We start from the raw sequence: 288,358 nt of genomic DNA on the forward strand, positions 1-288,358 counted from the left end.
CATATCCCTCCAGCTCAAAAACAGCCCATCCACCACCACTCTCTGGGTGCAAACAACCAGCTAATTTGCAACCCATCTGACTGTGTAGGCATCAATGCCAAGGTCGCCTAGTTTATGAGAATGGGGTGAGAAACAGTGACAAAGGCCTTCTCTAAGTCCAGGTAGATGACATCTACCTCAATACCTGCATCCAAGGCCTTTGTGACCTGGTCACAAAAGGAAATGAGGTTAGCAGGCAGGATTTGCCTGCAATGAACCCGTGTTGGTTGCCCCTGAGCATTACCTCCCATGCAGATGTGCTCCGTGATAATTTTCTCAAAGGTCTTCCCAAGGACTGAGAGGTCCTCCTTTCTCCCATAGTTACCCAGGTCCTCCTTTCTCCCCTTCTTGTAATAGGGACCATGTTTAGCATCTGCAGGACCATACTTGGTACTGATAAGGCTGAGAAGCCATGAAGGCTATGTTAAAGGGAAAGCACCACTGGAGAGGCAGTGCTAGGAAGAAGTCCCAAGGATCATGCCAAGATGGAAGGTACCAAAGGAGCTCCTCCAGACAGCCTCTCAAGGTAATAATATAAACATCAAGGCATGGCAGGAAAGAGACAGGTTTGGCAGGATGAAGAGTACAGCAGGCAAGTCTGATTGCCAGGGTGCGCTGGATGCTAGGGTTGGATCCCAAAGTCTGCTATACCAATGGTCACCTTATCATTGGGACAGGGGATGGGGTAGCTCTGGGATCGAAGACAGTCACCCTGTGCCCAATCCTGGAAGGCAACCCAAGTCAGGGGCTGCCCTTTTGTCACTGAAAGGCACCCAGTGCAGCCTGGTATCAGTGAACTGGTTCCCTGCACCCAGTGTCACACAACTGGGATCATGCATAGCAAGGTGCACAATATTTTGGTACCTGAGAAAAATGTATGTTTTCTCTCAATCATGTTCATGTTAACATCTGCCACGGGCCTTGCACTGAAGCAAATATCGGCATCTTGGGTTACACAAATGCAAAATACTGTTGGCATGTTACACTTATACTTTACTGCTGCAAGGTTAAACTATTTACTATGCTGTAAAAACTGGGTATGTACTGCATTCAGGAACAAGTCCATTTAGAAATGGTTATTCTATTTGTTAGTTATAACTGATAGTTATAACAAAGCCAAAAATATAATCAAGATCTTTGCTGAAATTATACTCAGGGCAGACTACTGCATCTTTAAATATTACATACCTAGAGAACTTTAGTTCAGCTAGTTGAAACAACTAACTGTTGCACACTAAATGAAAACCATTTAAGAGGCAGGTAATATGTTAAGTCTTGGCATACATGACCTTCTTGTCACAAAAAGCACAGGTAGAGATGATCTGGGATCTATTCATGATCCGGCCACACGAGAGCATTCTGTAGAATTCAGTGACTATCAGCAAGTCAAAGTCTACTGCAGCTTCCTCAACTGCAGGGGAAATATTTATGAATCTTGCTAGGATATTGCCAGGCTTAGTATGAAAGCACTAAAGATCTTCAGCTGAAATATGCTATAGCAAGTGCAGAATGTTTTTCAATACGGCAACATTTTCAGCGTTTCATATTTTCCTTGTAATTTATTAAAGTCTAAGTACAATTTTCAGGAAACTGATTCCTTGATCAATGCAGAAAGATCACAAAATAGTAACTGACTGCATATTTATCGATTGATAGGAAAATACCACCTTAAGAAAATGCTTTTGATAGTTTTTAAAATGTATAAGCTGCAGCTTCCTTCATGTTCATCTCAGAATTTCTAAAAGCAGATTTATTAACAAAACAGTGTTTGAAAAAAGTCTTGCTTTACATATCAGAATTAGTGAGGCAAAACAATTCCAATGTGTAATAAAACTGAAAAAGATTAATATTAAAGAACAAAACAAGAACACCAAGGTGAAAAATAAAAGGCAAGACAAAATTGTGTAAGTGTACATCATACATTTATTACTGAACAACTCTCTCAACTCCAAAATTGGGCACAGGGATTAAAAATAAAAACTCATTGCACTACTTAGTAAAGCATTACTAGTAATCTCATAAAAAATGTACAAATTTTGTTAAAAATTTATCAAGCCTTCAAATGATTTGGTTACAGATATTTATAATACATTTAAAACTACATGTTAAAATGATACAAGAGTATGATTTAAAGAAAACACTTGACAAAAATATGATTCCAACAAAACCCATAAGCTTTCATAATCAATTGCAAAATCTGAAACAAAACCAGAAAAATGAGGTAACTGAATATACCAAAGGGGAAAAACAAAAAAAAGCAAACCAAACCAAAATGAAAAACCCACAACCCTAATAACCACCCCCTAAACCGAACACAGAAAAGAACAAAAAATCCAGCTCTTGTATTAAGGCCTAAAGATAACTCAAAAATATTTTTAGTAAGTAAAATGAAATAAAAAACCTCAAAAACCTAGATTGGTGGATCTCACTCCAAATACTACAAGTTGTAAGTGTTAAAGCTGAGAAATCACATTCAAGAGACCATACAAAACAGTATACAACAAAAAGTTTACTTTGCCCCCCCCAAATTCTGTAAATAAAACTAAAAACTGAGACAAAACTTGGGAGATATCTGTAGGCCTTGACATCCATTTAAAAACAGAAAAAAAATTAAGATGATAACTCATGCAAAATAAACACAGCAGTGCCAATATGGTAAAGCCAAGAGTTTATTGTTTTTAGGGGGAGCTGGGAATATGGGGAGAAGGCAACCAACATAAATGTCTTACTGGATTCTGGTGCTGCCAGGCACCACTGCAGGCTGTGGAATTAAGACACAAAATGTGCATAACATGGCAGTTAACAGCTGAGCATGAATCCCCTTCCCTTCCTCTTTTGAGGGCAACAGGAAAAAATATCAGCCCTAGCCAGACTGAGCTGATTCAGAACACATGCATGTGTGCTGTTCTTACGCACTAACCACAGGAAGCAAGTCTGCACACATCTGCAAGAGTCCCATGCAAACAAAGAAACATTCCAGAAGAGATCAGCCACAAGAGTGCAACAATTAAATTCAGTATTTTACCAAATTAGACCCTACTGCCTCCTCAATCTCCAGCTGTCTCACAGAACTTTACCTGGAAAAAGGGACACCACACACAAAGACTGCTCCAATTCAGGAAAGAGGACGGCTCTACCTCCATATTTGTAAAATGTGCCTTGGTAATGATGTATTACTATCTAGCTTACAAAAAGTGCCTTACTTCCATGCTTTGTTCAAAGTGAATACTGACTATAGTAGTGTTTTGTTATGGTTAAATCTGTACAGGTAGAAATTTTTTTCTGCAGCTATATAAAAGACCCTAAGTATTATAAGACATATGTGGCTTACAGTTTTTTTTTTTTTAAACATGTGATTTCATTTATTAAAAAAATAAAAAGTTTACTATATGTTATTGAACCAGTTTGGTGTCATGTCATTGTGGCTAATTCCATTCTATAACACATCAGGGGAAAGCTGTAACCTTATGCTTTGCGATCATTTTGATTTAGTGTTCTTAAGTACTGATGGGTTTGGACAGACTGCCAAGTCTTGCATTCAGCTTCTGTAACTAAACAGAGGCAATAGTGTCTGGAAACATGGACAAAATTGTGCTTGTACTTTTTTTTGTTTTTAAACAGAACTACACACTGAGCTTGGTCTGTAGAGCCTTCATGAAGGGCAAGCAGCATGGAGAACATATAACACTGTCTGAAAATACAGCTGGATACTAAAGCATAGCAGCATTAAAAAAAAAAAAGTATCAGACGTGACACAGAATAAAAAACTTAAAGCTGAGACTGGCAGCAAGTTACAGCAATATTGCTAGTTGTGCCACTTGTGCTATTGCAACCGAAGTATATTTAAGAGAAAGCATCATGACGCAAACAAGTTACACATCTTGAAAGCTATGGTACATGTCAACCTAATTATTTCAGTGAAACAAATTTTAGAGACCTTTATGTCTGAAGTGTTAAGTGAAGCCAATTTTACAACAGCATGGCTCATAGTATTATTCACAGGGCAGCTGAACGGAAGTTAACGCCTATTTCACATAATTATTTGTTTTGATTGTGTACCAACATTCACCCTGGTAGTGAGCACTCTGGAGACTAATATTAAAATCAAGGGAGTTTCTTTTTTTAAATGCAAAAACCCATCATGACAAAGGGAAGGGCAGAAGCAGCATCCTACATCATTTGAACCAGGCAACAAATGAAAAAACCTTTTGGTGATGCAACAAAAAAGTCAGAAGTTCTCCTTCTCTGAGAAAATGCTAAAAATTTTATTTTGTTCACAAAGTTGCAGGAATAAAATTGTAACCTCTTACAAGTTTTTTAATTGTATACAAACTCCCTTGTGAATGACAAAGAATGCAAGTGATTTTAAAGCCAATGTTTATAAGCTAAATGATTCCGTACTCAAGTAGTACAATGGTCAGCAATGTGAAGAGCTGTTGCACAAGACTCGCATCGCAAGGTCCTTTCAACTTCCATTTAGGACGAGTAATACGATACTTCAGCATCTTCAAAACTCAAAAACTAAATCTGAAATCAGTCGCACATAACTAAAACTGGCTAGAACAATTAAAAAGGAGAACAGAAACGCATCAACATTCAAATTACTGATTGAAAATGTTAATATTGCTAACTGATTTTGTGCGATATTGCAACTTTATTGATAAAATAAGTAGTAAATTGGCAATTTTAAAATTTGAATTTTATAACATATGCTAAAAACAAGGCTATTGTGTATTGAGCAAATCAATAAACTCTTTAGTAGTACACTTAAAATCTCCAATGAAGGGGAAGCAGAACAGCTGTCTGAATAAAAAGTAAAAAGGTCTTTTCATACCATTAAGTACATTGGGGGAGGAAATATTAAATGCCTATAATTGCTGCACCCTTAGCATTCAGTGTGCAACTGCAAACACAAGGAAAGAAACCAGTGTACAGTACTAGTACTGTTTAAATAACACACAAGATTATACATTGCAGCATAATTAATACTACACACATACGTTCTCAGTACATGCTGGTATATAGGTTCTCTCACACACGCACCTCCTCACTAGCACACCTTCACACAGGCTCTCGCACACATCCATTCACACCGATCATTCCCACTCACAGTATCTGAAGGCTCTATATAAGGTAGATTGCTATATTGTTTGGAGCTACCACTTTTATAAAAGCACATGCTAAAAGATCACGTCCACTGTAATCTCGCAGCAACACTCGGAATGATCACACAAAACCCAGGGAATGTTAGTGCACACACAAAATTAAGCTAAAGAAAAAAAAATCTTTGGAGTTCCAATCACACGGTTAGTATAACAATCCCATAATTGTGAAGACTAATTATAAGCTTTATAATTGATTAAATCACACAGTGCAAAGAAAGGTCCATTGACCCTTTTGTATAAAGGGAAGGCTGGAAGCCACACGGGTAAGTTCAATGGATAGTTCGTATATACATGTGACTAGGAACACCCAAACCAGAATTGTGCTCTTAGATTGGTCATTCTGAATCACGATGCACTTCTGAAGCATCAGCTCTGCAAATTGGGCATGTACGATTTGCCTGCAAGACAGAAGTAAAACAAGATTTAATTGTGCTGGCCATGATACCTGGTAAGCCAAAATAAGACCTCTGTCCTCCAGACCCCAGAATACCAAATAGGCACAGGCAAAATGGAAGATCAATTAGGCTTGTACCCATTTTGCTGCTTTAGAGAGTGTGTGAAAGTGGCCTGGAAAAAGTCTGCCTTTATTTATTATTTATTTTTGCATTAGCCATTTAGGTTTTACCTGTCCTAAAAGGCTCTGGAAAATGTGACACTGGGCCTGCCTGCACAATGGAAGTGTGCATGCTACGTGGCCAAGGGTTCCCATTGTGGATGCAGCTCTGCCTCACCAGCAAAACCAGCTGTGTCAGGAAAAGTGCTGTTTGCCAGTATAGCTATGTCTATACTAAGAGCTTCTGCCAGCACAGCTACAACAGCGAGGGATCACAACTCTCTGAACTCCTGACTGCCATTGCTATGCAGCAGAAACATGCATGGAAGACATCACTGGTAAAAACATGCCACCCAAAGACACAAAGCTGAGCACCTGGAAAGAAAAGGGATTTTAGTCAGACTATTCAGAACTGTAGGGTTCTTATTTATTTTTTTTACTAGCTCCCATTTAAATTCCTTCCCACAAAGACCAAATTTTACATTTCTGACACTTTAAAGAAGACACTAAAAATAAAAAGAACACTTAAAATGAAGCCAGTACTTAGAAAAACAATTCATTGGCAACAAAGTAAAAATATTTGTAAAATAAAAGGGGGGGAGGGGGAAATTAAAAATCAACCTTCTAAATCATTCTGCAATTTGAACTATAGTAGACATATGTAAATATCAATCAAGTAAAAGTTTTTACAATCAGTGAGATGCTGGACTACCTGCGTTTATAATTCTAAAAGGTGGCTAAGTTTATGGAAATGTTTTTATTAGTGCAAGGCAAAAGGAACGTACACATGTATCTCTCTCTCAGTTACACTGTAATTTCTTGTATCAACATCATAAAAATTTGAGAGATGAATAAGACTCAGTTCTGCAACCAAATTCTAAAGTGCACTTCTTAAGGGTTTCACAATTATTTGAAGGAATTCTCTCTTCTTAACAGTTTTGCATCTTATTTTAGGTATAAATTCAGTTAAACTTGTTTAAAAATAAATAAAGGTGTTCCTATATTAGACTCGTTAAAACAAAGTCAGGTCACCCTCTGATTATTTTGCAGTTTGTCATTTGCACCGTTAAATATTGTATCTAGTGGCAGTATTAATATACTGTAGCTCATTAAAAGCAAGCTGCAGAATAAGCCAATACAGGATACAAACCATAATTAAACATCTCTATATCAGGTTAAATAATGCTACATGAATAGCTCTATGAGTTTTAACAGCACAGCTGTTTTTAGGATCATTTTCTGTAACAAAGTAATTAACCAAATTGTATTCTGATGTATTTTATGAATTTCACTCCCTTTCTCTGAATTTTTACATATAACTTTGGTGCAAATCAGAAGATGTGCATAAGGAGTGGAAACCAGCTGTTACTTGGGGCAAGCATTCTACAATGAGCACATACAACTGCTTGATGAACTAGTGCTGAAACTGTTATATAGAAACTTTATAGCCAATATTTGTTCTTTTAAATACAATTTGTTTATTAAAAAATGTTCTACTTTAGAGATTCTGATATACCTCTGGCATTTTAGCGACAGACTGCCCTAGAACAACCCTTATAGTGCTCCAATAATATCAGCAGAACCAAAACAGGACCAGACTTGTATTTACTTGTAGATATAATTATTTACAACATTGCCAATCCAAAGTGCTTGGGCCTTGCAATCATGAGACTTTAAAAACAAACAAAAATTTGGATTCTCTCTCTGTGTCTTCCAGTTTCCCAGCCTTCTAGTGGAACACAGGTCACATTTTCAGGTGCTTTTTTAGAACCATGAAGAGAAGAAACTACTCCCAGCCTCCCCCGGCAAGTAATTGCTGAGAGAGTCCCATGTTCACTTATTGTTACTGCTAACCAAGTTCTTCAGTCCTTACAAACCATGTTAAATGCTTTGAGTTAACTGCTGAGACTATTATTTGCATTTCCTCAGTTTGACACTAAAAGGAGTAGTTCTTATACACTGCTGTGTGTTCAGAATTTTGCAGAATATTTATTTTATGCAAGTGACTTCCACTGAAATTTGAAAACATTATGAAAACATTTCCACTGATCTTTGGTGCTGCAGAAGCTTTAGCATGTGAGAGGTCAAGTATTACCCCAAATTTAGTTTCAACTCTCCATCCTGTAAATCCAGGTACTATTATTCATGTATATTTGTTCAATATTTCATTTACTTCATTGTTCAGTATTACATTGATCAACACTGGTACTGTCTAGTACAACTGGTACTCTAAATGTAAGGCAGCTATTCTCTTGGCCTCACTAAACCTATCAATGTGGTACTTTCTATACTCCATCAGAAAACAGCTGCTAGCAAAGCAACAGGATGGTTTAGACACCTGACCATAGTTATTAATATGATGCATCTTGAAAGAAAAACCATGTGTGTAGCAGTATTATTCTCTAGTGATTATTACATACCTGTTTAATTTCAGGACTGCTGTAACCCAAAACACACTTTGGGGAAGTGTATATAGCAACTAAAACAAATCTGAATTGAATAAGATGCTGAACAAATATGAGAAGATGGAAATCAATATTTGCTGGCACCAAGTCTGGAAATGCAGCTAACAGAGTTTTCCTGATGCATTATCTAGATCAGTGGTTCCAACCTTTTTTGTACCAGGATCCATCTGTAAACATCAATGGCCAGCCCCAACCTAGTGCACCTTACCCCAGCCTCACAATGTGTGGGGCAGGAGGCTGGGGCAGGGCGGTGCCAAGCAGCCCCTTGCAGGCTTGAACTCTGCCAGCCTACAAAGGAAAAGCTAGTTTCCCATGTTTTCCTCCTTTAAAGGAGAATCCATTTTTAAAGTCTGTTGATCCATTTTTGAAGTTTGTTCATGACCCTTGCATATATTCTTGTGACCTGCTTTTGGGTCATGACCCATGGGTTGAGAAACGCTGATCTAGCTAATTGTATTCTTTTAGTTTTCCCTTTCTGTATAGGAGTACTCTCTCTGATCTAATGCATTTCCCCTTCCTAATGTTTTATTTAAATTATTTTGAAACAACTCTCTCTTGCTTTCTTGTGTAAACCCAAAATTTTGTGAGAAATGTTAATCATTTTTTTTTTGTCTTCCTCCCACAACTTAGATTTATGGAATGAGCTACAAGGCTTTCAGTAGCTTAAACTTCAAATGTTTTCTTCCTTTCAGATACCTTTCAGTACTCATACTTATCCCAGAACCTCCAAACCCTACTTTAATATAAAATTACATCCACATGGGCACTGTAATGTAGAAATGAAAATCAATTGTGTCAGTCAAGATCATTCTCTTTATATTAATTTTTATATAACCTTAGTTTTGATAAGAGACAGAAAGACTCTTTCATTAGCTGTTAGAAAATATTGCTATTGCACAAAGGAAACAGCACTTTCAGTCTGTGGGTTTTCCTATCCTACATAAAAGGAAAAATACAAGATGAAATGCAATGAAAAATAAATACTACAAACTAAGTCATTATATAGTCTCTCTGAAGTAGATTTTTTTTTACCTTAAGCCATTTATCGACGCACTTGGCATGGAACTCGTGGTTACAGGGTAAGACTCTAAGTAGCTGCCTTGACTCAAAATCACACATGCACACTACACACCTAGAAAAAGATTGCAGAGTTTAAAAGATATTTGCTATTTCAGTACAAATTGGTATTGCATAACTTACTATGCATGTCTGCAATGGAGTACTGATGTAGCAGCAGTGAGGGAGCTGCATGGGAATAAACCTTTAGAAAAGACAGGTTGTTCCAGTGTAAACCAGAACTGCTCTCATGGCCTTTACTCTGGTTTCAAATCCCAGTGGAGGCCAGAGTTAATACTCACACTCACGGTGACTTCACCACCCTCACCAACAGCACAAATTGGATTTTATTACACTAATTTGTAATACTTAAGTTAGCAGTTAACTGCTGAAGAATATAGTAACTGCAAACGCCTTCCCAAGGTTTCATTCTGTTTTAATATCAGGATAATCTTTCCTATCAATACGCATCATTTAAATTTTGACTTGTCATTTTTTCCTCAAAATGGTTTAAGTTATATTTCTGTTCAGTTATACGTTTTCTTATTGCATTCCTTACTAGATGGACACCATCAACTTTTCCTTTTTTAAAAAACACATTTCTACATTAAAATCTCTTTCTACTGTTGTTACGAAAAACACTGACCATCAGGAAGATGGAAGATCAAAGAAATCTCTTTTAGCTTTTGGCTCTGAATTTGACCACACTTAAGTGTATTGTAGCTATAACTGCTCCTTTTTGTGTGGGTCTTTCAAACTGAAATAGAGAAATAAATTCTAAATGTAATACAATATAATTGTAAAACCATAAAAAGTGAAAAAGGTTTTCAGGGGCTGTACTAGAATACACATTTAACACAGGCTAAATTTCAAGTTGAGGATGCCCCTCTACGATGCAGCACACTGAACAAATGACTGATAAATTTTAATTTTTATTTCAAATGTAGATTAATCAAATTTAAAAAACTTAATGCATCCCTACATTCCAAAGCTTTTGAAGATGACATTTTGGGCTTCAAATTAATTTAACAGAAACATTCTGACTTGCATTTAGAGCTCTCATGTATTACACAGTATTTGGCTACTTCACACTCCAATCTAGAGGGATCAAGAAGTTCATATGACGTATATGAAATCAAGAGGCAAGAATAATGTACTCACAAAGTCTGTTCTGACTGGTGGTTGTTTGGATTGAACCTGTAGGATGGAAGCTGTTCAATGTCTGCTTTTGTTAGTCCTCGTGGTTTGGCCTCTCCCAAACGTTCTGCCAAATTCAGCAGTGCCTGCAGAACAAGTTTTTCCTTTGTAAACATGCTGGTCAAGTGAGCAGCTCCAGCTCTAGAAGAACTGCAATTAGAGGTGCACTGATACAGTGGTTCGATACCGGACTGACACCGATATAAAAGAAAAATTGACTGCATTGGAAATTAGTTTTTTGCCTGATAATGTGGCCAATAAGTGCTCCGTGGTGAGGAGCATAGCCCAGCAGTGTGGAGAGCTGTGTCCAGCTGGTAAGCCTGTTGTAGTGGAAGGGGAAGGGGGAGGGAAGAGGCGTGGGGGTGTATATCAAGGCCACTGTAGTGAGGGAGGGAGTGGGGCTGGGGCAGGGTTGGGGCAGGTGCTGCCCCACTGGGCCTTGGCATGGGATGGAGCTGCAGCTTGTCCGGGGGGGGTATGGGGAGGTGGTGGTGCGGGGTTCCAGCCACTGCATGAACTCTGAGAGTGCAGGGGAACATGTGCCCCCTCCTCTGCGCGTAGTTGTGGGCTGGAGCCAGGGCTGCACCAGTCTCTTCCTGGCAGGGGCTGGGCTGGGCTGTGCTCAGGGCAGATGGTGGTGCTGGGAGGAGGGGTTGCAGGGGCTATGGCAAATTTTGGGGCATCTTCTGCCTCACCCCCGGAACCTCTCTCCCAGTGCCGCTGCCACCCGCCTCAAGTGCAGCCTGCCTCAGCCCTCTCTGGGAATAACCCACTGCAGCTTTGGCCCCAGCCTGCAGCAGCAGCCAGACCTTGTCCCATGCAGATCTGGGGGCACATGCTCCCTCAGGATGCATGCAGTGGCAGGAACTGCCCCCCCCAGGAGAGATTGTGGCTCTGTCCTGTGCCCCACCCTGCCTCAACTCCACTCCCTCCTTCACCACAGGGGCCTTCATCTGCATCTTCCACACCCATTCCCCTTCCCCACAACAGATTTATCAGCCAGACACTGTTCTTCAAGCTGCTGGGCTGCATGTTGGAAATCGGATCGTTATCAGCTGATATGCCTCCTTAAAAATCAGCTATCAGTATCAGCCCAAAAAACCTCTATCGGTGCACCCCTAACTGCAATATTTTTTTTGACATAAGAGGTCACTCTCTCTCTCTCTATGCAACACTGTCAAAAATTTTGGCAAGAAGGATTTTGAATCTACATCTCCTTTCTGCCACAATAACAGGCTCTTAGAAAACACTGCTTTCATAGCTTGATCATAGGTAAGGACCTTATGTAAGAATGTTCTCTTCAGGACTTCTAAACCTTCATGACTTAATTGTTAATTGCTCCTGCAGATACATTCACAGCACAATAAACATTTTGCTTTGAGAAGCGGTGGGATGAGGGAGACTAAAATAACAGTATGAATAACTGGAGGAAAGTTGCTAACCCTACTTACTAGGGCCAACTCAACTGCACACTGCCATGATGGAGACATAGCTTCTACTCAACACCTCGATAGGGTCATGGTATACAGTGATTGAAATGATCAGACTGAAAGTATTCATGTGGCCATGTTCTGTTTATAAAGGCAGAAAGGTTGCTGGATAGGAGGATGAAACAGGAAAGAGGGAAAAGCTTTAATATTGTGCTGTATGCCTCTGCTGGCTGAAAGGAGCTGTAACATCACCGTTGGGGCTGGGGTAGAACACCAGAGAACAATTCCCTCAAGTTAAAAAACACACATGTGAAGCAACTATGTTCCAACAGAAGCAACTCTAACATGTACTAGGTGGCTACCAACTCACGCATTTTCTTTGCCAATAAAAGCACCCAAGGTTACACATTGCAATGGATTACCTCAGGGCTGTCCAACTTCAAAGCCCCCAAGGGTCTACCAGGTGCACTGTGCTGATGCTACTTGCCCCCAGCTGATCCATGCAGGTGTGATCTCCAGAGCCCCAATCCTCCCCCACCTCCTGGCCTCATCCTCAGTTCCCTGTGCTGCTGCATTGTCACACCCCCTGCAGCAAAGGCAACAAGCTGCAGCTAGAGAAGAGTGGGGAGCCTAGAGACTGTACGTAGTCTGATATAGGGAGCAGCAGCTGGGTGAGAGCCCAGGGTCCCAGGGGCTGCACCTCAACTCCTCATATGTCACATGTGGCCCATGGGCTGCCAACTAGACAGCCCTGGCTTATCTCCATCTTTTCTCGTCATGGTCTATATTGGAGAATATATGAACTAGACCACTGGAATATGCATGTATTTTGCCAGCTTGTTACTTATATTCCTTCCCTAAATATTGTAAAGGTTACAATTTTTAACTTGTAACTTTCTCAGTATTTTTTAAAAATATTTTTTTCCTAAAAATACCCCTATAATTAAGATAAAAAATAATTAATGGAACTGCATTGTTTCACATTTAGTGGAATGTGTCTTGTGACCTCACTGTTATTCTGAAATGCTAACACTATAGATGCTAACACTACAGTAAGGCACGTAAAATGCATGAACTTGTCCTCTTGTTTGAGCTAGCTTTATTTAAATATTTAAAAATCAAATAAAACAAAAGAGAAAAGTAACATCCAGAATGGAAAGCTGGGCAATGTAATGATTACCAGTACTGGAGAACTCTGAAGGAGAAACGCACACAAAATGCAACTAAGCATCTTGGTTTTTAACATCCAATACTAAAACAGGAAGAAAAAAGGCATTTCTAGATTCTAATTGCCACACGCATTACATACATTTAAATACAAAAAAACACAAGATTTAAGGGAAAGGATGATCAGTTCACAATGTGTACATTTGCATTTCATGAACTAACCTCGTAGTTTTCTACCTCCCCATCTTCCACATCTAGTTCGAAGCTGAAGGCAGGTCCAACTGCAGGGGGCACTGGAAGCATTGACCTGTGGAGGGAGCAAAGCAGGGATACAATTAACTACTTGTGAAAAGCAAAAGCATTGTTCCAGCACAGTCACATTCCACGTGACTCTGCACTCATGACCTTTAGTACGTACCAACTGTAACAGTCTTTAGAAGTTATGTGAGGAAATTATGTGTTCAGGGCAAGAATCAAAATTCTGAAGGTAGGCAAATTCTACCAACAAGGTTTCTCCAGCTAAGTTAGCCATGCCAAGGATTGTGTTCAATGCACAGGGGCATTATACAATTCTGTCCTAAGATGCACAAGAAGTTGTTAGGTGTCCAAGTCACATAACAACATTCTAGTTCACCATGTGCAGTGGCTCAGATCACATTATGGGCTCTGGCAGAAGGTCTTTATGTAGCATTTCAAAATTGGTAGCCAAAACAGCTGATATGGTGGGGGAAGGGTAACATCTGTGTACACCCTAAGAAAGGGATGGCCGACCTGCAGCACACGTCATGAGTGGTACAGGCAGCCTGTGTGTATGGCATTGGGAAAGTTGGGGAGGAGACAGGCAGCAGAGCAACAGGGAAGGAAGCAGAAAACAGAGAAGCAGACCAGGCAGAGAAGAGGATTAGAGTGGCACTTGGGAAGGGTATAGGATTAGTCTGTGGCATGCCTGCCAATGCCCTCTACTGCCCTGAGACATCTAAATTAGCTAAACAACTAAGCCTGACTCACTATGAATCACTAGGAGAGATGAGAGAGGGCCTGACCTTGAGCAACAGTAATGCTTGATGGCAGCACCTTCACCCATTTTTGTCCAGTAGCCTAGTGGTGACCAAAGACAAAGAAAACCCCGGTTCTCAGGCATCCCCTCAAGGGAACTACCACTGACTACACATCACAGGGCAAAGATCTGCTTACCAGGCCACAGAGCAGGCAGGACTGAAAGCACTTTTCTGTTTAGACTACGTTACTGGGCTATCAAAGGGAAAGCATCGGAGAGGGTCAGAAAAAGAACAAGTTAGACTCTGTGGCTTGGGGAAATGGATGATGCCCTGGTGGTGGCAATGGGGGAGGGGAAGGTGCTACAGGAGAAAGGAGAAAAGGAAAGGCAGGAAAAGGGAGTGCTTGCTTTCAACAGTGTGCTTTCTGATTTAGTCACTGGAAAAAACTGCAGGCTACTCCCCACAGTGCTTCACCTATTTGAGTGTACCCCTCATTTAGGATGGGTCATATGCTCAAACTGTGCTATTTGGAAAGCATTCTAGTAACAATCCTAACTACAGCATTTCTCCATGCAGAAGAAGAGGTCTCTTGGAAGACATGACCCAGAGTCCCCAGCAGGAAGGAGGAATGCATCTATGTTTGGAAAGGGGGAAAAAAGAGCCTCGTAGGTTAGCTGTAGCAGACTCCAGGTCTCTCCGATTATCCTTTCAGAAGGAAGTCCATATGTGCACTACTCAAGCCTTCTCCCACCCTGTCACTAGCCCAGCCTGTTTTGTGGGACACTCGTTGAATTTTTCCATTGTCAGATCTCTCCTGAAATCACACTTCTGTGTCACCTCTCACTACATGCCCAGTTTATGGAGAAAGGCACAATAAGGGTAAGTTCACTTGTTTTCAGATCATCCTGTGCACTGCAGGCCAGAGTCCCCCCACCTTAATTGACATAGCTCTGCATAGTCTAAGAAGATTTCCAAAACACTGTTGGCAGTGGTCCATTAGACCAGGGGTTTTCAACCTTTTTTAAAGGAGTGTACCCCTTTTGGTGGGTACCCATCCTGGACTGTACCCCCTGGATGAGCAGATGGGGGGGTTTCCCCGGCAGCTGGTTGATGGGTGGGGGAGGGGTGCTGGTGCCATGCGAGATCTGGGCTTTTTTTGACAAGAATGCAAATTCAAAACTCCTGCCAGTTCAGTGGATCTCAGATTTAAGTCTACCTGTAGTGTCATCAAGATCATCAGAATGCACTCTGCCAGACACTGTAGGTGTGTGGATCAGTAGTTCCTTTCCAATGCCTCCTTTAAGACACAGGGAGGGATGAAAATATTTACCTTTCTTTTTTGAAAATTTTATGTTGATTTGGAAAGGAGATGCAGCACACACCAAACAGGCACAGGCAGAATTGGGCTTTTCAACCATCACTTTTCAACTCCACTCCAAGTAAGCCACTGATAATCTTCAACTTGAGCATCTCCTTTCACCCTGGTTAGAGAACCTGTTGGCTGGGTGCATGACAGAAGTTCAAAGGCTACAATGGATCAGTAGTTCAGCTAATAACAAGTGTTACAGCACAGGATGTTCCCTTTAGTTTTTGATAAATTGGTTTCAAACAGAGCAAAGTTACTTATTCCTGAATAAGGACTGTTGGGCATAGAAGCTAATGTTTTCATACTCATTTTATCTCAGTAATGTAATCCAATAAAGGAGTATGCCAGGGAACAGTTGTCTGTCTGTCTGTCTACTGTTCAAGGTGGGCAAATTATGAAAACGATTCCACAGGGACAAGTCTCATGTCCAACTGCGACTACATCACTACCAAATTTCACATTTCTACTACTGGCTGCTTTGAATAGTGCTGTCAAGGTAGAGTAAAAACTTAAATAGAATTGCAAGTAAGCTCTTTTAACTCTATTCCTCCTTGAAAAAATGTTTTGTTCTTGGGCAAACCCTAAATGTGGAAAATATGAGAAGGTTATTTGTAACTGAATGAGATTCCTTACCATGGAAATGTTTAAGCAAATCACTTACAGGCACTGGTACACCCATGACTACAAGTGAACAGTTTCTACACTTATGGCAGAAACTAACATCCACTTTGAAAGGGTCATTTGAAAAAAAGAGTACATAAAAGTTATTTAACAGGTTAGAAAAGGTTTCTCAGAGGACTTACAGCACATATGGTAATAGGCTGGGATGGTAAGGATGTGGTGGTATTGGCTGCTGGGATCGATACCTGCTGCGCCCAGTAAGTCTTCGAGGCATAAATGGCGGATAAGGCTATGAAGAGAAAGAAAATAAGCTTTAGAAATGTTATTGTTAAACTACTATTATTTTAACCCACTGTTGTGGTTCAGTGTCTGCCATGTGGGAGACCTGGGTTTGATTCCTAGATACACATGTAACTACAGCCATCAAGGCACCAAATGTCTGGACTCAGTCTGGCCTCTGGATTCTGTCTCAATAATCTAAAGGGGGGGGAGGGTGTGGAAGGTCCGGGCAGCTTCCACTCCTTCATACTCCTGCCTAGACATACACAATGCAGGGCCTGATGACCTCTCACACATACACCCTGATCCAGAAGAACTGATGGTTGCTTACTACTATTACTATTTTAAAAATGAGTTGAAATCTGATTTTTTTAAAGTGATGCATTATCTTAAAAAAAAAAAAAAAAAAAAAAAAAATCAAGTAGCTGCTTGAAACAATTTAGCTTTAAAAGCAATTCCTAACAATAATACAGAGCTCATACCATTCTGTGCGAAACATCTATGATGCAAAAAACACCTTGCACAAAACCTTTAAAAACGCTCCTTGAGGACCTAGCCAACACAAAGGGAGTGTGCAACCAGAGCTTCTTGCACATGGAGGAACCACAAATTCTAAACTAGAAGCAGCATGCCTTTTAAGTGGTGCAATATTTCATTAATATAATTATACCACCCCTTCTGTTGTTGTATGCCGCATCTTAACTATTGGTCTTTGCCAACACAGCTGGCAAATTTCTATAGGACAGACTACCCCTGAATAAGCTAATTGGTACAAGGCAGGAGTGTCAAACAAATCAGCTGGGGGCCATAACCTCTGCCAGCACCTAGGGGTTAATGCTGCCACCACTCGCCTCCATCACTGCTTGCTGCCTGTTTTAGTTACCAACAGCAATTGAAAATGGTAAACTCAGTGGCAGGAAAGATGGGGGCTAGAGAGCACTTACCTCTGGTAGTGGCTGTATGAACCCCATTGGGTGCTGGCCATGCTGACAGTGGCTCTGGCAGATGCAGTGAGAAGCCCTGCAGGATGGATGACCCAGCTTCATGGGCCAGATGTCTTTATACTAGAGATGTCAAACACCTTTATACAGTGTAACCACGTTCAGGCAAGGGAAGGGTTGTCAACACTAATTATACCTACATAGCCAAACATGCCTTACATGAGCTGTTAGTAATGTTAGTCTGAAGTCAAAAAGAAGGTAGGAAAAGGTGGCACCTTAGGAACTAACCGGCTCAGAGGCATGAGCTTCATAGACAATCTACTAAGACAAACCACAAACCTTAGGGTTGTTGGTTGTAGCCATGTTAATTTAAGGACATAGACAGACACAGTTCTTTGGTAGATATCTCTTTTATTAGACCAACTAAATAGTTGGAAAAATTGTTCTTTGCAAACTTTTGGGAGCAAACGCCCTTCTTCAGGCATAGGGAGAGTCTGCTGGTGTTTTGTGTGCTCTCCTGGGAAGAACAGATGAGCCTACGAACTTCACTTCATAAATCTAATGGATACAAAAAATCATGGACTAAATATAGACATTGTATTTATGGCATATTATAGCCTGCCTGCCATATGATAAACCCAGGTAACCCATCTGAATTTTACCAACTGTTTTCTATCATCAGTTCAACACTCCCCTTTCCTCCATCCCCACCTACACCTATAGTCTCCAATTCCTTCTAATCCTCATTGCCATGCATTTAAATGTTCACAGACCTGCATTTTGCATATTGGCTTCTATTCTACCCAGGAGACTACACACAACACCAGCAGACTCTCCCTATGCGAGAAGGGTGTTTGTGCCTGAAAGCTTGCAAAGAACAATTTTCCAACTATTTAGTTGGTCTAATAAAAGCGATCACATATACCCAAAGAACCTTGTCAACCACAAACCTACAAGATTTGACATATTCCCTCCACCCTCCTCACAGAAATTAATTTATTTTCCTGTTTGCAGCACTCGTGAGCCTCTTCAGTTTTCATATATTTCAATTGTCAGTATCACTGGACAAAAATTTCTTATACTGCCTATTAAGACGGGGAAATCAGCTGATATTTGGGATAGCCCCAGGTCCAACTGGAGATTGCAGTCCAGTGTGGGCAGCCCCAATCCAATGATTGTCAGACCCCTGTGTACTGCAGCTCTGGTCTGGTTGCTCCACAGATGGGGATCAGGGGCTCCTGGCAACGTGAGAGGGAACTGAAGGGCTTCTGCTAGTGGGGACTTTAAATCACACTGGAAACGCTAATTCTCTGTGCTGGGCAGCCTGGCAAGAGTAGCCAGGCACAGGATCTAAAATCCCCAGTGTGGAAGCCACCTCTGCAATGCTCTTTAAAAGTTCCCATGCATCAAGACCATGATGCAGGGTATGAACAGTTGGGAGTTCCTGGCTCCCCTGTTACCTGTGCTTCATACCATGAAGTGGTGCTGACAGCTATAGATCAGAGCTCCTCGCTCCCCAGCTGCTTCTTCCATAGACACCCAGGCAACTTAAAAGTGGGTGTGCAGTTGGGGCTTCCAGCTGCATGCTTATTTATTTATTTTTAAAAGGTGTGGCGTGCAGTGAGCCCAAGATTGGGAAGACACACCCTGATGTTTGGCTAATGGCACCTCCTTTGCACCATCTGCTTCTGACGATCAGACAGGTTTAGGTCCAAAACTTCATGCTGCCCCCCAGCCCAATCCCCATTGATTGGCTGGGGAGGGCTGTATTTCAGATCCTGATGTTACCCCCTACCAGATTTCTATGCTTAGCTGAAGGTGGGGATCTGTCATGGGTGAGACCTAACATGGCACACATTTTAAGATGGGATACAAATGAGCAACAATGATGTAAAATGTTGTACGTGTAATATCTTTGTTGTTGGTTTACTGTATTATTACACCATAAGTTGGCCTCAACATGTGGCCAGGTTACCACTTATGGTCAATGGGTCAATTGTACCACATCTTAAACATGGCATGCGTCAGGGCCCAATATGTCTATACTGCAGATTGCAATGGAATGCAGGTAAATTAGAGTTAGCTCAGATTTGAGAAGCAGGCGTGGCCACAGCAAAAGGGAGCTTCACATAGGCTATTTTATGTTGCTTCTTGGCAGAGTAAGTTAGCCGGCACTGAATACCATGCTGCTGCAGCCAGACTCCTTCAAGTATCAGAGCCAACTTGTTTAAAGCAAAGCGTAAATCCAGCGTACAAGATAAAGTCCAGCAAACCTGAATTAAGTGATTTTAACTCTTATGTCCCTTTATTTCAAATCCCTGAAGGAGCATAGATCAGTTAAAACATTCAAAGTAGGGATTCTGGATGCAAAACAAGCTGTGGTCATGAAGTTTGTGCTGCAGTAGTCGACTGTGTTGGAATATAGAAAGAAACTTTTTCTAAGCAACAGGCATTATAGGTTCTCTGGAAGTGACATTTATCAAATACTACTGGTAAATGAATCCCTGCCTTACCTTCTGCCCAACGTGGCTAATGACCTCTTTAGTCACTAATATCACCAATAAGCACCTTTGACTTTGTTAGAAAATCGAGATTAAACAAATTGTATGTAAAAAGTATGTAATGACAGCCTGTAACATAATGCTACTCCTACTCAGGCTACTTATCTCTCCTACTCAGAGCTGAGTTTCCAATAAAGTGTTTTTACTGTATTTTGCAACCAATGCCAGGGGACCAAAATGGAGACCTTCAGCACAGCACAAGCAAGTGGGAAGTAAGAAAGCAATACTTACTACTCCAAATGACACCTCCTGGTGTAAAGGGTCATGTGTTAAGAATTGGAGAGGGGCTGAGGGAGGCAATGTTGGCGGATGTGCTGATGGAGGGTAGGTAAAACCTCCTACAGGAAGATGTTCTCCAAGCAGCTCTACTTCGTTCTCTATCCTTTGAAGTGGCTAAAAGAAAAATACAGGGTTTGCTGTATTTAATGCAGATGGAATTTTTCACTAATAAAATGAACTTTTAACTTTGTGTTCTGAATTGCTGACACTTCTACAAAATGCAGCACAAGTTGGCTACTGTCATCAGCATTACTGAAGACCAAATGCTTCTTTAGACCCAAACACAGAAATTAGGGTCTCATACGCCTTAACATTTCTCAGCTAGTTATGGCCAGAAACAAACTTCCAAATTTGCAATCAAACCATAGCAGGTACTGTGGTTTTTTAGTGCTCACAATTATATAAAGACAGACAAGCTTAGGATAAGCATGCAAACCTAGGACAAAAGACCCAGGTTAAACTCCTTGCTCCATCACCTGGGTAAGTCACACTGGCTCAAATTCTCAAATGTTTTTGTTACATGCCTAAGTACTTTGGGCATCTGGGCCTTAGACTGGGCAAACTTAGCTCCATCTGTAAAGTATGAATAATAGTGTTTCATAATTCCTCCATGAGGAAAGGAAGATAAGCACATGGAAGACAGAGGCACTCTGATACCGTAAACAAGACAGGCCAGCTATGTACCCAAGGTAATATTAAGTCAATAATGGAGTACTTAAATAGATAATCCTTGAATCACTTGCCTACATATGCTAGGCAGCAGCCTAAACTGCTGAATCCTTTAAAGGGGAAGGTTAGGGGTAGAGAAGTATACCAATCCAATAGTTATTTTCAAAATTGTTCCTGCCCACTACTTTCAAAAGGCATGCACACCCTATGTTCACTTTCATGTACTTTCAACTCTGCTCCCTGCCTTAGATAGCTCATTTTTAAGAAAGAAAAATGAAGAAAACTCTCTCAGCTTCTTGTGGTCCTGTTTGACCTTAACCACTAAAAGGATAAGAACACACTAGCGAGGCTTCTGCTTCCCTGCATTTTGCTTCCTTAGGTCACCTTAGTCCTATCAGTTGCAGAAAAAAAAAAAACTTTTAAAGTCTCCCTTCAGACAGCTGCCCAAGTAAAGACTTGCCTTTAGCTGTTATACAAGAGATTTCATTTCTTGGAATAGAGACCTGCAACCCTCCCTTGGGTGTAAAAACCTGAACAACAAGGAGCATATAAGCTGCATCACCAAAGCACCCAGCAATGGGCTTGGTGAGAACATTGTCTATTGCATTAATTCCATCAGAAAGATCCCAAACCAGACCCAGAATAATCTTTTGCTGCACTTTTTGAGAACAAGTAGTTGCACTGTTAACTATAATTGGGAGTATGCCTTAACACTAGCATCCAGAGAAAGTCAAGAAATTAAAGGGACTAGCACTGAAAAAGTGAAGAGCGGACGGAGGCTATTCTCGCCACACTGCCCCGACATGTTGGGAATTAAGTTTTTCTGTTAATTTCTTTTACAATCACTTCTACGCAGGGAGGCAGGATGAGAGGCTGAAACAAAAGATGGGTTCCGATGGAACTTAAAAGAAACCCTGCATGACCAGGATTTAGCCAAATTTTTTATTTTAAAGCACTCTTGTAATTTAATATATTAATCATCTCATTGGGAAAGATCCATGCCAGTATCAGGCCAATCTTGGTCTTGGTTTAAGATCCCTAAAGTTAAAAACTCACCAAGTGCCCATTTATTTGTTGATTACTGGTATCTACCTCCACACACTATAGGAAAGATAAGGGAACCCATTTTGAAACAGACAAGGAAATGGTTTCCTGTTTTCTGAACAACTATGTACCACAGGCATTTCTTTGATATACATCACTAACTCTGAAGGTATACCTTTACTGCAAAAAGCAGCTTGATTTTTAACTGAGGTTACTACTTGAGCTCAAGTTAACACGGAAGATCAAGTTTAGGTTCAGACTTTTAAGTTATAAACAAAGCGGTTGTGCTTTCTCTTCTATTTTAATTTAAATTAATGCACATTTTGGCAGTGAAGGCATATCCTTGAGTGTATGTCAGGCTCAGAGAGGGTTCATCATCCTTCACCTGATTTTAATGAAATCACACCAGAGGCTTGTATAACTAGATGCAGGCACAGACCCAAGCAGTATCTGTTAGTCATACCAAGACTGCCATTTTGTATTTGTCCAATCAAAAACTGGCATCTTCTAAACTGTCAGCCAATTAAATATATAAAAGAGAAAGTGGGTGTAGCAAGAGTTAATGAGTGGGAATTGTGAAGTCTCACTTGTTCTTTATGTCCAGAATGAAAAATAGTTGCCTCACTCCCTTTTCTGTATAAGCCCCTATCACAGAGCTCTTAAAGCCTTTTAAAACAAGCTATGTCTAACACCTCTAAGGGGTATTACGTGCTCTGGCATTTTTCAAGTCCAAACTCACTATATTTTTCTTCTTTGTTGTGGGTACAAAATTATTTGTCATTTAAAGACAGATGTCTAGGGTGGGAAATGGAAATTATTCCATGATTTCTTCTCTCTGTCTGTCATTGTTTTCCTGAGTCTTCTGCTGGACTATGGTTAGCTTTTCTAAAAGTCTCTCCTGCTCCCAGGAACAGCAGGTAGTCTGTCAGAAAGCAAATATCCACTAGGCACTGACAGGAGTGGAAGCAGCTAAAAAGGGGATGGTTGAGGAAATCCTGAAAGAATAAAGATGAGGATTAATGCTATAATTTCTTTTAACAATGACTTTTACAGACCATGGACATGCTCAGGAAGCTTTGTCATAGCACCAGAAATTTGTTATGATTACTGCACATGAGCCAAACCCACTCATTTCTCTACCAGACAGCCATCAAAAGTATTACAATTTAACTTGCTGATCTAGACCCAAAAATTCTAGGGAAGTTAAATAAATAAGAACTGTTACATACCGACCGTGACTGTTGCGTTTGGAAAGGAACGAACTGGCCTGGAGGTGGCAGGTGAGGAGGATGATGGGGGGAGAGGTGAGGAGGATGCAAAAGAAACGGGTCACTAGAAATAAGGGGCGGGAATGCTGCATATGGTACAGGTAAGTGTTGGACTGAGCATGCCTGAAGCATCTGTAAAATAAATAAATAAATGAAATAAAAATGAGACAATGCATTTACAATTTTGCATCTTACTTGAATATTGCTGTAACAGGCTTTTGTTCATTAGAAGACAACAACATTAAAAAAGATACCCCATTTGCTACCCTGAGAACAATCAAAAACTGAACCCAGATTCATTTATGTGACCTTCATGTAGCAAGAAGCATTTCCTATGAGGAACAGATTTCTGAGGTTTATCATCACAGACCAAAGCTGCCAAGTACCATGTCCCCTTCACTTTAGATGACCCTTAATACTTATTAACAGTATGCCCAGCATTTTTCAGGACCAGGCAAGACTTATTTGGCAAGGACTCCTTAAAGAAGCACTGCATTTACTTGAATACAAAGCAACAGAGCCTCTCAGCTACACAGAAGTTTTGGGATGTTTGCTGGACATGTAAAGTCTGGTGACAAAACAGAAATCATTGGAAATGGGAAAGAGAGGTGCTACTCAGTTGTGGAAGTTGAAAATTATTTCATGTAGTAGTTCACCATGACGTGAAAAAGAGTTGGTGCTTAGGGGGACTGAGCACAATGGGTACCATACCCTACCCGTATGGCACCGTCTTAAGATCAAGCATTTCTGGCATCCAGGGGAGGGCATCAGGGCTGACTGACCCTCCTGGTTCTAGCTTGGTATTGCAGACTTCCAGACTCGGTGATAGGGAATACCCACACTTAAATTAAAAAAAAGGTTCCCATCAGCGTGTTTTATTTAGATAGGCTGCACTAATCTTGGGGTAAGTTCCCCATCAATTTCATGGCTGTGGGAGACTACTTTTATGCTTTACCCCTAGCTGCTCCTTGGCCTTTTGGTTAGGAGCAAGCAAGACTAGGGGGCATCTGAACTTCAAGGCTTTCAAGACTGGAGCTTGCACATAGGATGCCACCCTCAAAAAAAAAAAGGTCCCCATCAGCATGTTTGCCTAATATGGGTCATGTGTTTTATGGGCATGCTTAGCATGGGCTGCAATCAACTTCATAGTTGGTTTCCATGATTAAGTACATGCTGCTTTAAGCAGCACTTTAATGATTGGCAATGTATTCAATACAGAGGGGAAGGGGGGGGCTAGTATGCAAATATAAGACTATGGGCTTTCTCCCCCTCATTCTAATTGGGGGAAAAAACCTTGTCTTATATTTGAGGAAATATGGTAGGTTCTGTTCATTGTAAGAACTGCCTCCATGTAGCCATGTGCCTATCTACATGGCCGCAGAGCAGGGATGGGCAATTATTTTGGGCAGAGGGCCACTTACTGAGTTTTGGCAAGCCATCGAGGGCAGCATGAGCCGCATGACAGGCAGCCCAGGGCAGATTAATATTAAATTTTCTAAATTTTTTTTAGGGGGCCTGTGGGCCGAATAGAATGGCCTGGCAGGCCACATCTGGCCTCCGGGCCGCATTTTGCCCATCCCTGCCATGGAGCCATTCTAAACAATAGTTGGCAACTGATAGTGTCAGAGCTGATGCTGTCCTTCACGTTCTGTTGTCCGAGTCTATAAATATCTCATAAAGCACCGTTCAATTCTTCTCCATCTCCAGAAGCTTTGAAAAGCATATGGATACCAGTGTGGGTAACAAAGCTAGAATTACTGTCAAAACAGTTCCCCCCCACTGTGAAACTGCATGCCCAGGGCATGCTTCAAGGCTCTCAGTCATGAGAGCATAAGTTGGGGTGAAAGGTAAGTATTTCATGGGAAATTTTCAGTTTCACTTCCAGCTCTGCAGGCAAAGGAACATTGCCTTGGGTTTCACCCGTCACTAGAATGCTAGTCCTTCTCTTCAGCTATTTTTGATCAGTAATGAGTGCCACTGAAAGATGAAATAAATGTAGCTGTAAAATTAAATGTAAAACCATACTGGAGGTTTAACAGACCATCCTTTAAAAATGAAATACTTGCCATCTACCAAACTGTTTAGCTAAAGCACAAGGTCTTTGTTATAATATTCTGGCAGTCCACACACTATACTGCACATACATATACTGACTTTACAGATAGTAAGGAGATGTAGTTTAAAAGACTATATTACATTGCTGGAGGTGTAATCACCCTAACTCACTGTGGTCAACTACAAGACAACACTTTACCCTGCCCCAGGTTACACTTGAGAGATCCAACAAAGAGGGAGACCTGCCCTTTACAGAAGAAGGCAAGCTCCCGACCTACAACCCATACCAATCTGACTAGTGGTACAATTCTTTCCCGGCCCCAGGTATGACAATTGGCTTGACCCTGACTAGAGGAGAAAGACCCTAGCCAGGAACCTCCAGGTTTAAGTCCCAACAGGAGCACTGGCACACCCCAGTCAAAATCCCCAGGCCTTTGCTGTGGAAGGCTTAAAAGAAGCACCCCTAACACATAGCAGCAGAAGGGGGAAAAATTCCCCTCATGGTCCTTATGTGGCAACCAGCAAAACCCAGAACCATGGGAAATGCCCATAGCAGAACACAGGAATAGTTACTCCTAGATTAACTTTGATCCTACCCAGCCTCTTCTTGAACACCTTCAATGATGTCTACAACTTCACCAGGCAATCTATTCCATAAAATAGAACATGAACTATTATAACACACAAGTTTTTGAGAAATCTCTTAGGTCACATAATTTACATCAAAGGTTAACATTAAACAGGAGCCACGACGAGCAGAGATTGCTGGGTGATCTCTGTGACCTGTGTTACACAGGATGTCATATTAGAAGACATGTACTTGTACACTGCGGTACTGCAATGGGCTCTTAAGTTCTTCAGATATATGAACATTCATCTTGCTACACATGATCATTATTAGTCAATGCTGACATCATCTTCATTGCTTACAATCGCATTATACTGCAGATTCAGATAATTTTTAATTCATTTTGTGTTTTTATAAACAAAATCATGTAGAATTTTGTTTCATAACATTTACATATAGTATAGTAGGGCTATGCAATGATATTTATAGAGATGCTTAGCTATTTCTATTCCAACAAGCCTTTTCCAGTGTCTTACAACTGTCCACCATCACAACTTTATAGGCTGAAACATTCTAGATCTCACCTCTCACTAAGGCATCTTTTCTTTAAGTTTACACAGATGTGAGCTTTTTAACTGCCTTAATCCCAAAAATAAAGCCCTCTTAACACAAAAAAAGTCTTAACTTTTCTGGAACAGTTCTATGAACCTAAGAGGTGATACAGTAATCTAAAATGTGTTTTTCTTTTGTAAATTTATATGCACCAAATGAGAAGTCTAGTGGAAATAATAGCTTATTGCCTGTAAACAATAATAAAAAAAGTACTGCAATGCACAAGTGCAAAAGTACAAGCAACCTAATTTGGGGATTTCCTCATCCTCATGTTGCATTGTGATCCAATTCTTTTAACAGTGGTTTGCTAAAAAGAACCAACTTCATGTATTATCATTTTGACCAAACAGATTAAACGGCATCTGTATACAAATCACATTTGTGTTTTTATGCAGGTTTGTTATGCGCTGAAAATACTGTTATAGAATATTAACAAGACTGTGTGGATGAAGTTACCAAATTAGGTGAAGATGGTTCAAACATGCACGAGCGTGTTCCATCTAACAGGGGCTATACAGTCATTCACCAGTTGGATTACGGCATTCTAAACATTTGTAACGATTTGCAAAACATTTACAAATAGAAAGTAAAGATTTTCTTCTGTGCTTTCCAATATTAGTGTTTCAAATATTCCGGGAGGGGTTCCATAGAATGAATTCTTCGGACATTTTATTGTGGCAGGTGCTTTCAGCCTGGACCTTTTCTTTGTGTCCTCTGTTGTTCCTCAGGTCATAGGAAACTGAAGAAATTAAACTGATGTTCCACTGGCAGTGACTGAGGCCATCTGAATCACTTTCCAACTTGGTATTTTTCCCCACCCCCAGTTTAATCTGTTGCTCTTAGCTCTTTGGGGGCCATGTGAGCCTGCCCTCCCCACTGGATTTTTTACCAGCTGGAATACAATTTCACTGCCATGGTCAGTCAAATGTAGGCTTATATGGGACTCTGCAGAAATGTACTACCATATGTACCCAAATACTGGTATTTGCATTGCAAATATCTGCATTGTGTGGAAGACTACCAAATTTCAAATACCCCAGGATTCAGAGCTCTTCAATTGCAGAACTTCTCAATTTAATATTGCTTCTATGTACCTGTGAGTTGGACTAAAGTGTTGCTATTAAAGTTCTACTAAGAGAAAATGCTATCAGCAGGCATCTAGGCTGTCACAAGAACAGAAAAACACACTCAGCAAGGAACAAGAGATGAGAATTAAAACTGTTTTCCCTTGCCCCTGAACCTACCTGCAACAGCATTTGGAAACATAAAGGGTCTTGACATGGGTATAAATAATTTTCAATTTAAAGAGTCCCTAGCAAAGATGATAATCAAACACGAAGATTTTTTACAGATTATATGAGCAATATTCACTGCTCAAGCAGTCTTTTAAATACACAGGAGCTGAATGCACACTGCGAACTTCATTTAAAACAGAAAAGTTACACTGGTATGGAACTGATGCCTCCAAGGTGCCCATGTTGAACAGTGTTTCCAACCAGACTGATATGCATATATTGATATACGGCATATAAAATACAGTCTTATTTATTAAAGATGACAGATTAGCATATTGTTAAATCAAAGCCTATAAAATCAGGACAATCCTTTACTTAGGAAGCCAATGTTCTTATTACATTAATGTGTTCCCTACCCCACAATATCAATTCACAACTCCTAGATATGTGAAGCAGTACAGAGGAGTGCAAAACCTTGCACAAAAGCAGAATAAAGCAGAATAATGTCTTTACTGCATCAAGTGTGTGAAGACAGGCTTCACTGGGATTGAATGAGGCCTAGAGAAGGAACCAAAAGGTGAAATGGTTCATACATACAGAACTCTCAAAAGACTCTGGTTAGGAATTTGGGGCAAGGTATCGGAGTAATCCTGTCCTTATGAAACAGTCTATGAGGGGTTCTCTTCAGGTAGATGTAATGGCTACTCAAAAGGCAGTCTGCATAGAAAGGAAACACAGGGAATGGCTTGCTATGAGGTGAAGAGGGGGACCGCATGAACCCCATCAACACTACATGGAGTTCCCAAGCAGAAGGGGGCTAGCAAACTGGGGAACAACTCTGATTAAGGTCCTGAAGAAATCTGGCCTCTGTTGGGTGAAAAAAAACAAACCATGTATGCAAACACTGCTGCTGGATAGGCCAACTCTGCTCTTTCTGCCCTTCAAAAAGAGACACAAAAGATATCTAGGGCATCCGTGTGGCTCCTAATAGATTCTACTGGCCAAAGGAATCCAATTTGAAGCAGACAGGGCATACGTGCACTAAGAGTGAAATCTCTACAGATAAGTCCTCTAAATGCACAACTCAAAACTGCCATTAGGGGTTGCTTTTTGTTCAAACTCAAAAACATTTTTATTACAAATGGTTACTGGGAAGGAGATGATTATTTTCCATAGAAATTACCTCCTGAAAGACTCCCTTCTTTAAAAAACTAAACAAAAATCTACTAAGATGCCTTTGTTATGCCCTTGTCTGCAGAGAGTCTACTTTTCTCATTTCTAATGGTCTACATGAACTATGAGCACTTAAATGACAATTATCATTTTGATAGTAAGGTGTATGGGAATGTAACTGTAAATATTATCTTTATTTGCTATCTAAAGATAATTTCTAGCCACATTGTTCATACCTTTTCATCTCTGAAATCTGACTAGATAACTCCTTCCAGTTAGTACACTGGAGCCGAGAAATGTATAAGAATCATAGTTACAAGACCAAGTTACTAGACCGTAATTATGAGTTTCCAAATAAATGTGATAACTATTGTCTGTATTAGTCTTTCTGAATATTGCAAGGGCTTACAACCCCCCCCCCCCAATTTTTAGAGATAATTAGAAAACTGATTATTCTTCATGTGTACCCAATCCCTGGATAAGCTTTCTTCCAAATCAATTATTCTCAGTAGATTTCCTACTACTACTAGACCAACTTTAGTTACTTTTTCTTCCAGGTTTCTGGAATTATATAAAGCAACTCTGGATATTTATGCTCCAGTTCCTTACCATACTTTACTTTGACTATCAAAATTAGTATTACACCATTATAAATATAGCATGCAAGTACACACACCCCGCATAAAGTTTAAAAGTCCACTTTACTTTTACAACTAACACCATTGCTCGATTCAGCGCAAACTAATAAAACCATATTAGCAGTGCAGCTACAAGTTGGCCACCTCACACAATTGGGGGACTAAGCCTTTGTGATTAGAAAATTCTACTTACTGGAGGTGGTACACTACAGACGGGGAGGTGCTGTCCACTGAAAACCACAGAACACCCTGGGACCTGCTGTGTACTGCAAGCTGGTATGTGCTGGCCTGTGCAAAGTGGAATCCCATGTGGTGCCACCGTTGTTACTGTATATGAGACGGGAACTGTGCCTTGGTGAATCTGCATTGAAAGATAGACAACTCTCAATAATTTTGTTAATTTACACCATTTAGATGGGTCTGAACAGTTATGGTATGATATCCAAAACAAATGTTCACTTACATCCCAGAAAAATACATGTTATACTTCAGGTATAAAATGAAGTTACAGATCTGTAATTCTTGTTCTCTAAAAATATCGTCTCCAGTGGATTATTACTCTTGGATCAGTGCATCCTATACAAAACCAGGAGGGAACTCTCAAAGCAAAATGTTAAATTCTCTGAGGCACCATTATAGGTACTAAAAAGCATTTCAAATTCTTGTAAGGGCCCACTCACAAACTAAAGTTAGCTCCTTACAAAAAGGAGACAGTAATTCCTGCATAAAAACCAATTAAAGAAAAAAAAATCTACAAGTAGTTAAAGAATCTTCCCAACTCTGAGGCAGGAATGTGTGGATGGAAATCCAGAGATTTGTATCTTCAAACAATAAGAATTTCGTATTAGCTTCATTTTTCTCCAACAATGACCATCTCTGTAGATTCCCACCCTGAGACTGAAGCTCAAGAAATGTCTGTAAGTCCCACCACTTGGAAGCTAACAGCCAGGAACACCCCTGTATGGAAATGAGAGTTGGTTTAAAGATGGCTACTTTCCTGAATTTGGCAGAACATGCAGAAGCCAAATCAAAAGTAATGCTGCACAGATGACCAATTAGAACTCCAAGCCTCAGCTTTCACATATGTCTGTTTAAAGAATTCTTGGAGGTCCATAGTTTAAGTGACTGTTGCCCTAGCACTGTCCCAGGTAACAAATGGAGATGCTTTGTGACAGGGTTAGCAGACTTCTAGATAGTGGCAGTAGTGCCAGGTGAGTATCCAGAAAAGACTATTTTGCTTACAGTACAGACAAACTCTGATATTTAGGAAGAAATAAATGTACTCCCTTCCCAAAGTAGATCAAGGGCCAAGCATCACCTTACCATGGCAACATTGACATTTGGTCAGACAGGATATTTAGGGCAGGTGGCTCAGCATTTTCAATCACACTCCTTCAATTCTCCGAATGCAGCAGCATCCCTGGTTGAGGAACACTGCTGTGCTGCCTTGACTTACCACAGTGCTTCTCAACTGGGTGTTGCTACCTCTGGCTAAAATTGCTCCATGTGCCAGCTGCATTGCCAGTTTAGGAAGGGCTGGAACATGTGTTCATGCTCCTCCTGCATTAGGGCTCTCTGATAACCCTAAAACAGAACTGGGTCAGGTAGGTGGAATCATCATACCTGCCTATTTCTGAAATGAGTTAGAATGGTAAAGGCTACAGCCTAAGCCCATTTCATCTGCTTTAGGGCTATCAGAAAACCCTAATGCAGTAGGAGTGTGTGCATGCCACAGCCCTGCGACAGGGGTAGTTTTACCTGGACACCTGCATCATGGCACCCCAACTGAGAACCACTTAGAAGGTAGAGAAGTGGTGTGGTGGGACCCTTTCTTTCTCCAGGTTTATCACCATATAGTCTCATCGCTCAGAATGGGATGAAGAATTTGGTCACCATTTTGACATTAAGATTCTAGGAAGTTTAGGGGGCCACCAGTTTTAGACTTGTGTGTGGATCAACTGCCTGCTTATCTGAGCAGCGCTTTGCAGGCAGTACACAGAAAACCAATGATCTGTCACATGCATGAACTATAAATCCATGTACAAAGTGGGGTTGTTTTTCAACTTAAACTCTAAACATTGTAACCTACTGGACAAAACAACTCTCTCTCTCTCCCCTTAGATGCCATGTAATGGCAGCCAACAAATGCACTTCAGCTATAGTCCCTTTCACATGAACAGGACAGGGTTATATCAGACATTTTCTGCAAAAGATACTTGAGTCTAGAACGTGTTCCACAGCCTGGTCTCTCAGAACAGAACATGGTTAACTTTGGGGATATACTGCAAAGTTCAGCTTCCTACTTGGGCAGGCAGTAGATGAAGAGCAGAGTGACCAATTTGGTGGTGAAATGAAAAGGCTTTCAAGTTTTCTACCATCAGATCAGCAGTCAATTCTCTGTATTGTGAATTCTCTTTTCACGTGGTATATTTTAACTCTGTAAAAGCACCTATAGTCAAGGAAAGGTATTTCACATACAAAGATACTCTATCCTCATTTCATTATTTCACAAAACCCATCAGAGGCCCTCAGAACAATGGTAATGGATGCCGTGGCAAAATGTCCTCTATTAGGTTTTGATATTTTTATAAACAGTATTTTGTGACATTTTTATTGTACTGTGCAGCTCCCAGGTCACCAAAAGCCTCAAAAGGACTCGCCAACAAGATGCAGCCAGGAGAAAGAAAGAGTGTTACCATCTTTATTGCCAACTACCTAGAGGGGTTTTTTTGGTTGTTGCTTGTAAGAGTTAGAAAAGGGCAGTGTCCTCCAAATGGTCAGCTTTTATGCTGCTAGTATTCTTACCTGTTCATGAATGTCAACCATCACTGCATTTTGCTGCGGTGGGTGAGCAGCCGGGTGCAACATACGAGGGGATACATTCGGGGGATGGAAGGCGCGGGGCTCTTCTATTGCTTGTTGCTGTCCATATGGAAGATGGTGATAGTTTTCATCTTGACTAATAGAGTTATGTCGAGACAGACGATCCCTTCTTGCTCTCTGGCGTCTAACAGGAGGACTGTGAACATATTAAAAGAAAAGGCTGTGTACATACTATGCACCTCAGGCAGTAACTGAAAACATGTAATAAACATGGCCTCCAATACAGAGGTCAAATCTATACCACACAGTTTAGCCTAGCATTGTAATGTCAGTCAAGGATGCGATATATTTTTTTTTAAACAACTCAGCATAAAAAGTACTTGAACAGGTACAGTTTATAGCAGTGTGGGGAACTGGCATGAAGCTTTCAAAGAAAATAACATTTAACATTAAGTCAAACACTGCATAGCTGGGGGGGGTTTAAAGCTAGATTTAAATTTAAAAAAAAGCTGGATTTAAAGCTAGATTTGGCAACTGTAATTTAGAATTCCTGTGCACAGATGTATCTGCAGCTACAGTCTTTATACAACCATACAGCTATTTCACTAGGGCACGTGCCCTACTTGAGCAAAGAATTAACAGTTACTGCTCAGCAACATGACAGAATATTGTGCCTCCACTACTGTTCAATGCATACAGCTATTGGTTTATTTATTGCTAACTAACAAATGCGTCTTCAGAGTAGGGTGTGGATAATTTTCTCACAAGTCTTTCTATGGCACTCCTCACTACAACAACTTAGAGTTTCATAAAAACATCTTTTCAGAGCATACCAGTGAGGTAAGCTGCTGGCATTGTTTTCGGTTTACAGATGGGGAAATGAGGTACAAAAGATTTGCATCAAAAGCATCCATTAAGTTTTGGATGCCCAATTCAAGACATCTAGGATACAATTATGTACTATTACATATTCTTTATATATGCAATTCACAGCTTCCATTGACTTCAGTTGCAGCTGGAAGTGCTCAACATGTCTGCAAATCAGACTCCATGGTCTCAAGTCTGGCCCCAGAGAATGGGAAACATAATTAATGACCACTTGTGAAGAGTCTGGCTGATGCAACTTGCCAGCATCACACAGGAACTTGGCTGCTCTGGTGGCAATCCCAAGGGGGATAGGGAAGAAGGAAGTATATAGCTGGTCCTGCAGCACTGGTCCCTGATTCCCCACCCACCTTTACAAAATCCAGGATTTACTCATGGTGACAGAACTTGTTGGAATATTTCAATTTTTAAAAAGCATTTGTCAACTGAACAAGCACATGGATGTGGTGAATTAACAGCTGCAGAGAACTCCAGAGGATAGGTGAGGCAGGATTTCTCCTGACAAAAAAACTATAACTTTTTCCCAAAATGTTATATTTGTCCATGTCACTGCTGATATTATCTTTATTGAAAAATCCGCAGCCAGTTTTGGGATTCATACTTAAAGAAAGATGTGGACAGATTGGAAAGAGTCCAGCAGACAGAGACAAAAATGATTACGGTCGTGGGAAGAAAGACTTCTGAAGAAAGGCTTAAAGAGTTGGGGTTATTTAGTCTACAGAAGAGAAGACTGTAAGGGGATTTGAGAACAGTCTTTAAATTCCTGAAGGTTATAGAAAGAATGAAGATGGGCTTTTCTCTGTGACCACAGGGGACAAGACTAGGGCAAAAAGACCTGAAGAAAATTTAGCCTGGAGATTAGGAGGAACTTTCTGACTATGAAGGTGGTCAAACATTGAAACAGGCTATGTAGAAGTTGTGGAATTTATATCCTGAAGTTTTCAAGAGTAGGATGGACGAACTCCATATTGACTGGGATGTTTGTCAGGGATGATCCTGCCCTGAGCACAATGATCTTGTAAGGTACCTTCACCCCTACTTTGCTATAATTCTAATTTACTAGGGATGGAAGTGACCATCACTGGTATGTAGTTTCCAGGATCACCTCTGGAAGCCTTTCTGAAGATGGGTGGTATGTTGGTAACATGTCATCTTCTGGCACAGAGGCCATTTATAATTACAGGTTACATACTACTGCCAAGAGTTCTGCATTTCACCTCTGAGTCCCTGAGAACTTTTGGATGAATGCCATCCTGGCAATTTAGTAGTATTTAATTTATCAATTTGTTCTGAAATGTCTTTTGTTGTCAATTCAATGTGATCCAATTCTCCAGACTCTCCATCTACTAGGAAGAATTGATCTGGTATGGGAATTCTGCCAATATCATTCCTGAGTGCACTTAACTTTTTACACCTTGGTCATCAAATAGTCACCCTGATTTTCTTGCTGGCTTCCTGCCTCTGATGTATTTAATCATGTTTATTATTAATTTTACCATGTTTTCCAGATACTCCTCAAATTTCTTTCTGGCCTGCCTCATTTTGCTTGTTTGACCCAACACAGTTTGTAAGCTCTACCGATTTTCCTCATATGGGCACACCTTCCATTTTTCAAAGGATACCACACTGTGTCTCAGATAGCCTCCTTAACGCCGCTATTAAATCATCGATGGGTTTCATTGGACGCACTGGTATCATTTTTTATTTATAGCACATACTTTTTCTGAGCCTCTAATATGGTATTTTTAAACAGTTCCCAGGCTGCCTATAGGACTTTTATGCTACTGACTGCTCCTTTTAGCCCAGTGGTCACCAACCGGTGGATCCTGGAGCCTTTTGAAGTCTATTCTGGGCGGTGGGGGGGGGGCTGAGCATGCAAGCTGACCCCCTCCCCCCGCAGCAGGTCAGTCACCACTCCCCCTCAGCCCAGCAGGTCAGTTGGTTGGGTAGGAAAGGGGCAGAGGTCCAGGGCATGTAGCAGGGCTTGAGGTACAAAGCCTTCAGCAGCAGGTGCCTCCACCGTGCAGACTGGGGGGGGGGGCATGTCCCCCCCCCACAATGTGAGGCAACACAGGCAGTTGCAGGTAGAGAGTGGGGGCAGGCCCTGCACAGCTGGGGTGGATGCAGGATGGAGCCATGAACATCTCATCCAGGGGGAGTGGGGAGGGGGGGGTGGATGACACGAGGCTCGGGAGGGCACTGGGGGGCATGCGCCCCCAGATCTGCATGTGGGGGGGCTGGGGAGGAGGGAGAAAAAAAAAGGGGGCCAGAACAGTGCTGAGCTGTGCTCAGGCCAGGCAGCTGCAGCAGCAGTGCTGAGAGCAGGGCAGGGCATAGCCCCTACAACCCTTGCTCCCAGCACCGCTGCCGAGTGTAGTGTAGACCAGGCCTGGTGGCAACAATCCAACACAGCCTTCTCCTCCCCCTGAAAACATGGGGGCCAGGGGCTGGTGGGTGTGGAAGAGGGCAGGCTGCAGCTGCAGGTTGGAAGGCTGCATCGGGCTGTTCCCACCAGGCCTAGCCCACACTGCACTCGCTGCAGATGGTGGTGGTTCTGGGAGCGGTGACCCCCCACCCCCTCACCTTTTGGTCCTGCTCCCAGAGCTGCCGCTGCTGCAGCCACCCGGCATCAGGAAAACCCAGACAGGAAGAGCCTGGTGCTACCCTGGCCCTAGCCTGCACTGCCCAACCTTGAGTGCAGATCTGGGGGCACATGCCCCACCCTCAGACAAGCTGCTCACACTTCTGTTCTCCACCCTGCCTGTGCAGGGCCTGTCTCTCCCTCACTTTTTTTTTTTGGGGGGGGGGGGGGGGGGGGGGCGCGGCGGCAGGGGATGATCAAGGCCCTAGCAGTGAGGGAGGGAGTGGAACTAGGGCTGGGGCCTTGATCTGCCCCACCCCACCATGGCCCTTTCCCCTCCCCTTCCCTTCCCACAGACTTACCTGAAGACCACTGTTTTAACTTTTTTTAACTAGCTTCTTCATCTTTGTGCATTTCCCTTGCTCAAGATGTATATGGGCCTGGTGGATTTTTTGAGCTTGCTCCCCAAGAAGGAAATTAAATTTGGATCATGTTATGGCCACTATTACAGGGGGGCTCACCTACAGATACCTCTTGAATCAGGTACTGTGTGTTCCTTAGGATTAGACCTCAAATTGCTTCTCATCTTGTGGGTTCCCAGATGAGTTATTCTAGAAAGCAGTTATTTATTACATCCAGAAATATTACCTCTGCATTTCATCCTGATGAAGGGTTTACCCACTTTATGTGAGGATAGTTAAAGTTTCCCATTATTACTGCCTATCTTATCTTATTTTTGAAGCTTCTCTAATTTCCCTAAGCATTTCATAATCACTTTTACTCTTCTGATTAGGTGTCCAGTAGTACAATCCTAGTATCATGTTGCTTTTATTCAGGTATGCAATTTTTACCCCCAGGGATTCAATGGTTGTTTTCCTTTCAGGTAAGATTTTTACATTGCGTAGCACCCTATCCATTAAATCTAAGGTGCCATAAGCCTTTGTTGGGCAGGGTGACATGTACATTGAACAAAGAAACAAACAAACAAACCTACTGTCTCTCCATATTGAAGGACTAGATTTACACAGTAAATCAAGAAACTGATCCAGTGACTAGAATTCCAAGGTTTGACAGGTTGTCTGAAGACCAACAGCAATTTGCATACTGGGACCCGAAACTTACAGATTTGTCAAACTTAGATTTGATGCCGCTGACCCAGTGAGTTAATATCAAATACAACTTGACAAGCTTTACCTTTGGAAATAGGAGAGAAAGAAATGATATAGTTTCTGATCCTAAAAGCCCAAATGTTTTTTCATTTATAAAAATATATGTATTTTTTTTCCAGTTTAAGAAGTCAAAATGTCATCGCTCCATGTTCATCTCAGACATACAGACCTTCAGGCTTGTGTTACTTGACAAACAATTCCACCAGAGACTATGAGGAGGCAAAAGCTTGCAGTTTGGATAATTAACTGGAACAGTAATATGGTCTTTATTTTTAAAGGTTTGCTATGCATTGGCCCAGGGATTGGTTCAATATAACCATCCAAAAGTCTATTCTCCCATGACTGAATTGAGCTTATTCCAAAAACTCCACTTCAAAAGAGGCTTTGTTTGACACACAGTCTAAAAACAAACTGTATCAAAACAAAAACATTACCCTTACAAAACACACGGACCACCCACCTAAGCAATCGCATGATATTTTGTCATCACTTTCACCCACAAGACAGCTTTTTCCTTCTCATCTCGAAGTTAGATAATCAGGGAAGAATTAAAATTAGGGCTATTCAACTTTGCAGTGGCCAGGGCCGCATAGCATATGGGAATCCTGTTGCACCACAACTCCCTCTTCCCCCATTGCCTTTGGTGCAGGCTTCCTGCAGGCCACTCCACCTCATGTCACCCTCCCCAACAAAGGCTCCAGAAGCTGGAGAAGGGAAGGGAAGCAAGAGACCGAGGTGCCCCAGCAGCAGCAACCGAAGTGGTGATGGGGAAGAAACGGGGAAGGGCAAGAGCCCTTGAATTGCAAGTTAAACCCTCACAGGCCACATGCGACCCACAGACCAAGTTGGCAGCCCTGGACTAAGGCAACTGCCATATATGCATATGGGACTGAAAAAGGAGTGATGACTACTATCATCAGTTGCCTGATGAACAACAGGAATATCTGGCTTGGACATTACATTGACTATATGCTCAATGCTTTAAATTTAGTGGAAAGCAGGGCTTGTCCAATTTCTGCACAATCAGGCGATACATATCACAGGTAGTATGCTGCAGGGAATGCCCTCCCACCACTTCTCAGGCAGCACTGGTAGCACAAAGGCCCCCACTATGTGGCAGGTGGACAGGCAGCTGCTGGGGTCCACAGACTGCTTGCTGGCCCCTCATGGGCTGCAAGCTGAACAGGCCTGATATAGAGCATTAGGAAAACAAATGAACTCCCAAGTGAAAGGCATAATGAGTAAAAACTGTCACAAGTAGCACCTGTCCACAGACTTTTTGGGAACATACACCATGTAAAATTATGCTCAGGACTCCATTTTTCAGCTGCATTTCTAGGAGACTGACATTCAAAATAATACTTAAAAAGTAGAATACTTATTGTACAACCTGATGTAGAAAGTCTTTTAAACTCCTGAGATTTGGTAGACACGATCGCACCAGAAGCAAGCATAAGGGTAGAAAAAGTTCAAGAAAGGTAGCAGTTGCTAAAGAAATAATATTAAAGGGCTCAAGTGCCAATGCAAAGAAAACACGGGCCAAGATAACAAGCTCCTCAAACTCAAGGAGGACTTATGCAGGAAGTGGAAACTAAATCAAAATCAATGTAAAGTATGTAGGGCACAAGCATGCAGGGACAAACTGGGGAGGGGAAGCCAACACAATTAGCATCAGCAATAGGGATGCTCAAGATAAAATAGTGAAGGGAATAGGTTAGACACTGCTTAGGTAAGTTAACTTATTTTGAAACAATTGGGTCTGCTGAACTTCACCCCAGAATACTTTGGGGACTGAATGAAATAAATCTCAGGGGCCCAGAAATTATTAAGAACCAAGGGCTCCTTTATACACAACGGGACTCTGCTCCAACATCTGCTAATAAGCACACACTGGAGAAGACTCGATTAACTGAGTCTGTTGTGAGGTTGCTGGAGCATGGTAATTAGTACACATCAGCAGCCGCTGCGTCAGGTATTCAGCATCCCCACATTCAAAAATGGCAGCAGGGGCACCTTAACTTCACATATGGTTATTTTTGGTTTATTTGTCCATTCCTCTTCCCACCTCCCGCTCCCTCACAATGATCCTGCAGCAGTGAAACTGGAAGAAGTGGCCCTGAAAGTTTCGGCAAATATCAGGCCTCATGAATAAGCAAGAAGCAGCCGATTCAGTTATAGTTTTATACAAGTAAGGCTTCTGATGTAATCTTGCACAACGTTCTCATAAATAAGCTAAGAGAATAAGGTTGAAATCAGAGCTATTTAATTGGGAGCCTGTGGGCTGCATCTGAGCCCCAAGGCGTTAAAGTGCAGCCCACAGGCTCTCAACAAACACTGATCCCTGCACTCTCCTGCTGTTGCCACTGGAGTCTCTTCCTCCTCCTCCAGCTTTTGATACCTGTTCTTGCCATTGGGGTTGGGGCAGAACAGCATGACCTGTGGGCCTGAGCAACATCATGGCTGTAGAGATCAAGGGGGACCTGGGATGCTGGTACAGCACAGCAGGGGGCCACCTTTGCATAGTGCTGCAGAAGAAGTTGCCTGTGGTCCAGCATGACACAGCCTGCACTGCATGTAGCCCATTCAGACCCGACACCCATGCAATGGGTGGCTGGGGGCCTGTGGCGCACAGCTGCTCACAAAGTTGGACAGTCCTGGTCAAGATTAAAACTACAATATGGTGAGTGCAAAGTTGTCAACATATTTATCTGTTACTTGGATAATGGAATAAAAAAAGTACTTGTTAAATCTGTAAACAATACTAAAACTACAGGGAATGGTAAACACTTTGAAGGACAGAATTAACTGATAAACTAGAGAAATGGTCCAAAATAAACAGGATACACTTCAATAAGGAAAAAAGTGCAGAGATACCACCAACAGGACAAACCAATACGAGAGAATGACTGGCTAGGCAGAAGTTTTGTAAAAAAAGGATCTAGATCAGGGCGGGCAAAATCCAGCCCACAGGGCCCATAAAAAAATTTAGAAAATTAATGATCTGCCCCAGCTGTCTGTCAAAGATGACAAGGCACCAGTGGTAGCATGACCCAGGAGAAGACAGTGACAGAACCAAGCAGCCATAGTAGCAAGGCCTGCCCGGCCTTGCTCCACCCACAGCCAGAAGCCTCTGCCTACCAAAGGCTTCTGGCCTGGTGACCCTGAGGCTGTTCCCTGCTTCTCTCTGCCCGAGGGAAACTAAGCTAAGAACAGGGGCAAAAGCAGCTCCCTTCTTTCCCTACTGGCACAGCCCAACCCAGCTCCCATAGAACCCCATGCCAGCTGGGGCCCCATGATCCTGCTGCCCCACCCAGGGCCCTTGCTAGCTCTAGCGGGAGCCCCATGCGCACACACAGCTCTCGCTGTGTTCCCACCCGCCCACTCACTGCCACTCCCCCTCACCCCAACCCCACGCAGCCAACAAATTTCCCCACTTTCCTGTGCAGGCGCTGCTGGGAGCAGGGGCTGCAGACCTGGCAGTTAGAGGTGGTGGAGGCTGTAAGCAAGTAGTGAGGGCCACTGGCATGGGCAGGGAACTAGCATGCTAGGGCTGCTTAGTGTTATAAAGTGGGGAGGGCAGGGGTGCAACAGCTGCAGCTGGAACTGCCTCCTGGTGAGCGAAGGGGGCAGGGGGAACTCTGACTTTCCATGATAAAAACAAAAATCAAACACCATAAATTTATAGGTATTTAAAATGTATTTTATTGTAGTGATTGAGGTACTGGTAGGGTTTCAAACTGCTTTTAAATTTAAACATTGGGTTCAACTGATATCTATAAATGTGTGTGCGTGGGGGGTATGGCATGGTATGGTATAATAGTGTAGCATTTTATTTTAATTGCAGAAATATGTGGATCTGGGGGGTTTTAATCAGAGAATTTACAATTATTGAACAGAGAAAACAAGGATCCCTGGCAAATCAGACATATATAAAATATGATATCCAAGGAAATTAAAAAAAAAAAATCACATTCTTTTTGTTTAAAGAAGAAAAAGACAGACACACGTTAAGTCTTTAAATATGTAAAAGTAATTACTATGTTATAAACTATTCCTCATGCCCTATAGAGTTGTGATTCTCAACCAGGGTGCCATGGCATCCTGAGGTGCTTTGGGATCCTTCCAAGGATGTCACACCATGTTAGAACTGCTCTGTGTGCAAACATGATTCGCAAAAATAGCTTTCAAATTGGAATCCAGAATATTAAAAACAGTCTGAAATACTGTAGTCTTTCTAAATCCTTTGCAACACGAAGTCTGAAACAGAACTCAGTAGCTACTATTTTTCTGTAGTTAAAAAAAAGAGTGAAAAGTAAAAGATGTTTTCTGAGGGGTACCTTGAGTCTAAAAAGGTTGAGCTGTTTTAGAGGTAACACAAAAAGTGGGCTTATATTGCAGCAAGGAAGAATTGTGTTAACCATTAGGAACAAGTGCCTTACTGTAAATTAAGCAGTGGTACAGATTACCTAGGAAGGCTGCTGAATCTCCATTACTGATGGTTCTTTGGAACAGGCTAGAAAAAAAGAGCGTCTGTCAGGAATGGTTGAAGTCCAGCTGGCCACGGAGATAAACCAGACTACCTTCTCAATGTCCCTTCTATGTTAAAGGCTTTGATTTTTCTAAAAATTGACTTTATTGTCAAAACACTGCTGCTTGAAACCAAGGCTTTCCTCATCTAGTAAAGAGGCCAGCAAGTAACCCCACAATCTGAACAATGAACTTACCTCCTTCTGTTCCGTGCAGGTGTGTTGCATCGTTCCCCTGAGAAGTGGTGTTGGTTGGGTCGAGCTGAAGGAGGCTGCCTATTTGATGTCATCTCCCATGGTCGCATTGGCGGTGATGGGGCTGGGGATGCTGCTGTATAGTCAAAGACTGAATGAGAAAGGCGTTGTCTCTTAGGACTTGGACTATCTTCACTCTGTATCAAAGCAAAAGACTTGAGTAAGCTATATCACACAAATCGACTGCTCAATACTATTTACTACAGTTGACAAAGGGGGTCACACTAAGTAAATGATACTCATTTGAAAACAAAATACCATATGAAGTTAAATTAGGGTGACTATATGAAAGAATGCGAAATCCAGGATGCTGCCTGCCTACTCCCCTCCCCTCCCCAGTGCTGCAGGGAGTCAATGGCCCATTAGTGATCCAGTGTTCTTTACTTAACAGGTGACAATTAACACTTGTGAAGTAATAATTAGTGTTAATACTGCTTCCAACTTCACAGCTCCTATCACTGCCTCTGGACACTGTTTTTAAATTTTCACTGGCTGGCTGGGACCAGTCTCCAAAATCCAGGACTGTCCCAGCCAGTGTGGGATATATGGTCACCATAAGTTAAATATATATTGCTCACTAAGGAGTCCACTGACTTCATGATACAAGTTGCTTACTGGATTCTCCCACAATAAACATTTTTGCTACTGAATGCTGTGCAGCAGCAACACATTATTTTAAATTCTGATGCTGAAACCAAATTCACCCAAATTCTTTCACTAATGCAAATACAAGGCTGAAAAAATTTGCTTCAAAAGAATAAGGTTCTGTTTCATGTATGGTCTTTTCAGAAAAAGGACGCTAGATAAGCACAAATTTCATGTCAGTGGGATCCATATTTGTCAATCATTAAACAGGTTGCCATATGGTGTTCTAGCTCAACATGTGCACCTGGTACCTACCAGGTAGATTATCACTATAAAAGCTTATTAGCCATTTGATTTGTATTGCAGCCAGTTTTAGTTCTGCTAACTCAGCTCAGAGGAGCCTCATATCTTTTAACTTGTTGTTAATGTTATATTGGTAATTAACAAGCATTTAATGAGGATCTGACCACAAGATAGCTCTCATTTGTCAGTGGAAGGCTCTAGTTACATGAAAGGAATGTTTTACTATTAAAAAAAAAAAAAGTGCCAGCTGAACTGGATAGATCAGGGAAACTGTGAATACAAGTGATATGGAGCTTTGTCTCCCTTGGTTACTTGTTCAAATTTGGTGACAAACAGCAGCAACCAAACACTGTAATCACCAAGCAACTTTTCAGGAAAAGTCTTGACCTATTCTAATACTTTAGTGAAGCTGCAGGTACCCATACACTAAAGCAGGGGTGGGCAAAATGCAGCCCACGGGCCAGATGCAGCCCACCGGGCCATTCTATCCAGCCCGTGGGGCCCCTGTAAAATTTAGAAAGTTAATATTTATCTGCCCTGGGCTGTCTGTCATGTGGCCCTCAATGGCTTGCCAAAACTCAGTAAGCGGCCCTCCGCCTGAAATAACTGCCTGCCCCTGCACTAAACAGACTAATACAACCTGCCTTCTTGCCAGCAGTTCCTCAAGGGGCCCTGGCAGATGTTCATGTAAAATATGCCAGGGGATCTGATCCCAGATCCTAACAATTGCTCCTCCTACTATGACAAATATGCATGGCAGAAGGTGTGATTTTTGGGATCAGATCCCAAACCATGCCCTACTTGCCAGCACAAGAGGCGGCCAGAATTATGACTGAAAAGCTGGGTGCCCACAGCTGTGGGGCTGGAGCTGACAATCAGCTGATTGTCAGCCCAGCAGGGGTCATGCTAAGGCCAGTTCCATATGCTGGTGAGATCCCCAGTGGAAGTTAACAAATTAGCACCATATAAACCAGCCACAGAATTCTTCTGCTTCGTATGTGAAACAATTTTATGGCTGGTTTGCCCTTCTATGGCACTTTACACTGGGTACACATGTAACATTCTCATCATTTATGCTGTGATTAACATGCTAATTATGGTATAAAGCTAATGCATAGAGGAGGTCAAGGACTAAGCAATACAAGGGAACAAGCATTTTTCTCTTCCTCACTAATTTTTGAATGAGAGGTTGGCCAAAAGTTCTTTACATCCATAAATAACCTTAATATGCACAGCATCTTATACTGTAAGACAGGGGTAGGCAATGATTTTTGGCTGGAGAGCCAAAACCCCACATAATGCCTACCCTGCAAGGTGCCAGAGTGCTGGCATACTAGAAAAACAAAACAAGGGAAAGGGGTACATGGCAGGATGCTCTGCTTGTGCCCCCTGATCCTCACCCAAAGCCCATTCCCCCCAGCCCATTGTCCCCCACCCCAGGCTCTGTAGCTAATCAGCAGCTACCTAGAACCTGAGCTGGCTGCAGCCGGGAGGCTGCAAACAGCTGCTGCGTCCCCAGGCCTGGCTGCCTCCCAGCCCCAAGCTCTGAGGAGGCAGCAGATACTGGCGATGCTCCCCGCTGCTTCTGCAGGGAAGTGTGTGGAACCCAGTGCGGCAGGGCACAGCGGGGAGCACAGAAAGCTGCCTGCCACTCCCAGCTCCCCATGCCACATGTCCCCTGTGGGTGGGGGCAGCAGGAAGGGGCACAACCCTGCATACTGCCCACGCTGCTCCCATGCACACTGTACTTCAGCTGCTGCACATTGTACCCCTCTCTTTCAGAAGATAACTCTAGTTGTTAATACCATAATTTAATGCTCTGGATAGGTGCCTGATTTTATGCTCCCCACTTCCCCTCCTGGCCCAAGAAATCAAATTTACTCCTGGAAAATGATTCTTTGATTATTTCATCTTTGGAGCTGGGAATTTATCTTTTCAAAACTAGTTCTTGTAGATCAGTTATAGAAGATGGCAGAGATGCAAAAACTGCTTAAGTGGTTACCTTTCATCATCATTCCAAATTACTGCTTAGCACAGCTACTCCAAAACAAAGTGTTAATTGCTACCCATGTTAAGCAACAGTATTTCCATTCCAACTTGTTTGCCATTAGAAAGAAAAATTGAGATGAAATAATTTTCTGAACTACATATAAAAAGCATGCTTTTAAAACCCAATTAGGTTTTTCTGCAATGAAAACCAAATAACCTGAAGCTAAACCCTAAAACTTCATAAACTGATGTTGTTAAAAACAAAGCAAAACACATACTGGTACTTTTTCCTTGGTCTTAATTAAGAAACCAATTTGCCTGTGATGACTGTAACAAGGATTACAGGAGTATGCTAGAAAAAATAGCAAGGACTAAGTAGTAGAAAGATATTCCATATACATTTTGATTAGTTTACAAGGCAAATTCAATTGATTTATGCTAGGTGTACTTAGATTAAATAATTGCACTCATTGTGTATTAGCAGCTGCAAAGCTGTAATATGTTTACACAGTAACTCATTTGTTGCAATATTGTCAACTCCCCAAATCCTAAACAAAGTTTTCCACCCCAACCCAGATGATGTTGCTATTCCACAAACCATCACAGAATCCCTGGACAGTAGCTTTTGCTGAAAAGGTCATTCTGGGTTTCTTGTTTTGGCTGCTGCCAATTAAGAAATAAGAAGAGAATGACACTGCTATGATAGCTGTGGGAGACAGTTTAGTTAGTTTTTAATTTAAAAAAACCACATTAAAAAAAGCAAAGCACTTAAAAATTAGGTCAGAAATAAGTGTTAAGAGTGAGGAGTTTTAGCACAAGCAAAGTGTTTCACTTCAAAATGGCCATGTCAGAAAGCTTTGGAATAGAGGTTTCTGGCTGCCATTAAAAAATGAGGTTAAAACCAAGACAAAGTTAGAGTTGAAAATTAAATCTAGATGAACCAGGAAACTTGAAACAGGTGTTTCCCCTATGATCTCTAACCTAATGTACTATGTACATTAGTAGTAGGCACTGTGACATAATATTCAGCAAAAAGTTGACCCATCTGTAAAATAATTAGTCTTTTCCTTGTACCATTTACTATGAATTGCCATGAAGTCCAGCTCCTGCAGAAGCGATGGGTTGTTATGGCTTTAAATAGCTTTTGATAGCCATTGTGCATAAGACGCATCTAAAGAGTGATCATCATTCTAAACGTAATAATATTAAAAAGCCTAGAGTTTTGGTGAATTTTAACGACAAGTTTTTACCAAGACAATAATATGGGTATAGAGCAGGGGTGAGCAAAATACAGCCCACGGGCCAGATCCGACACACCAGGCAATTTCATCTCTCCAGCAGGTGCCCACCAACTAATTGTACCCCACCCAGCCCTTCCCACAAAGGTGGGAGTGAGGCACTCACATATACCTTCCCCCCCTCCCCAACATAACCCTATTGCACCTTGTTCTCACCCTTGTGTGCAGAAAGGCCCAGCCCAGCCAGCACACATCTTCCAGGCAGGGCTTCTGCTGCCACTGCTGCAGCCACTGGGGGTCCTGCTTGGCTTCTCCCTGTGTCCACTTGCTCCAGGCACCAGGAAGGGAAGTGGCAGGGGTGGGGGAAACTACAGCTGAGCAGAGGAGCATGGGGCTGGGGCTGGCAGCAGTGCTGACTCTGCGCTCAGGGGGGCAGCAGGAGCACAGTTTGGCGAGAAAGGGTGGGAGGAAGTGGGGACCCTCCCACACACTCTTCCTCATCCCCCTCCAATGGTGCACAGCTCCCACCAGCAGCAGGTGATGGCATGTGGGGGACTTGTACCTGGTGCGGGCATTGCCTCTGGTGCTGCATGGCTCCAGCCAGCACTGCACATGGCAAGATGGCCCACCTCTATAGCATGGGGATACCCATAGAGCATGTGCAGCTCCTGCATGATGGAGCTGGCTGCCTTTGCTGCTTTCTGCTGCATAGGTCCCAGGACTCTGCCAGAAGTAGAGGGGAGCCTTGGTCCCTGCTTCCCCATGGAGTCCCAGGACCTGCATGGCAGGGACCTGCAAAGACAGCCAGGGCTTCTACTGGTGACACAAGTGCAGGAGCTGCAGGGAGTCCCATGCAGTAGCCAGACTGGACTGCTTCTTCACCCCTCACCCCCATGTGCAGGGAGGCACCTCTGGTGGCAAAAGGTCAGGACTTCTGGTTCCAAGATGACGACCAGGGGACGCTACCCCGGCCTTCGACAACTCACCAAAACACATTAAAGGGCCCTCTAGCCAAAATAACTGCCCACTCCTGGAATAGATTTTGATGTACACTCCTTCAAACTGTAAAGACTAGGCAGAGCCTTCCGTATTGAGGCAACTGCTTGATGCAGTTGATGCAGTCAGAGAAGGGGACTGGATATTTAAGTCACAGCTGATAACAAATATGTTCTTTCCTTTCCCTATCATCAGCTTAATTCCCACAGAGAAGACTCGTAAGACAACCTTGCTAAACTTTTTCACGTATCAAAGAGAGGCCTATCCCTAGAGTCCTTCCTTCACAAAGATCCAACAAGTACTTCTAGCCTTTATGGATGAAAACAACTAGAAACCCGTTTCTCAAAAGAGAATCAGCAAAGAAAAAAAAGAAGTTAGCTCTGATGACTGCTAACTATATTGATACTTTAACCATAATTGCAATTCCTATATAACCAAATAAATTGAAAAGTTTGCACATACAGAACACTACATTCATTCATGTTCTTGCATTAAAATAGTTCTGATCATAAAATTAATATGCTGTCTAGAACATCACAAAAACCATGGAAAATCTGTGGCAAGACCCTAAATCCTTGGGTAGATTTTCTATGTGCATACATATCTATTGTCACTGCTCATGAATATCGCAGATCTGACAAACCAGCAGGAGCCAAAAATGCAACTGACAGGATATCAACAACTGCAGTGACAGTGTCTCTGTAAATTAGTATGGTGGCAGTGGCTTTTCATGGGGTTTAGCCAGTGTCATTTTAATATAAGGTTTTGTATTTACAGAGCAGACAACATATTCAGTTTTTTTTCCAGTACGAAGAGGAAGAAATCCATCACAGAACTGAGATTAAAATACTTTCAGAATCTTCCTTTCCAAATTCAGTGTTGCTGATGTTTGTTTAGGTCAAATTACTCACAACAGCAGTATATATACTATGTATCTCTGTTTACCATGAAATATTTATTCAATGGAATAACAGATTTCAGAATAATAAATCTGACAATTATAATAAAGTGCATTTTACACTTGTAATAAAAGCTTACATGGCAAGTGTTGCGTTAACATGGCAGTTTGAGTACCTAGAGGTATTTGTGCTCTAAGGTTTATGAACAAGATACGCAATTATTACCTCAGCAGAATACAGGACCTAAAAAGTTTTGGTAGGCAAGTGAACTGCAACCTGCATCATTGTATTTCCAAATAATGGGGAAAAAACAGGCAAGGAAGGTTTATAGGCCACTAGATGCTTTCTTTCTTTCAAACTGCACCTAAATCTTTCAAGCTTTTCTGTAAGAGGTTACTATTACTATAATTAAATTAGAAAAATATCTGTCTAGAATGTTGAGCAAAATTAAGGTAAGAGTCTTGCATTTTTAGATATTAAGCGCTATAGGGAAACACTGTAAACAGCTGCTGTTGAGTGTAATTTGGGCAACTGGAGATTAGAAGGTTGGGAAATGATTTTAGTAAACCAAGCCACTGGTTTAATCCTACTAGATTTACACATCACCAAAAACTGAAGAGACCCTCTCTGCTTTTATATAGGCTTCTTTTTGGGCCCATTTTTGAGTAATGGGCAAGAAGTTACTCTTAGTCCATCTCCATACATTTTACTGTTCCTGTTAAAAACACCATGAAAGATTAAGTTGCCTAGCAAAGGCTTGATGCAACTGCTTTCAGAACCCATTTTCTTGCATTTTATTTGTCCAGGCTTGTCTATGAAAATACACGCCCTTTCCTCAGAGCAGGCAGGGACAGTTCTGCACCTGTGCTCCAATGAGGCTCATCTAGAAAATAATGCAAGTCAGCTGTCCCTTCTATTTGCTTCTGTATTAGCATTCAAATGCAACCTTTTCAGTTTTGCCTCCTCAAGTCTCAACCCTTGATGTTAGTCTTGCAGGAAGATAATTGAACAGAAGCAACAGTTTTTTTTAGCCTAAAATGTATTTGTAGCTTGGGATACACCTAAGACAAAATCAGGATGATCCTGCAGCAACTTTAAAGGTTTCACCTGGTTCTCCTCAGTTTCCCCAAAATGCTTCTGTTGTTGCTCACAGGTCCTACCATAAGCCCCTAGCCACCTGAAATACTACAATATGCTCACAGATAAATTTAAATAAAATTTCAGTTGCATCACAGAGAACTTCACAAGTTAAGAAAATACCTCTCAAAAAACAAAACTAGGTTTAGTCAAAGAAAAATGCTTTAAAAAGGCATGCCACTGAAAAATGCATTAACTACAACCATTGTCACTCCAAGTTCTTATAAGCACTGGCTTCAACTTCATTGGGCAGGTGGTCAGGGAAACTGCAACCAAAACAAAAACTAGCATATCCCTCTAGGCTACGCAGCTGACCAGAATGATATTTTAACTTTGTAAGTTTTATCCTTCCCAATATTTAAAGAGAAAAAAGAAAAGCACAATTTTCCAGATATGTTTCCTTTTGGTCCATTTCATTTGGGTGACCGTATCTACTTTGAAACAACATGCTTACAAAACAAAATGATCAAGACAACCCCTTACATTTTACTCAAAATGCTGGTAACATTTGAGCAATTTAATTCCAGAGCCTTTGTTTTGCACCCTGAGTTGGCTGTTTCAATGGCTGGGGGTTGTCTGGTGCAACCAAACGTTCCTTTAATATGACAAGGCTATACAACTCTCATCTTCCTAATATATTTTGCCAAGTTGTTGCCAATGCGGGGGAAATGATTTGCTTATGGAACTACCTGGTTAATTTTCCATGATAAAAATAATTTTTTTTAAAAAAATAAAAAATAAAAAGTTAATACTTTAATTTGCTTTTGAAAAACAAAACAAAATGTTATACAAGGAATGGAACAAACCGCTACACTATAACAAGACCTTCCCATGGCTTTTATTCTACCAAAAAGATAATTCCTAACATGGCTGAGAGTTGGGCAGGACCAAAGGATAAACTGCTACAACTGTGATCACTATGCCTTGATAATGATCTGTTGGGAAGCATCCTATCCCTAGCAAGAGGAGACACCAAGGCAGCACAAGCAATTTCTTCATATAGATTCCATTTGTCAATTCTACCTCCTTTTTCCTGGAAGAGCAAAGATGTCCCACACTTGGACAGTGACTCTGCTACACTCCTCTCCTTTTGTTCCAACCAGAACAGGCTAGTCAAGTACAGTGGCACAAGCTCACTTCTGCCATAGGGCTAATCTTAAAAGTTGCTATTTAAGTAAAGATGGGCTCTACGTTAGCTATGTTACCACACAGGAAAGAGACCTGGGAGACATTGTGGATAGCAACCATCAAAAAAAGCAAACAAAATATAAGGCGTTAAGAAGAGAAGTGTGAACAACACAAAGTATCATTACACCCTTTTATAAGTCCATGGTGCATCCACACCTTGAATGCTGTACACAGTTTTGGTCTGCACACCTCAAACAGGATAGAAGAGCTAGACAAGGTATGGATAAGGGCAAAGAAAAATAATTAGTGGTATGGAGGGCTTCCATATGAGGAGAGACAAAAAGAGGCTAGGCCTATCCAGTTTAGAAAAAAGCGAGACGCTTGAAGGGGGCATGATAAAGTTTTACAAAATACTAAATGGTGAAGAGAAAGCAAGTAGGGATGTACTACTCTCTCACTCAATATAAGAATTAGGGGGTCACAAAATGGAGCTATTAAGTAGTAAGTTCAAAACAAAAGGAAGCCTTTTCATACAGCATGCAATTAAAATGTGGAACTCATTGGCACAAGATATGTGGAATATATATAATAATATATATAATAAAATGTGGAAGCTGACATTTAGCCAGATCCAAAAAGGGAACAGACAGATTCTGGGAGAAAAGGTTGCATCAGTGAACACTGAAGTCTGGGGAACAGCCTCTGAAACAAAACTTCCTATACCTTAAATGTTACAGGCCACAAGTGAAAAAACAGGGAGAAAAGCTTAGTCATATCCTGCTCACTCTCCCTTTCAGCATCCACTCTCTGCCAGGTGTGACACAGGATATTGGGCAAGATTGACCTATAGTCCAACCCACTGAATTGGGGTGGGCAATTATTTTGGCTGGAGGGCCACTAAATGAGTTTTAGTAAGCCGTCAAGGGCCCCACACAACCTATTAGAAAGTATCATTTTATAACAAATTACATATAAAAGACAAGTCATATACTAGAAATCAAACATCTACTATAACATTTTAATTTTATTTTTAAAAAATTGTCCTGATTTATTATTGTTGAGTAGTGTATACAAACCATGGGTGGGCAGTGTGGCCCATGGCTCAAATTGGGCCTGCGATAGATTCCATTTCCCAAAACCCCCCTGCCTGTATCACTCCAGCAGGTTTCCATGCAGACCCTAGGAGTGGCAGGGCCATGATAACATGGGGTCAGGGTTTCCATGGAGACTGGCCCACACAGGGCCGGCAGAGCATGCGGCTGGGGCTAGGGCTAGATTGTGTGCCAGTAACAGCATAGGCTGGAGCCAGGGCAGATCTGCAATCTGCTGCTGACATGTTCCTGCTCAGGGTGTGCAGGCAGGTGATCACAGCTTTGCCCTGGCTCCAGCACACAGAGTCCCTGCTGCAAGATCCCAGCCCCACAGTAGCTCCCTGTTCAGCTAACTGCTGAGAAATGGAGTCCAGCTGCTGGCTGGATCTGTCCCCATGGTGCTCTGCATGGGGCTGAGTCCCACCCACTCCCACCCAGGGCAACTTACATCATGCTCCCACCCCTGGCCTGCACACACAGCTTCCCAGAGGGGCTGCTCCCAGAGCAGATGCAGCCGTCTGCGCGCTGCCTCAGATCTTCCTGCCTCCCGTGGTTCCTTCTCCTCCCGCCCCTGCTTTGCCACTCCGGGCTGGGCGTGAGAAAGCTGCAGCTGGGTGTCTCCTGCCCCAGTGTGCAAGGCTGTAGCTCCAGCTCCTAGCCACCTTCCACCCGCTCCACCAGGCTGGCGTGGTGAGAAGCCACCTGTGGGCAGCCGAGTGGGTAGAAGGGGGCCAGAAGCTGGAGAGCCATGTGCTGGGACAGGAGCTCTCTGGCTGCAGTTCCCGTCAGCACAGCAGGGGAAGGAGGAGCCAATGGATGTAGGGGGAACCAAGCAGTACCCTGGCAACTGCAGCTGCACCAGGAGAATCCCTGCCAGGGATCTGTGCACATAGGCCAGGGCCAAGAGTCCGATCTCATGCAGTGCCATGGACTGGATCCAATCAATTGGCAGGCTGGATTCAGCCTGTGGGCCATATTTTGCCCACTCCTGCAATAAACAGTATTTCTTATGTAGGGTGAGCGAGACACTAGACCTCCAAGAGGTAAGCCACAGAAACCTGTTTACGTTAAAAGGTAAGAACCCCCACAAAAACTAGCACTAGAGCCCGGAAATCTACCTACTAGTTTTCTTGTTGGTACGAGAGGAACTTAACTAAAGTCTTTCAGCATTTCCCCAAGACTTTTTTTCCCCATCCTCCAGTAAAAACAAGCCTTCACAAATAGCTGTTAAGAGCCAGATTGACGAAGATTTCTCTTTAACATAATTCAATAGATCCTCAGAGAAGGTCTTAGGTTTTCCCTCTCAAAAGGCTTGCAGGAATTAATATAATTCAGTGAGGTTTTTATGTATGTTGCCTTTTCTCCTTTTAAATAGTTTGCACCTAGTGGTAACGTACCACAACTCTGGAGGATATTGCCATGACCCTTGTCTACTCTTTGAAACTTTTAAATAGTTTAATAAACATTAACTAGAAGTAGTGTTTGAATAAAAAAAAAATTACAAGAAATTTAAAAAATAGTGCTATAAATGAAGAATAGTCCATTCAGTCACTCAACAAGCTAACTCTGTTGGGTGGCCTCACTTCTCCCACATTCGTTATACGGACCTACGTCCTGGCTGTCGAACCATGACTAAGGATCTGCCGAACTTGGAGGTGGCTGGCTGATTTTTTTTAACTGGGGAGATCACAGGGTCAGCTACCATTTTCATGGGGCGATTGGCTGAGGGTCCCTGGTGGCTCTGCCCCTCACTGCTGATTGGCTGCAAGGGCCTTCTATCATGTCCTATCCCCTCCCCTCATCACTGTGAAATTTCAGTAAGTCCTTAACCATGACATACAGGCCCAATCCTGTTAGAAAGGAAGTGACTGACAAAAGAATGTTTATCAAGGGGTGAAGAGATCAACCAGTTGATGCTTCTTCCAGTCTGGAGGACTGAAAACTTAACAAAGCTAGAAAATTCCTTTGTTTAAGTTGGGGGAGAGGAAAGAAGTTTACATGGTAAAGAGCATCCCACATTTTAAAACTGTACTTAATGATGAAAATCAGTCAAATCACACTAAGGCTTGCATAGAGAGCTGTGCAAAAAAATAAGTTGATAATAGAACACTAGGTAAATAAACCACATGCCTGCAGTGGCCCCGCCAGAAGCCTGGGGGTGCTAGAGCATGCCTCCCTGCTTGGCTGGAGCAGACAGCTTGGGCTAAGGACAGCCTGCCACCCCGTGACAGAATTTGCAGGGAGGTGCACAGCATCCTGGGATGCTGGGAGACTGTGAATTAACTTTAATATGAAGGGGATCTGGGGCAGAAGTTAACAAACAAAGAAACAAACATCAGGTAAGTCTGATACTACATCCATTTGGGTTCATCTTAAACCAGTTTTGGCCGTTTTGAAAACAGAGTGAAATCCTTTGGAACAGTGATAAACACCAGCCTCCAGAAATATATTCAAGTACTTAGGCCAGTCCTTCCCCCCCGCTTTCTACCTCCACTACATTATTATAATTCCTCAAGTCCTCAAAAATCTCTCATCAACTTTTTGTTCAACTGGCAGGTTAAAAATGCCAGTGGACATACAGCAAGATATTAGAAGGTCCAATGTCCTGACTGGCTGTATTAAACATTTTTAATAATACATTACTAGTCAGAGGGGACCAGCAGGCACTGGGGAAGAAACTGTTCCCCCGTGCACTACCAGGAGTGACCAGGAATAACAGTCACAAGCTGGCAAAGGGTAGATTTAGACTAGACATCAGGAGGCGTTACTTCACGGTCAGGGTGGCTAGGATCTGGATCCAACTTCCAAGTGAAGTGGTGCTGGCTCCTACCCTGGGGGTCTTTAAGAGGAGGCTAGATGAACACCTTGCTGGGGTTATTTGACCCCAGTACTCTTTCCTGCCATGGCAGGGGGTCGGACTTGATCTGCTCAGGTCCCTTCCGACCCTAAAAACTATGAAACTAAACGTTTACTATCTTACAATGTAATTTGCAGATGCTGCTAATTGTGGACAAATATAAAAATCAGAAATAATAAGGAGACAAACACCAAAAATAAAAACTAGATTTAGCATGGAAAATAGCATATGGTACATAATGGTATGAAAAATAACCCTGAACAAATACACACTGTATCAGAAAGTCTGGAAAACTGCAATGCAAAACTAATGCAGAGAATGTTTGTGTTATGTTAAACTGATGAATAGAAATTTTACATGCAGGCAAAAATTCAGAAGGATCTCAAAAATTTATGCTAGTCCTTGCAAAAAATCAGAGTCTATTTGGGGCACATAATAAAGAGTGGATCACCAGAATATAAAAAATTGTAAAAGAAAAGTAAAATATGACCATCCTTTCCCCAAAATACTGTAAAAATATGAACTAGCATAACAATGAACTTGTCATTCACATGATCTTTTTACCTTTCAGCCCTTATACCCAATTAAAGCACCTAAAAAGTTGGATAAGAGAAGCATACTAATTATTTATGCATGAAAAAAAGTCAGGTTTAATTTGATAGCAAACTACAGTACACCATAGGTCATGAAGGTTGATGCAACAATTATACCACCCTTTCACACATGCTACAGAACAACAAAAGACATGCTAGATTCTTTCAAAGACACCAGTTCATCTTGGCCTTTATTTTTTTCTCCAGTCCCCAGAAGCTGTATCTGCAAACTGTTTGCTAAAATCATCTAGGGCAATGCACATTTCAAGATAGTCTCACAGAAGCGCTCAACACCGTGCCATTTTCAGAGCTGGTCCCCTGATAGCAACAATCAGCTTAGGACAAATTGATCAGTCTTCCCTGCTGCACTTTTCATAGAGTTTAGTCCCAGGATGAAAATAAATCTCTCTTCTTTGCTCCCACAAAAAATAATCCTCTGACCCCCAATTCACATTACTTGTGCATGCAAAGTCTAATTTCATGCCTTACTTTACTATCTTTATACTAAGAAAATAGTTCCTCTTTTGAAAATGAACAATGTACAGTCTACTCATGAATGCAAACTTGGAGAAGAAATGTGTTATATTACTTGGTAGCAATGGGGAAGTTAGACTTCAAAAGCGAATTCAGATAGAACAATTTAAATGAAGATGTAAAGGCCAGATGTAAAGGAGATAAGCGCTGCAATAACTGGTCCCAGCACCCATATCTCTTGGCTACCTCTCCAAAATGCACCACTGACTCACATCACCAATGCATACCAGACACCATAACTCTTTACCTCCTTGTCCCACACCAGAGATATTAACTTTCACATGAATGAAACTGGAATCTAAGACTTATGTTACATCCTTCTAAAAAACAAAATTTTAACACCCATCTGGTCAAATTTGTCGTCCTACCTGGGTACTGCAGCTAGCTGCCATGATCCTGGCAAAGTCAATTTTGAAAAAAAATCTGTAAAATACAGCATGATTAATGTTCTGTTTAATGTCAGTACTACAAGTCATGCTCTTATCAACTCCTCTATCATAATAAAGAAGTTATGAGAACTTAGGACATACAGAGAGAGCATGAAGGTTCACAGCCAAATCACGTGAAGGTACTGCATAGCAGCAACTGATAATTTTTGTTCTTTAAACATACTGTAACCACCCTATACAAACTGAATCAGTGGGAGAACAGATTTAAAAAAAATACATAGAGAAAGTCAGCAACCATGCAACAGGAAAAAAAGCAACTAATATTTGGCTCAGATTTGCATAATCCATCCTCAATTTACCATTACCAATTTCAAATTGTGTACTCAACACTTCTAATTATACAGCATACTAAGGGTTAGGTTGTGCTAAACAGAAATAAGCCTCAAGTTTAACAGCTTGCTAAGCCAACCGCATACAAGTAAAGAAGTACTACTGTATCCTCACTTTACCACCAAACCACATACCTTGCTTTTACATATGTTGCACACAACTGCAGCTGGCAAATAAAGATGCAAGGTGCAGACAGAAGTGGCAATTTTCACCTGATCTGACCCTAGAAAGAACTTTATGTTCTACAGATGTGACCACACAGAAGTATATGGCCGCAAAGCACTTTAAAAGGGCTCCATCCAGCAAAAATCTAAACCCTGAATGGAAGGACTGAGACAACCACCACCAAGCAGGGATGGGCGGTAGTGGTTGGAGACTCCTTTCTGTGGTGGGATGGAGGGAGTCATCTGCCAACCTGGCCTGTTATCTTGGGAAGTCTACTGCTTGCCTGGAGCCCAGATCCAAGATGTCACAGTTATTATCAAGACACATCAGGCCCCCTGACTACTACCCTAAGCTGTTCATCCATGTGATACTGCCAGGGAAGACCATGAATGGTTCAGAAGTAATTACAGGGCTCTGGGTGCAAGGGTGAAGGGATCCGAGGCTCAGGTCGTGTTCTCTTTGATCTTTCTGGTCAAGGAAAAGGGCCTGACCAGGCACCTGGCTGCACAGGTGGTGTTGCCAGAAGCCAAAGCCTTGCTTCCACCACAGGGTGTTGTTCCAAGAAGGACTGGTGAGAAGAGACAGGATCCACCTGATGAAGAGAGGGAGAACATCTTCACAGACAGGCTCAGTGAAGAGGGCTTTAAACTAGGTTTGATGGGAATGAAATCAAAGCCCTGAGGTAAGTGGGTGACCTGGAAGAAGATTGAGCAGGAAGGGGTAACTGGGGAAGTGTTCTCATTCTTCCTAAAAAAAAAAAAAAAAAAAAATCAGGGTAATCAATTAGTTACCTCAGGTGCCTGGGAAACAAGCAGGAAGAACTGGAAGCCCTTGCACAGGCAAGGAACTATGACATGATTGCAATAACAGAGACTTGGTGGGATAGCTCGCATGACAGGAGCACTGTCACGGATGGGTACAAGCTGTTCAGAAAGAACAGGCAAGGGAGAAAAGGAGGAGGAAATGCACTGTATGTAAAAGAGCCTTATGATTGCTCAGAGATCCAATGTGAAACTGGAGATAGGCCTGTTTAGAGTCTTTGGGTTAAGGTTAGAGGGGAGAGCAGCAAGGACAACGAAAATGGTGAGGGGGTTCCTGACTTATGAGGAGAGGTTGAGGGAACTGGACTTATTTAGTCTAGAGAAGAGAAATAAGACACTGGAACAGGTTACCCAGAGAGGTGGTACAATCTATTCTTGGAGGTTTTCAAGACTGAACTGGACAAAGCATTGGCTGGGATGATCTAGTTGGGGATGGTCTTGTTTTGAGCAGGTGGTTGGACTAGATGATGTCCTGAGGTCCCTTCCAACCATACTTTTCTATGATTTTATGAAGACTTTAGAAGACAGCATTTTCAGTAACTTTTGTCTGCACTGCCTCCCAGCTCCGCTGCTGTTTTCAGAATGGGAGGGGAGCAGGGAACAGGTGGAGTTCAAACTGGAGATTTTTCAGCTGGGACAGGTACACTGAGGCCCCCTCCACTCCCTAAGGTAGGGGGGCTCCAATTCACTCACCCCACCCACAGCACCAGCTGGGGAATCTCTAGAACCAGCTCCCCCCCCCCCATTCTAAGAATAGTGCCTAAGATGGGAGAGAAAAGGGGCTGTTGCTAAGGGGGAAAGCAGACGCAGGCTTGAAGCCAGCAGCTGGATTCCCCAACCCCCATTCCCCTCTGTACATAACAGTGAACTTCTGTTTGGCCCAGGGGATCACTGCAACTCAGAACACTTCCTGCAAAGCATTATGGTTACAAGGGGGAGGTGCTCTTCTCTCCGTGTCCCCAGCCCTGCAGAGAAATCAGTGTTCTATAACAAGATCATAATGCCTGAAGCCTGAAGGCCTTCTCTTGATCTTTATTCATCCAGATGAGTCACTTCCTTCTTGTGCTGCAAGGCACATCCTGATCCAGATCAGGAACTTGGATCACATTCAATTGTTTTGCTAGTTCTGCTTCAGAGAAATAACTGAAACACTGGGCATCTTTACATGTGCTCTGGGGTAGGGAGGACATTTCAATTAGAGCAGCTCTTGGTTTGACAAGCTTTAAATTGGCCCCACCGCCATTTTTAAACACGGGGACGCTGAATACACATGGCACCAAGGCAGCTGGAGTGTTCCAATTAGAACACTGCAGCAGACTCGATTAATTTGCTGGATTAATCAAGTCTGCTTCAATGAATTCTAACTAGAATGTATAGGAGTCGGCATTGCATACGTGTATAGGTGCCCACTGGCTTTCCCCCTTTGAAACCCTTTGTAAACTTTATCCTCTATTACTATTCATGACAAGCTTGAAAAAAGAAAAAGAAAAAAAAAATAGCCAAGAAAGGCAGTAAGAACTGTGGCAGAAGCAGCTGTACATATAGTTACCCAAAATCAGTGGGATGGAGATACCAGATAGATTTTGTGAGCCTGAAATTCCCTTTTGGCCACTCTTAAAATCTTCAGAGTTCTTATAAATTCTGGCATCACACACTTCACTCAGCCTTTTTAAGTGAGTATCTAGGACCTTGCTGCCATTATGGTCCACTGAGGCCTGCAACACCACACTCGCTCATTCTTTTCTGTCAGCGTACTCCTGAATATCTTGGCAATGCAGGCAGGAAAGAATAGGAGTTCAGCCTACTTCAGGAGACTTGAGACTGTTTATAATAATCTCTGGCACATTGGCCTGCCTCTATGAGCACCACACAGAAGAGCACTGAGGCTCTTCTAGAAATTCTAACCAAGATGTTTCAGGGCTACACAGAATAGCACTCTGTGAATAACCATTTGCCTAATTTTCCTCCAATTAAGTTAGTGTCAGAGGAGGAAGTCACAAAGTGCAGATTAAAAAACATCACCAAACAAAAACAACTTCATGGCTTTCTGCTGAGGCTCTGCTGCAACTGTTTTCTGAACATCATTTTCAGTCGTGGGCACAATTAGTCAGTAAGATACTGACAATTGTAATGAAGCCTGGAGAACACTAGCAGAAGTGACCAGTGAACATGTCTATTCAAATGACCCAAAAACAAAAACACTTTTAGTGACCACAGCACTGCTAAAGCAATGAAACCTCCCAAATGCATGAGTCAGATGTGCAGACTTGTATGGTTGTTACAGTTAGCATTACTCTGCTAATTTGATGAAGATTTGGTACATACTGCTTTTTAGAATCTGCTAGAGTTGGAAGTGAAATGAAGTATAAGTGTGAATGACAGCCTTGTAGGCAACTTCAAGCTGAAAAGTAATTTACAATTTTTTCTTCTTAGCCTCATCTTTCCATGCTTTAAAGGCTTTGCACAGATGGGGTGCACCCTGCTGCACCTTAACTAACCCTACACCGGGCTTTTATACTACTGTACAACTAAAGAATAAAATGTATAGAATATATCTCATTAATGAAAACCAAAAGAAAGTGTTTAAGTATTAGAAAAAAAATCTCCTTGACAGAAATACTAAGTTAAAGAAAAAAGTCTCTAAAAGGAACCAATGGAAACTCTAGCATTTGGCACTTTTAACCATAAAGAAAGGTAGAAAATATTTCTGTGTGCCAACAAGTGAACTTGGGTGAGGTAGTAGGTCTTTTTCATAACTTGCGATTCATGCTTGAGTGTATTTTCATCTCTTGGCAAAAGAATACAATTGCTACAACAGATTTATACTGGTCAGCATAGTTTTTGTAATGCAATGAGTGAAGTTCATATGGCTTAAGGTAGAAAGAGTCTAAAAAAAAAGAAAAAAAAAATCAAGCTACTTGCAACAAGCACCTTCTCTTGAGAGCTCACTGCTAGAGGAAGTGGGAGGAAAGAAGCACAAAGAGAATGCTGGCCAAGGTAGATTTTTTGTTTTAGAAAGCAAAATATTCATTGAGAGTGGAGATTGTCTTGACAGCTGGAAAACAGTGCCCCACTAGCAAGCAACTGAGAGATTAGCAACAAAGAACAAAAATCTAGGAGTTATTTGTGCATTACTGAGATCGCACACAAGTCCAGTGGCCTACCTCTTGAGAAAGCCAGGTGCTTTGGAGGAAGGAGATGGAAACCACAGACAATTATAAAATAAGCCAAATGCTAACGAGAACAGAAAAGGAGGGTTTGGAGGGCATTGCGGGGGGGGGGGGGGTGTTACTTATGAAGGCTATATCTTGTTTATCCTCAATTTACCCCTCTCAAACATTATAACTGATGGTTCTTATTTTTTTCCCCTTAATGCTTCTCTCTCTTCAGGGCACATGAAATTTCAGTTCCCCTGCTCTGAATGGAAGGCACAAAACTCAACCTTTTTCTATGATGCATTTAACATACTGCCAAAGTGCACTGACAGTTTCTTTTAATGTATTCACCTTTTCCATGATGTGAATTAAAAGGCCATTTTTGATGTAGAACAATGTGCTTATTAATGTTACAATCTTATTTTTTCTTTATTGTAGATGTGAAAGGAAAAAAAGTGTGATCATTCTAACTTCTATGGTGACAGATGAAAAGCTCTTGGAATCTATAAATAAAACCAGACATTTCCTTTGAATATACTGTAGTCTCAAAAATTTATCCCTAAATAAGAATCCTTAAAGGAGCTATTAAACAGGCAAATACAGGCAATAAACTTAAATTTGAGAGACTGATGCAGCCATAAGAAAAAATAGCAAGTTTTAGGGCTTTATGAACAACCTATTTCAAAGCTTATAAACACTATGCAGCACACAGACACAAAAGGCACAGGGTAATCCAGCTGGATGCAGGGCTGCTCTGCAAAGCTAAAGGTTTTGTCAGGGGAGCCATACTTCTTCCCTCTCTCCTTACCTGCAGATGGGGAGATGCTTTCTCAACCAGCATTACTTTCAAGTCTGATATACAGCATGCTCAAGTGCTCAGTCTAGGTCATCTGCTTCAAATTAGCCACACACATGCACGTCAAAACCACTACTATGTTTGTCCCCAGTTAAACTGGAAGAAAAATATCTGCAACAGGTCCCAAGAGTCTATAAAGCAAATTGGGAGCTAGTTTATTTTCATATTATTAAGTTTCGCTAAATAAAGAACATGTTGGAAATTCTACTGTACTTTTTCAAAGAGGAGAGCCCAAATATTTGAGGTAATCCTGTTTTTTCTACATACCTCTAAGTAGCAGGCAGCTCGTGAACACTGGGATGGAGTGTCCCACAAGAGCACAGTGGGCTCCCTAGCATGCTCAGCAGCAGACCTGGAAGTGGGCCAGAAGCACTTCCAGTCCACCTTCCAGGTCTGCCAGGGAGCATGCAGGGGGCTGTTTGTTTGTTTTTTTAAAGAAAGGTGTATTTTCATCAATGTAACAAAATATGTCAATTTACAACTAAATATATTTTTTACAGTACATTTAGTACAAGTTTCCTAGGTAAACAAAAATTATATACAATTTGAAAAAAAATATACAGCTTAACACAAGCAGAAATCCAACATTTTAGCAGGATGGCAAAATATATATTTCTTAGTTCACAAAATTAACTTTTTACTCATATTTGTTTCAAGTTGCATTAAGATGCAACTTCAATTTAATTACACTTCATATATATTAAATACACTTCATATATATAAAAATAAAACTTTAATATCTTGGATCCAGAAACTTTTTTTTTAAAACCAAAACATGGTGCACATTTACAACAAATTCATTAACCACTAGTATTAACTGTTACAGTATTAGAAGTGTAAATGGTAGCTAGTGAATTAAGCCAATTATTTCAGTTGACTCTGGAGGAAATTATCTGAAATCCCTAGGTGCAAGTCAGAATCAGAAAATTAGGGTTGGGAGGGAACTCAGGAAATCCCCTGTTCAAAGCAGGACCACCCCCAACCAGATCATCCCAGCCAGGGCTTTGTTGAATTGGGACTTAAAAAACCTCCAAGGATGGAGATTCCATCAGCTCTCTAGATAAGGGGTGTCCAACCTTTTTGAACGTGGGACCAGATCATGAACTTTTTAATCACCCAGTGGGCCGGCGAGCCATATTCAAAGACCTCACAGGAAGTGGCATCACATCACCCCCCCCCCCCACCACCAAAAGCTCGGTGTTTACTTCCATTTCTCATCACAGCACCTCGAGCCTCAGAAAATGGCTTGGTGAGCTGCATGGTGGCCTGCGAGCAGTATGTTGGACAAGCCTGCTCTAGGTAACCCCTTCACCACCCTCCTAGTGAGAAAGTTTTTCTAATATCGAACCTAAAAACTTCTTTTGCTGGACTTTGAGACCATTTCTTCTTATTCTGTCATCTGCCATCACTGAGAATAGTCCTCTAGCTCCATCCTTTTTGGAATCACCCTTGAGGAAGCTGACGGCTGCTATCAAATTCTCCCCTCAAGTCTTCTCTTCTTCAGGCTAAGCAAGCCCAGTTCCCTCAGCCTCTCTTCATAACTTATGTGCCCCAGCCACCTCACCATTGTTGTTGCTCTCCACTGCACTCTCTTCAATTTGTCCACATCCTTTCTATGGTGGAGGTCCCAAAACTGGACACAGTACTTCAAAAGTTGCTTCACTAGTGCTGAAGAGGGGAATAACCATTTCCTTCGATCTGCTGGCAAAAATTCCTACTAATGCAGTCCAGGATGCTGTTAGCCTTCTTGGCAACAAGGGCTCAGTGCTGACTATTAGCCAGCTTATTGTCCACTATAATCCCCAGGTCCTTTTCTGCAGAGCTGCTGCTTAGCCACTTGGTCCCAAGCCTGTAGAATGGAACAATTCCATGCACTGCCAAGTACATGACTTTGCACTTGTCTTTGTTGAACCTCATGAGATATTTTTTGGCCTGATCCTCCAATATGCTTAGGTCACGCAGAATCCTAGCCCTACTCTCCAGCATATCTACTACTTCCCCCAGCTTGGCATCACACATGAACTTACTGAGGGTGCACTCTATCCCATCTCCCAGATAACCGATGAAGATGTTGAACAAAACTGGCCCAAAAACTGGCCCCAGGACTGATCCCTGGGGTACTCCATCCAATACCAGCTGCTAACTAGACTGAGCCATTTATCACTACACATCAAGCCCAATGATCCAGCCAGCTTTCTATCCACCTTACAGTACACTCATCTAACCTATACTTCTTTAAACTTGCTTACAAGTATGCTGTGGGAGACTGCATCAAAAGCCTTGCAAAAGTCAAGGTATATCACATCCACCGATTTCCGCATATCCACAGAGCCAGTCATCTTGTCACAGAATGCAGTCAGGTTGGTCAAACATGTCTTGCCCTTGGTATATCCATGCTGACTGTTCCGAGTCACCTTCACCTCCAAGTGCTTAGAAATGGTTTCCTTGAGGACGCCCCTCCATGATTTTTCCAGGGGTAAGGCTGACTGGTCTGTAGTTCCTTGAATCCTCCTTCTTCCCTTTCCTAAGGACAGACACTATATGTATCCCTTTCCAATGATCCTGGACCTGCCCTGATTGTCACGAGTTTTCAAAGACAATAGCCAATGGCTCAGCAATTGTATCAGCCAGCTACTTTAGCACCCTCAGACGCATTACATTTGGCTCCATGAACATATACACATCAAGCTTTTCTAAATAGTCCCTAACATTCTTTTATCACTGTGGGCTGCTCCCCTCCTCCCCAGATGGAGCTGCCAGGTGCAGTAGCCTGGATGCTGACCTTACCGGCAAAGACTGAGGTAAAAAAGGCACTGAATACTTCAGCCTTTTCTTCATCATCTGTCACTAGGTTGCCTCCCCCATTCAGTAAAGGACCCACACTTTCCCTTACCTTCTTGTTGCCGACATTTGTAGAAACCCTTCCTCTAACCCTTCACATCCCTTGCTAGCTGCAACTCCAGTTGTGCTTTGGCCTTCCTGACTTCATCCCTGCATGCCTAAGCAATATTCTTATACTCCCTCCCCAGTCATCTGTCCAAGCTTCCACTTCTTGTAATCTTCCTTTGTGTGTTTAAGCTCACTGAAGAGTTCTCTGCTAAGCCACGCTGGTTGCCTGCCATAGTTGCTATTCTTCCTGCTCATCAGGATGGTTTGTTCCTTAGCCCTCAGTAAGGTTTCTTTAAAATACAACCAGCTTTCCTGGACTCCTTTCCCTCTCAAACTGGCTTCCCAGGAGATCGTGCCCATCAAGTCAGCTTTTCTGAAGTCCAGGATCCATACACTGTTGCTCTCCTTCCTTCCTTCCCTTCCTCAGGATCCTGAACTCGACCATCTCATGGTCACTGCTGCCCAAGTTGCCATCCACTTCTACATTCCCCACCAATTCTTTCCTGTTTGTGAGCAGCAGGTCAAGAGCACAGGACCTTGGTGGTCTCTCCAACACTTGTACCAGAAGTCGCCCCCAGTGTGCTCCAAACACTTTCTAGATTGCCTGTGCACAGCTGTATTGCCCTCCTAGCAGATGTCAGGGTGACTGAAGACCCCCATGAGCCAGAGCCTGTGATATGGGAATTTCCACTAGTTGTCTGAAGAAAGCAAGCCTCATCAACCTCATCCTCCTGGTCTGGGAGCCTATAGCAAAGGGGTAGTAGCCTGCCAGGCCATTTTATCTAGCCTGCGGGGTCCCTAAAAAACTTAGAAAATTAATATTCTTCTGCCCTGGGCTGCCCGTCATGTGGCCCTCGATGGCTTGCCAAAGCTCAGTAAGTGGCCCTCTGCCCAAAATAAATGCCCACCCCTGCTATAGCACTACATCATCACCCTTGTTGCTCTCCCCTCTAACCTTAACCCAGAGACTTTCAATATGCCCATCTCCAGTTCCATACTGCAGCTCTGAGCAGTCATATAACTCCTTTACATGCAGTGCAACTCCTCCTCCTCTTTTCTACTGCCTGTCCTTTCTGAACAGTTTGTACCCATCCATGACAGTGCTCTAGTCATGCAAGCTAGCCTACCAAGTCTTTATTATTCCTATCATCTGTGCGAGGGCTTCCAAACCTTCCTGCTCGATTCCCAGGTTCTGTGAATTTGTGCACAGACACTTGAGGTAACTAGCCAACTGCCTTTCAGGAAGAATGAGGCCACCTCCCTTGCTGCCTCCTCTTAAGTCAGAAGCTTAAGTCAAAAAGCTTAAGCTCAAATAATTTAAGTTCTTACTTGACTCATTTGGTTTAAAATGACACAGTCATTTCTTTTATCCAGGCTGCTCTAACTTTTTTTTTTTTTTTTAAACTTCCTTTCGTTTAAACTTTATGAGCTCTAAAAATGTATCCTCCTAACCTCTTTTTCATTCATACACCATATACAGGGTCAAGCTTCCAATACATGAAATAGTACCATATTTTTATAGCCTGACCTCAAAAAGTAAGATGTTTTCTCCTCTCATGCTTATATAGAAGAAAATAACCCTTCAAATGCAGAGTTTTTAGTAGAAGCTCACCAACTCATAGTATAATCTATTAAAATTAAATAAATTTGTAACTTAGCCTAAGCTGTATTAAATTCAAATGTCATTTTAGGATGGTTTATTTTTAAAAAGGAAAACTTAATCATACTTTAAAATAAAAACAACAAAAGAATAAACATGTAAACAGGGATTTAATTTAAAAAAATAATTTAAAAAAAAATCTATTTTTTTTTAATCTACCTTGCCCCACACAATCATCTTTTGACTTGAAGTCAATTCTCCAAAGCTTTCCCCATCCTCAAGTGCTACTAAGCACTCCCCACATCACCACTGACTACTCAGTGACTTTTCAATAGTCCTGCAGCCTGACAGCTCATTCCCTATTCTGTATGTGCTCATTTGACGGTATTATGCAAAGTGCAGTGCTCTGCACTTGTCCTTAATGAATTTCATTCAGTTTATTTCAGACCATTTCCCCAAATTATTGAAGTCATTTTGAATCTTACTCCTGTCCTCTACAATCCCAACAACCCTGCTCAGCTTGGCATCATGTACAAATTTAGTCAATCTACATTCAGTTCCACCCTTTGAAGTCATTAATGAAAATATGAATTGTTACCAGATCCTGGAGAACCACACTTGATACCTTTTCCAAGTCTGGTATCAAGCCAGTGATGACTACTCATTCAGCCTGATTATTCAGTTATGTACACATTATAGTAGTTTTAACTAAACTATTTCCTAAGCTCACTTTGTGGAAGACAGCAATGAAAAGCTTCAAGTAAAGACATGACATATCACATCCACTGATATACCCTCTCTTGCATCAAAAATGGGCATCGCCTTGTCAGAGAAGATCAGGTATGACATGTTTTTGACAAATGCACATTAACTGTTATTTCACACCTTGTTGCCTTGTCTGTGCTTACAAAATAATAGACCAGAAAGAGACCAGAATCTATCATCAGGTCCTGCAGTGATACTGACTGATTTGTAGTTTCCTGGGACCTGTTTTCTATTCCCTGCTCCGCCCCTCCCTTTAAGACGGATGTTATTTCTGTCCCTTAAGTTTTCTGGGACCTCCCATGAGCTCTGTAAGATAACAGCTATAGTTGTGCATCACATTCTAGCCAGTAAGAGACACAAAACGGAAGAAATACACTGTATGCACGGCCATCACAAACAAGCCTTTTTCACAAAGTAAATCTGGAAGCGATTAAAATGATTAAATAATTAGATTTGCATAACAGCTAAAAGAGCAAGCTCTTTCTATTTCTATAGTTCTTCATTCGAATATTTCTCCCCGCCCCTTTTTCTTCATTTCTTTATTATACACGTTCTTCTCCTGTGATGGAGACCTTAGTAAGTAACTTCACCTTTTGTGCTTCGGTTCCCTAACATCTGAAACGCTCTGTAAAAAACTCCAAGATCATACTAAAAACAGAAACTACACATTGCATAACAGCTAGTGGCACTGTTATTAAAATGTGTCCCTTTCTGCTATTTTACTTGAGCCTACCTAATTTCCCTGATTATCAGCTTTCTGACCCAACTAGAACAAAGGCATGGGACTACAGGTAGAAGGAAGAAGTTTTGCTCTTCATTGTTGTTGTGATAGGGTTAAAAAAAAAAAAAAAATCACGTGTAGAAACAAAACTTCAGAAATGCCATTTTGCTTTTTCAACACCATGAACAAAACCCCCAGTTTGATACTGAACTCAATGAAAATTACATGTAAAACACCATGGTGACACACGAAACACATTGGTTTTATTTTTACGATGAAAACACAATAATGATCCTTATGAACTGGGGCTTAAAAATATAGCGCCACTGGTTTTATGCACATTCCACCATCGCTTGCATTTAAAGCAACATTTCCAGTTTGGTCCAATACACTAAGAACTAACCAGTTCCTGCCTTTCTATCTTATTAAATATTCCTTCCGAGTTTACGCAGTTAATCCAGACACAATGACACACTAAGGGTCAAGAATATGAGGCCTTAAGTCACACGCCCTTACTAGCACTAATCATGCATTTTTCAAGTAGCCACAGAAGTTACTATTTAGCATTTATTTTTTAAAGACTACATGAGGTAACGCTGCAAAAATGCCCAAAATTGTGAATCTTGAATATTTTCTGGTTCTTGGTCAGCAATACCACAGCTTTAAGTACGCCAAGTCTGTGTGCAAGCTGCAAATCGCAATGAACTACATATTTAGATTGCAATATCACCCAATAACATTAAACATTTTACTACGAAATTAGACTTCTTTTGCACAGAAGAATTTGATACATTTTCAAACACAAAATAACAAGCATTGAGAAAACTTCAAAAGTTTCAGGTATGTAATAGTACTTTTCTGCTGCATGCAAGAAACGGAAGAAAAATTACTACATTTAAAAATGCTAAAAAATTAGCATCCTATTGGACACACTATTATGTATAAAGTAAATAAACAAACACTATAAAAAATACATTTTGCTCAAAGTTATGCATTTAATAATTTTCCATGTGAATACTCGCACAAAATAAATATGTACAAAGATGCAGCACATGCCTGGCATCCAAAACAGCTACTTTTGTAATGCTAAAGCAACTTAGAAGAATTAAGGGAAATCACAGCAATCTCATCAAAGTTCTTCAAATTGAATTTCAATGGTATTTGCATGTCAAAGACAGAATGATGAATGAATTTCTTTTAAATACAAATTGCTGCGTGCAAACAGCAATTCAAATCTTTTGACATAGAAAAACTTTTTCCATTTCTTATTTTTCAGAGAAATGAATCAAACCAATTTCAACACTGCTGAAGAAACATAAAATGCAAAATGTTTATTTAACATTACATCAAGGTGAATTTTTCTCAATTAGAGACCTTTACCTACCATCATCCACAAATGATCCAAATCGTAAGAAGAAAAGAACCAGCTCTACCTCTTTAAAAACAAATCATGATCAAAAGCACTGCTTCCCAACAGAGAGCAAAACTAAATAATGCAAATGTGCTCTTACTTCAACCCCAGTTGGTACAATAGAAACTATCACCCTACAAAATTTTTACCCTTCACATAATTTCTGGACCATCACAGCTATAAAAGGGAAAATAATGAAAAACACAAGCTAAAAAAAGATCCCAGATTACACAGGATAATTTCTTGCACAGCCATAAGGGGACATTGGCAACCCTCTAGCTAACACATGCAACTCCATATATGCAATACTACTAATGCAGGAGAACTTAAAAAAACACCCTGAGAAACCATCCTTTTCACCTAATCTACTTCAAAGGGGATCAACTTAAATGAGAGATTCTCACTTACATTAACAGGGAGACATACTTAGTACTATGAACAGACCCAAACATACCTGATGACAGCCACCTTACATAAGAAAAAACCCCAAGGGGTCCAATAAAAGACATCACCCTTTCACTTCATAAAGCTGACTATAATTGTTAAGTCTCAATATCTAGCCTCAGTTTTGAAATATTAAAATCAACTTTGGTCTTGGCTGGATCACGTAAAAGTTAAAAACTACCTGAAAGCAAAAACTTCAACTACACCAAGAACTTTCTTCAAGCTTTTAATATACTTCGATAGAAAGTATTAGTCTCAATGTTACCACTAAAGACTTACAAATTATGTTTTCAAGTTTAGGAAACATACAGCAAATATTATGTCAAAACAGTTTTTGGTAGAGGCAAGGATTTGAGAGTGACACCTTTTATTGGACCAATTGCATTGGCTGGGATAGACTTAAATGAGCTTTGAATACAATGCATTCTTCTTCGTTTTGACAGAAAAAAAATATTTGTATTCATCTTGTAAATATACAGCAGACCACATGTATAGTATATATAGTTACTATATAGCATTACAGCAGGTTGGCCAGACCCTGGAATAGTTTAGACAGGGACAGCCATGTCTTGATCAGGGGGCTGGACTGCCCAAGGTCCCTTCCATCCATACCATTTGTACAACCCTATGATAATTCCACCATCAAGTTACCTATTGAGACAGAAGTTCAAGACTCCATGTAATGGCAACTTCTAGGCACACAGAATCCCAAACTCAAATTCTGATATGTAGGAAAGTTAAAAATGTATTGGTTTCCAAATAAAAAAAAAATGTTGTATTGATGGAGAAAAGTCTTAACACTAAAGGCTTAAACTATAGTTTACTAGTAAGTCCTTGTTTATACCCACCCATGCTAACTTCGCTAGTATTAAAAAAAAGTGTACCTAAATATTTTATAGTGCACGTAGTTTTAAAACTAGATTTGATCTGAATACAAGCTGTTTCTCTCGCTATAAAGCCAAACCTATAGATTAGACATCAGGAAGAAATTATTTACAGTAAGGGTTACCAGAATCTGGAATGGGCTTCCAAGGGAGGTGGTGCTCTCCCTTACCTTGAAGGTCTTTAAGAGGAGACTGGACAAGCACCTGGCTGGGATCACCTGACCCCACCACTCTTCCCTGCCCATGGTCAGGGGGTCAGACCCAGTGATCTACTAGGGTCCCTTCCAACCCTCAATATCTATGAAATCTATAGATGTAAAATCAAATGACAAGGCTACAGGTTACCCAACTCTTCTGTTTTTTCTATTCACAGTAAGAGGCAGATCTCTAGCAAATGCCAAACTGGCCCTGCAGTAACAATCTACCCATATCCTGTTGAAAGTTTTTCTTGCGTTTCCCCACAGATTGTTTTCAGTCAGTCATGGGTATCTTTGAAAAGCTGCTGTAGCTAGAAATGTGTTGCTGTGAAGAACAAGAAAAAATAGTTTAAGAGGCTCTGGATGAAAGGGAACAGCAGACAGAACTAGGAAGTAGAGCAATGCAACTTGCTTAAAATGATATGTCAAAGTCTGAAGAAAGGAAGAATCCATTCATCCCCAGAGATGTGGGTTTTCTGGAAAATTTTGAATTGGAAAACTTTTCAGAAATTTTTTTAGTACCCCAAATAAACATGCTAAATCAAATCATGCTCTATTTGACTTGCATTTAGTACACAAAACTAAAAAAGTACCCCCATGTTAATTTTATGTCCCAATAGCCTCAAGTATTTGAACTGAAATATTCAATTAGGAAAAAAAATTAAATACAGAACACTTAATGTGGTTTAAATGTTATATTCAAAACGCATTCAAAGCTTTATGTGGTAAAATTATTTTTATTGGAATACTTGTAAAAATGTCAAGACAATATACAATACCATGCACTTCCCTTACACATTTTTTGTTTATTTAAGAAAAAATGAAGGCACTGAAAACTGTAGACACACTAATTTTAACACACCCAAAGAACTGTGCATAATATGCTGTGGCTGTCCACTCATCTACTTCAACAGAATGTAACTCTCTTCACTGAGGTCACTGCGGAACCTCCAGTTTCACTGCCACTATCTGTAGAACCATTTGCACTACTTATTAGTTCCATTTCAGAATCAGATTGAGGCAAATCTGATTCACAACTACTTGAACCACATTCTCCTTTGCTAAAGGATGGTTTTACCAATGAGTCTCTGGGCAAGGGCAACATATCATCATAGAAGCACAATTAGGGAAGGAGATGCAGTGACTGATTCTCCAGAAACAAGAGATTTTGAGAAATAGAAACAAGCTTAGTGGTGCATTCATTTGTTAATTTAGTCCTCTTTTTTGTCTTGATTGAGCTGAAAGCCTCCCAAGTTCTGTTCACAAGAAGCTGCTGTTGGTGGAATGCTTAGGATCCTTACAGCGATCCTGGGCAACAGTCGGGTGTTACAATTTCCCTTCCACCCTGTGAGAGGAGACATTCTCTGCTGTCCACCAAATGAAGTTTTTGCTTCAAAGTTGTTCTTTTGCACAGTACTCAGCAATGTCTGTCATCATAGATATTTCGTCAATGGTGGGGACATTCTTAGCTACTTCCACAATTGTATGGAGAGCAGTAGATAATTCATCTTCTGAGAAATGTTGTCCTGAGGATCCAAAAGGTTTGCTGCCAGATGAACTGGATGAGAGCAAAACTCAAATCTCTTAGTAAACATTTGTTTTACTATTACTGCTGCTTTTTTGGATAGAGGTGAAGATGACAAAAGCTCAGTTGTCTGAATATCTCTAGAACAGTTGAAAGGCTTGATGCATCTCCTTTAAGTTTCTTGATAGACAGCAAAAATTGAATGCTCCTTGAACTTGAACCCTGAACGCATCGTTGTCGAGCATCTGCTTCCGAACATTCATGGAAATAATCTGGGATACTGTGTCATCTATTGAAGCACACTGCAAACAATTCTTTGTGTGCATCAAACTATGTAAAAGCTTTGTAGCCAAGCCCCATCTAGTGCAATAAAAGTGCACTTTCCTTCCCCTGCTTCTTTCTGTAATTTCTTCAAAGTCTGATTAGCAACATGATGATTGTTGAATACCTTCACAATTGCTTTGCAGTCTGCCAATATTGCCTTCATTGTGTTCACATTTACTATGTCCTTTGCCAGAAGATTCAACCCATGAGCAAGACAGCCAAATACTATTAAAGGCAAAGTATCCTCATTTAATATTTCATAGAGCATTCTTTGCCATGCAGCTTTCATGTTACTCACATGATCAGTTACAAGGGTTTGTACCCTTGAGGGACCTGAACTTTCAGTCTCTTCACCCAATAATCTGGCTACGCATTCATCTTTATGACAAGAAGATTTGGTAGCAATTGCTTCAGGAATATTGGTTCAGGTGTTGCTAACAATTGTTCAATAAAGGATTTTCTTGTATATCAGTCTATCCATCGGACATCAGCTAGTGATTCTGCTAGACCAATCCTTTGAATAACCATTGTCTGAACCGTCACACTCCAAGAGACAATGTGATAAGCAGTAACGTGACAGTAACCTATATAATGGGCGAAGTTAGTTTGCACTGTTCCTTCCAGTACTCATTTTCAGTTACAGACAGAGGTGTACCACTTGCCAATATAGCTCGAGCTAATGTCTCGCCTGCTTTTTCTTGATCTTCTTTTGACATTTTGTCCACAAAGAATTTTAGCTTTGGTTTTAATTTGACCTGCACAGCCAATTAAATGAATTCATAACTTGATTTTTGGTTTGGATTACTATGCGAGTGTATTTACCCTCCCGTTTACAAATCAATAAAATATACAGATACACTCTCTCACACACTTTCTAGGGATAATCACCAGAAAAAACATTAATTACAACTTTGAAACTGCCAAGCTTGCCTAATATTGTATTGGCATCCATTCATTGTTACTAATGAATTTTATGAAGCAATGAATTTTTAAAAATGAAAAGTTTCCAACAGAAAAATAAAGCACTGGAAAATTTTCCTCCTCACATCTCTGTTCACCCCACAACTGGAACTGCATTTAGAAAGAAGATGAGAACAAATATAGGAGCAAGCATGGGACAGGACTTTCTCAGGAGCCTGCAAATCACACTCAAGGCCCCTCATAGCCCAGACTTTTGGCCAAAGAGAATGCAAAAAGAACTAAGTGGAAAACAAGTGCACTGCCTCAACTTCACTCCCATCACCCAACCACTCTAGTGTTGCCAAAGCCCACCCCTTCTCCCCCCTGCTTCCAGTTTTATGGGCTAGAGTCAGTCCACAGGCTGTAGATTGGAACAAATATCCTCTATTTCACTTTCAAGTGCTACATTAATAAACAGTAGAAGAAGTTAAAAAAAATGAAATAGACACACCACTAAAATGATGAAGAAGGAAAAAAAATAACCCTAGGATTAATCCCAGCATGATTACTGCCAACAGTGAAGTAATAATGCATACAAAAGTCTAATCCATAATACTAACCAAATGTACAAAATATACCAAACAGCTTGCACTTTGCAAAAAAACCACTGCAAATAAATAAGTTTGAAGAGTTTCTTCCTTAAATTATTAATGTCATCAAATCTCAAAATATGAGTAGTTTAAAAATTAATGGTTATGCTACAATGCATTTACCTAGAATATGTATTAAGCATTAGTTTCAGAAAAGCTCTGAGGAACTGTATGCTTAAACACTGCATCTTATTATGCACACACTCAAACTGTGTCCATGAGCAGTGATGCCAAAAGAATTCCTGGTTAAATTTAAGGTATTTGTTTTGATCCACAAAAGGCCTGCCTAAACAGCTTAGAAACAACTTACATGCCTGCAAGGACACCTCTATCTATGCCACTGAACCAGGGGTCAAGAGTGAGCTGGAAGGCATACTTAGAAGGAACTGCTAACTGAGTTCATCTAGTCTTCATGTCAGCATTTGACATAGGTCTAAAGAAAAAAAATATACACGTAGCTAAACAAACATAGCTTTAAGATTATGTTTAGGGAAAATATTAAGTGTAACCTGCTAAAAACATTACATTTTTATGCTTGTTTGCAAATATAAGACAACTTTTCTGTAGATGCTTGTTCCAAAGAACATTTATACAGAACTCAAAATGTTTCATTTTTTGGTAAACCACAGCCTGGAATTTACTTAAACACACTGCTTTACTTACTACAAACAAACCAAAACCCCACTCCTTTTTGCAGCGGAAGCACTCCAAGTACAGGAACTTTGAAAATCATATCTTCTGAACTCACTTTTGTAACCAGCATGTTTTAAAAAATGCAGATACACCAAAAAAAAAGTTAGGTATACAGTGTGATAATAGGAGATTTCATTATGTTAATTTATAAAAGAGCTATAAGAAACTATTAGAATATAGGTGCATGGACCCTAGACTTCAGAATGCGGTTTAAATATGCAAAATGAAAACTTCAAGGTCTAATGCAGAAAGCAGAACTTTCAGGACCTCCATTCGGTTAATAAACACCAGAATGTCCCTATATGCATGCACATCTTTGTCCAAGAGTATGCTTCTGAAAGACAAGTCATTTTCAGAAAGTTTCTGGGGATCAATCTAAACAAGAAATTCTCTCTCTTAAACCAAGTAAATAGAGTTGAATACATTAAACTGAACAAACTCAAAAGCTAACCTTTCTCTTTGAAAATTTTAGAAACTTTTAGAGTTTTACTACCAGGAAATTTACCTAATAGGAAGGGCCCCATAAATTTTAACTCACAGTTATTAACCAATATCAATTTCTGTCACAAATGTTTTGACATCCAAACTCGAAAGAGTAAATAAGAGTAAAAATCTAAGCATCCCCTATCATTTTAAAAGTGAATTACAAAAGTTAGATGTGAAATATTTGCAAACACATCCAGAACAATAAAAACACAGTTCAGGGTTGGCCAAAAAACAGGGCACACTGACAGCTGACTTGATGAATCCATCAGAGGAAGATCCAAGGGGGGCCTACAGACATTTTAAAATTATTTTCTTTTATTGCATACACCTCAATCCTAGTTGTCCGTATTGAATAGAATTAAGGACAATGATAGCCACAATGCAGGCACTTAATACTCCATGAAATATGATCATGCCCTATGAAGACTGGACATATGACCAACCAAATATGACCTTTCTGGTCTACTACAAACTCCAGGTGAGGGAGAGCAGGAACCTGAAGGAAATTCCCAAAAGGCTACTACCTGAAGGAAACCTGGGCCTTCCTCTCCCTTCTCATGCTCTGCATCATGCTTTTGTCATAGTTTACATTTAGCATCTTGCTTTAAGGCAAGTATGAGTACTTCTAATTTTCTCACAAATGATGTCAGTAGTCAGGTGCTATGCCTGCAAAAACATGTCATATTAACTGTACAATCATTAAAATGTTAAATCTCAGATATGTTGAAGACGACCCTATATTCACCATCAGCCTAACCCACAAGTCTCAGACTTGTAGCCAAACACTAAAAGAGGTATCAAGTCTTCCGATTACCCCAGTTTCAATTTCAGAGCTACAAACAAAAATCCCTTTTAAAAGGTGTAGTTATTTTCAGATTTGTTTTCCAAAATGTATAACTTTACACTGCATTTAGATTGCTTTATTTTGCAGGTTTTCTGCATCAGAATATATTTAATTCCCAAAAGGTTTAGTTGACGTAAAATAAGACTTTGCCAGTAATGTTATTTTAAAGGATATAAATGATCTATTTTACAGAAAGCATAACATTTTGAATAAAAGTGTTTTTAGAACTTTCTATACTGGTTTGTAATATCTAGGAAGCAAACTAGCATCACTGATGCTGGTTTCTATAGGAGTAAAATAATACTTTGTGGGGAAAAAAGCCCAACAGTAGCTCCCACAGGTGCAAAGGAAAAGCTGTTTGGCCTGCAGTGCAAGCTTAGTGTATCATTTATGGCGTCAGTTAGAACTCACATCATTGTAAATTTGGATGTCTGTGCTGCTAAGCAGCGAGGTTGATTCAACACTTAACCAGGCATCATAAGACCATAGAAATCCTACCCTACTGGAGAGAAAATTGCATTTTGCACAGCAAGGTTTCTCAAACTTCCCACACAGACTCACATTTATAGGAACTCTCTACTCTTCCAGCAAGGTTACCCTTCTACAAACACTCAACAAGCAGGGAGGACCTGCAACCCCACTCACTGATATTCTTAACTTTTCCATTTATGTTTCTAAAAAACATTTAAAAGTTAAAAAAAAAAAAAAAAAAAATCAAAAGCAACAGATATTTTGTCATGAATGAAATCCCAGGAACCTTTCCTGCTTCTCCTGATCACCTTATCCCTGCTTATTTCCCCCACCTTCAACTTTTGCCAGTTGTCCTCCTCCTTCCTCACTGCATTACACTTCCTATTCCTGATTCCTTCCCCTCCAGGACAGTCTTTCCCACTCTCAGTTCCCAGTGGTTCAAGGCCCCAAACAGGCGTTTCCTTCCCTGTTCAAAAGTGCTCCCCAAACAGAGGTGAAGAACTCCCCCCCCAACACTAAGCACCCTGTAATCTCAGGGCAGCCACCAAGCTTTAACAAGCCACAGGCTGGAATGACCCAACTCTCATCCAATACAGGCTGGGTGCCTCTGGCAGCATGTCAGCAGCAAGCTGGGAAGCGGGGGTCCTGTGGGACCTGTGCCCATGATGCCACCACCTCTCCCAATCTCTCCCCCTCCAAGTCTGCAGCACAGGCACAACTTCCAGCTGGTCGAGCTGCAGTGCTACTGCCACTTCTTGCTTCCTTCCTGCTTTCCCTTAGCCTCCTGAAACCAAACGAGCAGGGAAGAGTGGGGAGAAGCTGCAGTGGTATGGAGCTGGAGGCTTTTGCCTTTGCCCATGGGCTGGATCCAGTGGCTTTGCTGGCCACACGTTACCAGCTTCTGGTGTAGAGCAACTTGCTGAGCTGACAAGTAACCAAACTGTTGATTTGTAAACACAAGGTGTTTAAATACCCAGATGAACCTGATACCTAGGACTACTGTTTTATAGGCATTTCCGTCCCAGAACAGCATTAAAGCAGATGGGCAGACACCAAAGGTTAACAAAAAACCCCTTGGTAACAAGACTTAAGGTGTAGCACAAAAGCGCAGCAGCACAGGAACCACTGGGCAGGTCTTCTACAGAAAACAGCCATCCATTTTTCACAGGATTAGACCCATTTCTTTACTAAAAAGGCAACCTTGCCTCAGAGTGGAGTGAGCCCTGTCATGAAACATGCCAACAACTTTCAGTTTTCAAACGTCCCCGCTGCTCTCCTGCCACTCCCCCAGCAAGTCAGCGCATGGCTGTGCAGCTACTGACACTTCACAAGCAACTCTGGAAACCGTGTTTTCTTCCAGAAGACAGAGCAGTGGTTTGGCTTCCCTGAAGCCCGGCCGAGAGACCCGGAGCAGGTGCTAAGTGGGCTGAACCCGGCCGCCTCCCGGGCAAAGCGCAGCCGCGGGTCGAGCCCTTGGCAAACGAGGCCGCGGCGGGGACGCCCCTCCCGCGCGACCCCGGCCCGCCCCGCCCCGCGGGACACTTGCCCGGGTGCGGGGGGAACTCGCCCCAGCGCGGCGGCCCCCCTGCAGCGGCTGCAACCCTCCAGCTCCAGCCCCACCCCCACCCCTACCCCTACCCCTACCCCTACCTGCGGCCTCGGCAGCCCCGGCGCCGCCCCGCCTCCTGCGCGCGCCCGCCGCCTATTGTACCGGGCGGGCCCCGCCGCCGCCGCCGCCTGGGCCGGGCCTGCGCCGCCCGCCCGCGCGCTCGCTGCCGGCAGTGCGGGCCCGGCTCCTGCCGCCCATCACAGGGGCGCCGCGCGCCACCCGCCCCGCGCCGCCGCCCGCTCCCTCCCTCGCTGCGCCAGCCGGAAAACAATGACGTCACCCCGGCCGCGCGCGCCTCCGCTCCGCCCCGCCTGCTTGCTGCGCGCGGCAGCCCTTTGTTTTCGCGCCGGGCGCGCGCGGGGAGGCGGCGGCCGGAGCCCAGCTGCGTCAGCGCGTTCCATGGACTCACCGCGCGCGGCGGACAGGGGCAGGCAACGCTGCACGAGGGCCGAGCCGCGGGGGGCAACCGTGCGCATGCGTGCCGCTCCTCCCGCCCGCTCCGGCTGCGCCTGCTGCTTTAAGAGGGCAGTAGGCGGGGCCGCCGCGAACCCCGCCCCTTTTAGTTTCGGTTTCTCGCTTCCTGCTGCGAGGAGCTAACGGGTCTGTCTCCGGCCCCCCAGCGGTTCTGAAGTCATGTCTGTGCACGTGCAGGGGCGCTTTAGTTAGAGTCCTGAAGGCTCCTAGACATTGTAGGGAGGCTGCTCCCACTTTGTAATTACAGCGCCTGGCGCCCACGGATTAATCACAGCTGCTGGAGCTGGTAACTACCGCCTTCCACCAGCCTCCCCCACTGAAAAATGGTGGCGGGGCACTTTGAACTAAAGCTCCTTAGACAAGGCATCTGGCGGGGGTCATCTGACCCTGCACTCTTTCCCACCTAGGTTGGACTTGATGATCTGTTGAGGTCCCTTCCGACCCTAGCATCTATAAGCTTTAGTGCAAGGTGCCCCACGGCCCCTTTTCAGGACAGAGACACTGATACAGGAGACACTCCCGGAGCTTTCAATGCGCCTGGCTGAGCTGCCTAATTAAAGCCCCTCCCTCTCAGCCCATCTACAATCCCCCAGAGAGCCACTCTAATTAAAGCACCCCAGCCTCGCCTGTATTCCGCGTCCCTGGCTTCAAAATGGCAGTGGGGCACTTCAAGTAAAGCTGGTTCAGGGAGCATTAAAGCACCCCACTGCCATTTTGAATCCCGGGACACTGAACACGTGACAAGGAGGCTGTTCGAGTGCACTAATTAACAGGCTCCAGCAGACTGGGTCTGCTCCAACTCCCGCTAATCAGCACAGGTCAGAGCAGACATCCATCAGTGTATAGGTGTCTCTGCCTGTGACAGCTCTGTGGAGTCTAGCTCAGGGGTGGGTAATTATTTCGGGCAGGGGGCCGCTTACCCGGTTTTGAAAGGCTGTCCAGTGCAGCATAGGTAGTCTGGCCCCTTGACAGGTGCCCTGCCCCCTGGTCACCATCTTGGGACTAATGTCTCAGAGCAGCACCTGTGGGGCCCAGAGCTGGGTGCAGGTTGACAGGGGTCTGTGGAGCCAAGCTGGGCTGCACCAGCAGGGAGAGGGGGTAGCTGGCCCAGCTCCACAGAGCCCTTGCCAGCCAGGACCCTGCGCTCCTGCCAACACTGGCACAGGCCCTGTGCTCCTGCTGCCCCCTCCCCCAGCCCTGTGGTACAGGCAGGGAGCAGTGCACAGCCCTAACCCCCTGCTCACCGACAGGGAAGAAGCTGGGGAAAAGTGGCTGACCCATGGCTGGCCTGCCCCATGGCCAGCACTCCCTGCTGCAGGCGCTCACAGCCCACACAGGGTTGTCTGAAGAGGCACCCGCAGCTCCACATGGACTGTGAGCGGCTACAGCACAGGTCGCTGGCTACAGGGTGAGCAAGGGACTGCTCTTCCCCATGCTCAGCACCAGCTTGTAACCCTGCCCCACTACCAGCCTGGGCCCCCTGCTGACTCTGAGCTTGCCCATTGGCAGCAGCGGCTGTGGCCCCCCCCCATGCCACGTCTCTGCTGCCTGCCCAGAGCTCACAGGCTGGGCAGCCCAGGGGCAGCAGTGGCAAACACTGCCCAGTGCGACAAACCGGAGGGGGTGGAGGGGGAAACCACACCTACTGTCACCACATGCAGCCCCGATGGGTGAGCCTGGAGCTGGCGCGGGGCCCAGGCTGGCAGTGGGGCCAAGTTATACGGTGGTGCTGAGCATGGGGAGGGGGGAGAAAAGTGGCCCCTCCTGCACCCCATGCCCGGCGCCCCACACTACAGCCTCACGTGGACTGCGAGCAGCCGCAGCAGCAAGTGCCAGCCACGGGGTGGGGGATGGGCCGCTTTCCTCCATGCCATGAAGGAGCAGGGAAGGAGCCCAGGGAAAAGCTAAGTACGGGGTGAGGGGGAAAGCAGCCCCTCGCCCACCCTGTGGCTGCCGCTCCCTGCTGCAGCTGCCCGCAGCCCACAAGGGGCTATCCGGAGCAGGCACAGGCAGCCCCACGTGGGCTGCGAGTGGCTGCAGCATAGGGCGCCAGCCACAGGGTGGGCGAGGGGCCACTTCCCCCACCCACACTCCTTCCCTGCCCTTCTCCCCCTCCCTCCTTACCTGAGGTTTCAGCATGGGGCAGCCATGTGCTCCCAGGGCAAAAACCCCTGCTGGCTTCCAGCTGGGGAGGCAGGGCTGAGCAGGCCCTGCTGTTGCCGGAGCCCACTGGGCTTCACCTGGGTCCTACTGCCCTTGGTTCCCGTCCTTTTTTTTTTTTTTTTTTTTTTACAGGAACCAAGGGCAGATAAATATTAATTTTCTAAACCTTTCATAGGCCCCGCAAGCTGGATAGAATGGCCTTGCAAGCTGGATCCGGCCCGCGGACTGCACGTTGCCCACCCTTGGTCTAGCTGCAAACTGAAGATTCACAGCAGAATATTCTTCAACAAAATGTGCTTCAATAAGAACTGAATTGTATGTTTATATTCAAAGCACAGCGCTCCGTCATTTGTATTACTCCTGAGAGTGCTCCATAAAATAACCTCAATTTACTCTATAAATGTAAAGAACTAGATCAGTGTAATTGCCTAAGGCACTTGCTGCCAAAGCCATTAAGAACACCTGAATTCTGGGGTGTAATGGAAGGGATTCTTTTAAAGTACACTTCACTATATGCTGACTGCTGCTTTCTCCAGATGTCCCTAAAACTGGTATCCATATGGTTTGTAAAGATTAACCAACACAAGTAGCTGGGTGGGAGATACACTGACCGGCAGATATCAAAACAATTCCAGTTCTGCAGCCATTTTATGGGTGTGGTTGCAACAAGAGGATTTTTTTAGTCCACTGGACAACTCCTCTGCCTAAGCTGTTACAGTGGCAGTTTGAGTGTAAACTCTGAAACTGCACATATGCAGTAGTCAGTTCAGTTAAGATTATTCAAGCCAGAGTGAACTCTTGCCTGTTGCTGACATAAGTGGCCTAGATTTTCTGTAGAGTATCCACCTGTTGAGTGCTGAGTGTAAGCAAGGTATGGTGACATATGCAGTAGTACAGCGTGCACAAGCATTTGATTGGCCATGGTCCCAGCAAGGGTTTGATTCAAAGTTTGATGATGGGAATGGTTGCAGACTGCATGAGGTCAGTGAGACTTTGATTGGACAGTTTGAGTATGCACTTGATACAAAACTTGGATGATGAATAGGCTAAGGCATAAACAGATTGAATGAGTGAAATGGGGTGACTTTGGGGTATGCGAGTTTAGCTTGTGGGCTGGAGTAGGAAGGGGTTTCTGCTTGAGATGGAGAGGTTCTGATCCAGGAGGTGTTCCAATTCTGTTGCTGTCCTGGGTGGTCATAAGGTCAGTTCTTGGAGAATTTAACTTGGACACAGTTCTTCTCCGATAGAGGCCTCAGTAATTTCTCTTCATGATGTTCCTACAGCTGCAGGAATCAGAGCTAGTGGTAAGGTATCACCCGACCCTGGCACCAGGATGGAGGATTTAACTGTTGCTTTCTTTTAGGGAAGCCCAAAGAAAGTGAAACTAAGGATCTGGAAAGCAGTAGGGAAAATGAGTATTTACTTGACAGTCTGAGTGAAGTATTTACTGGAATGGCTGAATGGCTGACTCAAAGGTTCAGTGGTATGTAAGCTCTGTTACAGCTGACCATGTAAGCTATAGAAGAAACGGTTTTGCTTAAGAGGGGGAATATGGATTTGTGGGCCAGGGTTGTAGAGCAACACCAACTTATCTCATGTTCCTGGACTGAAGGTTGCTGTGCGACTCTGGTGCATGTTAATACAACTTTTTCTTTTACTGTTTTATAACTTATATTCTGTCTAACAATATACTTACATTTGGTTTAATATATTCTTGTGCATGTGTTTATTTTGTGCAAACTCTCACATAAAGCTCAGCAGATATCCAGCCTAAGCTTTAACTTTTAGGTAACCTAGTTAAATTTTATAGCTCTTGACCACTCCTTTCACCTCAGTATTTTAATAAGTTGCCTGCCCACTCCAATATAAATTCATCTGTGTATTCTAGTTAAAACATTGATGAGTTAACAGTCGAAGTTGTCTTAAAGAAAACAAGAGAATAGACCCTTGCTGATTTGCCAGATTCTCCTGTTCAACTCTTCTACCAAATACAGCGTTTCTACTTATTCACCTTTACTTGTCCAATGTCAACAACAAAGGTGGCAAAATGGTCAGAAAATACATGTTCACCACCTTCTTAACTGGAAAAAAAGAAGGATTTTCAGGAAAGAACCCAGCAAAAAATGTTGGGAGATCACCACTTACGTAAAGCTTTGCTGATTTATTTCCTGATTGATATGAGGAGCAGATTTGACCACTGTGTATCAAGAGAGCCCCCATGGCATGCCCAGTGGCATTCTCTGAAGTGATTGCCAGGATACCAGATGATTATATATACAGTCAGACACTCCTCTTCAAAAAACAAATGGAAAAAATACCTGGAATGCTGATGGCAACCACTGAAGATCAACTCCAGAGCACTAAAACCTATAAGCTGCCACCAGGATAGTACACTGAGCTTTTTCCGGCAATCATATTCTCCAGCTGAGATGATCCTGTCTCGGTAAAGGTCGCTGGACTTTATGCTCCATTCCTCCCCTCTCAAGACACTCTAGAAGCAACTTGGCAGCTGGTTAGCCCACTCCCTCAAGACCTCTGGTGACAGAGCTTTGCAGGGCACCCCTGCAAGACCAAATCAACAGCCAGCCTTTCCTGACAGCCAATCAGCATCTAGCATTAACACCATTTAGTGCTGCTGCCAGTCTGACACACAAAGCTATTTCTCTCTCACAAGAATCCAAGTTAAAGAGCTATTGTCCACAGGCACATTCATAGAATCATAGAAAATGAGAGTTGGAAAGGACCTCAGAAAGCTGTCTACCCAACCCCTTCCTCAAAGCAAGACCAGCCTCAACTATATCCCCCCAGCCAAGGCTCTGTCTAGCCGGGTCTTAAAAACCTCCAAGGATGAAGATCCCACAACCCCTCTGGATAACCTGTTCCAATGCTTTACTACCCTCCTTGTGAGAGAGTTTTTCCTCATATTTAACCTAAACTTCCCTTGCTGCAACTTGAGACCATTGCTCCATGTTCTGTCATCCACCACTACTGAGAACAGTCTTGTTCCATCCTCTTTGCAACCACCCTTCAAGTGCTTGAAGGCTGCCATTAAATCCCTTTTGCAGTCCTCTCTTCTCCAGACTAAATAAGCCCAGTTACTTCAGCCTCTGAAGTCATGTGCCCCAGCCCCCTAACCATTTTTGTTTCTGCTGCTGGACTCTCTCCAACTTGTCCACATCCTTTCTATAGTGGGGGGACCTCACATTGAAGACATGACTGGATGGATAGTGCCATGTATTTCAGCCTCTCTACCATCATTACAAAAGCCAGACATCCAAATAGTTTTATCCAAGTGGAAGGCCTAGGCATGTCCACTGTTTAGTAGGGGTGTGCGAAATGGGCTGTATTCAATTCAGATTTGGCCCAAATCAGGGACAGCGATTCAAATCTGTTGATCTGGAACACTGTTCCAATTCAATTCAGCTGAATCTGAATCTGAAGATAAGTTGCTGATTCAGAGAATCAGTGATTCGACCACAGACACAGCTCTAAATGTTTTTTCTACATACCTCAAGGTACCAAACACAGCTCATAAACACTCTGATGCTGGGGAGGATGGAACATCCCATAGGCGTGCAGGGGAGAACCCCCATGTGCTCAATGGTGAACCAGGTCTGCTGCTGAGTGCACAGGGGGACCCCCGGCACCCCCTCTTGGTTTGGCAATTAGCTGTGGGGGGCCCTGGGTGCCTACCCAGACCCAGGAGGCTCTAGTCGCTGAGCTGGGGGGATGCAGCAGGGGGTCTCAGCACGCTCCCCAGTGGACTCAGAAGTGGACTGGAAGTGCTTCTGGTCCACTTCTGGGTCTGCTGCTGAGCATGCTGGGGACCTCCCTGTGTTCCTGTGAGATGCTCCATCTGCCCCACCATCGCAGCACTCACAAGCTGCCTGGTACCTTGAGGTATGTAGAAAAAACATTTAAGGCCATGTTTATGTCTGAACTATCGAATCTTTCTGAATCTCTCCAAATTGATTCAGAGGGTTCTCATTCAATTAGGACAGATTAAAGGGTCTCCTGATTCAATTTGGATTCAGAGATTCGGCCACTGAATCGAGCCGAATCTCTACCAAATTGAATCGGCTATCGAAGCTTTGCACAACCCTACTGTTTAGGAAGGTGGTATCGCTTCATACCCTGAACATGTGGTTTTGGAGAAAATAGCAAAAAGCAGGCTTGGTGGTGTAAGGTCAAACTCCAACTTGGGGGTTTGGAGCAAATTCTTAATGGACCATGCAGGAGGGCCTGCATCTCCTAACCCTTCTGAGGTGATAATGATCCAGAAAGCTACTGTCATTTACAAGTGTGCCAGGATACAGGATGCCATTGACTTGATCAATGGGTCCGTGAAAGTTCTAAGGATGAGGCTAAAATCCCATCCTTCATCGATGCAAATAACCTAGACCTTCCAAGGTTTTAGCAAAGCAGGGCAGGAAAACATTACCTGCTGCCCCACTGACAAATGATCAGCTGAGATTACTACTAGGTGCATCTTGACTGAATTCACAAAGAGGTCATCCTGTTTCAACCTCAAAAGACAGGGTGACAAACACTGACATCTCACACAGTAATAGGACTTTTTCTTGGTAGAATACAATAATCTTGCCCATTTCACCACAGAAGTTTGGCTCAGGGTGTTTAGTGCTATTAGCCCCAGTGTCATGTACAAGTAAAGAAAAGGACTGCTTTATGCTCAAGAGCCCTTTTTCATTCAGACAATGATCTGGAAGGTTCTTAGATCCAGGAAGAGCATGCATTTTTTTGTCTTAGATTGAAAGAACTGGATTTAGGGTAGATGGATGACATATGCAGAACATCTAGGAATAAAAACAGGCTCAGCCATGCCAGGGTTATTAAGATCAGGTTGGAAGAGTTTTGTTTGGTTTTATAACAACTAGAAGCTAGAGGAGTCAAGAATAGGTATATAATCCCAAGTCCACAAGACCAGAAAGACACTAACTGGACAAAGATCTTTTAGCTTACAGAACTAAAAGATCTGACATTTTGTTGATCTGCATCATGAACAGGCCTGTCCTAGGATAAGCCCAGTCTAAAAAAAATGTCTTGAAAGATGGAGTTCTTGTCAAGTCCACATGTTGGAGATCACGTAGTACTGGTCTAGGCTGCCTGCCTGGGTGTCACATAGGCCTGGAGGATGTACTGCAGAAAGGTATAGCTCATGTCTGCTGCATCAGGTCCAGAGCTTGATTGCTTCCTTGCACTGGGGAAAACCTCAGATTGGAGACACCAGCATTACTGTATTTGGCCAAAAGATACATCAATATGATACAGGCATGATCTACCGTGACTGTTTTAAGACATGAAGAAAGGATTTTCAGGCCATGTAGACTGTCCTGAGCTCCTGTAGGTTGATCTGCATTGGTGCTTCTTGTTGGGCCCTTAGGTCTGAAGCTCATCCATATGTGCTCAATAGGCAGCAATGGGGCATCATCAGTCACTGCAGTTTTGGATGGTAAAGGAGGACCAAAATGGACCTTCCCTGTAGAAGTCTACAGGATAATTCCATTACTTTGGAACAATGGGTCTAGCAGGGAAATTGTCACAGGCCTGTCCAAGGATTGTTTGCCTGCACACACACACACCAGCCTTACCAAGCTGTCCATGTAGCCCTGAGGAAGGGCACCTGAGACCCAAAAGCTTGTCAACAGCTCTCCCAACTATACAGTTGGTCCAAACAAAGTAGCCTTGATTCTCCAAATTTCCTGTACCATCACGGCTACAACAGTACTCCAACCCTACTACTCAGGCCAAGTTGTCCAGCAAGCAGTTCATGCCACTGTTATCAGATTTGCTGCCAGTGTGAAGCCAGGTTGGTTAGGCCCTAAAATAGTCATTTCCAACATTTTTAGACACAAGGCACCCTTTGAAAAATGCTAGCTCTTAGCTTTCTTTTTTTGACGGCAAAAATTGAGGAATTCTGTTGCAAAGAACTCAGAAAGACTGCAACAGGTCAGAATACTTTTGACTCTGCAGGATCCTATTTAAAATATCTGGGTTTATCTTGTGAATCATGTGTAGGGTGACTTAAGAGCGCTAATATTGCCCAGCATCCTGTGGCAGCCTTAAAAAAATTTTGCTGCACCACCCTGGTTGAGAATCACTGCCCTAGAATCTGTCCTAAGGGGCACATCCTACGGCTAACAGTATTTTCTTGCCCAGTGTTGAAGTTATAGGTCTGTGAGGTAGGGGAGTTACACCAGTACTCCTCAGTTCTCTAGAGCAGCTGCCCCTACAAAGGGAAGGAGAATGGGGCAGACTGTTAATAATGTATGCATACTGCCTCCTCTCTCCTGGAATGCCCGGTGCCTCATCCAGTTTTGGTGGAAGATGGGGGAGGTGCACTGGGAAACCAGAGGCAGAATGTACAGGATAGCACTTGCTGACAGTGTCCCCTGGAAGAGAGGGAGCACAGCCACAGGACAAAGCAGCCCCTGAGATACAAGAGGGTGCAGAGTGCCCACTGACGGTGAATGGAGCCCACCAATGACTGTTAGTGACCATTCCCTGGGCACTCCACCTCTGTTCTCCTGGAACAGCCTCACCCCACATCATCTGGAACTAGGATAGGCTTAGGAGTCCTCAGAGACCAGTGGCACAGGGTACACAGCAGAAGGTTCACTGACAGCCAACTCCACTGCAGAGTGCTCAGTGATGGTTCACTCAGCTCCCTCTACTCTTGCAGGGGAGGAAAGGGGGGCAGAAGCAGTGCCACAGGATGCAGCAGCCCCCAGCAATGCTCCCTGGCTACAGAACATGCCACTGCATGCAGCTGCTGTAATTTCAGAGTGTTCCAGCTGGGGAAGATGGTAATGGGCTGCAGGTCTGCTCAAGGCTGAAGCACTCCACTTCTGAAATGCTTCAAATGTCACAGGGGTGCAGGTTGTAGCCGTGTTGGTCTAAGGACATAGGCAAAAAAGGTTCTAAGGGTGAATCTGATATTTTTTATTAGACCAACTTAAATAGTTGGAAAAAATTATTTTGGCAAGCTTTTGGGTTTAAAAACCCTTAGTCAGGCTGAGGAAGTCTCTGCAGTTGGTGTGTGTTCTTCCTAGACAATGCATCTGTTTTTAGGCAAGCAAGGTTCTCTGGGTAAATGCAACATCTTTTATTAGACCAGCTAATTTTTAGGTGGTCTAATAAAAGATATCACATTTACCCAAATACCCTCACCTGCCTATGTCCTTAGATCAACACAGCTACAATCTATTCCCCTGAAATATGGAAGACATCTGTTTATACTTTATAGGCTCTTTTGCATAAGGGGGAATACTTGAAGCCAGGTGACCTTGACATGGCCAGTTTGGGTCCAGGAAATGGTTTTTCTGGGCTTGCTTTGCCTTCTATGTCTTTGGTACAAGGCACAAGAAACAGCAGTACACATTTGCCTTGGATGAGCAGTGCTAGACAGAGTCTGACCTTGGGTGAATGAAGTGCATGTGCATCGAATGGAACCTCCACAAAGACAATCACTCAATGGAGAATTAGTCCTGCCTATACTAGAAGAGCAGAAAGCAGGTTATACTTTTTAGAGCCACTTGGGAAAGACAGGAAGTTAGCCTGATATTGCAGAGACTGTTTTATCTCTCTTCAAGCTGGGTGGTGAAAGTTTCGTGGTCTTCTCATCTCCAAACCTCAATTTAGTGGGTATATCAGGTTTTTAATTTTTCTAATGCCTGCAGTACTCTTACAAATCACAATAAGCACGAATATAGGGCACCTCTCCATCCACTCCTCCTGAGCTAAGTAGTAAACACACAAAACATTTATTTTATTAATTCAATTTATACGCTGCCTTTCCCAAGAAAGGATATGGCAGCTCACAGTAAAAAACAAAATAACTTATGAGAGCAGGTATGATATACAAATATACAGGAGAAAATCCTGAACAATATTCTAACTTCACCTTACTTGCTAAATTAAAAGGTTTCCAGAAGACATCCAGGCTCAGGTTCTGGTGGGCTGCAAGGCAGAGGGCGTTTCAAAGCAGAAATGCTATTACAGAGAATGACCTCCCACATGTTTTTGCCAAGTGAACTTGGTGCACAGATGGTACTTGCATAAAAGTTGCTTTCAGCTAACCTTAGGGATCAAGGTGGAACATAAGGGAGAAGGCAGATTGGACCCAGATTGTTCAGGGACTTACAAGCCAAAAACAGCACCTTCAATGGTGCCTGGAAAGCTACTTGGAGACTGGGTACAGATTCTGGAGCACTGGGATAATGTGCTCCTAGCAACCTATCCCTATCAGAAGGCAGGCTGCTGCATTCTGCACCAGCTACAGCTTCTTCATGGTAATTGTAGACTCCATTGTGCAGTCTAGGTTCAAGGTAACAAAAGCATGGATGATGGTGGCCAAATTCAGATCTGAAAGAAAGGGTTGCAGCTTTCTCACCTGATGGAGTTAGTGAAAGGCATTCTTAGCCACCATCACAACCTGAAAATCCAGGTGCAGCAAGACACCAGGAGCACCCCAATGCTGTGAACCTGAGTGACAAGGGGAGGTTGAACTCCATTAATGATGGATTTTCCCATCCTCCCCAAGTCATGTGGTCTACCAAGCAGCATCACCTCTGTTTTGTACAGCTCAGCTTCAGTTAGTTTACCTGCATTCAATCCCCAAGTTCAGTTGCCTTCTCGATGTAGCATCTGTAGGGCTTTTTTGGGGAGTAACAGAGCTCTCTCCCAAAACAACCATGTCTCCAAAGGCTGCCTAAGAGGGGGAGTAACAAAGGGATGTCATCCTCTAAAAGCAGATGACATCACCCATATACCAGTGATTGGGGCTGTGAACTGAATAACCGGGCCACTTGATTGATCCAAAAGCACAGGTACTCACTGTCCTCAAATTACATGAATGCAGATGTGAAACCAACTTGGTATGGCTTTTGGGGTGGGCGGGAATGCTGTCTAGGTGCACAGTGCAGCAGTGGGGGTGAGGTACCCGAATGTGTATGCAAGGCAGCAGTTTGTGTAGACGGCGTGGATGCCCAGGCATGCAGTGGGGGCATCTGTGTGGTGCACAGCCTGGGGCTTATCCTGGTGTGGCCCTTGGATGCTTGGAATCTGAACAGTCCCGACTTAAAAGATCACTTTCCCCTTGCTCATATTCAAAAAGACATGTTTCTGTAGTTATCCAACTTTGTCTAGCAGTCAACCAAGATGACACAAGCTTCCTGTCACATACAGAGGATTACCCACCAACAACAGACATAGGTAAAATGGATTTCACTGTAAATGTAAACACCTGAAATTTTCACTAGCTATATAAAATTATTTCCTCTGCTTTCCACCTCAGGGGAACATTACTAAACAATACTTTTACAAAGTCTTCACCTTCAAAGCACAAGGCAATGAAACCTGGCTTTTTAATCATAGGTAAAGTCATTTTTAATTTAGAAAGATGCACAAAACAGCCTTTTCATTTACAGAGCATGGTGATTTTATGGGACAGTAAGTGTTCAGCTCTACACTGTTCTGAAATGTCAGAACATTTAATAAGTCAAGTGAAGACATAAGGTGCCAGAAGCTACTGTTATAGACAATCTCATTTTCTCAGTCTTCTATCATTTCTTTCAAGACACTGAAGTGCTTTTTCTCCCTAAAGGCTTCTTTAAACATCTGTAAATGTTACTGTTCTGTCACCACATTCTTACTCGGCAGTTTTGTGAAAAATCAGTTTAGGTGTGGTGAGGGGAAAAATATCCTGCACAGATAACAGGAACTTAACCATTTTACAGGACTTTCTGTATCATCTAGGTCTATTTTTTTGCCAAATCTTTTTTTTTTTTTTTTTTTAAGAAAATAAAACAGTAAAAGCTGCATTAACCAGCATGAATAGGAAACATGGTATGCCAGCGATATCAAAATCCCAGTTACCTGTGGGCAGGGGTTTTTGGCCAGATGTGAAGGGCGGGGTGGGGAGGGCGGCAGCAGTGGCTGGATTCAGAGGGGCAGCAGCACAGAGTGATGAGTGGCAGTGGTAGCTGCTGCATGTGAGCTACCCCTCCCCCCACACGTCTGGCCAGCCAGCCAGAAATTCCAGTTAATAGAAATGCCGGTTAACATAGGTTTTACTGTACATTTATTTCTAGTTGGGGGCCCAGTCCCATGTACTCCTTAGTTTGGGATGCCCAAGATGTGCAGGATAATGCCATAACACTTCAAAAGCACTTTCAGTTATTATCTTACTTTCTTTCAAAAGAAAAAGAAAATACATACCCTTATATCATGGCAAACTTCAGAATTTTATTAGTAAGTCGTAAGTTGATCATCTGGTTGATTGCTCCCTTCCAACCAAAAAGCCAGATCAGGGTCAGCAAAGTATGACCCACAGGCTGGATCTGGCTCACCAGACAAGTTCAGCTGGCCTGCAGGTGCCCACAACTAATTGTATCCTGCCCAGACAGTGCATCTCACTTCCACCCTCGTGTGTGGAAGGCCCTGGCCCAGCCATCACACCTTCCAGGTGGGGCTGCTTCTCCCACTGCTGCAGTTGCCAAGGGACCTGCTTGGCTTCCCCAGTGCCTGGTGGCTCCTCCTCATCTGCCTGCTGCAGTGCGCACTCCAGGCAGCAGGTAGGGAAGAGGCAGGGGCGGAGAGAGGGGAAGCTGCAACTGGGTGGAAGCACAGAGCATGGGGTTGGGGCTGGCAGGAGTGCAAAACCCGTGCCCAGGGGGGTGGTGGGAATGCAGAGCTTGGGTGGGCAGGGTGCAGGTGTGAGGAAAGGTGGAGGGACTCCCTACACACTTCCTCCTCCATTGCACACAGCCTCCACTGGCAGTGGCAGCAACAGCAGAAGCAGGTAGTGGGTACTCAGGGTGCTTGTGGCCTGCACAGGTGCTGGCACCCAGCAGCGCGCTGCTCCAGCCAGTGCTGCACATGGTGGCAAAGAGCGAAGCCAGGTCAGCCTGCCACGCACATGCAGCTCCTGGCATCCATGCGCCACCAGAGGGAAGCCCCACATGATGGAACCCGCTGCCTTCCCCACCCCCTGCCATGCATGTCCTGGGACTCTGCTGGGAAGCAGGAGGCAGGGCTCCCCTCCACATCACGCAGAGTGCTGGGACCTGCATGGCAGGGGGTGGGGAAGGCAGCTGGCTCCATTGCACAGGGCTGCCCCAGTGGTGCAAGCGCCAGGATCTGCACGTGCACCACAGGAAGCCCCACACGATAGAGGCAGGCCAGCTTGGTTGCACTCCTTGCCACCATGTGCAGTGCTGGCTGGAGCCACACACCACTAGGCGGCAGCACCTGAGTAGGCAACGAACACCTGCCTGCTGCTGCCGCCACTGGTGGGAGCTGTGTGCCATGGGATTGAGTGTCTGGGGAGCACTCCCCACCCCCCATAGCCCACAAATCCCACACTCCCATATCCTGCCCCCACATATACTATGTAAATACCAATCATGACAAAAATGTTTTTTGTAATAAAATATGTTACAGTATGTGTTTGGCTTTTAGTATATAATCTGGTTTTTTTCTGGTTCCAAGATGGTAACCCTCCCCTCCCAAAAGGAGTAATTCCAGGGGCAAGGAAAAAGGACTTCTGGTTCCAAGATGGCGACCAGGGGCAGGCCACCTGCCAAGGGGTGGTGCTCTCCTTGTAGCCCTCAACAGCCCACCAAAACTCATTAAGTAGCCCTCTAGCCAAAATACTTACCAAGCTAAATTGATGATCTATCTCCAACTCTGCAAAATCTGGTTCAATAATTCCTCCTCGCTGTCCTGAATGAGAAGTGTTATGCAGAGCTCTTTCCTCTGAAACATTCTACCTATAACATTAAGAATGCTATCACACACAAGTTGGAAAACTCTTCTAAAGTCTATACCAGTGCTCTCAACCTGTGGGTTGCAAGAATATATATATGACAGGGTCATGAACAAACTTTAAAAATGGATTCTCCTTTAAAGAAGAAAAATGTGGGAACCCATAGTTTTTCCCTTGCAGACTGACAGAACTCCAGCCTGCAAGGGGCTGCTTGGGGCCCTCTATACCTCATACACTGGGGGACTGCGGCTTGGGAGCAGGGACCGGCAGGTTGGCAGTGAGGGGAACTGGGTTGGGACTGGCCAGCAATGTTTAAAAATGGGTCATGGTACAAAGGTTGAGAACTACTGGTTGATGCCATCTTGCATCTGCCTCACTGGACTTACAACATCCTGTGGGTTTGGGTTTATTTAAAACACTCAAAATCAAAGGCAGGCAACCATTTTTGGCTGCAGAACAGAATGTCCTGACCCGTCTTGGGTCAGAGGCAGGCATGCAAGTATTGCTAGGACCTGGCTGCCACTGGCCCTTATCCCCACGACAGCATAAGGACAGCTCCCACAGCAGGACCCCTGCCCTCCTTACCAAATGCTGCCAAAGCCCCATATCCATGGGTCATATCCAGCAGGCCATAGGTTGCCGCCCTCTGCTCTGAATGAAACACCTCCAACACCAATCCAAGTCTCCTCTCCATGCATAATGACTCTCCAAGGTCTTCTCAGGACTGAGCAGCAAAACTCTCTCTCTTTAGTGAGCCAGCCCCCCTCATTTTTATCCAGATGGGAGGAGGAATGTTTGGGACAGTCAGCACAACATACACTATTTTCCAACATGACTATCTCTTGTTAACAAACTGGTTCTCAGGCATCAACCTGTTGTTCCAAGGACAATTGAAGACCTCATCCCTTGATATTAAATTGTCCTGCATCCAGCAATCCACCTTACAGGTAAAAGATTAGCATTAAAAATGCCTTCAGCTTACATAACTTCACACATTCAAGTCAATTCCATCTCCAAAGTTGGACTACTGAAAACAAAACAAAATAAAGAAAAATACCTTCAGGATATATGGAATTAAAATTACAACAGTAGCAAGTGGTTCACTGAAACATGAGAGGTTCAAATCAATAAACTATAGAATAGTATCTGCCAACCTGCATTAAAAATGGAAAAAGGTAAGAAGTCGTCCAACAAGAATACTCAGAGTCAGTTAAGACTTGAAGTGAAGAGGAGCAAGAAAAAGAGAATGAATTCATGCTAGCTTAAGTATAACAGGAATAACTCTTACACTTATAAAAAAACTGGGGAAAGAATACTAGAGAATAAATCAAGAATAACTTGGAATTCATTCGGCTTTTTCATCCATAGGTCAGAGTATCAGAGAAAACTTGAGTATTTCATTATTCTTATTTTACAGTGAGGTTTGTAGGTCCACTAATAAATGGTTATTCTAAAATTACTAAAGTCCTGAACTGTTTTCTAAAGGCTGAATTCTGCACCACTCTTAGTGTAGTCCTTAGCTTTGCTCCACACAAGCAGAATACAGACTATTTTCTTGACACTAGAAGCTGTGTACCATTTTTGATGAAGCCTCTGTTCCCATAATTTTATATTTATTTTTTGTTTTTGGCACAATGGGAAAGATGTCACCCCTGAATTATTATTTCTGCATCCAGAACAGACAGACTAAAAGAAGTTCAGAAAAAGTCCAAAGAAAAATTAAAGACCTGGATTCATGCCTGAAGAAAGACTGAGACTTAAAAGGGTTGGTATAGTACGTGAAAGTCAGGGAAGGAGTTTGAAAGCTAGGGAGCTGGGTTGCTGAAAAGCATAAGCACACCAAGGAGAGAAATGCATTTCTGAAGCAGCGTGAAAAAATAAAACCAGAAATAACAAAGTATATCAAGGATGGAAAAGTTTAACATGAATAGTTGGAATTTCCTTCCAAGCAGATGTATAAGACAACAGAAAAGGCTCTCAAAGAGCTATACCAGAGGTAGGCAATGTTTATTGACTGGAGTGCCAAAAAAAACAATGTCTACCTTGGAAGGTGCTGGAGTGCCAGTATAATAAGTATACCAGAAAAAAAACAAACAAACACCCCAGGCCCCGGGGTGGGGGGGGGTGGGGGGGGGTACATGGCAGGACACACTGCATGTTAGCATAGTTAATCATCATAAACACTGCTTTTTTTTTTTTTTTTAATACAGTAAATACCAGATCGTCTAAAAATTCTAAATCTGGTGACAATAAATAAAACTTCTTATGCTACCTTTGCTCTCGTGTATTTCTTTTGTTAAGCATGTTGTGATAAGAGTGAGAAAGAGCAAGAAAGAGAAAAGAAAGGAGACAAAAGAAGGGAGACAAAAAAGAGAAAGAAAAAGAAAGAGGATGTGACCATCACTGCCCATGTCTACCACCACCACTACTAGCTGTGGCTCAGGCCTGCTGGCCCAGGGCAGTGTCCGGCAGAGGGAGGCAGTGACACCCCAGCACCAACCGCCAGGGCCAGGGCACTCAGGCCTCCCTGATAGTCCTGAGCAGGGTGAGCCTGGGCCCAGAGCTGAGAGGGAGGTCCTGGCTGGGGCAGATAGCATACACAATATGGGGAAGGGGTGGGATGAGGGGAAGGGACTGTGGGGAAAAGCGGCCTTGCCTAGAGCCATGGTCATGGCCTTGGCGGGCACCAGCTGCCTCCCTGCCCCAGCCCCGGCCCTTGTGGATGCAATGAAATTAAAGGAAAGGGAAAAGTTATGGCTTCTATGTTGATCTGGCCATTTTATGCATCGGTATATTTTACGGCATGTATTTTACATCATAGATTTGTCAAATTTCATTATAAATGTTCAACTGATTAAACTGGATTGAAACAGCTGTACACCACCAAAATTCCATAAATAGCTTCAATTCAGCAATCTTAGTTTTTATCTGACTTAGAATTATACGCAATTTCTGTCACCAACGTTAAATGTGAAAAAGTGCTACTATATTTCCCTTGTTTCTGAAGAAAAAAGTAAAAGCAATTTTGGGGGAAAAAAAATCAATAGTTTTTACACTATCACAGTTAAGGTCAGATTTGAGGAAGAAGTAGTGCTACACTACTGGCAATCCTAAAAGTAAATGGGCATTTCAAACAAAAAGAGAAAATTAAACTGTCATCATTGGACTTCAGAATCAACATCCCATGCCAGAAAGAAAGGAAGTAACCTCAGGCAACTCCTTAGGAGGCTTTCTGCCAACTTTGCCAGATGGTAGGAAGATTCTGGACAACAGAGAGGTCTTGGATTGGTGCTAAATTTCTTATTATTTCCAAGTCCTTCACCACAAAACTGACATAAGACCAGAGGGGTCATGCACCCAGAAAAACAAATGCATTTGGGGGTACTTTAATTTTAACATAGCTTCCCTGTGTTGTGGAAGAGCTGAAGAAAGAAAGGAAAGGCCCTGGAGCAACTCCTGGCAGAAGAAGCCCTACTAATCCATCTCAATTAGTGCCGGAAAAAAACCAGAAAGCCTGGAATATGTGTGGAAGCAACAGGGGTCCAGTAAACAAACTACCCTGTCTTCCAATCTATGGCTTCTGTAGGATTCAGTCCTGCATGCTGTGGGGAAGAGACTGAACACCTTTTTCATTCTAGAAAGGGAGGTGGGAGAAAAGCAATTCCATGCACACCTCCTTCACGCACCTCAGAAATACAATAATACACAGAAAACTCTTAGAGTCACTTTCCAGTCCTCCTTACAGAGATTTGCTCTTGGAGGGGGGAGAATCTTTTCCACATTTAGGGCAGGTCTGACCTTGCGGCTCTTACTACAGGGAAAACTCCCCCTGAGCTGCTCCCCCAGCATTTTATTTCTTCATTACTGCTGGGTGGTCAGTTTGTTTTTATTGAGTGGGAAGCAGGGGATAGATAGAAAGGTCATGTCTCTGAAAGGAAATCTACCAGAAATAGTTTGCATGCTAAAAGTTGTATTTCTGAAGATTTGTTTACAAATAAGAATACTGAACTGACAAAATAAAATGAATATGCAGTAAGTTAATACTGTTTCAACCTAAATATTTCCACACCATTACAGAAAGGGATAGAGAGTAAACCTAATCTCTCAACTAACCAGGCCACAATTATTTCTGAAAAGTCAAATCTACATTCTCTAAGTTAACACAGTCAACACAAGCTACATTTTAGGATACAGCTTCTATAATATCTTAGAAAGAAAAAGGTACAAGCAGGTCAGATTTGGTTTAGTTCTTGCGCTAACATAAAGGTGTCTGGCAAGCAGGCAGAAACCAGCAACTATGTGCTTCGTTTTACTGTCTGCAAGTATCTATTCAGCAACTGTACTCGTGGCGTAATAAAGGACAAGAGGAGAAAACCATTCAGTTGTCTTAGCTGTAAATAAATTAAACGTGACTGGAAAGCACATTGAAGAATAAGGTGCTTGTACTTCTCCTATATTTGCCTTTCCTGGGAAACCACTGGGTTTTAAAACAAAATTATGCTTTTAGTGATAATTGGGGGTTTTTTAAAATGTTTTTCTCCCAGAACATATCTTGATCTAAGAACAGCTTTATCCACAAAATTCTGCCAGTTCTTTATTAATGATAATTCCAGTCTTCATCCAAAAACATTCCAGTCATGTTTCAGTGAATAGCACATTAACGGTTTAAACATGAATGACAAGCTAACACTAAAGACTCTGGGATATTACTGGCATGAAGAAATACGCCCCTTTGATTCACACTTAAGCCCCCTCCACCTCCAAAACTGCAATTATTTTAAGACTCGTCTTCATTATAGTCACTTGGATGCTGCATATTAATCGATCAAACAAACAAAAAAAAAAAGAATCTACAGTATATCATAAATTCAAGTAAAGTTTTTAAGGGAAGAGAGGAGGTTGCAAAAAGTGCTGCTTTTTGATGCTGTGAGGTTAAACGGGTTCTTAATATTACTAATAATTCTCCAGACAATTATTCATTTTTTAATGCAATGAGGCCACACATGAAAAATCTGAGTTTTTGGCTTCCTGCTGATCTCACTGAACATGAATTCAGGATTTGTGTGCGCCAAGTCAACAAAATCAAGTAACTGGGGTGGAAGCCTGGGAACTGTTTTCATTAAGATTGCAACATTCCTTTAGTAAGTGTTGTGTAGAACATTTCCTATATTACCTGCTTTCCAGGAAATGAATACTGGACTAATGAACAAGCTACTGTAAAATACAAGGAGACTGGCAGTTAGTTACTGTCCACTGTTTCTCATATACTGCACAAACAAATTGATAAGAAGTGGTCACAAACAGAGTAGTGTAGTAGTTTACTAAAATGTAGGTGCACCAATTAGCTGTAGCTAAAGATGGAGGTGACTTTTCAGGGAAAATTTAAAGGGGAACACACACACATGCGCACTTTGATTTTTCTGCATCTGTTCCATTATAAATTGCAATACATCTTGGACTACTAAATTAGGGTCAGATCTTGGCTTCCTTATTCAAGTGAAATCCCTGTTGCTACTAACAAAAGTTACCTCCAGTAATGACAGCAGTCAGCTCAAATTTCAAACTAAATTTATTCATACCAGATTTTAATCCAGGGATAGGCAACCCCCCGGCATGGGTGCCAAAGCATGGCATGCACAGACATTTTGCTTGGCACGCATACCTCGGGGCAGATGGCGGGAAAGTGGCTGGGGCTGCACTACCACAACAAGGATTGGGCCCCTTGCAGCTCCCCCACCATCCGCCCCGGCATGCCAACATCTTATAAATTGAGGTTGCGCAACCCCTGTTCTAATCCAGGGTTACAAATCTAACTGGTTTAGAAGCCCTGAATATTCATGTGGATTCATTTATATTGGACCACAAATGAAAAATGCTGCACTACCTTTTTACATAGCAATGAGTGTTTCTACAAAGCACTACTAAAAAAAAAAAAAAAAAAAAAAAAAAAAAATCAGTATTATCTTCATATAGAAACCTCTGTGGATGATTACAAATCAAAGGGAAGACATATATTTCATTAACAAACACAATGATATTAACTGAGAATCAGTTCTCTCACCTCACCTTTCCTTTTAAAATAAAGACTCAAAGTACAGTACCCATGTCTGAAAAGAGCACAGATGTCCATTCTCAGTGGTGCTCATAATTTTCCTGAACAAGCAGCCATTCTATCATGTGATCAACACTTTCTCACACAAAATGCAAGGTAGACAGTTTTACATATACTCTAAGAAAAGGAAGAAACCACACCACATAAGGTTATCATTTTGGGCAGAGTAGGAATCACACTTCTCTGCAGTGCTCCCAAAACAACACTCTTCATACTTTTTGGACTAGGTCTTTTTTAATGAGTTTTTACAGATATCTGGTCCAGTCAGATATAAAAGTAATATAGACAAGAATGTCGGCTCCACAGTTACTTTCCCTTTCCCCAAATGAATAAAGCCAAGATGTTTTAGCATCTTTCTTTATCACTCTGGAGCTCTTGAGTACTGAGAGACTTGGAAGTAGTTACACACCTTTATGACTGTAACAAACTTGCTGTTTTCCTTAGCAGCAATTTAAACATCTCTAAAATTTTGCCAAGGTAAGCTGCCTACCTGGACTTAACACATCCATTTTTTTCCCCATTTTCTCTCAATGGTTTTCCTCCCTCAGTTCTGTCTCCACCTCCTAGGTAGGGTTCTTTGCTGCTGTTATTCATTAGTGGATTCACTCTCAGTGGCAAAAAGGAGGAGACCACACAAAAGCAGTGTTCCAGATCTTAGACCTGTGGTTCTCAACCTTTTAGGACTTAAGGCATCCCCTACTGGACTCCTACATAACTTGTGTGAATTGAATGGCACCAATTTAAAAAACTAATGTACGCTTTACAGTGCTTACTACCTTGCAGAGGGACTGGGCAGTGGGGGTGGGTGACTGTTCAGTCATGGGCCAGCCTGAGCCTGTGTTTATCTCCTCACACCTCAAGGCACCCTTCAAAGGATTTGCTGATACCCTAGGGTGCCCTGGACCCTAGGTGAGAATCAGTTTTAGACACTTGACTGGGGTGAACTAGTTAATTAGCTCTGACAAGGAAACCTCATTACCATCCCTTGTTACTCATCCAGGAATATCTTTGGGACTAAAAGCATGAAGAAAAAAGGAGTGTATGGTAAGATAGCAGAGATGAGAGAAACTATTGGTTTTAAAACAGCACATATATACTGTATGGCTTTACAAGCCTACGCACCATCAAGCCTACTAGACATTGACTTCAGCATCTCCAGTTCTCATAGTGTCTTCTCCACTTATCACATGAATCCCCTCCCAACCCACCCCCGCCTCCCCCCTGTACCACACACCATTGCCCTTCCATCACCAAAAGTGATTCCAAGCCTGTTGGTTACTCTCAGGCTGTGAAGCTAGCAAACCTGATCAAAGCATCAACAAAAAGTCTCTGCTTCACAAATCAACATGTACATATATACCAGCTGCAGAAGGCTGAATTGGTATTTTTCTTTAGATTTCCTTCCCCTATTGCCACTGCCAACAGCAGCGCGGAAGGCAGACTGAATTAGAAAGCCAAAAATGTCTTTTTTCCCCTCAGCTTTAAAGAATGCTTGCAGATTTGGAAATTAAGTGAATAAAGATAACCATGCTAACTTTTATGTAGGGGTGCACCAACAGATTTTTTGGGCTGAAACCGATGGCCGATTTTTAATGAGTCATATTAGCAGATACTGATCCAAATCCCAACAGCTATGCAGCCCGGAAGCATGGAGAGCTGTGTCTGTCTGGTAAGTCTGTTGTGGAGGTAGGGGTGAGGGGAGGGAAGGGAAGGGGCATGGAGGGCAGAGGGACAGATTGAGGTCCCTGCGGTGAGAGAGGGAGTGGGGCTGGGGCAGGTGCTGCCCAGCCGGGATAGAGCAGGGTGCAGGATGGAGCCGTGAGCAGCTCGTCTGGGGCTGCAAGGAGGGAAGGGGTGGCTCCTGTTGCTACACACACCCCAGGAGGGCATGGGGGGCATGTGCCTGGATCTGCATGCAGAGTGGAGGCAGGCTGCCACTGCGGACTGGGGCTGTGGTTACACTGGGCTGTGCTCAGGGAAGACAGCAGCGGTGCTGGAGTGGTACCATAGGGGGCTGCAACAACGCCAAAATTTACTGTAGGCCCACCCCCAGCAATGCTGCCAGTCCCAACCACAGCATGGCTCAGTCCTCCCACCGGGAATAGCCCAGCACTTCCCTGACCCCAGCCCACAGCAGCAGCCCACCTTCACCCCACGTGTAGAACTGGGGGCACGCACCCCCATGCCTTCCCAGGGTGCAAGCAGTGGCGAGAGCCACTCTCCCCTCTCCATGCCCCGCGCATGAGCTGCGGCTGTTCTGTGCCCTGTCTCCCCACCCCTCCCCAGCTGGCCAGCACCTGCCGCTGCCCCAGTTCTACTCCTTCCCTCACTGTGGGGGGTCTTGATCTGTCCCCCTACCCTCCACATCTTTCCCCTCCTCCCACAATAGACTTACCAGCTGGACTCTGGTCTCCACATTGCCTGGCTGTGCTCCTGGCTACATGCACGCACATGGCATTTATGCGCACATTATCAGCCAAAAAAAGCCAACTGCCAATAGTGTCCATTTTCCTTATATTGGTGGTGAACTGTTATGGAACCAATGTATCAGTGCACCTCTACTTTTATGCGTGCTGCAGAATCAATCAGAATCTTTAAGTAATTTTGGAAGAGGCCTGATGAAAAATGTCTTGTATTCAACAGCTTGTGTAACTTTATCCAAATTATACAGTTGGTTCAATAAAATATACAACCCTAAAAAGTTATTTACTCCTGCATAATTCCTGGACCATAATGGCTATGACATCACTCTAACACTACCAGGTAATTTTGGCAAATTCTGCCAAGCATTTATTTGATGCTGAAGGTGCTTACTTCTATCAGACACTTAAAAGCCCCCAGTGTTCAGGCACTCAGATTACTGAAGACCAGGTGACATAATTTAGTTTTCTAGTGTACTATCAAGAGAAGCTTTGTTTTGACACCTGTACAAAATATCAGAAGATTAGGACTTCTACTTTAAAGCAATGATGCAGCACAGCCAGACAGTCAAGCCCCAGTCTAGATTTTGGGATGTTCTTCCTAAATCCTGTAAGAAGCCAGACAATGAAAGGAGCCCCACTGAAAAGTTAACATTGGCCTGAAATTAACTGAAAATGGATCAAACAGCTTCTAATAGGCTGCACTTACCCAAACAAATATGTTTGCTCTTACAAAGAACACTGACAAAAGAATTTAGTTTGAGAACATTTGCCTTAATCCCAATTTTATCCAAACAAAAAGAGTTTATATATGATATTTACAGGCATGGTGATTTAGCGCTTAGCTTTAGAGCGTATGTAATGCGTATAATCAATTAATGTTATTAGGAACATAAACATTTAAAAAACCAACACCACATACAATGCAAAAAACATGTCTTGAGAATGACTAACCCTGAAACATTTTTCTTTGTGGACTTCAAACTTGTATAATCTACATGTACATCTCCACTGACTTAGAGCAAGCCCGTGTATAGAAATGATTCCTTGACAAAACAGTAGGGAACAATTTATAGGCTGCTATTTTGCAGTGTGAGCAGTAAGCCCCAGTCTCCAAAACACATGAACAAAGAGGAGAAAGCATTTGAAAAACTCTGCAGCACATATGGAACATGCTTTTCCACACAGTTGAATGAGCTCAAACTTCACAAGTCACAAAGGACAGTAATAAGAAACCACTACTGTGTATAGAAAACCTACTGTGCAGTCATCACCCGCTACTACCTGTGGGTGTCAGTATGGTAAACCAGAAACATTTTAACAGTGAGGGAATATGAGCAAAGATTACAAGGCAAAATCTTTCCTATTTAACTCAAAGATCATCTCCAGTGAAATGAAAATTTTTTAAAGGCCAGAGTGATTTCCAGTTTTAACATATCAAGTCAAATCCTGACTTTGGAAAACACTGGTAGTCCATAAAGACAATGCAAACAACACAAGAATGGCATGCACCTTCCCAAAAGAGGAGTTATGAAAACCTCACCTTGTCACTGTCATCATTACAGATGTGGTCCTGATGGATCGACTGACATTGGAAGGAAGCACCGATACCACCTACAAGAGAATGGGGGGGAAGAGGAAAAATATAATTAAACTGCAAGCACAGTCTTTATGAGTGCTAAAAATATAGACAAGCGTAGCAGCCAGATTTTTTTTTTTTTTAGACATCAGAGATTTAGTTGCCAAACATCTATGTCAGACAACTCTTGCATTTAATTCTGATCATGGGATAAGCAGCAGAGATGTTTTTACACAAATTGCCAGAGAGATCTTCTCTTAGATTTTTAAAAAAATATTTAAACAGAACAAAATTAGCACTTGTTCTTTAATCCAAAACAAATACATGCAATAAAACAGTACATCATGCACAAACAGAAGACACTAACAGCCTTGTACTTCATGTTAAGTCCCACCCCTTCCCCAAACCTGTGACAGTTTAAACAATCTGATGGAAAAAGACTATTGTCTTTAATTTAAAGGGAGGGTAACTGGGAAAAGTCAGGACATTGAGGCTAATCATTTTTTTTGTTAATAATACTTGTATTCAGGTTGGGATATTGCCCTCTTCCCATCTCTCCTGCCAGGGCTCTGTGCAGAACCATTCTACCACGTACAGTCCTGCCTGTGAAAGACTGATGTCTATCAGCCCTTCCCAAAGTTTAATAGCACAAGGCAACCATATTAGTGCCAAGTAAAACATCAGGCTACTGGTTTAGATTATCACATGACCTAAGTGTATAAAATCTTAAATATATCTACAGTCCAAGGTAGGATTTATATAAAGTCTGTTTCACACTTGTTTTCACTCCTTAAGAGGGACACAGAAACATCTACAACAAGGTTAAGCAACCCCTGGCATACATGCCAGAGCATAGCATGCAAAGGCATTTTGCTTGGTAGGTAAACCTTGGTGAGGGGGCCAGGGCTACGCTGCCACAAAAAGGACTGGGCACCTCATGGCTCCCCCACCATCTACCCCTGGCACGCCAACATCTTACAAGTTAAGGTTGTGGGTGTTTTTGGCCCTCTGCCCAGACACGCTGCCAACCCCTTATCTACACTAAAGCAATCTGATTTAGAGAAACAGATAGAAAACACTGCTGCTGTTCTCTTTGTATTTTCTGAAACTTAATAAAATACACCAAATTCAATTATAAATGTAAATTCTAAAGAGCGTTTGACAATGTACAAACTCACCTTAATTTAAAAAGTGATTTGCAACATATATATATCACCTATTCTGTAAATACAATGACAGGTAGTCAGACACCCTCATTTGGCAAACCAAAGGTACCCTGTTTTCCCTCTTCCTTTCTTTGCCATCCCAAAAAAGGATCTGGTCTGTTATGCTTTACTGAACAAATAAAGTATGTTTATTCCATCAGAACTTATCACAACTGTGCCACTATATTTTCAACCTAGGATCAAAGATTGGTAAAGTTCAAGGCTCCTAAAAAGAATCTGTATTGGTCTATAAAAAGGGATTTAAAAAATATCTTACAGATCATGGTATAGCAGATATAATAACAACATTCACATTATTGCCTTAGCTGCTGGAATTAAGACAGTCATGCTTTATACCAATGGAAAACTGAGACTGCTAGCACTTTCAGTGACTATAGGCAATTGGTGTTTGTCAGTTAGCTACTGCTATATGGAGAATTGATAATACTGGAAACGAAGTGGTCAAAAACTCCAAGATGGTAACATGCACATGAATACCACCTGCACGGCACCTGAATACTATGAAAAGAGAGGGGGAACCACTTCTCTCCCAGCTCCAAAAATGAGCATGGAAAAATAGACCATTAAATCTCTAACACTTCATTATAAAAGGTCTGCCTAGAACTTTCCCTAGGAGTTCCCTGCTGTTTTCCTCCCACAATTTTGAAGTAACAGGGTAGATATTCCCACTTTGAAAGACAACCCCAAGTTATAAGCCATTTTACAAATATGCTTTTGTAGAGCTTTGAACTCCTCACACTTCTCCATACCATAAGAGACTACCTAGAGTTTGCAAAATTGTTGAATTAATGTAGGTGTAAGCAACCACTGTCAGAGGTAACTGTCACTGCAGGACCTTCTCAAAAAAGAGTCTTCTTCAAAATAATTATACTTCGATTTGCATCATTGTTCACTGCCACTGCTACTTGACTGATCTTCTGCTGAAGTGGGTACAACAGTGGTGGCTAACCTGCTTGGCAGGCATTCCACAAGTTAAACCCTCTTCCTTCAACTGCCACTGTGATATTTGCACCCCCCAGGGGCATACTTGACAGTCTGTGCCCTGGCACCACACCAGAATGGAGGCAGGGAGCTGGTACCTCTGGCTGTAGCTGTAGGAGCAGAGCAGATGCTGCTGCAGGGCATCTTGCTTGGAAGAGGTAGGTTAACCCTTCCCTGGCACCACAACTGCTCTAGTTTTATATAAGAAAGGATCCAAACCCCCTAAATTTGGTGGCATCTGCAGGGACAGGGAAGAGTTAACTTGACTTGTGGTGGTGACACCCAATACCTCCCTCCTGCAGCAGTGCCCCATGCTGCCACCTCCACCCATCCCCAGTTCCAAGGAGTGCTGTTTCTGGTCCCTGCCTTCATTTCAGCACCTCCCTTTACAACACACCAGGGCTCACACATTAACAGTTACTTATGCCACTTGGGGCACACATGCCGCTGATTAGCCAGTCCTGGTATACAACATTTAAATTGCATTTAAGACAGTTTTCAAAAAAGATGAATGGAAAAACAAGACACTTTCATTGTGTGTGTGGGGGGGGGAGGGGAAGCAGCCTATAAATAAAATAACCCCATTCACAAATACACCACTAAAACTGAGCAGAGGAGCTGCTCTTGGGCACCCGCATATCTACTGTTCCATGTTTCCACAGCAATTGCTACTGCTGTTACTACTCCACAGGAATTTTGTTGACTTTGGGTTCCTTAGGTCTCTCTCCTTTTATTGTTTTTACATGCTCTTGTCTTAGATCTAGCAGAGTATGGAAAAAAACAGGGCTGCATTATGTAGCCACTACCCCAGCACAGTGAAAACATGTTGAGTCCTACCCAGTACTTGGCCTCTGGATGCTGTTCATTCATGGACTATGGCCAATTCACATCATTTTAGGCTTGAATCACATAACTGGCAGACTAGCCAGCTATACCACAGCTACTGGAAAACAGTTCATGTCATGGCTGCACATAAATACTGTCCTGGGGGTTTCCAAGTTTCATAAAACAGCTAACAGTTTCCAGTGTCTCTCTCCAGAAGACTAACATTTCACAGACTGGCTGAATGTACCACATCTGGACAAATCTAAATATACTTTTCTTCTAAAGAAGTACTCTTAGTCCTTATAATAAAACAAAACCCTTTAACAACCTCGCAAAAAACAAAAGCAAAAAACCCCTCATCATTCACTGGATTCTGCTAACATGCCCATCTCACCTTCCATATTGAAACAGTGACCCAACTGCTGCTTTCTGAAAGGTTTTTTGAAACTTTTTTCCACACGTCTTTTATGATTAGAATTTCCTGTCTTTCTACATACTTTTTTCTGAGATTCTCTTAAAACAGGTACATATATACATACGCGTGCACACACGCAAATGTATGTTTAAAGGAAATTTGATGCACCATAGTACACAGTGGTAACTTAAGAAATGCTCAGGAACTGTTATTTTTAAATGCAAAAGATATAACCAAATCTCTTTTAAAAACAGCTTTCATTTTGAGTTTCATTTTTACACAGAGGGAAAAGCAACGGCCCCGATTCTCCTCCTAGATCCAAACTCATGGCCCTGACACCTCCAAAATCTGATTGCAGGATCAGGAACTATTCTAAGGTCACATCTTCAGAAAGGGTTATTAAATGGTTTTAGCTTATTTTCGTTTTTAAAAAATGATATTTAACAACACGGTCCTTTGAGGATCTTTCCCCTGTGCAGTCCTTCCAACATGTCAGAAAGTGCATGCAATTCAAGGTACACTCCCCTGGCCACAATGGTATACACTCTGCCCCCATATGCCAGCTCCAAGGGAAGAGAACCATTAACTGGCAGAATAGCAGTCAAGGTAATCCTACAGTTCTTTGGAAAGAAAGGCTAGACAAAATATGCTCAAATCTCACCCTTGAGTCTACAAGAATGAGTTTCACCACATCCAAATTGTTAATTTAATACAGACTAGTTAAACAGTACATAAATTTTATTAATAACCATTAAATCTAGATAAGAGAGAGTCACAGCCACACTTTATTTTGTTTTTGGCTTGTGCTTAGAAAATTGGCATCAGTTACTTTTTTGATTTTTTTTTTTTGGCATCTGTTCTCCAAATCTAAGCTAAAAACTTGACCCAGCTGTCACGGGCTATTTAAGATTGTTTGCATTTGTACTCACCAGTGGGCTTTGAAGTGAATCTAGATTCCCATTTCCTGTTGCTATTATTTTGGTCTATATAGGTAGTAAAGATGAAATAAGAGCTGAGCCTTCAGGTGGCCTTAGGTTGAGAAAAATCCACTTCCACATATTGAAGGCTTCGTTGTTATTTTGAACACACCATGTAAACATTACTTAACTTGCTGTTCTTCCTAGTGTTTATTTACAAGGAACAGGTGGCTTAGGGAACTGAAAATGAGAGTCTTTCACTGTTAGGACCATAATTCCTATCAAACCTAGGCTGGCTAACACCCAAATGCTTACCAATCTGGTAGTTGCACTGTAGCTGGTACAAAGGGAATTAGTGGGCCTCAGTCTAGTTCTTACACAGACATGTGTTTACACATTGCAAAACCTATCAGAAAAAATTACACCCTCCTGGACAAGGATGTTTTAATATGAACCACACAGGTCTGGGGAAGAGGAAGGGACTTCTGTTTCTGCTGTCCACCCTGATCCGCTTCTGTAATGATCAGCAAGTCAGGCAGCCCCTGAGCTGCACGGGGGCCTGGTCCTTTCCTCCCTGGCAGTGGTGCCCCCTGGGGCCAGTCACATGGGCTGCCAGTGGGCCCTGTGCTGCCTGAGCTCTCAGGAGCCTGATCCAACTTCCCCGGAGCCTGCCAGCACACTGTCTCTCCATATGGCAGGGCACTGGCATGGGGACACTTGAATTTTAAGAGTTAAAAATTTGGCTTCAAAACTTGACTTATACACCAGGAAATATGGTAACTATCATTATTTTTAGAGGCTTAGAAATAAAAGTTTCTTTCTCTGAAAACAAGTATACACATTTAAGATGTGTGCTTTTTTTTTTTTTTTTTAGTTAAAAGTCCTGGTGAAAGACTAAATTGGTTTTAATTCTTTGCCTATCTTGAGAATTCTGGGTGTTTACTCAATGACTAACAATACTTAATTTACACATTTTTATTGCATGCATATATCACACTATTTGTGCGCACAAACTCAGCATGAATTACTTTCCATATGCAAGATAAGATCATTTCCTTTTCAACCTCGTTGTGTAAAAAGTACGTACCCTTACACTGTCAATCCATATTTGTAAATATTTACAAATGTATCCATGCTGCTGAACTCTCATATACACTTAACAGGTTGTAAGAAACTTGCTACTGTATAGCCTAACCAGAAAATTCCATTAACACATTATAGTTTTTGTGCCGTTATATATTACATGTTGATACATATATTGGTTGTGGTGGAACTGTATTAATACAAAAAGAAAATGTAAATTGATTTTAAAAAAAGCAACAGCAGCCAGACCTGACTATGTTTCATTTTAAGAGCAGCTGGTCACAGATACAGCTCCAGAGTACAGTACTACGATATCATCTAAACATTTCAGCAATCTCATATGCAATATAAATATCAATACTACACTAGCCAAATCTGGCTGGCAGTGGCATGGTAAAACCTTGTTTGCTTGTTGAACATGCATCATAGGAATCTAGAGATCAAGACCAGTCCAACTGCACTTGCATACATTCTTAACCCAGGGAGCAATACTGTAGCCATACAACTGTGAAAAACACAAATAGGATCCCTAGAACTCTGCAGCTGAAAGAATTGGTGGGTGCGATTCAAAATGTGATTGTTGCTGCTGCAGAAAGCCTAAAGGTTTTCCAATTTTCTATAACCTAGTACTTCAGAAAGTAGCTGCAGAGAATCTCAGAACGTATGCAGCACTTCATGTTAGTTATCACTGAGATCAAACACACTTTTGGAAAAAAGTCTCTTTTTAAAAAAGAAGAATCTCTCTCACAAACTCCAGTGCAGCTGAAAGCCATGTTCTAGTATCCCTGTTACCACTGAAAAAGACTATTTAATGGAAGCCTTTAGAGTTCAGAGCAGTAGAAAAGTAAAAAAAAAGAGGAGAAAGGTAGTAACAAAGCAATCTCGTCATTATCAGCCTGTGCGGTTAGAGTAAACTGGTTTGAAACCAAGAAGCAAACCACAATCATCATCCAAGTTCGGCTTGTTTTTGCCTTCCAAATGTTCTTTGCTATCACGGATTCATGGAAAAAGGCTTTCTGGCTGTGGCCGATCCAAAGATGAAAATGCTTCTATGGTAAGAACAATGCTGTAAATGATAACAATAAAACTGACTACACAGTTTGTTTTGTGTCTCATGTTAAAGGCCTGAGAGGAGGACAGGAAAATTTAAATAATTTCTTAAAGCTCCTAATCAGCTTAATCTTCCCTCCTGTTGATACAGTTAATAGACTGAACCAGGGGTCAACAACTTACAGCCTGCCGACAGATCCAGCCCATGGAGCCGCTGGCTCCAAGTTGCAGAACCAGGGCTTCAGTAACAGTCAGCAGTCTGGAATCTTCATTTAAATCACATCCAGCTGGGATCTTCCAAGGAAGACCCAAAAAAACTGGTTTGGAATTCTCTCTGAGCCCCTGACACCAAAGGAGCTCACCAAAATGTCTAACCCCATAGCACATTTTTATAAATGTGGGCCCACCGGGCAGGCTGTGTGAAAAAGGGAGATTTTTGATGCCTCACATGATACACTGTCACCCTAGAGAGGAAACCAGGTAGAAGTATGATAGAGAAACTCTTGGTTTCTACTTTTTTTATGCTTCTCTTTTTCTGGTAAAGATCAGCTTTATGCTTATAGAATACATCCCAGTTTTCAGAACAGTCTTTGAGACATTTAATACATTATACAATAAAGGGTTGAATTTGTCAGGTTGCCAACTGGTTTGCTGACCAGTAATTGATCGATCACCCTTAAGAAACACTCCTGCTCAAGGCGCGTTAGCATGGCACAGCACATACACACCTCAGGCAACTGGAACAAGACGAGAGTATTTAGAACAAGTAGATAACTTTAAAAGGAGATAAAAGGCAGTCATTTTTATTTTACTTTTTGTGTACTTTGAGTTGGTAGCACCCTAAAAATCAACATAAGATAACTTTAGGCCCTTTATAGAGATGTCTATATTGTTAGTTATAACAGTTCTATCCAATGAAAATCATAATAGTTAATGGGTTTTATAGGACATGAAACATGAGAAAGCAATGGAGAAACATTTTGGGTAATTTTTAAAATGTACATGGCAGAGCAAATACAGAAAGGTGCAGAGTAGTATAAAAGATTTACTGACACACAGAAGGATAACCTGTATTACTCAAAGCATGAGTTTCAGAGTTATCTCAGATGCAGACAACCACTGCACAGTAAAGAATGTCGTTTAGTTGCCACTCCAGTCATTAGGATTAATGTCTTGTGGGTGTCTTACAATGGGTGCCAACAATATCAAAGTAATAGGAAAAACACTTCAATATTGCCTTAAACATGGCTCCCTACATGTTTTTATAAATAACAGTAAAGGAATAAAGTTAGCCATGATGATAACTGTCATGTGTGGGTTAAAACCACTTAAGTATTTATACCAGGATTCAATTTGGTTTGGTTCATATGGACAGGACCAGGAATTATAATAGAAGACTTATTTCAGTCATATCTGTGCATCTGATTCTTGGACTTCTGTTACTGGGAGAAGAGTAGAAAGAGATGCAGGGTTTGGCATTACTCTATAAAAATGCTAATGCAAGACAGACAAGAAGCCCCTCACAGTAGCACATTCCTCTGGGCTTCCCAATATCATTACACAGTGACAGTGAAAAGAGACTTTTACAGTCAGCCTGTCACCAGTATTGATTTTCCCCCCTTTTCCTCCAGCAAGACCAGCTTTGAGAGTCTGTTACTGGATGTTCTCAATGGGAAACCTGGCATTTAACACTGACAATCCTGCTTATTGGAAAAGGATTAAGATTCAGTATGAGAAAAGCTATATCCATTTCTTTTTGCTTGGTTTTGAAGAAATCTTCTGGCTTTGATTTACAGATATGCTTGCTAGCAGACAGAAGTCACATATTAAGTGAAATTAAAAGATGTTCGAACTTCACAGAAGTCTGAAAAACTAAATTCATTTAGAAGCAATTTTCTGCTGATTTCATGTCAAAAGTGGAATTTTTGGTTCTTGAGATTTCATGTGTTCTTACTGTTTATCCCTCATCTAGAATCACCTTCCATATAAGTTATGATACTACCTTCATTACCTTCAAGGTAATTTAAACTTCAGTTAAGGGAACAGTTAGCAGAAGCAGATGGACTATTGCAAAACAAAGGTTATTTTCATATGAGTTGCAACAAAAGTTGAAAATTACAGAAGATGAGAATTGTAAGCAGAACAGTCTCCAATGTTCTGTTACTTGTTACTCCAAGAGTTGCACAAGATAAGTGTGCTGTTTGATGGGCCAAATCAAATCCTGTATAGGGCAACTGTAAATTCTTTGGTCAAGGAAAATCACCGTAAATGTAAGGGGATGGGAGCAAGGACAATATAGCACTGCAGGCATCTGTGAGGCTGATGAATGCATTTGAATAATTATACACTTCAAATCATTGGCTACCACTCAGAAACAACACTGGTTATGTAAAGAAGCATAAAATATAGTCCAATATTAAAAACGTGGTCTGTGACTTTTTTAAAAAAAACACATATATTCCCTATCTTCTATTTCCCTTTCTTCTTGAATATTTTCAAGTTTTATCTGCCTTGCTTTTTCTATCTCTACAGACCAGCAAAGAACTAGAGGGATGACATGCTGCCGCTGAAGTTTGCTGTTTGTTGCTATTGCTGGTTAAGGCATTTATATCGCTGCAAAACGGAGGGAAAAATGGTATCTTTGTTAAAGATTCAGGACCCCTAGCCCCTTCAATTAGAAATGGGAAAGCTCACACCTCATCTCCAAGATTTTTAAGGCGCTTGCCAATAAAATTACAGATAGCTACACCTGACACCCGTAATAACTTGGAGGCAAAAACAAGGAGAACTTCCCCACGCTCTTAAACCCCCCCCACAGAAACAACCTTCTCCGTAGATCATGAAACAACAACAGTAAAAAAAGTCCATTTTACTTTACAGGTCAATAAAATCCACTGACGGTCCTCACAGATGAGGAGTAAGAGAGAAAAGGGCCAAAGACTCACCTGTTAAGAGAAAACAGCTAGCCCTTATGGCATTTATACTTGTGACAACACCACTATATGAAGAACACAGTTAAGCAAATGTGTATATTCTTTTAATTCATCTAATTGTAGACTGAAAAAGATACCATACTCATTACATAGTTTGCTTATGTTGAAACATCAGTAGCAATGTTCAACTTCTTGCTGTCTACTGGCACGTATCCTAACACATACAACTGAAACAGTTTGGTCTTTAAATTACATAACTAGTGACTTTCCAGTTCCCTGGGTAAGCTTACATTTAGGCTCATGTAAACATTTTAAAAGCATACCTTTCTATGCAGTTAACAGTTACTTATTCTGTAGGAAGATTTATGATATCAGAAAACACACATTTTGGCAGGAATATTTTTTTGATAGCTGTCTGTCGTCAAACTGAATTTTGCAAAACGTAAACTTTTTTTTCCACCTGATTCACCATGTTAACAAGGAATCTGGCTATGCATCATGAATAAATGGCACTGTCTGCTGGCTCAATGGATCCTAATGGTTCAGCCATGCACTGGTCTAAGCATTTGGTATCCTTGCCTCTTTTATTAGAGGAAATAGTTGCATGATTAAAGTTTAAAAATTTAAAAATATAGAGAGTTTAAAGAAAGTGTAAAATACCACAAAATCCTTGTTCTATTTAGGCTTCAAAAACATCTTACACAATACACAACTCTCTTTACATTATGCATATTCCATCCAGTTAAAAAATGCATTTTTTGGGATGTGGGACTGAGTCAATGTCAAGCTGAAAAAAAAGATCACGGTACAGATGGTTTTATGGAGAAGGTGCTGAACAAGATATCAACTGCCGTTATCAGCTCCAGGGTGCAAGCTTCTTGGCCACTGTACAATAGATGGAATTCAATACTTCTCAAATGAATCTGAAATAAAAGTTAGGGTTTCTCTTGGAAACATTTCAATTGTTACTTCTGCCTGCACCCCATGTTGCATTCAAAAGGTGCGATTCATTGCACATCCAGACAGACCCCAATTAAGTTTATTCTAGCCACCCTAGGTAACAACAATAGTTATGATAGCACAAGCTTTAGCTGCAAACTTCATGCCCAGGATCTTGGTCAGACTTGCACAGCATATGTTGAAGCCTAAGACACTGCAGTTCTATGGTTACAGGCATGCTGGGTAGCTATATTTGTGCTTCTGTCATACCTCATTGCCATCATTACATCATCCTCGAAGAAATACCCATAAAACTCAGTTTCTCACTACTCAGACAATGTTCAGGCTTTTTCCAGATACTTCCACCATTTTTTTTCCATCTTACCTGTTAAATTTCTGGTTAATAAGTTTGTTAAATTGTTACAGAAAAAAAATAACCTATAAAAAGACAACTTATAGATTACAAAGGTACATTTATAAGTACCCTGACTACTCTCCATTGATTCATGGACTGACTGTCCTTCAAACTCATCCACAGGCTTTCACTCAGTACAACAACATAGACAAAGGACACATCTTTTAACACATTACCAAAAACAAATCTTCCTGACTGAGATGAGTAAAGGAAACAGATTATTGATGAACATGCACAGGTACACTGGGCAAAGCTTTTCCCTTAAAACTCTAAAGTACTTAAACCAGCAGTGGGAAATTATTTGGGCTGGAGGGCTGCTTAATGAGTTTTGGTGAGCTGCCAAGGGCTGCATGGGTGGCCCTGCCCCCTGACAGTTGCCCCACCCCCTGGTCACCATCTTAAGACAACCAGAAGTCCCGTGCCCCTAACCTCTGATTTTTGCTACCAGAAGTCTCTCTCCTTGCCCCAAATGTACTCTGGGGTGGGGAGAGGAGGGGGGAGAGGAAATTCCCATCTTGGAACTGGAAAACCCCCCCAATCATATACTAAAAAGAGTCAAACATCTACTATAACTTATTTTAATTTTATTTAAAAAAATATTTTGTCCCTATTTATGTGCGTTTGCATAATGCATCTAGAGGTGATTGCATAATAGCTCAAAATAAAGCTTAGTAAAGTGACCAAAACGCTGGCTTGCATCCATAGATGCTTCTCAAGCAAATCCCGGGACGTCATTCTCCCCTTGTACTCGGCCTTGGTGAGGCCGCAGCTGGAGTACTGCATCCAGTTTTGGGCTCCACAATTCAGAAAGGATGTGGAGAAGCTTGAGAGAGTCCAGAGGAGAGCCACGTGCATGATCAGAGGTCAGGAAAACAGACCTTGCAACGACAGGCTGAAAGCCATGGGGCTCTTTAGCCTGGAAAAGCATAGGCTCAGGGGTGATCTGATGGCCACCTATAAGTTTATCAGGGGTGACCACCAGGATCTGGGGGAACGTTTGTTCACCAGAGTGCCCCAAGGGGTGACAAGGTCAAATGGTCGTAAACTACTACAAGACCGTTTCAGGCTGGACATAAGGAAGAATGTCTTTACTGTCCGAGCCCCCAAGGTCTGGAATAGCCTGCCATCGGAGGTGGTTCAAGCACCTATGGTGAACACCTTCAAGAGCAAATTGGATGCTTATCTTGCTGGGATCCTACCACCCCAGCTGACTTCCTGCCCATCGGGTGGGGGGCTGGACTCGATGATCTTCCAAGGTCCCTTCCAGCCCTAATGTCTATGAAATCTACGAAATCTATGAAAATACAGTCTTACTCTTGTATAGTGGTGGTGGTGGTGGTGGTGGGGTGATAGGGGTGTATGCAGGGGCTGTGTGGTTGGGGAGTGGGTGTCAGGGTGTGTATGTGAGTATGGTGAGTGGGGTGCGTGAGGTAGAGTAGGGGGGTGGGTGTGAGGTATGTTGTTGGGGTGGGGGTATGTGAGAGGATGTGGGTATGGTAGGGATAGAAGGGTGAGTGGGGGTGTGACGGAGGGTGTGGGTGTGTGTGTAGTAGGGTGTGGCATTATGGTGAGGGTAGTAGGGATGTATGTGGGGGATGTGGGAGGGTGTGGCTGTGTGTTAGGGGTATGATGTGAGGTGGGGAACCAGCCTGTTCTTCCCATTTCAGCTGCAGCACACAGTTCCTTGCTGCAAGGCTGGGGCCCATATAGGGCAGCATGGGGCTGGCCCAGCCTGGCCCAGCAGAATGCAGTTCCAGCTGCAAGGCTGGGACCCACGCAGCGTGGCATGAAGCCAGCCTGGCCTATCCCCTCTGTGCTGTGCTGCATGGGTCCTGGCCTTGCAACCCAGAAGTATGAGGTGCGGCACAGAGCTAGCCCAGTCCAGCTCGTCACAGCAGCACACAGTTCCCCACTGCAAAGCTGGAAGCCATGTGGTGCAGCAGAGGGAACAGACTGGACTGGCCCCATGCCACACCATGCGGCCCCCGGCCTTGCAGCTGGAACCACAGCTGGAACCCTTTGCCAGGTTGGGCTGCATGCTGGCAGGGTTGTTCTGCTTCTTTCATCTCCAGTTGTGGCTGCTGCTCCTGCCCCTGCTGCATCACTCTTGGTGGGCAGGCATAAGCTTCAGTAGGAGGCTCCAGCTCCAGCTTTTGGCCACCTTCCACTTGCTCCATCCACCTGGCTTAATGAGTAGCTCCTGTGGGTGGGTAGAGCGGCTGAAGGCAACTGGGAACTGGAGCTTGATCTCCTTGTGCTGGGCAGGAGCCTCCCACTGAAGCTTCCCCCTGACCACTTGCCCAGAGTGGTACAATGCAGATTAGCAGGAGCCACAGCTGGAGGCAAGGGGAGCAGAAGAACGCCACCGACCCAGCATGCGCAGCTTCTGGTGAGGCTGTTTCTGGTGCAGCTGCAGCCAGCCAGGTACTATTGTGCTCCCCTTGCCTTCAGCAGCAGCTGCTCCTCCTTCCACTCTTGCCTCCCTGGTGCATCATTCTGGGCAGGTGGAGGCAAGGGGAAGCTTCAGGCCAACTGCCCCCACTGGAGGCAAGGGGCAGAGAGGAACATCCAGCCAGCTGCAGCTGCACGGGGAACAGCCCTGCCAGAAGCTGAGCCCTGGCTAGGGCTAGGGCCAGGGCTAGCAGCGGTGCATGTGTGGGCTGCCTGGGTGGGGCTCAGCCCCACATAGAGCATTACAGAGGCAGCCATAGGCCGGACCTAGCTGGTTGGCAGGTCAGATCTAGCCTGTGGGCCGTATTTTCCCCACCCCTGACTAAGACAGAGCTACAAAGCTGTAAAACATACTTTCCAGGAACAAACAATTTAGCTGTTTTAAAAGGGGAAAACAGTGGCTTGGTTCAGCTGAGCCTCCCTGCAACTGTTTTGTCTGCCTGCTCCTATTCCATGGAACATGAAAATTAAACTAGGGCAGTTTATCAGTGAAAGAAACGGTGCTGTTTGTTTTTTTTTTTTCTTACTGCAGGTAAGAACAAACAGATGAAAACATCATTCTGGATCAGCTAATGCACTCACCAGCTGTAAATCCCCCCAGCTCCACGACTAGTATAATTGTTAATCTACAATCTCCAACATAGTCTGTCTCTCGTGATTTTTTTAAATTATTTTTTTAAATTCCAAATATCACTTTTCTGAAAGGCTGAAAGAAGGTGTGCCAAAGTTAGGAGAGAACCAGGATGGTGAATGCGACACCAGAAGCGGAGCAGAGCTGTGGGCTGCTTGTCCAGGGGTGCAGCTCCCCGCCGCTGTACATACCCCTGTGGGAGGCATGGGGCATGTGACACCGCCCCCAGATTTGTGCATGGGGTGAGGGTGAGCTGCCTGCTGTGGGCCAGGGGCTGTGCTGTCCTTTTCCCAGGAGGGTGGGTAAGCTGGGGCTGTTCTTGGGGTAGGTGGGGTTGAGGTGGGTGGCAGCGGCACTGGGAGGGGTGGCTATGGAGAATTCTGGGGGACCTAGAGCCCGCCCCATAGCCACCCCTCTGAGCACTGCCACCACCTGCCTCCCCACCTGCTCAGAGCACAGCCCCAGCCCAACCCCCCTCCCCCATTGGCAGGAAGAAGCCGGCACATCTCTGGCCCCATGCCTGCTGTAGGCAGCCTGCCTTCACCCTGTGCACAAATTTGTGGGGACACATGCCCCTCATGCCTTCCCCAGGTGTGCATGCAGTGGTGAGGAGCTGCCCTCCCCTCCAACTTCCCCGCTGCCCCTGGACGAGCAGCCCTTGGCTCCGCCCCACTCCTGGGGTTGCATTCACTGCCCTAAGCTGGGCAGCACCTGCCACTGCCCCACTCCCTTCTTCACCTTGGGGGCCTTGATCTGTTCCCCCACCTCTTCCCCCCCACAGACTTACTGGCCAGATGCTGCTTTCCAAACTGCCAAGCTGCATTCCTGGCCGCGTGCATGCTGCAACTGCACACATGCATGTGGCATTTATCAGTAACATTATTGGCTACACCAGCTAAAAAAAGCCAACTGCCAATAATATTAATTTTCCTTGTATTAGTGTCAATCCAATATGCCACCAATATATCAGTGTACTTCTAGTTATGAAGCAGCAGACCGTAATGCTAGGAGGTTAGAGGGAATCATGGGCCAAACCCATGACTAAGAGATGGGCCAGAGATCTGGCTTAAGCCACCTTTATGTTCCCAAATCTTAAGTAAAACTTCAGACTAATTCAGTCCTTAATTGAGAATAAATAGCTTCTGAGCTATTATAAAAATTTCAGTGTTTGGCAGCAGCCCCCAAAAGCCCATTAGGCAAACAGGACACAGCAGAGTACGGTCCACCCTAGCAAAGTCATCACCATTCCCCCCATACCTTTTGTGATTTTCATGGAAGCTGCAAAAGGTGATTTCTGCGATCACTGCAAAAACTGGTGTTCCCTGCAATTTTGAATGGAAGCTCTACAGGAAAAAAACTAAAAGTAAAATTCTAGCTTTCCAATGGGAGCCAGTGGCCACTGCAGCCTGACCTCACAGTCTGCTTGGGGAGGGAAGCCACTAGCACTAAGGGGAGCAACCAAGATAGTTTCATAGTTTCTAGGGTCGGAAGGGACCTGAGTAGATCATCTAGTTTGAACCCCTGCCATGGCAGGAAAGAGTACTGGGGTCAAACGACCCCAGCAAGCTGTTCATCTAGCCTCTTCTTAAAATTTACCCTTTGCCAGCTTGTGACTGTTATTCCTAGTCACTCCTGGTAGTGCACGGGGGAACAGAGACTCCCCCAATGCCTGCTGATCCCCTCTGACTAGTTTATAACAGGCCACAAGATCCCCCCTCAGCCTTTTCTTTTGGAGGCTGAACAGGTTCAGGTCCCATAGCCTCTCCTCATAGGGCCTGCCCTGCTGTCCCCTGATCATGCGAGTGGCCCTCTTCTGGACCCTCTCCATGCTGTCGACATCCCTCTTGAAGTGCAGCACCCAGAAGTGGACACAGTACTCCAACTGCGGCCTGACCAGTGCCGCATAGAGGGGGAGAATCACCTCCTTGGACCTGCTGGAGATGCATCTGTGGATGCATGACAAGGTATGGTGGGCCTTCCTGACTGCCTCCCCACACTGCTGGCCCACGTTCATCTTGGAGTCAATGACGACTCCAAGATCCTTTTCCGCCTCTGTACTGACAAGAGGGGAGTTCCCCAACCTGTAGATGGTGGCTGCCCTCTCCTCCCTCTGCCACCAATTAGCTGCGAGTGCAGCCTTTTGTGTGGCCCTGCACCTCTGTGCCAATCAGCAGCAAGGGGTGGGACCACACAAAGGGCAGGCCCCCCCTGCCAATCAGCAATGAGTAGCAGGCTTCATGAAAAGCAGCTCTTTCAGTCAATCAGCAATGAGGGGTAAGGCCACTGGAGCCTGTGGACCAACTGGGGGGAGGGGGAGGCAGCTTGCCACAAAAATGGCACAGGGCATGAGTGGTCAGTGATTTTTACTCCCCCTCTGCATGCTTTGTAGATCCCTACCCATAAATGTAGGAGAGGTGGCAAAGGGCCCGCTATGCCAGCAAGACATTCTTCCCTGCTTGGATACATCAGCAGCAGCACCATTAGAAGAATTTTTCAGTCTCTTTGCTTTTTTCCTAGAATTGGACCAATGTCTCCATTTTGCAATGGAGATGCATCTGTATTTACTAAGGCCAAAGATCTGTACAATTCCCAAACTACTTCCCCGAAACTGGAATATGTAACAGGAAATAAAAAGTCAGGTCCTCAAACAGAGTTTCAAACCTGGCAAAATAGTCTTGCCAGTGCTTTCTAGGACTTTCACGTGCAAGTTAGACATATATTTGTCCAGAATAACACAGCCTTGAGTAGGGGGCTGGACGAGATGGCCTCCTGAAGGTACTTTTAGCCTTATTTTGCTAGGATTCTATATAGCTTTATTCAAAGACCATATTGCTGAACTTCACTCATTTGCAGTAGTAAAGAGAACCTTTGAATTGACAGCTGAGTTTGGCAGCTAGAGTCCAACATGATGTTTTCCTCATGACATCAGGTCAAGAAATCCTTATCCTTCCCTCTGTCACGCCATCATCCAAAGAACATGTGCATACCACCCATTCTCCTAAGTTTTTCAACAAGTGGCGAAATCTCAAATGACATTTCTGCTGGTCTCAAACACTGTGGCAGAACCATTCTATATGGCTAAAAATGTCTTTATACTGCTTACATTCTGAAATCAAAGCTATAATCACAGGACTTCACTCGGGGTAGGAGGGACGTATCAGTGCCTAATTCCCAACCTGGGACTTGCTGGAGATTTGAGAACTACGCTGCCTGCCCACCCCAAAAAGCTCAGCATTTTTGGGCAGGCAAGTGTCCATAGAATCCCAAGTGTCCACATTTGAATACCCAGCTTCACTCTTTTCCCAGTGAGTGCCACCAGCACAGCTATCCAGGGGGGAAAAAAAAACAAAATAAGAAAACACAGACATTTGGGATTGCAAAATCTGTCATTTTATGTATAAATAAGAAACCAAAATCGACCCAGTGTTTTAAAAAGTGAATGAAGTTGTCTGAAAGAAGAGCTATTGAATATACTTAGACCAAGACACTAAGGTTGCATAAAGCTTATCTATACACGAACAAGAATTGAAGCAGATCTAATTTACACCTTTAGTTATTTCAGTGCAGGATTGTATGTGGACATTTACTGCATATTAAAAGTTGAAATAAATACCTATTCACCAGTTTAAATTCAGTCAAAATTGAATTAATCCAAGAGTACACACAGAGAGCTGCTCAAAACAGTAACCAATACACTATATAAATTTAAAATTAATATTTATTTAATTTCTCCATGTATAAACAAGGCCATACTCATTTCCTCATGTATGGAAACACTATGCCTCCATTATTCTCTTCTCTCCTCCCAGTAAATGGCAGAGGAAGTCAGCACCATCTCTTCTCATAAGCCATCTGGTACAAATATAATTTTATCAGGTCAATTTGCAATCTACTGGTTCACTCTTTTTATTGTCATTTTATACATGGATTATCTACTGTTTCTGCTTTAGCACTATCCTTACCTTATAAGGATGTAACTATGTGGACCCAGTACTACAAACAGATGTAGTTAAAACACATAGTCACATTGAAATCAATGTTACTTATATGCATATCAAATGTTTGCTGGATTGGGCACAACAGCATATGCTCTAGCTTCACATTATGCAATATATCATGAAAGGTTTATGAAGACCTTAGCAGTGCTGTTGTTCAGAAGTCCACTTACGTCTTTTTACTAAACCCATCATACAGGCCTCTGATCTTGAGACTAAAGTGATCCTATTTTTTCCCTGTTTTGAAGGGTTTTTTAATACTGTCTCGGGATTTATACAAAATTACATCTTTATTATGCCATTAAAGTTAAGAGTCTAGCATTACAGCAAAATACTTTCTTTTTCTTGACAGACTGCAGTATTCCTGGATAAGCAAGGATTTTTAATGATCATGTAATAATTTGACAACAAAACTTTTTATAACTATTTCCATACAGGATTTATATGCATGAACTGTACATGCCTGGAACAAATGATCAGCTTATATAAAGTTTCAAATAAAATGAACATAAAAAGCCTCCCCACATTAAAAGAATTGTTAAGTCATCGTGGTTAAGAGTCTATTGAGTTCATATTTAATTTTTTAAAAGCCTATCTGTTATGCACTGTAAAAAACCTTATGAAAAAAATCGACTTACTATATGTGCTGAATGGACACTTTTCAACATTTAATACCCGTGTCAGGTTATTAAATATATCAGTAAACAAATCAAATCATTTTCAGCTCTTTGCATACAGAACATTTTTCAAATCAAGACCATTTAAGATGCTATGCAAATGCAATGCTCATACCTTAAAATGAGTATTTTCATATATTTTTAATGCACACACAAAACAAACTACTTTTGTGATAAAGCTATAGACAGACATGTGTGTTTGTGCTCTGGGGACCCATTTTTCCAGTTTGTTTAAGGGCCAGTTTAGCAAAATTTTATCTTTCAGGCAGAATTTTTACCAGCAGTCTCAAACCCTTTGGTGATATCTATCTATGTATCTATTCATCTATCTATATCTATTATAAAGTAGTAATAGTTGTACCAGTACATAATTTGTGATCTTGGTTCTAACCCATTAAGAAATACAATATAACTGACAGTACCCACAAATTATCATTTCATTCCACTAGCAGATCTTCAGTTTGCACTTTAGTAGTGATACACAGTAACATGGTCAAAAGCAAATGTGTCACAATGCATTGTAATGGTCAATGAGTTCATAGCAGTGTGCAAATCAAAATAGTTACCATATTTACACAAGTCCAAGTTGACCCTGAATTTAAAACACCCCCCACTCTCCAATAATTGAATTATATACATAGAAAATATATTATTTTGTTATCATTTTTCATGTATAGAGTTGAATTATTGGTGAGTCACTTTAAATTAGTCCCCACCACTTCAGCAGGGAAAGCAGTGGTAACTGGCAGGTTGTGGGGGAGGCAGTAAGGAGGCAGGCAGCTTTATAAAGCATAAAAAACATTTTCTCTTGGCTACCAGATTACAGAAACTTCATCACATCCAGTACTGACCAGATCTGAGGTCCTCACTGACTTGAAGAAAGGAAGTTTTCAGATAAATATGTATAGTTTCCCATTTTTCTGTTGTACAGCAAGATGCACAGCCACTGTAATGGGATTATCAGCAACATGGGGTTTTAAAGAGAATACTGGGAATGGAACAATTTTCTCCATCAAAAGTACATGTTAGACAGATGCTACAACCAGCAACTTTTTCAGGCATCAGGACCAGATGAGGAGTGTCCACCTACTTTATAACATTTTACAGATATTAGTGGAATACCACATGGTTTATAACACTCTTTGAAAGAACAAAATCATTAATCTTTTATTGCTTCTTGCCTCTGGATATCAGTTACCTCTTTTCTTTCCCTCCCTTGAAGCCTGCTTCATCACATATAGCAAATATGTCCATTATTGCTTCTTTACACCAGACAGGCAAAATACTTTGGAATTATTGGCAAGTTTCACTTTGAGGCAGGTGGAATACACCCATCATCACAGCATAAGTACAAGCATATATTGTCACAGCAGAGCAAAGTTCACTATTTACTTTACTTCATAATTTGCAATGGTTGGTTCAGACAAAATGCAATGGACAGGATAAGGGATGTTGTTACCAAAGATTCAAAATGCAGCCATAGCCTTTCAGAATGGTATCTGCAAGAGAATAAAGGATGCTAGCTAGAGCCATTGAAAAATTCTCATGGTTCAACTCAAACATCTGGGTTCAGTCTCCCAAAATTTACAGTTTCAGAATTTGGCAGGGAAAACTGTTAATGTGAAAGAGGTGCTAACGATGACACCTTTTGCACACACACATGGCCCAGAACAGGAACATGGAGCTCTAATCTCATAGGCTAGGGACAGACATTCAAAAAGCCTGAGCCTGAATTGAGTCAATCTTTGCAGGTTAGTCTAACCTAGCTAGGCTGAATCAACTTGTAACTGCACAGACATCCCACAAATGCAGGCACATGCCTGCAGTGGCTCAGGCTAGAAGCCGGGGGTGGGGCGCTAGAGCAGCCCTCCCTTCCCTTTCTCAGTACTGAGCTGAGACCGGGGGGGGGGGGAGGGGGGGTCAGGCCCTGGCAGGATGCTCTGATTAGGGATGGGCTCCCCCATCTTCTGACCAACCCAGCAGGGAATTGATAACACAGTGTTTATCACCCCATTAAGAAAGCAGACTGACATTACCAGCTACCTGTTGATTCTGCCTTTGTCCTGTGCAGCACAGCACAGACCACAGCCAGCATGTGGTCTGCTAGCTAATGCTGAGAGGTGTCTATGTAAGGCATATAGGACAAGGAGGGGAGGAGGGAGCAGGGGGGAGCCAGACAGATAGGCTATAGTCTCTGCCAAGCTCCAGCCAGGGAGCAGAGGGGACGGGCCAGCTCTCTGTGGAGCAGAGAACATGTCATGATACAGGGGGACTCTGATTTAACTTAAACTAGGAAGGGGTCTAGGACAGGCATTGCATAAACCAGTTTGACCCAAATTAGTTAAGTCTGTTGCTACATTCACCCAGGTTCATCTCAAACTTGTTTCAGCCATTTTCAAACTGGTTTATGTGCACTGAGCATCTGTTCTGCTACAGGTTTAAACAAATTTCTCATCACTTAAACTGGTTTGTGTGTAATGTCTGTCCCTAGCCATAAGCAGAAATGACCTTGCTTAGGCACCTGCACAGCAGCAGACAAACATTCAGCCCCACAACTTTTATGCAACATTAGCAGGGATCCAAGTTCTCTCTGAATCTCCTATTTTTGGTTTTAAAAAGTAACTTCAAATCCACATTTTCCCATAATTAAAATGAAACATCATTTTATTTATTTACTGTGTTTAATTTAAATCATGGAAAAATGTGGATTTGGGGTTACTTTTTTAACCAAAAATTATTTGTTTGTTTTTTAAATCAGAGAAAACCAGGATCCCTGAACATCAGCATTGTTATTTCTATTTTACAAAACAGACACCCAGGCTCAGGAAGCACAGGTGCCTTCCCCAAAGTCAAACATCAGAGGGTTGGGAGGTGGGGAGGGAGAAATCTATTCAGGAATTTTGTCATTATTAAGGTTAAAAGGAATCAAATTTGAAACATTTTAGACAAATTCGTTTAAACCTAAGGCTGCCTGAGATAGGCAATCTATGTAGAGATAAAGTTACCATATTTGCTTGAATTTAAGATGAGTCCCTCCGCACATACCCCCCGACATGGGAGGAAAGCTGCTCGTCTTAGATTCACATACAAATCGGGGGAAAGGGGGCCCTGAGTCTGGGCCCAAGCCAGATCCACATGCCTCCCCTTCTGCTTGCCATCTGCAGCTTCTGCCCCACTCCCCGCCCCCTTACCATCAGGCCCAGCTAGGTTCTGGCACAGGCTGCATTCCTTCCCAGGCATGGAGTCCAGTGCAGCACTACTGCATGGGCTGGCAGGAGCTCCACTTTCACAAGTGGTAAGGGGCAGGAAGGCTGTTTGGGGAATAAGTATGGGGAGGTAGAGGGCAAGGGGGCTGTCTTATGCCCCTAGGCATTGTTTTCCCTGCTGTAGTAGCAGTGGAGGGGTTGGGGCAGCGGATAAGGAGTGAATTTAAGACAACCCTTTGATGATTAGATTCTATATCTGGAAAATTATAACAAATTTATAAATTTTCCACATATACAATTTAATTACCAGGGGCCACCTTAGATTTGAGGAAATACGGTACTTTAAAATCCCATGTCATTTATCTTAAAGGTGCACAACAAACTACTGAACTGATTTTCTTCACACTTATCTTGGTTTTGTGGCTCAAATTTAAGTTTGAAATAAATCAAATGAAGATCTATATATACTGCACTATAACTTATTTTACAAGAGGCTTTATAAAAAACCATAGAGTGAATCTGCTGTATTTCACCTTTAGTATCTTCATTATAAATAAAAGGATAAGCACAAGGTGGTAGGGTTACCACTTGAGCTTTCAGTCAACACCACTTCCTTTCTTTTTAGTGCTCACTTTCTCAGGCTTTACCTTCCATTAATGCTTTGTCTTGTTTTGCATGTTATGTGTTGTGCTAAGTGTTGCATATTACAAAATAAAAACTATAAATGTAGCAAACAGTGCATGTGTCCAGAAAGAGAATGCCTGTGTTTCCATTCCAGAGATGAGATTACCAGTACTGTCTAATTCATACAACCTTTACTTCAGTTAGTAAAAGTATCTCAGGAGTATACCTTTATAACCACATTTTCCCTCCCTAATTTTCTACTTTTCTCTCAAAACAAAGATAATGAACCCTTGGGATTTTTCAGTATTGGACTGTGATTGATTAAAAAATTTAACCGCGCAAGATTATTGTTAAAGAAATGGATTATTCTTAGATACTAACTCTGGAAATGGTTACTCAAAATATGACTGCTCATAGGACTAAGTTATTTCATATGCACAATCAGACCTTTAAGGACACCATCCACAGGAAATTCTTTAAATAGGAGCTCAGCCTCTCTCTCAAAATGACTTGCCCCTCAAAATGGAAATATGTGCCACATACCTGAATAAAATTAAAGTCAGTGTCACTCTAGCAGTACTGAAATTAAGCAGCATTTTGTTATCCTGTATGAGATTTCCCCCAACCCAATTTCCCTACAGCAGATGAAGTGCTTACTATTGCAACCCACATTAATAATCAGTTGGACTGACTTGCTAGGACAAAATGAAAAAGTTATTTCATGGCCCGTCAAACATAAATTAACTTTCTCTCTCCCTGTCTTTCTTGGTCGCGCTTCAATTAGTGAGCATCTGTCCCAGCCTTGTTTCCAAGAAGGGCATGTTCGCACTCAGCATTCTACTTCTGCCCTCCCCTTATTACATCCACAAACTAAGATCAGCAGCAGCTACAGACTACAGCGCTCCTGAAAAAAAACCCAACATTCATGAACAGTCAAATCAAACCATGACTACTGTACCCAATGAATTGGGAGGGAAAGGTAAAATGTTTTTTTGGACAATCCCAATTCAACCTCTATGCAATATGGGTGTTATGATATCATTCTTATTCTTTCCCCAAAGGACCCAATTCCCTGAGCAAGACATACTTGCTCTAGGGATAAACTGGGTCTATATGGAGAAGGAGACTTCTGTATGAGCTCTGCCTCATTTACTGCAGAAACTGGAAGATGTGACATGAATAAGGTAAAGACACTGCAGGAAAACAAAGGATGATCTCATGATGAAGGCCCCTGAATGCTGACAACACAAACCTGATGAAGAATGCTTCGTGCTCCAAAGCTTTTCTAAATCTATCCTGACCATACAGTTGGTCTGCCCCTACCAGTACCACTGAGTATCTAATGCTTGCTTAAAACTGTAACTGTCTTATAGTTTTTAGCAAAGACTTTATATTATTTTCTCTTTTTTGTGTAACTGCCGCATGGCACTCTCACATTTATGTAACCTTGAAGTGGACTGTTAATCAAAATGAACGCTTTGTACTTTTCTCCACTGGCATTAAGCTACACATGCGCATTCTGTAAATTTCATTTCTTATCTAAAAGTGTCATTTCTGCAGAAATGAAACTTATGTAGAAAATCTGCCTAGCAATAATTATGTAAAAGAAAATTATCCTATCTGTATACTATAGTTAGTGTCATAGAGGCAGTCCAACAAACATTTATAAAAGAGGCAAAAAAGCAGGAAGCAGCAGAGACGACAACTGGAAAACTCTGTGGGCCTGATCACCCCGCAGACCGGTTCTCAGCCTCCCCGCCTGGGCGTATCCCAGCGAAGATAAAGGCCTCAGAAATCCGACAACTGACAACGATTCACTGTGTTACAGTATTGCTTTGTGTTTCCCAATTATGAGCCGTTGACCAGTTCTGGGACTTAAGGAGCCGGCAGCTGCACCTAGCTTTGGACTTGTTCCACTGTTGGAACACAAGGGCTGGCTGTGGAACCTCGTGAACCAACGGACACCCTATAGACTATCCCATTCATGAGCTGTTGACCAGTTCTGGGACTACGGAGTCGGCAGCTGCTGGCTCTGGAACCCCGTGAACCAACAGACCCCTTTAGTATCCAGCATACTGTAACTGAAGAAACATCGGAGACTCCGCTTTTCGACTGCCTCTCATCGTAGCTTAGACAGCATACCTACGCTCGCTATACTTGTATTTACTGCAACTTCGTTCCAACCGGCCTCCCCTCTTACTTGTAAGAGGGTGAGGCCAGGTGAGTGAATAAATCTTTTTATTTTACTCTATATCTACTCCGTAATAACTTTTATGACTAACATTCCATATCAATGAGCCGTTGACCAGTTCTGGGACTTAAGGAGTCGGCAGCTGCACCTAGCTTTGGACTAGTTCCCCTGTTGGAACGCAAGGGCTGGCTCTGGAACCTCGTGAACCAACGGACACCCTATAGATTAAGAGACACTAACTACTTACTCTAAGTCGTCTACTTGTGCCAACTCGGCGAACCTCGAGGGCGGCTAAGAGCTACCTCAATCCCGCCCCACAAGCCGCGCGCTCGCACAACTCCGCAAAGCCCGCGGCTCCCCTAAGCGGTGCCGGAGCCGCTAGCCCGGCATTTCGCCACAAAAACAACCTTTGCAGAGATACTCATCAGTTCTCTGCTCCTCATTTTCTCAATGCCAGACTTGAGCACCTGGGGTCTGAACTGTGGAAGTGCTGAGCATACAGAGCTGCAAAGTTACTGAGAGCTGTATTCTGGATATGGGAAGTGCCATACAACGTGCTACTCAAAAAAAAAAAGGTCTAGGTGTCTCAAACTGGGCACCCAAAATTAATGCACAGTTTTAACATTCACTCTGTGCTATTTCCCATTCAAAAATATGGATAATACTCCCCCCACCCATCTTACAGGGCTTTTATGAAGACAAACCCATTAATGCTACTGAAGCACTCAGTTATATGGATAAGCATCACGGAGAAGCTCATAAAGATAATTTCATCTTTAGAACAGGGCTGGAATATTGTGTAGTAGTAAATAATGTCTGGGACCATGCATTGAGCAACAAGGAAAAAACAAAATATTGAATTATGTGAATACAGTCTATGCTACACAGCAAATATGCAGGGATAGGATTGCTCAGTTAAAGACTACAGCAGCATATGCACACAAGTAAGAAGTAGTAAGTTGGGCCAAGCAAATGTAATCCTAATATTTCACTATGGAGTGTCCAACTTTGCAGGCTTTATATAAAAGTCCTGTATAATTTTCTAGCAAACAAAAAAACTCCACCCCACAGAAATTTTCTAGCCAATGGCATCATACAAATATCTGCATGGTTCATCAGTACAAATGGGACTAGGGTAACTATGGGCACCTATACATATGCAGCAAGGCTGCTCCAACAGGCTGTAATTACAGCGTATTGGAGCAGGCTCGAATGAGTCTGCTGGAGCGTGATAATTAACGCACTCCAGCAGACGCCAACATCACATGCAACAGCATACCCATGCTGAAAAATGGTGGCAGAGGCACTTTAAGTAAATGCCATTGAATGAGCTTGAGTTAAAGTGCCCCCATCGCCATTTTTCACCACAAAGATGCTGATGTAAGTAACACTACAGGCACTTTAATTAGAGTGGTTCTCAAAGCCACTCTAATTAAAGCACCCAACCCCTCCCCCCCCGAGCATGTGTATAAATGCCCTTTATGTCCCATTTTTAGCTAAGACAGTCCCATTTTAAACATGTATCCCAGACATTCTATCAGTTTATTTAAATTACCAGTTTTTTGTCCCATTTTCAGAAATCCAGCTGACAAGATGCCCAGAATTCTATTAAAGCGAGTTCCATTACAGAAACTGGAGAGGTGTGTGCTCTAGCAGACTTCCACCAGTTGCACCCTTCTTCACCAACTCTATTCTCAGGACAGTCTCTTCCCCTACTTTGGCTCCTTGGGACTCCATATTCTACAGTCTAGACATCCTCCACCCCTGGTGCCAGTCCTCATTGCCCTCCCAGTCCTTTTGCCAGGCTGGTAGTAGTTTGGGGCTTGCAGCTCATTGGATCATTCACTCTCGTCCCAATCTTCTCTGGTCCAAAAGTCCTAGGCTGCCCTCCTGTACTCAATCGCTGTCTTCCCTTCCCATCAGCATTTTGCCTTAGTCCATGTACTCACTGAAGTCCCTGTTCACCCTGTAAGCCCCAGCTCCTAAACAGATCTGCCCGACTTACCCTCAGCCAACTTGGTTCCAAACTCAGTGGTTATTCCCAGTTAGTTTCAGTCTCCCTGCTCCAGTTTTCCCTTCTGGCTCCCAGTCCTACTTCTGGCCTTGCCAGATCCCAATTCCAGTGCCCACTTCCCCAGGCTATTCTCCCTCTACCCCAGTTCCAGCTTGTATTGTTCTATTTGAATCTGGCAGCTTCTTCATTTTCACCACCTGGGCCCAAAAGGGCCGAGTCACTATGAGCACAGGAAAGGGAGGCTCTCCATTCCCAGTTCCATGCCCATTCCTGGTATGACCAGACCAGCTGAGTTGCAATTACAGCCTGGGTGGGCCTGGTCAGCCTCTGGGAGTCTGGACGGCAGCATGCTCAATTCAGATGGTTTTAGACTCAAAGTTCCAGTACGTCTCTAGGTATACATGAACCACAATTTTTCAAAGGCTAAGGACTTAGCCACATTTAGACCGATTTTTCATGAGGATGGCAATGGCGTGTTCTGGATGAAGAGGTCATTTCCTGTCAAATTTCAATATCCCTCCTCTTCAACACAAGGATGCTAGAACTTCTCAAAACAATTTCTGATGACTATTTTATAACATGGGTAAGAGATTTTTTTCCCCTCACCCCATTCTTAGAAACAGCAGAACAGTTTTGGCTGAAGCATTCCATAAAAATTCAACCCAAGACAGGAACACGGTATAGAAAGCTTAGTTTGGAAGGCACTAAAAGCTACTGATATTGGACCTTAAAAATAGATGTATTATATATAGGTGTTACCAGCACCTCTTATGGTCAAACGCTTGTATAATTTGGGTGTACAAATTAATTTGCCAAATAATACTGAAATTTTAAAAATTAATACTACTTATCGTCATTCAGCCTTGCTGTTTCTAGTACTTGTGCAAACTTCCTTCTTTAAATTAATTTAAATTACATTTAATTCCAAATCAAAAAAAAGTTGAGCTTTTCCCTCTCACTTGTGCCACCCCTGCTTGAAAAAGCTTGTCAAACACTCCTTCCTATATACTGTATTCACCAGCAAGCCTGGTGATTTACCCATCTTCCCCTTTATTTCATCAACTACTTCTACCTCCATTTAAAACATTGTAAATTTAAATTTACAGTCTCTCTCAACTGTTGTAAGATTCCCACAAACGTACACGTGCCAAGGTGGAGGCAATAAGATATAGGGGGTAAGATGACTTCTATTCCTGTGTCAGAGGAAGCACTGCTCTGCACTGCTGAATACTAATAAGACAATTTTCCAGCATGCTTAAGCCATTTCCCATTTCTTCATCCTGCTGCCTATTAGATTTTAAAATACAGTAATTCTTCAGCATGCTTCCCTGCTTCCACTCATTACAAAGTCTCACCAATTGAGAAGAGAGAGAAAAAAAGAGCATGTTATTTAATAACCCTACATTTCCTGAAAGAAATAAGATGTATATTGCTCTGATAGCAAGATGCAATACAAGAAACCTCAGAGGATAAAAAAGCCAACTTACTGAATATAGACATGTCAACTCATAGAATGGGTTAATTATGTAACCTGGAGAAAAAGGAACATACATACATACATACATACATGTTTAAACTCATTTCATTATAGTTGGAGGTTATTACTATAATGAGGGTCCTAGGCAAAGATTTGCTATGTAATAAAATTAAGCAAAACTGTGTCTACACTAAGCCTCTCTCTCTCTCAATATCTATCCCATGGTTAGGAACCTATTTAATTGATAGTTTAATGGATTTCATGGAAACCACAAAATCTGGGATTGTCTACAGAATCCATGACATCAAGAAGAAAAACTTAATAAAAATAAAATGCTGGCTTCCCAGGGGGAGCCAGTGGTTTTGCTGCTGGGAGAGGAAGGCCCTGGCTAATGGAATAGTATGAAAGGCAGCAGACAAGATGGTGGCTGCCCCCTTGTCCCTCCTCCCCTTGCTGGGGCCTCTCTGCCAATCACTGCCAAGGGGCGGGGCAACACCAATAGCAGCCAGCAATCAAGATGGCAGCTGTCCCCTTGTTGCTCCTTCCCTCTAGGCCTCTACTAATCAGCACCAAGGGGCAAGGCCTCTCCACCAATCAGCACTGAGGGGTGGGGCTGCCACAAAATGCCTGCAGTATTGGCTCTGCATGCTGGAAAAACCCCTTTGTCTCCCTGGAATTTAGGTAGGTCCTTGTCTATAGGCAATGGCTAATCTTACCATTCAGAATGAAATGTTCCAAGCTTCTTTCCTATCCAAAAAAAGATGTGTGGTTTTTTGTTGTTGTGGGGGTTTTTTTAATATGGAAGGGGTGTGATAAATTAGTCATTTCTAGACATTGGCTCTTATAAACTCTAACTGTTCAGAAAGGTCCTCTCCTCACTTGAACTCTTGTAAGATATGTACAGTAACAAATGCCACAAGATCCCAGAATTTGGCATGTTGTCATTAGACATCTATTAAATTATATAGTACCGTAATGGAGTTCCAGAAGAACGCCGCTGTATCTTCCCCTTTTACTGTGCCTTGGCACAAGCACAAGCAAGTATAGCAATGCCATTCCATCTGAAATAGTTTTGTATAAAAACATTTTTGTAGTTAAAGTTCTAAAATTAACCTTTTCAAAAAAAAAAGTCAAGAAGTATTTAACAAGAGTTAAGTGTGCAAACTTAATTCACCACTGTGGATGTTTAGTCCTCAGTAATTTTCTACTGAAATGCCAGAAGACTGTATAGTTATTTCTAGGGCAGAAAGAAATTCTGTAAAAAAATATTGGATATTTAAAAATGTAAGCTATGTTTTGCTTCAAGTTAAATATATTTTTCTTTTTAAATATAAACCTATTTAAAACTAATATTTTAAATTATAACAGTCTAATTTAAGGCTTAATATTACTGTAGCCATTACAAATGATAAAAATAATATTCAAAGCAGTATATTGCTTAAGTTTTATTATATTGTTGTTTAAGTTTTAAACAGGTAAAACCACTGAACTAAGGGAAGACACTGGCTAAGCATCTAGAATGAGAGTATCTTTAAGACATAAACCAGCTCATTCGCTCTCTCACATTCTTATACCCCCCTCACACACCTACCCATACCAAGTAAGCCTCTTAACATTTTCTCTATTAAAATTTAACAACATCATTCAAAGTTAAGATACCAAAGAGAATTGATAAAGCCAGGAAATGTTATTTTCCCCCTTTAATCTCTGAAAGAAAAACAGGTGAAATAGGCTGAGATCTAATTCAAAACTTCTCAAAGGACATAATGGCCAGAAACAGTTAAAATTCACTAGGTACAGATACCTTCCTTGCTTTTTCAAACAGAAACAATGCTATGTTAGAAATAAAAATAAACTTATAAATGTAAAATATGTATTTATAAAATTGATAAACAGTTTTTAAAATACTGGCTTTCTGCATTTTTATTTCCATCTGAAAGTAGTTTAACACAACTCATGAGTAAAAGATTAATGTAATGAATTAGTCATGCCATTCACCACTTTCTTAACATAATTAAAAATCTGCATACATGTTCAAGTTACATAACTGCTTAACTGTATACTGGCCTGGTTGAAAAAGTACACCAAAATTTAGCAGAAACGCTATATTTAGCTGTAAAACAACATGATTATGATTATCAAGCAATGAGAGAATCAACCTCTCTTTGGGAAAATAACTAAAAAGTACAAATAAAAAAAAGACTTGAACTGGCTATTTAAAAATCAAAGGGTGTCTAAACATGTGCTCCAATGTGCTCCAATTAGAACTCTCCAGTATGTTTCAGTGTCTCACGTATTCAGCACCCTGTGTTTCAAAATGGCAGCAGGGATGCTTTAACTAAAGCTTGTTCAACAAGTGCCCCCACCACTATTTTGCAATGTGGGACACTGAATACATAAAATGCTGTGGGTGTTTAATGGCTCCCAAGAGCTGCTCTACAATGCCCCTGACCCCTGAGCATGTGTACAGGTACCCAAAGTTTCTTGCTTGGTGATTTAAATCAAGATTAAATATCATCTATTTGAATTCTTCTACTCGTCTTTTTAAAAAGACAACCGTAGATATATGCATAGCTCCATGTAAAGTTCTCGCCATTCTTTTATGTTTAAAAATGATGAAGTGACTCAATTGACCTAAATGTTTGCATATGTAATTTTTTATTTCATTCAGCAGAATCAGGGGTGGATCCAGGGGAGTGCAGTGGTGCAGTTGCACCTCACTTTGATTGTTGCTCCACCTGAACTTTAAAATTAACTGCCTGGCAGAAGCAGTGGTATTTCTATTCAGGCAGTGCTGGGCAAGAAAAAGTTAACTTTGTGGATCATTATCATCTCCCTGATTCCTGCTAATCTTTCTCCACTTCACAGATCTTAACAAACCCTCTCTTCTTTTTAATAGTCTTCACGTTCCGTTATTCAAACCATCTTTTCTTCTGCTATTTTGCTGTTAGCCACTCCTGGTAATACCCATCTTCTGTTTCACAGCCCTGCAGACTGCTTTTAGCTCTAGCTAAAATACTTATCTCAGGTTTGGTAATATTTCTACTCCTTGAGTAGAAATGACAGACGCTAAAGTATTGGAGGCACTGTCAAGACACTCAAGAGGGCTAGATTTTGCTTGATGAATCTGAATAAGAGATATACATTTTAGGGGTGCACCAATAGACATTTTGGGGGCCAATACTGATAGACAATATTTAAGGAGACATATTGGTTGATATCGATTCGATATCCAATACAGCTGCCTCCAGGTGGTAAGTCCAGTGTGGTGGAAGGGGCAAATCAATGCCCCCCTGCGGTGAGGGAGGGAACAGGGGCAGGCGCTGCCCAAGGGGGGTGGGGGAGGCACAGGACAGAGCTGCAGCTCATGGGGTGGGGGCAAATCCCGCCGCTGCTTGCACCCTGGGAGGTCAGAGTGACGTGTGCCCCCGGATATGCGCAGTGTGGGCAGGTGGCAGCTGCGGGGTGGAGCCGGAACTGCACGGGGCTTTTCTTGTCGGGGTCTGGGCTCAGTGCAGGCTCTGGTGGCGCTGGGAGGAGGCTGCAGCCATCCCAAGTTTTGCTGCAGCTCCACTCCCAGGCCCATGCTGCTGCCCAGTGCAGACCCAATCTTTTCTGGAGCTTGGGTGGAGACAGGGCGTTCAGCTGGGGCTATTCCAGGCAGCAGTGCGGGGATGGGAGTGGAACTGTGGTGAACTCTGGAGTGGCTGCAGCCTCCTCCCAGCATTGCTGTAGCCCGCTCTAAGCCCAGCCCCTGGCAAGAAGAGCTGCACAGTGCCGGCTTCGGCTCTGCACCGCAGCTGCAGCCCGCCCCAACGGATCAAGGGACACACGCCCCTCCCTGCCCTCCTGGGGTGCAAGCAGTGGTGGGAGCTGCCCCCAAGCCACAAGCTGTGCCTCCGTGCCACGCCCCCCACACTTACCCTGGGAAATGCCTGTCCCTGCCTCCTCCCTCACCACAGGGGGTGATGATCTGCCCCCTCCCCCCCCCATGCCCCTTCCCTTCCAGCTTACCAGCTGGAGACTGCTTTCCATGCTGCCAGCTCTGCTTGGCCAAAATATCGGCCCCATAGGGTCAATATCCGATATAGACAATTTTCTTTATATTGGTACTGATCTGGTATTGGACCGGTGTATTGGTGCACACTTAATACATTTAACTATAATGAATATAGAACTAATGACACAATAACTTTTTGTCTATTTGGGGCCTTTTTGTGTCTTTTGGGTTTTTTTTTAACTTTTATATATATTCTAGCAAATTCATGCACATTCCAAGAGTTATATTTGTTTTTCTTTGTTCTTAAATTGAATAATACAGTGCTAACCTTCCTAGCATGTTAGCAAACCTTCTATTTTGTCTGTAACAGGAAAAAAATGTGTTGTTGTATGTGATAATGTGCCACACTATCTGTAACTCTCCTTTCAAAATCCTAGACCCACCTATGACTCGAACGGCTTTCCTTGGGCACTAGTCAGAGAAGACAAGTTAATTGCTTTATCCCTGGTTTCCTACACAGAAAATCAAATTTTCACTATAACTTAAGGGCCTTATGGTCTTCTTAATCTAAAGTATCCTACACAGGGATAGTTTACAGGTTGAGTAGAGTAATATTTCTGAAGTCAAAAGAATAAACTAAAGATGAAAGTTCAAAAGACAAAAGAACACACAAGTAAATAGAAAAATATCAACCGACATCATCAATGTCATTTATTTTTCAAATGTAAACTGCAAAATTTAATTAGATCATGTTAGGCACTCCTGCTACCCATCTGATATGAAGTCAGAAATTTTCTTTTCCTTTTAAAGACTCAAAAATATCAAACTGATTAAAGTTCAACAGAAAAAAACATAACTAAAAGACAAAAATAAAGATAATTAGGTTTAAAAATGGATATAGACTGAATTTTTAAGAACACTGATCCTAGTTAATATAGACTAGCTTACTTAACAGTTCATAGTTTAAACAGTATGAAAATTTAATTTTTTCAAACCATAAAAGATTAAGCCACCTATAAATTACCTTCACTCTTATTGAAGTCATAAAATAAATACTTAATTTCAGCTGCCAAGAGGCAGATACAACATACAGGATGAACGTACTTGTACCAAGAACACAATGTAAACCTTCACCTTTCTCAGGCAGTACTGAGCCTCCTTTCACAGCTGCCAGGAAAGTGGCTGCTTTGCTGATTGTAGAGCTGGATAAGACAAGCAGGGCATCCCACCCTACTCTGGAATACTGAGGAGGTACTATACAGCCAAGTCTAACTACATTAAGTCAGCAAGAGTACAGTGTGTGCAGCATTTCCATGACAAACTCCTCTTTCATAATTAAAGATATGGGATATAGAATGAATCTCAATATACTAGGGCCTTGCCAGATGAATCCATTTTCACACATACACCAATTATTCACACTACCACCTGGAGTCTCCTTCCTCAGCCTATGGTCTCTTTCTCTGCAGGTTAGAAACTGGTGACAAATCCATCCAAAGCTGTGGAATGGTACTGATGGGAGACTTCAATTTTCTGGACATCTGCTGGAAAAACAATGCAACCAAACATGAAATGTCAAGCCAGTTTCTAACTTGTGTGGAGCACAACTTTCTATTCCAGAAGGTTGAGAATACAACTAAAGAATCATCTATCTCGGATCTTGTCCTGACCAACAGGGAATAACTGGTGCAGGATGTGAAGGTTACACGTTACTTGGGAAGAAGCGATCACGAAGCATGAGGTCAGCAAAATTAGGACGTTAGATTTAAAAAAGGTGGATTTCACTTGACTTAAGGAGTTAATAGGCCTGGTGCCATGGGAAAACAGACTGAAGGATAAAGGCTCCCAGGAAAGTTGGAAGCTTCTAAGGGGCACAGTACTGGAAAAATCAACAAGAAACTGTCCCAACATGATGGAATCACAAGAAGAATGGCAAGAGACCAATGTGGCTGTACAAGGAGCTGCTAAAATGGCTCAAAAGGCAAAAGAAAAGCATACAGGCAATGAAAGAACAGGCAGATCACCAAAGCAGTGTACCAGGAAATAGCAAGAACCTGTAGGGACAAAATCAGAAAGCCAAAGATCAAGAACAAGCTGCACCTGGCAAAAGAGGTTAAGGACAAATCAGCATAAGCTGGCAAGAAAAGGACCAAGAAAGCTATGGATCCTCCGATAACAAGCCAGGGGGAGAACGTTTAATAGAAGATACAAAAGTTAAATAGCAACACTTTCATCTCCTTTGTCTGTCTTCACAAAAAAAAAAAAAAAAAGCTGCACCCAGACACCTACTATGCATTATTTAGATAAGAAAGATGGCAAGTTGAGGAAGGAGACAACAAAAGAGACTATCACAAAGCTTTTGATGGGTCTAAATGAATTCAAGTCATCAGAGCCAGTTGAACTTCATCCCATGGCCCTGGAGGAACTGGCAGAGGAGATGTCAGAGCCCTTGGCAATGATCGTCATGAAGTCATCGAAGACAGGTCAAGTGCCAGAAGACTGGGTAAGGCCCAACATAGTGCCTCTCTATAGAAAAGGCAAAAAGGTAGGCCCAAGGAATGAATGACAGACCAGGTAGCCTCACCTCAATACCTGGGAAATAACTAGAACATATCCTAAGGAAGGCCATTTGCAAGAACTGGAGAAGGAAAGGCTGACTAAGCAGCCAGCATGGATTAATGAAAAACAAATCATGTCAAATGAACCCGATCTTCTTTGACAAAGTAACTACTTGGGTGGATGAAAGGCATGCTGTCGATACAGTGTATCTGGACTTCAACATGGCTTTTGACAGTCCCACAAGACCATCTCATGAACAAATTCGAGAAACGTGGGCTAGATAAAACTACTATAAGATGGATAGATAACTTTCTCAATAGCTGCAAACAAAAGGTAATTATTAACAGGTCCGTGTCAGAATGGCAGAAGGTTTCAAGTGGAGTCCCATAGGGGTCTGACCTGACCCAGTGTTACTCAACATGTTGAATAACATTTGGATGCTGACATGGAAAGCTTCTTGGTAGGTTTGCAGGTGCCATGAAACTGGGAAGGATTTTAAACACATTAGAGGATGCAAACGCATTTCAGAAAGATCTTGACAGATTGGAAAACTGGGCTAGAACTAACAGGATGAAGTCTGATGAAGACAAATGGAAGGTGCTATACCTCGGGAGCAATAATCAGAAACACTAATTCAAAATGGGTGACACCTGGCTGGATGCAAGTACTGTGGAAGAGCATCTGGGGGTCTTGGTAGATCACAGATTCAATATGAACTTGAAGTGCAATGCACAGTTTTGGGATACATCAATAGAAGCATTACGTGCAAGACACGGGAGGTGATAGTGACTCTTTACTCTGCACTGTTTAGGCCTCATCTGGAGTATCATGTGCAGTTCTGGGCTCCACATTTTAAAAAGGACATAGAGAAGTTAGAGAGGATCCAGAGGTGAGCAAAGATGACAAAGGGCTTGGAAAGCAAGTTTTAGGAGGACAGGCTGAAGTGGCTAAACATGTTCAGCTTGTGGAAAAGGAGTTTAAAAGAGGACATGATAGCAATCTTCAAATATTTAAAGGGTTGCCATAAAGAGGAAGGAAAGTACCTTTCCCCTCTGGTTGCAGAAAGAAGGACACAGACAAATGGCTTAAAGCTGCAGCAAAGTAAGTATAGCTTAGAGATCTGGGGAAACGTCTTCACTGTTAGAACAGCGAGGCAGTGGAACAGACTGCCTAGGGAACTTGTGGACTTTCCATCACTGGAGGTATTCAAGAAGAAACTGAAGAGCCACTGGTTGGGTATAATTTATGTGTAGCTATGCCTATGTTCTAATACAGGTATTTCCCATGCTTCTGGGCTTTGCTGGTTACCACCCTCCTCCCTGCCACACTACACGTGCCAGCATGTTTTTAAGTCTCCCTCAGAGGCATTGAGTCTGGCTACAGCCAAGGCTGGGGATTTTGACTCAAGTGTGCCAATGCTCCTGCTGAGAACAAAGCTAGGGCTTCTTGGGTAGAGGGTTTTGCCCCTCCGCTCAGGGTCAGACCAACTGCCATATTATATTTACTCAAATAGAAGACGACCCCCCAATAATTAGATTCGATATTTCATAGACATCAGGGCTGGAAGGGACCTCCGGAGATCATCGAGTCCAGCCCCCTGCCCAAAGAGCAGGAAGTCAGCTGGGCTCATAGGATCCCAGCAAGATAAGCATCCAATTTACTCTTGAAGGTGTTCAATGTAGGTGCTTGAACCACCTCCGCTGGCAGACTGTTCCAAACCTTGGGGGCTCGGACAGTAAAGAAATTCTTCCTTATGTCCAGCCTGAAACGGTCTTGCAAGAGTTTGTGACCGTTCGACCTAGTCATCCCTTGGGGCGCTCTGGTGAACAAACGTTCCCCCAGATCCTGGTGGTCACCCCTGATAAACTTATAGGTGGCCATCAGATCACCCCTGAGCCTGCGCTTTTCCAGGCTAAAGAGTCCCATGGCTCTCAGCCTGTCATCGTAACATCTGTTTTCCTGACCTCTGATCATGCGCGTGGCTCTCCTCTGGACTCTCTCAAGCTTCTCCACATCCTTTTTGAATTGCGGAGCCCAAAACTGGACGCAGTACTCCAGCTGCGCCCTCACCAAGGCCGAGTACAAGGGGAGAATGACGTCCCGGGATTTGCTCGAGAAGCATCTATGGATGCAAGCCAGCGTTTTCGTCGCTTTACTAGCCGCAGCATCGCATTGCAGGCTCATGTTCATCTTGTGGTCAATGATGACCCCCAAGGCTCTTTCTTCTGTAGTGCTATCCAACGTAGCACTGCGAAGCCTATAAGGATGCTGCAGGTTTTTCCTCCCAAGGTGAAGAACCTTGCATTTTTTGGTGTTAAACACCATCAGGTTCTCGTCTGCTCATTTGCTGAGCTTGTCCAGGTCAGCCTGGATCACCCGCCTATCTTCTGGCGTGGATGCTCTGCCCCAAAGTTTGGTGTCATCGGCGAACTTGGCCAGTCCACTCCTGACTCCAACGTCCACATCGTTAATGAAGATGTTGAACAGGATGGGTCCCAGGACAGAGCCTTGAGGGACCCCACTGGTCACAGGGCACCACGATGAGTGACTGCCATCAATCACAACCCTCTGGGTCCGACCACGAAACCAATTTCCCAGCCGGCGGATCGTGGTGGAGACAAGGCCACAACTGGGCAGTTTGGCCAAGAGGTGATCATGGGATACCAGATCAAAAGCTTTTTTGAAGTCAAGATATATGACATCAATCTCTTCTCCCTCGTCCAGGTGATGGGTCACCTGGTCGTAGAAGGAAATGAGATTGATCAAACAAGACCTACCCGCAAGAAACCCATGCTGGCTATCCCTTAGGATGTTAGCCTGGGCCAGTCCATCAAGGATGGCCTCCTTAATAAACTTTTCTAGGATCTTCCCCAGGATAGAAGTCAGGCTAATGGGCCTGTAGTTAGCCGGATCCACTCTCCTCCCTTTCTTGAAGATCGGCACCACATTGGCCTTCTTCCAGTCTTCGGGCACTATACCAGAGCGCCAGGAGTTTTCAAAGATCCATGCCAGGGGCTGGGCTATGACGCTCGCCAGCTCCTTGAGTACCCTGGGGTGCAGATTGTCAGGGCCAGCTGACTTGAAGGTATCCAGCTTCTCAAGGTGTTCCTTCACGAGGTCAGCATTTATGGAGGGTAGGGGATCCCCATCACCCGGATCTCCCTGTCCCATAGCAGGCGTGGGCGTGGCGTGGGACTAACGCAAAGTACCTATTTAATAGGTTGGCTTTTTCCTGGGCATCAGTTGGAAACATTATAAATTTGTTAGAATTTTGCAGTTATAGAATCTAATTATTGAAAGTTTGCCTTGAATTTGTCCCCTTCCCACAACTACAGGAGGGAAAATAAATCTGGGGGGTCAGTTAGCACTTCACTTTCTGCTTCCCCCCTAATTTTTTCCCGACAGCCCCTTCCCCTCTCCTTTCATAGATTGTAAGGCTGGAAGGGACTGTGAAAAATCATTGGGTCCAGCCTTGTGCACCAGGCAGGAGAGACAACTGGGGTCAGGTGGCCACAGTAAGGGTGACTGTCCAGTCTCCTCTTGAAGATTTCCAGGGTAGGCTATTGTACCATCTCTGGAAGTGTACCTCCCACAAAGGATCCATGTGCTAATTAGCCCTTACTGATGACTGGAATCCAGTGTTCTTGTCATGAGTCCTGAGGTGCTCTAAAAATGCATATGCAGATGAAGCACAGGGCAACCTGGTCCAGCTTCACCTTATGGAGGATGGGGCCATATTAATCTTATGCGTCAGGCTAAGAGAAAGGCTGGCAGAGGAATTCTGGGTGAACTGTATGCAATGTCATGGCTCACCATGACTTTAAGAAAAGTCAGTGGTAAGGGGAACTGTGCTTAATGGGCACTGCCATGTCTTATTCAAATGGACTGCACTAACCTATCTTTAGTCTCCCACAAATATGTTTGCACAATGTGGGCCATATATTTTACAGTTGTTCTCGTGCTGACTACATTTAAAAAAAACTTCACAGTTGGTTTCCACTGCTGAACACATGCTGCTTTTGTCAACAGTTTAACAATAGAGTATTTAGTGAAACTTCATTCTTTTTGATTATAAGACAAGGGGGCTTCCCCCCCATGCCAACTGGGAAGAAAATTTTTTTCTTGCATTTAAGTAAATACAATATTTGGGGTCAGGAAGGAATTTTACCCTATGGCCAGACTCGTAGGGACTGTGGGGGGATTTTCCACAATGTAGGATACTTCAGATTAAGCAGACCATAATGCCCTTGAGTAGTAGTAAAGATCTGATTCCGTATGTAGGATACCAGGAATAAAGCAGTTAACTAACTTGGCTTCCCTGACCAGTGCCCAAGGAAACCCATTCTACTGATGGGCAAATCTAGGTTTTTGAAGAGGGGTACAGATGGTGTGGAAAATCATTACATATAACACCACACTTTTTCTCCTGTTAAAGAAAAACTAGAAGGTGTATTAATATGCTAGGAGGGCTAGCATTGTGTTATAAACAAGTACAACTCTTGGAATGTACATTACTGTGCAAGATTCCTCTGTAACAAGGTGCATGGTCCTCTGCTTGGCAACTCTTGAGCATATACTGACAACCTTTTATAGAAATAGGACATTAGCTGCTATGGCTCCCTTTGGTTTAGCTCTGCAGGTTACAGTGTTGTCTGTGTTGTCTCAGGGTCGATGATGGGCTTATGGAGAGTTTAGATCGGGGTGGGCAAAGTCCAGCCTACAGTCCCGCGGTGAACTTCACTTCCCAGCCCCCATGCCCACGTTGTTCTGGCAGGTCTCCTTGGAGACCCCAAGAGCAGCAGGGCTGAGGGCTGTGGCAGCGCAGGGCCAGGGTCTACATGGAGACCAGCCCGAGAGGCACTAACAGGGTGCACAGATGGGCAGGAAGCTCTCCAGGGCCAGGGCTAGGACCTTCCAGCGGTGAAGCCAGAGCAGAGATCTACTGCCTCAGGGATGTGTGGGCAGCAAATTGTGGCTCTGCCCCTGGCCTGCACAGTCATCACCACAAGATCCCAACCTTGGAGCAGCTCCCTACCCAGCCACACACCCTGCCTGCATGCCACTTGGGCCAGTCTCCATGGAGACCCTGGCTCTGTGCTGTCATGGCCCTGCCACTCCTGATGTCTACATGGACACCTGCTCAAGTGACGTGAGCAGGGCTGATGTGAAACGGAATCCAGCCACCAGCCGGATCCACCACTTTGCCCAAGCCTGGTTTAGATTATGGTTTCTGGGGGATGGTTTGGATAGGGATGATCCTGTCTTAGGTAGGCAGTTGGACTAGATGACCTCTAGAGGTCCCTTCCCACCCTGTTTCTCCATGATCTATAGTTTCTTGCTGCTGCAGCGCAAGCACCGCTTTCCCCAGGCCACCTGTCTTCCAACTTCCACGCATCTTCTGGCTTAGTATTTCTTTCTCTTCTAACCAACACAGTGCCACTGAAAACCCAAAAGGGTCTTCTGTTCCAAACATGCCAGGCCCCAGAGTAACCTCCCCAGATTAACCTCCTTGCAGTTCAAATCAATGATAAAGGCCAGGTAAAGCCATTACTGCTCATTACTCTCAGAAAGTCAGTATTATTCTCTGTCAGCTGAAGACCTCTTTTGCCAACAAAACCACTACAATGCCAGAAGGGCTTGCTGGTTTGCCCCTATCAGGGAAAGCCTTTTCTTGTTTAGATTAAAATTGGTTATAACTAAGTAACATATCCCATTGCCATGCAAGTAGACAAATAACCTCAGTCATATACCCACTGTTCATGTACTACCTCCTATATCCCCCTCAAGCCCTGACAACACACATTTTATCCCAAGGCTCATTTGCACCTTATAGTAGCACAGTGAACAAGGAGAAATTTACCACTGGAGCAGCATAGCTACTTGGCTGACCGCAGGTTAAATGCCAGTTAAGACAGGAGCGTCTCTAAAATTCCTGTCACAAAATAAAATTTGCAGCTTCTTTCTATTACCAAATCATGCTTTGCAAGTGAGGCTGATGCAGCTGTTGCAGCAAGAACTAATCAGAGTACCTGTACACAGTGTAAAACTCAATGCTGTCGTACAGATAGACCCTTTTGGTTTCTTATTCCCTGCTGTATACATGATGATGTTTTTTTTGGCAAACTTTGACTCCAGTCCAACTGAAATAGGTTGGAATGTGACAGGTTAGGGCTCAATTCCACATACTCTTATTGTTGGGAGGTAATCTTTGATTTATCTTGTATTGCAAGTGATTTCAGTGGGACTATCTGACCTAAGTAACCAGTAGCAAACATCCAAGTAAAATTCAATAGTGTGCATGTGTGTGTGCTATATAAATAGAAAGAAATTAACTTACATTATGGAATTAATGACCCAGCAATTATTATATAAAGAAAACACAGCTATGGAATCTACAAGCCATGGTCAAAACCACTGAATCTCTATTTGATGCTCCCATAAATCAAACTAAAATCATATTTTCAAATTAAGGAAAAACAGCAACAACATTTCCTTTGGCTCAGACCTGGAATGCCAATTTTTCTACTGTGTAGAAGTATGGTTTTATCACAGAGCCACAAATTCTGCTACAGAGGTGATTATAACAGAAATGCCTGGGTACTTTTTAAACTAAAATGCTACTAATGGGAACAGCTTTTAACAGGAGCCATGAAGTTAAATTCTGTTTTTAGAGATTTGAGGTTAATGAAGTATGTTGTCCCCAATCAGAATTTTGAGGAAAAAAAATGCTCCTCACACATCACGGCCTGCTTCCAAACATCACTCCTTCAAAACAATTGTCAAGGTCCTGGCATCATATGTTAGAAATATAAAGGCTCTACAGAGCTTTTCAGGCAGGAACGAAGGAAGGAAATACTGGAGATATACATAACAAATTAGTTCCGTCTATCGTGTTTTACTACATGGCCTGACTTAAAACTATTCGCCTTGTGCTGTTTCTAGGTCAAAATACAAAAAGAATCTTTATTTTAACACAGCTTTCAAAAGGACCTTTTAAACCTGCTTTTTATGCTGAAAATCTGTGTTTCTCATAGATTAAGAATTAAATCCTGTGTTAGGTGCAATGGGGAAAAGTGACAAATTTGTTCCAGTGTGTAATACTGTGCCTGGAATCCATTCTGGTACACGCTTCAATGTTTGGAAATATTGCAAAATAACATATCAGGACACACACCGTGGCACAAAGGATACAGAAATGAAATTCTCTGCCATGCCAAAAAAATCATGTGCGCTATTCCAAGCAGCTAACACCATAACCAGCAAAGAAGTGTTACAGCCTGAAAGCGGTGGAAAATGTAACAATATCAGACTGGGCTAGAAGCAGTTTTTCTGATGTGGTCTCCCAAAATGCATAGTATATTGGGCTAATTATTACTTGTGCACCCAAAACACTATTGTAGGGAATAGAAGCAGCAGCAAACTTGGTAACTCTACTTGTGGAGGGGATGAATAACTACTTAGCTCAAGCACAAACACATGGTTGCATCCGTCACACACAAACGATATTCAAACAACCAACAGTGTTAATGTGCCATGTCAGCACACTGGAGTCTAATCACTTGAAACTCTTGGAGCACTTGCAGCATTGCCAAATATGTAAGTCTCTTTGGCTTCTATAAGTAATAATCTTAGAATCATTTTTCCAGGAGTGGAACCAACTACCGCCACATCTCTGCACTTTGAATGTCATTATGCTAGGAACTGAATGCACATGGAACAGGAAGGTGCACCCCTGCTTTGAACAATTTGCAATCTGCATACAAGAGAACAGATAAACTTATATATGTAGACAGACTAGGACTTGTGCAATTGGGCAGTACAGGACAACATATGCATTCCCATCATATAACCACTGTGGAGCTTTTAGCAGGCACTATGGAAAAGAAGATTGCCAAGAATGGTTTTGAAGGAAAAGCAGCATTGGTTTGGCACATGTGTATAGGGAGCTAGTCCCAAGCAGGAAGGACAGCATGTGATGCTTGTCTGAAAATTTAGCAAGTGAGTAATCTAGGCTGACTGTATGAGCCAATCATGTACACGTATGCAGCAGAACCAAGACAGGACAAGATTTCAGGAGCACGGTCAGTGTCCAGAAAAAAACCACATAACAAAAAACAAGAGAATGAGGATGGGTTACTGAGGTACTGTTTCTGAGCTCTAACTAGGAAGTTGTCACTAAAGGTTTTGGCAAAAGACATTTCAATGGAGTATAAGTAGTAGATGCCAGACAGGAGAGGGCCTAGGCTACCAAGGTCAAAACCCATTACTAGTTACAAGTCAGAAATCTAGACTTTGATGGCAGCCCCAGCCTCCACTGAACACTATAATATTGGATCTCTAAGTCCTGCCACAACTGACTTTCTCTCTGTTCTTGCTGACTACACCCAATGCTCAAGTAACACCTGTCTTAGGGTGTTAATGTCAATAGCTCAGCAATAAAGCACCTTTTTCTCCCAGCAGGGTGCATCTACATGAGCTATTTACTGCTGAGTAGATGAATTAACGCGGCAGCTAACATCTCTGTGTCTACACGAGCAGGGCTACTAGACCGGAGTAAACTAATGAACTCTGCAGCAGGGTAGTGCCTGTAAGTACAAGTACTAACCTCTTGCAAAGTTTTTTTTTTTTAATTATTATTATTCTGGAGCACTTTATAAAGTAGAGACTGATGCAGCTGGTTAAGGCACAAGGGTACTTTAGTGTGTGCCCCTGTCAGCCCCTCTGGAGCATGCTGAGCTGGGTTGGAAAAGCCACGGGCTGGCAGACTGACCCCTTCCCCCTCCCTGTATTCCTGCCAGCCAGAGCTGTCCCAACCCCTTGCAGCATACACCAGAGTTTACTGAGTCACATAAATATGCACGTGTAGATGTGCCCACAGACTCTCAAACAGTCTAAGACTCAATAAATCTAGTTTAAATGAGACCTTATCAAGAAGAGCTGCAGAGCCATTTAACAATCATAGCATTTACTCCATTACCTTCAGTAAAGATCCTATATGTACAGCCAAAGGTATGCTAAAAGATAGAGCCATAGGCCAAAAGACCAATCTCAGTCATCATTGCCTGTTATTTTTATAATAGGAATCACAGAATCATAGAAAAGCAGGGCTGGAAGGGACCTCTAGAGGTAATCTAGTCCAACCTTCTGCCTGAGGCAGAATCATCTCTACCCAAACCATCCCATACAAATCCTTGTTTAACCTATTACTGAAACTACGAAGTCAACCCTGCAACAATACCACAAGCCAGAGCTAAACCAGGGGGACAATGGTGGCCAACATTTTCTTGCTGCAAGGGTTGCTAAAAGACAGTGGAGAGAGCCAAGGAAGAGGACCAAGTCCCCCACTACAGAGGAAGGAACACCCACCACAATCTGTACCAATCTGACTATGGAGTAAAATACTTCCCACATGTTGCAATCAGGCTGACCCCAAGTAGAGGATCAAGAAGATCCTCCAGACCAGAAACATCCAGGTTGTAGCGCCAGCAGAGCAGGGACTTCAAGGAAATATCCCAATCAAACTCCACAGCCTTGGTTGCAGCCAACACCTACTGCTTCTGGGAAAGAAAAAAGAAAGCAAGAACAAAAACAAAAAACCTTTGACATGCGTAGCCGAGGGGGCAGGGCAGGGAATTACCCACCTGGCCCCATGCGACAACCAGGAAAGCCCAGAAACATGGGGAATGCCTGAAGTATAGCATAAACATAATTACTCCCAGATAATCCCTGATCAATGCTTATCCAACATCTTGAAAAGCTCCAGCAATGTAGATTCCATAACTTCCTAAGGCAGTACATTCCACAGCCTCTCTGCTCTAACAAAGCCATTTTTCCCAATATCCAATCTAAACCTACTCTGCTGCAATTTCAAACCATTGGTATGCATTCTGTTCCCTACAGCTAGACTAGAGGAAAAGCATTCTCCCTCATCTTTTATGGCAGCCCTTCAGATATTTGAAGACTGCTAGCACATCTCCTCTTAAGCACCTTTTCCACAAGCAGAACATGTCCGTTTCCATCAACCTCTCCTCATGTGACTTGCCTTCTAAAGCCCTTTATCATTTTTGTCACTCACCTCTAGACCCTCTCAGCTTCTCCACGTCCTTATTAAAATATGGAACCCCAAACTGTACACAATAGCCTAAATGAGGCATAACCAATGCTAAGTAAAGAGGCACTGTAATCTCGAATCTTCCACCTACCTAATGCTCCTACTGATGCAGCCTAAAACCACCTTCACCTTTTATGCAGCTGCAACACACTCCAGACTTATACCGTGTCTGTGCTCTACCAAGACTCCTAGATGCTTCTCCACAGTGCTGCCTTGTAGCCAGGGGTCACTCATTCTTCCTAAGATTATGCCACTTTGCATTTGTTAATACTGAATATCCTCCTGTGAGCTTTGGCCCAGCTTTCCAAACCGTCAAGTTCCTTCTGAATTGTACTTCTGTTCTCCAGTGTTTGCAACCCTTCCCAGTTTCATACTTGGGTGATGCCACACCTTGACTACCAACCCTGTTCTTCTAAAACAGTGTAGCACTCAGTGCTGCCACTGGAAACCCTGAACCACCATGGGGAGGCACCCCACTTCCCGCCTGGCAGTAAGGTGGGTGGTGGTCTAGAGCTGTGCCCCCTGCTGCTGCCAGGTGGGCAGAGGACACCTCACCATGGCAGCAGGCTGATTTTTTAAGGAGCCATCAGTATCGGCCCTAAAAATCTCTATCAGTGCACCCCCTAATTGCATCTTTTACATTCAAACAGTTGACTAATGGAAATGGAAGTAAAATTTACCAAAACAATGAACTCTAAAGCACTCTACAGACATTTCAAAGATGGTGCTTCCACATGAGTTGTAACTGATTTATCAATTTACAGAAATGTACCACAGTCCCTAGATGCATCATTCTGAGCCTGTGAACACTGACCACCACCAACTTGGCAAACACCAGCAACTGAAAGAGGGACCTTCAGAACTAAATGCATGACTTAGTTTGAGCTAAAGAAAAACTCATATTTGCTTTGTTAGAATTGCAGGGAGCCTTATCACATGCAAAACAGAAAAGCAAGTGGTGAAGTCATCATATGATAGCTGACAGCAAAGCAAGCCTGCATAAGAGGAAGAAGTTCAGTGTGTACAGGTTGTTCTTCTAAAGAGTGGTCATACTGCATGTGTTCATGCATCATTCCTTATTGTGAGCATGGGAACTACCAAAACTATTTTCTTTTTGAAAACATATCTGAAGGTGCCCAGACATACAATTACGGGGGCAGCCCAGTTTCAGGAAACAAGGCTAAGTATTTGGTCAGAAATAATAGAGAATGCCCTAGCAAAGATTCCTTTTATTATAAGACATATAGGTAATGTAAGATAAGAAATCAATGCACCCCTGGAAAAACGTAGGAAAAGGGTGCAACAGTTTTAGAAGAATACCAAAGTTGACTCTGTAACCGAATAGTTGAAATTTCTTGTCGAGGGGAAATAAATATTGATTCTGTAGGACACTGCCATCACAAAAGGGTAACGATGTGTCTGAACCAACTGGTAGCATGAACAATGTCTACTTCACTTTTTTTTTTTTTTTTAAATCAGTGGGAGATGCCTTGGGCAAAGACAGCAGGAGAGCTAGTCTGAGAAAAGAGAACGTGTGGGCAGGCAGTGTGGGAGACAGAAGGAGTGAAGGCGAAGTTCATGCTACTTTTTCCAATTAACTACAGAAAATAGCACAAGGTATTTGTAGCCAACTACTAAGCCGTAAAATATGAAAAGCTTCCAAAAGATCTAAACACACATCAGGATGATTTGGATTGCCTCCTCCTTGGCTTTAGACTTTGCAGAGGGAAAGGGATGAAGAACGGAAGACAGCTGTCCACTCTCTGAGAAACTAGACTTGTTCGACAATATCAGTCTCTGAGGACACCAAGAGGAATTTTTTCAGGGTTTTTTTGTTTGTTTGCCTGATAATGTTCAGCATGTAACTTGGAAAAAAAAAATCAAGACAAGTTTTTCGAAAATTAAATTTGGCATTCTGTCTCTTTCACTGTTTTTATCTACTTAGGACAATACAAGGCACACTGAGAAGTGCTTTCCTTATAACCATGGCCTCTCATGCTATATTCTAGACAGACTGAAAGAATTCTTTCACTCCATGAGGACAAATGCAGTATAAACTTGGTATGAGTTACACTGAGTAATTCAGTTAAACTTTGTGCCACTTCATCTTCTACAGATAAAGTCACTTAGAACAGGGCTTTCAAACTGATGCTCCAGGGGCCACATGTGGCTTTCAAGGGGTTATGGTCCCAATCTGGGAACCACTCTCTACACTGCTCCAGCTTCTGCTATTGCCAGTCTCCAGGCTCTCCCCCCAGCCCACCTCCTCCACCTTCCGCTTCCTGCCTCCCCTTGCCTCTGCTGCAGGTGTCAGGGTGGTAACAGCCAAGGAAGCCTGCAGCTGAGGGACTTGGGGGCTGTGCAGTATGGGAGCACTTACCACATGGCAGAGGTTCAGGGGTATGTCGTGCAACAGGAGCCATGTGGTGTGGCAAGGGCCATGCAGCACAGTCTGCAGGGATGGGGGCTCTGGCATGACACAGCAAGGGGGTGCCTGCATGGTGCAATATGACATGGGGGTGGAAGGCAGGCGGGAAGAGGGGGCATATGGTTCATGAGGCAAGTAGTCAGCAGGCCTGTGGCACCCAGTCACTTAAGAAGTTGGACACTACTGATTGAGAACATAAGATCTAGAAAGAAACACCCAAATTCCCCTACTATTATTTTATCCATCACCAAAGAGGAAACTCAAAAGCACAGTGGATCAATTTTTAGGTAACTGGTTTGCTAATCAGTACAAGTGAAATTGGACATCCAGCCAGGAAATTAATCCTGTTGGGACTTTAGCTGAAAAGGTGGTTGTACATGTGACACCATTAACATGTACATGTGATGAAAATGTCACTGTGTGTGGCTTAATGGCATGTCACTGTATATGTTCAAGAGTTTGGGGGTTTTTAAATTACACCATTGCACACTAAACTACATCCAGATGTAGTTTAGTTTGCAACGATGTGTTGCTGTTGTCAGGTCGACCCCTGTCCATGGGAGAGGCGGGCAGGCTCCACAGAAAAAAAGGACTGGGCCCCTCTCCACTTCTGTCTTCAGCAGGCACCTAATGAAGCCAGAAGTGGCAAGGGGCCTGATCGTTTTTTTGTTTCTATCCCCAGGAGAGCCTGTCCACCTCTCCTGTGGCTGAGGGGGGACAAGCTGCTGGTGGGCCAAGCAGACCTGAAGCTGCGGCAGCTCTGGTCCTTCCTCCACAGTGGTGGCACCCCCCCAGTCCATCTAGGCAGGCTGCCTATGTGGCTTCGGGCAGCACTGCTTTCATGGAGGACAGGACTGAGGTGCCTTTCAGCTGAGGGGCCATTTGGCCTGCTGGCAGTTTGTCCCCAAGCCACAGGCCCACTCCGATTTAAAAAAAAAAAACAGGCCCTTCGCCGTAACATGACAAAAATTGATACGGTGGGTTTCAATTAAAAACCCACCATTTCAATTTAGGGGACACAGAATACAACCTTGGGAATTAAACCCCCATCACGTGTACATGTGCTCCAATAGTCCAGATACTGGGAACTGTTCTAACTTTATGGGTGCTTACAGACGTTAAGAAAAACCAACAATGAAAAAACCCAAAATAAAATGGTGCTTTAAACTCTGCATGCACCTGCCCTGAGCCCAGTGCATGCCCATATGAGGCACTGTGTTAGTTAGATATGGTTAGATAGAGATTAGGTGCTTTACTAAGGGTTTTTTTGGCACTTTTATCTGATAGCTGATTGAATCAGCTATTAGGTAAAAGCACCAAAAAAACCCCACTGAAGCACCCAATCTATACAGACGCTGAGGAGCCGGGTCGAACTAATGCACTGCTTCTTTTGGTAAAGTGCCGGGAGAGTTATGTTGGGGTTTCTTTAACATCTGCAAGCAGCCTATGTTCCTAAGCTATCCACACAAACAAAGGAAAAGCCAGTTAGCAGTCAAAATTAGGCAACTCCCATATGTGTAGATAATTAAAAAGAATAATCTTTTGTAGCTCTGGAGAAGAGAATGTAGGGATTATATATTAGTAACTCTGCTGAAGTTTTTCCAGTACACATGCCCTCTCTCTAAACCTAAGGGTTGCAATAGTCACTAGGTTGGCTTTTATCTTCTACTCCAGGATGTAAGCCACATAAACATCAAATAAAAAGGTGGAATTTAACCATTAGTGCACACAGTACATAGCTTCCTTTCAAGTAATCCAGCCTGAAACCCTCCCACTCTGCAGTAAGTACCTCAACCATGTCTGAGATATGTTAGACCTTTTTGGGGGTTTAACAAAATAGGAAGAACCAAAAAAAAATTGGTTAACATGAAAAAATAACTACCTTTTTTAAGCAAATGAACCCCAGGTGATTTTTCAGGACAGCTTAATTAATTATTTGGGAAGGAAATAAAAGGCCTAATGGAAACACTCTCTCACAGAACAGGCTATCATGACTACTACTAAAATGGTCACTATTTTCAAAAGAAAAAATAAGAAATTTATTAAACATAAAAGGACAATGCCAGAATTGTCACTGTTCTTTATCCTTTGGTAGAGATACTTAAAAATCAGTGGTTCTACAAGGTTCGGTAAGTCTTCAGGTTACAATATTTCCTACTAACAGCAGCCTTTTTTTTTTTTGAGGTTCCCAGAGGACTGGTTTAACCAAACAAACTCCAAAAGCCATAAAGTGCATATCCAGTGCCACTGCTTCACATGTTTACTGAATTTTTTTTGTATAAAAAGAAATTCTGATAAACTGTTGGGAATACCAGTACTGAAAGGCTGGACATAATCACTGACCCCAAAACGCTGAAGGAATCATTAAACAATAACTGTACTAGCAGAGAGCCCTTCCCAAGAAAAGGGATACAGTCAAGAAACCATGCCTTGCACATTAAATCAGGTTTTGCTTTCTCTATTCCTACTTTTGTCCTTTAACTGACTGTTTCTGTGTCTTGCAGAGAAGGATTTAGAGATCATGTGATGCAAGATACATTGTGCCTTCCTCTTTCTGGAGTACACCTAGTATGCTATACATGCTCCAAAATAAATTAAATAAAATAATTAAAACCCCCATATTTACTAAAAACAAATTATATAGTCCATAAGCAGCAATCCTTCTGAAGAAGTTCCCCAAAGCATCAAAAAGGTTTAGATTCCCCTTTCAAAACTAATACAGTTAATAGGTCTGTCTACAGAACGCCCCCTAGAATTGTACTCCAACAGCACCAGTAGTCAACCATTAGTACTCCAAATGAATCTTCCAGAAATGGGAATTTCCCTCTCTACAGTGTTTATGTCCATAACTTTAGGGTTGAAAAAAGTAGTGCCCTTACTGAGAATACCCACTTATCCAAATGTAATGTAAACAATGACTGTTATATAACACACACATCACTGTCAATGCTGTGGTGTTAGCAGTTTCAAAACTACTAGGAGCCTAGCAAATAAGGGCAGCTGGGTCAATTCCAGGGCTGCTAATGCCACAGGACTATGCACTTACAGAGCATTGTTTGTAACACAGGTCCAAACACAACTAGCTTTAGCCATTTTCAAGGCTTCTAATAGTCAGGAGGCTGCCAGCAAAAGCCCTGAATAAGAGAGCTCGCAACTTTGATCGTGAGTTCCCCTTCATAATTTCTGGCCCAGCTGCAACAAGTTGCCAAGTGAAAAGATACGGTTATGGTGCCTATACAACTATAAAGCAGACAGTGGGGCAAAAGCTGTTACGCACTTCAGTGGTTTATGCTAGGGCTCTCCAACTTCCAAGTGGGGACTGCACACTTCACAAGGTGCACCTGAATGAGCTGCAAGGCACGGACCCCTCTCTCTTCCCCCCACTGCTGCACTGCGCATCCCCCATTACTGCACCACACACCCATACAGCCCCAGATTCACTTTCCTACACTGCACTGCACCTCCCACTGCAGTGAAGGCAAGCAGCAGCAGATGGAGGATGGAGAAGAAGCCTGGAGCCCCCGGGGGTTAAGTTGCAGCCAGAGTGGCAGCTAAGCAGAAGCCTGAGAGCTAACAACTTTAACACCTCGTGGACCACATGAAGCCCCCAGGCTTCCAGTTGGATAGCCAATTTATGAATTTAGCAGATAACTACAATGCAAGTACTAAACAACAAACTGGTGCTGGCTTTGCATTATGCTATTAAGCAATTTTAGTGCTTATCTAGTATGCATATAAGTACACTGTAATTAACCGGAAGCCAGTCTAAGTAAGACTGATCTCTCATTTCCCCCACATCAACTTCCAAGAAGCATGTCATAGCCTATATATCCAACCATCATTCAGACATTTATACCATACATTATTGTCATATCTTCTTCAAGATTACCCTCTCCTAGTCATAACTGAGAGTATAAGGGCTCTAAGCTCTTACACGCACTGACAATAACTATCCTAGCGTGGGTCAAGGTCTGACCTAGTCCCATGATACCAGATCTGTGTGTAAAACCATTATTCAATCAAGTGGAAACTCTCATACTATATACACGGTCCGGGAAGCTGCCATAATCCCTTTCAAGTTCTGCATCTCAGCCGCCTAGGATGCAGGTGAGTCAGCCTGTACAGTCTGATTAGGTTTGCTTTTATCTAACTTAATCACAAAGCCACATAACTTATTACCTCTTTATAGAAAGAAACCAGTGAAGCTTTAATGACCAGATTTTCCTATAGAGATATGTACTACCCTCCGGTTTACCAGCACCACAACTCTTCCTTTCCATATGAATCTCTGCAAAGTATTCCCCAATGAAATCTACTTTTTTCAAGTGACAGTCCACTCAAAAGAACAAGTCAGAAAACTTATTTCAGGTATTATACATACACCTGAGCCTTAATGCCTGCTACATGAGGCTTTGCAATCATATTTTTAATAGTAAAATATTTCCCTCACTTTCCTGATGATATGAGATAGAGACCAAAGCATGAGTAGAAAGTGATTTTCAATGGAAAGGAGAACAAAAACTAACTTGAGACAAAGTGCTATCAATCACACAAAGTAAACAAAACGGAGACTCCCAGCCCTTCTCTAGTTTCTTCCTATGCCTAAAAATTGCACCTAAAATAATTAAAATTGACTAAATGACCTTTTATCTATAAAGGTAATTTCCCTTCAGCCCATCAGCTGCTGAGAGGTTCATGGGTCTTCCCATTCATACACATTCTTAAAATACTATTCAAAGTAACCTGTGGGAATGATTGTCCATCCTTTTTTGGCTTATTATGACATATGAGAAGCCACAAAAAAAAAAAAAGAAAACAATAAGAACAAGTGAAGTGGTAACATCTGAGGACTAAGAGAGTGAAAATTCCCATTTGTCATTGAAAAGGATTTTATGGTTAGGCTGTCTTAAATGTGCTTTGTTCGTCACTTTTTTAAAAAGTAATTTATATTCCAGTGTTAATCAAGACAGAGGAGTAAATGTCTGTTCAAATGCACAGTATCTGGGTCTTAACTTAAAGTAAGACACAGCATATATTTCGTGCTCTGAGACGCACTGGAAAGCCAGCAAAGACCAGTTTTGACATTCCCAATGTTTATAAAGATTTTTGAAAAAGCACCACAAAACCTAAAACAGGGGGAAAAGATACATATACACACTCCTATCCTTCCCTGTTTCAGGAAGCACATAAGGAAAATTTCTTAATATTTTTTATGTTACAGTAGCTTAAGAGTGATGTAGCCACCGAGACCTGACAAAGAATGTCTTGCATTTGAAACCTTGTCTAACTTTACACCAAATACATAGTGGGTCCAACAGAAGACACCACCATAAGAAAACTTTGCCTCTGGTTTAGTATTTTTGTAAAGATGACAAGCCCCTATATTATATATCCTAACCATATATTATATATAAAAAACCCAGCTATGTTACTTTTAATGTTAGTATCCCTAGCTCTGTCTTCCAAACAATGGCTACAAAATGTATTTGGAATTCAAAATGATGCAACATACTCATTACCCATTCAGAAATATAAATTCTGAGTGCACAGAAAGTTCATTCTTGGGTTCTTTCCTGGGGAAAAATGATGAGCTCTAACTATGGTTTCACAACATATGCCATTTATTTTTCAGCAAAAAAAGGTAAAACAGAACGGGTTAAGAAATTTTCTTTATGGATGTAAAATATTTTTCAACAGCTCTTAAACCTGATCACACTAATTCCAACTTATAAGTAACTCCAGAGGCCAATGAGAATATTACATTTACATGTGATGCTCTCGCAACATGAAAAAGTAAGACAGCAACAAGTTCTGCACTCCTCATTTACATGGCTGACAAAAAAAGTTTACCTTTTACATTTATTAATTTTCCAAATTCATACAATACCTGGAAATTACAAGGAAAGGAGGAGGGGGGGGAAAGGACAACAGGTAGAAAACAAAGGTCAATTCTCTACCCGATTTTTTAAAGTTGCTAATTGAAATCTAAATGAGAAACAATTAGTAACTTTAAAAAAATCAGGTGCTGCCTTCAGGTTGTATCAGGATGGGCAGTAAGGATGTAGGTACAATGTACCCTGACTGTCCACATGTAGAGTTCCATCCTAAACAGGATCTCAAAGCAGATCCAACCACCACCATCAATGGGCATAGGGAGGGGCAAGAGGGTACCACCTGTCTTGCTGCCCTTCACAGCTGGAAACAGGAAGCAGCAGTAAATGTCTTGTGTAGATGTGCCCAGTCAAGAAAGTCAAGAATGTTTAATGATGACTACAGATCTACCCAAGTTGAAGTGAGTAAAAGGGATTTTTGTGAGCTGCTTGCGGTACGTGGAGCCAGTTTTTTGGCCATTTTGCAATAAGCCCACCCCTCACCACTGACTGGTCAAGAGGGCTGTCCATCATGCAGCCCTGCCCCTTCCCCCACAAGCTGCAAGGCCAGGCCACAGAGCCCATGAGGACTGCATTTTTTTTTTTTTTAATTTCACAAATAATGCCTGATTTTGCAGTCTCCATAAAGTCTGCAAAAATCACAAATTCAGTAGGTCTCTAATGATGACAAGAACAGTTTACCTTTGCTGGAATTCTTCCAATATTTCTGCTCAGATGACAAACCTTGAGCCTTCCATGGTTATTATGAAAAATACACATATTCCACCTCTCCTCCACCCCAGAGATGGTTTAGGAGTAACAGGAATGGGAGAAGAGACTTGAACTGACAGAAAAAAGGTGATCAAAAAGAACCTACCTGGAAACCCATGAATTATATTGCTTTCTCTCTACCCAACAAATTTTGTGGGAGAATTTTGAGAACTAGAGAAACATTTTCCAAAGTGTGGAATATGACTTGTGCCACAGAGGAGGAAATTGTACAGAGAAAGAAATTAAAAAAAAATAATTCAAATGTTACATTCATGCAAGACTACCCAACAATGCATCCCTTTAAAAGCCATCATTTTGCTGTAGTCTCCTCTGTTTCAGTATTACTGTTCCACTTACGCATATGCCTAGATTTAAATGATATATTATCCATTATAACATTATTATATAGGTAACTATGCACAAGTACACATGCACAAAGACCATGTCAAAATTGGAACAATGGACGTATCCCACCAGTAATTGCTCAAGTCCTGAGAAGATAACTGAGCCTCCCATATCTGCACTGCATCCCTACTTCAGGTGGAACTCAGTTCTGAGCCATGGGCAATTCCCAAGGATGAATGGTTTTATGAAAATGACATGGCTTCTTCCAAGATGGTCCTAAAAAATACTGAAGTGACAGAATTACAGGGCATGTTCTAACACAGCTTGATTTCAAAACCAGAGCCAAAAGCATGCCCCATGATGCTGGCAACTTCAGTACAAAGCTCTCAAAGTTATTGTATCATGAAACATAGCTTTATTTTTTGTTCTGGAACAAGCTTCAGACCTTTTCAACACTCAGTTACTTAAACTGAAATTATAAAACACCCTTCAGACATCTTTGATATCTGCATGAATCACAGAAGAGTGGAATCCACATACTTCTGGAGAAAAATCTTAGTCTTCCTTGCAAAATAGTATATAGCTTCAAAAGTCAAAGGTATTCAAAACTGTTAAATTAATTGAAAACATTCCTGTTCCATGCATTGTTGGCAAGAGATGTGGCTGAGGTGTTCTGCAAGCTTTCAAAGCTCAGTGCATGCATCCACTTAGTGATTCACATTTTAAAAAAAGTGAGAAAGTGTCCCTGGTGCTACACAACCCTCTACATCTTGTATGGTTGGTCAACAGGTGGCTCTGTTGAAGAGCATTTCATGGTTTGCAAAACCAGACAGAAGAATCATAAGAATATGTTTAGACATTTGAAAAAGCTGTCAAAGATCAACTGTGTAACTGAAGGGGGGTAACCAGGGCAGCAGCAGCAGGTACCACCTTTGTGGGGGCACAAAAGTAGTTACTGCTGCAGTAGCGGCTAATCATGCTGCTGCAATGAGCATGGCAGGAGCCAACACTGCTCCAGGAGTCTTATGGCTGCCCTGAGCACAGGACTGTGCGGCTACTAGGCCTGTGAAAGACCTCCAACACTGAAGGGATGGCGTGTTGTAACCTGCCTGGGTGATTACAAAGAAATGTACATATTTGAAGAGCAACATGCTCACATGAATCCAAGAAAATGCATTTCATGACCTACTGACTTTTCCAAGTTTGCTGGTGCTTGCTACTAAAAAAACCCAAATGTTGGCTTTTTAAACCTACCTTCTACTAGGCCCCTCATGGTACTGAAATTCATTAAAGGTCACCCAAAAAATCCCAGACTTTTCAACTGCTCTATCATGAGCTCCATCCGAGGGTACTGAAGGCACTGGCCGACATCATTGCAGAGCCACTGGCGGGAATATTTGAATGCTCGTGGCGCACGGGTCAAGTCCCGGAGGACTGGAAAAGGGCCAATGTGGTTCCCATTTTCAAGAAGGGGAGGAAGGAGGACCCGGATAACTATAGGCCAGTCAGTCTCACCTCCATCCTTGGCAAAATCTTCGAGAAAATCATCAAGGCTCACATTTGTGAGAGCCCGGCAGGACAAATTATGCTGAGGGGAAACCAGCACGGGTTCGTGGCAGGTAGATCGTGCCTGACCAATCTAGTCTCTTTTTATGACCAGGTCACAAAACGCCTCGACGCAGGAGGAGGGGTGGATGTCGTATACTTGGACTTCAGGAAGGCCTTTGATACGGTATCCCACCCCATACTGGTGAACAAGTTAAGGGGCTGTGACTTGGATGACTGCACAATCCGGTGAGTGGAGAATTGGCTGGAGGGTCGCACCCAGAGAGTTGTGGTGGATGGGTCGGTTTCGACCTGGAAGAGTGTGGGCAGTGGGGTCCCGCAGGGCTCGGTGCTTGGACCGATACTCTTTAATGTCTTCATCAGCGACTTGGACGAGGGGGTGAAATGTACTCTGTCCAAGTTTGCAGATGACACTAAGCTATGAGGCGAAGTGGACACGCCGGAGGGCAGGGAACAGCTGCAAGCAGACCTGGACAGGTTAGACAAGTGGGCAGAAAACAACAGAATGCAGTTCAACAAGGAGAAATGCAAAGTGCTGCATCTAGGGAGGAAAAATGTCCAGCACACCTACAGCCTAGGAAATGACCTGCTGGGTGGCACGGAAGTGGAAAGGGATCTTGGAGTCCTAGTGGACTCCAAGATGAACATGAGTCGGCAGTGTGACGAAACCATCAGAAAAGCCAATGGCACTTTATCGTGCATCAGCAGATGCATGACAAATAGGTCCAAGGAGGTGATACTTCCCCTCTATCGGGCGCTGGTCAGACTGCAGCTGGAGTACTGCGTGCAATTCTGGGCGCCGCACTTCAAGAAGGATGCGGATAACCTGGAGAGGGTCCAGAGAAGGGCCACTCGTATGGTTAAGGGCCTGCAGGCCAAGCCCTACGAGGAGAGATTAGAGAAACTCGACCTTTTCAGCCTCCGCAAGAGAAGGTTGAGAGGCGACCTGGTGGCTGCCTATAAGTTCGTCAGGGGGGCACAGAAGGGAATTGGTGAGTATTTATTCACCAAGGCGCCCCCGGGGGTTACAAGAAATAATGGCCACAAGCTAGAGGAGAGCAGATTTGGATTGGATATTAGGAGGAACTTCTTCACAGTTCGAGTGGCCAAGGTCTGGAACGGGCTCCCAAGGGAGGTGGTGCTCTCCCCTACCCTGGGGGTATTCAAGAGAAGGTTGGATGTGTATCTAGCTGGGGTAATGTAGGCCCAGCACTCTTTCCTGCTTATGCAGGGGGTCGGACTCGATGATCTATTGAGGTCCCTTCCGACCCTAGCATCTATGAATCTATGACACAGGTTATCTTTTCCAGCAATTCTTCTTTCAGATGAATGAAAATGGCTCTTGCTAAGTCAGATGCTGACCTGACACTAAACAAAATGTGAGGGTTTTCTGAAGGATCAAGAATCGCCACTTGTTAATGCCTCTGAACATCTCTGATGGATAGCCTGCCTTGCCTGCCATCTTTGGACCAGCTTCACAATCTCTTTTCAGGCTGAGCTCTTTTCTCCAAGGGCAAATTATGAACGTTCACTCCAGAGTCAGAAACTTTGGTTTTCCCCAGCACAAAAGGGAACCTGAGTAGTTTTCTTCAGGTTCGGAACTAAGAAGCCAATTAGGAGCTGACACATTAGCACTCAAAGGTGTTCCAGAGCTAGATCTGAAGACATTTTCTTGATGATGCAGAAGGAAAGAGTGTGGATCATCATATCTTTGCTCAAGAGGCATGCTGGCCAGAAGCGCAGGCTATGATGTTGGCGAGACCAAGTAAAAGACTTCTCCTGAGACAAGCCACCCAGTTAGACAGAGATTTTGGCAATTCCTGAAGGAAATTAAGACTGGACAAAAGAAAACTGTGCATTTGTCATTTTATCTCTGCAGAACAGGGGGAGCCAGGCAGAGTCTGCTGTGCTTGCAGGTGTTTGCCAAAGCTCCACCCAGAGGTCAGAAGGGAGGGGCAAGCCCAGCTCTCTGGAGCAGTGAGCCCTGCCCAAAGATGCAAAGCATCTGGGATGCTGGGGGAATCTGGTTTATGTAAAACCAGGAAAGGTTCTGGGACAGTCACTGCATAAACCTGTTTGACCCAAATCAGTTAAGCCTGATACTACATTCAGCCAGATTTATCTCAAACTTGTTTCACACATTTTCAAACTAGTTTATGTGCACTGAATGCTCGTTTCAGATTTAAACCAGTTTCTGATCACTTACACTGATTTATGTTTAATATCTGTCCCTACCCCTGGAAAAGAGTCACCAGCTCCAAAAGGGAAATCCAGATATACAGTAATACTAGACTTGGTACTAGACTTGGTCTTCAACTGTGCTGCTTCAGCCAACAGATTAAGGAATTTCAGATCCAGCTTTGCAAAACATATATTTGTTCAAGTTCAGGCCAGTCCTTGGAGTGATAAATACTTTTAATTAAGGTATTAAAAAAAACCCAAAAGAAACCTGCTCCAGATGGCAAGGAGAAAGAGAAAGTTCTTTGCTCTTTTAGAGATAAAAGGCACACCCATAAATCAGGATCAAGATGCTGCCCATCCTTTCAGTATGAAAAAGGCAAGTCCACTATTACTGCTGATTCCTGTGGAAACAGCAAGTCCTTCCTGTAAGTAAAACAGAAAAATCCCACACAAAGTTATTAGAGCTGCAGGATGATACAATTCTACTCTTTTATTTCAGCTGTTCCTACTTAGAAATGAGAAGGGGGGGGCGGTGGAGGAGGCATAATCCACTTGTTGAAAAGGTACAACTGACTGGGAAAAGAGGATGAAGCAACTAGAAATGAGAAGAAAATCCAGCAGTCCTAGTTTCTTCCTCCAACTTGTTAGATACCTTCAATATACACATTCAAAAAAAATACAAAGAGAAAAACTTTACAGTTCTTGTATAAAGCTTTTGATTGTTAGTTATATTTTAAGCATATAATGAAAAGGAGGGAAATGGACAGAGGAATAAATGAAGGAAAGGCAAATGCACAGCCAAAGAACAGTTTTTTAGGTTGCAGGATATATTAATAGTAACACATGGAGGGTGGAAGAGGTCAAAATATGCTTTATATTTGCTCAGTTTAACCTAGATTAATAGAATTCATGCGTAAACCCCCCAAATGCCTCTATGTTTTAACTTCAAGACAGCAGCATCATCTGGGAAAGACTTGCTGATCTTGCTGGGTTGTGGTAAGACCTCTAGATCCACAATTCTAAGCATGCAAGATCTGTTATTTTTGGCTGCTCTGCATAGTGAAACTTAGAACTGCTGTATGCTAAAGACAGTTTTCATTCACAAGAATGTAGAAACCTTGTAAAGCCTTAAAACTTCTCTTCTCTTAAGCCTGTTATGTCCAACATTCATTCTGAATAAGAGCAACAGTTTATAAATTATCACAAAATAAAAGTTAAGAGGCAGCGCGGGTAAACAAAGAGACCAGAAAAACCACTCCTACTGTAAAGTCATCAAATGAGGTGAAATTTACTTGTATTATTGATATAATTTTGACAGCCTGCTAATTAGTTAGGGTTATGCCTTCAAAAGGTACAATTGAATGTACCTTGTCTGCTACTGAGACTAATTCCTTTCTAGTTTTTAAAGAGCTGGCCTCCCAATTTCTTAGGGCAGTGGAGCTCAGTTCTTTGGACCAGTGATTTGAGTGTTTCTGACCAACCTGCACTAGCCACCACTCTCCTCCAGTAGGGAAGGAGGGGATGGGAGAAAGGGGGAAGGGAGGCAGCTGCTAATGTGGGAAGAAAAAGGAGAGGGGAGGTGGGGTAGGGAGTGAGGAAAAGAGCTTTCCTCCATGCTGCAGAGGAGAATCAGTGGAATGAGACAGGGCAGGGAAGGGAACGTGCGGGGTTGAAGCTGCTTGCTGCAGGCAAGATTCGGTCACTTCAAGGGCCAGATCCAGCTTGCGGACTGTAGGCTGAACACTGCTGTCTAAAGGAATATTTCTACTTAAAGCAACTATATGAAAGTAGCACCTCCTTTTTTTAAACAGGATCTGGGAATTCTGCTGACCTTGGTGGTAAAAGAGATTTTACTCCCGTCAGCACCATGGAAACAAACAGGTTGAGAAGTGGGAGCTGTATTCTACTCCTCCTTGTACATCCCCAAAAGAACTGTTTCCTTGTCCAGCGTGTTAAGTCTGCACAGATCTTCCAATAGCAAGAGTGCATGTGTAACACAAAGGTCTTGAAGGCTCTCTGTCTGCTGTGATGCAGGAGGAGGAAGGGCCTATCCAGGAATGCTAAGCCTCCTGATGGCCTTCAAATGGGCATGCTTTATAAGAAAACAAAGTGAAGCACTAATATGGATCCCCACTCTGTCCTCTATTCAGAGCCACTGTTATTAATGAATACCATGTCATACATGATAAGGCATTCAGCTGGAATTCACTGAATATACAGTCCTCACACCGTATACTTCCAACAGCTGTATAGCGGTTTGCAAAGACTCAGAACCTTCCATCAGCAGTTGTCTTAGCCAGGGGTTACATATCTCACTGCATTCACTAAGAGGCATTAAAACTATAACTAAGAATCATGAGAAGAACTCCAGAGACAAGATGAAAGGAGATGTGTGAGGGGGACTTCAGCTACACATGGGTAAACTTTGTTCTTTTCAGCTGCTTTCCTGGAATCATTCACAGAGACTGCAGCAGCTATAAGCAGTCCAAGGTGACAGACAGCAGTGTGTTCACAGATGGGAGAGAAAAAAAAAATCAAATCAAATTTGACCTAGCCTTCAAATCAAAAAGGTAACAGTAACCATAACTCCTCCCAACTGGGCATTTTAAAGATTTGAATTAGTGAGACCCTTTACAGCAGACATATCCTGAGGAGTACCACAGGCAGAAGCCCCCAAGCTCTTCAGAAATGTTACAAAGATAGGATGCCAATTATAAATAAATGTTACTACTTGGAGGGTTGCTGTCTAGAGATGACGACTCCTTTGATTTGTCCTGAAAGGACATAATAAACAAACTAAAAATGACTGGATTCTGCTTAGAAAAAACCTGAGAACTTTCTTTATTATTTATTCATTTAGAACTTTAGTAGGAGAGGAACATAGAAACCAAATCTATCCAGAGATAAGAGTGTTCAGTTGCCTGGGAGTCAGAAGTCCTGGAGTCTGTTCCCAGCAATACCAACAATTCCCTGCGTGATTTTAGGCAAATCAGCTAACTTCCTTGGAGCTTGCTTTCCCCTTTTGTGAAACAGGGGATAATCAAGTAAATGTTTTGAGATCAACAGCTGAAAACTGCGCTACAAAAAAGAGCTAGAGGTTATTCACAGAGGTAACAATTAGCCAAAAAACCCCAAACCAAACCAAAATACCTCCCCCCATTATTGTTTATCATGCAAAAGACTGCAATTCCCAGGTGATAAGTGAGATCAATGCATACTCTACAGGTCTGACTCCAACACCCCAGCCTATGCATAAAGGAAAGCAACCAATAGCTTTCAAGGACACACTCCTAACAGTATCCCTTTTGTGATGATCTGTGATGGCAGTTACAGGAAAACTACCGATAGCAAAATAGACCTATCCTGTACTTCCGTAGCATGTGTGGAAACAGTGTTCCACTTTACCACAGCTTTTGTAATGGTGTTTGCCCTTTGATAGCTAAAGGAAATAAGCTTTCCTCAATACAGATTCCAATAAGGACTTGCATGCTATTGCTTTAACTTGTCATCCATAAATCAGACTGTCCACACAAAAGGATCCCAACATAAACTATGTCTGTTCCCATCCCGGGTTTGCAGCTTTACTAAAGCTTTTCTGTTTAGAAAAGACCTATAGCATTGTAACAGGCTAATCTATCTGCCTTGAACGCATATGCCACGGTATCTGAACAGCTCTCAATCCAACATATTTACTCTCGCAGTGAGCCTATAAGGTACTCTAGTACTGTTGTCCCCATCTTCCAGATCAGAAGTTAAGGCAAAGAGAGGATAAATAACTTGTCCAAGGTCAAAGGAATTCTGTGTCAAAACAGAACCCGGATCTCCTGAGTTCTAGATAGAACCCTAAATGCTGGACCGTCCTTCTTGGAGGGCCCATCTTACATGATCTGAGTACTGTACCAGTTACAAATGAGTATTTCAGCCAAGAACTTACAGATGCTACAGAGAAACTAGACAGCCTTTCAGTCTATTTATCAAAGGACAGAACTTGAAGTTCTTGTTTCATGGTAGGTAAAACAATAATGCATAATGAACCAAGATAGAAAGCAAATCTATACCACCCAGGACATTTTAATAAATAAAACCCTGTAGAACGTCCCTTGCCAACGTTTTTATTTATATGCCAACAGTGCACATGAAGCTGGGGCTTTCCATCTAATGCTTTACACCCATCATAAAAACGCTGCTTTTATATTTTAAAAGGATGCACAGGCGAGACGAAGGATGGGTCTCATGGTTAAAATGTGGGACAGGGACCCAGGAAAGCAATTCCTAGCTATGACACAAGTTTCCTTTTTGACCTTCATTAAGTCGCACACTGTACCTGAATATCTACCACACATACAACGCAGGATAAAGATACCTCCTCCCACTTTTTGCCTGTCTGGTTTATTTAGGTTGTGAACTCTTTCAGGCATGAGCCATCTGCGACTATGAAATTATACAATGCTTAAGTGCAGCCCAATCCTTGCTGAAGAATCTCTATGACATCTAAAAATGAACCTTAGTTTTCCCCCTTTGTTGTTTCTGCAACCAGGAGGCCTAAAACTGAAAAAATCAGTTATAGGCAGACAAGAGTTTTTTTGAGTAAATATGTTATCTTTTATTAGACCAACTAAATAGTTGAAAACATTGTTCTTTGCAAGCTTTTGGACACAAACACCCTTCTTCAGGCATAGGGAGAATCTGCAGATTGATACAGAAACATTCAGCCACTGATGCAGATTAAAAATAAGTAAAGCATGAGACTCACTTATTTCTGAAAGCATAAAGAAAAAGACTTCACAATCTCGGTAGGAGAAAAGCTAATGCAACTATTAACTGCACAGCCCGTCACATTTTTCAAGGCCAGAGAGCAGAACAGAGCATGGGGTGGAGTACCTTCATAACCATTCTTGGTATGAGGTTGAAGTTGTGAGTTACACAACCTATGTAGCACTGCACACTGTAAATTCAATGTGTAAACTTAAAAGCACAGAAAACTTTGTTTCCCTGTAAGTGAAGTGTTTTTGCACCTGCTAACCTAACAATCATATCAAGCAAGTTGAGACTTAACAACAGATCTGAGACCCATTTATTCTTCTAATCTAAAATGTAAATTTTCCTGTCTGAATGCATATGTAGGGGAATAGCACAAACCAATCTGTAGATTTTCTAGCAACAACAGTAAAAGCCAGATTTCTTGGACTAGACAGTCATTCTAAAAAAATCCAAAGGCAAGGCAATGTTAGGAATATGACTTTGGTGATCAGTCATTCAGAGACTTAAAGAAGGTACTGTGATATCTGAAAGCTTGTCAAGTCTATCCCAATCATGAAGTTGGTCCAACAAAAGGTATCGCCCACAAAAATTCTTGCCTACACATGGGAAATGACTTTTGGAGAAATAATTGATACAAAACCTTAGACTTTATCCATAAGCTGTTTTGGACAAGGACTGTCTTCTTGGCTGGGTCTGTGCCATTCCTAACTCCCAAACTGGTGGTTCAGAGCATTAGTACATAATAAAACAAGAGAAGAAACTAGCTCTGAAGATACTGATATTCCCTGAACTTAATCTGATTGCAACAAGTTTACAACTTTTGAGAAAAGGGTTCTTGTAAATTTAAAGATTAAATAAAGGTATAGCAGACAGAGAGGCAGCATGACATGCAGGCAGAGATACATAAACAACTAAACAAGCAGTTCAAGATTTAACCAATCTCAGCAACATCCCTTAAAAAGGCATTTTTTGTAGATATTAACTATTTTCCCCCATAATTTTGTAGGTATATCAACCTGTTTGTATACAAATTAGAGTCAAAAACTTTTTTCCTGTCCTTTTGAAAATGTGAATGCGTCTCAACAGGTTTTTAAAATTTCAACAAGCTCTAGTAGAAAAATATTTTAAGCTTTAAGAGTTAAATACTCAAGCTTGAAAATGGCTGGATTAAGGTTGCAGGTACAATTCATTAAGAGATAGTCCTTAATTATATGATCAAGCACTAGCTACCCCCAACTCCCACCCCTTTTCAGAGACTGCTGCCTCATTCAGTGAACAGAATGGCCAGTACTCACTGAATGAATAACTAGCTATTTAGCATTTCTTTTTTGTCTCATCATTCAACATTAGGCCCCAAGCATTATTGACTATGTAACATCCAAGACTTGCACTAAATACAAAACTTACACATTTCCCCCTGGGCCCTCCTATAATGATGACATCCTGGAATCTTAAAACTGCACAAACATCAGTCTATAATCTACCACACCTCTCGAGTAATGTGGTATTAGCATCATTTTACACATTAGGAATGGAGGCCACAGATATCAACTCTCAAATAACTGCAACTGCCCCATATAAGAAGTCTCCGGGCCTTTTTTTTTTTTTTGGCTGCTTAGCATGACATAACTTGCTATTTATTACAGATTAAGTTGGGCATGCCCAGCACTCTGCATATCTGACCTCATGTATCTCAGGCTTGGTATTTAGAAAATAAATATCACATAAAAAACAATTATGCAATTATTTTAATCAAATTAGAAAATAAAGTGCCTGCTTGCAAAATTTTGTCTCGCCATCAGGGAAAAATCTATATAGCAGAGATTACCACCCCAATTATTTCTCAGGGAACAGCAGCACTCCATGCCAAGTGACTGCAAGATCTTACATCAGGATGTGTTGGGCAACAACAGCTCCTCCTATAATTCTGACAGAGGAAGGACTGTGCAGTGGTAAAGGTTTTGGTCAGTTGTTCTACACCACAGGGAGGGTGATGAGAATTAAGAAATTAAGGTTGATGCACAAACGTCATATTTAAATTGCATTCCTTTTGGAGAGTTTTAAAGAGTGACAAATTTAAATAGTATTTAAGTAAAGCTGACCCTCAACTTTACCAAATTCTTTGACTGAAGTGAAAGCACAGTTAAACTGGTTACTGAAGCTGGCTATTCCAGCAAGCTCTATATCCAACATATTTACAGACTTCAGAGGTCTTGAGAATTAGAGTAGTATATTCCTTTGTTTATATGCTTAATAAATACATTTTGTATCTAAAATAGCCATCAGAGACTTAAAATATAGATGAAGTGAACAAGAACAAAAACTAGAGACATCACAAAAATAAAACGAGTGAACTAATTTATATGTAGGGGCAGTATTAAATTAAGATTTAAAATCCAAAGCACTTTTGTATTACAGTAAGAACCCCCCTCAAACGCACATGATTTTCCCATTAAATCTCAAACTCAACAAAACCTCACGTGGATTAAGACCAAGCATGCAAAAGTTCTAAGACGGTATCCTGGATATGAAACTCATTGATTGGCATTATTGATAAAGTTTTACTTGTTGCAATCCAACTTTACATTAAAGATCTTGATTTTTCTTAAAACTGGGTATGTCTACACGTGTGCTTTAATACACAGTAGTCAAGTAGAGAATCACAGCAAAAACTGTGCTAATGCACTAATGTGCAATAAAAGTAGGTTAGAGCACATTAAGCATCACTAAAAAACCATGCACTTTCACTACTGTGCATTAGGACAGCCTAAGGTACATTTAGTTGGGGAGGGGCACTTTAATTAGAAAGCTGCCCTAATTAAAGCACTATCCTGTCTCCTGTATCAGCGTCCCCATACTTAAAAAATGGTGGAGGAGGCACTTGAATTAAAAACTCATTCAACAAGCTTTAGTTCAAGCACCCCCACCCTCCATTTTTAAGCACAGGGATGCTGATACACAAGATGCGAGAGGCTGCCAGGCACAGCAATTGCCACGCTCCAGCAGACTCGATTAATCAAGTCCACTCTGACGCACTGGAATTCCAGTGTGCTGGAACAGCCTCTGTGCTCATGTATGGGCACTCTCACATTAGAAGTACTATATTTAATGTGCAATAGCAAAAGTGCATTAATGAACATGCAGATGCACCCAGTGAGTCAAAAATTTGAGCACAGAGTTACTACCACATGGCCTATAAATCTAAGAAGAAAAAACTCCGATGTTTTAAAAAGGAATACAAATTGTCTTGCCTAATACTTGTAAAATACATTAAATGCATGTAACTCTGTTATAAAGCTCACATCTAGAGAGTTAGATTTCAAGACCATTGTTAAAAAGGCAGACATATTGCACATTGGGATGCTTTTAAGCATTCAGAAGGTAATTATGTCACATGCTGTATCCTGTGTTTCCGCTAATAAGTATTTTATGGTTCTGAGGAAAAGAAAATTAGCAGAAACTGCTAACAGATTTTTTTCCTTTAGAAGCTAGCTAACTATTCTGCCACACTTATTTCAGCTGCCTTCAGTTTGTCCACACCTATTTCAGCTGCCTCACCCTGATGCTGGGAGCAGGGAAAGGTGTAGGGATCACTGACTGGGTTCAAGGACAACAGTTAGGCTTGAATAAGAAAAACTAAACAAGTTTTACTGTGAAGGAACACAGACAAGTCCCTGCAGTCCTTCAGCCTACAACTAACTGGCTACTACCTAAGGGAACATCTCTTAATTCCCAATTCTTTAAGATGCTCCCTAATTCAGAAGTTGTATCACTACTTCTTCTCTCAAAAAAAACTCAATTAACACAAAATCCATGAATACCTATCTACTGAGGAAAGGTTACCAGCATACCACTAAAGTGAGTCTTTACCACTCACTCACCTTCCTGTTCCCCTTTTTTCTGCAGTTCCTTCAGCAAGTCTCTACAAGCTTTCACCTTCCTCTCAGACTGACTGACTGGAAGACCCTATGGAGTTCCTGAGCTTCCTTGATGATAAAGTTATTAAGATCTTTTTCTATTTCTGGTGCTAAGGCAGGAACAGCTGGTTGAGAACAGTCCATGTTTTGAATTGGGGACTTGTGATAACATAACTCTGTAACCGCACTTGTGACAAAAGATCACGGTAACTGTATGAGAGGTTATGAATTAAGGTAGCTACAAGGGTGCATGTGTTGGCGCTTCACGTTTCCTTATACAAGATGGATCATAGTAACCAACACAGGAATTGCCATTCCTACAGCTCATACTCCCCTTCAATCGCAGTTTTGGCAGTGGTGCTCTGGACATAGCAAAATTCATTAGTTACAGACTGCTGAAAATAATTTCCTCTTTCTGCAAGATAATATTTGTATTTGTGTCCACAGGTCCATTTCTTCCTACATGGATATGGTTGCTTCTCATGTTCTGGAACAATTGGTTTCTTCTGAAAAAAGACAGTCCAGATTTGGACCATGAGGGCCAAGAGGATCAACAGGAAGCATGAATTCTGCGTCTTCTTGTACTGCAGGGTGACAAACTTACACCCCAAGGGCAGGATCCGATCTGTGAAGCCCTGCTGTCTGGCCCCAGTACAGCCCTGTGTCTGATCAGATTCACATGGGGCACAGTACAGGGCTGATCCACAGGTTAGATCTGGCCCCCAAACCCTGTCCTTCTTCTTCAGCACACCTGAACCGGTGGCTGCTCCAGCCATCTAGGACCTGCACTGTATGCGGCATGAATCCTAGAGTGGCTGGAATGAAGCTGCACTACAAAAAGTGGCCGTCTTGGCTGAACCGCATCCCATGCAGTGCCTGCTCTAGGACATGCACTGCACACCATGTCTGCTCCAGCTGGTCCAGGACACATGCTACACACAGTGCCTGCAAGCACAAGTGCAGTGCAGGTCCTGGACTGGCTGCAGCAGGTGTTGCATGCAGTGTAGTCCCAGAGCTGCCGGGGCAGGTGGTGCATGGGATACCGTTCAGCTGGGTTGGCCACTGTGTGCAGCATGGCTGCCACTATGAGCAACTGCAATGCATGCAACTCCTGTTCCGGCCAGTCTGGGATCCACAGCACATGCAGTGTGGGTCCAAGACTGGCTGGTATTTCAGTAGTTGCTGGTAGTTCAGTTATGCTGAGGGAAGAGAGAGGGAGTCCCATAAGCCAATCTCACCTCTGGATTGGCCCCATGCCATTCATCCAGCCCACATGGCTGGATGAGTTTGACAGCCCTGTTGTACTGCACACACACTTTCTCACAAGTTGCCAGATCCAAACCGGTGTCACCTCCTGAGGCATCATAAATAAAACATATTCTGCTTTTATACTGGATGTTAGCAATGCATCTCCCTTTCACTTCCATACCTGTTCCTAATTAGCTAGTTATTTTGACATTTGTTAGACTCACTTTTGGGCTCAATTTTAGTTTTCTATATTCATACTCTTATAAAACAGTAACCTGCGCTCCAGTGTCCAGTTTAAATGAAAGCATTGTTCTGTACAACTTCCACTGGCAAAACCCAATCCCTCTCAGTTGGTTTTGCTTCATTCTAACATATCTACAAAAACCTTACTCTAGTATGTATGTACTTGGGGTTTTTATGTTTGGGATCTGCAGTATCTGGCAAAATGCTTCCTCTTGTCAGTTATAAAAGAGTTTTCCAAATGCAGCAAAATGTTTGGGGTCATGCTGCATTCTGCATTTATGGCATGCCTGTCTGTAAGCTCTCTTTCTTTACATGCTCCTTGCCAAAAGAAAAATCCTACCCTGTGTGGCAGCTTTTTCATCCACATTCTTTCATGGCCAATGCATGGATGACCCCTTTCGGTATATTCAGTTCTGTAGCTTGGGCCGTCACAGTTTCTGCTCCCCTGCACATCTCGTCTAGGAACAAGTGTTATCTAGGTACAAGTCTCCCTCATGCAACAGCCTTTATTGTAATGCAGTGTCTGCAATGCCACAAATAATCCTCTCTAATCAGAGATGCCGTCAATCTCCCCAAAGCATAGTTTTTTGTCTCTCTAGTTCAGTAACACATTGATCTATGCCCGTGGTGCTCAAGGTTTTGGCCCCAGGAACCAAATAAATGGTGCAGACCCAGTCCATAAATGGGGACTGGGTCCCGAACCACCTTGCATATCCATGGGAAGCCCTGAGGATCAAATGACAGTGCAGGGGACCAGATCTACCTGGTGAGCCAAGGGTTCAGCACCCCTGATTTATACAGTCTTCTGCTGCTTCTTCACACACAAAAACTCTGCATCTTTCAAGGTTCTTATTCTTTTTTTGGTATGAAATACTCTCAAATTGGGACAGTATTACATTTAATTGCATATTTTGGCCTTCTTCAAAGTAAAAGTGCTAAAAGCAGCCAGACAGGCTTCCTCCTCAACAGCATGCAAGAAGATAGATGTTCTATCTTCTGCCCTATGGATGGTAGGTACGATTTGAGCAACCTCCACCCTGTTATACTACCTGGTAACAAGAGGGTGGGTAGAGGTGCTACATTTCCATGACTGACTGTCCTTTTATTTAAGCCAGTGGTGGATCGCAGAACTGCTTGAAGCTGATCCTGGGCTGTGGGGGTGGACTGTGCATATGCATGCACCCCCCTCGCCCCCAGCCCAGCAGGTCAGTCAGTGGGGGAGGAAAAGGGCAGAGGCCCGGGGGGGAGACGGGGGGACGGCGGCACATGCAGCAGGGCTTGGGGCGCAAAGCCCAGTCCACCATACAGATCGGGGAGGGGCAGCCTTCCCCTCTTCCAAGGCCATGGGAGCCTGGGGGGCACAGGGAAGGGTGGGCTGCAGCTGCAGGCTGTACTGGGATGTTCCCACCTGGCCTGGCCCGCACTGTGCTCAGCAGCAACACTGGAAGCAGGGTTGGGGGGCTACGCCACCGCTCCTCACCCCGTGGCCCCGCTCCCAATGCTGTGGTTGCTCAGCCTGAGAGCAGCCCAGCCAGGACAGCCCAGGACTGCCCCAGCCCAGAAAAGAAGCAATATTGCAGAGACCTCTTAACTTGCAAAACTCAGATGCGACTTAGAGGGGCATCAACTTAAAAGCTATACTTCTGCCTGCCTAATTTTAAAAAATTTCTCATTTCAGGTAATACCCAATATAAGCACAGCGCAAAAATCAGAGATTAATACCATTTTTTTGGTCTGTTTACTATAAGCATGACAGGATTTTTACTATACAAGACAAACAAATTGATACAACCAGACTCCTTCCCTTCTTGGTGTCTTTCACACCAAAATAGGAAAGGGGGGGGGGGGGGGGGGGGGGGGGGGGGGGGGGGGGGGGGGGGGAGACATTTTTAAAAAGTGTTAAAAAGCGTGCCTGCAAAAGGAGAAATACAGGCAACCCCTGCTTAGTGCTCTTAGTTGGTTCCAGAAAAACTGAGCGTTAAGCAGAACTTCACTAAGCAAAAACCCATTTCCCCATAGAAATGAATGTAAACAGAGATTAACTGATTACTGCCTGTCCTGCCACCACCTCTCCCCGCTCCCCCACCCACCTGCTGGTACTCCAGCCCCACATGCCAGCCCAGGCCTGCGATTCTGCTACCCCCTGCTCTGGCCCTCACCAGTCTTGGCCCTGAGCACTGGCACAAGTCCCGCACTCATGCCTGCCCCCCCACTTGCCACTTCTCAGAGTTGCTACCTCTCCCCACCACTCTCGCCTGCTTGCCAGCCTCTCTGGCCCCACTTGCCAACCTGGGCACCAATGCTCCTGTCACCCCACTCTGGGTATGGGCCTCTGCCACCCTGGGCCCTGGTACAGGCCCCGTGCTCCTGCCACCCCACTCTGGGTGAGGGTCCCCACCAGCTCTGGTCCTGGGCACCAGCATGGGCCCCATGCTCCTTGCCTCCATCACTGTTGTTTCTCCCCACCCCCCACCCACTCCGGCACCACATGCCACCCAGGCACCTGCTCTGGGTGTGGGTTCCTGCTGGTCCTGGCCTTGGGCCCCAGCACAGGCCCCACACACCCCGCATTCCTGCCACCCACCCTGAGTGCAGGCCCCCGCTAGCCCTGGCCTTGGGCACTGGCTTGGACCCCACGCTCCTATCTGTTGCCACTGCTTGTCCCCACCCCCTGCGCACTCCAGCACCACATGTCAGTCTGGGCCCGCGCTCTTGCCGCCCTGCCCTGGGCCCTCATGGCCACCCCTCCACTCACAGCCACTCATTCACCCGCCGCCGCTTCTCCAATTCCACTGAGCACTATAGCGAAACTGGCTGAGCGCTCAGTGGAATCGGGTATCAATTTTAAATGAGCACTATAGCAAAACAGCACTAACTTAAACTGCATTAAGCAGGGGTTGCCTGTAGTCAGGAAAATTATTAAAATGATTCTGTACTTTGTTCTTATTGATTACATTTTGAACTTTCAATGCAAACTCTAAGGTGTTTGTTAGTGAGCCTGTTCCTGGACCCAGAAATTATGTTCTCACAAAAATCCTGATTATAACAGCAGCAACACCTGGAAAAGTGCACACCAAAAATCAACTAAATTCAGCCAAAAGGTCACAAATATCTTGTATACCTATGGCTAGTTGAACTCTCACCATAAAAAATGCCAGCTGCATTGGTGGTATCAGTTCACTCAGGAACTCAGATTGCCACAAACCTAGTACATACAGATGATCAGTGTGATCCAGGCTCTTAGAAAACGTACTCAATGCAGTCATAGACTTGTGTACAATTATATGTACTAACAGACAGAGTTGTGTATTGATTTTTTTCTCTTCTATTAAAAGAAAAAAGAAAGATAAATACGCCAACATCTCCCCAAAACTACTTAAAAAATAGCGGCACTAACCTAATCAGGCTATCTATGCTCATTCCCCTGGGCCTGTCTCTGTTGTCATTCCTGTTTGCATTTTGCACAAGGTATACTTGCAAGCAAGTCATTTGATTCTGTTCTGAACAACTGTGCTCCAGTTTTTAAAAAACCTGATATATCTGCTTCCAGAGAAAATGGCTCACATTTCTGAATTGCTCACATCAAAACAAAAAATAAAGCAAGCATTAAATTTTTTTCTATTTTGATTTTACACAAAAATATCAAGTAGCGCAAAGAATCCTATAGTACTGTAGGCTTTACAGCCCACATGCAAATACCAACAGTACTGATTTTACTTATACGTGGCAACTTGGTATAGTCCCTGTACTACCATGAATAGAGGAAAGAAAAAAAACCTAGAGTCCAAGTTCTAAAACGAGCAACTGAGTGGACTCAGAAGATCAGGGAGCAGAATTTACATTTACAGAAACATACCAGAAGGTACAGATTTATAATCCAACCTAGATATTAGAACAGTAAGACAGCTGTATCTTTTTCAACACTGCTGCCTTTTTTTTAATTTGAGAAACTAGCAAGAGTGTTGAATGTCAGAAACTAGGAAAAGGAGAAAAGTTTTGAGTGAAGTTATGCTGTCAACATGAGAACTCCTAATACTGCAAAAGCATGGGAATGGAATGATTAATAGAAAAGGCATGGTCACAGGGAGATGCAAAGGTCATTTAGTTTTTATGATTCAGAATGGAAATTCTGTACTGGTTTTAGAAAGATCATAGCCAGAGAAGTTTGGGGGTAGGAACCAAAAAGAGACAAATATCTTGGACTGGGAGAAAGGTTATGCAGTTTTAGCTGAATTAGGCATTTTTGTACTCTCTCAACAGCGTGAATTACTGATGTTAACAGTAAGAAAGCTCACAGCGGCTCTGGTGAACCACTCAGGGGTTAAACTGACAGCTCTTCATAAAGAGCTTCCTTTACCCAAAAAACTGACCGTCTGGCTTAACAAAAGGCAGCTTGGCTAATCAGTGCCTGGCATTCCTGTTACTGAATCAGCCTGACTCTCTATGATCAGTCAATAAGAACCATACTATTCAAAGAGAAATTTACCAAGAAGGAAAAACATAATTGAAATGCCCTACAACTGGTACAGCAGGACTTGCAAGAACTCCCATGATATTCCGTGGTAATGTCTTGTTCATTCTGAGATTCATCCCTTGAAGCACACTAGTCCAGTGATTCTCAGCTGGTTCTCGTGCAATCTTTTTAATGGTGTCACAGCATCCAACCCCTGTGCAAGGAGATATGCACTTGCTTCTCCACCCACTGGGCACCCAGAGCTTGCCTCAGCATCCCACAGACAAACAACACCCCTAGCTGCTCCTTTGGGGACTTCTGTTCCTGCACACCCACCCCCTGGCAGCCCCTATGTCAACTGCACACACCCCATTTCTGAACAGCATACTCTGCCACAGGTGGGCAGGCAAATTTAGGGCTTATAGAGATGCATCTTCCAGCCTGGCTGGTTCCCCACTACTACCATACTCCCAGAGCTGGAAAGATGGGTGGCGCTGGTTGCTGGCATGCAAGTCCCTTGAGGAGAAGCTGCAGTGGCAAGGGCTGCGTTCATCCCCTCAGGTACAGACCAGGGCAGACAACAAAAGGAGCAGGGTACAGCAGTCAGTGTCATCCCCTTCCACCTCCTGCAAAGGGCAGATGCCTCTTTTAGGTGCCTAATGACCCTCCCCATGCCCCAAGGTCTTCACTCCACCGCAGTGAAGAGGCCCTGCCAGTGTCAAGCACTGTACACCATCCCCCACTACACTCTCTGGTGTACCCTGCCTGTGGCTGCCCACCACCGTGTGAGATCCTTTTAAGGGTACCATGGGGAGCAAGTAGGTAATTAATGCAACACAAGGGTGCGCAACTCTTGCTCCATAGGCCAGATGCAGGTTTGGAGCCATGTCATTTGGCCTGTGAGGCTCTCCATTAGGAGATCAATAAAGATTTTTTTGGTCAATACCAACAGCTGATTATTAAAGAGCTATAATCAGCAGATACCGATCCAATAGCCTAAATGTAGCCCGGTAATGTGGAGAGCAGTGTCTGGCCAATAAGTCTGTGGGGGGAAGGAGTATAGGGGAGGGCACACATCAAGGCCCCCATAGTGGGTGGGCAGATTGGGGATAGGAACAGGACAAGCGCTGCCCAGCAAGGGCAGACCAGGCCATGGGGTGGAGCCACAGGTGGCTCATCTGGAGAGCATGGGGGGGTAGGGAGGGAAGGGCAACTCTCCACCATGCACATACCCCTGAGGGAGGCATGGGGGGGCATGTGCCCCCCCCAGATTTGTGCAAAGGGTGAGGGCAGGCTATACACTGCGGGCTTGGGGGCTGCACCAGTCTCTCCCCAGCAGAGAGGAAGGAGGAGGGGCTGGGTCAGAGCAGCTCTAAGGGTGGGCAGGGATGAGGCAGGTAGCACAAGAACTGGGAGAGTGGGCTACAGGAAATTTTGGGGTGGCTGTAAACCCACCCCTAACCCCCCCTCCCAGCACTGACATCTGCCCCACCTTCATGCACAGCCCTGACCCAGATCCCCCACAGGGAAGAGGCCAGTGCAGCCCCTGGCCCTAAGCCCACAGAAGGCAGTCTGCCCTCCCCCACGCAAAAGTCCAGGGGACATGCCCCCCATGTGGGCGTGCACACAGCAGGTATCTTCCCCAGCTGGGCAGCACCTATCCCAACCCTATTCCACTCCTTCTCTCACCATGGGGCCTCAATGTGCCCCCTCCCATGCCCCCACAGACTTACCAGACAGATGCTTCTCTCCAAGCTGCCAGGCTGCATCCCTGGCTGCATGCATACTGTGGCCATGCACAGACATACAGCATTTATTGGTGACATCTGCAGTCCAAAAATCACAACAGCACAATACTTGAGCATTGTTTATCACTTCTTCCTCCTTCCAAGTACCTCTAGGATTTGTAGTGCACAGCTGCAGTCAGCAGTATATTTAGTAGAGCAGGGAAGCTCTGTACTTGGGGAAAGGGGGGTTTAACCCCCCTCCCTGGCTCCAGACCCCAACTGGGGTTTGCTTAGGAGAGGCAGTCTCTGCCTTCCCCCCCACCCCACCCTTCTCTGTTGGAGCAGACAGCACAGCCCAGCCCAGGGCTGGAAAGCATGCTGGGGGACTCTGATTTAACTTGAACCAGGGCTGCAAAATGATTTAACTTAAGCCAGGAAGGGTTCTGGGACAGAAGGTTCATAAACTGGTTTGACCCAAATCAGTTAAGTCTGATACTACATTCAACCAGGTTTATCTTAAATGAGTTTCAGCCATTTTGAAACTGGTTTATGTGCAGTGAACATCCGTTCTGTTACAGGTTTAAACTAGTTTCTGATGGCTTAAACCAGTTTATGTGCAACTTCTGTCCCTAGCCCATAGGTCCCTGGGGAACCCTGTGAGCGGTAACCCTGTGACTAGATGCAAAGCAGCACAGTGCCTAATCCTAGCGCACATGGCTCTGGCACCCCAGTCCTAGCACATGACAGAGGTGGCATGGGGTTCCAGGGCCCAGGTTGAGGTGGTGCAGGGCCTGAACCTGGCATGCAGGAGCAGTGCAGCACCAGATCATAGCAGGGGTCGCTGAGGCTGGGTGAAGCCTAATCCAAGTACACAGGGTCCAATTCTGCCCATGAACCAGCCCCATGCTACTCATCTGGGCAGCAGGGCCAGAAGTTTAAACACCACTGATGTAAGAAATTGATTAGTTTTGTTTTGTTTGTTTTCTTAAATGGGGTGTTGCTAAATGCAGAAAAGTTATGGAGAGCTGCCTGAAGTCTAAAAAGGTTGAGAAATGCTGCTCTCGTCCCAGAGTGCTCAATCTGGGGCCACATCCTGCACGGGATCTGGCCTGCAGACAGGCCCCATGGCACTCATTTCTCTGACAGGCCCAAATGTTTGGGTGCTGTTGGTTTAGTCTATTACTGAACATCTTGCTTTAGCTGTACACTTTTCTTTTGGCAGTCAAAAATGTCTGAGCACTTCCAGTTATGTTGACCAAATCTGCCAGTAATTTAGCTAGTCCTGGTATTAGCTGCTCTTACTGCAGTACTTCCTATGACCTTTCTTCTGACTCAGACTAGAAAACACAATTACATAACATACAATGCAAATGGTACACAATGGATAACTAGTTAAACACTTCCAGTCAAAGCAAAAAGTCAACTGCTTCTCGTTGACGCCTTAAACCAGGGGCAGGCAAAATATGACCTGAGGGCCCGATGCGGCTTACCAAGCACTTTCATCCAGCCCACAGCACCCACCAACAAACTGTGCACCGCCCACGAGGGTGGGAGCACGGTGCCCACATGTATACCCCCCAAACATACCCATTACGCCTCACTCTCAGCCTCATGTGCAGAAGGGCCAGGCTTCCCTGGCTGCCTGCTAGCTCTGGGAGGCAGCAGATAGGGAAGTGGTGGGGGCAGGACTGCAGCTGGGCAGAAGCACAGAGCATGGGGCTGGGGCTGGCAGCAGCGTGGAGCCCATGCCTGGGGAGGCAGCGGCAGTAAGGAGCTTCGCAGCTGCATCGACAGTGGGAGGGGGCGGTGACCATCTGCAGATACACAACTTCCCAACACATCCTACGGCTCCCACACATAGCCACACCCCCTCAGACTCCCCCCCCCCCACACAAGACAACGAATTTATTTTTGAGTTATGCAATCACCTTTATATACATTATGCAAACACAAAATAAAAGTAAAATATGTTACAGTAGATGTTTGACTTAATCCCCCCCACCCCGCCAAGGAGTATTTCTGGGGGCAAAGGTCAGGGGTGGGACTTCTGATCCCAAGATGGCGACCAGGGGATGGGGCAACTGTGAAGGGGCAGGGCTACCCTTGTGGCTCTTGACAGCTCACCAAAACTTGTTCGGTGGCCCTCCATCTGAAATAATTGCCTGCCCCTGCCTTAAACCAATAAGCATGTTCCTAGACTACATATCACCAAAGACAGGTGTTCATATTAAGCAGCATGGATATTAGTTTTCCCATTTTTCAAAAAGCTCCAAACTTTCACTTACTTTAAGTCTAACAGTAGGTGTCTCACAGCAACAGACTCTGAATTCTAGAATGCACATGGCAGTGTTGGCTGCCAAAGGAAAAAATTATATGTGTATATTTTTAAACAGAAAGTAGCAACTTATTGGGGGTGACCCTCTGTGGCTTCTTTCATTCCATAATTGCAGAAGCAAGATACTGCCACTGCTTTATACCTTTCACAGCACTTGAGAGGCTATAGAGGCTGCAATTAGTTCCCATGCCACCACATTAAGAGAAAGTGTTGATATGTTCACAAATGTAATGCTAGCAGAAAGGCCATTCTTCTGAAAACCATAGCTTTCAGAACAGAGGAAAACCAACCCTGATACACTACTGCAAGCTCCTGTGTGTTCAAGAAATGTGTTTCCAGAGTAGTCTACTGTGCTGCACCAGTATTTAAACAAGCAAACAAACAAACAAAAGAAAACAAAATGAAAAAAATAAACTTGATCTCATGATTGATTTGGTATAATTATCCTTTTGTTGTATTCTTAAAAGAGAAGAGAATTGAGTGAGGCATATACTTGGTTTTGCTTCTTTTAAGGAATCAGCTACCTAATTGCTTTGGCTGGAGGACCACCTATTTCCCCCAAAATAAGTAAATAAAAGCAAGTCTATTGTGCTGGACAAAGCATTAAAAACAAAGCTGCAGTGGGAACATAGCAAACATCTGGCTACAACTATTTCTGAAGCATCTTTTACAGTGTTATTCAGAAATGATGCAAGTGTTTTAAGATACTCTTATTCTTCATCTTATTTTTTTTTTTTAGTTAAAAATCAGTCTTTCTTCAGAGGAGTATTCTGCCTTTCTTTTGTGCTACAGCTCCTCCAAGAATACTGTAGGAAACAGACAATTCTTGAAGTGAGACCAGAAGATTTGCTTACAAGAAATATGACGAAAGGGAAGGGTCACAACAACAGTTCACTGATTCTTAAAAGACCTGCCAGGCCCATGAGAGGGAAAAATGGGGATAGAGTTGTACCAAGTCCCCAACCTCAGGTGATCCCCCAAAACCAGATCACTATTCCCTGTTCCCAAAATGAGGTGGGACCTGCCTACTGGGAAGTAGTGGACCCCCAAATTTCTCTCCCAAGCCCTGAGACCTACCCATATCCAACCAGCATAACTTCTATCCTACCCAGACCCAGAATCAGCTAATCTCTGGATTTCTACCAAGCACTTGAGATACTGGAGGACTGTGCTGGAACTGGAAGGTGGAACCACATATCACTGATACACTGACAGCATTAGTCATCTTGGAAAAACCCTTAATGGCTGTATATGGATATTAAAAATGGTGACCAGAATATACCTTGTAGAAAACTCTGTCTGACAGAAATCTTGAGGAAGAAGAGCAGCTGCCCACCTTTTTGTATGGTCTGTTGGAAAGAGAGCTTGATACAATTCCAGGAACCCTCTCAGGGGTTGAGAAGCAGATAAACAATTTCTCAAAAATAATCCATCCATAGCTACTGGCATTGTTAAGCAACATCAACACCACTGTTCCCCCTCTGTTTACTTCCCTAATGAGGTTGCCTACTTTTAAATTTTCCACTGAGGAGTCTGTCTCTTCCTTTACAAGCGAACATCTACAACAATAAAACACCACTCAGCACAACAGTGATACAAACAAACATCATCGCTCTCATTCTGCGGGGACATATCATTCCATTTTACGAGGCTACAAAAGGCATGATTTTCTGGGATAATGGCAAATGGTTGGTCTTGACACCTATGAGATTTAAGAAAATTTGGGAATTGGTGGACTGGCAGATGCCTAGAATACGAAGATGGTACCTTCCATCTTTCTGGGAAAGGGTTCACATACCTGGAAACCCAAAAAACAGTAAAAAGATTCAGCTGATAAAGTCTGAAGCCTGGAAAGCGTAGCACTGAAGGGTTTTTGTGGGTCAGGGAAGACATTTAGCATATAGCTGACAAGGTGCAGATCCATTTTCCTGTATCTTTAGGGGAGTGTAATCTGCTCTATGATTGCAGTACTCATATTTTAGAGAGCAGGTGGCAGGAAAGAGGACAGAAATTAGCTGTAAGTTTTCTTCCGATCTTCTCTTGCTCTTTCCAGGTAACCATGTGTAAAACATGGGAGGGAAGAATGCAAAGAAAAGTTTTGGAAAAAGCTTTGAAAAAGGAACGGCAAATTTATCTATGGAGCCACTACAAGACTGGGTGCAGAAGAGCAGCTGGGGCCAGTGTCCAATCTCAGAAAGATAATACAGTTAAAAGGTACCCTTGCCCTCACCACCATAGACTGGACATAAGGAAAAACTTTTACAAGTCAAGTGCCAAGGGTTTGAAAGAGGCGACCCCCCAGAAGTGGTACAGTCACCCACCCTGGTAATCTTCAAAAAGTGTCTTGACGCCTATCTTGCTGGAGTTATCTGATCCCAGCAGTCTTTTCTGCTCAAGTCCAGGGGCAGTGGACCCGATGATCTGTAAGGTCCCTTCCAGCCCCTAACAACTATGAAACTACGAAACCATGAAGGTGCCTTAAAGAACACTCTGTATTTGCTGCTAACAGAGGCCCTGGTCCTGATATCACAGAGCAGAGCTGGAAGGAAATAAATTTCTCAGAAAGGCACCAGAAACACTGAGAGCCCTGCTTAATTTTCTTAGCTGTTCTGGGCCTCACTTCTCCCCTCTCCCTAACAGCTCTGGAGGAAGGGAAGTAGGATTTGGCTCTTACGACCCGTATACTTATCAGTACCTTAACTCAAAAAGCATTTCAGTGCTTGGTCTTGAATCAAATGAATAAACTGTACTCTGGATTTCCATATACAGATCATTGCTTGTCTATTTGCCAATGTTTTTTATTTTCATAACAGAAGCAGCTCTCATGATGGGAAATTCTCCCAATTATAACAGGAAATTGTGTTCTCCTAATGTTGGCAAGAGTGCTAGAAAGCTTATCAGAATGAACTTTAAGCTGAAAACAATTACGATGTTGGAAGGATACTGAGGAACTCTTCAGCCAAAATAATTTTTCAGTCAGATGTTTAACATTGCAGGACATGGACTATAAAGCATTCTTGCATGATTAAAAAAATATTAAATTTTTCCAAATTTCAGTGAAAAAGATGACTATCTAAAAATTCGGGCAAATTGCTCAAGCATAATTTATGCCATACATAACTGCACAAGAGAATGTGTTGATAGAAGCACTGAAAATACTGGCATACCCAGGGTAGCATTATGAAAGCGATGGAAGTACCTAGATAAGGCATGCAGCAGATCACTATAACAAACTGCATTTAACTGTTGTGGGCTGGCAGATGCCAGACTCAAATTTCTGGTTCTGAAAGAGTTTATAAATTAGTGCTCTGGTAAGAGGAAAAAAAAGTGACATCTCTACCCTCATTCTTCTGAACAGTATGTGTTACATAAGAACAGTCAGCATAAAATAGAACTTAAAACATGCACAAGGCAAACAGCAATCTAGCCATGCTGCAATATAAACTTTTGTTTTTAATTTATAGGGTAACGAAATACTATCCATTGCTTTCAGCCCAATTTGTCTGGGCATTCATTTACACCACTACAGAGTTACAGTCACTACTGTAAACAGCTGCATGGGATGCAAGGCAACAAATAATAAACCAGATCAATGCTCCCCATCTTACTGGCATATTCCATTTTCTTTTATTAATATGTATCCCTGTATTAGAGGCATTGAAAATATAGTAAAATATGCATTTGCTGTGTCCACAGCCACACTAATGACCAACAGCCAAGTTAGATACACTACTACCATCAATATTTACTTACATTCATAAAGCACTTCTCCAGGGCTTTGGGCCTGCCCAAAATTTAATAGAATTCATATGTCCTAATAACGCAAAAACATTATTCTTCACAGCAGAACTATTTTCCAGTTTATTACAAAAATAAAAGATGTTCTATTAACATCCTAACTATGATCGGTATCATGCCTCCAGAGATTTATTCAACAGATAGAGGAAAAACTGATATCACATAGAGCAGTCCTAGATGTTGCAGTTAAGGGATAGAGGAGTGGTGGCTAAAACCCCCCTCTGTGTTCCTTATATAGAGGAGTTTAATTGCCAAGACTGGACTTCCCTTGGGAATACCACGCAGAGGCAAAACCTTATGCAGTTAAACTTGCTAAGAGGGCTGCAGCCTGCTTTATCCAAGCTACTAGATATGAATCAATAGAGAAGCAGGGGAAAGCAAACTCAAATGGTTCATGAATCCTGAAAAGGGGACAGAATATAAATAAGTACAGAACTGACCTATGCTCTTTGATTGGCAATGTCATCAATTCCAATTCACAGTCACCAAACTACCAAGGAAGAGGAGTTAAATCTTACTGAATGTTCTCAGGGCCCAAATTCCATTTCAACCCTCAATTTGCAGACAGAAACTAATATATTACCAAGGATCAAACAATAACTGCCAATGTGCTCTTTTTATCCTAAGGCAGGGGCGGCTAATTATTTCGGATGGAGGGCCACTTACCGAGTTTGGCAAGCTGTCAAGGGTAGCCCTGCCCCTTGACAGGTACCCCGGTCTCTGGTTGCCGTCTTGTGACCGGAAGTCCAGCCCCCTAACCCCTGACCTTTGCCACCAGAAATCCCTTCCCTTTCCCCAGAAGTACTCCTTTCAGCAATAGGTTTTACCATCTCAGAACCAGAAAAATACCAAAGTATATTCTAAAAAGCAAACATCTACAGCATTCATTAATTTGATTTCAAAAAATATTTGTCCTGATATACATCTGTTTGTCTAGTGTACATAGAGGTGACTGCACAATAGCTTACAATGAATTCTTATTCTTGTATATTGTGGGGGCAGTGGGTGTGTGGGTATGTGTGGGAGGGTGGGTATGGGGTATGTGGGGGGCTGTGTGGCAGGAGGGTGGCTGGGGCATATGAGTGGGTGTGAGGGTCTGTATGTATAGCAGTGCAAGGGGAGGTGCGGGTGCATGTGTATGGTGGGATGTGTGTGTGGTACTCATTCTGTGAGCCACAGGCAACTCATAGGGGGATATGGGGAGGGGGGGCAGCCTACAAATGGTGCCTCCCCAGTCACAGGAGGAACCAGTTGTTCATGCTATAAATACACACACACACACACACACACACACACACACACACTGGCATGGCCGTGTTTCCCTGTCCGGTGATGCAGCCAGGAACCACGTGGTGCCAGTGCAGGGTGGGGGCAGATAAAGAGTAAAATGGCTGGGGGTAGAGCTGGGCTGCTCAGTCCTGCTGAGGACTTCCCTTGGGTCCTACTGCCCCCGGCTCCTGTCAAGTTTGACAGGCAGCCAGGAGCAAATATTAATTTACTAATTTTTTTAGATGCCCCATGGGCCAGATAGAATGACCTGGTGGGCCAGATCTTGTCTGTCCCTGTCCTAAGGTGACCTCACTCAGTCATCACAGTGGAGTCCATCTGTAAGGTCCTGTTACCAAATATCTTTGAATCTGCTCTTAACCCAATTAAAACACAATACTGTAGAATAGGACTGTAGTCATATCTTCTCCAAACTACAGTAAGGTGCTGGAAAAAACAAAGTACAACATTAACATAACTCAGGAACAGGAGATGGGCTTGATTTATAATGCTGGCATGACAGTGCTTTACTATATTCTTTCAAATAAAGAATATTTAAAAAAAAAAAAAGAAAAGAAATCTCTCTTCTAAAAATGGCCTAAATTTTGCATTCAAGGGAAAAGCTTTTACATACACCATAAAGGTCATATCCATGTAAATGCATCTTTATTCAATTTTTCTTTTTTTTTTTTAGATTAAGAGTGAGAAAAAGTGAGTGTTCCTCAAATTCAAGTAAGTCCTATATTTGATGGATATGTAAAACTATGTTGCAAGACATTGATCCTACAAAGTGGCAGGATTTTTTATTTTTGTAATACAGATGAGTCTTTACATGTCACTCACCACTTAGAATGATCAGTTATTCAGTTCTGTGGAACAAATATTACTCAGGGTAAGATGACTATTACCTTGCCATGACAATGTCTAGCAAAATAGAACATTTGCTTACATGCAACAGTTTCAAGAAATTCACTGTTCTGGATCTGGACTTAATGATAGCCAGGCATTTGGGTTTTCCACTTCCCACAAAAAAATGGAGTCAATGCAGGTTTCCCTCTTTGCTGGAGGAAAATGCAGATTTCTCAGTTTACCAGAGAAACCCACAGATTTTGCAGTGGAAAATGTGTGGCAGAAAATTTTCCATTTCTAAAAATTCATTGTTTCATAGAATTCAATAACAACAATGAAAGGATGCCACTACAATATTAGGCAAGTCTGGCAGTTTCAAAGTTGTAATTAATGTTTTCAGGTGATTATCCCTAGAAAGTGTGTAAAACAGTACATATATGTTTGATGGATTTGTAAACAGGAAGGTAAATACACTCACATAATAATTCAAACTAAAATGAATTCACCTTCTCGGCTGTGCAGGTCAAATTAAAACCAAAGCTAAAATTCTTATTTCATCTCAGACTGCAAGTGAAAGGAAAACCAAAACTAAAACTGTGATTAATTTTTGTTTCACTTTCAGTTCAGCAAACGTACAGAGCAGTACCGCATTTCTTTTCTCGAGCTGGCAAAGTTGGAAGTGTTTGCATAAGATCTGTTAGTTTTTTAGTGCTTTTGTTTGAAGTAGTCATCATAATGCCTAATCAGAAAAAAACTAGTGCGTGGTATCATTATAGTGAAGTTCAAGCCATTGAAGGAAGAAAGAAAGTTGGTAGATGTAAATATTATGGGTAGGAGTATGCTAACAATGCAACATGAATGAAGAAACATTCAATAACATGTAGAAACTGTCCTGAAAGAGTATAAGCCATGTACAACAAAGTGGTGGAACAACATCATCTGAGAAAAGTCTACTTCAGGAATCCTATGCAAGTAAACAAATGAATGTGTTAAACAACACACAGTATAGGACTATATTGTTTTAAAACATTATCATTTTTAAAGTTGTTAATGCAACTCTGGACTATTTATTTAAAATATTTGTATCTGCTTTTCTGCTTGCACTAAGCACCCAAAGTGGCTGAGGCTTAACGATATTTTTTTTTAATTACACAATAGATACATAGTTAACTATTTCAACCCAGGAAAGCAAGCTTAGTCCTCTGGCTGATGGCAGAGGCCAGACTACACTTTCCTTTGGCTCTGGAGTCCTAGAGCAACTGAGCAGCAAGTTGAGCATCAGACTGTTCTTTCTGGCAGGAGGTGGGGAAGCAAGCTCCCTGCTGCTTCTCCTCCTTCTGATGGATCTGGCCAGACTGGAATAGGCTAAAATAAAAATCTTCCCCTCCACCCCTTCGTTGCAGGAATTTGGTAGCTCAAGTGAAACAGCAGATTTGCAAAAAATGAAAATGTTGAGATCCCAGGTCTGGGGGAAGAAGCAACAGGATCCTCACTTTCAAGATCACTGTCACCAGATATGTGATCCACCATGAGTAGCTGTTCAAGAGAGTCAAGCTTTATATCAAGCTTTGTGGACAAAATAATAAAAACAGAGATCAAGAAAAAGCAGATGAGACATTAGCTTGAGCTATATTTGCAAGTGGTTACACCTCTTTCCACAACTGAAAAGCAATACTGGAAGGAACAGTACAAACTAATTCGCCCATCATATAAGTTACCCTCATGTTATCACCAGGAATCCGGGTTTTCCATTTCCCATGGAAAAACAGAGAAAACCACAGATTCCCTGTTTTTAATCAGCGAAAACGCAGATTTCCGTTTTTAGCAGAGAAATCCATGAATTCTCCGCTTTTGCAAAGAGCTCTTGCAGGCTGGCACAGCTCCAGCCTGCAAGAGCCAATTGCAGAAAGGGCAGGAAACCCCCAGCTCTGCCCGGAAGGGAGGTGGAGGGAGAGGGGGAAGGGCAGGGCCTGAGCCTCTGAGTCAGCCAAGGCTGGGCTCAGGCTCAGGACTCGCCCTTCGCCCTGGAGCCTAGAAGTAAGTGAGGCTGTGAGACAGGGCTGGGGAAGATGGTTGGGAGCTGAGGGAGCACGGGGTGCTGCTGGCCCCAGGCGGCACACCGCAGCTGGGAGCAGGGCCAGGGGATGAGGGCAGGGATGCCCCTCTGTGGTGGGGCTTTGCGGGCAAGCGATGTGGGGCACAGTTTGGTGGTGCCCACCACGTGTGGGCCGCACACATGCTGCCTGGCTGCCTGCCCAGGGGAGGGGGAAAGAGGAGGCTCACATGCGGCTGACTGCACAGCTCTGTGGCCAGCTCTGCAGCAACGGTGAGGGATGGTGGTTAGGGGGAGGGGGAGCTTGCATGCGGCGGCTGCTGCCGCTGCTTACTTGCAGGGTCGTGCCACCCGTGATGGCTACTACCTACAAAACTTCCCGCTGCCGAGCTCTGCCCAGAGTTGTGCAGCCGGCTGCAGGGTGTCAGCAGCAGTGTGGCGCTGGCTGGGCAACATGCAGCCATCCCCACCATCACCTCCTGCCGCACCAAGTATGGCTCTGCGGCAGCAGCAGGAGGTTTTGTATGCAGCGGCCACCACCACTGGCATGGGCAGCCCCACAGGTAAGCAGCTGCAGTTCTTTGGGTGTGTTCAAATTAGTGTGTCAACAGTTTTCAGTGCCTTTCTTTTTTCCTTAAATTTAGACAAACAATGTAAGGGAAGTACATGATATTGTGTATTGTCTTGACATTTTTACAAGTATTTCAATAAAATTAATTTCTTTCCACATAAAGCTTTGAATTTGTTTGACTATAACATTTAAAAGACATTCAGTATGCATTTTTTTTTCATAATAAAATTTTTCAAATTCAAATACTTGTGGCTATTGGAACAGAAAATTAACATGGGGTACTTTTGTTTACTAAATACAAGTCAAATAAACATGCTAAATCAGATCACACTATGTAAGACATTGGAACATTTTCCAATTCAAAATTTTCTGGAAAACCCACATCTCTGCTCTGCAGGCTAGCAGAGTTCCAGCCTGCAGGGAGCTGGAAAGAAGTGGAAGGAGGGTAGTCAGGCAGGGGGTATCACGTACATGTATATGCACAAGGTCACCAGGCAGTCTGGAGAGCAGCTCCCGCAGGTAAGGGGGGAGGGGGGGCGGGAGCTGCTCCCTCACCATAGCGAGTGAGGGAGTTGGGCAGGGCAGAGCTGGGTCTGCTGCCCAGCTGGGCACTGCGTCAGGCTTGGGGCTGAGGCTGCAATGTGCAGCCACAGGGTCCTGGTGGGGAGCAGGGGCAGCTCCCCATTGCTGTGCATGCACAGGGGAGTAGGGACCGACACAGGTTGCTCACTGTGGGCTTGGGTTTGCTACCCTACTACCCTCCCCACTCCCACGGATGCCACCCGGCACTACAGGGAATAGCATGGCCATGCAGGTATCTCCTTGCCACTGTGAACACTGCAGTGCTCTGGTAAGGCATCCCCTGCACGTGTGGCAGCAACAAGGGGCACAACCCTGCTGCTCCCATTGCTCATGCACAGGGAAGGGACACATCAGCAGGGCAGCGTGGAGCTCACAGTGGCAAGGAGATCTCCGTGCAGCCCCATTGTTCCCTGCAGCACAATGTTGCACTGCTGGGCTGCAGGGGCCTGAAGGGAAGGCAGCAGGGCAGGGAGCCTGAGCCTGCTCCCACCCTTCACACAGGGAGTATGCCCCCCCAGGAGCATGCACCACAGCAGGGAGCTACCTCCACCCTGCACCAAGCAGGCAGCAGGGGTAGGGGTAGGGGTACCAGGGCTCTGCTCCACAGCAGCAGCCACCACCTCCTGCCAGGGGCTGAGGGCTGCGGATCTGGGTTTTTGGCCCCATAGCCCTGGCAGCTGGGGGCCCCTCTAGCAGGGCTATGGGGGGGGACAGGGAAAGAGGGGCACCAGCAGAGAGCCAGGGGGCTGTGGGGGGGGCTTTCATTTTAAATCACAGATTTGAAGGGGTTTAAATAAGAGAATTTGCAATTTTTTAATCAAAGGAAGCCAGGATCCCTGGTATTACTGACACTAAACTGCCAAAACAGATAATGCTTTAATTGACTCATTAGAAAATTACAATATAAATAAAAATATTTTTCATGTTCTGTGTTCACAAAAAAATGTATAAGATAAAAATGTGGAATTTTACCCAAGCAGCAAGGAGGTCAGTCAACTACAGTTCCCATGCAAATCCACAGACAAGTAGATTTTGTTATAAACTAGGGAAGAGTTTTTGTCTAAGCAATATAATCTGTATATTTCTCTTACAGGATTTTTTCCCCTTTTAAATCTCGCAGTAGCTTTATGTTGTTTTGACAGAACAATATGGGACCCCTCCAGTGGGCCAAAGTAAAACTCTGAATTTCTATAAATATGAACCAAAACTATATCCCATGAACCCTAGAAAGAGCTCTCTGAGGTAAAGAGTTTTTCATATAATTTGTTTGTTAAAATATTTCTGATTACCCCTCAGTGTGAAACAAATTTCTCTATTTTTGTTCAGCAGAGGGGTTTTTTGTATAATAAAGGTATTTCAGTATCTGCAGTAGTGATGCAGAAGACACTGAATTTCAGTTTTCAGAATCTGTCAAATAAATGCCTGGGAGAACACTGGCAGCATTTAAAACTTGGCTCTCACAGCTCACATGGAGTTGAAGTAACTCCTACTCCAAAGAAGGAGCAACTCTTCATTGAAAGCAAGCTGAGCAGTAACCCTGTTTCAAATCTGGAATGTGAAGCACTGAGGGGCCTGATAACATTCACCTTCTATTCTGCATGACCTACTTAGGTGTTGAGTTCATATAGTACAGAGCAAGAAGTCCCATGCAGCACGGCACAGGTTATCAGTGAACTCTGCTCATCCACATTAGCAATTTTATGCAGCATTTAACAGAACATACTGAGTAAAGGGCCATTTATTCCAAACCAGATTATGTTTTTAAACTAATACATTCCATGTCTGGGGAAGTTGAAGAGGACAGGGAAGGGAATGCAAATTGTATATACTTTAATACAGTAAAAGTTATCAGGACAAACCTTCCTTAAATCTGATCAGTTCAATAAGACACCTGACATAGATTACATTTAAAACTCAATTAACAGGTAGGTTAATCATGCCTTAAATCATAACCCAGCCATATGTGCAAGTCAATTTAAAGTGTGATAATGAAGTAAAGAAGAAACAAAGTTATTCCACATCAAATGGATGAACTTTGTGGCTCGTCTGTATTTTGCCTTAAATTGAACCTGTGCCCTGGAACCTGTCAAAATGCTATGTGCCACGTAGCTGGGCAGCATATATTATTTTATAGGTCCAAGTGCAGAGGGACCTGGGGATTGGGTTGATGCAGCCAGATTGGGGTGTGCTGCCAAGCTGAGTGGCACATAGGGTCTATACAACTCCTGCTTCATGGGAAGCCCAGCACTAGACTGCAGCAGCCTGGTGCTAGGTTCCTCCCTGCTGGGACATATAAAATCATGTCAGGACCTGAGTTTTTACACACCCCAGTGCATGAGGAGCCTGGGATGAGACTCTGGCAGCCTGACTCCTGGGATTCTTGTGCCCCCCATCTTGGGGTCTGACAATGAGCTGATTGAGGGCTAGGGCCAGGGACTGGTTTGGTTCTTGGCCCAAAATGAGGATCAGCTGATTGTAGCCACCCCTATTTATCTTGCTGGTACAGAAGAACCTAGGCTCCCCCTGCAGCAGCAAAATAAGGTGCTATTTTGATCTAATCCCCAAACTGCAAATTGCATGTCTTGCCATTCACATGTGGCAAGAGATACAGTAATAACCAAGAGCCCATTTTATCTTACTGATGGATTTCTTCATCGGTTTCTGTGTTTTCTGTCTCCCTGCTTCTGTTATTTGTTTCCTCTTCCTAAATTCCACAATGCTGTAGCCTGCTTCCTATTAACATTTCCTCACCAGCTACCCTGTTCTTCTCTCCTACAGGTACCGTTTCATATTCTCATCAATGTCTGAAAGAATGCAATTAAATGCACGCTTTTATGTCTGTGGATGACATTAAACTGGGTGAGACAGCATTCTTTAAAAGAAAAAAAGATTGGGATTCAAAATGACCAATTAACCAAAAATCAGAAATATAAAATTCATTAAGGACATGTATAAAAGTCCTGCACTTAAGATAAAACTACTAAATGCGAAAATCAAAATAGGAAGCAGGTGAATAGACTAGAATGCTACAGAAAAGACCCTGTGGTACAGTGGGCTGGTGCAATCTGAAGGATTTAATGAAGAATTGTCAGGGGAGGGGAAACAAAGCTAACAGGATGCTGGGATGCATTAATGCAAGCAATTCATCTGCTCTATTCACCACTGGTGAGACCCTGTGCGCCACTCAGACGTGAAGTACTGTCTAGGTTGGGACACCATGTTTCAAGAAAGATGTTTAAAAAAAAAATCTGTGGACTAGAGTAACAAAAAGTTTCAGGAGTCTAGAAAACATCACAAGTGAGGAACAAATAGAAGAACCAGAATTAGGTAGCCTGGAGCAAATGTGGAGGGTAGAGATTTTAAATAATTCTCTTATAAATAAAGATTTTATTAGAAAGATGGCAGTCAACTGTTCTGTGTCCACAGGGAAAGGACAAGAAGTCATGGTCTTAAAAAGGCAACAGTGGAGATTTAGGTAGAATATTAAAAAGAACTTTCTGAGTTGGAGGGTGGTTAACATTGGAATAGAGTATAAATCTGTGAATCTCCATCAGTGGAATTTTGTTTAAAACCCCCCCCCCCACAGTGTTTTTGACCAACACTTTGGCTGGACTGGTTTTAAACAAGGATAATTCAATTTTGAGCAAGGGGAGTAAAAAAAGATAGCCTCCTAACCTTAGGGCTAGTATCAGCCCCAACATGACTTACAAGAGACTTTTTTTATTAACTTTTACAACTCCCTCCAAGGCTTTCCACATTCCACACCCTCCCAAAAGTGTATTATGAGGTTTACCATCTGCCTGACAGCCACACAGTATACCAGGAGCTCTGTGCTGGGCACTGTATGAGACAACTAAACAACTTACAATCTAAGTCAGGGATGGGCAAAATGTGGTCCAGGGGCCAGATGCGGCCCACCAGGCCATTCTATCCGGCCTGCAGGGCCCCTAAAAAGTTAGAAAATTAATATTTATCTGCCTCTGGCTGCCTGTCATGTGGCCCTCGATGGCTTGCCAAAACTCAGTAAGTGGCCCTCCGCCCAAAATAATTGCCCGCCCCTGATCTAAGTGAATGGATGTTTTTGAAACCTTAGAAAATGGTTACACACAACCAGCACTTGCAAGTCTAGATCAGACAAGTAATCCAGCTGATTCAGCATCCATTCCTGACAGCAGTATTTGGTTCAGAGAAAGAGGCTGAAAAATCCTGCACAGGAAACAGTTCTGGTAGTTAATAGGGATAACAAAGTGGATTACCACCACCAGAAGTATAAATATCAAGCTTATTACCTATTCCAAAAAACATAACAAGAGCTCGCCTAGACAGAGCAAGCGTTTAAGCACGATACAATATTGACAAGACCATCCCAATTAAATTAAACCCTGTTAAAGGGAGACATCAGAATTCTGAATAAGAGAGCAAGTTACTCCAATTATATCTAGTTTCATATGACTGGGTGAATAACTAATCCTTTTTGACTGCAGCTGCTTTCATAGATATCTTCATATGACTAGCTAGGTTATCACTTTGCCTTTTTTGTACGTAAGGAAATACTTTAGAGGAGACATACAAAAAGACACATAGCTTGCCACGCATACACACAATTTAGAAATTGCAGCTCTACCGTTTTAATTTTTAAATTGTTGTGAAGAATTACAAAACCTTGCAAGGAAGTATTCAGAACTAAAGCAAAACTGGCTTGAACAAGTGGTAGTCATCAGCAGGCAGGATGATTCACAAGGAATACTGTAAAGTTTACCACGTACTTAACAGAACTACAGATCCAGGATGTTGTAGAACCAATTCCTTCCTCAGCTGTACCTCTTCTCTCTCATCTCTTAAATCATGCTGTGAAGTGATTAAGAAACTGAGGAATGCTGCCACTGCTAAACTAACATCCTTCCAAAATATTCAGAGACTACAGTACATGTAGACATGGACACGTGAGTGCGCATGTCTGCAAGTGCTTCCATATACACGGGGTATTTGTTTCTAGCAGAAAGTGAACAACTGAAAACAGATGCAGAGAAAGGAGAGTTCTAGACCCTTAAGAAGCTGGATTTTATCATCAATTGTGCACGTTCTGAACTCTTAACCCTTCTTTGAGAGCATCAGTATGCTAGCAGCACACTAATAATAGCAGGGAAAAATACTCACTGAATATTCAACAGAAGTGTAAATGTATATTTAAAGGAGGCTTTGAAGGAACAATGCCCTTGTGACCTGTGGATATCAATCTTTCATTCATCACACTACCCTTTGCTCATGGTAGTTTCTGTTTACCCAGCCCCAAGGTCACCTTTTAAAGGCCACAGGAAAAACCATGGTAAATGAGATCTGCAATCAGGCTGTTGGAGGGGGGAAGGGGGGTGTATGTGATCCATTTCTCCCTCCTGCTTCCTGGTCCCCACCCCACCCCACATAGAAACATCAAATCTCTGTTCTCAATATATTTGATTCACAACATAAATTCATGAAAGGACAGTTCTTGCAGGGGGTGAGGGAAACATGCCCACCATGTGTTGCTAGGAATGTTCATCTCCCACACCCCAAAAATCTGGCCACATCTGCCTTCCACAAAGCATATTATGCAAGCATTCCTGGGCTAGCTGCTACACAGATTTCAAGCAAGTAAACTAATTACTTAAATTCTTGCACCAAAATATGCAACATCTGGGCAAAAAAAATGTAGAAATTCAGATGCATGTTTAAAATATGCAAAAGCAATAAATTAAACAATATCTTGAAAATAGTAATACAGACTATTTATACAGAACAACTCACTTCACAGGCAAATCCTGCAAATTTGCTTATCCTTATAATACATTGGTTTGTGCAGTTCTACTGGTTCCTGATCAGAAATGCTTGTACTTAGACTGCTCTTTCTACAAGGTTAGAAATTAAGATTCCAAATATTATCAGTCTGGGGCCCAGTTACATCTATTCAAACCCAGCCTGCTTACTGTACTTCTACAAGAGTTGTGAACAATATTATACCAGATAATTTAAAGATCTATACAATGTGGCAACCCTTCTCACTGGAATAAAGAAGAGCTCTCAGGTGCCAAATTGAAATTTCTCAGCTTAAAAACCCCCCAGCAGAACTGATTTTGGTACACATTACAATAGTGCAAAATATAAAACATTTATGAAATAAAATCCTATGCACAGTTCATGTCACAAAATAGTAGTTGCATAAAAAAACCTGAGATTAAAGGTCACACAGATTCTAACACTCTCTCACTTCATTTAAAAAAAATGCAAGTTGTAAAATAATTCTTTCATGTAGAGCCATGATTTTCAATCAGGGTGCCGTGATGTGCTTTTAAGTGTGCCAAAGGGTGCCATGAAATATTAGCACCAGTAGGTATGCAAACACCTATATGATTCACAAGATAAAGAGAGAAGTAGTTAGCCACGTTAGTCTGAAATCAATCAAAAGGCAGGATAGATATGCACCGTTATAGATGAACAATATTGTATTTACACCCCTATAATTAGATTCCGTACATGGAAAAATTATAAATTTGTTATAATTTTCCAGGCACAGAAGTGTCAATATTGGAGGTTTGCGTTGAATATGTTCCCCCCTCCACTGCTAACCCCTCTCCCTAACCCTCCCCCCCCCCCCCCCCCCCCCCCCAGTCTGGGAACTGATACATTTTATCTTTTTTTTTTTTTTTAAATGGAAAATTTTTTGAGTTTCAAGTCAAATCAGCCAAATTATTTCCAAATCCACAAGTTATTCAAGAACCAAATATGGCCCTACTACTGGCAAACATCCTCCGCCCCTGCCTGGGGCTTCAGATGCTTCCAAATCCTTTGGCGGGCATCCTATGTGCAGACCCAGGCCCAGAAGCCTGGGGTTCAGATGCCCCCAAGTTTTGCTTGACCTTAGCCATACGGCTGCAGGAGCAAGCTAGGTAGAAGTCTCCCATTTCAATAAAGTCAGCATGTAGCCAAGATCCTCTCACTGGAAGCTGGCCAGTGGGAAGCTAACTATGAGGCTCTCGTAGGGAGTTCTGTCCACAGGCAGACAAAAGTGCAACCCTCCACTACACAGTGCCATTTTTAATGCATTATCTCAGTCATGGTACTTCCCCTGCCACCACTGTGGTCATGGTATTTCCCCTACCAGGTAAAAACAGGTTCTACATTTGCTTTTAGCCTACAAGTGGCCGAGAAGTACAAACGATGTACAATATTACTATAGAACCAAAACTATGATTTATAATATAAATCATTGAGGTGGGCCTCAGCAGAGTCAACAGCATTTCAACCCATGGTGACCCCACAGCTCAGCATTGCTCACTACATGGGTGTACTCCAAATACCCACCACAAAGGATCCATGTGCTAATTAGTCCTCCAACCATGACTGGAACTGGCTGCTTATCACAAGTCCTGGGATCCTCCAAAAATTTATATGCAAATGAGACACAGGGCAATCTGGTCTGGCTCCCCTCATGAAGGACGGGGCCACACTAATCTTATATGACAGATTGAGAGATGGTCCAACAGAGGGATTCTGGGTGAACGGGGGCTCCATTTGATGGTTTGCTGGACATTGAAGACTGGTAAAGAAACAGGAATCATTATAAATGAGAAAGGTGCAGTTCACTCACATGTGGGAGTAAAGAAGAAGTTGAAATATATTCAGTGTAGTGGCTCACCATAACTTGAAAAAGAGCTGATGCTGAAAAGTACTGCACACTGTGAATACAACAGGGGCAGGCAATTACTTTGATCGGAGGACTGTTTACCCAGTTTTGGCAGGCTGCCGAGAGCCACATGGGTAGCCCCGCCTCTTGACAAGTGCCACAGCCCTTGACAGGTGGCCCGCCTGCTGGTCACCATCTTGGGACCAATGTCCCAGGGCCAGCACCAGTGGGGCCCAAACCAGGGCACAGGCTGGCAGGAGTCCATGGAGCCAAGCTGGGCTGCATCAGCGGGGAGAAGGGAAATGGCCCGGCTCCATAGAGCCCCTGCCAGCCAGAATCCCACGCTCCTGCCACCCTGCTCTGGGCCTCACCGGCACTGGCCCCAGGGCACCAGTGCAGGCCCTGTGCTCCTACTGGCTTCCTGCATGCTCACACCCAGTGCCCCCCAGCCCTGCGATACAGGTAGGGGGGGCAGTGCACAGCCCCAACCCCCTGCTCGTCAGCAGGGAAGAAGCTGGTGCTGAGCGTGGGAAAGTGGCCCCTCACCCACCCCATCACCGGCAACCCATGCTGCAGGCGCTTGCAGACCATGTGGGACTGTCTGGAGCAGGCACAGGCAGCCCCAGGTGGGCTGCGAGCAGCTGCACCGTGGGGCACTGGCCATGGGGTGGGCAAGGGGCCACTTTTCCCCATACTTAGCACCAGCTTGTAACCCATCCCACTGCCAGCCTGGAAGTGGGGCTGGGTTAAAAGGTGATGCTGAGTGTGGAGGGCACAGAAAGCAGCCCCTCGCCCACCCTATACCTGGCACCCCATGCTGCAGCCGCTCGCAGCCCGCCTGGGGCTGTCTGTGACTGCTCGGGACAGACCCACTAGACTGCGAGCACCTGCAATACGGGGCGCTGGCCCTGGGGTGGGCAAGGGGCCACTTTTCTCTGTGCAGGGAAGGAGCCCAGGGAAAAGATGAGTGCAGGGGGGAAGCCACCCCTCCCTCACCACCCCACACTGCAGGTGCTCACAGCCCACATGGGGCTATCTGGAGCGGGCACAGGCAGCCCCAAGTGGGCTGCAAGAAGCTTCAGTGCAGGGCACTGGTCATGGGTAGGGAGGGGCTGCTTCCCCCCATCACGCTGCTTCCTTGTCCACAGTCCTCCCCCTCACCTGAGCTTCCCGTGCCAGGGCAGCCACGTAATCCCAGCCCAGAAACCGTGGCTGGGGCGCAGAGCCGGACAGGCCCCGGTGTTCTTGGAGCCCACTGGGCTTCCCCTGGGTCCTACTGCCCTTGGTTCCCCATATTTACTCAAATACAAGGCAAGATTTTTTTCTCTGGGGGAGATGGGGAGGGGAGAGCCTCTTATCTTACATTCACATACAGTAGAGTCTCATTAAAAACACTACATGCACACACACACACACACACACAGACCTTTTACACGTACATCATGATCTGGCAGATCAACAGTTGCCTACTAGATATAGATATGAAAATGTCAGAGAGAGTATATGTGTGTACAAGTATGTGAGCACAAACATACATGGTGCAAGCTTTTGTGAGCCCAAGTTTACTTGACCAGATGCTGTGAAGGACAGCATACACCAGAATATAAAGTGGGATGAGTGATTAGAATACAACAGGTAGGAGAGCGGGAGGGAGGAATGTAGTGCTGTGAGGGACACGCAAGCATAGAGTCTTTCGAGCAAAGGAACCATCACAGCTAACCCAGGTAGTGGCATAAGAATCTGTAGTCGCTGTTTAAGCCATTACTTAACACAGTCCAGTTTATGCATGATTTCTTATTGCTCAGTTTCCTGTTGAAACACGTTTTAAAATTCTTTCTGCCTGAAAACAGTAATCCTGAGGTCAGCAATCGAGTGTCCAGAGAGGCTGAAGTGTCCTACCCACAGACTTTTATGTCTTTCTGCAGTTGATGTCAAATCAACGTTCGTTCTTAAAAGACAAAGATCACCATATATCCGATATAGACAGCAGATGGACATTGTAAGCATGTGATGGAGTATATGACATTGGTAGAGTTGCAGGTGAATGAATTTTGATGTTGTACTCCTTGTTCCTGTATTTACCCAAGTTTAGGATGACCTTGAATTTACGATGACTTCCCAATAATTAGATTCTGTACATGGAAAATTGTAAAAATGTGTTACAATTTTCCATGTGTAGACTCAGACAAATGGTGATCTCTATGTTTAAGAATGGAAAAAACACCTGGATTAGCTTATCTTTGTTCCTATGGTTCTTGGCCTCTTACAGCACCCCTGTCCTCTTCCTGCTTCCCTTCTGCTCTATGTTGTTTATTCATAGCATCTGAAGAAGCAAATTTGGATTCACAAAAGCTAATGTTGTATATCCTATTTAGTTAGTCTATGAAAGTGCATATGTGCCTTCTCACAAGATAAACCCTGAGATTTGAAATAAAAACCCGAAGTTTTGAAGACCACAACAGCTCAGAATGTTTTTCTGAGGTATATTCAGCATAAGAACTCATTGATTATTTTTTCTGCTGTAGCCAAAAAACAAATGGAAACTAGCAGCTGGCCTTGAGCCCTACCAAAGGGTGCCTAACTAGTTGAGAACTACTGTTATAGAGATACTCAGAATATATAGATCAGAAGCTTGCTCTCTCAAAAAATCCACCATCCCTAAAAATCTGAGTCAATCCAAACACCATTCTCATAAACTGCTCAAAAAGATGAGCTTTGATACTCCTGTTGAGTTGGCAGTAGCAGCTAGCTAACTTTTAGTTAGTTCTAGTGACATCAGTAAACGTTATTTTCCAAATTAAGATGTTGGGGCACCAACACCTATGTTAGACATGCTGCAATTGAAGGCAAAATTCTGGTAACTTCTAGAATAATTTCACTGTCAACAGGTTTGCAGGTCCCAAGTCAGGTTGATACACTTTTTGTACTGGGATGCAACTACCAAAGTATCATGGTCAAATGCAGTTCTCCCCAACAGCCAGTAAGATGATTCCCAAGTTGGGTCAAGATAACATTTTTCCTGCAGTGCTAATGATGCTTCTCAAGCTGGGATACAATAGGATGTGCTACTGGACTCTAGTGGAGGATAGGTGAGAAGAAGAGAAGAGAAAGTTAAGAGCATATATTATTCATAAGAGGGAGGAAAAAAACAAAGCAAGGAAAATAAATGCAAAAACAAAACACAAACCAAAACCAAGATGCTCTCATAGGAAATTCAATTTAGTAGGTCATGTCTGTCCAACTTGCAACCCAAAAAGGGTTGATCTGTGGCCCCCAGGCTCTTCCTGGGTGTTGCTCCTCACATCACCAGCTATCAGAAAGCATGCCAGTCAAACCTGCATATTGGATTTAAAACACTGTGCTCAGGCAGTTGTAAAAATATACAGGCAGTCCTCGACTTACAAGGTTACAACGTTTCGCACTTGCAACGTTTAGAAATTGACACCCTCTCAACTTTATGACATCAATTTTGACTTTACAACGCTTAATCCGATGTGACACCATACCAGCAAACAAGTTCGCTGTGTTACTCAGCTCCCTGGAGAACATCTGTCCAAACTTCCTTGGACAGTTTCTTTAAGAAAGCAGACAAGACTCTAGAAAAACCTGCAGCCAAGACTCTTGAGAAGATTCCAGCCAAGAACCCTTCAAAAAGTCCAACCAAGAGCCTTTCAAAGTCCAGCAAAGTCACCTCAAAGAAGTCCTTACAAATCAATATGATTGCTATTTACAATATAAATTGATTAACTTAGCTCTATTACTCATCTGTAACTGATCAAGTACAAAATTCTGGGGTATTTTTGGTGAAACTAGGGTATTGGGACTTGGTTCAGGAACCAATCCCCCATTTATAACCTTGTTTCTTATGAGAAAATTAGTTCTGAGTTACAATGTTTTGACTTAAGACAGGGTTTTCAGGAACAATTGTGTTCGAGGACTGCCTCTAATCCCTAGTGCAGACACAATTATACAAATATATAAAAGGTGCCTTGCACCAAAACAGCTTGCTTGCTTTCTGAAAAAGCAGCAGCTGTACACAAGCACTTCTGTACTAGCATAACTGCACCTGTATATGGAGTTGAGGTTTACTGCTTTAACTATACTGATGGCAAAACTTAAAGAAATAAAATTAAAGCTTGCAAAAGGATAGCTAAGCTCTACTTCACAAGTTCTAGCAAAGAATATCAACTAGGCTAAATACTGTCTTATCACACAGACACAAGCAACAAGTCATCCCTAAGCTCTGCCACGTTTGAGTAAAAAGAAAATAATGCTCGTGTGCTTCTTCTTGGTGCTGCCTGAACAGGTATATAACCCCTTATTTGTAAACCATGACCAACTTTTCTCCAAAACAAAGATTCAAACTGTTGAGAACATTGTAGTGGAAATACCCTAAACAGCCAGCACTACTGTGGGCAATTGTCCTTCATTTGTACATTCCCAGAGAAGTACAAAGACCCCAAAACTGGATGCAGTGCTCTGAAGGTGAAGCCTTCCCTAAGGCACCACTTGATGTAGCCCAAGATCCCCGTTAGCTTTCTTTGGTTAAGGTCTGCTCTTTATGTTACTACTATCAAATTTGAAACCCCACAGTTTCTTACTTTGTTAAGAGTTGGTGTGGGTAGGGAAGAGCCAGGAGGAGGAAAAAAAAAACAGGAAAGGATGGAGGAGAAAGCAAGCAAAAGAGAAGGAAAAGCAAGGTCTCTAGAAATACTCCTCTTTTAAGCGTCAAAGAAAGTACTACATTCATTAAAAATATATATACACATATCAGTAAATGTTTGGTAGGAAACCTGATACTAGATTTATGGTAGGGGAATAAAACAAAATAGGATATTGGAAGGATGGGAAAAAGCTTAGCATTAAGATGTTTTAATACTACATTTCGCTTACAGCTTATTTTGAGATTCAAGTTCTGCAGCAAATTCAGTTGCTTTCCTTGGCTGCACCTTCCTCCTTTTTCAGCCCTCAATCAGTTGCCAAAAAGCCTCTACCTTCCATCTACGCATGACTGGGTGGTGAATATCAAGGGGTATAGGCTGTGCAGGAGGGATAGGACAGGGAGGAAAGGTGGGGGTGTGGCACTCTACATTAAGGAGGAATACACATGCTCATCAATTAGGAAAGAAAGAGTCAGAGGAGAGACACTCTGAAGTGCTCTGGGTTAGAATACAAGGCAGTCGAGGGGAAAGAGATTAAACAGTGAGGGTCTACTACAGACCTCCCAGCCAAGGGGAAGAGCTAGACCTGGTATTCTTAGGTCAGCTCACAGAGGTAGTTAGGTCAAAGGATGTGGTCATCATGGGGGACCTGAATGTTCCAGACATCTGCTGGGAAGAGCAGTCAGCCAGGTCTGACCGCTTACGTAAGTTCCTAGCCCAAATGCAGGACCTCTATCTAACCCAGGAGGTGCACAGCTCCACCAGGGGAGATGCCTTGTTGGACCTGGTGCTGGCCACACGTGATGACCTGGTGAGGGGGCTGCAGGTGCTTGACCACCTGAGTGACAGCGATCATCGCCTGCTGGAATTCACCATCCAGTGCAAGGTGGCAAAGGGCTACAGCAAGGCAGCAGCCCTACATTTCAGGAGGGCGGACTTCAATGAGCTAAGGAGAAAAGTCATGGAAGCACTAAGGTCCCAGAAGGGAAGGGAGCCAGGTGTCCAAGAAGAGTGGTTACTTCTTAAGGAGATGATCCTCCAAGCCCAAAGAGAGGTAATCCCCACACGGATCAAAGGGGGCAGGAGGGCACAAAAGCCCCCATGGCTCACCAAAAGCATCCGGGAATGTCTCCTAACTAAAAGGGAGGTGCACACCCAATGGAAGGGAGGGGCCATCACCAGGAAGGACTATACTGTGGTTGCTCAGGGATGCAGGGGGGGCAGTCAGGAAGGCCAAGGCAGAGATGGAACTGGGACTAGCTACCCAGATCAAGGACAAGACATCCTTTTTTAAATACATAGGGGGCAAAAAAAAAAGGTTCCAGGTAATGTGGGGCCCCTGCAGGACATGCTAGGAAATTTGGTCGTCACACCAGATGACAAAGCTAACCTATTTAACGATTTCTTTGCCTCCATTTTCCTGAGCAGGGACCGGAACAGCCATCCCCCCAACCCCTTTAGACCCTAGGGGAGGAGCACCTAGGCCAAGCGTTAGTGAGGAACTAGTTAAGGAACTTCTGGAGGGACTAGATGTATTCAAATCAGCTGGTCCGGACGATCTCCACCCTTGAGTACTGAGGGAATTGGCTGAGGTCATTGCGGGACCCCTGGCACGGCTTTACGAGCACTCGTGGTGCTTTGCTGTGGTGCCAGAGGACTGGAAGAGGGCCAATGTGGTTCCCATCTTCAAAAAGGGGAGGAAGGAGGACCTGGGAAACTATAAGCCAGTTAGTCTTACCTCAATCCTGGGTAAGCTTTTTGAGATAATTATTTTGGCACATGTCCACGAGGGGCCAGCAAGGGAGATTACGCTTAGGGGCAACCAACACGGGTTCATTAGAGGCAGGTCCTGTCAGACCAACCTGGTGGCCTTCTATGACCAGGTCACCAATCCTTAGACACAGGGGTAGCAGTGAACGTAATCTTCCTGGACTTTTGGAAGGCCGTCGACACTCTCTCTCACCCCATTCTCATTAAGAAACTGGGGGACTGTGGTGTTGACACCTACACAGTCAAATGGGTCGCCAACTGGCTGGAGGGCCGCACCCAGAGAGTGGTGGTGGACGGGCCATTTTCAGCCTGGAGGGATGTGGGCAGTGGGGTTCCTCAGGGCTCGATCCTCAGGCCCGTACTGTTCAACATCTTCATCAGCAACTTGGACGAGGGGGTAAAAAGCACCCTGTTCAAATCTGCTGATGACACTAAGATGTGGGGGGATGTGGGCATGCTAGAAAGAAGGAATAGGCTACAATTGGACCTAGACAGGTTACAAAGGTGGGTGGATGAGAATAGGATGGGTTTCAACACCGACAAGTGCAAGGCGATGCACCTGGGGAGGAAGAACCAGCAGCATACCTACAGGCTGGGGAACTCCCTTCTCATCAGTACAGAGGCAGAAAAGGATCTTGGAGTCGTCATTGATGCCAAGATGAACATGGGCCGGCAGTGTGGGGATGCAGTCAGGAAAGCCAACCGCACCTTGTCACGCATCCACAGATGCATCTCAAGCAGGTCCAAGGAGGTGATACTCCCCTCTCTATGCGGCACGGGTCAGGCCACAGCTAGAGTACTGCGTCCAGTTCTGGGCACTGCACTTCAGGAGGGATGTGGACAACATGGAGAGGGTCCAGAGGAGGGCCACTTGCATGATCAGGGAGCAGCAGGGCAGGCGCTACGAGGACAGGCTATGGGACCTGAACCTGTTCAGCCTCCACAAGAGAAGGCTTAGGGGGGGATCTAGTGGCCTGTTACAAACTAGTCAGAGGGGACCAGCAGGCACTGGGGGAGTCCCTGTTCCCCTGTGCACTACCAGGAGTGACTAGGAATAACGGTCACAAGCTGGCAGAGGGTAAATTCAGATTAGACACCAGGAGGCGCTACTTCATGGTCAGGGTGGCTAGGATCTGGAACCAACTTCCAAGAGAAGTGGTGCTGGCTTCTACCCTGAGGGTCTTTAAGAGGAGGCTAGATGAACACCTTACTGGGGTCGTATGACCCCAGTACTCTTTCCTGCCATGGCAGGGGGTCGGACTTGATGGTCTGCTCAGGTCCCTTCCGACCCTACCAACTATGAAACTATAGCATTAACAACATATTGCAATTTGAATGAAAACACACAGAAGGAAAACTTCCTTTTTGTTTTGCAGTGGTTTTTAGTGAGTGTGAGTATGTGCACACTATGCTAAAAGAATTATCCACAAAAGGGGAGGGGGGGGAGGATCCACAGGCTCTTTGTCCTTTTTTATTTTGCTTCTTCACAACACAGAGAAGACATACCTTTTTGTTTTGGTCATATTTCATGTTAAGACTACCTGGAAAACACTATGGATAAGAGACTAGTAGGGCTTATTATACCATAGATATTGATCAGATGAAGACTGGCTGATCAAGAGAGGAACCAAATTTTGTATAAGAGTTGAGAGATGTAAGTTTATGTGCGTGCACATACTTCAACATACAGTACAGGAAGTCCCCAGACTTAGAACACAATTGGTTCTTGAAAACCACATCTTAAGTCAGAACTTCCTAAGTCGGAACCCATTTTCACATATAAACAATGTTATTAATGGGGGATTGGCTCCTTTACTACACTGGACACAGCTGCCTCTGGCTGGTAAGTCTGTTGTTGTGGGGGAGAGAGAAGGGGTGTGGCAAGGCAAATCAACATTCCTGCAGCAAGGGAGGGATTGGGGCTGAGTCAAGTACTGCTCAGCCAGGGCAAGGGGTGGCTCCTGCCACTATGAGCCACTGGTCGGGGGGGCAAGGCTGTACGCTGGACAGGCAGCACTGGGAGCAGAGGCTATGCCCTCCCATTGCTTGCCCAGCCAAACTGGGGCGGGAGGGGCACAGGACGGAACCACTACACTGCCTTCAGACAAGCGGGATGAAGCAGCAGGAGCCGCCCCACACCCCGGCTGGGCAGCACTTGCTCCAGCCCCTGTCCCAATCCCTCCCTCACTGCAGAGGCATTTATCTGCCCCTCCCCACACACCCCTTCCTTCTCCCACACCACTACAGACTTACCAGCTGGAGCCAGCTGTGTCCAGCGTCATAAAAGTTGAAACCACCATAGGAACCTCGAAACAAGGTGTAAATTTATAAATAATGTAAAGTGCCATTCGTCTTAAGTTGAGAAGTCATAAGTTGAGGACTGCCTGTAAACTGTGACTAATTTACCATCCCAAGGGCAGTGCAAGTGATAGTAAACTATGCAGTAGTGAACAATTATTATGAGTTAGTAAAAGGAGTTAAATCACAGAAGGAGATGCATCAGTATGAACTGCAACTATGAATTAAACCACAATGCTGAATTATCCTGTTGGCAAATTAACCAGCATTCACTATTTGCCTGAAAGATATGGCAACATTCCTGCCACTGGGTTCAAATCATTCCTCCCTTGGAGGACTGTGTCAAATATACTGGATTACAGCAAAACAGGAAAGAGTAGATTTAACATTCCTGCTATTTACTTTATTTAGTAGATTTCTACCCTGCCCTACCCAAAAGACCCAGAACTGCATATCAAAGATTAAAAGCAAAACTAAAAATGACCCATGTTTTCCTTTGGGGGAAGAAAAATTCTCTCTCTACATGAGACAGCAGAAGCAAAAGAAAAAGGGGAGAGGGCCTGAAATGCAATTCCATCTCCAGCCACACCTATGAGAAATTTTTAAACACAAACAGCTACTTATGGTGCATTCAAAATGTGCTGAAAAGTAGAAGCATGTGTTTTATTTTTACATGTAAAAAATAAAAATCCCTGGACTCTCCAAAATGTAACTAATTTTGGCACCGGCCTTAAAAAAGAAGAAAAAGTCATACTTAACAGGTCTCTAAACAAGCATGGTCATACTGCCACTTCCAAATGCTACTACATTTCAGTTACATGCAATGCACTAGCTCGTCTCCATTAATTTATTTGATTCATATGCTGGCCTCTCTAAAGAAGGTTCAGAGCAGCTTGCATATATGCAGCAAAACCTGACTTTCCAAACAATACACCAAAACCTTAAGTAATTTATCCCACATCATCCACTCCCACTTCCCTGCCTCTCATTCAGCAAAGCATTCCTTCCCCATTCCCTGTTCCAACCATGCTTCCCCACATTCCCAAACCTCTATTCGCATATGAGTTCTGTGCAGACAGAAACATTCTTCCCATTTTCCCACCTCTCCCTTTTGCAGACCTACTTCCACTCCTCTGCCTCCAACACAAGGGAGCCTCACCTCAGCCCTCCTCCTCCAACATTCCCCTGAAGAGCCACTTTTTCCTAGAGGGGTTGTGACTACCTTCCCAAAAACAAAAAATCCACACCCCCAACACACCAAAAAAACAGATCATTCAACAGATAACAATGCTCCTCCCAACGCCTCATCTGCCCTTGTGAAAGGGCAACACTAAAAACACCACCATGAACAGTGCGGGGCCACAAGCGCCCAACCCCAAACTTATCTTTGGCCTGATGCTGAAGGTAAGGTGATGATTCTTCGATTATTAAGTGTTTACTTACTTTCTTCCCTAATCTCTTTTAGTCGCTATACTGGGTTAATGGCATGTGTGTAATATAAACACCCAAATAGCACTTTTTTGCCACCTTTGCATACTTAAATTTATTCCAAATCCCTTCCTTCAAACAGGAGCAGCCAGGAAAGAAAAAACCCTTTTGTAACATTTGCTCAAGATAAACAGCCCAAATTCTTATTATACTTCACTTAGTGCTGGCAATGATCTCATGAGCAGAGAGGGTACTGATCCTATTTTGTCATGTCATAACCAATCAGCAAATTAAAAGTTGTAAACTGAATACAATGTAATACAAAAAAATTCCAACTGAAGTCACAGACTTTAGTGACTGCAGAATTGAATCCAGTGGCTTTTTTTCTTCACACTTTAGACTGTGTAAATCATTTGGAACAGCTATGTAATGTTGTTGGACTACTGCAACCATTCCCTTTGGAGCAAGAAGATACTTTTACAAAATTACAGCACAAAATAGGATTTTCTAATACATGCTTCTTTAAGTGGTCTCTATTCCATGGTTTATGCTACCTTCCATTCCAGCTCCAAACACACCATGGTAAGTGAGTTTCTCACCATGACCATCTGTTCAAAACAAACCTGTATCAGGAACACAAAGTCAGAGACTAAAAATGTATTCACTTGTCCCAGGGAGCAGTCAGATAGCATGATTTTCTTAAGAGTCATTCTGGAATGAAGTGACAGTGTCCAAATACTAGAATGTTCGATAGATAAGTGATGTGCCCCCTGCCCCCAATGGTCCATTATTCAGTTTGTTGTTGTATTTTAACCCCCCATGCCTCTATTTCTTTGAATAAGATGTACCTAAGTTCTCTGACTTTCAAGTAAAAAAAACAAAGTATCAAATTAGACACATTTACAAGGATGCAACCTGTATGGTGGAGATTTTCACTTATTTTCTTCATACTCGAGTTCAAAATGCTTGCCATTTTTAGAAAAACAAATTTAATTTTAAATAGCCCGTTACAGTTGAAGGAATATATGGTGCATGTGTGGGTGCATGTGTGTGTGTGTATAAAATCACAGCAGCAGATTTCCAGTTAAAAATGTATGCCATCAGAATTCTAAAATACTAAAACACTTCTAGTAAAAAGCAAAGCTCAATTTTGCAAAAAAACCACCAGGCCTAATTAAAAAGGAAAAAATATGCCACAAGTTATTATTTTTTAACCAAATTTCCTACTTTATATACTTATCAATAGAAAGTGAATATTTAAGATTAACTCCTTTCATTTTTAGAATTTCCTGTTGAACCCTCCCTCATTATATAACCAGAATACAATTTACTGTTGATGTGTCATTCTGGTTGACAAACTACAGCTGGAGAAAGAGGATTAATATTCCTACTAGATAGTCTCTATTTATGAATACCTATAACAACAATACAACAGCAGCGACCTTTGACTTCTATCCAAATACAATACTTCAATTGTCCCCACTACTGTAGTATCAGAGTGCCTCAATCACAAATGTGTCTATCCTCACAGCATCTCAGTGAGGTAGAACATTAAAAATGGACAACAAACCTGGAGAGACTATAGCAAATCTGTACTATAACAGGGAAAATTAATGTCTCTCAAATCCTAGGCTAGAGCCCCAAACATGGAGTCAGCTTTCCTCCATAACAAGGCCAATAGTGTGCAAAATAGAACAATACATAAAACAGATTAAATACCACTACATGCGTTATCCTGAACAATGGCTCCTTACTATTAGCAGGCTCAGTCTCCTGCTCTAACCACCTTTAATACAACATTCACAAGGTCAGAAAACCTGTGGAGATCGAGTCAGCATCCCCCAATCACTTTTCTAGTAGTGGGGCTGGCTCATTCCCTGTCTGCCATAAAAACAAGTTCTGAAAAGAAGTGGGTTCTTAGAGCAATTAAAAAGAACTGCTCGTCATTCATGCAAATAAGACTCCTCGGCTGCAATTTTTAGCTTTATCCAGATTAGATTTTCAAGGTTTCTTTCATATCCACAAAATGAAAAAACAAAAAAAAAAAGAATGATATAAAAAAGTGTTGTTGTAATCTGCTGATATTGAAAAAAGTAACTGCTAATTTATGAAATATTTCTTATTTCATGGATGATCTACAATTCCTGAACCAGCCTTTCCTCATAATATCCATCTTCAGTATCTGTAGTGAGAAGACTTTAATGGGCCAAGATGCTAGTCTCATGCCTTTAATAGCACATCTGAAAGGACAGTAAAAAATATATTTCATATTGAAAAAGACCAGATCCTAAATACAATTGCTTTCAAAAGAGCCCACCCTTGGCCCTGGCAATGAGGAGTTAATAGAAACACTGGTTAGTGTAGGTTCTGCATAAAAGCAGCTGCTGCAGGAAAAGAGAAATTTTGCCTGACATAAGTCCACTGAACCCAGAACGGTATATGAAACCCTGAGCCAGGGAACATCTGTGAGCTACATTTTCATGTTTGTTTGTTTGTTTTTAATCTGCTACTCTGAGACCAAAAGATAAAAATCTCTTTAGGAAAAAAAAAAATCTAACTAGTTGATCCTGTAGTTTCTATAATGTACTGCCTCCAACAAGCTTACCAACCTTTGAATTAAGGCCCAGAAGACTTATGATGGAAACCAAGAACCTGCATATTATATTACAACATACTTACAGGGATATTCTTAATTATATCTGAAACAAGAAGCATCTTCAAAATGACCTTTAATAAAAACCTCTTTCCTTCTCTCTAAGAATCAATACACCTCAATACACATCAATACAAGAGACACACTCCTGCACATATTTATGCACAATTAAAATGTTTTCCCTACCATGTAATATGTGGGAGGATAATACTGGTAAAAGAGAATATAAAAACAAACAAAACAAAAAAAAGAAAATATTTTCCATGGATTTTCCCCCCGCATTTTCCCCCCAAATAGCTCTACTAGGCGCGCGCGCGCATGCGTGTAAAGGGTGTGGGGGCGGAGGAAGGCAATGGGACAAAACAAAACAATGGTCAATATTTCTTCCACATTTACTTATATATTGATACTTTGGATCTTACCCTATTGTGCTACATTTTCATCATAAATATAAATATTACTGTAACAGACTTTTGACATACAACTTTCCTCTATAATTAAGATTTTTGCTCTCCCCATCTCACACAAAGTACTGAAGCATCCAATTCCATCAACACAACTTAAAAATCAAGTAAATTATTTGCAATACCTGCTATTATATTCTGTAAACACTTTCTACAAAATGAAAACCTTGCTCTAAAACATACATATACGTTGTATAACATACATACAGTAACCATGAAGGACCATATGTTCCAATGGCTTGAGCCAAGAAATATAAGAACTCACTGCAAGACCAGCATCCAAATTCCATGCACAAACCATGGCTTCCTGTTTGGCTTACTGCCCTACCAATTTACAGCAGGAAAAAAAAAAAAAAGTGATGCTATGTAGGAGATCCACAGAAAATCTGCCAATTCCAAAAAGGGGCAGTAGGTCTGATTTAGCTTTTGCTTTACTCCTCCCCCACAAAATGTACTAAAAATGTTAACATGTGGGAGGGGGAAAAATATAGCTCTGATCCTGCAAACATTTGCAATGTTCTTAACTAAGTCAACAGAACTACTCCCATGCCTAAAGTAATAAAACCTTCACACAAGCAGGACCTAAGCCGATAGTAAATTTATGCTCAAAACTGCAATAACTTATTATTGGCATACTACACACACATCTCAGTGAATAACCATATTACACAGGGCAAACTTGAAACTATGATGAGGGAGTATGTACTTCACCTGACACTCCGCATTGTGGTCACTTATGGCAGATTCTGTCACACAGGATGTAAATACAGGCTGTTTGATTTAGCTAGAACTAATATATTAATCTTCAGCAATTGTTCTGATACATAAGCATCCCTGGTTACATAAGTATCCCCTCCTCCGCCACACTGATTTGGCAAGCTGGGAGGGGACGGCGGACGGGTAGGAATTTTTAAATATCTTACACATCCTTTATAAGGGAGAATCATAGGATGGGGACTGGGGAAATATATACGTCATACAGTAGTATTTTAATTTCCTTAAATACACTAACTTCAAAGAACTCTGTCCCTATAGCACACAGTGAATGAGTATAAAGGACAGCACAAAATATATTTTATACTTACCTGTATATACTTGCACCTTACTTGATACTACATAGGCATAACAACTGATTTTAAAAAAGAAGCAATTCCTTTCTTTTTGTTCTTTGCTAGTAAATAATAAATACTCTAATAAATACCCAGTCCCATTCAATATTGTGTGCCTGCAATGGAAGATTCTGTTCTTATGCATTGTCAGAGCTCTTGTCCCTGTGCTGATAAAGAATAGAAATCTTATATACGTACACTTAAAATGCATGCCATTAGAAACAAGCATTATTGGCTTAAGTCTTCTTTTAGTTTGTTTTCTCCTTGGAATTCTCCCATGCAACTGCTTCATTTATGAGATTTCAAAATCTCAGTACAACTGCAAGTTAAATATTACGTGAAAACAGTCCAAACACTACCATTAGGCAAGATCAATCTATGAAAGCTTTCCAATACTGTCTCTCAACATCAAAAAAGGAAGGGTCACAATAAGACTGCTTTGACTACTAAACTTCTTAGTGATGATGAACATGCACAAGTGACTTTTGTTTAGATGCAGAAAGGCAGCCACTAGGGACAAAATTAGGGATATGCATACCATGAATATATAGGTGGAAGAGTAGTTTGAAAGATCTCCTCTTATGATGGAGTGAGAGAGCCCACAACTGAGATATGGAGAACACCTAACAGGCTGCTCAGTAGCACATGATTCTGGCAATATGGTACCAGCAGCCTAGGTTATGGCAAATGAGTATAAACCCCTTCAACTGAGAAAGAGCAGAGAAAGAATATCTTAAGAATGAACATATGAAGCATGTATGGCGCATTTCAGATTTTGAGGAAATGAAAAACACGATTTGCATGCTTAAAACATTTCTCAAAAAAACCCAATTACTTTGTCACTTCAAAACAGCTTTCCCCAATCACCTCCTAAATACAGCAAAGTATCAATTCTTCATTCTACATTGTCAAGTTTTAAAAGAAAACTGTATCTTAAGTAGTCGAAGGGGGGAAAAAAGGAACTAGTATTTTTTCCTCAGCAATGGAAAGTGTCCACATTTAGGTACTTCCCAGAACCAAAAAGATGTTTATTATACCTCACACAGACAAGAAAACAAAATACTTCAAACCTAGAATGAAATATTTCAACAAAAAAAGCAAGGGAAATAAAAAGCAACTGAAAAATAAGATGAGAATGAAAATGTCCCCGTATCTTCATATTACAAACATGGGTATGAGGTTTGCAACCATCTGTAATAGAATTCATCTAGGGTAACATTTTGCCACTTTATAATACTGTGTATTCTCTTGTTATTTGTTCCCCTCCCCCTTTTCATGTTCTACATCTCTTTCAGACTGGGTAGCTGCATATTTCATTGGCCTTTTAGTCAAGGCCCTCTCCATCTAAACTTCTCTGTTATATCAGAAGCCACTTAAGAGACCACCTATAACTCTGACCCCTCAGAATTTTCTTTTTTTAAAAGGCCAAAGTAAAGGTTGCAATGACATTTGACGAGACAAAATAACCCCCCCTCCCATCTTTCATACAGACCATTAATTAAACTGAATTTGTATACATAAGGCCCTCATTTTGGGTGAAGAAGAGATTGTTTAAGCAGGAAAACTAAATATAAAAGAGATAAGTAAAACTGGTAACAACTGAGTACAGTTTGAAGGATTTATAGGCTCATAGACATGCTTATTTGTACTTTTGTTAAAGCATTTTTTTGCATTGTTTCAGTGACAAGACCAACTTACACCGTAAGAATGTATAAATACAGAGACTTTTTCCATATTTGTTGCCCTACCTGTCAGAAAACATAACCTATATATAAACTAGGAAAAATACAAAACCCTCAGATTATTTTCTTAACTAATTTTAAACTAACAGCATGTGCAAAGTACATCTCACTATTTTCATACCTATCTTGTTACATGTACTGGGGGATCATTGTTTCAAATGTATAAACACATACACAGAAAAGTTTTATAACCTGAACTAAGCTACAGAACCTAACCATGATTATCCAGTTAGAATGGGAAGATCTGGATACTGAATTATTAAATTCAGCCAATCAACTGATTTCTGCATAGTATTAGACACCGAATGGACATGACCATGCTTCAGGTAGATGCATTTTGTTTAGCTGGACCGGTACTTTATACTGAGTTTTCTAATTACCTGTTAGTGGTAACATTACTGCATTTTCAACTGCTACAGAACTTGACATTTATTAACTCAAAAAAGTCACATCCTATTCATAAATACTAAAAAAAATATTAGGCCTGATACCTCCTTCTATTTACACATGGATACATCAGGATTAACTCTTAAAGTCAGAAAGGTAAGGTAGGGGAAGACCACAGGAGGATAGAGGCAGGCCTGTTTCATTTTGCAGGCCCTTCTGTAACAGTTTCCCTATGAAGAGTATTACATGAATTAGCAAAAATGCATAAATCCACTTTAATTTGTTCTCCATGTTTTACAGTTTACCAGCTTCATATTATAGCTGAGAAAATAGAGGTTTTGTACCAATCAAAATGACCTCCTTCCTATGCCACAGCCCTATACTATACCTGGGTAAGGATAACACTACCCCCAAAGAAACTAGCCCTATAACTGGGGCTAATCCCACGAAGTCAGTCAGCTCCTATTTAAATCATTGGGTATTGAGGGCAGTCAGCATCTTCCTGGATTAGAACTTCAATATAATTTATGCAGCAGTATAAACTGATGTTGAGCAGACACAGTTGAAAGTTAGACCTTTTTCTCTTCCCCTTCATTTATTAAATTAAAGTACGCCCTTTAGGGAGAGAAAATTGTTTTGTTAGTTATGTTCATTCCCCTACAGATATTCAGACTATTCCAGTAAACAATAGCATGGCTCATGTTACAAGGTATGTCTAAAAGTAAAAAGGGTCTCCATGGTTATATGCCTCACAGTCTAAAATTATACATATTCCTTGAACAGGTCACCACACTAACAACATTGGCAAAGAGTCTGACAAACAAATGCCAGCAGTAACCAATTCAAATGAATGCCAATGCTTCAATACTGATCTTTTTACACAATGTAAGCCATGGAAACATGGTAGGCCAGAAATAAGTTGTGTAACATTAACTTTTCCAGTTTGCCTGCACATATTTTTATTAATATGAATATCAATGAATATTTCACTCCATCAATTAGCTTATCAACCAAGAGAAGCTACATAGAAGGAGACTTATACAGGCAAGTGAATGTTATCTGGCTATGACTAGTTATTATAAAAACAAACCAACAAAAAAGGGGGTCCAAACAAATATATACTTTTCCCAAAGAAATCCCCAGGAGCATGCATCTACATTTCATTATGGTGGGAATTAACCTTTTAAAAAGGGAGAAGGACTCCACATATTTAAGGAAGTTAATAATGCATGAAATTAATTCTGGTGAAGGACTGTTGGTAAAAACCCAAAATAAAAATCCTTAATTTTTGGTTACCAAAGAGAGCCTTTTTCCAAGGTTTTCACTAATTCAGAGGTAACAAAAGGTAATTATAATTTAGCATCCAAGCTAGACAATGAGTCCCTCAAAATGATGCACAATTACATACTGTGGATTAACAACTTTATGCAAGTTCTCAACATTATACGCCATCAAATGACACCTAATGTAAAAATTCTACACTTGAATCAAATCCTTAACAAAGGAACAATTCTATGACTTTTTTTAATCCAAAGCAATCAAAGCCCTTGAAAACTGTCCAAGGATTGAATGTGCTTCATTTATTATTACTAAGGAGATATCCTTGCATCTTGCTCTATTTAAGAGGGCCATAAAGCTAAGAGAAGACAGTTTGTAACGCAAGTCAGAGGACCCACGTCTCACAGCACACAAGATTTAAGCATGACATTCACCATAAAACCACAACAACTCCTTTTCTTCCAATAGAACAATATGTATTTCGTACAGATAACTGCTCAGGACATTAAAAAAAAAAAATCACATGCCAATAAGAAATGTTAGTAAATTTAGTTAACATATACTGCATTGGGCAAAAATAAAACAAAATAAAATAAAAATCACTGTGAATTCTGCTTTCCACTGCATTTGATGGGCATAATGGCAATATCCTTAGAAGCAAGTCTATCCGTTCACACCGTCCACTTTTACGTATGTTTGGAAACTGTCACTAAAATACTTAGCAGCTGCTTAGTTACTTGGCTAAATAAGTATCTCCTACTACCTCACATATGAAATTGATATTCCTTATCAAAAATATGTTTAGGGGCTGTTCTGCCTAAATAGAAAAAAAACCCAACAAGCCTAAAAACTACTAAAACAGTGTTAACAGATCTTAGCAAGTTACTAGGAGTCATGCAAGCAAATCTAGTTTTTGGCCAACTCATTTAAGAGAAAAACCACTTTTGCAATTCTCAGTACACTTATCATTGAAGCACAAATCTAACACTATGCTATTTTAAGGTTCTCTCTCCTTCCCAAATATTATAAGAACAAAAATATTTTAGATAGGATCTTAGTAATAATCGAAGGTGAAAAGGAATACATTTTTTCAGTACAACCATACCTCCCCCCCTATTGGCAACCATGACTCTAAGCTGTTCTCATTTTCACTTAGAAGATATGCATACAATGACAGACATAAAACCCTTCCATCTAATTCAGTCTTAAAATGCCTCTTAAAATCAGGATCCATTTCCTGGATGAAAATAAATATTTGTTTTCAGCACTGTTTTCTATCCCAGTATTCCTTTACTAATTTGACAATCATAAGCGAAGTCTTTCATCTATTAGTATGTGTATTTGAGAGAGAGGGGAATAGGAGATGGGGGGAGCTCCCCTCCCCTGCTCTTTCCCCTTCCTCCCTGCTCCCCATGTGAAAGATGCCATGCACCAAACCTTTTCCTTCGAGGGAAAAAAAAAATCTCAGAGTTAAGAGTTGTCAGAAAACCTAATTTAGTCTGTAAAATATGGTAAGTTTCCTTAACATTTGAAAAATATGAACTGGTGCTTAGAATTCAGAGAGAAACTATAGTAAAAGATCAAGTGAAAAACAATTACTTTCAGGCAGGGGATGATAATTCAACTACATCTAAGCAGCCTAATATAGGCACCAATTTTTCAAACACTTAGATATATCATTTTCTATCATGGTAGCAAAGCTCACGGTGCGACTAAAAGTTAGGACCAGTCAAGTTCTAATGAAAACATTGATCAATCATAACTGCACAGGTATTTCTGAGGACTATAGCTCCTATTAGACATTTAAATAGGATGGCCAGATTTTTAAAAGTGCCAACATCAAAACCACATTTTTTGCCCTGGGAAAACAATAGCAAAGTATGAATTACACCTCCCAACTTGGGGCTGTAAAACTACAGTGCATTCTTAACCCTGAAATTGAAATAGAAGTTCAGAATAGTTCAATTTTTTAGAAGAATTGGTTCAAAAATTACTTTCAGGAATATAGCTAAATGAATATTTAACAGCTGTTGTATCTGGAGCACTTCTTATAATCTGGGCATTTTATTTACATGCCAAATAGGAACTAGACTCTTTAGAAAAAAATCTGGTCATAACAATTCTAAACACCATCCTAAATACAGCATAAATGATACAAGTTTTCCTTATTACAACAACACTAAAATGTAGCTGAAATGCTAGATCTTTGAAAGGTCTAGACTACTAAACACCAGACTTCTGAACCAACCAGAACAGACCTCCCCTTCTCAAAAACATAAGGATAGAAAGTAAATGTACTCTGCCTAATTCAATGAAAGTACTTTGGTATGTAGTTACAAGGACTATGATGAACTAAACAAGACAGCCAGAAGGATTCTATTTCTTTTCTGTGCCCAAGACATTTCAAATCACAGGATGTATGCACTACAATTACAAGTTTTTCATTCTTAGCAACCTACTATTTATATTGTTGAAAGTGTAGAGGCATATGGTGCAGATTTATGAAAGGTAGTGTGTTGTTTTTTTTGCTTAAATGAGTAGATAATTTCTTTAAAAAACAAAGCAAAAATAGAGGGGAAAGAAATTGTAGCTTTAGGTATGATACTCATTCCTGACATGCACTACCAATTTTTGTACTTTACAAACATTTTCCTGTGAAATATAAATCTTCCCTTTTAAGTGGATGATTCACAGAAACAAGGAAGACTGGCTATAAGCAATGCACTCTCAATAAACTACAAATCTTTTCTGAGATGTTAAAAGAAATATGACTTTAAATCAATGGCCCCGTAGTACATTCCCAAGCGCAAATTCCAGTAGAAAGTAGTTAATCCAGCTGTTTATAAAACACATGCATTTCATTGTGAAGTAAACTTTATCCCAGTATAAACATCCATAACTCTGAATTTTGCAAGTTACCAAGAATACACACACACACACCTAGGGCTTCAGTGTAGATAAAAGAAAAATGATGATCTAAGGGACCATTTAAAAATAGCTTATTTTCCATGTTCCAAGCACCACGAAATATCTTTCATTCTTTGCTACTTTCCCTGCATAACTTCACAATCAGACAATCCAGTTGCTATTGCCATCCATAACTGGGAAAAAAAAAAGTCTGAAAACAGAAATCATTTTAGGCCCAATCCTCCAAACACACGCTTAACTTTTAACTACATGACAAGCCCTGGACACTCAATGAAACCACTCTAGTGTTTAATGATAAGCAAATGATTGGTTATCATTAAGAATTTGCGGAGGAGAGGCCTTAACATCTTAGCACCAAAATAAAAGTGAAGTGAGCAGCCAAAAGCTGTTGCTCAATGGGGTAATAATGTGTAACCATTTTTAACAGGAAACAGACCCAACACTTTTTAGGAGTCAGGTGTCAAATACCCAACATAACATGGTAATTAAGAGGGCAGATGGCATTTCCAAGAGTAAGCATTTCTAAACATCCCGGCTACCAATATATATATTAAGAACTTGAATACTCCTTCATTTTTAAATCATTACTGGTTAAGGAGAAGAAAAGATAATACAGAGCACAGGCTAATATGTAATATGCAGACAGAATAGCCCCCACTCCTATGTTTTCAGAATTTAAAATAGTTTCTAAATGACCATCGGTTTCTTGACAATATAATTACTGAACAAAAATCAGAACTGTCTCTACAAAAATGAAATTAATTGATATTCCAACAGGACAGAAAAATTAAGGTAGTCACAGATTCTCATCAAGGCAATTAACTTAAAAAATCCATTATATGTGGACTGGTCAACTATATGGTGTTGCTACAAGCAGGTCCGCTTTATTACTTGTTTATTTACCACAGAAGTAATGAACTGGCCATGAACAAATTAAAATCTCTAACCTCATCTGACCACTCTGTTCAGCTGATAACCTGTAAAATTATTCTGGTCAAAGATAAAAGGACATGGACTTCTTAAACCAGACACAACAACTACACAACCAGATCTTGTATGAGGGCATGTTCCTATTAAAAGCCTGCCCAGGTAAAAAGGAAACTAGAAATGCTAAATAAATTCCAAGGACGTTCTATATACCCATAAGGCAGTAGTTATAAACTGGGAAATTTGTAAACAGCAGCTACTATATTAGTAATTATTACATAAAGACCAGACCTACCATCTCCACATTGACTACAGTGTCTCTTCCATAGCGACAACATTTATAATGCCACAGCTGACATCAAGACGAAAAAGCACCTGAACCATCTGAAAAGATGGGACAGTTTTATCTGCTCACACGCTTACGCTTACACAGAGAGTACACAACCTCTAGGGTGGCAAGGGCTGTGTCCCACCGGACCCCATGAAGCAGAGAAGAACAGGAGCAGCTTCACTGCAGCAGCACAAAGACAAGGAACAAATGCTTGCAGGGGCGAGAGGGAGGTGTCCCCTCCCCAGGGCCCCGCGGATTCCACAGATCCTTGATCCCGGCCAATCTATTTCTCTCTCTGATGCACTTAAAAGTTTCAGCTGTTCTGAAAGTTACCAGGAGGTGCGAACTTGAATGAAGCCACAAGGAGCTGATTGACTTTGTTGTGCCGGCTCGGCACGGCTCCCACCGGCTCGTTCCCTTGCATACCTGACACCGCTGCTCCCAGGTAGGTCCCTCCAGGGGACCTGCCGCCTCCCCGGCCCCGACACCCCCGTGTCCCGGGACCCGCCCGCGGCAGCTGGGAACTGAAGGCGCCGCGAGGCCAGAGGCTACCCCCAACATCGGGGGCGCGCACAGCCCGAGGGATCCCCGGGGGCCCGGCAGGGGAGCGGCCCCCCCCAGGGGCCGGGCCGCGGCCCCCCCCAGGCCAACTTCGGGGAAACAATGCGAGGCGGGGGCGGGAGAGGCCGCCTCCACCCCGCGCCTCAGGCCCCCGGGCCGGCTCGGCCGCCCCCACCCACCCCGCGTAGGCCCCATTACCTGGCGCGGGAGCTCTGGCTGACGGCGCGGCGCGCGGGGCCCCGTGTCCGGCGGGGCTACCTCTGCCCTGGCTGCGGGCGCCCTGCTCCGGCAGGCTCGGCCCGTGCAGGGGCGGCGGCGGCGGCGGCTGCTGGAAGTGCGCGGCGGCCCCGTTCATGGCGAGGCTGAGGCTGAGGCTGAGGCTGAGGCAGCCGGGGCGGGCGCGGGGGGGCGCCGGCAGCGCGAGCGGGGAGGCGGCGGCCGCGGCAGCGGGGGGCGGCGGCGAGGGGAAGGCGGGGGGCGGCGGGGGGGGAGGGGAGGAAAGGGGCGGCGGAAGAAGCCGCCAATCTGCCACTCCGCGCGGCTCCCCGGGCCGCCGCGCCCGCCTGGCCCTGGCCCGCGGCCCCTCGGCGCCGGCGCGCTGCTTCGCCGGGCCCCGGGCGCGGTCGTGGAGGCGGAGGCGGGCGGCGCAGGGCTGCGAGCTGGCGGCCACCGGCATCGCCTTCTCGACCCGCCAGGCCTGGGGGCTCCCACCCCACCCCGCGGGCAGGGCCGGGCGGGGAACAAACTTACTTTCTAGGGAGCGGGACTAGGGGGTGGCGGGGACCGGGCAACACGGGACGCGAAGGCGGTGGCGGCGGGAGCCCCCCACCCCCTGGCAGCACTGGCCCCGCGCGGGGAGCGACAACGCAGGGCGGCAGCTCCCCGCGCTCGCCCCGCTCCGCCTTTGTGTGCGCGGGCGCCGCTGCTCCCGGGGACAGGACCCGCCGCCCCCCGGGCCGGTCGCCAACTTTTGCCCCCTGCTTGCCCGCCCCCCTCCGCCAGGCCGGGCCCTGCCCCCCCTGCGGTGCTTGTCAGTAACGGCCGGACGCGGGGAGTAGCGGGCCCCGGGGACATCCCCCCGGGACCCCCGGCCGCGTCACGGCGCGGGGCGGTCCCCCGCGACCCGCAGGCTTCGGGCGGAGCCGCCCGCCCCTCCCCCGCGGGGCGTCCGCGCGCATGCGCCCTCGGCGGGGTGGGGGGAAGTGCCTTTTGCGGGGCACCCGGGTGGATCCTGTCCCTGTCTCCCGCTGCCTCCAGGCGTCCGGAGAGGCCCCCCCCCCCTTCCCTCCTCACCCACCCCGCGCGCCGCGGCGGCGCAGCCCTTGTACTCCGCCGGGCCCCGGGGCAGAGCCGAAGCGAAGCGGGACGTGGCGCAGGGGCTGCGGGGCGGCCAGCTCTGTCCCCCTCGCTCCTGCCACCTGGCTCTGCAGAAGCCCGAGGCCGGCGCCGGGCGAGCGCGCTCCTGGCTGTGGTGTGCACGGGGTGCGGGGATGGTCACCCGAGCGGCCTGGCCGCCTCATGCCGAGCATCGCTGCCCCTCTTCTTGGTGACCCTTCCGGCTGCTGGAGGTCTCCCTGCTTGGGTTTGCTAACCTCCCAAGCCTGAATGCACCGGCACTTACTGCCAAGGACTCGCTCCCTGGCTGTCAGCCCCTGAGAAATAAAGATCAGCAGTACCTCCCTTCAACTGAGTCTCAGTGAGTTGTTGATACCCCTTCCTAGTCCCTGTTCCCACCACGCTGCCAGCCACGCGTGCCCCTTTCTTATGAAGATCCTGAAGCTACAGAAATGGAAAGAGGAGGAGGACCTGAAGGCCAGCCTCTGTTTTATGGTGATGTGCGTCTCACTCAGATGAAGGCTAAGGTGGGTCTCTGGGAAAGTTGCTTTAAAGTCGTTCCTGTGCTTCATGAGTGACTCGTACCCCCAGAGGTTGGGGGGGCCATAGCGACAGCCTGTAGGTGGTGGGGTCAGTGGCAGGCGAGCAGAGAGCTGCAGGCACCCACAGTGATGTCAGCATTGGGTGGGGGTATGGCGAGCACCAACCAGCAGTTGGTGACCACCTGCACCCCTGGCGGCGTTGGCAGTGGGCAGCGGCAATTGGGGACCGTCTGCGGATGCCACTGGCAGCATCGCCGCCGCTTTTCACAGGGGGTGCACTGCCAATCTCGGGGTGCAAGTGCACCCCCTACACATCACCAGTGCTGTGCTTCCAGGCATGTGATAGCTTATTAGACCAAATGAGTAGTTGGAAAGAAGTTCTTTGCAAGCTTTCAGGCACAAGCAGCCTTCTCCAGGCATAGGGAGTCTCTGCTATTCTCATGTAATAGTGAGTCATAGAACAGATTTACTTTTTTTCATTGGCCTTCCAAGTTTAGGTAGCATTAAATTTTAGGGGATTTCCTTCATGCAGAGGAAGCTTACAAAAGAGCCACATGCCATTAAAATAATATTCCTACTTTTGCTGCAGAGTTTTGCTTCCATGTAAAAGTAAAGGAAAAGGTAGTTCTGCATTACGAAGCTACTTCAGTTGTTAATCTAACATACGCTCAAAAATTTGTCTTCTCAGCAGAAAAAAAGAAGTCTGCAAACCATCTGGAATTTCAGGGCAAGCTGTGCTTTTAGATGTGGATCTGCAGATTTACAGATCCAAAACATGACGGTTCTGGTGCATTGTGATTGATTTATTCCTGGAGTTATTTGTTGCATTTCCTTGAAAAGCAAGTTCTAAATTTAAACCAAGATTTTCTTTATAATCCTGTTAGGGTCAGAACTAGTTTTTTCAATGCATGGCTACTTAAGGGCATACTTTTTCCTCCATGGGGGCAACTGGTTACTACCATTTTGCTAAACAAAATGAAACTAATTTTGATGCCCAGGGCAAACCTATCAATTGCTTATACCTAGTATTTTTTTTTCCTCTATAGTTTTTGTCCTTTTCAGATTCAGCACACTCCATGTGTCAGAAATCCATTGCAATCTAAATATTACAATTTAGTTTCAAGGGAATCAAAGCTCACTGGTTTGATCAAGCACTATAATTGGAGGAAGCACTTTACATTAATGTAAATTTACCATAGATTTGGGGCACTGATATGATCTTTTTCCCCAACAGTGAGCATTTTTTAACAAACTGCCCATTATTTGGGGTTCTTTGTAAGTTTTAAAAGAAAAAGCAATTATGGCTTATAAATAAAAACTCCACAAATCACCTCCACCAGAATCTTGCCTGGAGTAGAGTTTTCAGTGTCCTTGTAATCTTTTATTGTAAATGATGGTATTAAATATTGTTTCTTTGAGAATTAAAAATCCTAATGTAGAGAGCTGGCACAATGCCCTAGGCATCTCTTGATGCCTAGCATAAGCCCATGAGAACAGTGGAAGTGAAATTTAAGGTCTTGGCACTGAGCTGATTTTCACCCTTGATACTTTAAGCATCTCTCATCCAATCTAGTGCTGTTCAGTGCTGCCTCAGTGCCTCACTGAGAGTGGCGCATTTAGATCCAGCCTGGGGCTTGAGCAAGCAGCAGTGGTTCCCACTCTGACTCAGGTTGTGTGATGGCAACAGCAGCTTCAATTCCACCCAGCACAATACAGTAGTGGGTCTGGCCTCCACTGTGTCCATGCTGGAGCTGAAGCTGCCATCGCCGTGTGCCCCATGCCACAACAGCAGCTCCAGCTTGAGAATGGGACATGTAGCAGGAGCTGGTAGCCGGGGAAGTAGGGTTCAGAGCAGTGGCAACAAGTGAAGCAGCAAGAGAGCAATGGGCTCCTGCTGCTAACCTCCATGCCCACAGGTGCCAAAGGGCCCTGGATTCTGTAGCAAGCCACACCCTCCAACTTTCACTAGCTCAGTGGGCCAAGTGAAGTGCCTCTGCAGGCTAAATCGAGGCCATAGGCCATATATTAAGGCACCCCTAGTTTAATCTCACAAAGTTTATGTGATGCTAGAAGGTTGAAGGAAGCAACTGCAAGATATAGTGAGGATTAAATCTGACACCTAAAGTAATATGTTCAGTTACCACTGCACTCCAGCAGAAGAGAAAGGGAACACCAAGGCAGACACTTTAAATCATAGAAAATTAGGGTTGGAAGGGACTTCAGGAAATCATCTAGTCCAACCCCCTGCTCAAAGCAGGACCATCCCCAACTAGATCATTCCAAACAAGGCTTTGTTGACCCAGGCCTTAAAAACCTTCAAGGATGGAGATTCTACCACTTCTCTAGGTAACCTGTTCCAGTGCTTCACTATGCTCCTAGTGACAAGTTTTTCCTAACCAAACCTAAACTTCTCTTGCTGAAACTTGAGACCATTGCTCCTTGCTCTGTTGCTCCATCCTCTTTGTAGCCTGCCTTCTGATAGTTGAAGGCTGCTATCAAATCCCCCCACTCAGCCTTCTCCTCTGCAGTTCCCTCAGCCTGTCCTCACAAGTCATGCCCCAGCCTCCTAACCATTTCTCTTGCCCTCCACTGGACTCTCCATTTTGTCCACATCCTTTCTGTAATGGAGGGCTCAAAACTGGTCACAGCACTACAGATGTGGCCTCAGCAGTGCTGAACAGAGGGGAATAATTATTTCCCTTGATCTGCCGACAATGCTCCTACTAATACAGCCCAGTATGCTGTTAGCCTTCTTGGCAACAAGGGCACACTGTTGTCTCATATCTATTTTATTGTCCACTGTAACCCCCAGGTCCTTTTCTGCAGGGCTGCTGCTTAGCCAGTTGATCCAAAACCTGTAGTGGTGCAAGGGACTCTTCCATCCTAAGTACATGACTTTGCATTTATGCTTATTGAACCTCCTGAGATTTTTTGGCTCAATCCTCTGATTTGCCTAGGTCACTCTGAATCTTAGCCGTACCCTCCAGTATATCTACTGTTCCCTCCAGCTTGGTGTCATCTGCAAACTTGTTGAGGGTGTACTCAATGCCATCTTCTAGGTCGTTGATGAAGATATTGAACAAAACCAGCCCTAGGACTGATCTGTGGGGTAGTGCACTTGAAAGCAGCTGTCAACTAGACATCAAGCCATTGATCACTACCTGTTGAGCCTTACAATCTAGCCAGCTTTCTGTCCACCTTACAGCCCATTCATCCAACCCATACTTCTGAATTTGCAAGAATGCTGTGGGAGATTGTATCAAAAGCCTCACTGAAGTCAAGGTATATCACATCCACTGCTCTCCCTGCATCCACAGAGCCAGTGATCTCATCATAGAAAGCAATCGGGTTGGTCAGGCACGACTTGCCCTTGGTGAATCCATGCTGAGTTCCAGATAACTTTCTTTTCCTTCAAGTATTTAGAAATGGATTCTTTGAGGGGCCTACTCCATGATTTTTCTGGGGACTGAGGTGAGGCTGACTGGTTTGTAGTTCCCTGGATCTTCTTTCTTACCTTTCTTAAATATGGGCACTGTATTTGCCCGTTTTCAATCATCTGGAACCTCCCCCAGTCACCATGAGTTTTCAAAAATAATGGCCCGTGGCTTTGCAATAGCATCAGCCAAATCCCTCAGCACCCTTTGATGCATTACATCTGGCCTCATGTACATGTCTAGCTTTTCTAAATAGTCCCAACTTGTTCTTTCATCACTGAGGGTTGCTCATCACTTCCCCAAACTGTGCTGCCTGATGCAGTAGTCTGGGACCTGACCTTGCCTATGAAGGCCAAGGTAAAAAAGGGATTGAGTACTTCAGCCTTTTCCTCCTAATCTGTCACTAGGTTGCATTCCCCATTCAGTAAAGGGTCTCTAACCTTCCGCTTGTTGCTAACATACTGTAGAAATCCTTGTTGCCCTTTATATCCCTTGCTAGCTGCAACTCCAGTTGTGCTTTGGCCTTCCTGACTTCATTCTTGCATGCCTGAGCAATGCTTTTATACTGCTCCCCAGTCATCTGTCCAAGCTTCCACTTCTTGTAAGCTTCCTTTTTGTGTTTAAGCTCACTGAAGAGTTCTCTGCTAAGCCACGCTGGTCACCTGCCATATTTGCTATTCTTTCTGCTCACCAGCATGGTTTGTTCCTGTACCCCTCAATACGTTTTCTTTAAAATACAACCAGCTGTCCCGGACTCATTTCCCCCTTCAACTGGCTTCCCAGGGGATCCTGCCCATGAGTTCCCTGAGCAAGTCAAAATCTACATTTTTGAAGTCCAAGGTCCTTACTGTTGCTCTCCTTCCTTCCTTTCCTCAGGATCATGAACTCTTATCATCTTGTGGTCACTGATGCCCAAGTTGCCATCCACTACTATATTTCCCATCGATTCATCCCTGTTTGTGAGCAGTAGGTCAAGAAGAGCGGGGCTCCTAGTTGGCCACTCCAGCACTTGTACCAGGAAGTAGTCCCCAACCCCAACCAAAAGCTTCCTGGGTTGTCTGTGCATAGCTGTATTGTTCTCCTAGCAAATGTCAGGGTGACTGAAGTCCCCCATGAGAACCAGGGCTTGTGATCAGGAAATTTGCACTAGGTGTCTGACAAAAGCCTCATCTACCACTTCCTCCTGGTCTGGTGGTCTATAGATTTCATAGACATTAGGGCTGGAAGGGACCTCGGGAGATCATCGAGTCCAGCCCCCTGCCCAAAGGGCAGGAAGTCAGCTGGGCTCATAGGATCCCAGCAAGATAAGCATCCAATTTACTCTTGAAGGTGTTCAATGTAGGTGCTTGAACCACCTCCGCTGGCAGACTGTTCCAGACCTTGGGGACTCGGACAGTAAAGAAATTCTTCCTTATGTCCAGCCTGAAATGGTCTTGCAGGAGTTTGTGACCGTTTGACCTCGTCATCCCTTGGGGCGCTCTGGTGAACAGACGTTCCCCCAGATCCTGGTGGTCACCCCTGATAAACTTATAGGTGGCCATCAGATCACCCCTGAGCCTGCGCTTTTCCAGGCTAAAGAGTCCCATGGCTCTCAGCCTGTCATCGTAAGATCTGTTTTCCTGACCTCTGATCACACGCGTGGCTCTCCTCTGGACTCTCTCAAGCTTCTCCACATCCTTTTTAAATTGTGGAGCCCAAAACTGGACGCAGTACTCCAGCTGCGCCCTCACCAAGGCCGAGTACAAGGGGAGAATGACGTTCCGGGATTTGCTCGAGAAGCATCTATGGATGCACGCCAGTGTTTTGGTCACTTTACTAGCCGCAGCATCGCATTGCAGGCTCATGTTCATCTTGTGGTTAATGATGACCCCCAAGTCTCTTTCTTCTGTAGTGCTAACCAACGTAGCACTGCCGAGCCTATAAGGGTGCTGCAGGTTTTTCCTCCCAAGGTGGAGAACCTTGCATTTTTCGGTGTTAAACGCCATGAGGTTCTCGTCTGCCCATTTGCTGAGCTTGTCCAGGTCAGCCTGGATCACCCGCCTATCTTCTGGCATGGATGCTTTGCCCCAAAGTTTGGTGTCATCGGCGAACTTGGCCAGTCCACTCCTGACTCCAGTGTCCACATCGTTAATGAAGATGTTGAACAGGATGGGTCCCAGGACAGAGCCTTGAGGGACCCCACTGGTCACAGGGCACCACGATGAGTGACTGCCATCAATCACAACCCTCTGGGTCCGACCTCGGAGCCAATTTCCCAGCCAGCGGATCGCGGTGGAGCCAAGGCCACAACTGGGCAGTTTGGCCAAGAGGTGATCATGGGATACCAGATCAAAAGCTTTTTTGAAGTCAACATATATGATATCAATCTCTTCTCCCTTGTCCAGGTGATAGGTCACCTGGTCATAGAAGGAAATGAGATTGGTCAAACAAGACCTACCCGCAACAAACCCGTGCTGGCTGTCCATTAGGATGTTAGCCTGGGCCAGTCCCTCAAGGATGGCCTCCTTAATAAACTTTTCTAGGATCTTCCCCAGGATAGAAGTCAGGCTAATGGGCCTGTAGTTAGCCGGATCCACTCTCCTCCCTTTCTTGAAGATCGGCACCACACTGGCCTTCTTCCAGTCTTCGGGCACTACACCAGAGCGCCAGGAGTTTTCAAAGATCCGTGCCAGGGGCTGGGCTATGACGCTCGCCAGCTCCTTGAGTACCCTGGGGTGCAGATTGTCAGGGCCAGCTGACTTGAAGGTATCCAGCTTCTCAAGGTGTTCCTTCACAAGGTCAGCATTGTTGGAGGGTAGGGGATCCCTCTCACCCAGATTTCCCTGTCCCATAGCAGGCATGGGCATCCCGTGTGACTGATGAAAGACTGATGCAAAGTACCTATTTAATAGGTTGGCTTTTTCCTGGGTGTCAGTTGTCAGTTGCCCCATCTGGTTTAGCAGGGGTCCAACATTGCCCTTGCTTTTCCTCCGGCTCCCCACATATCTGAAAAAGGACTTTTTGTTGTCCTTGATGCCTGAAGCTAGCTGGAGTTCAGTTGCAGCCTTGGCTTTCCTGGTTTGGTCCCTGCAGGACCGGACCAGCACGGAGTAATCCTCCTTGGAGGTGAATCCCGTCCTCCATCCTTTGTAGGCTTTCCTTTTTAGCCACAGTAGGTCCGCTAGGTCTCTGGAGAGCCAGGGGGGCTGCTGTGCCTTCTTGCTGCCTTTCCTCCGTGTTGGAATAGATTTAGCTTGTGCACTGAGGATCACTTCCTTGAGAAGCAACCACTCTTCTTGAACTCCCATCACCCTGGGGTCATGGTCCCTGAGGGCCTGACCGACTAGCCTCTTGAGCTTATCAAAGTCGGCTTTTCGGAAGTCAAGGACTTCTGTGTTGCTGACTGACTTGCCAGCTTTACGGCGGACGGTGAAGGTGATCAGCTCGTGGTCGCTGTCACCCAACTTCCCATCAATCACTAGGTCGCCGATTAGGTCATCCCCCGTAGCCAGTACCAGGTCAAGCAGCGCTTTGCCTCTCGTTGGCCCATAGACTTCTTGAGTCAGGTAGAGGTCATCCACGCACGAGAGACAGCTTTGCGCCCGCTCAGATTTAGCTGAGTGATCTTCCCACGAGATGTCCGGGTAATTGAAGTCACCCATGACAACCAAGGTCCTGGAGCAAGCAGCCACAGTCAGTTCCCGGGCGAACTCCTGGTCAAGCTCGGGACTTTGAGTGGGAGGTCTGTAGTAGACTCCCACCGTTGTGTCCCCTGTGCCGAATTCCCCACGAATTTTTACTCAGAGGGTCTCTAGCTGTCCATGCCAGTCGCCAACATCAGCTTGCAGGGACATGTAGCTTTCCTTCACATAGAGAGCTACACCCCCGCCCCTTTTGTCAACACGATCCCTCCTGTACAGGGCATAGCCCTCTATACCCATGGTCCAGTCATGGGTGGAGTCCCACCAGGTCTCCGTTATCCCAATGACATCATATTTCTTTGCACTGAGCAGGAGGACGAGCTCGTCCTGCTTGTTGCCCAGGCTCCTGGCATTAGTGTACAGGCAGGCAAGTGTGCCTTTGGGGGCTTTTGCCTTGCCCACAGATTGTGCCAGGGCTGGGGCAGGGGTGGGCTCCCTTAAGTGCCTTGGTCCGCTGGCTTTGCAAGGGCCGTTCAGCGGGCCAGCAGGGGCAGTAGTCCCCCCATCCCCCAGCGGGCTTAGTTTAAAGCCCGGTGGAGCAGGTCAGCCAGCCTGGCTGAGAAGAGCCTCCTCCCCAGGGGAGAGAGGTGGAGGCCATCTCTTCCCAGCAGCTCGCTGCCTCTCTCTCCACAGCCTGCTCTTTGGTCATGGAAGCCAAAGCCTTCCCGATAACACCAGCGCCGCAGTCTTTGGTTCACCGTGTGGATCCTCCTCTCCCTCCTCAGCCCATAGCCCGAGACTGGGAGGATCGACAAAAACACCACCTGAGCTCCCAGACCCCTAAGCCCCACTCCCAACTCCCTGTAGCGCCTCATGACCTGGCTGGGGGTGCTCCAAGCCATGTCATTGGTGCCCACGTGAATAAGGAGCATGGGGTAGTGGTCTGTGGGCCGGAGGAGCTGCGGGATCCTCTCCGCAATGTCTCGGATGCGGGCCCCCGGGAAGCAGCAGACTTCCCGGGCTAAGGGGTCGGGATGGCAGATTGCCCCCTCAGTGCCCCGCAGGATGGAGTCTCCCACAACAAACACCTTTCGCTTTGTCTTGGGGAGAGCGGGGCCAGTAGCTGCGGTCGAGCCTGGGTTGCCTGCAGACCCCCACCATGACATCACCTTTGTTGCTCTCCCCTTTGACCCTAACCCAGGGACTTTCAACAGGTCTCTCTCCAGTTTCATACTGAAGCTCTGAGCAATCATATAGCTCTTTTACATACAGTGCAACTCCTTCTCTTCTCCCCTGCCTGTTCTTCCTGAACAGCTTGTACCCATCCATGACAATGCTGCAGTCATGCAAGCTATCCCACCAAGTTTCTGTTATTCTAATCATGTCTTATTTCTGTGATTGTACAAGGACTTCCAATTCTTCCTGCTTGCTTCCCAGGCTCCCTGAATTTATGTACAGGCACCTGAGGTAACTAGCCGATTGCCCTATTTTCTCAGTAGGGTTGAGAGGTCTCCCATGTTGCCCCCTCCTTGATTGTGCTTCCTCCAGGTCTCCTGCTTCCCCATTTACTTCAGGGCTTTGGTTTCTATCCGCTGGCAAACCTAGTTTAAAGCCCTGCTCACTACGTTAGTGAGCCTATCTGCAAAGATACTCTTTCCCCCTCTTCGTCAGGTGGATCCCATCTATTCTTAGCAATTCTTCTTGGAACAATATCCCATGGTTGAAGAAGCCAAATCCCTGCTGGTGACACCACCTGCACAGCCATGCATTGATCTGCAGGATGCGTCCCCCTGCCCAGGCCCTTCCCCTTGAACAGAAGGATTGAGAACACCACCTGTGCCCCCATCCCCTTCACCTTGCACTCAGAGCCCTATAAATATAATGTCTTAACTCCATAAGCAGATAAAGCCAGATACTTGGGCAGCAGACACACATTCATTTAATGGTTGGAAGGGATCTAGTCCCAACAGTCAAGATGCCGACACACGTGCATGGCAGGATGCACAATTTGGGGTCAGGGATCAGAACCTAACCATCTGCCATTGAACTACTTGGCAAATTGAAAGCCATGTACCTGCAGCCCAGCTGAACCCAAACAGTCCCAGGGCAAGGACTGACTATCAGCTGATTACTGATCCCAGCCCTAGGACCTCACTGGAGCCAGGTCCAGGCCCCAATACAGTCCCAGGGCTGGGACTGATAATCAGTTGATTGGCAGCCCCAGCCCTAGGGCTGCACTGGTGTTGGCTCAAGACTCCAGTACAGTCCTGAGACCAGGACCCCACCACAGCTTTGAGCTGGCTCTGGTTATCCTGACACACATTCAATTTAAAGTATGGTGGAAACCAACCAAAAGATGTTATATATCTTTTGTGGAATATCCTTATTACTGGTTTTCCACTTTGTTGCACCATTAATTCTTTGAACATGTGGCAGGGTTGCTATAGTGCGATTAATGCGGTAGTTGTGTCTTAAGTTTAATATCTGCCATGGGCTTTGGATACTTCCTTTAGAAGCAATTCACAAGTAACTTTCTTCCTTCCACAACCACTTTTATAATTGGTTAGGTGAAGGGATGTGAAAATCAAGCAGTTTACAGGTCTGACAACGCTGGTTCTAATTTACTTTTTATTTGTAAGGGTCTGGAACTGTTCTTTCCACTTTATGATGGGGATGGAGAGCTATCCCAGGAATTCAGTGTAATTCACTGCCATGTGCCTAGTGTGTGTTACAGTCCCACTGACATCACCTTGCTGTAGAGGCAGCACAATCCATCACAGATCAGTTAGAAGCCAGTCTGCCAGGGGCTGAGTACTCCCAACTGCAGGTCGAAGGGACAGGAATGTTCTGAGCACTCAGCAAGACTGGACCCACAGATTGCTGCGTTAGAGTTCCAGAAGGCATCCTACCCAGATCTCAGCTGGGAAAATTATGTGTCAGCAGAGAATTATACATGAGGAGGACAGAAAATGCAGGCTCTTCAGTTGTCATTCAAGGAAACACAGATCTCACAAGAAACAAACATTGCTATCTGTAATGCATGTGAATGTATCCCAGTCTTTGATTCTCCAGTGAGATGACAACTATCCTAATATGAATGAACTTTGAACAGCATCACAGAAATCTTGAAACATCCACCTCATTCCTAGTTTCCTTCTCTAGGCTTACTCTCCATCAGCAAGTTTAATTATTTCTCATCTATGGGATAGCTATGCTCAACCTTAAAAATATTTTTTAGCAGATTTCACTGAGTGGCAAACATCTCATACTAGGCAAAGTTCAGCTAAGGGATGAAAATACAAGGATGACTAAACTTCACGGAGAAAGAGCATGTACAATTACTTGTTTATTTGTAAACAAACAGGAGCAGGGAGCGGAGGTGAGATGAAAAGTGTGTTTCCTGCACAGGTGGAAAACTAGTTTATTGGTAGTAATTCTATACAGGGCATCCTGTATTAATGTGAATGGAAGAGATGCACCTGGATGTTCAGTTCACAATCAGAAAGGTGGTGTTTTTTTTTTAAACACTCTGAAATGGTGTATGAGAGATTAAAAGACCATGAAATGGTGCAGGAGAAATGCGAGGGTTGGGAATGCTCCAAAGGGGTGGACGTAGCAGCATACCAATTCCACATGCTACTGCTATATATTTCATTCGCATACAGTAGCACCCAGAGCATTTACTCAGTGGACACCATTCTGTTAAGTACTGTGCAAACATAGGACTTACCCTGAGCAGCTTGCAGTTTAAAAAGTCAAGACAGACAAAGCCTGGGTGGGGAAATGAGGCAAAGAAACGGGAAGCAGTCCTATGCCAGTTCAGCGATAGAGCTAACAGGACTGTGCTGCCTTCATTAGAGTGAGATCTCAGTCCAGAGAATGAGGCACTGCTTTCTTCCACAATGCCTGTGGAAAAGGTAGTCAATAATAGTTGTTGTTAACAACAGTTATCATTTAAAAAACAAACCTTTTAGAAATGCATCTGCCTCAACAGTGCATTGTGGCTCAGATTAGGGAAGGTGGTATTGGTTTCCCAAGCACTGGCATAATATCTAGTTTCAAAAGTTCAAGGTCTGAGTGTTCTTCCTCCGTGGTATTTTCATACACTCTGGGCAGGGCCAGATTAAAGAGTAGGAATCATAGGGCCATTCCTAAGGACCTGTATTGCAGAATGAGGTGATGCATCATAGTTATCATTAACAAGAAACAGTTCACAGACATCATGAGTAGGGGTGGGAAAGCCATCTGGTAAAATGCGCACCTCCATAGCACACCTGACTCCTCCTCAGAGATTGTATAGCTGGTTCAGTGAGGAGACATCCCATGAAGTGGGTTCCCAGAGAATTGCTTCTACTTGAGGGCTTACATTCACCCCACAGTCCTGGTTCTCCTCTCTGACCTTTTGCTTCATTAATTTGGATAAAAAGAAAGAGGCATGGTCCACTCACAGATGCATAGCACCAATGCTTGTTCTCTTTCCTTACAGTACTTGATCTGCAACATAGTTAATAATGTAGTTGTTTAAAAAATTGTCAGTGGGCAACTGAATTGGTCCTGATTCAGTGACCAGGGCATTTCTCGGGATCACTGTTGCAACCTTTTTGCAGGTAGAGGCAGACTTGTCTGTTGGTGATGTTCAGGTCACTTTTCAAATTTGTCTTTACAACTTATGTGGTGACTAGAGATATGTGTTTTTTTTAATACAACTTGGATTCTGTAGAACGAAGTGGCAGACTGAGAGAGATCATCAGACTGCCAACTCAGCTTGACCCAGCCCAATTCAAGCCCTAAGCAACAGGCTCTTCCTCTTGCTCTAAGTCCTTGCTTCCTTCTCCCTTCTCTGCTGCTGTTTGGTGCCCCTTTCACTGGGTCAAGTTTAAAATTAGATCAGAAGCTGGTTTGAAGAAAGACTTAGTTTTCCTCTTGCCACTTCAGGGCACTATAAATATTTTTAAAAGCTGGTAATAATCAGAGTGTATTCCTACATTATGGGCCTGAGTAGGGACAAAGTGCATGCCCCCCTGTAATGGAATTTCACCACTAGCATGTACAGGAGGGAGTTGTGTCCCCACAGCACCCAGGATTTGACCCAAAGTCCATTGGAGTCAAAATCTAGTGGGGCCTTGGATGAGGCCTTATTGCATTCACAGGACAACAGTGGGGCATGGAGTCTCAGAAAACTGAGGCATGATCAAAGAGAAAAAAGCTCTCCATCCTCTATGACGGGGTGGGCAAAATACAGCCTGCAGGCTGCATGCAGCCCAACAGGCCATTCTATCAGGCCCCTATATAATTTAGAAAATTAATATTTATCTGCTCCTGTCTACCTATAAAGATGACAGGAACCAGCTGCAGTAGGACCCAGGGGAAGCCAGCAGGACTCAAAGCAGTCCAGAAGCAAGACCTGTCTGGCCCTGCCCTGCCCTGCCCCTCCAACCATGGCCCACCTAACCCGAAGCCCTGCGCTTAGCACAGGTTTCTGGCCTGGGCCCATGGGGCTGTTCCTGCCTCCCTGTGCCCAAGAGGGGAATTCAGATAAGAATGTTGGGGGGGAAAGGAGAAGGCAGGGGAGGACCGCTGGCATTCGCCCCGGTCCTTGCAGCCGGGCAGCTCCTGCTGAGTCCTGCAGTCCAGCCATGCAGCCAGGTGCCACGTGGTGCTGGGCCAGCAGCCAGTAAGAAAGCAGGGAAATGGCAGCTGTAGGCAGGGGGGGATTGGCAATGAGTGGGTGCGCAGAGCGCAGCAACAGCTGGGCGGGAGCATGGGGCCCATGACAGTGTCCCGGAACTAGCACCAGCAGGGTCCAGAGTGGGGGTGGCAGAAACACAGAGTCTGGCACCAGCTGTACTGCAGGGAAGGCAGGAGTCCTGCCCTCCTGCCGCTCTGCTCTGGGCCCTGCTGGTGCTAGCTCCAAGACAGCGGTGTGGGCCCTGTGCTCCTGCCCAGCTGTCACTGCAATCCTGTGCCCCAGCCTATACCTGCCATTTCTCTGCTTTCCCAGCTGTTCCAGGTACCAGGGCCAGGAGCAGGAGGGAGTGTGTGTGTGTTCATAGGGGGAGTCCCACACATACGCCCCACCATATACATGCACCCGCATACCCCCTCGCACACCCAGCCATCCTCCCCCCACACTGTCTTCCACAACCCACATACACACACACACTCACATCCCCCCACAAATGTATATCCACCCCCATGCCCCTCCCCCACAATATATGAGTAAGATTTCATTTTAAGCTATTGTGCAATCACCTCTGTATACTGCACAAACACATGTAAATCAGGACACAAATATTTTTTGAAATCAAATTAATGAATGTTCTAGGTGCTCACTTTTTAGAATATAATTTGGTATTTTTCTGGTTCCAAGATGGCAAAACCCTTTTCTGAAAGGAGTACCTGTGGAGGCAAGGGGAGGGACTTCTGATGGCAAAGGTCAGGGTTTAAGGAATGGGATTTCTGGTCACAAGATTGTGACCAGGGACTGGGGCACCTGTCAAGGGGCAGGGCTACCCATGGGGTCTTCGACAGCTTGCCAAAACTTGGTAAGCAGCCCTACACCTGAAATAATTGCCCACCCCTCTCTTTGACCTTGAAAATAAGCTCATGCATCACATGCAGCTGGAGGATGACACTGTGGGCAACACTGATGTGGCTAGGGCCACTCTAGATTCTGATGGATGATAACTTAGCTGGGGGGGTGGGCTTTAACTAAATACAGCAGGGATCTTACAACAGAGGTGTTAAATGTGGCTCATAGAAATTCAGTGGTGGATCAAAAAGAGATGCTGTTAACCCTTATGGATGCCAGAACCCCTGTGTTGGTAGAGCTGGCACCTGGGGGAGGGGGCGGGGGAAGAGATGCTTAACACTGCTGTTCCTTGCTCCACCACTCAATTTCTGGGTTGAGATGCCTGCTGGGGATGCAGTTCTCTGGTGGCAGGGTGAGCAACAGCATTAACCCCCTGCGTTCTGGCCCCACTGACACAGCAGGTTTCTGACAGCTATGGGAGTTAACATCACTGTCACTCACCCTTCATAGTTTCATAGTTGGTAGGGTCGGAAGGGACCTGAGCAGATCATCAAGTCCGACCCCCTGCCATGGCAGGAAACAGTACTGGGATCAAGCAACCACAGCAAGGTGTTCATCTAGCCTCCTCTTAAAGACCCCCAGGGAAGAAGCCAGCACCACTTCTCTTGGAAGTTGGTTCCAGATCCTAGCTGCCCTGACCGTGAAGTAGCTCCTCCTGATGTCTAATCTGAATCTACCCTCTGCCAGCTTGTGACCGTTATTCCTGGTCACTCCTGGTAGTACACAGGGGAACAGGGACTCCCCCAATGCCTGCTGGTCCCCTCTGACTAGTTTGTAACAGGCCACTAGATCCCCCCTAAGCCTTCTCTTGTGGAGGCTGAACAGGTTCAGGTCCTGTAGCCTGTCCTCGTTGGGCCTGCCCTGCTGCTCCCTGATCATGCGAGTGGCCCTCCTCTGGACCCTCTCCATGTTGTCCACATCCCTCCTGAAGTGCAGCACCCAGAACTGGACACAGTACTCCAGCTGTATAGAGGGGGAGTATCACCTCCTTAGACCTGCTGAAGATGCATCTGTGGATGCATGACAAGGTACGGTTGGCCTTCCTGACTACATCCCCACACTTGCGGCCCATGTTCATCTTGGCATCCATGATGACTCCAAGATCCTTTTCTGCCTCTGTACTGATGAGAAGGGAGTTCCCCAGCCTGTAGGTATGGCGCTGGTTCTTCTTCCCCAGGTGCATCACCTTGCACTTGTCAGTGTTGAATCCCATCCTATTCTCATCCGCCCACCCTTGTAACCTGTCTAGGTCTGATTGCAGCCTATTCCTCCCTTCTAGCATGCCCACGTCCCCCCACATCTTAGTGTCATTAGCAAATTTGAACAGGGTGCTTTTTACCCCCTCGTCCAAGTCACTGATGAAGATGTTGAACAGTGCGGGCCCGAGGACTGAGCCCTGCGGAACCCCACTGCCCCACATAACTGCTGATGAATTCCTAGATTAAGATCCCCATTCCAGAAACAATTCTGTGGTAGTGGGGTGAGCAGTGGTGGCATTAACCCCTATGGCTGATAGAGCCATTGTGTTGACAGGGCCAGCACCCACCACTACCTCTTGCCCTACTGCTGGAGGTAGGTCCTCCAGCCTACAAGAAGCCCCATGGGGCCAAGTGAGTTTGACACCCCTGTCTTACAGTATAGGCTCACCTGTGGCTGCAGCTGCTGCCTAACTATCCCAGTGAATGGCAGAAGATGCAGTTTCACGGAGCCAGTCAGTCTTGTCCCAGTTCCCGTGGTCACTGTGACTCAACCTTGCCCAATTACCCCTTGGCTATTTTGTGCACAGCATGGGATGCTGTGGTAAATGGCCACCTGGTGTTACAGGCTTTGAGCTACTCCTGTTGAAGACAATGGTAAAATGACATTGCCAAGGGGATAGAGGACCAGGCTCCATATGGGCAGCTCATGCATCAGCCCATCCTTGTGCTAACAATGCATTTTACACCCCTTTGGGATACACATACCCCCCACCCCACTCTCCAAGCTTTCCAGGGCAACACTATTTTTCCCTATCAGTAACAAACTCTCTTTGGGGTGACAGGGTCTCCCACAATGTAGATTTTAAGGACTTTAGAGCTATGGAGTCAAAAATCCTTCTCCACTTCCCTTCCTGAGCTACAACTTGGCCATCCATGTGCAGACATTAGTGGGATCTCTGTCTGCTGAGAGTGGGGGGGAGAGAGCAAAGGCAGCAACATGTTCTATTCTATATCATAAGTAAGGGATATAGGGATAACTCACAGGTGGAAGAGCTAAATGTGAGTTATATATCATATTACTGGTATATATATCATCTTATTCTCTTATATCACCTCATCTCCCAAGCAGACGTAAATGTGATAGGTCAGGTGTAGACTGCTGGCCTGTCACCCTATCCCAGAAAGGATTAAATACCAGTTTACTCTGCAAAGAAAAACCTCACAGACTAGCACCCAAACAAAAGACCAAAAGTGGATTGCAGGGGCCCTGAGGTCTTTTTCATTACAGCTTTTCCAGAACCAGCCTCCAGAGCTCCACTGCTCCTTGTGTCTTTGCCCTCCAGAAGCCACTTTTTGGCTTTCCAAATCACAGGTTCAGTCTTACCTGGAAGTGGGTGGTCAGTCACATCCCACATCCCCTCAACATGTCAGTGGCCTGGAACACAGCAACCACCTATTCTGTGTATAATTTGTGCCTCCCCCAGTCCCAGCTCTTCTGCAGGAATGATACTGCTGTGGTTGAATGTTGAGTTTTAAAAGCACAGTATGCAGTTAAACTCTTAATAACACATGCAGGGTTTTTTTTTTCCTCCACGAATACCAGAAATACATATTAAGATAGAAAAAATAATGCCTTCGAGCTACGTCCACACAGTCTGTGTCCACTGTCTTTCATTTTAAAGGTGACTTATGAATGTTTTTATTTTAAACTGGACTGGGGCCCCATTTTAGGGTGTTATGATGTCTATGGAAGGTCTGGACACTGCTTGTATTTAATTGCATGTTTTTTTCCTGGGGTATTTTGTTTGCTTGTCTTACCATAGAGCTCTTTTAGATGAAAAAAATGCACTGGTGTAAATTATTGAGCAATTTCTTTTGTTGATTTAAATACACTCCAAAACTTGTTTGAATATTCTTGTTTCAGTTTCAGTCAACCTTATTTAATTTAATTTTAATTGATTAGGAACCCATTCAAGTCATTGTCTATACACAGACTTTCATAAATTTAAATTAGTTGTGAACTGAATTAATTAAACCAGTGCAGGTGTATGTGTAGACATTCATATTGCTGTTTAGCACTATCTTTCTTTGATACAATTAAACTAAACCAAAATATAACCCCACTTTACACAAAAATAAGAGTGTTTATGCTAAGACTTGCCTTATCTTTGTTATGTCCTTTTAAAAGCTCACCTTTATTTAAACTATATAGTTCTTTAGACTGTGGAAGTTTGCACACCTGTTCTGATGGCTTCCCAGCACCCTTATGTAAGTAAACAAGGTATGTGTGGACAAGGTTTAAACTGAAACAAGCTATCGATTAAAAACAGATCTGAAAACGGTTTTAAGTCAAAGTGGTGGGACTTCTCAGCATAGTTGATGAGGCTACAGGAATATGAGAACCCTCAAATTGATTCTCTTCCTCGCAAGGGTTTTCTAGAAGACTTGTTAGTGGTCTCACAGGATTTATATTATTAGCATTAGCACCTTAATGGGAGGGATGCCAATCCTGAGTTTTTAACAAAGGCTTTCTTTTTTTTTGAAAGTGTTAATTATTTATTGACATTAAGTAGGTGTTAACAAAAACAGAACAAGTTTAAAAATGCTGACTAAACGTCCCTTTATCCTTTCAGGGCATGCTTTCACTGCATAGTAAACTCAGGTTATTGGCACCCAACTCAGTCTACCACAGGTATGAGCTGCCACTCTGCAAAACCCTGCCCTTGTGTAGTACTAGCACTTCTGGAGCATATCAAAAGGTTCTGATAGCCAATTTACTGCCTGAATTGTGGGAAAATTTGTATGTTTTCTCAGGCACATTGTAGGAATCATGGGAAGGCACTAGAATACTGTCAACATTCAAATGATTTAGCCCTTGTCCTCACTACAAAGTGGGTAGATTACTAGCACTTAAGTGTTAGCCAATAGCCCAGAAAGAGCCAGCTGGCCTGAGTGTATGACAACTTTTTGTCTTGTGATGTAATCATTTCACTACCCTGCTCACCATCACAGGCCCCATCTATAAAAGCAAATTGTGTTTTACCCTTAACCCAGATGTAGCTATATTATTTTAAGTTGTTATGTAAGTGGGCTATATGCATTAATAATACTTCATCAGCCATCTCCTAATGGGGAGGAAGACCAGCTAACATGACATTAACAACACCACCTCATTTACATCACAGCTGCAAATCTCAGTAACATTGTTCCAATGTCCCCACTCCAGCAGATCACATGCTTTATAAATGGCATTTAAGGTTTTTTTTTTCAATTACAGACAAGACTATAGATTCAACACAGGGAGATAGGACTATGTGAATTTCTCATATAGAAACAAGCAGAAAAGTACCTCTCTTTTTAGAGAAAAAATGTCTTTATGGCCTTTATACCTAAGAAAGAAGGCTACAAGATCAGTTTATTGTCCTTACTAGTCATCTTTAAGGGACAATTGTAAGATGACAATATATTGCTAGAAGGCCTCATATCTCATTTTCTTTTACCCTTGCCTTTTTTAGATGGAGTTTTCTATCTGCTCTCCTTCATCAGTTTGCTATTCCCTTTAAAGGACAGAGGCTATGGCAACACTCCCCCATGGTTACCTTCATACCAATGATGAGAAACAAGCCTCACCTACTTGTGCCTATTCTGCCCATGCCAAATGTTAAGAAAAAGGCTGAGTGGTTACTATTTGACTGGTGTTGGGTGTACCCAGTACCACTGTCAGGAACGTGTCCAGTATAGAGATCCTGAGAGCATGCCTGGGAATGACTGAATTTTTTTGGAAAACGCACATACAAAGGGTTTGTTGCTCAGCATGGTCTCTGCACAGGTGGTATAGACATACCCAGAGAGTGACAAATGGGAAAGACAGAAATGCACCAAGTGATAGCTGCTCTCCATTTAGGTCTAGGTCCAGCTAGCACAGGGGTGGGCAAAATGCTGCCCCAGGGGCCAGATGCGACCCACCAAGCCTTTCTATCTGGCCCATGGGACCCCTAAAAAATTTAGAAAATTAATATTTATCTGCCCTGGGCTGCCTGTCATGCAGCACTCAATGGCTTCCCAAAATTCAATAAGCGGCCCTCTGCCCAAAATAATTGCCCGCCCCTGAGCTAGCAGTTATGTGTATAAACAGTCCCATTGACCACCATTGCACACAGTTATGAAAATGTTTGCAGGTTCAGGCTCATACTGCCATGCTCTTTGGGAGTCTATGGTTGTGAAAAATCAGGCACAATGTCCCAATGATTTCTGGCAAAGGTCACTGTTGGCTCCTTTGTTCCTGTGATATGTATACTAAGAATTACTCTGTCTCTCGCCAGGGCATTGTAATCTTTTCTCTCAGATGTAGACTGGCTTCAGTGGTCCATGCCTTTATGAAAAACGCTGCATTAATACAATGTGCCTGCTCTGCCTGGCACTGTACATTGAATCCATGCAGAAAATGGAAAGTCATGAAGAATACAGCACCATGATCTATGCTGGCTTGTCTGTTTGTTTTCTGGGAGAATCTATGGTACTGGTTTTGGCCTACAATACACTAAAACATGGCGTGAGACAAACCAAGTAGAACTGAGCAGAAATGCTTACACCTGTAGCCCCTTTGGCTCAAAGGAGAGGAGGGAAAGGAAGAGGGTATTCCCTGTAAAGGGGCTTTGTAGTAGGTTGGCTGACAGAGGATTACAGCAGTCTGCACACATTTGGCTATAGCATGCTACATGCTGGAAGGGGCTGCAGCCCAGTCACAGACAGTTGGGAGTGATTACAGGCTCCCTAGGAGGACTGAGATAGCTGATCTAGATAATTGGCTGGCCACAAGAAGTTAAGAGCCTCCCAAGGAAAGGCAAGTTGGATCCAGAGTGCACAACTGGTAGTCTAGAAGAGATTGTAAGGGAAGAGGCAGTGCAATAGAGCCCAGTGAGGCAATCCCATAGCACCTGCAGATGGCACATTGAGAGTTAGCCTGTGAAAGACAATCCCATAGTGCCAGTGGGCACATGGAATTGAATAGCTTTGCCCTGGGCTAGGAGCAGTACAGGAGAACTGTGGGCCAGGAGCTGTCTAAGCTTGGGGCAAAGCCCAGAAAGGGCAATATTAGAGCCAGGGAGAGCCAGATTCAGTGTGAGAACAGCTTTGCCCTAGGCAAGGAAAAGTATGGAGAAAGCTGTGGCCCAGAATCCTTCCAAGCTTGTGCCAAAGTTAAAAGGGTGAAACCATGGCCAGGAGACCCAGACCTCAAGTTGAGGACTATCCTTCTAGAGAGGGGAAGGGGAGATAGAGAATAGGAAGAGGGTTCCTCTAGCAGACTGGCTGACAGAGGATTGCAGCAGACTGCATACATTTGGCTATAGCACTCTACAGGTTGGTAGGGGCTACAGCCCAGCTACAGACAGTTGGGAATGATTACAGGTTGCCTAGAAGGACTGGCCCAGCTGATCTAGATAATTGGCTGGCCATAGGAAGTTAAGAGTCTGTTGAGTTAAGCAATAAACTTCAATCTGCTATAGGCTTATTTCCAGAATTCACAATGTCACCATTCCCCTTGATATGACATGGTCCAAAGTTATCTTGGAAAGGCCTGTCCCTTTCTCAGGCTTTAGAGAAATATGGTGTAAGATATAGCATAGGGGAGGAGTATTGTTTGGGCTGGCTTTTCACTTTTAATCCCTGCTATGCAAAGACTTGCACACAATGATTAATGCACTATATTGCACCCCAAAAGGGCTAGTCATATGTGTATGCCTTTGTCAGATCACAGTGTGGACTCTACTATTGTTTTTGATGAGGTTTGATGAAAAACTGCTGCAAACAATGTTGTTTCTGATACATGCTGAAAGCACCAGTTCTGACTTCATATTTTGTATTGTTGCTATAAATTGAAATAAAAGGAATATAATAAATAAAATATTCTGTAGTTGTATTTATACTACAGGAATCAAGCAGCTGGCACAAAATCTTTCTGTACAAGGCAAAAGTGCTTTCAGTGAGCAAAAAAGTGCACATGAATAGAAAGCACAGCTTACCCATTATTTTTTATCTATTCTCCCATTAGCATAGTATCCAAGCACTGCACAGTCTTTAATGTATTTTTCTCTTCCCAACACCTCATGGAGATAGGACAATTGTGTTGTCTTACAGGCAAAGCACAGAGCCAGATAACTCTCGAAGTCACACAGGAGGTCTGTGGTAGAGCAAGGACTTGCACTTACACCTCTCAAGTCATAGAGAGGCCATGGGACCAGCCTTCTTCCCAACAACTTACTTAAATCCATCAGTTTGAAACTTGCTCATCTGCAGTTTGCAGCATGTACATGTGGGCAGTAGTAGACCCTCGGCAAGGGGATGCAGCCCTCTGCCCCCCCATATAGGCTGTATTGCACATGCACAGTAAGCCCTAAACTCACAGTGTGATCAGTGTGGGCTTCTGCCAGCCCTCTGCCAGAGCTCTGCATGAGTAGCAAGCTGTGAGCTCACCAGCTCATTGAGGTAGGGTCTGGTTAAAGCCCCTACTTCTGCATGGCTTGGAGCCCAGGTGGTGAACACTGCTGCTGTTTGACCTTCCCCACCTTCCCACTTACCAGTAAATTCAGCAGCAAGCGAGAAGAGGAGACAAGCAGGAGTGGCAGTGTTCACATTCTGGGCTCTAAAGTCACATGAAAGCAGGGCTCTAGCCACACTGTGCACTGAAAGTTCGTATGCAATACAGCTGGGGGCTCCCCCTTGCACCAGGCAAATTGAAAACCAAGTACCCAACAATTAACTGATTGTCAGCTGGCTCCAGGACTACACTGGATCTTGAACTGTCCACCAGAACTTGCCAATAATCAGTTGATCATTGGTTAGCTCCAAGACTTCACCAAGGCTCAAACTGGCTGTGTTTTGATACCTGGTGATGACAGTCATCTGAGCTTTGGTGCAGTCCTGATCCAGCCAACAATCCAGCCAAGGGTTAGCAGGGACCGCGCCAGGTCATGTATGAGCCCCAGTGCAGAACCAGAGCCAGCTGATTGTTGGCCAGTGGGGACTGCACTGAGATTGGCTGGAGACACCGTTGCAGTCCTAACCCAGCCAAATGTTCAATTTAAGATGTGATGGAAACCAGCCACAAAAATACTAAAGATTATTTGGGTAATATTTTTGTGGCTGGTTTCCCTTTTTGTTGCTTGAATTTGTGGCCAATTTACTATTTAAGAAGTAATTAATAGACTAATTGTGTCTTAAGCATAACATCTGCCAGGGGTTTTATAAACTAACTCATTCAGGGTTGGTCTGTCAAGTGTCAGCCTGCCTTGCCTTCTGCCTGACCTCAGACTTGCACAATGAACTAGCTCCCTCACAATCTTATAGGTAAAGCAGCATCAGCCTCTCAAAGTTGAGGCAGATATCCTAATAAAAAAAAGTGCTTACACTGTTATAGATTTGAGGCAGTGGTACACAGCATTTTGGCCCCATGGGACAGATGAGTGGTACAGGACTGGTCTTCAGGCTGGATCAGGCCCTGGGACATAGTACTAGGGCTGTGCGAAGCTTCAGTCCCTGATTTGATTTGGTGGAGATTGGGTCCAATTTAGTGGCCAAATAGCCTAATCCAAATCAAATCAGGAGACCCTTTTATCTCTTTGAATCAAATCAGAGCCCACCAAATCAATTCAGAGAGGTTTGGAAAGATTCAGAGATTCGGATATAAAAACAGCTTTAAATGTTTTCCTACATACCTCAAGGTAGTAGGTGGCTCGTGAATTCTGTGATGGTGGAGCAAATGGAGCGTCCCACAGGAGTGTGGGGGGCTTCCCAGTGTGCTCAACAGCAGACCTGGAAGTGGACCAGAAGCACTTCCATTCCACTTCCAGGTCCATTGGGGAACACGCCGGGGGCCCCCCACGCTTCTCCCCTGGCTTGGTGACTGGTGCCTGGGTCTAGGGGTGGGGCAGACAATTGTCTCCATACCATTCTACACTAGTTTGAGTCAGTTAGTAAGAGTGTGTATACTTTAGGCTTCAGTGGTCTTGTGTATATGAGATGCTATGTCACTGTAGCAATGAACTACGGTGACATAGCTCATCACTACAGCAATATACCGTTGGGAGGCATGAACCGTGACACCATCAGTACTGCACAGTAGCACATTGCTACTGCACAATAGGGTTGGAAGTGACTAAATGACTGCACAGTAACAACTGCTCAGTTGGGTTCACATGTAGATGCACCCACTGTGTCTTTGGAGAAAGTGTTCTACAGCCACACTCAGTCTTCAGCCAGGAACTAGCTACGTCTGCATTTAGGAATTTGCACAAGCATTTGTTTCTTGTAACATGCTTACTTTTGGTTTCCACGCACAGAACAGGGTCTCAGGCTATTTAAATATTAAAAACGACAATATTCAAATATGTAAAAGCATGGCCTGAAATACAAGTATTTAAGGGGAAATATAATACGTACAAAAGATAACCTAAATGCTCTTCTTACCATAAATGGTTCTAAAGGATATACCAAAAGTCCCTTCATGTTATCACAATACTATACCTCTGGTTAAGTACATTACTAATTTACCACCTTCTCTCTTATTAATAGATGATGAAAATGAAATTTTTATTACATTTCATACGTATGTGCAGCTGATGGTTAAGTTTTTCCCTTAGAATAATTCTAATAAGGCTTTATTCATGAAGTGAATATTAGACCTGGTTCAAAACTGCATTTCCCTTCCCTGTAATGTCATCCATAACTTTTTGAAATGTTTCATGAGTAAAATTAAAAATGAACTAGAATTTTAATTTCAATTTGAATCAACACATTGATTTTATTCCCCTTTGAAATGTCCTTTTTGTTTTTTAAACAAAAATATTCAAAATTGTAAATATTTGAATTTTTGGATTTAGTATTTCCCATTTCCCTCTACCCTCTTTATTTGCTATTGAATGCAATAACATGAAGGACTATGTTGGATAAGTTTTCAAGTCATAGGGTTATGGAATTTAATTTTTCCTTTTGCCTCTTAAGGAACAATTACAGAATTTCATAAGCTTAGAATTTTTAAATGTATTCAATTTAACACATGAAATGAAACAAATGTAATTGTAAATTATTTTTAAATTTATCTAACTTATCCAGAGATTTTCTAGTGTAAAATCACATTTGACAAAAATCACATTTCTGGCAAACACTTGTTTTTAACTGAACGCTGTTTCCCGATTAAAACATTTTTCAGCAGAAGCAACAGAAGAGTAGATTTACATGTGAAAATACAGCTTTGTTTAATTGGGCTATGCTATTCCACGCACAAAAATTAAACTCTTGATCCAAAATAACCTCAGTTTAATAATCTCTTGTTAGGCTGCAAGGTCCAGTTCTTATGTGTGGTATGTATGGGTGCAATGGAGTGGAGGAAAGATAAGAAGACTTGTACCTGCAGAGCCAGCAAGGAGAGGTGAAATAGTGGTGAGAAATGGTGCCGTGTACGAAGACAGATGCTGGGGAAACCCCAATGCCAGCATGGTCATGCTTCATAAGTGCATGTCGCTGCTGCTTGATGGGAAGGAACCCTGCGCCTGGGTTAAAAGCAGGCTGATCTGTGGGGATGGACAGACCTGGAGTGAGGTCCGGAAGTCCTGGGAGAGTCAAATGGTGATGAGCAGCCTTTTGGCAGAAAGCCCACCAAGATGGCTTGGAGGAGCCAAGGGACTTACTGGCAGGATTGTCCTGGCGGTTGGGAGCAGATGACTGGGACCTGAGCAAGGATGATGAACCTGAAAGAGAAGATAGAGATGTTAGTTGAGAGGACTTGTGGGGAAAGAATAGCTCACAGTGGACCATTCTGACTGTGGATCCTGAGGTCAGAAGGGTCTCACAGGACAAGACTGTAAAAGTGGATTAAGAGCTAGAGTAATCTTTGAGTTGTGTATGATTTTGTTTTATGCACTATCCATCTCAGAAGTCACTACAAGAGAGTATAGTCTTTGTACCCTTGGCCATCTATCTAAAACCTCAGAGGTTGACATAAGGTGGGGTGTAGGTGAGGTTGAAAATGGCATTAGTGCTGGATTAAGGACAACATGCACAATGTTTAAGAGCTTCCTCCCAATTTATATTTAAGAACAAATTGTGGCAAGCGAAAGTGGTTAGCCTTACTTCAGTTCCAGTTATACAAGGCTAAGAGCAACCTGTGTGTCCGTAGGAGAATTGAGACTGAAAGAGATCAAGTGGAAAAGTTGAGGCACGCCTCACAAGATAGGCACAGGCATGTCCACAATGGGGTAGCAGTGGGGAAGAGGTGGGAAAGGGGCTTTTGAGAGGGCTTTCTGGAGGAAATTTCAGCATCATTTGATTTTTTTACCTTCATATAACCATCATGACATTTGATCTGGGAGCTTTTTCACTCTAATAGAGTGCACCTACATGTGCGCTTTACTGCAGTGTTGGTTAATTAGCTCCACAGTAGTGTCACAGTCTACATGTGCATCCATATTAGGGTGCAGTAAACTAATTAACTGTGTCATAGTATACTGCTGCTCAGCAGAAGTACTTTGTTATGGCAGAGTACTTACACTCAAACACATGTAGACTGTTACCGGGGCTGGCTGGGGCATGAGGGTGATAACAGTGTGGGGGCTGCCTGTTAGCTAGAGCCCAAGGCTGACCCCGCAGGCTCCCTGCCCCAGGGCAGCAGCTCCTGGTTGCAGCATCTTCACATGTTCCCAGGACTGCCCCAGCTCAAATTGCTGTGGTCCCAGGTGCGTGTGAAGACACTCAGGCTGAGAGCAACTGATTCTGGCAACAACTGCTCCAGAGTTTATTCAGGTGCATTAATATCATGTGCAGATGCTCCCACAGTATATTTTAAAGAGATTGACATGGTACCACAGAGTCAGGGCTCAGGCTTTTTATTATACTCTCATACTAGCTTAAATAAATATTTATCATAGTTTATACCTCTTCAGTCTTAGTGACTTTTATTTTATTTTCTCTTCTTTGTCTTGTCTTTGCAACAGATTTGTCTGGGAAAGAAACAAGGGCCTTGAGTTGAGTTCAAGCTGTTGTAGTACACCTGCATCAAGAACAAGAGTAGTTACATTGAGTTTAGATAGGAAGTTAGCTAAATCCAGCTTTAATATGACTACTTTTCCTGGTCAAGACAAACCTTGGTGAGCATGATCCTTCCAGATCAAGTACTGGAACCATACCACCAAATTCAGAGGGAGCAGTCTCTGGCCCATATGTTACATGCAAATACATGTATATTTAAGTTACGTGCAAATACATTTGCAGAAAATGGCCGCCATGTCAGTGAGATGTTCAGACTTCACTGTATCTGATGAAGTCATAGTCAGTCATACTTTCACAGATTTCATAGACATTAGGGCTGGAAGGGACCTCAGAAGATCATCGAGTCTAGCCCCCTGCCCAAAGGGCAGGAAGTCAGCTGGGGTCATAGGATTCCAGTAAGATAAGCATCCAATTTGCTCTTGAAGGTGTTCAATGTAGGTGCTTGAACCACCTCCGATGGCAGGCTGTTCCAGACCTTGGGGGCTCAGACAGTAAAGAAATTCTTCCTTATGTCCATCCTGAAACAGTCTTGTAGTAGTTGAAACGGTCTTGTAGTAGTGGCCAAGGGTACAAAGACTATACTCTCTTGTAGTGCCTTCTTTTCCCCCATATCCCTTCTCTCCTGATTCCATAGTACATGGTGGGGAAAAGAAAGGGGATGAGAGACATGGAAGAAGTATATTTCTACAGTCCTACTTCTGAATTCCATAGGCGTTTTTCCATTCATGTCATTGAAACTTGGTTCAGACTCATGGTGTTTTTCTAATATAGACCTTTTAATGCCCATAATTGCCTCTTCCTTATCCACATTTTAATACTGTATTATCCTCCCCTAACTGCATGTCAGAGGAAACCACTTGGATCATCAAGTGATTTCTCAGTGATTTGTGCTTGCTCTTTGACAGTTGACCACGTGCAAGCCATGAAAAAATAATTGTTTTTTTCCCCTCTGTAAGAGAGCCTGTTCCTGTGTCTTTGAGAAGTGATGCCCCACTGTGACCTTGTACAGTAAACAAGATTTGAGATTGAGCACATAGTAGTCTCCAATCCAGTCCTAAATCAACAGTCACTGATGTAAGTAGGATGCTGACTTGCTTTTAAAGGGGACTGAAGGGAACAGCAGAATAAGGGAGAAAGTTTTTATTTAATCTGTGGTGCTTGCAAACTGGTATAAAACGCAGCCTACTAATGCTACACAAATTATTTTGCAATACTAGCTACTATGCTTCTAAAACGAGGTTTGTTGAAGAAGAGAACCATGGAAGGTTCAGCGCACCAAAAACTTCAGTGATGAAAAAATTAGATTTTTTCACATAACACACAATTTTCAACCTGTGTGTCGAAATTTTCAGCTTGGTCCTATGGGGAGCCAGGAACTGAGCAGTGCCAGGACCCAGGGGAGTTTTCCATCTCCTGTGGCCCCCTAGTGTTGGGGTGACTGGGAGCAAATTTGCTCCTAGTCATTGTCTAGACATGTGCTACTATGCAATATCTACTGTGCAATTAGTTTTACCACCTGTATTTACAGGTAGTAGTTACTGTGCAGTAGACTAAATTACTGCACAGTAAATGATGCAGACATGTAGATAATGACAATTTATTGTGCAGTAGATTAGTCTACTGCACAGTAAAGTGTCTTATTTAGACACACCCAATGTAGAGTAAAGCTAGTGTTTCAAGGCCAAATCCTTGCTCTGTTCTAGTTTTGTCTGGTTTATTTTATATAGGGTCTTATATCACCCCTAACACCATAATGCTTTCTTACAGCATATTAAGCAACGTGACTAACAGTGGCTTGCTTTCTTAGGGTTTTATTTAAAAGTATGTGTATGTATATGTGTATGTATTTGTTGAAAAAGGCAGATAGAAAAAGTGTTCCAAGCCTTTGGAACAGAAAGTGGGGCGGCTTGTGATGGTTCTGGGTTCCTGGGGGAATTCATTCCAGTTAAAGACCAGTCTCTTGGAAATCTGTCTTTTGCACATATTAGCCTTACTTTGGCATTAGAAAGTTCCACTGCAGTCAAAGAGTGGAGTTTTCAACCCAAATCCTTGCGCTGGGACTTTTGGCAATCTTTTAAATATCCTAGAGTCAGACTTCTGAGCAATGAGGACCACCACCTGGAATGAGACTCACTACCCGATGGGCAGCCAGTGCAGGGAGAAGAGGGCAGGTTGGATGTGTTTACATAGCCCATGTTGCTGAGGAGATAATTTGTTTGGAATTATTTGCAGTTTCCTAAGTGCAGATAGTTTAATATCTATTTGTCTTGTATTGCTATAGTCCAGATGAGAGTTCATCGGGACTGTAGTCATAAGTAAGGCAAAGAGGAGTTGGTCTTTATACTGTTAAAGAGAGTTCTTTAACTTGAAGCCATCAGTAACACAGGACACCTACCTGCACTGTCTAGTTTTCCAGGAGGGAAGGCGGAGGGACAATGATGTCTGCCATTTTGGGCCCCACAAAGCAGACTTAGTTTCATAGTTGGTAGGGTCGGAAGGGACCTAATCAGGTCAACAAGTCCGACCCCCTGCCATGGGCAGAAAAGAATGCTTGGGGTCAAATGACCATGGCTAGGTGATTGTCTAGCCTCCTTTTGAAGATGCCCGGGGTAGGAGTGAGCACCACTTCCCTTGGAAGTTGGTTCCAGCTCCTAGCCACCCTGACTGTGAAGTAGTCCCTCCTGATGTCTTGCCTGAACCTACTCTCAGTCAGCTTATGGCTGTTATTCCTTGTTAGTCCTGGCAGTGCTCAGGGGAACAGGGACTCCCCCAATGCCTGCTGGTCCCCTCTGGCAAGTTTGTAAGTGGCCACCAGATCCCCTCTCAGCCTTCTTTTGTGTAGGCTGAACAGGTTCAGGTCCCATAGTTTCTCCTCATAGGGCCTACCCTGCTGCCCCCTGATCATACGAGTGGCCCTCCTCTGGACCCTCTCTATGCTGTCCACATCCCTCTTGAAGTGCGGTACCCAAAACTGGACACAGTATTCCAACTGTGGCCTGACCAGTGCCTCATAGAGGGGGAGGATAACCTCCTTGGACCTGCTCGTGATGCATCTATGGATGCATGACAAGGTGTGGTTAGCCTTCCTGACTGCGTCCCCACATTGGCAGCCCATGTTCATCCTGGAATCAATAGTGACTCCGAGATCCCTTTTTGCCTCTGTGCTGACAAGAAGGGAGTTCCCCAGCCTGTAGGTATGCTGCTGGTTCTCACCTCCAGGTGCAGTACCTCATAGAAGTAGGGTCAGAAGGGATTGTAGATCATCAGATCCGACCCCCTGCCCTGAGCAGGAGAGAAAATATGGGCTCAAATGACCCCAGCCAGGTCAAGCCTCTTAAAGACCCCCAAGGTAGGAGCCATCACCACTTCCCTTGGAAGTTGTTTCCAGATCCTAGCCACCCTGACTGTGAAGTAGTGCCTTCGGATGTCTAGTCTAAACCTGCTCTCTAACAACTTATGGCTGTTATTCCTTGTTACCCCGGGGGGCGCTAGGGAGAACAAGGTCTCTCCCAAACCCTGTTGGTCCCCCCTAGTGAGTTTATAGACGGCCACCAGGCCCCCTCTCAGCCTTCTCTTGTGAAGGCTGAACAGGTTAACGTCCCATAGCTTATCTTCATAGGGTCTGCCTTGCTGTCCCCGGATCATGCGGGTGGCCTCCTCTGGACACTGTCAATGCTGTCCACATCCCTCCTGAAGTGTGGTGCCAAGAACTGGATGCAGTACTCCAGCTGCAGCCTGACCAGTGTCACATAGAGGGGGATGATCACCTCCTTGGCCCTGCTTGTGATGCATCTGTGGATGCACGACAAGGTACTGTTAGCCCTACTGACTGTGACCTCGCATTGTTGGCCCATGTTCATCTTGGAGTCAATAATGACTCCAAGATCTCTTTCTGCCACTGTGCTCTTGAGAAGGGAATTTCCCAGCTTATAAGTGTGCTGCTGGTTCCTACTGCTCAAAATTTGTCCTTACCTACTACCTTGCACTTGTCCGTATTGAAACTCATCCTATTCTCATCCACCCACCTCTGTAACCTGTCCAGCTCTAGTTGTAGCCTGTCCTTCTCTTTTGCATGCTCACTTCTCCTCACATCTTAGTGTCATCTGGAAACTTGAACAAGGTGCTTTTCACCCCCTTGTCGAAGTCACCGATGAATATATTGACACATGGGGGCCTGAGGACCAAGCCCTGTAGAACCCCACTGCCCACGTCCCTCCAGGTCAAAAATGACCAATCCACCACCACTCTCTGGGTGTGGTCCTCCAGCCAGTTTGCGACCCATCTGACTGTGTAGGCAGTGACACCACAGTCACGTAATTTTTTAATGAAGATGGGGTAAGAAACAGTGTCAAAGGCCTTCCTTAAGTCCATAAAGACTACATCCACCACGACACCTGCATCCAGAGCTCTTGTGACCTGGTCTTAGAAGGCAACCAGGTTGGTCTGATAGGACCTGCCTCTAATGAACCCATGTTTCATAGTTTCGTATTTGGTAGGGTCGGAAGGGACCTGAGCAGATCATCAAGTACGACCCCCTGCCATGGTAGGAAATAGTACTGGGGTCAAATGACCCCAGCAAGGTGTTCATCCAGCCTCCTTTTAAAGACCCCCAGGGTAGGAGCCAGCACCACTTCTCTTGGAAGTTGGTTCCAGATCCTAGGCGCCCTGACAGTGAAGTAGCACCTCCTGATGTCTAGTCTGAATCTACTCTCTGCCAGCTTGTGATTGTTATTTCTAGTCACTCCTGGGAGTGCTTGGGGAAACAGGGACTCCCCCAATGCCTGCTGGTCCCCTCTGACTAGTTTGTAACAGGCTTCTAGATCCCCCCTCAGCCTTCTCTTGTGAAGGCTGAACAGGTTCAGGTCCTGTAGCCTCTCCTCGTAGGGCCTCCCCTGCTGCCTCCTGATCATGCGAGTGGCCCTCCTTTGGACCCTCTCCATGCTATCCACATCCCTCCTGAACTGCAGAGCCCAGAACTGGATGCAGTACTCCAGCTGCGGCCTGACCAGTGCTGCATAGAGGGAAGGATCACCTCCCTGGACCTGCTTGAGATGCATCTGTGGATGCATGACAAGGTTTGGTTGGCCTTCCTGACCACATCCCTACACTGTTGGCCCATGTTCATATTGGCCTCAATAATGACTCCAAGATCCTTCTCTGCCTCTGCACTGATGAGAAGGGAGTTCCCCAGTTCCCCAGCCTGTAGGTATGGTGCTGGTTCTTCCTCCCCAGGTGTAGTACCCTGCACTTGTCAGTGTTGAAACCCATCCTGTTCTCTTCTGCCCACCCCTGTAACCTGTCCAATTCTGATTGCAGCCTATTCCTTCCTTCCAGTGTGCCCACTTCTCCCCACACCGTAGTGTCATCTGAAAATGTTGATTGCCTCTAACCATAATCTTCCCTGCTGGTCTCTTGCAGATGCACTCCTGGATAATTTTCTCAAAGAGCTTCCCCAGGACCTAGGTAAGACTAATGGGCCTATAGTTTCCTGGGTCCTCTTTCTTCCCTTTTTTGAAAATGGGGACCACATTGGCCCTTTTCCAGTCCTCTGGCACCTCGCCAGAGCACCATGGGTGTTTGTAAAGCTGTGTCAGGGGTCCTGCAATGAACTCTGCCAGTTCCCTCAGCACTTGGGGTGGAGATCGTCAGGACCTGCTGATCTGAACACAACTAGTCCCTGCAGAAGTTCCCTAACTAGGTCCGCACTGACCCTGGGCCTGGCTACGCCTCCCCACACTCCTACCTCTCCTCCCCATTCTATCCCACCTATACAACCTATAGCCTTTGATGTTTACCACCCAACCGTGCGTTGGATCCCACCAAGTTTCAGTGAGCCCCACTATGTCTGAGGGGAATATCCCTGTCCCTGCTCAGAAAAATGGAAGAAAAGAAACTGTTAAAGAGATTAACTTTGTCCCCTGATGCTACTACCAGATTACTAAGCATGTCCCGCAGAGACCCCACGTTACTTGGTACCTTTTTTTTAACCCCCTATGTATTTAAAAAAGGACTTCTTGTTATCCTTGATCCAGGTCGCTAGTCCGAGTTCCATCTCTGCCTTGGCTTTCCTAACAGCCCCCCTACAATCTCAAGCAATGGAGGTATACTCCTCCTTGGTGAAGGCTCCTCCCTTCCATTGGGTGTACACCTTCTTTTTGGCTTTGAGATGTTCCTGGATGCTTGTGGTGAGCCATGGGAGCTTTTGAGTGCTCTTGCCCTGTTTGATCCACATGGGGATTGTCTCCCTTTGGGCTTGGAGGATAGTTTCTTTAAGGAACGACCACTCCTCTTGGACTCCCAACTCCCCTCCCCTCTGGGATCTCAGTGACTCCCTGACTAGTTTTCTTACCTCATTGAAATCCGCCCTCCTGAAATCTAGGGCTGCTGCTTTGCTGCAGGCCTTTGACACCCTGCACTGGATGGTGAATTCCAGTAAGTAATGATCACTATTGCCCAGGTAGTCGAGGACTCGCAGTCCTCTCACCAGGTCGTCACCTATGGCCAGGACCTGGTCCAACATGGCATTTCCCCTGGTGGGACTGTGCACCTCCTGGGTTAGATGGAGGTCCTATAATTTGGCTAGGAACCTATGTGAGCTGTCAGACCTGGCTGACTGCTCTTCCCAGCGGATGTCCAGATAGTTTAGGTCACCCATGATGACCACATCCCTTGACTTGACTGCCTCCACAAGTTGACCAGAGAATTCCCCATCCAGCTCTTCTCCCTCATTAGGTGACCTATAGTAGACCCCCACCATTAGGTCCCTTCCCCCCCAACTCCCTTGTATACTGAGAGCACCTCAGTCTATCCTACCTTAGACCCAGTGCTGCTTGCTGAGGATGTGTATTACTCTTTGATGTAGAGCATCACACTCCTACCTCTCCTCCCCATTCTATCCCACCTATACAACCTATAGCCTTTGATGTTTACCACCCAACCGTGCGTTGGATCCCACCAAGTTTCAGTGAGCCCCACTATGTCTGAGTTTGTGTTAGCTAGCAGGAGGGCAAGTTCCTCTTGCTTGTTCCCCATACTATGAGTATTCGTATAGAGGCATTTAAGGCCTCCTGAGGGTGTATGCACCTCTCTCCCAATGCCAGGACTATCTGGGCCCCTGTCTCTTACCTGGGTATTTCTTGTGGTCATCGCCTGTCTTGGCTGGGCTGTTCTTGAAAGTGTCTTCTGGTTCAGTGTTCCGTGGCTCCCTTGGTCCTCTTCCTCCCCCTCCCCCGATGTGCCTAGTTTAAAGCCCACCGGAGGAGATCAGCCAACCTGAAAGAGAACACATGCTTACCTTTGGGGGAGAGGTGGAGCCCATCCCACCTGAGCATGTCTCTTGTTTTGAAGTGTGGGTCATGGTTCAGAAAGCCGAAGCCCACTGCGAGACACCATTCCTGAAGTTGCAAGTTGATGTCCCAGATGCAGATTTTATGGCGTCTTCCACATCTGCTCACTGGAAGGATTGATGAGAAGACAACCTGTGCCCCTATCTCCTTTAGCTTGCCCCCCAGAGCTTGGTAGTTCTTTATCAGGTGATCTGAACTGCTCCTGGCTGCATCATTAGTGCCCACATGGATTAGGACCATGGGGTAGTAATCAGTGGGCCTGATACGGGCAGGGATCATCTCTGTCACTTTCTGAATCCATGCTCCGGGCAGACAGTAGACCTCATGTGTCATAGGATCTTGGTGACAGATGGGACCCTCTGTTCCTCTCAGGATGGAGTCGCCTATGACAAGTACCTGGTGTCTCTTCTTCTGGGTCAACTTGCCTCCTTCAGTCCGTTCTGTGCGTGGAGTGACCTCCTCGGCAGAGGTTTCCTCCTCACCTTCCTCTTCCTCCAGTGTCACCAGGGCCTCATTCCTGTTCCCCAGCTGGACTGGGGAAGCTGGTACTGTGCCACCGTGAGCAGCTCTGGCTCTGGAGGGGACCTACTGCCATTCCGTTGTGGAGGGTACCTCCTGGGGCTCTTCTTCCTTTGGTGCATGGCCCTGCAGGGAAAAGAAATACCCATCAATTTCGTCTTCTGCTTCCCTGATCCCCCTCATTCTGCTAACCTCCTCCTGAAGCTCCCTCACCTGCCCCTCCAAGGTCCTAAGATAGGCGCCTGTGGGACAGGTGTGGGGACCCCCATTCCCAGCCTCCCCCGGCCCCACCGAGCATCCCCCACAGGCCTGGGGACAGAATGACACCAGCTCCCCCATGGGGTCTGTCTGGGTGGAGGCCTCAGAGAAGCCCCGGGTAGTTGGCACCCCCTGGGCAGGGGCCCTGGCAGCACTCTGCATCCACACCATTTATTTATTTATTTTTTGGTGGGGTGCCTTTGCCTTACCGTTTGCCAAAGTCTTCCTCCTGGCTCCTGCTTGCCTGCTTGTGCGAATACTGGCACACCCTCACAGAGTGCACGGCTCGGGAGTGCGGCTCCTTGGCGGCTCAGTCAAGAGGGATCCGGGGGGCTTTACCTCCAGATCTGCCTCAGCTGTGCCTGCTCCTACGCCCCCACTTACCTTAGGGGGATCAGCTATTGCTGCCTTCTCCACTGCCACCGCTGCTGGTGCCAGTAAATTTAGGGGGCACATGTGTGTAGAGGTGTACATGTGCCCAGTTCTCCCTCTCCTCTCCTTGTCTGACTTGTTCAGGAGGATATTCTTGTCCACATGTGTAATGACTTTGTACTTGCCTCCACCATGCTTTTGCTGTACAGGCTTGGCTGGAGGGCTGTAATTAGAGGGAACCACCCTCAAAGGACTCTGGGCCCCTCTAAGTGAGAGCAGGCCCAGAGTTTCTACAAATTGCACAAAAGATCTGGAAGGGGTCCATGACATATTATGTAGGGTGCAAAGTGCCATTAAAGTAACCCCTGCAGATGTTGTGCCCTGGAGCTAGAGTTCAGAATGGGGTGCTGCGCTGTCATATATTCTCACATCCAACACACATTATTTTCCCAAAAAACAGCTGTTGGAAATTTGGGTGTACATTATCTGTTTGAAATACAGTAAAAGAAGTTTCTGTTGGTTACAGGCAAAAGTGAACATTTGCTCTCACTGGCGGGAAAAACAGTGAGCAGACTCTGCTCCCTAGCTGCTGCTAATCAGTTACAACACAGAAGTATCTTTTTTTATTCTATCTGCCTTTCAAAAACAAGGTGCAGATTATATTCTGGGGCTTGTTGTATGTGAGAAAATATGGTATTCAGGCATTTGCTAGCGGCTGAGGGAATGGTGATGCAGAAGAACTTGCTGACCCCAGAATGTCCCATTCTCCTGTTCAGTTCTGAGAGCAGCAGAAGAAAACAGGGGACTTCCAAGGTCCTGCTGTTTCTTTTCCTGGTGGTCTCCCTGGGAAGTAGAGCTGGGGTAAAACTCTGCTGTACACGGGTTACAGCCTTGTCACTGTGGGGTGAAAATAGGAAAGTATGAACTTTAACAGTGAAGCAATTTTCTCTTCTCTCTGTTGAAGAGTTAAGCACAGGTATTACAAATGTGTTCTGAATGGGAAATTCACTTAACTGACAGTTACAAGACATGCCTCATTTCATTGATTTTTCTCTCATATGCCCAGCAAGGACTCTGATCTGCAGCCTCGGAGTTTATGTTGGATAGTGGGGGAGGAAGTGGAGACTGCTCTGCATAACATCACCCGAGGAGCCCTAAGGGAGAAGGATGCTATTCCTGGTGGTGCTGCTGCCCTGTTACATGACTTTGAGCCAGTTAGCTGGGCTCAGATTTTCAAAAGTGCCTCATGGACTCTTCCTCAAATCCTTATTGCTGCCTTGGAGATCTGAATGTGAAAGCCTCTTTTGTCTCTGTGACTCCCAAGTCTAACAGTGGCCTGCCTCTCTCTGTGCTTGTAAGAGCAAGGGAATATTTGAGTTGTGACATGCAGCCATGACCTCCAAAACCACTATAGAGGCACCAAATTGAGCAGGGGCTCTTTTTTGCCATCCCTGCATGAGTATGTATATTGTTATATTTGCCAGCTGGTGGTCAGACACTGGAGTAGACTTGTCTAATTAGTAGCAAGCCTTGATTTATTAGGGCAAAATATTTCATTCCTGTGGAGAAGATGCACAGTAGTGAATGAGGGGGTTGGGGCAGCACTGCACTGAAATCAGTGCAACTTAAAGCTAGTGGCATTTTACAGGGTTTTTGCCTCCGGGATAATAAGGGGCTTGCTGACTTAGAGGAGGTAACATGCCATGAAGTACCTTAGCACCCAGAAGGCAAGCAGACCTCATGCTTGTGGGCTCTTGCAGAGACAGGAAGACTTTCTGCACTGTTCTTTAGCCCTGCCAGCCACAGGATTCATTGGGAGCTAAACAGCAGGAGGGTCTTTCTCCTCAGCTGTGCCTTTTCCCCACAGTCACCAGCTGGGGAACAATGCAGAGGCTGAGCTGGGTGCAGCATTTCTAATGTGACTTTTGCTTTCAGCACTGCCACCTTGAGGGAGCAGGTCGGGGAATAGGACAAGCAGAGTGGCAGATTCCCCAGTCTGTTCCTTCATTCTTTGGTATTCTTCCCCTTCCTCCTCTTCCTCCTACCCCGCAGTGTTACTTGCAGAGCCTCAACACATGATCTCTGTGGAGAAGGTATCTGCAATGTTGCAGGGCATAGAGATTTAAAACTCTTTGCATTTGGACTATTTCATAGATTTCATAGACATTAGGGCTGGAAGGGACCTTGGAAGATCATCAAGTCCAGCCCCCAGCCCCAGGGACAGGAAGTCAGCTGGGGTCAAAGGATCCCAGCAAGATAAACATACAAATGTCTTTTAAAGGAGTCCAGAGTAGGCTGGTTGGTCCTTTTCCACCCTCAACACCCTGAAGTTCTTGAGAGCTCAGATTGTTCTTCAGGGACATGCTGGTTTGTTTTGGGATTTTAGTGAGTTTTTCTCTGAAATGCTTTATGCTGCTTTGATTTTTATTATGGTGAATGTACTCAGTTTGCCACTTGTGCCCTGGGCCTGGACAAGGCTCACTTTCCAAATGAAAATGCTGTTATAATTCAGCCACACCCCAAGCCAGAATTGTGCATTGTGTATCACGGGCATGATGTCAGTCTTTCTCAGGATTTTTATGTAACTGCAGAAGGTGCATATATTTTCTGCCTACTTTTTTTTTTAAGAGGAAGGGAAAATGTTGCTGGAGTTAAAGTGAGAGGAGGAACACAGCTATCTACTATGAATGGGCACCTCTTTCTTCTCTGTTTTGGAAGGGTGTAATTGATTTCCAGTGCTATTTAGCACAGTCACAGGTCTGGAGGGGCAGGACCAGAGGGCCCTTCTAAGACCCTTCAACAAAATGTTATGAAACTTCCTGCTTCTGGGTTTCTCTGACCATTAAAGACCAGGATGACACTTGTGCTAGGCCAGGGCAGGTTATCCCACATCTGCTGCTGTGGGGTTGCTCATATGAAGCATCTAGAGCCGGTTATGATGGGTACTGGGCTAAGTGGGTCTTGGGTTGGGCACAGACTGATCGTTCCTGTGTTACTAACTTGAACAGTTAGGCTCTCAGTTTGCCATCTGTCCTGCGTAGGGCTATGTGTAGCTGTATTGTCCCAGGAGACAGATAGAGAAGGATTATTCTTCTTTCACTCTCAGAAGAGGTGGAGCAGGGATAGCAAACTGTTAATGGTCAGCACCTCCCTCCTCAGCTGCCGTGGCTGGTGCCCTCTCAGAAAGTTCTGCCCACTTCCCATCATGCCTTGCTCACCTGTCCAAAGGGAAGCAGGAGGTATGCAGGGCTCACATTCTCTTAACCAGGCAGTCCCACAGACTAGGGAGCCCACACAACAGTTTCCAAGGGGATACTTACTCCCTCTCCTGCCCCTCTGCACTAACACAGTCTACCCCTAAGGGAGCAATGAAACTCAAGAGCATGGGTTGTTATGGTGTCATGTCCATACATACTAACTGCATGCCTGGGCCCTGAGAGGTACATATGTATGACAGAGACAATGTGACTGTCTGTCATGGGGGCCTGCCATCACCTTTGCTGCTTCATTATTGAACTTTGAGCAGTTGGCCCCATATCGACACAGCTCAGCCTTCTTATCAACCACTGGGGACCCCCTCAAGTGGTACATAGAAAAATTATATTTCACATTTTCCTTTCTATTTCCAGTAAAACCTATTGTGTGATGGCAAAGATATGTACAGTCCCATGAAGGAAAGGAAACTAGCACAGAGTTTTGGTAGGCTCTGGGCAGGTGAGCTGGTCCAAGCTCAGTCAGCCCCCAGTCTGGCTTCTATTTCTACTATTTATTTGCCAAGTTCACAAAGCTGTTTATTACATCAATGGAGCAAGGCCAGTTTACACCACCTGAGGAGTTAGCTCAAATATATGTATTCTCTTTAAAAACACAAGCTTTAAGTATGTTTTTACTCTAGAAAATAGCCAGAACCCTGCAGCAACAAACCACCATTTACACATTGTAAAGTGAAAAACATTCTTCAAGTGAAACAGGTTGCATTGTTAAGTTTTCATGGATTCACTATTATCAGATAATGAATAAAAATAGCTTTACAAATTATGAGAATATACATTGAGAACATCATACTAGACCTGGAAAATGTCACAAGCACAAAACAGAAATATGTTTAGAAAAATTAAAACTGCAATTGTGGCATGTGTCTAGTTCTGCTTGCCTGTGCTGGCAGGTGGGTAAGTAGGTGTTTTAGAAGGATAGTGAGCTATATTTTATACCTTAGCACTGGAAAAATATTCTAGTGGGGGCTAATCATTTTGGGAGATGTGCCACAAATGAGCCTTACACCCTCACCGAGTACCACTCCAATCCCCTTTCCTGTCCAATCTTCTCTTCTGCTTTCTGTCTCCGGACCTATCTGCAGCTGTGCTGCCTGTCCTTCTCCCCGATCTCCCACGTGCCACACACAAAGGCTGCCCATATTTTTGGTATGCATGCCACAGGTTGGCCACCCATGCCCTAATGTATTGTGGTTGCACAGTTAAAGTCCAAGAAATGGAAATATTACAGTTTCTCCAGTAACAACTAACTTGGCACACAGGCTGGCCACCTTCTATCTATGTGGTGTGGCCCAAGGGTTCTTGGGTGGCCCCCAGATATTTAAAAAATCCCACAAAATGGATTTTGGCTGCACCCAGCCAGCAGTAGGGGTAAATCTTTTTGTCAGGTGTGTCACGGATTAGTCCTGCTCCCTTCCTGAGTGCCACTCCAATCCCTTCTCCCTACCTGATTTTCTGCTTTTCTTTCTGTTCCCTGCCCTATGCTCTCAGCCCCATCCTTTGCTGTTTCTGCTTCCTGTCTTGTGCTCCCTGCATAATCTTCTGCTGCTCTTTCTGCACTCTGCTCTATCTGCCACTGTGCTGCCTGTTCCCTCCCCGATATGTCAGGTGCCACACACACAGGCTGCCCATGCCACTTGTGGCACTCATGCCACAGGTTGGCGACCCCTGTTCTACAATAAGTTACCATTCTGGACCAAGCATGATGTAACTAGAAGTGATTGTACAGTACACTACTTGTATTTATCATAATAATGTAGAACCCTTGTGAAGGCTCCCACTGTAATGACTGCAAGCCATTCTTTAATTCTTTGTACTGTATTTCTTAGATGCAAGTTAAGGTTGAGTTGAGGTACCTTTTTGAATTGGGACCTGAGGCTGTTTGGTAAAGGAAATATAATTTTTGCTTCACATGCTTCATTGGAAAACAGGATGTACACTTAGGGCAGTTTATAAACTGTAGTGGTACATATTTAAGCCAAAAATTGTATACTTGGTTGCCTGAAAATAGGATGCCTAAGCTCATTTTTAAATACCTAAATAATTTTCAGAGTTGTTCAGCACTCAGTGTGCTCTCCTGTGACTGAAAGTTTATAGGAGATGAGAACTTTGGAAAATGTAAGTCTTTTAGTTAGCTGAAATGTGGTTTTAGGCAAATAAGTTAGACAACTTAGGACTTTGCATCTGTTTTGCACAGCAAGTTCATTCAGAGCAAGGGCCAGCCACTGCAGACAAATCTAAATGGCAAAAACAAATGTGACAACTGTATTCCCCTGAGACAAATATGGGGATAGCTGTGGGAACAAATCTCTTTCAGCTCCCCCTGAGCCCACTTTGCTTAGGACTGGCTCCAAACGTATCCTTGGTCTGTCCCTTTTTTTCAGAGATGGGGGGTGTACACCTCCAGCATAAGATCGCATGTTACAGCCTGACTGTACTCTGCTCAGCTATCTACTGGAAGCATGGTTCTTATTTGATGATCAGCTAGAATAGTAGTGCTCAACCTTTTAGTGTGGTTGCCAGGTGATTGCAACTTAGCTGCACCATAGGCCACCACTCTCCTCTAGTACACTTTAAATATGTAAATTATATTTAAATATGCTAAATAGACTTTCTGTACCTGATCTGCCAAAATTCTTTGAGTGAGTTTGCCAGTCTGCTGTATAAAAAGGGTTGGGAACCACTGTGCATGTGTGGGGTGGGTGGGAGGAGGACAACAGAGACAGGAGGGGTGGAGGAAGATGGCTGCCAATGTCAGAGGGAGGGGAGGGGAAAAGAAAGAGCGCTTACTTCTGGGATTCTGGTAAACAGTGCTTGACTAGAGGAGGGGACAGGGAAAAAGGAAGGAAGAGAGTAAGCAGCACTTCCCATAAGGAAGTGAGGAGGGAAAGGGCAAGGAAGGCTGTGGAGGGGATCATTGACACCACACAGGACAGGGAAGGGGATATGTTGGGTTGAGTTGCTTGCTCCTTATCCCTTGCATCACAGGCCAGATCCAGTCACTTCAGAGGCCTGATTCACCCATGAACTATGGGTTGACCACCATTCATCAAGAAAGTTGCTCTCAGATCTCTAGCCTGCAGTAGCCTATGGCAGTGGAGTTAACTCACAGCTGACCTCTGGCTATACAGATTATTTTACCAGTTTCAACTTTTTTGGGTGTCTGTAATCATTGTCAGGTGGTGTAGTTCCAGCCATTCTGCATTTCTGGCTGTGGCTTAGAACTCGAGCAATGTGGTGTGGCAACCCATTTAAATTCTTCCCTCAATGATGGACACCCACCATTAAAAAGCTCACTTGGTACTGGGATGCAAGTTAATGTGGCTGGCTCAGGGAGCTGTTCCCCACTTAGCCAGGAGCTTAGTTGCTGTATATAGAAAAAGGATTAGGTACATCTGTGACTCTCCTGCTGGAGAGGTGGCCAGAAACAGCCATACAATATCTGCTTTGCCACTCAAGCACAGGACAGTGAGAATCCATCCTCTGCTGCTGAGTGAGCTACCGCAGTTTTGGAGCTGGACATGTTGGAGTAAATTGGAGAAGGGTGCAGGGATGGTCAGGGTCTAACCTCTGCTCCCCACTTACTGATTAAAAAAGCTGAACTGATGTGGGGAGGGGGAGTATGGTGATTTATTGCTGGTATCAATCAGATGTAAGCTACAGCACAAGTTCCCTCAGAGAAAGGGGAAGGCAGGGGATCTGTTGTAGCTGGGGGTGGTGTCTGAAAGCCTCACAGCCTCCTGAGGCTGCTTCGGTGGTAGTGTTGACCATGCCTTCCTGGAATCGCAGAGTGGATTCAGAGCAGGGAGATCAATAGTGGACATGATATGCTCCTTACACCAACTGCAAGAAAAATTCAGGGAACAAAATAAGCCACTGTACATATCATTTGTCATCCTCTCCACTGTGTTTGCATGCTTTGGTTCAGCTGATCATCGCTGGTAATGTGCGTGTGGCTCTGTGGCTCAGCTGGAGAAGGCAAGGGAGAGAATGGATACTTGGAGTGGCAGTGGAAGGTGGGGAGGTTCATGATGGCCCTTTGCTGCAGAGAAGTGCATTTCACAGTTTCAGAATATTACAGTAGGTGAGTTCTGTGGTGCTAGAGGCTGAAGATAAGAAGCTGTAGAAACTTTGCTTTATTTGAAGAGGTGCTGTGTTATGGGTGTATATTGCTATACAGGGGGCATGTATACATGAGATGCTTTACTGGATAGTCTACTGTACAGTAAAGTGTCACCGTCTACACGAATGGGGCATTTACTGCACAGTAAATTAGGCTACTGCGCAGTTAGCTAGTACTTGTAAATACAGGTACTAGATTAACTATGCGGTAGTTACTGTGCAGTATCACACTTGTAGACAATGACCAGGAACAAATTTGCCAATCAGCACCAGGACTGAGGAGCATTTGGCACCCCCATCCTGGCTCCCAGCGCAAAACTGGGAGCTCCAGAGAGCAAGCGGGGGCTGGGAACCCAGCCCCTGCTCATTCTGCAGAGTAGCTCTGTGCAGTATGGAGCTGGGAACTCCAACCCCTGCTTGCTCTCTGGAGCTCCCAGCTCCACACCACACAGCTGTTTTGGGGGGTGGGCGGAGGCTGAAAACCCAAGCAGGACAGCTGCTGGCAAGCCCTATGCCCCCCAACTCATCAGGGCACTGGCCAGGAACTGTCCCGTAAGTAGGGCAGCTGCCAGTGGGCCCCCTGTTGAATGGAGGGCCACGGGTCTCACTGGCAGTTGCCTCACTTGTGGCAGTTATGGCTCAGTTATGGCTAACCTCCTGCTAAGCAGAGAAGCCCTGCCCAGCAGGGGGTTTGCTGGCAGCTGTTTGTCCCAATGTGCACGGGGCCAGAACAGCTGTGTTGGCTTCAGCAGCAGCTGTCTCCTGGGCCCATGCACATCAGGTCCCATCCCACTGTGTATGGGGCCAGGAGACAGCTGTCTCTGTAGCCAGCTGAGCTCTCCTGGCCTCCCTCATTGGAACTATGCCTCTTGCCAGCCCCTGGACTGGCATCTGGAGGAGCCTGGAGCTTCCCCTAGCTGCTGTGGGATGGGGGCATGGCAGAGCAGGGCTGGAGCAACCTGGTACCAAGCCGTTCCCATTGAGAGCAAATCTGCTTTGCACAGGGTGCACGTGTAGACATGCTCCTGGAGAAGACTTACTGTGCATACATAGATATGTAGACTGTGTATATATAGACATATAGACATGCCCAGGAAGAAGGAATTGCCTGGCTAGAGTCCCTAGAGTTCTTTCCACAGGAGTAGCCAACAAAGGATTCTTTGAAGTCAGGTAGAAGAACCCATAGCTGCAGATGAGGATTTGTCACATTGCCCCCTTCCTTTCCACACCCCATGTGCACACATTAGGTCTCATTTTGGTCTCCAGTATTTAGAGTGTAACTTAAACTCTGAAGCATAGGTAGCTTAAATTCTGAAGTAATATTCCTTTCAGTATTCGTTGCTTATCATTTGGATTCATGGTGCAGTCAGTTATAGTTCTTATTAGACAGTGAAAGGTTATCTGATGTTTTTTATGAAGAATGACCTCCTATACTATTTAAAAAATTGGGATAGTTTATTATACATGAAAATTATCTATACTTCATCATGAGAGCATTTTATATGCATCTCAAGTTACTGCAAGTCACATTTTTTATCTGAAAAGAATATCTTTAAACCATCCAGACCTATCTTCAAATGAACGTAAATTCTTAGTAGTAATTAAAAGTATTTTAATTTTATAGGGGAAAATATTGTTATGGTGATTAATAGGTAACATAAAAATGAAAATTTGTGATAATCCCATCCTGTGCAAAATATTGACATTTAACTGAAGAGTTGTACAGTACAGCTTTGTAGGAGTATTAAACTAATGTTATCACAGCATATGTTTAATTTGAAACATTTGGCTGTTAATGCTGTTAAACAGGATAAAAAGTATCTTTTAAATGAAGTAGGATATTTTATGACAACTTTGTAACATATTGATATATTTTGGTGTAAAGAAGTTTTATAGGGTTTTTTTTTTTGCCTGGATTCCAGCTCCTTAAAAGGTGGGATGAGAATATTTGTCTGTCTGTCTGTCAGAGTGATAGATAGCTTTCTAATGAAACTATTAGCAAGAAGACAGATGGTGCTGGTACTGTCTGTGATGTATATCATTGTTCACCAAGAAATGGACTTAAAGGAATTATCACAGACCCACTGAAATTACAAAGCTAATGGTAACCACAAAGCTACCATTAGATTTGGTAATACAGAACCAGAGCCCAAGGCTGTATGTTCATGTGAAGGAGAAAGCGTGGCAGCAGTGAAAGGACCCGTAGAATGCTGCTTCTGGAGCCGATACCATATAAGGTTAGAAGCTCCGAGATTGGAGCGTGGCGGTGGTGGCAGCAAAAAGGAAGCCTCAACAAGAGAAAAAGAGGAGAGAAAAGAGAGAGGAAAGAGGATCCCCAGGGGATCAGTAATTTACCTGAGGACCTCTCACAGTGTCAGCGGGAAGAACGGAGCTCCGTGGACTGCCAACCTGGAAAGAAAGCAAAGGAAAAGGAAAGAGTGAAATTAACATGTCATTATTCAGCTGTGGAGACAGTGTCTGAGTGCCCATCGAAAGGACCTGAGGATCAGACACATGCAAAAAAAAAAAAAAAAATAGAGTGGATAGACTTATCAGCCAATGAAGTAAAGAGAGAGTATATAGTGGGGTTTGAAGACAAAAGCCCATGAAAAGGATAGAAACGCAAAATGGACAAAAAGGAAAGAGACTTTGTTTATTAATACTTGGTTCAGTCAAATTGATAGTAATAGCATAAAAACAGTATATAAATAGAATCACCAATTTGATGTAATAAATAAATAAATACAAGTTTTGATCTGAATCAGACTATGATTATCTATACCACTGAGTGCATGTGAATATACAGAGAACTGAGCGAGGTAACTTACCGGTAGTACACATGAAACCCTAATAGAGACCAAAGGGAAAAAAACAAAACAAAAAACCACTTTGTTTTTAAACAATCCTCCTGACTAGTGACACCAAAAATTCGAGCATAGAATACTAACATCCAAGACGTGGCAGGCGGGAAAGTTGGGGTACTGACAGTTCACTGGGTGACTATAGAGAGAGGTGCAACCACCACAGTTAATTTTGCACAGGTCACTGAACAGCTGTCCGATGGTTACATCCATAGCCAATGGAAGACTGGGGCTAACAGGGCTAAGCCCCCCCAAACATGGGGCAGAGGGTATAGCTGCAAGGAAGTCCTGCCGCAGGCTCTGGGTGGCTGCAGCAGGAGTGAAGAGGGGTGTGTACACAGCCAGGATTGCAGCCCAGTGTGTGAATGACTGCACACATGTAGACAGTGATGTTTTACCACACAATAGATTAGTCTAATGCACAGTAAAATATCTCATATAGATGCACCCACAAAAATTTAAAGGAATGGTCTTCCTCCAGTATAGTATCCAGGAAAGTATCAGTCTGTCCATTCTGTAAACGGGAAGGGACTGGGGGGGGGGGTTTGAGGCCCCCACACTGAAGGAAGGAGTGGGGCAGAGGCAGGGGCTGGGGTGAATGAGGTCCCGGCTGGGCCAGGTGGTGAGACAATTGGATCCTGGGCAGCTTGTCCAGGGGCACGAGTGGGAGGGGGGTGTCCTGCTGCTGTGTGCACTCTGGTATATGCCCAGGGGGCATGTGCCCCTTGATTTTTGCATGGGGCAGAGATGGCTGCCATTGCTGCTGCCGCTGCCCCGGGAGTGGCACAACTCATGTATATCCCACTGCTGCTGGGCTGTGCCATGCCCTCTGCCCACTCGGTGGTGGGACACACATGGCATTGTGCCGCTTCTGGAGCAGCAGCTCACAGAGCTCAGCATGCAGCAGCAGCTGCTTCCGCCCTGTGCACAGATCAGGGGGGCATGTGCCCTGCAGGTCTCCACTGAGGTGCACACAGCAGTGGGAGCCCCACCCCCCCTGCATCCCTGGATGAGCTGCCCAGGATCCAATTATCCCACAACCCAGCCTGGCTGGGGCCCCATTCACCCCAGTCCCTGCCTCTGCCCCATATCCTTCCTCACCGTGGAGACCTTGATTTGCTCCCCACGATGCCCACATGTACACCCCACCAACATACCTTATTGTGCCTTGCTCCCACCCTCATAAGCTGAAAGACCCAGCCCAGCCAGTATTCAGCTTTCACGTGTGGCTGTTGCTGCAGCCCCCAGGGACCTGCTTTGCTTCCCTGGTGTCCTGCTTACTCTTTGTAGCAGGTAGGGAAGCGGCAGGGGTGAAGTTGCACCAGGGCAGGAGCATGGGGCTGGGGCTGGGGCTGGGGCTGGCGGTAGCATGGAGCCTGCACCCAGGGGTCAGAGGCAGAATGGACCTTAGCTGGGCAGCATGCAAGTGTGAGGGAGGGTGGGGAGTGTGGGGATCCCCCCTCACACTCCTCCATGGCAAGCAGGCCTGGCAGGCAGTGGAAGCAGCAGCAGGCAGAGGTGCTCAGGTTGCTTATGCTGTGTGCAGGTGCCCAGAGGGGTATGACTGGCCAATGCTGCACATTGCGGTGAGGAGCGCAGCCTCCACTGGGTCATCTGTATTGCTGGTGCTCCCTGCACTTGTGTGGCATGGGAAAGAAGCCCTGCACACTGGAGCCAACTGCCTTCCCTGCTGGGGCTGTGCAGCATGAGAGAGAAGCCCCAGGTGCCTTCCCCTGGTGGGCGGGTAAGGCAACTGGCTCCAGTGCCTGGGGAAGGCAGCTGCAGGCTCAGCAGGGAAGGCAGCTGGCTCCAGCATGTAGGGCTTCCCTCCCAGGCCACATGAGTGCGGGGAATGCTGGTAATGTAGACTGCCTGGCAGCAGCTGTGCTCCTCACTGTGATGTGCAGTGCTGGCCAGAGCTGAGCCCCACTGGGCACCAGAGCCCTGAGTGCCTCGCCTGCTGGTGCACCATCGTGAATGTGGTGGTCCCCACATCCCCCTACCCTCCCTCACACCCACACCCAACTCCTACAACCCTCTAACATACCCTATGCCCCCTACACAGCCACACCCCTTCATAACCCGCCCTCAACACATCTCCATGCCATACCATACTCACACCCAAACCTCCTCCACACCAGACACACACAGCCACCCATCTCCACTCCACCTCCACCTCCACTTCCACCCCACCATACTCACGCACACACACACAACCCCACCCCACCATACACACTCACATCCACACTCCTCCACACCCCACCACACAGCCCCAATATAGAAAACTAAGAATTTATTGTTGTTATACCATTCCATCTATATATACTACACCAACACAAATCATGACAAAATATTTTATTCATATTTTAAAATATGTTCTTGTCAGCGTTCGACTTCTAGTGTATGAATTTTTTCTGGTTCTTAGATGGCAACCCCCACTCCCAAAAGGAGTATTTTGGGGGGGAAAATGGGAGGGACTTCTGGTGGCAAATGTCAGGGGCTAGGGGGAGGGACGTCCAGTCCCAAGATGGTGACCAGGGGATGGGGTAATTGTCAAGGACTAGGGCTACTGAAGCGGTCCTCCAGCTGAAATAATTGCCTGTCCCTGGCTTAGACAGAGGACCTTAATACATCACTATCAGCTGCATTCCCCACATCAGGGCCAATTTCCAAATGTGAAATCCAATGCTAAGAACGCCAGTGCCATGGCTATCTAAAACCCAGGGCACTCATTAGCGCTAGAGCCAATTATGCCATAATGGCACTTTCCCTGCCCACGGAAACATTGATCCAGCTCTCAACGCATCGTCAAGTGTTCTATTTGCATCTAGCAGCTTATATTCTGCATTATTAACAGCTAGGGACCACAAGCACATCCTGCAAGACTGAGGTAGGATATAAAAGAAGCAGAAGAACTGCATTCCTCTGGGGCTGACTCTGCAGGCCCTGTTGTAGTATCAAACCATATGGCCTGGACTGACAAAACATGTCCAGTCATGTGATTTACACTGGTTTGTACACCAGGATCTGGGGAAGACAGAGGCTTGGCTATGGTGGGGTAGCTGCATGCTATGCCTTGCCACTAGGTGAAGAGAGCAGGACTTCTCTCAGTAGACAGCTGCTCCAGAATCACCTAAACATTACGAACTTTCTCCTGAGAAGCTTTACTTCTGAGTCTTTCAGAGGTAATTTTATACCTCATTGGGCAAAGTAACTCCAGTGAAGGGAGTTTACATGGTATTTTTCCTGCACTTATTACATCAGAGTGAATGTTTTCCTGTTGAGGCCTATGGTTATGTGGAATTAAGTGTTATGCAACTGCAGTGTGCAGACTTTCAGCTTTCTTCTGTTAGTCATAATTCTGGCTCTTCTTCCTCAAGATCAGGCCATGATTCACATTGCCTCGCTATGGGTTTTACAAGACACCATAACCACTTGTGCCCTCAAAGAGCTGTGCAACGCCAGGAGACAAGGCCAGGCCGTTTCCTTCTGACTGTACTGCACATGTTAATGTGAACAACCTGCAAATCTGCTCTCTTGCAGTGTTGAATGAGGCAGGTGGGAGCAAGCTGGTATCTGCTACAAGTTGGGTGTGAGCTACTTAGCATCAATGGAGTGATTTGAAGTGTGCTGGACTGGGCAAAAAGGAAGAATTACATAGCATAGGGCGTGTCTTTCCTCCAAATTTAACTTAAGGGATTCAGCACTTGGGGGCTGAACACCCCGTTTCCCTAGTTCAGGTGTGAATAGGCATGCTACCACAACCTTACTACTCTCTCCCCACTGGGTGTATTGCTAGGACTCCTGGGGGCATACAACATTGTTCTTTGCACTGTAGTAAATAATAGGAAAATGTCTCTGACCTTCTGAGCACAGGGGAGAAAGTTCTAGGAGTGCAATGGAAGACCATGAACATTGGAGAGGCTTAGTTCAGATGAGTCAGCTAGCCTGGCTTTTAAGGACTACAGGCAGAGGAATGGATTTTGCCTATCAGTGAGAGGGGATCGAGGACAAACACCACAGTAAGACCTTGAATTAACTCTGCAGTGAAGATAAACCCATGAGAGTCATGATAGTGTAGAACCAGAAGCAGCTACTTCTGAAATGGCCAATTCAGCTGTCCCTGTCCTGTAAAATTGCATTTCCAGTCCTTGTTGTTTTGTGCAAAAACCAAGCATGCAAAACCAATAAAAACCCAATATCAGCCCAAGTGGGTGAGAGATATAAAACGGCAAGATTTTTCCATGGAGTGGCCAGCACTCCCAATCCACAAATACAGTGCATTTCAGAGCCTACCCATATAATGCATTAAATTGTACAAACCCTAGTCAATTCTAGTTATAAAATGCAAATAGTGCTTTGATCCCCATTTCAAGGGAAGGCCATTCCACTGAATCACCTTTCTGATTTATCTTTCCTCTTTACTTAAACCTCTGTTCTTCTAGTCCTGATCCATACCATTACCTCAAAGGGAACATGGAGCACACTTCTTATAGTAACCATCAGCTAATTTAAATATTCTATTCATATTATTTTTTCATTAGCTCTTTTCAAGAATAAAAAAATCACCATTTTATCATTTTTTTCTTAGATCTAAGCCTCCTGATTTCATGTTTCCTCTCTGTTGCCTTGCTCCTGAAATTTAATTGATATCTTCTTTTGAATGCATCAACCAAAACCAACCACTTTCTTCTTGTTATGCTTTTGCCCTCCTCACTGTCCTTCCCTTTCCAATTATAATTCTTCCCCAGTGCTCCATTTGCTCCCTGTAATTTTTTAGAGCTCTGTTTTTACTCACAATTAACTTTAACAACCTACAGCTTATCTGCATAAGTAGGGACACATAACTTCCATAGAAGGCCCATCTGATGGTCTGGATTGCTAGTGATTACCCTAGGACCTTTCTGTTAGCGCACACACTGTGTCAGTGACAGTGTTTCTATCCTTTTCTCTACTCACTGTGCTTTCCCTGTAGCTCCCCTGGAGCAACTATTCGTCCTCAGGATACCTTTTGTGCTTCACACCAGGCACATCTACGCATTCATTAATGAACCGTAATTATGGCACATTAAATTTAGTATGTGTAATCACAGGTACTGCCCTAATGTGCCACAATTGGCACTACTGTGCATTAGTGCTGGTGCATGCTTTTTTTGATGATGCTAATGTGCAGTAGATTAATTCTACTGTGTATTAGCATGGGTTTTGCCCGCTACACTAATGCACAGTAGAATTAGTTTACTGTGCTCAAAACATCTCGTGTAGACCCACCCACCATGTCACAACTTACCATTTGGCTCCATATAAAACAGGTAGATTTGGGACTGGATTGTTCTGGAGCAAGACCATTCTTTTAAATTTTTGTGGGGGTGGCTATATGAGATATTTTACTATGCAGTAGACTAATCTATTGTGCGGTAAAGCATCACCATCTACATGTGTGTAGCCATTACTGCTCAGTAGATTAGTCTAATGTGCAGTTTTCTAGTCCCTTTAGATACAGGTACTAGAAATTGGCACATTAAAGTAATGCACCGAAGCACACATGTAGACACTGGCCAAAGCAAATTGTCCCAGTCAGCCTAGGCAGCAGGAGGCTACAGGTGGCAGGGAGAGCTGTCCCAGCTCTGCAGGACACTGCCTTCCAGCCATATAGAGATCGGGAGGTGTCCCAGTCTCCTTTTAGCTAGGAGGCAGCTGCCCAGCAGCTGGGACAGCTCTCCTAGCCCTACAGAGATCAGGATGCCTCCTGATCTCCACATGATGCTGACTGCACAGTAGCTCATTACTACTGTGTGGTAGTGTCACATCATGCTTTGTGCCATGCAATGCTACTGTGAAGTAAGCATCTCATATAGGCGCGGCCAGTGAGACATCCATTAGCTTTAACAGCAGTTATACCATGTGCTGAGTTCACACAATGGACTTAAAATAGTGTGTGCCATGAGAATGCCAAGAACAAAGGACACATAAGACAGCTAGCCCCGTCACAGATAAATATTTAAACAAATGTGAGTGAGTCATTTTCTCAGGCATGGCAAATGCCATAATACAATAGCATTCTTTCTTATATGGTGTGCTTCACACAAATGATCCTTAAGTGCTTCCCTATGACATGTATAGCTCAGGGAGAGCCGGCTTTGCAGGACCGGACATGCTAACTCAGACACACCCCAATCCAGCAAACACGTAAGTTTATGCATAATGTTAAGCATGTGGGTAGCCTCCCTAATTATGTGTGTGTTCTGCTGGATTGTAGCCATATTTAGAAACACAGGATGTCATCAGATGCTGAAGAACATGGAATGAAAATCTGCTTCATAAGTAAGAAAACTTTATGACAGAAACGTTAAAATCAGTAAAGCAGGAAGGGATGTAGGAAGAGGTAAGAAGTTTCTAAAAAATAATGCAAGAAGCAAAGGTGTTTTTACAAGAGCTCTTTTATTGGACGAACTGTATAGCTGGGATGAAGTCAGACAAGCTTTTGAATGCAAAGGGCTTGGAGGCACTGCTGTTTGGCATGGCATGTGTGCTTGTGATTAACATTCCTACTCTTATGAAGGTAAAACAGAAGCTGTATTATGTTCTACTTAAGTATTCATTTATCTAAGGTGGGATTCTCAGGCCTGAACTCCAAGTTGACTGATTTCAGTGGGGCACTGCCACAGCAAAGTCAGACTGAATCCTATGAAAAATGGCAGAAGCAAGCCTATCATAATAGACAATAGCAACTACATTAATCCAGCTACGCCATGGGATGAACAGGTTCATGTCCTGTAGCCTCTCCTCGTAGGGTCTGCCCTGCTTTCCCTGTATCATGCGAGTGGCCCTCCTCTGGACCCTCTTGATGCTGGCCACATCCCTCCTAAAGTGTGGCACCCAGAACTGGACGCAGTACTTCAACTGTGGCCTGACCAGTGCTGCATAGAGGGGGAGGATCACCTCCTTGGCCCTGCTCGTGATGCATCTGTGGATGCACGACAAGGTGCGGTTAGCCTTACTGACCTTGTCCTCACATTGGCAGCCCATGTTCATTTTGGAATTGATAATGACTCCAAGATCTCTTTCAGCCACTGTGCTTTTGAGAAGGGAGTTCCCCAGCCTATAGGCATGCTGCTGGTTCTTCCTGCCCAAGTGCAGTACCCTGCACTTGTCAGTATTGAATCCCATTGTATTCTCATTCACCCACCCCTGTAACCTGTCCAGGTCCAGCTGTATCCTGTCCCTCTCTTCTAGCATGCCAGCCTCACCCCAAATCTTGGTGTCATCAGCAAATTTGAACAGGGTGCTTTTCACTCTATCATCCAAGTCACTAATAAAGAAATTGAACAGTATGGGCCCAAGGACCAAGCCTTGGGGGACTCCACTGCCCACATCCCTCCAGGTCAAATACAACCCATCCACCACCACTCTCTGGGTGTGGCCTCCTAACCAATTTGTGACCCATCTGACTGTGTAGGCATCAATGCCACAGTCACCTAGCTTTTTAATTAGAATGGGGTGGGAGACAGTGTCAAAGGCCTTCCTGAAATCCAGAAAGACTACATCCACCACAACACCTGCATCCAATGATTTTGTGACCTGATTGTAGATGGCAATCAGGTTGGTCTGACAGGACCTGCCCCTAATGAACCCATGCTGGTTGCCCATGAGCATTATCCCCCTGCTGTCCTTCACAGATATGCTCCTGGATGGACCCCCCTGCTCCTGGTCCTTCACAGATGTGCTCCTTAGGCTATAGGCTCTATGACAATTATTGTTTGGAAGGCAGGGTAGATATGCACCTTTACAGACTCACTAAATAAGATGAATAGATTCATAGATTGTAAGGTTGGAAGCGACATCAGAAGATCATTGGTTCCAGCCCCCTGCACCAGGCAGGAAAGACACCTGGGGTCAGGTGACCCCAGTGAGGTGACCATCCAGTTTCCTTTTGAAGATTTCCAGGGTAGACGATTGTACCACCTCTGGCGGGAGCTTATTCCGCAGTCTGGACCTCCTGTTTATGAATAGGTTTTTCCTAATGTTGAGCCTGAAATGGTCTTCCAGGAGTTTATGGCCATTACTCCTGGTTTTCCCCAAAGGTGCCCTGGTGAACATTGTTCACCGAGCTCTTGTTGTACTCCCCTGATGTAGTGGTATGCCACTATCAAGTCCCCTCTCAGCCTTCTCTTTTTCAGGCTGAAGAGTCCCAGGTCCCTCAGCTTTTTCTTGTACGGCTTGCCATGCAAGTCTCTGATCATATGGGTGGCCCTTCTCTGGAGCCTTTCAAGCTTTAACACATCTATGACAAAAATAGAACCCCAGAAGAGGACTTACCTGGGGTGGGGAAGAAGAGCAGAGCCAGCACAAAGCCACGCTGAGCTGAAGGAGCAGTGGGTGCAGCGCCGCAGCCACAGAGAACACTGCACCAGAAGTAAAAAAAAAAGCAAAAAGCAGCCGACCTGGGAAGAGCTGGGACTGGCTCTCACGTCAGTATGGGCACATTTTAGGGCACCAATTCACTGACCGGCCCATTGAAAAGGGAATAAAAACCCTGCTGGACATGAGGCAGAGGGAACCAAAAGTGGGTTCCCCAGCACACCACAAGTAGCCCAGAGTAGAGCAAAGCCCCACTGACGGAAAGTGGTGGCAGCCCCAGGAAAGATCTTTTGGAGATAATTCAAGCCCAGAAGGGCTATATTTTTCACCTGAAACAGAGCTGTGGACTCCTGACGTCTCCCAACTGGATTGGACTCACCAGGGACCTGAGGAGGGAAGTAGGGACAGCTGTCCACACCACAGCGACTACAGGCCAAGGAAAGTGGAACCGACGCCAGGAGACAAGGTAATTCTGGGTCAGGAAGAGGCTAGGTCAGTCCCACTATGGCCTAAGCAGAGTGAGGCCAACTGACATCTGGATATGTTTATCCTGATTCAAAAGGTCAAGACACTTGTACCAGTACCGTAACCAAAACCAGAAGACCAGGGCTCAACATCATTGGTTGGCATTAGGTGGGGTGTAGGAGAGGCAGAGCCCCAAAATGGGAAGACTGACTGGAGGATCGAAGGAGGGGACCAGGAGGGTCAGAAGATACATCTTCCTCCCTACTAAATACATTTATTACAGCAAAGACATGGCAGGAAAGAACCCCTGAGGACCCTTTGGAATCTGAGTCAATAGTAGGCTGTCTTTTCCTCGAGCAATGGCGACATCTGAAAAACTGTATGAACCAGACACAGTGGTGAAGGGCACGGTTGAAAAACCCATATGAACCAGATATACTGGTGAACGGCACGATTAATTACAACGTCCTTGTCGAAGTGCGGCACCCAGGACTGGATGCAGTACTTCAGCTGTGGTCTCACCAATGCCGAGTAGAGTGGAACAATCACTTCCCTAGTTTTGCTGGAGATTCATCGATTGATGCATGCCAGAGTATTATTTGCCCTTTTGGCTACAGCATTGCACTGCCAGCTCATATTCATACTGTGGTCTATTATTACCCCCAGGCCCTCTTCATTCATGGTGCCAGTCAGTTTGACATTGCCAAGCCTGTAGGAGTATGGGGAGGGGTTTGTCCCCAGGTGGAGCACTTTACATTTCTTGATGCTGAACTTCATTTAATTCCAATCTGCCCAACTTGCCAGCCTGTCTAGGTCTGCCTGTGTCTGCAACCTATTTTCAAGCATGATCATGCTTCCCTATAACTTGGTGTCATCTGTGCACTTGGCCAGTGAGCTCTTCACCCTCACATCCAAATCATTGATTAAGATGTTGAAAAGCACTGGACCAAGCACCACCCCCTGAGGGACACCATTGGCCACTTTTTGCCAAGACAACACAGATCCATTCATTAGAACTTTCTGGGTCCTACCCCACAACCAGCTCCCTACCCACCTAACTGTCTCATAGTTAAGCCCACAGTCCTTGAATTTTCTCACGAGAACATCACGGGATACTAGATCAAAGGCCTTTTGGAAGTCAAGGGATACAATGTTAACCTCCTCTCCCTTATCCAGGTGGTGAGTTACCTGATCATAAAAGGAGATGAGGTTCGTAAGACAAGACCTGCCTGTGACAAAACCATGCTGGCAGTCATTTAGAATCATAAGCCTATTGTATATAGACTCCTTGATGAATTTTTCCAAGATCTTCCCTGGGATAGACGTTAGGCTGATTGGCCTGTATTTACCTGTGCCCTCCCTCTGCCCTTTCTTGAAGATTGGCACAACATTGGCCCTCTTTCATTCTTCAGGGACCTCTCTGGAGTGCCACAAGTTTTGGAAAAGTTTTGCCAGCAGTACCGCAGTGACTTTGGCCAGCTCCTTCAGCACCCTCAGACGAAGTTCATCCAGTCCTGCTGACTTATATATGTGTAATTTTTTCTAATGATCACACACCAGTTCTACAGTAATAGTAGGAAGGAAGTCATTACTACCCTGCTCGTTCTGTACCCACTCTGGTATGATTTTGCCCTTGGCCCATGAAAAACCAAAGCAAAGTAGTCATTCAGGAGTTCAGTCTTCTCCTGGGTGCCAGTAACTAGGTGTCCTGAGTTGTTGAGCAGTGGGCCCACACTCCCATTTGTTTTCCTCCTGCTCCCTACATACCTAAAGAAGGACTTGTTGTTGTTCTTCACCCCTGTTGCTAATTTTAGTTCAGTTGCCACCTTAGCCCTTTGAATCTGTTCCCTACAAGTGTGGGCCATTGCTGTATAGTCCTCCTTGGGGCATGCCTCAAGCTTCCACTGTTTGTACGCCTCTTTTTTCTTTCTTAAGGAAAGGGCCTATGTTACTCCTATATAGCCAAGAGTTACCTTTTTGTTACCTTTCCTCTGTGTGGGAATGGACTTCCTTTGTGCTTTGAGGATTGTGCCTTTAAGGAATGAACACACTTCATGCACTCCTTTCACCTTTGGCCCCTGGTACTGCAGCCCTTTCTCTCTTAGTGACCTGAGTTTGTTGAAATTTGCATTTTTAAGTCCAAAACTTCAGTCCTGCTGTCTAATTTGTCTGTCTTGCAATGGACAGTGAACATGATGATTTCATGGTCTCTGTCACACAGGCTACCTTCTATTTTTAACTTGGTCACCAGGTCATCCCCCTTGGCCAGGACCAAGTCTAGAATAGCGTTACCTCTGATTGGCTTGTGCATCTCCCGAGTCCAGAAAAGCTCTTCAATGCAGCTCAGGAAGGAATGTGACCAGTCCAACTTGGCTGAGTGTTCCTCCTGAAAGATATCTGGATAATTGAAGTTGCCCATGATAACCGTGTCCTGTGCTTGTGAGGCCTCTGCCAGTTCTTGGGCGAACTCTAGATCAAGTTCCTTCCCAAAGATATATCTTATTTAGTCTATAAAGGTACATATCTACCCTGCCTTCTGACAGACTTCAGACTAACACAACTAACTACCTCTCTGCTCATTTGTTATTTGCACAGTCCTCATGATAAGGGCCTCTGGCTCGTCCTGTATAATATAAGAAGTAACTGTCATAGAATCATAGAGAAGAAGGGCTGGAAGGGCCCTCCAGAGGTCATCTAGTCCAACCCCATGCCTGAGACAGGATCAGCCCTATCCAAACTATCCTATACAAATTCTACATAAGACTACCATCAACCCTGACATAACATAGTCCTAACTCCCTAACTTTCCATTGGTAAAGCAGTGCAACCACGGCAGCCAACATCTGACTTCTATGAAATGTTGTCCATATATGCTGAAGAGATCCCAGGTAGAGGGCCATGCCCTCCACTACAGAAGAAGGAAACCCCACTCCCCCACTACAGAGGAGGGAACCCCCCGTACAATCTGTCCAAAGGGTAAAATTCTTTGTTGATGCCAAATATGGCAACCGGTCTGACTCTGAGCAGAGAGGCAAGGCCCTCTAGCTAGATGCCTCTAGCTTTGGTCCCAGCAGAAGCATTGGCCACCATGGTCAAAGTCCTCAGCCTTGGCTGTAGCCTTCACCCAATGCATGTGGGAAGGCTCAAAAATGCACAGACACATGTACCGGACAAAGGGGGAAGGCAGAGTGGTAACCAGTAAAGCATGGGATATACCCATAGTAGAACATAGGCATCACTACACCTAGATTATCTCTGACCAGTGGCTGTCCAACCACTTCTTGAACACCTCTATTAATAGAGACTCCACAACCTCTCTAGGCAGTTTATTTCACTGCCTTGCTATTCTAACATTGAAGAAGTTTTTCTCAATATCCAATTTAAACTTACTTTGCTGCAACTTCAAGCCATTGGTCCATGCCCTTTGCTCTGCAGCATGAGAAAAAAGGTGCTTTCTCTCTTCTTTATGGCAGCCTTTCAAGTATTTGAAGACTTCTATCATGTTCCCTCTTAAAAACCTTTTCTGGAAGATGAACATATTTAGCTCCTTCACTTCTCCTCATGTGGCTTTCCTTCCTTGCCTTATCTTTACCATATTTGTCATCTACCTCTGGACCCTAACTTAAAATGTAGAGCCCCAGACTATACATGGTGGTCTAGAGCAGTGGTTTTCCAACTGCTTTCCATGGAAACCTTGACTTCTGCAATGGGTCCTCAGGGGTTCCGCAAAGCATGGAAAATGCTAAGAGTAGAGCATAGAGATAACTAATCCCAGATTATCCCTGACCAACCCCTTTCTGAACACCTCCAATTATGGAAATTCCACTTCTTCCCTAGGCAGTCTATTACATTGCCTCTTTATTCTAGCAGTGAAGAAGTTTTGCCTGATATCTAATCTAAATCTTCAAGTTATTGTCCCACATTCTGCTCTCTGCAGAAAGAGAAAAGTCGTTTTCCTTCTTCTTTAAGTCAGCCCTTCAGATATTTAAAGACTACCATAATGTCTCATCTTAAGCACTTTCTCCACAAGCTGAAAATCCCTAGTTCTCTCTTCTTGTCCTCATAGGACTTGTCTTCCAAGCCCTTGATTATCTTTGCTGCCTGCCTCTGGACCCTCTAATTTCTCCATGTCCTTTTTAAAATGTGGAGCCCAGAACTGCACACAGTACTCCAGATGAGGCCTAACCAGTGCTGAGTAGATAGGCACTATCACCTCCCATGTCTTGCACCTAATGCTTCTATGGATGCATCCCAAAACTGCATTTGCCTTTTGTGCAGCTGCATCACACTGCAGACTCATACTATATCTGTAGTCTACCAGGACTCCTAAACCAGTTTCTATAGAGCTGCCCTCCAGCCAGGTGTCCCCCACATTATATTTAAGTTTTTATTATTCTTCATGATGTGTGGCACCTTTCATTTGTATGCATTGAACTTTATCTTCTTAGCTTTAGCTGAGCTTTCCAACTTGTTATGATCCTTCTGAACTGTGCTTGCATCCTCCAACATGTTCACAATTCTTCTCATTTTTATGTTGTTCCCCAACTTGCTCAAAAAGTTTTCTATGCCAGCATTCAAATCATTAATAAACATGTTGAACAGTATTGGACCCAGGACAGGCCCCTGTGGGACTCCACTCAAAACCTCCTGCCATTCTGACTTGGACCTGTTAATAATTAGCCTTTGCTTGTGGCTATTGAGCCAGTTATCTATCCACCTTATAGTAGTTTTACCTAGATCACATTTCTCCAATTTGTTTATGAGAAGGTCTTGTGGGACCTTGTCAAAAGCCTTGCTAGAGCCCAGATGGATTTTTCTTATGCTTCCGTCGTGTCAGGACAGTTTCTTGTTGGGCTTCCAATACTGTGCCCCTTAGGAGCTCCCAACCCTTCTGTGTGCCTTTACCCTTCAATCTATTCTCCTATAAGACAACATGCCTAATAACTCCTTGAGTTGGATGAGATCTGCCTTTTGAAGTCTCTCATCCTAATTTTGCTGACCTCAGGTTTTCCCTATCTCAGGAGCTGGAATTCAATCATATTGTGATCACTTCCTCCAAAGTTACCCATCACCTTCACATCCTACACCAGTTATTCCCCGTTGGTCAGGACAAGTCAAAGATAGATGATCCTCTAGTTGTATCCTCAACCTTCTGCAATAGAAAGTTGTCCTCCACAAAAGTTAGAAACCAGCTTGACATTTTATATTTGGTTACATTGTTCTTCCAGTACATGTCTGGAAAACTCAAGTCTCCCATCGGTACCATCCCATAGCTTTGGATAGATTTGTCACCTGCTTGAAGAGGGCCTTATCCACCACCTCTTCCTGATTAGGTGGTCTATAATAAATTCCCACCATCATATTAGTGCTGCAGCTTTCACCTTTCATCTTCAACCATATGCATTCTGTTTTGCTGCCTTCTTTCTGAACCAGTCACACTAGTGAGAGGATAAAATAGGAGTGGGGGACATGAAAGTACTATAATAATACAAGGTTACGACACACTCTACACTTGGGACTAACTGGAGGGATTACAAAGAGGATTTTAGAAGAGCAGTACAGATTAACAAACATTGTGCTAAACCAAACCAACAGAGAAGAAATACATGGGCCAGAAATTTGCTGTATTCATAGTAGGCAGCAAGTGGATACATAAGGAAGCCAGAAGACATAACAAGATGGGCTAAAATAATATAGTGGTTCCTGTGCCTATTGGAATGTTGAGGATGGGGTTGTAAGTGTGAAATGGGGAAGAGTGAACCATGAAATCTTGTCCCCACTGAGGTCAATGTGAGCTGTGCCTTTGTGAATTTTCTTTTTTGATCACATTTAATTTAAATTAATTATCTAAATGAAAATAAGAGACCAGACAGGGAGAAACAGTTAAAAGGCAGGAAAGGGAAATGAGCATTAGCAGTGTACTGAAGATATTTTAGGCCATGAGCAGAGAGAACCTCTCTCAATCAGAGACAGAAAGATTATTATAGCAAGATACTTTGAAAGATTGATCAAATAAGTCAGAAGAAAAGCAATAGAGTGCAGAGTTGGAGAAAGCAGACCTGCTGTGGCAATGAAGAACAGAGTGATCCACAGTGTAAAAACAGCTGCTGACTCAAAAAGAGATGAGAATAGAACTGAGACATTTGGATTTTGCTACAAGCAAGTCATTAATAACTCCAGTGAGGGCTGCCTTGACAGAATGACCAGAACAAAAGGCAGGCAGGGAGGATGAGTATAGAATGCTGAGCAGAATATGAAGAATGTGGAGAGAGGCAGAGCTAGCTCTGGATTTCAGAAAGGAATGGGAGGGGAGTAATAGGATTGTAATTGGTATGGAGGGGTATGATCAAGTGAAGGCATCTCAGGACAAGAGAAGTGGCCACCTCTCAGAAGAAAGCTATGTCAGAGCTTGAGAGCAGGTGAGTATTAATGAGTCTGCAACAGGGAGGAAAACAGAACCCAGATTTTGAGCGTGTGTAAGTCATCATAGCTCTATTGACTTCCATGGTACTATAGTGTGTTGTCAGCTGAGGATCAGGTCCCCACATTATCGCCGCTGGGACACGACTAGCTGTTCTCGGGCCGCTCTTCCCCAGGTGATTGGTGTTGTCCCTTGCCGGCATTCCCGCCTTCGGCTGAGTGGATGTTCTCTACCCGACTCCCTGACCCTGTTCCCGCCTGCCATGACTTGATGTTACCAGTGTTTGGGGTCGGTCGTCGTGCGTGCCCGTGGCCCAGGGTTCCCCGGCAGTCACTCTCGGGGCTCCGCCACCTCTACACCCCAGCCTCATGCCTCCTTACAGTGATGCTAAGCTGTTGGTCGTCTTGCCCTTGGATTATTACCCCAAATGGAGTGCCAGCTTCCCTCCCTGTAACACGAGGCTATGCCTACTACAGGTCTAGTGCCCTCTGGTCTCCCCTAGAACTCGGGGAAAAGACAAACCTAACACGAAACAGTTTGGCTCAACACAAACTGGGTGTACCGCCCCTTTAATTGCCCCCCACGCCTTACTGTAGTCACGTCTGCTTCGTGCCTAGGCATTCAATCTTTGCCCATTCCCCAGCACCTCACAGTCCAGCAGCGGCATATTCTCTGGAGGCACCTCTCTCTAGATATCCTCTGTGGTGACACAGGGGCGATCCCAGGTCTCCCTACCAGTCGCGTCAGCAACATTGCTCCTGCGGCATCCTTGTCTCTTCTGAACCCCATCCGGGGTGTTTCTTCCCTTGTGCTCGGGTGCTCCTGCCTGTCCGAGGGGCGAGGGCATTGGGAGCAGTGTCTCCTCCTTCTCCCCTCCTCTCGCAGCGTGTGCTGCCATTTTTATTTGTGCCGGCCGGCACTCCACACTTGCGTCGCTGGTCGGCTGCAGCTGATTAAACAAGCGGCTGACAAGCTGCGTGGTTTTTGCCTCCCGTCCTCTGTTCTCCAGCTCGGGAGGTGCAGGTAAGTATCTTTGCGTCCCGGGACATGTATCACAAGCCCTTGTGTTTGTTTAGACAATAAGAAAGAACAAAGAAACAGAAGAAGCTGAGAAAGGAAAGGTGAAAACAAGGACTGAGGGAGATGAAAGGCCAGAAGTCTGAGAATAAAAATTACTCTCTTGGCAAAATACTAAGTAGACTCAAGGCCGGTGAGTGTCAGGACCCCTGGGGCTCAGCCTTAGGTCTTCTGGGCTCATAGGCAGAGGCCTGGATTTCAGCACCACCAGGCAGCTGGCTGGGTACTGGACCCAGCCCAGCCTGGGCCTCTATGTGAGGCTCCTAGTAGGGGACTACGTGACCCAGGGGAATCAATAGAAACCACATGTCCTTGAGGGGAGGGCTGTAAAAATTTTCCCACTTCCTTTGGTGTCTTGTCCTGGCATCGGTGTTTGTAGCCCTGCTATTTGAGGCCCTCCTGCCTTGCTCCTGTCTCACCTCTGCCTTGGACCCCCTGCTCTTTCTCCAGCCTCACTCCAGTCTTAGACCCATGTCCCTGCCTCATCTCCTGCCTTGGACTCCAGCATCTTGTTTTTATTTACTCTATCATGTGTTCTGAACTTGTGGCTCCTGACTTCTGTCTTGGCTTTGAACAAAGACTGGTCTTAGTCCCCAACGTGACACCTTGGATTTGGACTGACACTTGGTATTATGACCCTGGGTTTCAGTTTTTGGACCCGTGGTATTGTTGACCCTCAGCTCTGGAACCCAGATTCCCCACATTTGACTCATACCTGTGACAGTAAAATTCAGTGGTACATGAAAGCAGCTGGTGGTCAATAGAACAAAGGAAACAATCCAATGTAAGAACAGAGGTACGTACATTAGAAATTAAATTCACACTTGGTACAAACACTGGTCAGCTGGTGCCAGGTGTGGACTGGAGGGAAGGCAGATATACTGACAAAGGACGACCAGCCTACTAGAGTCTTTGCCTACAGTGATCTAGGTCACAGGGGGAAAACCATTTTGGCAAGCCTGTCAGAAATTAGCTCTGCACCCTCCCAAAGTATCAGTGTGATCTCTTTCTGCTACTTGATTTGCTACTTTGCTTTTTGCTCCCTGGCCGTGTCTACATGAGATGCTGACTGTGCAGTAGCTTGTTACTACTACACAGTAGAGTCACATGGCATGAAGCGTGTTGCTACACTACTGTACAGTAGTAATGAGCTACTGAGCAGTCAGCATCACCAAAAAGCCATTTGGGGATGCTACTGTGCAGTAATGCTGGTTATATTTTTGGTGCTCTATTTGGAATACTGTAAAGGGGCTTGTTTTCAGAGGTAGGGTGCTATTAGCATGAAGCAATAAATTCCAGTGCATGCTCCCAGGCATTGCATTTGAACATGCGCCTAGAAGCACAGCACGATTTGGAGCAGCTCCAGGCTGTCAGGGGGCCTGGGGGTTCAGCCTGCTATCCTGGGGCTGCTCCGACCTGGTTCAGTATGCTGTGAAGGGTCTGGCTGGTAGCCAGCAGGCAGCCCCCACACTGAAGCACCCTTGCGCCTTAGCCAGCCTCGTCAGCATCTACAAGTGTGTTGCTGAGCAGTAAAGAACTCCACTGCAAGAGTTGTATTTACAAGTACTAAGTTGCAGAGGAGACTTTACTTCAAAGCTAATTAGGCAGCTCTGCAGTAAACATCTTGTGTAGATGCACCCACTGAAAACCAGGTGCCTATATAGGACCTCAAGTTGGACATTCAAAGTCACTAGTACCTTTTGCCAATTGTGCTGTCCACATTTAAGCATGTTGGAAACAAGGGAAGATGTCAGGCTAACTAAAAGGAAAAGGCAAAGGACTCTGGAATCTCCAAAACAACTGTGAGTAAGGTAGGGTTGCCATACGTCCGGGTTTTCCCAGAAATGTCCTATTTTTTGGCACCTCTGTGGTGCGTCTGGGCAGGTTTTTAAAATAAGAGCCAAATGTCTGGGGTTTTTACTGTTCCTCTGTTCTCCTGGCCTGGCCACTTAGGGAATGGCTGTCAGGGTTCATGTGCTCCACGTGTGGGCTCCAGTGAGAGAGAGAGAGAGAGAGAGAGGGAGAGAGAGAGAGAGCGAGTGCATGCAGATGCTCGTGCAATGCAGGAGCTGCTTGGGCAGCAGGGCTGGGGGGCAGAGGTCTGTGGGTTGGGAGTGAGGGGCACCGGCAGGGCTGGGGGACAGGGCAGGGGGCTGCAGGTCCAGAGTGAGGGGCACTGCCAGGGCTGGCAGTGGGGCAGGGGTTGTGGATCAGGAGTGAGGAGCATGGGGGACAGGACAGGTGACTGTGGGTTGTGTGTCCAGGGCACTGGCAGTGCCGGGGGCTGCGGGTCGGGAGTGAGGGGCATCATCAAGGGGTGGGGGGAAGGGTACTGCTGTTTGGGAGTGAGGGGCACTGGCAGGGGTGGGGGTATGTGGCTTGGCAGTGAGGGGCAACAGAATGGGCAGGGGCATGGCACCCCCCAACAGGTGTCATCTTTTTTGGACCTGAAAATATGGTAACCCTAAGTAAGGCTGTGAATTTGTCACAGAAGTTGGAGATTTCATAGACACTGTGAATTTGTGGAAACTCTTTGAAGTCTTACAAGTGTGTGTGTCATCAAATGTAACAGCTTCTTATCTCTCTCTCTCATACACACACACACACACACACACACACATAGACACACTCTATGTATATTAATATGTATATATCTATGGTGTGCTCTTATTCACCTCTCTCTCTCTCTCTCTCTCTCTTCCCCTCTATATATATATATATATATATATTTATATATATATATAGAGTACTTCTACTAGAGCCTTTCTATCAGTGACTCTGCCCTCCTGTTTTATATATATATAGGGAGAGAGAGACAGAGATGAATGAGCGCACACCACATATATATTTATATATATAGAGAGAGATACATATATTTAAATAAATGTTCTACCTGTCCTATGACACAGTTGTAGCTGAGTGACACATATGATGTGCCCCACCACCAGTCAATCCAAGGGCTGTCCACATGGATCAGGGGAGATATAGTTTAGCTTGGGATGGTGGTGTCTCTCAACAAATGGAAGCTTGATCCCTCATGCTACAACTCCTAAATGCACCACAGGAGGGAAATGGATTCAGCATTCTTAGTGTTTATCTGCTGTACATGCTGGTGTAGTGAAAACTACAAAAAGCAGTAACCCTCCTATGAATATGTTTTTTCCCCATGCATCTACTGTAAAATTTATCTAAAATTACTGGTCTTCAAACTACTGGGCTAGGGACAGACATTCAAAAAGCCTGAATTGATTAAATCTTTGCAAGTTAGTTTAACCTGCAAAGCTTGAACTGATTTGGAGGTGGATAGACATTCCCTTTTCATTTCAGAAATGCAGGCACATGTCTGCAGTGGCTCAGGCTAGAAGCTTGGGGGTGCTAGAGAAGCCCTCCCTTCCCTTCAACACTGCTGAGCTGAGGGGGTGGGGTGTGGCCAGGCCCTGGCAGGACACTCTAATTAGGGAGGGGTCCTCCCCTCCCCAGCAGCCCAGCAGGGAGTTGATAACACAGTGTTTATCACCACTAACTCCATGTTTATCAGCCCATTAAGAAAACAAAAGCTTTTCTCATTAGTTCAAGCTCTTCTTAAACAACTTTTTCCAAGGAAAGAAGGGAGGGATGTTACCAGCTACCTGTTGATTAGCTTCAGAAGGCCTAAGCTGACACTACGCTGTCTGCCTTTTGTCCTGTCTCCCACAGCATGGACAGTAGCCAGTGTGTGGTATTCTAGCTAATGCTAAGAGGTGTCTGTATAAGTCAAGGAATGGTGAGGGGGAGGTGGGGGAGCAGGAGAAAGCCAGGCAGATACCCTGCACCTGCACTCTCTGCTGGAGCTGCAGCCAGGGAACAGAGGGGAGCGGCCAGCCCAGCTCTCTGGAGCAGAAAGCTCCGCTCAGCCCAGCCTAGAGACTATGCTGGGATACTGGGGGACTCTGATTTAACTTAAACCAGGAAGGGGTCTGGGACAGACATTGCATAAAATTGGTTTGACCCAAATCAGTTAATGCTGATACTACATTCAATCAGGTTTATCTCAAACTGGTTTCAGCCATTTTCAGATTGGCTTATGTGCACTGAACATCTGTTCTGTTACAGGTTTAAACCAGTTTCTGATCACTTCTGATCACGGTTTATGTGTAATGTCTGTCCCTAGCCCAGGTATTCAGGATCATAATTTTAAGTTTTATCTGAAAAATGGCATTTCTGTTAGGGTAGAAATAGATGTTGCCAAATAAAATGGATCAGCGCTGCTGAGATGTGTCCCAGTACAGCTGATCTGTTTCAATGGATGAAACACAGGTTTGCTGTTGTCCTGCCCATTGATGCTGCAGGAAAAAAGGCAACATTCTCTTGGGTCTTAAGTCACCTTGTTCTGTGCACCCTGGCAATTACTGTGCAGGATCAGGCCCCTCAAGCTACCCAAGCACTTGCCTGGGGTGGCTGGAGACAGTGGTCAACTCCAGACTGCCTGCATTCTTGTGTCATAAAGTAAACAGATGTCCATCACTAAATAGTGGCACAAATAGATGCCACCATTGTTGTGGCCTCAATTTGTGACTCAACAAGGGGCATGGGCATCTGTTTGCTTTGTGTTGTCATAAACATTTTTATAGCAGCACAAAGCTGACAAAAGGTGACACTGTTGATACTCTTAGCTACTCAGTGCAGAACTGGTGTATTGCTTCACTGTTGGCTTAAAAGGAAGAATGTGACCACTGAACCACCAGCAACACTTACTGTGTCACCTTGATGCTTTTAAAAGGAAGGATTCTCAAATTTGTACGCATAGCACCTAGCAAAGTGAAGCCCTGACCTGTGACTGGGACCTTGTGGTATGTCGCAGAGCACACAGGTGCCCTGCTCCTTAGAGCAAGAACAGCCCAGGAAAGAGCTCTATCAGGGAGTAGTGGGGAGACCAGCTGCTAGTTACCAGGGCAGCCAGTTTCACAGGTGCTGGTTGCTAGGGCAACAGCTGGGGAGTCACCTGACAGGAAGGGGCAAGGCCTGGCACATACAAACTACAGGAGTGGGGCCAGGAGGGCAGTGCTCTGCTGGCAGCCATGGGAGAAGGAGCTCTGCCAGGGCAAGAGGAGTGGAGAAGCCTGACGGACTGAGCAGCTCCTGCCTGCTGTTACATGTGGAGAATTCCTGGTAGGGATTGAATGAGACTTTTTGTTGTAGCCAAGGGGCTTGAGTTTTTATTTGTAGTTTTGTAAGACCGGAGGACCGGGTGAGGCTATTAGGGGTTGGAGGATGCCTCATAGGGACTCCATGGTAGCGTGGGGACTCTAGCACCAGCGAGGGCGCAGCAATTTGGGGTGCACTGACCCCAGCCCCAGAGAGAGGGCCGTGAGGAGCGAGAAGCCCCAGAGTGAGGGGGCAGTGAGAAGCCCCAGAATGAGGGGGAAGTGAGAAGCCCCAGAGCGAGGGGGTAGTGAGAAGCCCTGGAGCGAGGGGGCAGTGAGACCCCTCAGGGAGAGAGAGCAGGGAGAAGTCCCAGAGAGGGGGTAGCAGAGCGCCAGGAAAGCACGGGACGAGACAGGGCGGTGGAAGCCCAGGGAAGTCAAAGAGAGGGCCGAATTACAGCAGGGCCCAGGTCAAACCCACGTCAGTACCATCTGCGAGTCTTGGGCTGCGGTGCAGGGGAGGAAAAGGAGCCGCAGATTGTGCCCCCTGGCATCGGGGCAAAAACAATGGGCAGCCTCCTGCTAATTACATCTATTAATTAATCAATCAAGATCAAGGCATGGCAGGAAAGTAGGCAGGTGGTTGGCCCATAACAGGAGGGCGGGGTCACTAATAGAAAGGCTCTAGTAGAAATACTCCTGTCACATGGTGCTATTACAGTACAAGCAATGTTTAAATAGTATGTGGACTGCATACTTCTAGTGGGACTACCTGGTGGATCACAGCATATTGACTATTTCATGATTGTAAACCAACCCAATGGAAAATACTGTCATTCCATAAAACAGAATTATGTGGTGTACGCTTAGTTGCATTTCAACTGGAAACAGGGAGGAGAGTGGAACTAGTCAGTGCACTACAGCCTTCCAGCTGAATAAGTTGTTATCCATCCTTGATTGACAGTAAGAGAGAGAATTGCTACAATCCAATGAAGTCTATTGCATGGGGCAGAGGGTGCAGGGTGCTTGAACAAACACACTGGGTGCATCTACACATGCTATTAAGGTGCAGTGATAAATTCCAGAGCTGTTTCAGCCAGAGCCAGCTACTCCCAGGCACAGCATCTACATGTAGTCCCAGGACTGCAGCACTTTGAGCCAGGGTGGAGCAGGTCTGGCATGGCAGGGGGCCCAGTGGAGGGGCTGGCTGGAGCAGAGGGTGCTAAAGTCACACGAGGCTAGGTGACAGGCAGACCCTGCATTTTTGTCACCTCATGCCCTAGCCAGGCCCTGTCACTGTCTACATGTGTTTTGGCAGAGTTAATTAATTTACTGCTCCCTAGGAGTGGCACATGTGTAGAGTGTGATGCTTTACTGTGGAGCTAATTAGCCATCTCCACAGTGAAGCACACGTGTCAATGTACCCACTGGTGAACACTTTTAATTGTTGGAAAGGTAGAAAGAAATATTAGCAGTTGAAATTTACCACCATGCTATAGTACCTCATGCTGGTGCCAGGTGCTGATTAAAGCTCTGTTAGAGCTGTAAGTTTTGGATGTCCTTTTCTTTTGAGAAGGAAATCTCTACCATGATATTATATTTTCCCCAGCCCGTCAGAAATATCCTTTTCCCTCCCTTTTGTTTGTACTGGGTTGTACGGAACAACTTTACCAACTTGGGCATGGGTTCCTCGTCAAGGGCCTTAAGATATTTATTGGTGGAGCAATTTGCAAAATCTTAAAATGCTTCTGCACTGTCTTTGTGTTAAACAGCACTTGAACATCTAGCCTAGCCTGGTCAGAACCTGTTTTACCAGCACTAAATCCACACAGGGCAAAATCCATCCTTGCCCAGAGGGTCAATATAAGGTTTATATGTCATTTAATCTGTTTATAAATGGGACTTAGAGGCTGGCCTTCTTCAGGCAACAAATTCCACACTTTAAAAAAAGCATTAAAATAAGTTCACTCAATTTTACAGTCAATTAAATCAATAGACTGTACTGTGATTACAGTACATTTCCTTCGCAATCCAGCCATAATTAATCTGCTAACAATAATACCTGAAAATCACACTTAAAATATTAATATATTCAAATAGTCATATTCTAACGATGAAAATAATAATAAAAATACACATGGAACGATTCAGGGAATTATTCTCCCCCCTCTGCTTCCCTTCCCATCCCAACATGCTGTTTTTAGTTTTTTAATATATATTTGAGTCTCTCCCACTTGGTACCTAGCCTATTATTGGCTTCAGTCCTTTCTAAGCCTATTTAGAGCAAAATGATCCCATCTTACTGCAACAAACTTGAGATGGTGCCAGATACGACTTTGTAATGTCACAGTTATTATCACCAGTTAAAAATTAAGCAGTATCTATGATATACATTGCTTTTTATTAGAGCTTGTACTTTCCCATTACAAACATTACTACAGTTGAGGGCCCAAATATTGAAATTGAGAATCCTCATTCATAGGACTAATACATCTAATGTAGAGTGTCTGCCTTCTGGAAGGTCAGATGATTTCTCTGTGTACTGGGACATCATGATTCCTCTGAATTTACCTCTGATGTCAAGAGTTATTTTTACTATAATACAGAACCTGTAAGAGGTGGGCTTTTAGAGGACTTAACATATGATAGATAACAAAATTTAGTTTCTAGAGCATCCTCACTGACTGCCTCAGTTCACAGTACCTAGTGTATGGAGTGGAGTCCAGGCTTACTTTTCTATGACAGTAAGGGGCCAGATGCATCTCTGTAGGTATGATTTGAGCTGTTCACCTCAGAAATTGAGAGCTCTAGGGTTCAGTGGTGTC

The 288,358-nt window shown here is 44.0% G+C and overlaps 1 protein-coding gene and 1 pseudogene across 3 annotated transcripts; both read right to left on the minus strand.

Moving 5' to 3' along the window:
* Positions 1-3,372: 3,372 nt before the first annotated feature.
* On the minus strand, positions 3,373-219,252 carry RNF38 (ring finger protein 38). 3 transcript variants are annotated; one of them, XR_016441306.1, is made up of 13 exons: positions 217,770-219,251; positions 101,655-101,725; positions 41,562-41,755; positions 32,185-32,398; positions 29,573-29,740; positions 23,060-23,230; positions 20,070-20,231; positions 16,240-16,346; positions 13,295-13,379; positions 10,440-10,561; positions 9,925-10,035; positions 9,255-9,354; positions 5,586-5,602 (listed from the first exon to the last, which is right to left on the minus strand). XR_016441306.1 is itself a non-coding variant. In XM_090039047.1 (12 exons), exons 1-12 carry the CDS (start codon positions 218,245-218,247, stop codon positions 5,540-5,542), a joined length of 1,935 nt encoding a protein of 644 aa, XP_089895173.1. In that variant the 5' UTR covers positions 218,248-219,249; the 3' UTR covers positions 5,391-5,539. The 3 variants fall into 3 exon arrangements, 2 of the variants coding, with proteins under 2 accessions (XP_089895172.1, XP_089895173.1); XM_090039047.1 differs by lacking the exon at positions 9,925-10,035 and having other exon boundaries at positions 5,391-5,602; positions 217,770-219,249; XM_090039046.1 differs by lacking the exons at positions 9,255-9,354; positions 9,925-10,035 and having other exon boundaries at positions 3,373-5,602; positions 217,770-219,252.
* A 30,293-nt stretch (positions 219,253-249,545) lies between these two features.
* LOC149868702 (uncharacterized) lies at positions 249,546-253,630 on the minus strand (annotated as a pseudogene).
* Positions 253,631-288,358: the final 34,728 nt, after the last annotated feature.

The sequence above is a fragment of the Crocodylus siamensis genome, chromosome 3 (genome assembly GCF_052110815.1).
Source record: "Crocodylus siamensis isolate JL-2025a chromosome 3, ASM5211081v1, whole genome shotgun sequence".
NCBI classification, from domain to species: Eukaryota; Metazoa; Chordata; order Crocodylia; family Crocodylidae; genus Crocodylus; species Crocodylus siamensis.

Bases quoted from the DNA above. Each gene is read 5' to 3' on its own strand.
- RNF38 (XM_090039046.1), bottom strand. From the start codon at position 218,247: ATGCCGGTGGCCGCCAGCTCGCAGCCCTGCGCCGCCCGCCTCCGCCTC. The intron at 41,756-101,654 runs GTGAGGTTTTCA...GCTTTGATACAG, and splicing joins GTAATGATGACAGTGACAAG to AGTGAAGATAGTCCAAGTCC. The intron at 10,562-13,294 runs GTTAGTTCATGA...CTTGTTCTGCAG, and splicing joins GGGAGGTAGAAAACTACGAG to GCACTGCTGAATTTGGCAGA.